The sequence below is a fragment of the Diospyros lotus genome, chromosome 6, assembly GCF_014633365.1.
Source record: "Diospyros lotus cultivar Yz01 chromosome 6, ASM1463336v1, whole genome shotgun sequence".
Taxonomy (NCBI): domain Eukaryota; kingdom Viridiplantae; phylum Streptophyta; class Magnoliopsida; order Ericales; family Ebenaceae; genus Diospyros; species Diospyros lotus.
Genome location: NC_068343.1, coordinates 30,823,287 through 31,067,079, shown reverse-complemented (window position 1 = coordinate 31,067,079; position 243,793 = coordinate 30,823,287). Strand labels below are relative to the sequence as shown.

Sequence of the window (243,793 nt, the reverse complement as noted above, 5' to 3'; positions counted from 1 at the left end):
CAAAGCCTGACTGAGCTAGAGACAGCGACAACGGGAGGTGGAGGTAGCGACGAATGGGTCTACAACGGAAGAATTTCACAGATAGAGAGAGAGAGAGAGAAAGAGAGAGAGGGATGGTGAGTTAGGGTTAGATTTAGGGATTTACTGATTTAGGGAAAAAGGAGGAGAGAGAGAGGGAGAGAGAAAGATACAAGGTGTAGTTCCCGCCAATGGTTTTTATTTTTTTTAAATATTTATTTGTTAAATAAAAATAAAATAATTTATGATTATGATAACTAATAAAATAATAATTTGAAATAATAATCTAAAATATGTTAATGAAATAATTTAAATTATTATATCAAATTAATATTTATTTAAAAATTTAATAATATAATAAATTTAATAATTATAATAAATTTAATAAAAAAAATAGTTTCCTAAAATAATAAAAATCATTAAAAATATAAGGAGGAAGTGGAGTTTGCTATTTGCCACCTAATCTAATACTCTCTTTTTTTTGTTAAATAATATAATACTCTTTCAAAATAATGATATTTTTAATTTTTTTAATACTCTTTCAATAATGATATTTGAATTTGAACTAGTCAATTTATTGAGTGTGCGAAGGTACAACTATACCCCTTGTGTGGACAGATTGGGACATTTATTTTTAAATAGTCTTAATTTTGAAGGAAAATTGATCCCAAAAAATTGAATGAAATCATTCACTTTCTTATTCTCTAAATATTTTTAATTTTGTAGAGACAAAGAGAATGCGAGATATGAAAGAAGAAAAAGTGGGGGAAGAAGTAAGGGATAATGTCAATAGTTGGCTATTTGCTCTAAATTGGTGGGTTGATTTAATAATAAAGGCTGCTCAGCGTGTGAACTAGCTAACTAGGCACAGTGACACCTATCATTATTGTTTGACAGTGTCACCGATCCTTATTACATGAAAACAATTCAATGCACCCGAAAGGGAACTCAACATTAGCATCCAAATTTTGACCCATAATTGTGAAATTATGAATCCACAACAGAAACAAAGGAAATGTTGAACTAATATGATTTGTTAATGATCTTGAAAATTAAGATTCAATTATATAAAAAAAATACAACACCCTAATGGGTTACAGACTCTAAATAGAATGGGCTTTACAGAATAGACGTAAAACAAAGACATAATTCAAACGTAAAATAAAGGAATTATAAATAACCATAAAAGGAAATTTAAATTGGCTAAAACACAATAAAAATAGCTGCAAAGCAGCTAGTTCAATCATGTTCATCGAGTTACCCTAAAAGCATATATTATAGGTTGAAAACGGACACTGTATGTGAATGCCCATAAGATCGAACACTGACACTATAATCATATCTTCGAATTCTTGTGCTTGTCCAGACACGCTAATGCAGCATAATCCACATCATATATTGTATTAATTTTAATATGTTCGTAATTTTTACTATTTTGTATTATCAACAAATAATTAATGCTTAATTATAATAAATTAATAATTATATTCAAGCATTTACAGAATTATATTAGGAATTCCTTATAATAGTGTTAATTAGATCTTAACAATTATTTTTTGATTAGAATTAATGAAAATAGATTCAATAAGGAAAAATTGTAAATATAACCCTTAAACACAAAAAAATCAAAGAAAAGATAAAGAAAATAACCGGTATGAAAAATGTTGGAAATGATGAGAAAAGGTCCAGAGCTTCACAACTTTATCTCTATTCCTATAGAAAAATTTTATGAGGTTAATGGTACTGTGTATTTGTTAAAGAGCTTGATGAGCAAAAAAGGGGATTTAATTTTAGGGAAAGGCGAATTTTAGTGTAGAGATTTAGTTTTAGGTTTATTATTTGTATTTGTAAATAAAATAAAAAAATAAATTATTTTAAATTTTAAAAATTAAAACGACGTAGTTTTGTAATTTAAGTATGAAATCATAGATACATGAATACCCACACATATATAACATTTGTAATTATGTGTGGGTACGTTTATAAATAATTACCCACACATTTCTGACTTTTATTAATATATGTGGGTAATATAATTCAAAAAACAGCCACATCAGCTAATACATGGATACCCACACATATAACGTTTGTAATTATGTGTGGGTAAGTTTATAAACAATTACCCACACATGCGTAACATTTATTAAAATGTGTGGGTAATATAATCCAAAATAAATGCCACATCTCATAAAATTTTATCAAAAAATATCCCACCAACCTCTAATTGTGAAGGGAATTTTTTTTGCCAAAATAAATGTGGATATATCAATTTACCTACATAGAATAAATGTGGATAATATAAAGAGTTTGTCTCAATTAATCACCCACACATATTACCCTTATGTGTGGGTAATACACACGTATAATATGTGTGGGTAATTTATGTGTGGGTATATTTATAAATAATTACCCACACATACATAAAATTATTAATATATGTAGGCAATATAATCTAAAAAACTACCACATCAGCTAATACTTGAATACCCACACATAAGTAACAGTTATTAATATGTGTAGGCAATATAATCCAAAAAATTGCCAGATCAGCTAATACTTGAATACCCACACATACGTAACAGTTATTAATATGTGTAGGCAATATAATCCAAAAAACTGTCACATCAGCTAATACTTGAATACCCACACATATATAACATTTGTACTTATGTGTGGGTAACTTTTTAAACACTTACCCACACATGCGTAACATTTATTAATATGTTTGGGTAATATAATCCAAAATAAATGCCACATCACGTAAAATTTTATTAAAAAATATTTCACCAATCTCTAAAAGTAGAGGGAATTTTTTCTGCAAAAATAAGTGTGGGTATATCAATTTACCCACACATAATAAATATGGATAATGTAATAAGGTTGTCTCATTTAATCTCCCACACATATTACCATTATGTGTGGGTAAATACCCACATATAATATGTGTGGGTAATTTAAGTGTGGGTAAGTTTATAAAAAATTTCCCACATATACGGAACATTTATTAATATATGTGGACAATATAATTCAAAAAACTGACATATCATCTAATGTGTGGATACCCACACATATATAACATTTATAATTATGTGTGGGTAAGTTTATAAACAATTAACCACACATGCCTAACATTTATTAATATGTGTGGGTAATATAATCCAAAATAAATGCCACATAAGTTAAAATTTTATCGAAAAATATCCTAACAACCTTTGAAAGTGGAGGGAATTTTTTCCGCTAAAATAAGTATGGGTATATCAATTTACCCACACATAATAAATGTGGATAATGTAACGAGCTTATCTAATCTAATTACCCACACATATTACAATTATGTGTGGGTAAATACCTAGGTATAATATGTGTGGATAATTTATGTGTGGGTAAAACCCTCAAATTCTTTTAGTGAATACACGCTGTAAAATAGATTAAACTCCCAAAATTAACAAAATAAGATTCAAAAATAAAATTCTAACCGTACAGAATGTTTAATACATGTTTATTTACTCACCTGGCTAATTAAAACTCAATTATACCATGTTTAAACCTGAATTTGCTCCCAAATTCCACCATTTTTCTCACTATGCGTGCCATCTTCTTCTGCCATTTTTTCCTCTGCAATTGCTGCTCGAAGAAGGCCAAAATTGGCCTGTAAATTAGCCAAAATAAGAGGCCGGGGCATGGCCACATGGCAACCGCTGGGCTACGCAGAAGGCCACCGCCTTTGGGGCCGAAACGATGTCGTTTCGATCCCTCATTTGGCCAAATTAAATCAGCAAAACCCAGCCTCGCACGCCCACGCGAATTCGATCCCGCATCCCCCACATGGCAACACTAGCACGCGAATGCCCGCTCCACACACGCCTTCAACATATATATGCACATGGTTATATTTAAGTTAACCCGCGACCCAGTTTCGAGATTTACTCTAGCGCCCAGAACTTTCGAAAATCGGTACTTTTGCCCCCACTTCACAGTTACCCCTTATTTCACTTTCACCCTATAATTTTCAAAAATCTCATAATTCAATTTATTTTATTATTTTCCTAAATACTCCCCAAATAAATAATTATTTTCTTTAAACAATAAACACTCAATAATCACCAAAAATATAAATTAAATCATTATTTCCTTATTTCCATAAATACTCTCAATTAAATTAATTAAATACCTAAATTTCTTATTTTTCTCAAACCCACATAAATAAATATTTTCTCTTAAATTCTCAAATAATCAATAATGTCCTCAAACACCGATTTGAATAATTATTATTTATTTTTAAATTTCGAGATATTAGAATATCTACCATATCACAAGGTAAAGAATTGTATAGTATATATCTTGTGGGTATATATATATACACATGGTTAAGGTTGACGAGATTTTGATTATGCTTATTAATTTATATACTATGATTGTGTGTGTGCGTATATGTGAGGGTTGTGTTTGTGCGTATATATGCGTATGTGTGTTTTGACTAATGGCTGGTCTGATTTTATATTTTTTGCTTTTTTGGCTTCTGTTTTTTGTTGGGTTGATTATTGTTGTTATGGTTTTATTGTTGTTGATGTTCGGGTCATATTGTTGGTTATATTCATAAATTAAGATGGAGCATCACCTTGTCTTAATTGTTCAAAATAAACACAGTACTAAATTAGTCATCTCTTTACAAAATTATAGAATAAAAGATAATGTATTATATAAAATTAATTAATAGCGTAAGTATTAATTTAATTTATGGCTGGTCTAAGTAAATATTAAATATTTAGTAGACCCCGTAAATCATCTAAGTGTTTTTGTTTTATTTTTTTTTTTATCTTTTTCTGAGTGTCATAGAGTTTGAAAATGAAAATGAAAAGGTTAAAGCAAGGTTTCTTTGGTGCTTATTGTTTGTTCTCAAAGCAAGGCAATGAGTGTGAGACAAAGACATATTATTCCAAACTACCCACTTTCTACATTTTTCATCACTACTTCCACCACCTTGACTTTAATCATAACAATGCAGCAACCTTCTCAGATGAAAAATAAAAAATAAGATAAAGATATAAAAATAATATTACTATTATTATTATTATTAAAATAAATTAGTTTAAAAGACCCACTAAATTAGCTCATAGTTATCCCCAAAACAAACTTATAGTTACCAAAATATTATTATTCTAATTGTTGCAGTATTTTTGGTAATACTTTTATACAAAAATTATCATTTTTTTTTCTATAAGTGGTATATTATGTATATTCATGTGACCTATCGTTTTAACTTTTTGTATAACAGTTGAGTCATGCCATGCGTGTGCCAAAAGTTTTAACTTTTTTAAATTATTAATATATATGAAAATAATACTAATATAAGAGCTTTGTTTCTTTTAGGGTGGTAGATATATATATGTATATATATATGTACATGAATACTGGTAGTGCTTTTACCTCATATTCTCGCACTGTGTAATTTAATTTATCTCTAATACTATCAACTTTTGTTGTATCTAGTACGATGGATAGGAATTGGATGCAATTGGATGATAGACTTTTTGACCAGTATGTTAATGGAGTTGATCAATTCCTTGAATTCGTTTTCGACACACATGTTTAAATGGTAGAATTAGGTGTCCCTACATGACTTGTAACAATATAGAAGTGAGAGTTTGCAAAGAGGTGAAATTTCATCTACTAAGGTATTGAATGGTTAAAAATTATGTCACTTAGTATCATCACGAGGAGGATGTGTTTACTAAAGTAGATAGTAGTAATGATGAAGATAAGGACGGTAATGATGATGATATACATCCTATGTTGGAAGAAGCATTTGGGATGCACAACATCAATGTTAAGATCGGTGACAGATCCTTTACTAGTAATGACAAGCTTAACCAACCGCCAAAAAGTTATATGATTTCTTGAGAGATGTTGAACAACCTCTTTATGCAAGATGTGATCATGCTTCGAAGCTTGAATTCCTTGTAAAATATCTACATTTGAAATGTTTGAGTGGTTGGAGTAATAATTCCTTTAACACTTTGCTCGAGCTCATTAGATTGGTATTTTCTGTCAGTGAAACTATATCATCTTCGTATTACGCTGCTAGAAAGTTCATTTGAGATTTGGGTATTAACTATGAGAAAATATATGCATGTCCGATTGTTTCTGAAGCTTGGAAAATGTTGAATAGGATTTATCTATATTACTCAAGTGATCCTCGGAAGGTTGGACTTGGCTTGGCAAGTGATGGATTTAATCCATTTAGTGCAATGAGTATTGCTCATAATACATGGCCGGTGGTGGTAGTTCCATACAATTTTCCACCATGGAAGTGCATGAAACAACCATATTTCATACTCTCCCTGCTCATCCCCTATCCAAAAGCACCTGAAAATCAGATTGATGTGTTATTGCAATCGTTGATTGTGGAATTAAATGAATTATGGGATATCGGAGTTGAAACTTATGATGCCTGAAAAAACAAAATTTTTCGCTACATGCAGCTCTTTTGTGGACTATTATTGACTTCCCTGCATATGTTAATCTATCTGGATATAGTACAAAGGGAATGTGGGTCTGCCTTTGTTGCAACAAGGACATTAATTCCCAATGGTTGACATATGGGAAAAAATTTTGCTACAAGGGTCATCACCACCTATCAGCCATAGATGGCGCAATGATAAATCTCGTTTTGATGGTAAGGTAGAACAAAGGGAACAACCACAACAGCTATTTGGATACGATGTTCTTAATCATTTGTGTATGCTTGAGAAAGAAAATTAGCAGGGGTCCACTGCAACTTGGTTAAAGCATTGGAAGAAAAAAAGTGCATTCTCTAACTTGCCATATTGGAAAGATATTCTATTACGTCACAATCTTGGTGTCATGCACATCAAGAAGATTGTATGGGACCATCTTTTCAGAACAATCAAGAATATTGAACGAAAATCAAAGGATGGTAAGAAAACACGCATTTTTTTAATAGAGCCAGGCATTAGGGTGGAACTTCACATCGATGAAGACGATAACTAGCTCTTGCATGCTATACTTTATCTTGAAAAGAAAAATTGATGTTGTTGGAATTCTTGAAAGAGGAGAAAGTACCTGATGGTTATTCATCAAATATTTCAAGATTAATGAATATGAAGGAGCACAAAATTTCTTATTTGAAGAGTCATGATTCCCACATACTTATGCAGCGGTTAATACCACTTGCTATATGAGGTATTTTGCCAAAAGAAGTGTGCAATGCATTGATTGAATTAAGCAACTTTTTTCGAGAAATTTATTCTAGAGTATTGGTGGATGAAAGGCAAAATGAATTGCAGCTCCATATTTCTGAGACACTTTGTAAATTAGAGCAGATATTCTTTCCTATATTTTTTGATGTTATGGAACATTTACAAGTTCACTTGCCTTTCGAAGCTAGGATTGTTGGACCGGTCTAATATTGGTGGATGTATCCAATTGAAAGGCAGACACATTATCTTATAACATAATATATTTGAGAAAATAAACATATATATGTTAATACAAGTGGCTAACATTTGAAAACTTTTGGTAGGTATTTACGTATGATAAAGTCCTATGTGTGTAATAGAGTCATTCGGAGGGTTCGATTGCGAAAGGATATCTTGCGGAAGAATAGCTAACCTTTTGTTATACGTAACTCAGTGGAATCAAACAAAATTCAACCGCATTGATAAAAATAATGGTAGGGATGGGATGAAACCTATTGGGGGATTATCTGCGTATTCAAAAGTAGGTCGTGGTTTAGGGAATGCGACTCAATGTGAGATTGAAATAAAGGGATGGTTGCAGTCTTAGTTGTATATTCTAAAAAATTGTGATGAGGTTTGACTGTTCATTGAGTAAGTGCTAATTTTGATATATATATATATATATGTGTATGTGTGTGTGTGTTAACTTTCATACTTACCTAAGCCTTAGTTTTGTACAATTTGGAACAGAGAACATAAGCAATCCTTGGCTCGCTCTCTTACCAATTCTTTTCCTCAACACATAGATAATATTTACAATAAAGACTTTTCGAGTTAGTTTGAGAATCGAGCAAGTATAATGTGCATTTGGGTTCACATTGGACACACATAATGTGGCACCTACTATTCTTTCTTGACCAAAAGAAGGCAATCGGAGGCGGGGCGCGGGCTGCGACGATGGGTCCATTCGGGGGGTGGCTGGCACCTGCAATCACTTCGATGATCGAGTAAGTAAGAGAATAAGAAGAGACAGTGTATCAGTAGCTTAGAAATCAAAACATACATTGACTCTAAGAGAGCTGATTGATATAGGGGGAGGAGATGTCCTCTTGCATGCATGTGTTGTGCGTTTACAAAGTGATGACACTGGCTATCCGACGCCGGTAGAGGTTCCTAGGTGGAAGCATGGTGATGACGGGACCCTCACTAATGTGGATGAGATCCTCTATTAATGAGGCCAGGGTCTAAGGTGGCCGCATGGATACCCAATTAGAGTCGTAATGAAGTCATTGCAGGCTGACCCTGAGCCAAGACTGGGTCCAAAAAGGGGAACCAAGATTTCTCCGAGATTCAGCCTAAGGAGATGGCCGAGATTGGGCCTAGATGGTCCACCTACATTTCCAATGTTCAAATTGATGGGATGTATTCTCTCACAGTGCCTTTCAATGAATAAGTGACACAAATGCACAATTTGGAGATTGTAGTAGATGATAATTAGGGGTGTTTGTGATTCAGTCTGGCCGGTTTTGAGCGGGTTTAATGCGTTGAACTGCAGGCTGGGTTTGCTACCAAATCAAATTGAGCAGTTTGATTTCCACGATTTTAGTTTTTTTCGTTTTGGTCCGGTTTGGTCCGAACCGGAACTAAATTTCTATTTTTGCAATACATTGGATCAACTCACTGAACAAAGTCAGATCTCACATCATAAATTAGAACATAATGAATTGTTATAATTATTAACATATATGAAGGGGGCATAACACTCTAAGCATTCATATTTTTGGAAAAAGTGTGAAAGTCTCAAATCGAAATGGATTCATTTGTCCATAAGTCACCAATTCTAGGTTCAAGGAACATAGTTGTTGTTGTCATGGATCAACAAACCTCACTATTTTGAAGATTACGGTTAACTGCATGAGCATAAAACTTTCCTCAACCAATATAAAAAACCTACCATTAGAAAGAAGTTAAGAGCCAAAGTACAACAGTGGGGAGTCTGACCTATATAACAACAAGCACCATAGTCCCAAACATCATTTCGTGCCTAAGAATAAGTCAAATGATTATTTGACATGTCAACGTGCATTATAAATGTATAATTCCATGAAAAATCAAGCCACAAATTATGAATGAAGCACCACTATGCAAAATACGTCCTTAATACAACAGATTTAGATTACTTAATTTTTAGATCAAGCAACTGAACAGACACTATAACTTCAATGCAACAGAATGCTTTCCCTAGAATATCCAATGGATCAACTCAAAAAATTTAATACTGGACTTATCTGCATGCTCCAAAGTCTTCAACTTCATCTGAAGAACAAAAAATTTGTCATAATGGATTTATCTACAATATTAAGGAGAACAATAAAATTAGAGAATTAAAATATTAAAGGTAATACAAATAAAATAATAAACATGTTTAATGAATAGATAAAAAATTACCGTATGCAACTGATTCATAAGTAGAATGCTCTTCTAATACTGGGCTCATATCTAATGGTAAAAATGTAGCTCTTGACCAATTTTGACAACAAATCAACACTTCTACCATAGATCAACTCAACGAATTTCGAAAGCAATCAAGCACCCTACCTTCAATGCTAAAAGCTGACTAAGAAGCTACTATTGACACTTGAATGGCAATAACATCTCTAGCAATCAGTGATAAAACATGGTATTTTGTTGAAGATACCTTCCACCATGCCAATATACCAAAAGTCTTGTTTCGTATATCCTCATTTGGCTCAGCTAGGTACATTTCAAGCTCATTTTTCATTTCAGTAGCATTTTCTTGAAAACATTCTTTCTCAAAACGAAATTAAACACGTTAACAGTATCATCCTCATCAGGATCCACAACTAGAAACCTTGGTCCATAAGTTGTCCCACTTTGTTTATCTGATTCAATTGATGCTTAAAAATTCTCTAACTTTCCTAGAGTGCTCTTAGTAGAATCCATAATGGTTTGAACTTCATCTTCAGAATAGAGTTTGTGCAAACAAAATACCACATATTTGATTTTGTACGCAGGATCAAGTACAACCGCTACATAAAGAATCATATTTTAGTTTTCAATGTTGCCCCAATACTTATCAAATTTTCTCTTCATGCTAGAAGCAATATATTTCAAGATTAATTCGTAACATGAACTTCATTTGGTTAGTCTTCCATGGACATTACAAATTTCATGAAAATAATTATTTGCAGTAACATTCAAGGAAGCGCTAAACATGAGGGTAGAATCGTCTTCAAAAACTTACAAAATGTTGCACAATTCGCCCAATCTGTAGAATTTGGTGGCCCAATATGCTCTTTTCCATTTCTATCATCTTCACAAAAATATTAAGAATAAAGAAAATCATCTTCTTCCAACAAGTTAAATGCATCAACATATGATGCAACATTAAATAGGTGGAGTTCCACTTTGTTGGCACATCCAATCACACAAGAGCCTTTTCTTCTTTACATGTATTCTTCACACAAGTTTTGAATCTTTTCAATCTTAAAGAAGAAGTTCTAACATAACTAACTGCATTACGTACAACCATAATAGAGTAATCCAATTCCTTTTAGCCATTGCCCACTATCAAATTCAAAATATGAGTTGAACATCTCGCGCGTAAAAATTTCCCATCACAAATAACACTTTTCCAAATATGTAATCTTTTTCTCATGTGCCCAATAGCCCAATTGTTAGGAATAGCATTGTCAACTGTGATTGTAAAAAAACCTTCTCTATCCCCCATTCTTTCAAACATGTTTCAATTGTTTTACTAATTGTCTCTCCCTTATGATTTGAAATTTGACAAAAGTTCAATATTCTTTTTTGCATTTTCCATTCATAATCTATAAAATGAGTTGTAAGCACCATATAATTAACATTTTGAATGGAAGTTGATGTATCAGTGCTAAAAGAGACTCTTTGTGAATTCTTAACAAAAAGTGACTTCAATTTTTTCTTCTCTTCATTGTAAAGTCTAATTATATTCCTAGAAATGGTAATGCGTGAAGGAGGATCAAACTTAAGGCATGCAATACTATAAAATAATCCAAACCCTTCTTGCTCCACAAATTGAAATGGTAATTCATCAATGACAATCATTTTGGTGCATGCCATCCTACAAGCCGCCTAACTAAATCCCGTAGCTACAATATTACTACCTGGTCCACTTCCATCCTCATTGTCACTCTCATTTAGATAATGTAAAATTTTTTGCTTCTTATCTTCGAATTTGTACGGATTATTCTTACACTTATTGTTTATATGGTTCCAAAGAGTACTTGTCCCATTTCTTCTAGTATCACTTGCATAATCTTTGCCACAATAGTTGCACACAACTCTAGGCTCAGAATAATCATCCTCATTTTTTGTAAAATGTTCCCATACTTTAGATTGCTGTCTAGGTTTCCTTTTTACAACTTTGTCCTTAGAGTCCTTAGGTGGCAACGGAGATTTAGAGCCACTACTTGATTCAATGGTCGTATTGGTCATTTGATTTTCAATGATGTTTCTCACACATTCAAGATCGGTATTACTATTTGATTCCATCTGCCATTGAAGTAATAAAAAATTTGAGATATTTTCTTGAAAATGAATTATTTGGAATTCACATTAACTAAACCATAGATAGCTACAAGTCAACTAAGCAACTTGGACTCATTGGTCGACTGTAAACTTGGATGATCTCATAATTAACTAATTTTCTTATCTCCGATAAATGTATAAATATTATGTTCCATACTCTTCCATTGCTCATGCATTAATAAAATTTATGCCTATGAAATTAAATATAATCAATTAAGTTAAACTAGAGCTAACCCCCAACGGCCAAAACTAACTGAAAAAGACACAAAAACAAGTCAAAATTGGGAACATCTAAGAATGGGAAGCAAGAGCAAAAACTCGTCATAAATATGACAAGTCAGTTTTTGCCTCTTAAAAGAATAGTGTAAGAAGGTGAAGTAGAAGCGGCCTCGGCAACTCCCTGAACCCTAAACCAAAAAGACCTAAATACGTTGCAGCAAAAAATATAGCAAAAACACGTCCTAACTAGTAACCAGAACAATATAATTTACAAAACAAAACAGCAAAACAAAATTGAAAAAAGATCGATATAAACCAGGTAATTTCAATTCTTCGGACAAAAACTGTACCTGTTTATCAAGTAGTTAAATTCAAGACCACCACTGTATCATGATCATTAACTTGAAAATCATACCAGTTTAAAGCTAAGCATGATCGTGTATTATCATAAATGCTTAAGAAGCAGGGAAAGCAATAAGGCAGGTGGGAGACAGAAAATACAAGATGTCGTTGAAACTGAAAGTTTTTCCTCACAAGCATTTTGTGACTAAAAATAAGTAAATAAATCAACAGAAATAGTTGTGAGAGAGAGAATCGCCATACCAGCAACCGATGAATTGAAGATCGTAAACGCTGGGGGAAGAAAGCGATGGGATGCTCAGATTGCTGCGAGGCGATGATGGCGATGTGAAGAGGTGCAACTGCTGCGACCAGAGCTTGCGACGTGGGGGACGCCAATGGGTTGGCGTCGATTGGTGATCTGAGGGTCCAAGGGGAGAGAAAGACGGTGGGGCGGGCGGGTGGGTGCGGGTTAGGGTTTAGGGGAAAGCGGAGAGAAAAGTGAGAGAAGGCGAAAAGGGTCATTGACTCACTGGCACCCCCTTTTATTTTTAATCTTTATAATTTATAATTTTTTTAATTATATACTATATATATGCGGGTCGCTGGTCTGCCAAACTACGAACCACGCAGTTTGGTTGTTTTCCAAATTGAATCGAGCCACCAATTCAAAAAATTGATCGATTCAGTTCGATTCGGCCTGAAAGCACGATCTATCGGCTTTTTTGAACACTCCTAATGAATAATTTGTTATCACTTGCTCGAGATCCAACTCATAATGCATTATCATTTAAGGGTTATATTGTTAATGGTGTTTGATTCCATTCTCCAGATCGTGACAAAGAATTAAGGATTCAAAACATTGGAGTTGTTATGGCAGGAGAAACAAATTGTTTTGCCAGTGCACGAGATAATAGCCCAACTATCGGTAATGTGGATTACTACGGCATGTTAACGAATATTATTGAATTACAATATCTTGGAGGTAATCGAGTAGTTCTATTGAAGTGTGATTGGAGATATGTTTATTATCAAGGAAGAAAAATCAAGATAGATGAACATGGGTTCACTTCCCTAAATGTTGGACACTCTTTACAAATCAATGAGCCTTTTGTCTTGGCTTGCCAAGTTGAACAGGTTTATTCTGTGAGGGATATGCGTGATCCTAATTGGTATGCTGTTCAAAGATCACATCCTTGGGATTTTTATGATATGCATGTTGAAGAAGGCAACGAAGATCAACCATATCAACAGAAAGAGCTATTAATTAGCTCATGTTCACCCCAAGATGTGAGTGCATATGAGGAAGACTTTACATTGATTAGAAGTGACATTCCAGTAGAGATTCCATGTGAAAAAGGTGCATCACGTCAATAGGGGAAACGAAAAAGAATGAGTGGGAAGGGGAAAAGAAAGTTAGAGGGTGAGAAGATCGAAAAGTTTTTGAATGTTATGATGATGATGATAAATGAGCTTGAGTGTTTTAACTTGTTGGTTTATAAGTATGATGCACTATAACTTTATAAACACAATAGATTACATATGTGTGCTATTTATTGTATAATACTCTTGATATCTCTAAATTAAGTACGTGTAACACCCCGCCTCGCCATGCGTGTCACTATAAATGAATTTTCGGGAATCTTTTTTTTTTTTTTTCAAGTTCATCACGCGTGGTGATTCCAAGAGCAATCTTCACATGCAGATAAATATCCCGAGAACCCCAGTTTTGCCCGTTTAACTAACAAGATCAATCATCTTAAACTAAACAAAACATAGTATAACGCAGCGGATACATTAACATCAAAATACCGTGACCTACCACGAGTTCCATACAAGGTGTTTCTACACCGAACTACTTATTACAAACTATCAAATGATAACATCATTATCTTACAATTGTTCATACATAAATCGAATTACATATTAAAGCCTCCAGAAAGATTCAATGACTATCAAACTAAACACCATTGGCCCTCAACTGGCCACGTCCTCGCCCTTGCAGCAGTCCCTGGCTAAAACGTTGAGTGTTCCAGGGGCATAACCCAGATTAGATCATAAAACATCTAAGTAGGGGCATGAAACAGTTTACTGAATGCTTGAAAGATATACGAGCATGGCATATACAGACACAACAACATGCAAAACGTCTAACTTGAGAAATCTTCCTGACATACTCAACCTTCCGTGGAAAATCCATTCCACACACCGTTGGGGTTGACCTTGTCGCAACATAATTAATCCTTGAGTGCCCTACCGTGTAACTTGTTCACCTAGATTAACCGTGTCACATTCTCAAGAAGACCCCATCCCGTCCCCCATGGACATAACAACGACACCAAATTCAATACCCCGATGATATGAAAAACCACACGCCATACACCAACTCTTTTACAAGTAAAAACAGTTGATGCAATATACCACATGTTCAATATGCATGCGATACTACAAGTAAGTAAGTAAAACACCTACACGATATAACCCAAATTTCGGAGGGTATATCCGCTCACCGAATCTTGTTTAAACACATGCAACCTAAACTCGGGAGGGTAGAACCGCTTACATGAACTCATTACACACACACTAAATCATTTCCAAGACAAAAGATAAGATTGGAATCGAACCACTAACCTCATTTAAAAGTCATTTTTTGCCTCGTAATGCGTGCTAAGCCTCAAAATACGTGTCTGAATAATTTTCTAGCTTTGGCATACTCCTTTAGCCTCAGAATAATCCTCAGAATTTTCCAGGATTTTTCTGAAGCTTTTTCCTAATTTTCCCAAATTTTCTTCGTATTTTCTCATTTTCCTTCTATTTACCTTTTTCATTTTCTTTCTTTTCTTTTTTCTCTTTTTCTTTCTTCCCACTTCATCTTCTTCGCGTTTCCTTCTGCGCACCAGCACCGCCGACCACCTTTCTTGGCTTCGCCTACCGCCACCACGTCCAGCCCCCGCCGTTATCGGTCGCTCCAACTCCACTGGGCATAGCCGCAGCCACCACGACCGCCCCCCATGTCGCGTATCCAGCTCGGCAGCAGCTACCATGGCCGTGACATCCATCTTCAGGCGCCACCACCGACATCGTTGGCCGCTTCTTGGGCCTCTGCTTGTCACCATCGGCCTCGTCGGTCACTGCCAAGGCCACCACTAGCCTCATCGCTGCTACTTCCAATCCGCCAAGCTTGCTGCTTACGTCGGCCATGGCCGCTTGCAATCTTGGGAGCTCACGGCTATGGCAGCTCATTGATGCGGTTGCGGTTTTGGGCTGCCTTTGGGCACCGCTTGCAGGCCATCTGACCACTATTTGCTGGCTCGATTCTCTCGGCCACTCTCTCCCTCACTGCAATTCTTGGCCACCTTTTTCCTTCATTTCCATTTCTATTTTCCACCTTTTCCTCTTCAATTTCTACTCTTATTTATAGAGAAATCAACGACTCTCCACCGCCTCAACTTACCTTGGCCACCACCCTAGCAAACTTGGGCACCACCATTTCATTCGGCCATGAAACTTCCCAAAAGCTTCGCAGAAGGCAGCTTGCACATTCGCACACACGTGTATATATATATGTATATCTATATATTACACTATTAATATAAACAAATTACACATTAACCCCCTAATTTCTAACTTAATTTCATTTGAGTAAATCTTTAATTACATTTAGATCCTTAATCCTCAATTTAATTTGCATTACAATACCGAAAATACAAAATTAATAACTTCAAAGCTTCTCGATAATGGCAATTTCGCCCCAGTGTCCTCATCGTGCTATTGTTTCATCCCGAAACTACTGAAGGGTTATTCCTTATGAAAAATAGGAGCCCCCTCAGGCTTCCGTTGACCTCCCCAAAGTCCCTTATAACAATTCAGTTTCTGAGCCTGATTCGCAGCTACATTTTAGCTATACCGAAAACTGTTCCCGATCCCTCTTATTTTGATGCCTAAAATCATATCTCGTATTACTCATCAATACCATTGTATTTTCCTTAATCATCTAGGGTCCGGGGTACTCCTGTCGGCTGATTCGATCGCTTAAGACTGCTATAGTGTATCCTAAAGCCTCATTTTTTCGAATATTCCATTTATACCTTTCATTAATTTCCATTTATAGCCTCAAAAAAATCCTGGGTATTACAGTATGAATCAATTTAAGTTAACTTAATTTGGATAAAGTATACTTATTTGGATTTTAATTGAATTTACATGCATTTAAATGATTAGACTATTTAAGCAAACTATAACACTATCTTTCTATCTCTCTTTTTGTTTTTGTCTTTTTTAGTCTACAGGTTGGTCCTTCTCTTTTCCCTCTTGTGTGTGCATTTGTGATACTTGCATTGGTCAAGATATGTATCCTATGAGTGATAGGATTTAATCACTCGTTCCGAGTAGTGGGTGATCACCCACTATTTTTTATTTTTAATGCTTAATACTATATGTATCTATGAGTGATAGGATTTTATCACTCCCTCCGGCTCTGGGTAATGGGTGATCACCGTTTTTTTTTAGATTTTTAATATTTAGTACTATATATATCCTGTGAGTGATAAGATTTAATCACTCATTTCGAGTGATGGATGATCACCCATTATTTTTTATTTTTAATACATAGTACTATATGTATCACATGAGTGATATAATATAATCACTTCCTCTGGGTGGTGGGTGATTACCCACTTTTCAAAAAAATTTAATGCTTAGTGCTATATGTATCTTGTGAGTGATAAGATTTAATTTGTAACGACCCGTCTAATGGGTCTTAGATGTTAATTTAATGTATATAGGGCGATATGAGTTTATACGTGTCTGAGTTCAATACTAAATTCAATGTTCGATTTTATTTAGTTGCATCGTGCTTGAATACACGGGTTATTCCTAGTATTTTTATATAGTGTGTTGGATGTGGGCCTTAATTGTTAGATGGCAAAAGTAAATTATGGGTGAATAAGAGGTTAAGTGGCACAAAATATTTCTATGTAGTCCAAAAGGCAAATTAATTAAAAATAACTTTTTTTTAAAAATGCATGTAAGTAAATTAATAAATGTGTGTAATATGTAAGGCATGAATTATGTTATAAAGAAGGCTTGGGTCAAGAGTTTAAAGTCCAATGAAAGTAGTGGAGGGCCAACGTCGAAAGCTATTTCCTTTTTGTATTTTATTGGCGTTGAAGGTTATTTCCTTTTTGAAAAATGCATAAGAGCAACACAAATATGGATAGGAAGAAAATGATGAAATATCTTAAATTAATGTAGCTAAAGATAAAGAAAGCACCAGAAGCATATGATAGAGCACAATTTCTTCTAAATACTCATAATATATATGGCAACATTGATAAAACTTTCTAACCATAATAAGATCACTAAAAGAGAACAACTTAATCTGGAATAAAGGTTTACTAATACTCCTTGAAACATACAAAACATATTTGAGATCGTAATCACATTCATTTCATTAATTCATGAGTATGACAAAATATTAGGGTTGCGTTTTTTTTATTGTTTTTAGATCATTTTTAGTTTATAATTTTTTAAAATAATAAAAATACGTTTACTTTGTCAAACATACATTTTTGAAAACAAGAAAAGAATTTGTAAAGAAAACTCAAAATAATAAAATGTTGTTTTGGTTCTTTTCAAGCAAAACAATCTCTAAGTCCAAAACATGGAAAACACAATCCATTTTTCATATTTTGACTCTAAAAAAGAAAAGGGAAAAAAAGAAAAAAAATTATTTCTTAAATTTAAAAAAAAATTATATATTTATTTAAAATTTAAAAATATAATATATTTATATTATAATTAAACATATAGGATAGTATATAATATATTATTAAGTATATTACACATATTATGTATAATAATATTTAATATAAATTATTACTTAAATGTCAGTAATTTATTATTTTTTTAATAGTAAAATTTTATTAAAAATAGTTAATTTTATCATTTAATAATCAAATTCATTGAATAATATATCATAAAATAATTTTTCTCAAAATTATAAAGTAAACGCATTTTTTAATTTTCTGTTTTAAGAAACAGTTTTTTAAAATAACAAAAAAAACTGTTTTCAATTTTTTAAAAACAAACTATCAATACATAACACTAAAAATGAATTTAAAACTCAAAACTGAAAAATTAAAAACGTAAAAAGAATACAACCTAAATCATTGTCTTCTATGACCAAATATTAAATCATTGTCTTTTTTGAAAAACAATGCCATGAAAATAATATGATAGTACAATTTTCATTTGTGTTGATGTATTTTGTAGCTCACCAATTTCTCTAAGTGTTGATCAAAGTTCATCAATATCACCGAGTTCAATTCCTTCATCATTGTCTCTTTTAAATTCTTCCATTGGAAGTGCAAATCAAAATTAAATTAAATTTATAATGTATTTACCTAATTTATATTGGACTAATTTTTTCTTAATTATGTTAATTACATTGTATTTATTCTAACATGAATATGATCTATCTCAAGAAAAAGAGCTCAGGGGAGTACCAAAAATAAGGAACTCACAGGTTTAGCTCACTGAAACTCATAGGTCATAAATTGCTAACAGAGTTTAACAATTATAGCCAAATAATAGGTCCAAATGCGAACGTATTTGCAAGTTACTTAGAAAAGATTGTTGTAATGTGTAAAGATGCTCCAAAAACTTGCAAATAGGAAGATGTTCCTCAAGCCAACAAAGCTAAAAAGTATTCATATGTACTAGTAGGGTTAATAGGCAAAATTTATAATAGATATAGTCTTTTTTTAATTATTTTTTAGATGTATTCCTTTTTTTTATCTCATTTGTGATGGTTAATTGACAATCATATCTCATAATTCTAACATTTATGTTTCTTAAATTTGATAGGACAAATTTGAGTTTGAGGAAAACAAAAATAGGAAAAATTAGATTATAAAAGAAATGGGAAACAAGTTTGGAAACTACAAACATAGATTGAAGGTTAAATACTATGATGTGTACACCACAAATGAAGGGAGAATTCAAGTGGATCCAGTAGACAATTGAGAGAGAGTAATGGAGAGATTTTGTGTATTGTTTGAGCTCACCTGAGTTTCAGGTATACTATACTTGAACGTGTTTACTTTATTAAATTTATATTTATTATTATTTACTTATAAAGCAAAGGAAGTCATAAGATTTTTGATTTAATTAATTAATTTTTTTATATTACTTGATATTAAGGCCACATGTGCTCGAAATAAGGACAAACGATCAATGCTAAAGATGAACAAAACTATTGGTATAAGAAGTTTTACTCGAGTTTGAGCTAAAGAGGTATAAATTTTAATTATTCTAATTTCTATCAATACATCTTGTTTGGTGTAGTATTTTTTTACCTATTAATTAGAAATACCTTTTGATTGATAATTTCTTAAATCCAGTCTAAAAAATTAGGACATGACCGAATAGAAGTAGAAATATTTTACTTGACATAGAAAAATAATGATGGGTTAATAGTTGATTCGATGTTAGCAAAAATTGTGGTAAGCATTTTAGTTACTTTTGAAAGTTTATGTTGTTCTTGATTATAAAAATAAATATGATCTTATTATCAACATTAATTTATAGAGCGGTGGGTTTTTTTTTGCTAAACCATATGAGTGTCATGTGGTATTTATAATCGAAGAATTTATACCAATTGTCATTGTTCACATTTTAGCAATATATATTTCACACACTTTTATTAATCAAAACTATTATCAATAATGGTTTTTAATTTTTTTCAAAAATAATATCACTACTATCAATAAAGCCTATATATATACACATGTGGTGGTGAATGTGGTTGTCTTTACAATGGTTTTGGAGAGCATGCATTTTTGTTTTGATAAAAGGTTACAAGTTGTATATTATGGAAAATATAGAAACCTAAAAACAGTAGGCAATAAGAAAGCATAATCAAGTGAAATCTATACATGCAAAGAATGGAAAATCTATGTCTTCAAGAGAAATGTATATGACAAACCCACTAACAATAGATTAAGGTTGTCCTTAACCCACATTAACCCTTTTCACATATAAAGAGTCAGCATCAAGATGTTTTTGGACTTTTGTAATAAGACCAATATAGATATTAAGTTTACTAATTAAAATTTCTGCTTCAACATTGGCCTTTGGGTTGGCTCCAATGATGGATTTAGTCTTTCATTGTTTCTTACCCTTTTCATCTGTTAAAACAATAATAGCTCTAAAAGTAAGCAATAATATGAATAGTTCTTATGTTTCGCACATTTAAATTTCACAGTTATACAATTATGCAAGTTGCAGAAGTAAAAACAATATTATGAATCAAAATTAAAGTTCTTCCTTGCAAGGCCCAATCCAATAAGGTAAAAACTAACTATAAATGTTCTCGTATTACATTCATCCATGAGTATTAGAGAAAAACAAAGGGAACTAGTAACTCTGTTAATTCTCTTTGGAATTTTGTTTGTTTCACTCTAAGTTCTCAAACTTAACTGTTTAGTTGTGGAAAATAATTATTTTATAATGTTTAAGTGCAATATGTAACAATTATTTGTGCAATTTTTTTTACAAGAAAATATTCAAACTATAGCAGCCGAAAGAGCTAAAGAGTAGCCTTTTGAACCCGTTGATGAAAATTAGATTTTCCTTGAAGTGATGGGTAAAAAAAGGCATGGTCGAGTTCATGGATATGGTTTCGACCCCATACCTTTTTCAGTCTTTTGCAAACTTCCTTCTCAAATACCAATGACTTCAACAATTGAAACACTAAGACAAAAGAATAAAGAGTTGAAAGAAAAACTAAGCATAATAGAGCAAACTCAAGCAGAAACTTTTAGCTTGTTAAAAAGCTTCAATATTTTGTTGGTTTATTGATTTTGTAAAGTGATACTTTGAATTATAGCTTTTAATTGTTGATAATGTGTGTATATATATATGTTTGCCTTTCGGGTTGTTGATGATCGTATAACAATATATTTTATATATTGTGATAGCTAGTTTGTAGCATTTTGTAAAGCAGGTGTTTGTAAATTTATAAAGTAAGTATATTTGGTACATGTTGTAGGCTGAAGAATGTGAAGTTGTAAACCATTTTTAGTGATGGCCAATAGAAATTGTCGTAAAGAAAAAACCAATTTGTGAAGGCGAAGACTGTGACTAGAAAGAATCTTTTAATGATGGCCAAACATTTTGTGACAAAAATATAGCTTTTATGAAGGCCATAATTATCATTTGTGATAGCCATTGCCATCATTAAGAGAAAGGCTTTAGAGATGGCCAAAATTGGTCGTCTCTAAAATAAAAGTTTCAGTGACAACAATTTAGTAAGAGTCATTTTGTGTTGTCACTGATAATCTAAAATAATAGTGACGACTATATTGTGCTCATAACAAAAAAGTGGCATTTTTAGTGACAATCACCTTCAATAGTCACTAATATGGATACCTTAGTGACAATGGGAAATCAACACAAAAAAATCTTCTTTATTGACGACCACATATGCCCGTCACTAATTATATTAGTGACGAGGGCATTAGTGTCGACTTGTGAGGGTCTGTTTGGCCATCACTAATACTTTTAATGACGACTTTTTAGGCTTTTAGTGACAACCCTGGCCTCCACTAAAAATCTTATTTCTTGTAGTGTATAGAACACCAATTGCTTTTTGTTCAAAGTTATTTATTAGAATGATCAAAGTATTAACACTCTACCAGGTTGTAGTGTTGCAGGCCAAAGCCTTATTTACTATTGCATTAGCTTGATTTTTGGTTTTTTTTTGCTTTTGACCTTAAGTATATCGATTCCCAACTTACAATATTTTTCATAGCCCCAAGTACTTATTCTTAACCTTTTCCTAAACTACCCAAAACTAATTATATGTTGAAGTCAACATGCCAAGCCCTTCCTTGATTATCATCGCTGTCTCATTTGCCTATTTTATGCTCCGAAATGACTAGCAGTGTAAGCTTTCAAGCTCAAAAAGTTTAGTCATTAAACTTAACATGTATGTTTGAGAATTATCAAATTGCTTATCCAATCCTGAACTTTCTTTCGCAATTGTAAGTTGAGACTTTGTGAGCTATTTAGTTGCTTATCCAAATCCCTAACCTGAGCCTTTAACTTGTGAACCTAACTAATGAGGACAACTAGAAGTGGCTCGAGCAGCTTAGCCTCTAGCACTTGGATTTACCTTTCATTATTCTCAAAACACCTTTGCATGTAATGCTCAAGATCTAGCATGGTCTCGCGAAAACTTGTTACGTTCTAGAAAATATTATTTTAAACATAAACAATGAGAAATATGCTGAAGAAAAAATAAAACATTGTTACCAAAACTACTAACCCCAATAATAACCTTAGTGTAAAAATAAAGCGAAAGATTGCATAAGATAAATTTAACCAAAATATTCCACATTATGTAGTTTTTTTTTTTTTTCTATTTTAATGAAAAATAAAGTAGTTAAAGTGAAACGAGTTAATGGGACAACGGGTTAGCTAAGTAAGACTTTGAAATCTCTTAAGAAATATTGAGGTCATTAAGAAATTAAAGCATAAAAGTTTAAGGCTAAAATGAGAAACAATGATTTATAAAATGGCATTTACAAAATTTTGGAAACTTGTGGGAGCTTAATAAAATTAGAGATTAATTGAAGTAAGACATGATAATTTAAAATGGGCATATGTGGGTTATTTAAAGTTAAGTGAATTAAGAGGAAATTATGAAACAAATGTGCAATTAAACAAAGTGTATATACTATACAAAGATATTGGGTTTTGCCAAAAATAAGGAGGAAAACTAAAACAAAGAAGAAATTAAAAGAAGAAAAAAGAAGAAGTAGTGGAGTTATTTGAGAGCCAAAAAGAGCAGTTGAAAAGGGAAAATATTAGACCAACAGTCAAAAAATATAAGAAGTAATAATTAATTAAAAAATAAAAGAATTGAATTCTAACGAGTTTTTATCCGATTTTAATCTTCAATTTGCCCAATTAAGACCCTAGTACTTGATTTTCCCTTGTATTGACTATTTCGAGTGAATTATTAGCAATTAGGTTGAGATAAAGTTTAATAATTAATTGGACAAATTGACATGAGAAAATATGGTAGTTATACAATAAATTTTTATTTCTAGTTTTGCTTAAGTTCTTTTCGGTTTCTTAGTGAATTTAGCTTCAATCAAGTCCCTCGATTGATGATGCAGGGTTGGAAGTGGGAAATTTTCAAGAAATGGAAAGAATTTGAGATTTAATGCATTGAGGTATTTGCACAATTTTTAGTAATGAAGAGACTGTACTGTAATTAATTGAGGGTTTAAGGAAATGAAATACGGTAAGGTAAGACCCTAGCTATGATGTCATTGAATCTGAAATTTGTGGTGTTTGTGGCATTTTTTGAGATATTACGGGTCTTGATGTAATTCTTAAAAGATATAGGTTGAATTATTTATTTAGAAACCTTGAGAGTCAAAGTATACTTATATATGTGTGTATATATAGAGAGAGATACAGAGAGAGAGAGAAAATACCAAACCACGTTTTTGGGTTATTTATGCAATTTTTAAAACGTTTTGAAATTGTTTTGTAATATGAGGAGAAATTGTCACGAGGAGATTAGAGACGGCAAACATTCCGTCTCTAACTGGCACAATATATTCGACGGTTACCCTCTGCGAACCCTTATGTCTCTCAGGTTTACCTTCGTCACAGCGTACGGCTACTCTCTTGTTTCTCTGACCGTCCCCTTATCGTCGTTCCCCCTTGCCGCCCGGTTGCTCGGTGCTCGGTGCCGCCGTCGAGTCACAATTCCGATTGCTCGCTGCCGCCGTCGATTCACAAACACAAACTGGGCTGAGCCGCCGTCGATTCACAAACACGAATCGACGTTCCCGTGTTCGGTGCCGCCATTTCCGTGCAACACTAATCGTCGCTACCCCTTGCGGCCATCGATTCACAAACACAAACTGCGGTTGCTCGGTGCCGCCGTCGATTCATCTTGAAGGGGTATGATTTCTTTTGTTTTTCTTCTTTTATCTGTTTCTTGGTCTTATTTCTTGTGATTCTCGTATTGCTTCGTTTTGACTTGAAAGGGTCTGATTCCTGTCCGCAAGCTAATGATTTTGCTTTCATCGTGATAATTTGATTGTGTTTCCCGTTTCCTTTTCCGTGCAACCTAGGTTGGTAATTGAATTGCTCTCTTCTCTTTTGATTTGCTTTTATCAAATTACGATGATTTATTAGAAATACAGGACCAACAAGGGAAAAAAAAAAAAACCCTCTGATTTTCATTTGCCATGGCTGTATCAGTTGGGTGGTCTATATCGACACCAAAAGCATCGAAAATGAGTGGTACTACTCCTCCAAATAAAAGGTTACACGAGGAGGTGGGCGGTGGCGGAGGAGGAGTTGGTGGTGGTGGTGGTGGTGGTGGTCATAATCACAATAACAGCAATAACAATAATAACACATCAGGAGGAGTTGGAGGAGGAGGAGGGGGTTCTTCTTCTTCAAAATACCAAATTGATGATCCTGCTGCTTCTGCGTACCACCACTCTAGTAATGTTGGGCCCAAGCTGGCCCCTCCGTTGGGGCCTCCAGGAGGCAATGAGTATCAGCAACACCACCAACACAGCCATAGCCACAGCCATACACATACTCAGCCCTTCGATCACATGGTTGGCCAACAACAGGATGCACGGATACCCCCAAAGGTCCCCCGCAACGAGTCCTCCTCTAGTGATACTCATGCTCATACCCATGGTCACAGATGGTCTCCATTGCTTCCCATGTACCCTCCGCCACCTCCTCCTTCTCCTCATCATCATCACCACCATCATAGACCCTCCAATGAATCTTACTATTCTGATCATCCGCCTTCTCTCGCTTCAGAAAACAGGTTGGAGCCTAGGGATTCCAAGGACAACACTAGGGATTTCAAGGGTGAGAGCCGTGACACCAGGGAACTGTATCAGATTCCAAGCGGTAAAGAGAGCAGGGCAGATGATAATAAAGAGCCCAAATATGATAGGGACAGGGATAGGGACTCTTATCATCCCGAGTATAAGGGTGATAACTCCAAGATGGATAAGGAAGGTTACGGAGCAGAAAAAAGTCACTTCAACTGGAAAGATCAGAGAGAGCATCACAGGGTGGGAAAGAGGTATCCTGATACCCTGGGTGGAAATGCTGATCCTTGGCATGCTTCGCGTGCTAATTTGCATGCCCCGATTGAGAAGGAGGTCGGGAAGGAGGGCTCAACTACCGAAGAGAGGGATTACCTTGAGACGCATGAGGCTGTTGGGGAAAATAAAGTTGATTTGAAAGCTGAGGATAGATTCAAAGAAAAAGAAAGGAAAAGAAAAGACTTGTTGAAATATAGGGATTGGGGAGAAAGGGATAACAAAGACAGAAATGAACGACGGAGCAACTTGCAACTAGGAAGTGGTAGTGGCGATAACAAAGAAGCAACAAGGGAAGAAAGAGAAGCTGATCGGTGGGGGGAGAGAAAGGATCTCTCTAAAGATAAGGAAAAACCAAGAGAGAGAGAAAAAGATCATGTTAAGAGAGAAACATGGAATGCAGCTGAGAAAGAAAATTTTCTCAATGAGAAAGAAACAATGGATATCTCTGGGAGGACAATGGAGCAGGAAAACACAATATTGGAGCAGAAGAAGCAGAAAGACCATGATGGTTGGAGAAGCCTTGACAGGGAGGGTAGAGAAAGGAGAAAAGAAAGAGATGCTGATGTAGATGGAGAGAGACCTGAAAAGCGCCCTAGGTGCTATGATAAAGAATCAGAGGATGGATGTGTAGACACTGAAGGTGGTGCAGAAAAGGAAAGGGAAGTATTCAATTATGGAGTTCAGCAACGTAAGCGGATGCTTCGTCCAAGGGGCAGTCCTCAAGTAGCGAATCGTGAACCCCGCTTCAGGTCCCGTGCACAAGACAATGAAGGGTATGCTTTTCAATACATTTTCCATGCTGGTTTAATTTTTTTTTTCCTGTAAATGCTGGTTTAATTTTGTATAGTCTGCATAATACTCAGCTGTACTATTTTTCCTTAAAAATGCATGATATATAATGTATGTTGTTTTGTTTTGCATTGGTTATTTGCTGTTATAGCAAAATATGGTTGTTCTTGTAATAATTTGTTAGGTAAATATTGGGAAAACAAAAATCAAGAAGGGAAAAGTTGTCAAAGGCATGCCTAGGCTCAAGCTGAGGCACACCTTAGCGCTTAGGCACACGCCTTGTAGAGTGAGATGCTCTCAGTCGAACTGCCTTTTATGCCTGTGTAATTTTGTTGTTGTTTTTTTTTTGTGAACTTGTTAAAATCTAACCAGTAATAACCAGAAAAAAATTAAAAGAAATTTGATTAAACAATAAAACTCCTCATTATTTTGTTAAATAGTGTTGGTTATTTGTTATTTTTTAGTTTATAAGTTTGCGTTTACCTCTTTATAGGTATATATTGGAATAATGATTTGTAAATATTTTTATACATATTTTTAAATGTGTGCCTCACATACAAAAGGCTCATGCCATTGCCTTGTGCTTCTTGCCTAGGCTCCAACCACTCTGGTGCCTTAAGCCTTTGACCACCATGAATATTATCAAGCTATGTGTCATGAACCTAGGGTTCATAACAGGCTGAAATTGGCATTCAGAGGGATCCGAAAGGCTTAGGATTAAGAACAGAAAGTTTAGAGGGATATTTGGACAGAAATGGGGGGAAGGATGTAGAGAGAAATGAGGAGAGAAGTAGAAGAATTGTTTGGGGGAATTAGAAGAACAGAAAAGAAGCAGATGAAGATCAAGAAAGGGGAGAGAATTCAGATTTCAATTCATTAATTTCTTTTATGAGGAAACAAAGCTATTACACAACCTTATATAGGCATATTTGCCTTCTAACTGCCTAGCACATGCTCTCATGTGCTTCTAACCACTTGTTAAATATCCCTAACAAACTATTCTACCCTATTACAATAATACCCTTTTATTGCTCATAGGGTCATGACACTATGTTTTGGAGAAGGCCTCTACAGATAAGTTTTGTTCCTTATGTGGACAGGGGCAAGATTCTAAAAAATTATATGCTTGTTTTATTTTTTCAGTTAAGACTTCAGCAGCAATTCTAGGTGGAATAATTTATGATTCTTAATTATACTGGCCTTATCATGAGTAACAGTTGCTTTGTTAACATGGAAACATTTTTATTAAACTTGAACCAACATATATGACATGTATGCCTGTGTAGGTTTTTCCCTTTTATTTTATTTTATTTTTCAACCTTATGCAAAATAAAGGGACTTCACAATTGCATAAAATGCTTGATGCACTTCTCCATGTTAATCATTCTGTCTTGATTCTATGAGTAACATTCTCTCTCTATATATTTTTTTCCTTTTTCAACAACTCGTCCAAGATTTCAAAATTGATCTTTCCTTGGGATAACTTGACCTCTAAGTCTCATAATAATGTCACTAACAATTCAGACTTTACTGATTTTACATTCCAATACTTAATTTTTGACCTACTTAATTAAAAATTTTTGGCTTCTCAGGTGTTTCTCCATTGTTCAAGTTCATTAGAGGCCATTTGACGTAGCTTTTAGTTTTTTATTCTTAGTGTTTAGTTTTCATTTTTATTTTTTTGTATTCAGTTTTGTATTTGAAACGTTAGTTTGGTATGTGAGGCATGAGATCTTTATCTTGGATTTCAGTCTTCGGGTAGTAGTTCACCATTTGTTTGATGATCTTCTTACCATAGGTGTATGGTGGTGCAGCTGTTGTAACCTGGGAAAAGCTCTATCTTAAAACATTTTAGAGCAAGGTCTTGTTCCACGCTTACCTTACCATGGCGTTTGCAATTCTGGGTCATGAATGATAGTATATGAGCAAGAACATATCTTTTTTATAAACTTCTTGTCATTATCATGCCTAAAAGCTTCTATTAACCATTTTGCTTAGTGATTTTGATGTAGCAAAGACTAAGGAATTGAAACCCTATTGTGATGCAGTTGTGAACTTTTATTTATTGTCTTGCCTTAAAGTTACCCCATTGACTCGTGTGATACAGTTGCCAAATTGCCTTAATCTTGAATCAATGAGTTCTCAATGGTCATAAATCTGAATTTCTTACTGTGTTCTTATTTGTCATATTTAGTTTGGAAATTTTATCGTTCTCAGTTTTTTGTGTAGTAAAAATTGATTTCATTTGAAGAATGGTCAACTTTAGAATATTTTCCTCGCTAGGCATTTGATTGAATTTATGATGGTTATTCTTTTTTGTTTGCAAGTTAACCAACGTGACTTGTTGTGTTGAGTGTTAATTAAGGGAATAAAGATGGGAATTTGGGAAGAACTAATAGAACGAAGCTGACGAGTGGAGTCCGATAATTAAGGCATTAGTATTTTATTTAAGAAGCTTTTAGAATTTGATTTTTTTTCCCTAATGGGGCTAAAAAATCATAGGAACTTCATTTTTTCATGGAAATAAAGACAAAATATTCCTTAATAACTTGTTTCATATTAAAAATTCAGATTAATACAAGACTTCTAGGTTGGCCAAAATCTGGTGTTGTCAGTTAGTTATCAGTCTGCACCAACTGAATACAGCTATCAAATGTTAATTTGGACATGGTTCAAGGTTTCATGTCCATAGGTTGTGTATAGGTGCAGCTATGGCTTATTGACTTTGGCATGTGTGGTAAAAACATATCACAAATATAGGTGACAGAATAACCCACTATAATGTCGTTCTCATACTAACTTTTTACATAAGCATGGAAGAATGAGGGGGAGAGGGTTTGGCCATAACTCAAATTACGAGGGAAGTTTAAAATTTTTTTCTTGGAAATGCCCTGCAGCAGGCTTTCTTTTCTTCCTCTCCACCCCGCCCCCTCAACCCCTCAGCGGTTCCTATCCCCCTGGCTTTGTCTTTTTTCTTAGGTTTTGTTTCTGCTCAGTACCTTTTTGCTCTTGTTCTATTCTTGTCCTGTTCATTCCTACTCTCCTTTCCCCTTGTATAATTTCTTTTCCTATGCAAGAAGAACAGCACAAGCATGTGCTGGAACTTTGATTCAATAATTTGCATGAGCTGGAATTTTAGACCATAGGCATGTTCCAGATGTAGCTTAACCACTTAATGGTGTCGCTTAACAAAGAGGTAGTGGCAACTGAGATGGCACTGTTGGAGCACCTTTTTTGTTAACTTAAGCACGTGGTGGCAAGGAGTTAATTCTCTTCATAATCAGCCCCTAATTTGAAGCTTTATCTAATTGGTAAAGATTAAAAATATTTTATCACTGAACCCAAAACTAAAAGTACTGAGTTTTACATGTTTTATCGCTGTTTCCCACAAGAGTTTCTAAAATGTCCGTAAGCAAACTTGTCCATTTCAAAACAACCGGTGAATGAGTAGGGAGGAGACTGCATTGAGTGTTACTTGCTAGCCGTTGAACACATCTCTTTGTATTGGCTATTTTGGAATAAATATGATTATGATTTCCCAATGTGCTGAAGGACTTTGAAATTGAGAAATATAAAGAAAACTTTATTTATTTTGCTCTAAAGAGTTTGTATGTGCCTGTTTGGCTGCATATTGTTCTTTATACACATCAATTACTAATATTTGGTTAGCTTCTGTCTTAAGGGAATTGATATGTTCATGCTACAACATATAAGTTATCTGAGAACTAGGTGAGCACTGAATTGAAAGTGAAATTTTGTTCCTTTAAGATCATATAAGATTAATTTGATCTGAATGAAAAAGAAAGCTTTACTATTTCTTTTATGGACTTTTGAGTGCAGATATTTTAGTCAAGTCTTGAGGATGATGTATTGCATTTTGAGATGAATTATATGACTTGTGATGTAGTTAATTTAATGTTGTTTGCATCTGATATTTCATATTTCTTCTGTTGTGAAGTTATGCTTAGTTCACTGGTGGTGGAACACATTCTAATGATCCTTTATTGTGTTTCTTTCTTTTGCAGATCTCAAGGTAAGCTGCTGAAAATATCATCTCAAGTTTTATGCTTGCTGTAAAGAGGATCTAAAAGCCTTTTTCCTTAGGGCATAGCTATTGCTACAACTTTTATGCTGATTAGTTATCCTGTAATATATATCAAATATCAACAAGCTTTGGCAAGTGCATCCCTTGCTCTTGCATCTGCATTTTGACATATTATTGCCAAAACTAGGCTGTCCATGTTGTTCTTTTTGTTGGCATCGTTTCTTAACTTCAGAGTCTCCTTAAGCCTATTATTATCTTTTTGTGTTACATCAGTTTTCTTGCTTAGTACACAAGTAGTGTCCTTAGGGGGGTAAATAGACTTGCTTGCCGGTCAATCGGAATCATAGCCAACTTGCTTCCTTCGTAAGGGCTCTACTTCACTAAAAATGTTATTGGTAGTGTAATCATTGATATACCTTGCCAAAGGTCAATAGGGAAGTGGTAAAAGAATCTGATTGGGTGTTTTTATTGGCAGTAGTTGATTACATTAGTTATCCTATTAAATATCCTCTTTCTCTGTCTTGCATTAGGTACTGTGTGATGTATTCCTGCAGAGGGAAGGCTCTTATAAGAATGCATGTTTATCAGTTTTGATTAGGCATATGTGTCATGTTTTTTGATCGTTAACACCTCTCTGTGGTCAACTTCTGGCATCTAGTTATCTTTTTATGCCATGTGGGTTTCTTGTTTCTTGCCATATTTTTTGCCCGAGTCTTGCTTCTTTAAGATTCAATTATTGATCCTTGTTTATGTGGTTAAATCATTTTTACTTAAATTTTGTCTAATTTGTGCTCTATCCACATTCTCATTGACCCTTGTTCATTCTTCTTTTATCTATTTTACTTTATTGTTCCTATTTCTGTTTCTGTTTCTTTTTCTTATTTGTTCTGTTTTTTTTTTTTTTTTTTTTTGGGTGGGGTGGTGGTGGGGAAGGGTTGTTGGGGCAGAGTTTAGATATTTATTTCTAATTTTGTTGTTTCTTGTTTCACATGTCAACATTTTGGTAGCACCTTCATGTATATGGTAATTTTTTATTTTTCAGTTAAAAACTATGAACTGCTGTATACAATAAAATGTTCAGTGAATTTCATTAAATTGCTTAGGTAAGTGTTAAGAGTGTTCTCTCGAGTAATCCAGCTCATTGGTAGTAAGGATGCATCGGAATTTAGGGGGTATAGATAGGCAGTTTCCATCTTGTAAATATAATTAAGTTGGGGGTCAAAACCGGTAATGTCTATACCGGTTATAAGGTTCCTAGTAGTTAACGCCCTATTTTTCTATAAATAGGACAGAGGTCTAGTCATAGGCGATCATCATTCTCACGAGAAAGTGAAAGAGAAAAGACTGTGAGTTAGAATAGTCCTTTGTAATCTTGAAGGCTTGTAATCGTGAGGGATTGTATTGTTTGCATTTTGATAATCAAAGAAAGGCTGCTCTCTGGAGGCTTTAGAGGCTGGATGTAGGATTGTCCTAAGGGGCAATCTGAACCAGGATAAAGGCTCTTCTGTGGTTTGATTTAATTTTTTGTCAATTTACATTCTGTTTTCTTTCATTTTGATTTGATCTCTTTAGTTGTTCGAACTGCGAGTGTGCGCGCTTGTGAGGCAGTAATGTTGCGGATAAAGAACCTTATCATTTAGAAGATAAGGAGTGGCGGTTAATGATGAGAAGATATGGAAGCATAAAGCCTAAGAAGATAAATCAAGTTTAAGTTTTCATATTTTGTTTAAATCTGGAAATTATAGATGATTATTGTTCCTACTTATTAGGTTGTTATCTATTATTGTTCCTACTTATTAGGTTGTTATCTACTCCTAGTTTTTAGGAGATTTTTTAGCATACTTCTTGTATATATAGGGTTTCATACCCATGGAATAAATAAGAGAGAATTTCTATTCAATCCAAAACTCTCTCAACAAGTAAATTCAGTCTAATAATCTAATTCTAAGTGCTCCTAAGATAACAGTAAGCAAATGAAGATTTAGGAAGGATATTTGTTTTGGGTATTTCTTTCCTTGAACTAATTGTAACTGTTTCCTCATTTTCACTCCTCCTTGTGCCAAAATATAAATGATATCTTTTGGCAGTACTAAGTTTGTGGTTGAACCTGGAATTTTGAAAATTTTAATCGTTCATACATTCAAACATTAGATATATTAGATCAAGGGAATAATTGTAGTTTCAGAACACTGGATTCCCCCAATGTCTTATTGGATGATTAGATCCAAGAAAAATTATAGATTTTGTAATCCTGCCCTATAGCCCAAAAAAATTAATTGCACTTGCATCATCACTCTGTGTACTCTCCTTGTTCCTTTTATTTTTCATTTTCAAATAATTATACTTGGTTTCTTCCTTGCATGGATTCCTCAAAAAAAAATCTTTCTCCATGTTGACAAACAAATCATCATTCTACATCAACTTACAAAGCCCATCTTCACTTCCGCTTCTCCTCTTTGTTTATGTTATTTATTTGATTTAATTTTTATTTGTTTGGTTCTTGTTCTATTTTGATTGGATTTTCATTGGAAAAGGTTTGAACAAAGTTTAATAAAAATAACTCATGTTCTGGTCAGTTTCTTCAGAGTCCACGACCTTTATCGGCCACAAAGCTTGCAAGCAATTTTTCATGCATAAGGCAGAAGAAATTAGGAGTCAGTTTAATGACCAGTTACTAAAAAGGCCACAGTCCTGGCAGTGCACATGTAGAAATAGTATCTGGTTTATTAAGGATAGTCCTAGTTCTTGCTTTATTCATATAAGAGGAGAAGAAGAGGAGAAGATAATGTAGTATTGTTATTAGTAGTTAACAGTTTTATTTTCTCAGTTGTCTTTGAGGTTAGTTGGCTTTATTCTGTTGCAACAAACGGCAGTTACCTGCTCAGGTTGTTACTGCCAGCTTTCATAGACACTTTGTTTGTTCAAGATTCTGTTGAGTAGTTTATAAACTCAATGTCTCATTTATCATTTGAGATCTCAATTTAGAAAATGAGAATACAGTTTCTCTCTTTCTGTTTTCTCTCAATTTTCCTTGTCTTTCTCATGGTATCAGAGCCAAAGATTCACATCAATGGTGAGAAATCATGAGCAATCTTCGAGTTCAACATCTCATGATCATTCAACTTCAATTCTTTTTCAGTTGTGATCTGATTTTTGTTTGATTGCGAAAGCCTCGAACTATAATCCGATAAAATTAGAGACAGATATTGATCTCTTTTGGAAGGCTCAAATTCTTGCCACAATTAGAGCCTATGACCTAGTTCAATTCATTATAAAATCTGAGAAACCTCCTGCGAAATATATTCAAGATCCTCGTTCTAGTAATCCTGATGATCAGAAGGTGAATGAAGAATATCTTGCGTGGCTCAAATTGATCAGTTATATTTAGGCTGGTTGTTCTTAACAATCAGCAAAGAAGTGTTTGCCCAGGTTATTCATTGTGAGTCATAGTCTGAACTGTGGCATGTTCTCGAAAACCTACACTCACAATAAACAAGAGCCAAGTCTTTTCAACTCAAACAACAACTTAGGTCAACTAAGAAAGGTTCAATGTCGGTAAATGAGTGTATTTTTGAAGATTAGGACTATTGGACATGCTCTTACTGCTATTGGAGAACCTATGTCTGATAAAGACTTACTGTTGGCTGTTACCAGTGGTTTAGGCTCAGATAATGAGACTATTGTCTCCCTCTCGCATATCAAATGGATGAGATAAATGATAAATCTGGATTAGGTTCAATACCTGTTACTTATAAGTCATGCATGAACAGAGGTTGAGTATGCATAATTCAGTCAATTCTATTACTGGAAATATTTCAGTATGTTGCTTCTAATTGGTAACGACATGTGAATAATAATCCAAGAGGTGGCTCTAATAATAGAAGAGGAAGAGGTAGATCTGGTTGAAGAAAGTTTTATTGCCAATTGTGTGGTAAACCAGGACATTTTGTTGATGGATGTTTTCATCGATTTGATAGAAACTTTCAGTGTCAAATTTCACTGGTTTTGGTAGACCTGCTCTTCAAACAGATCAAAAAGCTTATTTAGCATCTACTAGTGGTTCTACAGAAGTGTCTTTACAAGTTCAATTCAATATTCACATTTTTCTGGCTCACCCAAAGCCTACTTTGCCTCTCTTGAAACCCTGAATGACTCATCTTGGTTTGTTGATTCTGGTGCAATAAATCACATTACCTCAAATCTCAACAATCTAACTCTTAATTTCCAGTATCAAGGCACTGCAGAAGTTGCAGTTGGAAATGTAAGAAACTACCTATTACACGTGTTGGTTGTAGCCATTTACCTAAAACCAACATGTGTCTTACATGTTCAAGCAATGCTAAGAATCTAATTAGTGTTTCTAGACTTTTTTTTTTTTTGAAATAAGTGAGCTAGTGTTTCTAGACTTACTAAACAAAATAGTGTTATTGCTGAGTTTCATGCTGCTTCTTGTATGATTAAGGGCAAGGAAATAGGAACTGGGCTACTCCAAGGTCAACTTAGAGATTGACTTTATCAAGTTGCATCTGCCTCTTCTAGAAGTACATCATTACTTTCAAGTCCTGCTCCAGTTTCTTTTTCCAGTTCGGCCTCAATTTCTACCATTGAACACTTACTGTTGTTTTCACATTTATATTCAGGCTTAAAGCCTTTTTCCACACGGTGAATTCTAGCATAAATCCTTGTAATGCCAGTTCTTTTACAATTCAACATAAAACTCTATGTGATCTTTGGCATACAAAGCTAGATCATCCCAATTTCTCTGTATTGCAGATGATAATGAATAAAATGAATGTTCCTTGTTCGCATTCATCTCTTTCTTTTTATGATTCATGTAAGTTTGGTAAATTACATCAATTACCTTTTAGTGACTCTGAAATTAAACCCAAACAACCTCTTGAACTTGTCTATTTTGATCTTTGGGGGTCAACTCCTCATTTTTCTATTGAAGGATATAGATACTATATTATTTTTGTTGGTGCTTATACTAGGTATACCTGACTATATCCTTTGAAATTAAAATCTGAAGCCCTTGCCACCTTTATTAGATTTTATGAGCTTGCTGAACTGTAGTATAATACCAAACTCAAATCCTTTCAGTCTGATAATGGTGGTGAATATGAGGTGGTTCTTCCTTATTTTCACCAACATCGTATATGATCTAGGCTTACTTGTCTCGTACCCATCAACAAATTGGTGTTGTGGAAAGAAAGCATTGACACATTGTTGAGATGGGTTTAACCCTACTTTCTCATGCTTGTATTCCCAAAAAATTTTCGGTGGAAGCATCTCAAACTGCAGTCTTTCTTATAAACCTATTATCTTCCTCAACTCAAAGTTTTTTTCTCCTTGTTAGTTGCTTCATCACAAACCACCAGCTTATTCATTTCTTCAGACTTTTGGCTGTGCTTGCTTTCCTTACCTTGGATCCTATAATTGTCAAAAGTTTGGTTTTCATTCCTCTAAATGTATTTTTGTTGGATATAGTTAGATATATGCTGGGTATAAGTGTCTATATCCTTTAGGAAAAGTCTATATTTCAAGACACATTCTCTTCAATGCATCTGATCTGAATTTCCTTATAAATCTTATTTTCATCTCCAGTAGTTCCTTTTTCTACTTCCAGTTTGCCTATTTCCTATCTTCAGTTCTTTTCATCTCCTTATTCATCTGTACCTCAGTCTCTTGGTACTCCTCCTCATCATGATACCTTTACTTCTTCTCAGCATCCACAAAGCTCACTTCCTTTTTCTGCTCAGCATGCATTCTAGCCTCAACCTCATCCTAAATCCAAACCAACCCATCCTCATCCTATCCATTCCATCCTATGATTACTATGTCAAAGAGCAAACAACTCTTATCTACTTATGTCCTTCCACCCACATCTTCATCACTAATTGCCTTAGTGAATGACCTTAACCTTGTTTAGTTAAAGTTGCTTTGTTAAACCCTAGATGGCTTAGGCTGTGCAAGAAGAATTTGCAGCCTTGCAGAATAATGGCACTTGGGAGCTTGTTCCACAATCTTTTTCTATGAATTTTATTGGCTGCACTGGGGTATTTAGGATCAAATATAACCCAAATGGTACTGTTTTGAAATACAAGGTTCTGTTGGTTGCTAAGGGTTTTCATTGACTCAAGGTATAGATTTTTCTGAAACATTTTGTCCAATGATTAAGGCTTCTACTATCAGAGTTCTCATCTCTTTGCAATCACTTTTGGTTGGGATAGACAATAGATTGATGTTAACAATGGTTTTCTCAATGGAGATTAAACAGAAGAAATCAAGATGCAACAGCTTCTGATCCTCCTCAATCTACATCTGAATTGGATTGGCCTATTGCCATAAGGGAACTAGGGAATGTACCAAACAGCCAAGGTATTCACTTTCAGACTTTGTGTCATTTGCGAAACTGTTTCCTTGTCATAAATGCTTCCTCACAAATTTAAACATTGTGTCATTTCCTAATACTCTTTTTGAGGCCTTGAACTGTGAGAATTGGAGAAATGCTATGAATGTTGAAATGCAAGCCTCAGAGAAAAACGAAACATGGGAAGTTGTAGATCTACCAAAAGGGAAGAAACCAATAGGGTGTAAGTGGGTATATACAGTGAAGTACGGAGGATATGGGACATTAGAAAGGTACAAAACAAGGCTGGTAGAAAAAGTGAAAAAGGGTACACATAAATGTATGGAATAGAGTATTAAGAAACATTTGCGCCAGTAGCAAAAATGAACACGGTGAGAATTATGTTATCCCTAGCTACGAATTTTGATTGGCCACTCCAATAGTTTGGCGTAAAAAATGCCTTTTTATATGGAGATCTTGAGGAGGAAATATATATAGAAATCATACTTCGATATGCCAAAATATAGCTCCCAGTAAGGTATGCAAGCTTAGGAAAGCATTGTATGGTTTGAAGCAGTCTTCTAGGGCTTGGTTTGGAAGGTTTACTAAAGTAATGGAAAATATGGGCTACAAACAAAACCAAAGAGACCACACTTTGTTTCTCAAGCATTTGGGCTTAGGCAAAGTCACAACTCTCATTGTATACGTGGATGACATAATAGTGACCAAGAATTATCAACGTGAAAGGTCGAGTCTAGGACAGAACTTAAAGAAGGAGTTTGAAATAAAAGATCTCGAAAATTTTAAGTACTTCCTCGGAATTGAGGTGGCCCGTTCCAAGATAGGGATCTTTATCTCTTAACAAAATGTTGAAGAGAATGTGACATTAAGATAGTGTTGGCTTCTGTTTCTTTCTGCTTGTGTTGTTGTTTATGTGAGTTTGTATATGAGGCGGTAGTTTCTCTTGTCGGTTATAAAGCTGTATATATATATAGCTTATGTTGTGTATTCATTGAGTTGAGTTAAGTTTTATAATTAATAAAACTTCAGCACATAAGTTTCTCTCTCTATCCTTGGTTCTCGAGACTCTATGCCCTAAGATTTTTGTTTTACATGGTATCAGAGCCAAACCTGCTAATGGCCTCTGTTCACAAGAATTGTTCCTCCTCTACCTCTTCTCCTGTTCGATCTACATCCAATGTTTCATCCATGTCTCAATTCAATTTTGTAGCAGTATCTAAAGCTTTAAGTTTCATTCCTCTGAAGCTCGACGCGAAGAACTATATCTTTTGGAAGGCTCAGATCTTAGCTATAGTCTGAGCCTTTGACCTTGTTTCATTCTTGAACAAATCTTCTCCTCCTTCGAAATACATAATTGACTCAACGAGCGATAATCCAACAGTGAATTTTGAGGTGAATCCAGAATATATGAGCTGGCTTCGATCTGACCAGCTGCTTCTAGGATGGCTCTTCTCCACAATTACTGAAGAAGTATTAGTGCAAGTGATTCAATGCGAATCATCTGTCGAGGTATGGTTCTATCTGGAAAAATTGTATGCTAGACAAACTACAACCAAGTCGTTTCAGTTAAAACAACAACTAAGGCCGGTTAAAAAGGAGAATTTATCAATTAATGACCATGTCTTTAAGATTAAGACTATAAGTCATTCTCTAGCAGCTATAGGAGAGCCTTTAAGTGATAATGAATTGCTTCTTGCTATTCTAAACGGATTAGATCAAGATTATGATATTGTCGTGAGTTTGATAACCTATGAAATGGAGGATATAGATCTGGAGAAGGTCCAATATTTGTTGCTTATGCATGAACAATGTCTGGCGGCTAAGAATGTGCCTCAATCGTCTTTGCAATTTGAGTCGATGTCGTCTAATATGAATGCCAATGTGGCTTCACATCAAAGTAATGGAAATTTTGGTTATAATCGAGGAGGATATTCTCAAAGGGGAGGAGATTCGGGTTTTTGAGGAGGTAGAGGTCGAGGAAGGTCTTCAAATCGAAAGTTTTACTGTGAATTGTGTGGAAAACCAGGGCATTTTGTTGGTAAGTATTATTACCAGTTTGATCGAAACATTACTTGAGTAAACAATCAAACTACTGGTAGACCTACTGGAAATTTTAGTACTGGGAATAAATTTGATTCAGGTGCTTATATGGTAACCTTTAGTGATTCTAGTGGAGCCTACACTAATGAGAATGGTTCAGTGACAAGCTCACAGTTTCATAGTGCTCCAGAACAGTTTATTCCTCAACAATCCTCTCTTTCTGATCTGGCCTAGTTTGTGGACTCAGGCGCCACAAACCATATTACCTCGAGCTTGAACAACCTGTCCCTTCATTCCCCTTATCATGGTGGGGAGAAAAAGTCACTATAGGCAATGGTAAGCAGTTGCTAGTTACTCATGTTGGTTCAGGCATGTTAAATACCACTTCAAATTCATTTCTTTGTATGCCTAATATTCTTCATGTTCCTAGTATACATAAAAATCTTCTTAGCGTTTCTCAACTTACCAGAGACCATAATGTGGTGGCTAAATTTCATTCTAATGTCTGTTTTATTAAGGACAAAAGATTCGAGGAAGTTCTTCTACGGGGATACCTTAAGGATGGGCTATATCGTCTAGTTCCAGCACCTTGTTCCACTGAAACCAACACTCCAGCGCAATCCCTAGAGCCAATTACTGTTAATTCAGGTGTTACTTCATCTAATTCATGTAATAATGCCAGAGCATGTAAAGGATAGTTTTCATTTGTTCATGAACTGTCAAAAGATGTTTGTGTGGCTCAAAATGCTAGTAATTGCCAAGATTGGCACAATAAATTGGGCCATCCTTCATTGAATGTACTATAAAAAGTATTTGTTGTGTCATTTGTATTAGATTAGATTAAATGTAAATCATGTACCTTTGTATTGCTGTATATTTTCTTTTCTGTTATAGCGTTAGATTTAATTGCTCTTCTAGAAGGTTTGTTTCTAGAAGGAGGCAACCGTTTTTGAATTAGTTATTCTGTTAGGCGGCTGTTAGTTAGTTGTTTTATCTTTCTATCTTGTGCTCCGCCCCCTATATCCTATAAATAGGGGTCGTGGATAGGAATGTAGAGAGAGGAGTCTTAGTGCGCCTGTATTTGTGAAGTATTGCTTCCAGTTTACTGTCTTGATTTGGGGATTGAGTGCGAGAGATAGGGAGTGGCTGGTTCTTAGCTTGTATTCCCTAGTTTTCCTATAGCTTTCAGTGGATATGGGCGGGAGGGGTTAAGTTCTTGTTGTAATCATCTCTTGGGTGTTTCAAGATAGTGGATTTATGTGGTGCCTAGCAGTCTGGATGTAGGTCTTGGATTTCAAGACCGAACCAGGATAAACCTTGCTGTTTCGTGTATGTGTGTTTCTCTTTGTGTGGTGTTTGCTTATGCTTTCTGTTATCAGTGTGTTCTTGGGTTATATAGCGAGCTGGTTGAGTTGAGAGAATTAGTGTAGAGCTGTGAGATACTCTAACAACTTGGTATCAGAGCCAAGAAGTGTTCTTCGGCAATCAAGATTTTCAAGAAACTCAAGGAATCTCGCTTCCTTCAAGAAATTGATATGGCGCCATCTACCTTCAGATTTGACATCGAAAAATTCGATGGATCAAATGATAAAGTCTTTATATGGATTGAAACAAGCTCCTCGAGCGTGGTATAATAAGCTGAAAGAAGCCTTAATTAACTAGGGGTTTGTTCGGTCAGTTTCCGATGCTTCGTTGTTCATAAAGCGGACAAATGATTATGTGCTGTTTGTACTTGTATATGTAGAGGATATACTCCTTACTGGCTCTAGTTCTGCCGCTCTTAAGGCTTGTATTCATGATCTCGACCGTCCATTTGCATTAAAAACTCTAGGAGTTGTTAATTATTTCTTAGGGTTTGAAGCCTATAGGAATAAATGTGGTCTTTATCTTACACAAACTAAGTATGTTGTGAATCTTTTAAAGAAAGCTGGTATGGAGGATTGTAGGGGCTGTGACACTCCCATGAATGCTGGAATTTGATTAACAGATGAAGGAGAAGAACTTACTAATCCAGCTCTCTATAGAAAGACAGGTTCTCTACAATACTTGACATATACAAGGCCTGATATTGCTTTTGCTGTTAACAAGTTGAGTCACTTTTCAGCCAAACCTAAGAATCAACACTGGTTAGCTTGCAAGAGGTTGCTTTGGTATATAAAGGGGACAACTGGTCTCGGCTTATTTTTCTCTGCCACACCTGGAAATTTGGATTTGACAGTGTTTACTAATGCAAACCATGCTGGGTGCAAGGTCACTAAAAGGAGTACTAGTGGGTTTTGTGTGTATCTCGGTCAAAATCTCATTGTTTGGGGCTCTAAAAAGCAGTCAGTGTTTGCATGTTCAGTAGTGGAGGCTGAGTATAGAGCTTTTGCGTTGGGAGTGATGGAACGTTTATAGCTTAAGTCATTGTTTGTGGAGTTGGGTTATCCGAATTACAACTCTAGTCCTCTGGTGTGATAATTTAGCAGCTAAGTGCATGATTGAAATTCCTGTTTTTCACTCAAGAACAAAACATGTTGGTGTTGATGTGCATTTTATTAGAGAAAAGGTTGAAAAAGGTGAAGTGGAAATTCGATATGTCCCTACATCTGAGCAGATAATTGATATTCTAACCAAGAGTTCACCTAGAGACCGGTTTCAAATGTTATGTTGTAAACTCAGGCTTACGTGGACTCCTGTTAGCACTAGTGAACAAAGATATACAACTAAAGCGTTTCACAGAAGCCTATATCCTAAAGAGCTGCTAGAGAAGCATGATTTGAAGGGGAGTGTTGAAGAGAATGTGACATTAAGATAGTGTTGGCTTTTGTTTCTTTCTGTTTGTGGTGTTGTTTATATGAGTTTGTATATGAGGCGGTAGTTCCTCTTGTCAGTTATAAAGCTGTATATATATACAACTTATGTTGTGTATTCATTGAGTTGAGTTTTACAGTTAATAAAACTTCAGCACATAAGTTTCTTTCTCTATCCTTGGTTCTTAAAGACTCTATGCCGTAAGATTTATGTTTTACACAAAAGTGCACTACTGACCTCTTAAGGGATACAGGGAAGTTGGCATGCAAACCTATTAATTCACCTATAGATCAGAACCACAAACTTAGGGAAGCCGAGGGAGACAAAGCAGTAGATAGAGAGGTGTATCAAAAACTTGTTGGCGATTGATCTATCTATCTCATACACGCCCAAACATTGTCTATGCAGTAAGCGTTGTGAGTCAATTTATGCATAATTCGAAGGAAATACATTTACAGGCAGTCTATAGAATATTGCACTACTTAAAAGGGACTCCTGGGATAGGCATATTGTTCAGGAAACATACCAAGATTACCCCCAAAGCTTATACCAATGCTGACTATGCAAGTTCAGTGACATATAAAAGATGATCTACTTCTATATAATGCAATTTTGTTGGAGGGAATCTAGTCACATGGAGAAGTAAGAAGCAAAATGTTGTGACAAGATCAAGTGCTGAATTTAAATTTCGAGTTATGGCATAGGGTATATGTGAATTAAGATTATCTTGGAAGACTTAAGAATTGAGTGGGACGGTCCTATGAAGGTCTACTGTGACAATAAGTCAGCTATCAATATAACACATAATCCCGTACAACATGATCGAACAAAACACATAGAAGTTGGCAAACACTTTATCAAGTAAAAATTGGACAACAGTCCTCATTTGTACTCCATATGTGCCTTCAGGATCACAATTAGCAGATATGTTTATCAAAGGAATCAATAATCCCCAATTTCAAACATTAATTTTGAAATTGGGAATGAATAATATCTACTCACTAGCTTGAGAGGAAGTGTTGGAGATCATAAAGAGTGATTGCAGATTTTAAGGGCTGTCAATCAAGCTCTCTTTTTTGTATTATTTCCTAATACATAATTAGAAGGTTAGGTGTACAAATTTGGTAGGTTAGGTAAATCAATTAGGGATTGTCTTCATTAGAGGAAATTCCTAAATTGAGAGATTCCTATGATATATTAGCTAAGTTTCTGTATATATACAATTCTGGGTAGAATGAATAAAAATTATTAAGCCTTCTCCCTAATTTCTAACTCCAACAACTTAACACAAAAGATAGAGAAAGAGATATAATTAACTAGTTGTTAAATTGTTAACATGGTATTAGGGTAAGCGAAGGTCTTGAATTCAAATCTCACTGCTAAACCAATATTTAAATTGTAACACATGGTTGGACCCATTATGTAATGAAACCTGACCACACATGAGGGGTTGTGTTGAGAGTAAAATAATAATAGAAAAGATAAAGTTAACTCTCTAACAAGTTAAGCTTTTAGATTAGATGATGGTTAACGATTCAACACTAGCTAAAGAGGAGAGAGAAAAACAAGGGATTTAAGCTAAGGGAAATGTAGAAAAGACGATAACTAGAAAGTACTAGTGAATGAGGGGGCGATCAAGGAGAGATGGAAGAAATATTTCTCAAAGTTATTTTATGAAATTGTAGAAGTAATTGATGTATTGGGTATTTTAGCAATTCTAAAGAAGATAAAAATTACATTTTCTATACACATATATACCTAATGAAATAAAGTAAGCATTACAAAATGAATAGTAGTGAAGTAGTTGGTTTAGATTATATATACCAATAAAAGTATGGAAATGCATGGGAGAAGAATGTGTTTTTTGATTAACGAAATTATTTAATGTGATCTGTCATAAAAAAGGGTGTTGGACGAGTAGAGGAAGAGCACTTTAGTGTCTATTTGCTAGAATAAAGGAGAAATTCAAAGTTGTGGAAATTATAGAGGAATCAAGATAATGAGCCACCCTATGAAACTAGGGATAGAGTGATTAAGAAAAGATAAAGAAGAGACTTTAATGTGTTGGGAAACCAATTTGGTTTCGTGGGGGAGGGTAATGGATTGTATGGCTTTTTCTTTTTCTTGTTCCAGGTTTTTGGTGGGTGGGTCCGGTGTTTCCTAAGGATCATTGTATTTCCCTTATGGTTTTAATTAATAATATTTGTGTTCACTAGTTTCAAAAAAAAGAAAAAGAAAAAAAGAAAGGGAAGCTATATATTTGTTGAGGTGACTTATGGCAAAGTATAGCGATAAATAGAAAGATTTACATAAGGTGTGCATAAATCTTGAGTTTGTGCCAGAGGGGCTGGAGGATAAGGCTGCTGGAGAGAAGTAGTTCTATTTGTCCTGTAGAAAGGAATATTGGCCGTAGTTCTGTTAAGTGTGGTTATAATTTAGTTAAATTTGTTACTTAGGATTTGTCCACTTGTCTTTGTACAGCTATTGAGGTTACTTGTATCCCTAACAGAATAAGTTGAATCAATTTTCTGTTTCTAATGTCAAGAATCATTTTGAGCAAATCTCAATTTCAGTTCTCTGATCAGTTTATTTCTTTTTCTTGATAGAAGCTCTCGCTTCAATGTGAACCCCAAAGATTTGATCCTTTGATTGTGTGGAATAACAAAACAAAATTCATTGGGCCAATTCAAGTAGTTGGGAAAAGGCCTTTCTAGGAAGTTGGGCATCATGATTTTATGCTTACTATAAAGAAATTAAAGTTGGGCATCACAATTTTAGGCTAGAGGACTTATTTTGGATCCTTTCTAGTACTAAACAAGTTGAACATTACATGGAAAAGGTAGTACTTCTTGATACTTCTGCATCTCCTGACATTTCTTCTAGTTCCTCTAGAAATACATGATGTCACAAAACTTTCAATCTAGAGAATGATGTAGGTATTGCTTCCTTCACTTATTCTGGTATTTTGTTACAGGAAAGTCTGAACTATCTGCTGTTATTTATAAAGTTGGGGAATGCATGCAAGAACTGATGAAATTGTGGAAGGAGCATGATTCTTGTCAACCTGATAAAAATGTTAAGAACTCTCAAAATGGCCCTACCCTGGAAATTCGGATACCAGCTGAGCATATTACTGCTACAAATCGGCAGGTAAGCACCATGTCTCTAAGTTTCTTTTCCATTTTTGATGATAGACAATGAAGCTTTCACTTATCACCTTTTCAGGTTCAGTTTTTTTTGTTATTTTAGAGAACTAGAGTAAGATTCTGTAATTAACTTGCACCAAGTACTTAAATGCTTCATTCAAAGTAAAGGAACTCCATCCACTCACAGGACTGTGTACTTTGATCTAATGTTTTCGGTCAACCTGTCTCCAGCTTTGTATTTCATGAAACTTGCCTTAATCTCTTACTAGTTCTGACCAGGTGTTTGTCATTGCACATTTAATTTCTTGCCCCATCATTGTTTTTACTTCCAGATCATAGTTCATAACCATGAAAAGAATAATTATGGACACAAACTTGGATCTCACTTGAATTCCTACAAAGTAGTATGATAGTAACCCTATCTTTTATCCAGTTGAATTCTGATATTTATTTGCAAAGTCATTCGTATGTGCCAAACACCAAACCTAAACCATTGTAGAATAGATGAAACTCCATCGAGTGTGTGTGTGTAAGCTCAGTCATATGTGCCTAACCTAAACCATTGTAGCATAGATGAAACTCCAGTGAGTGTGTGGAAGCTCAGTCAAACATGAATTTTGTAGCTGGGATTGGCTGTGCAGTGTGCACCTGTGATCGTTTACTCTTGTGGAACAAACCCTGTGCCAGTCCTATAATGAAATAGGATAAAAGTATAGTGGCATACCTGTAAATGAATAAAGAAACTGATAGAATAAGGGTATACTTGAATGATCAAACAAGTGGAAAGCTTATCTGCATGTCTTGGTTTTCCTTAATCAACTGTCGGAGCGTGGTGGCTCGTTAAAAGGAATTTTCAAGAATTGAAATCTTGTTCTCTCTTTTGTCAAAAGGAAGATTTTTCAGTATTGAACTCTTATGTTATATGTACATAATCGCTGTATTGTATGTCTTTAAAGCTTACATAAGTTTATAAAATCTTGTTTCTCAAGTATTTCTACGCTAAACCTTGAAGTTCATATGTATATTATTATTATTAAGCATATTTTTAAGTTCTGGGTGTCTCAGTTAGCCTTATGAGAAGCCATAAACGCCTGAGAATTAGACTCATTCAGTGTTATTAAAGGCGCGCCTTGATACCAGGCGCAAGCTTGGCGCCTAGAAACAAACCAGGTAGGCGAGATCTGCCCAGGCGCGCTTGGGCAGAGCCTTGGGCTTAGGCGTGCCAAGGCTGCGCCTAGTTTGTTTTAGTTTAATTTTAGTATTACTTTTCAGATCTTAAGAAAATACTAAATTGGAATTGATTTTTTGTTATATTTTAATCAAATCTAATCCTAATTCAAATTATACCTAAATAAAAGAAATCAAGATATTTTGAAAAACTGAAACAAAGAGACTTACAATGCAAGAAATCCCCAAAAGTCAAGTCTGCAGAGTTGTCATGTCCAGTAGCTTTCTTCTCCCTTCTTGGCTATTCTCGGCTATCCTCTCCCTCGGACGACAGTCACGGCGTAGCTCCAAGACGACCAGGACTCCTCTCCCTTCTCTCCCTCTTTAAATGGACGGCTGCAACAGCACAACCCTCCCTTCTCGCTCGACTCTCCTCTCCCTATTCAAACAGATAGCACAACCACCCTTCTCGGCTCTCCTCTCCCTATTCAAACAGATAGCAAAGCCGCCCTTCTCGGCTCTCCTCTCCCTCTTCAAACGGACAACACCGTTCTCGGCTCTTCTCGCCCTCTTCAAACGGACAATACAACTCCACAACTTGTCTTCTCTCTTCTTTAAACGGACAACACAACTGCTGCATCATCTACCTTCTCGGCTCTCCTCTCCCTTCTTCAAACGGACGACCCAACTTTAGGTAGCAACGGGAAACAACAAACAAAGGAAACAACAAACGGTTTTCAGGTATGTTTGTTCATTGTTGTCTCCTCTCTTTATTAATTTTCTAGTTTTGAGTTACAAGTTTCAACACAAAGGGCAGCAAGCCAACAACAATTGATTTCTTATTGTTGTTGGATATTTGTTTGTTCTTGGAGGAATTATTTTATTACTCCTAACGGTTCATTACTGTTCTATAAATAGAATAGTGGTCAGCAGCATGAGCTGCATGATTGCAATGACCCTTAGGCCTTCGTAGTTCAATACTGTTCATAAATAGAACAGTGGTCAGCACTCAGCAGCATGAACTGCAATGACGAATGACCCTTTGCGGTATTTTTTTTTTTTCTTAAGATGGCCTTTAGAGTGGTATTGTTGTTGACATGTTCTGAATCTTGCAGGAATCAAAAATTTAAAATGTCATCCAACACTATTGATCCTAATCCTGATAGTAGCTCTGCTGGTAGAAGAAAAGATTCAGCATGGAAATATCATAGTTAGCATATGTTGAATTTTTTATTTTTTTTATAACATGCTTGTTAAAATATTATTAGAAATAAGGACTTATTTTATACCTTTTTCTTTAACTAGGACATATATTTTTATTTTATTTTTTTTATTAATTTGCGCCTAGTTCCACCAGGCTCGCGCCTCGCCTTGCGCCTCAGGGTCTAAGACCCTTGTGCGCCTTGGGTCTTTAATAACACTGGACTCATTACCATCTCTACCAAAGAAGGTCGCTGAAAGTTGCTGTCAAACCTATGATAACATCTATTAGCTAGATGTCCAGGTTTTTCACACAATTGACAATAAAACCTCTTGCCATAAGATCGACCTCTGCCTTTACCTCCTTTAAAACCATTTTCTCGACCACTTCTACTAGGAAAACCTCCTCTTCTATTGTTCACAGTGCTGTTTCTACCTTGTTGTGGAGCATAGCTAACATTCATAGCAGTAGCAAAATCAAATTTCTGCACACTGTATTAGACATATTCATATTCTTTGTAGCTAATCTCTGTTCATGCATCATCAAAAGATACTTAACTTTTTCAAGATCAATTTCATCCATTTGATATGTAATTTAACCAACAACCGTGTCATAATCCTCATCTAACCCATGCAAAATCGTCATTAATAGATCCTGATCATTTAACGGCTCTCCAATTGATGCTAGTGCATGATTAATAGTTTTGATTCCTAAAACATAATCATTTACAGTCATATCACCTTTCTTAATGGACCTAAGTTGCTGTTTTAACTGAAACGAACGAGCAACTGGTTGACGAGAAAACAAACTGTCAATAGTAGTCCATACCTCTGCCTACCTTTGCCGCAAACTCACAATGTATAACTTGACCAATTACCTTCTTGTCTATGGTCGAAAACAACCACTCTAGCAGTAGTTGATCTGACCGCATCCAATTCAGAAAATCAGGATTGACAATTGGCTCATCATCTTCCGATTGATGTATTTTGGCAGTAGATCTGTTTTGTTTATGAATGACAGCAGATCAAAAGCCCTAACTGTGGCTAGGACATGCGCCTTCCAATATAGGTAATTATTTGAATCAAGTTTCGTAGGGATGAAACTAAAAGCTTTAGCAATAGAAGTAAAATCAGACAAAGTGGTAGAGGACAAGGAGGAAGAAGACGAGTTCGAATCACGAGAGGCCATGGACGCTAGTCGCGATGGCTCTGATACCATGAAACAGAACGGAACAGAACGTTTGAGAGAGAAAGAAAAGAAAGAAAAGAAGAACCTCGTCCAAATTAGCTTGAGAACAATCAGAATGAGTCTTAGTGCCGAATAGAATAGAAAGGCTATCTTATATATAGCCTTGACTATCACTACTACAAACATAACTAACTAGCAATCCTCTACAACTGAAAGCACAGTCTAATAATACAACCAACCAATTACAAACACAACATATAGAATAATAAATGATATAAAAGCACTAAAGACTACAACTGATCGCCTTAGTGTCTTCAACAATAGGTGCTAAGTTCTTGATGCTTGGGAGCTAGGGTCTGGCTAAGGAAGGCTAGAGGCCTACCATCTTGTTAGAGAACCGCCCTTAGTCCTGAGTTGCTGGCATCTGTTTCCAGCGTGAATGGCTTGTTAAGATCTGATAAGCCCAACACGGGCACCTCACTTAGTGCCTTCTTCAGCTGTTCAAAGGCCTTCTCCGCCCTAGGATCCCACTTGAACCCATCTTTCTTCAATAATTCAGTTAGTGGCTTACTAAATGTAGATTTAATTTAGGGGGAAAATAAAGAGATACTCTTTATTGGATGGTATACAAAGTGTATATATACACGAGTAGATAGAGATAGAAGAGACCTACTTAATGTATAATTCTAAACTATCTACCTATTTCAAATTTGCAAATATAAAACAGAAGAGATAAGATAATAAAAGGAGATAAAAGGAGAGATATTCGGCTTTATCTCCCTCTTGATTATTCCGACATATAGGAGGATTATCTTGGATGAAACTGTTGGATAATGCTCCTTATTCAACTTTAATTATCCACACTAAATAATTCTTCACAAATCTTCTGTAGTAACTGGTGAGCCCCAGGAATCCTTTTAGTGCTCTGATGTTGGTGGGTTTAGGCCATGCCAATATTGCCTCAATCTTTTTGGGATCCGTGCTAACTCTGGCCTCGGAAATGATGCGCCCAAGATATTCTATCCCTGTCTCTATGCAAAGGCACATTTTGACCATTTGATATAGAACTGATTGAATCTCATGATCTTGAAAGTGGTCCTAAGATGTTGTACGTAAGCCTCTTCTTCAAGCTTATCTGCACGGATCCTCTAGTATCTGCATGTCCTAAGATGTTCTAGGGTATACTTTTCCTTCCACTTTAATGATTTTGTTGCTGGCCATTCCCTTGATTGCATGCAAGGAGATAACCCTATTGTCCTCTTCTTCCACATCCTCTAGTACTGCTAGGTCTTCCTCCCCTTCCAATAGAAGCAACTGCTGTCCAGCCCCTTAAATGGGCTGGAGATGAATCGGAATTTCTGGGAAATTCCGTTAGAAAAGATTTAGGGAGAGAGAAGAAAGAGATAGGGAGAGATGAGAGAATAGACTAGAGAAAGAAGAGAGTTTGTATTCATTCCCGAAAAACTGCCTTCTGTTGCATTCTTTCTTATTTATTCATAGGTAGGTTAGTTAGTTGTAACCTCCTCTCCCGCCTTCCATTCTCCTTCTACTTATTACAAAAATACCCCTCAGTCCTAACAAATTCCCCCCCCCCCCCCCCCTCCATGAAATAATTCTTGTCCTCAAGAATTTAGAGCAAACTGAAAGCATGGGGAAACCTTGTCAATATGTCTGGTAGGTATTCCCAAGTTGGCTGGTTTGGTGGTAGATGGGACCATCGGATCAACACTTGCGTAATAGGGGCAGCTCCTCTGTAGATCACCCTTTTGTCTATGATTGCTCGAGGTTCAATGGGCTCCTCTGATTCCTCTTCCATCCTTGGTAAGACAGCAGTTGATAATTCTTCATCTGGTGGTGGCAGTGAAGCTTTACTGGCTGTTGTTCCTTCTCTAGACTTCTTTAATAACGATACATGAAATACCGGATGAATTCTCACGTTTTCTGGTAGCTGCAACCGATAGGCCACCTCTCCTATCTTTTCCATGACTGTATAAGGCCCAAAATATTTGGGACTGAATTTAGAGACAGTACCTTTAGTAAAAGCAGGCTGTAAAAATCGTTTAACCTTCAAAAACACTACATCCCCCCCATTGAATTGCCGTTCACTTTTGTTTTTGTTTGCATAGTGTACCATCCTGCTCTTGGCTGTCGCCAATTCTCTTTTAAGTTCCAATAATACTTCTCTCTGTTTTTGAAAATATTGTTCCACATCCGCCATTGTAGCAGTGGAACCGGAAATGACAGGAAGTAACGGTGGACAATACCCAAACACAGCTTCAAAAGGGGTCCGTTTAATGGCTGTATGATATGTGGAATTGTACCACCATTGAGCAAGTGATAGCCAGCGGTGCCAACTTTTAGGCCTAGCAAAACACATACATCGAAGGTAGGCTTCTAGACATTGATTTACTCTCTTTGTTTGTCCATCCGTTTCTGGATGATAGGCTATAGATAAGTGTAAACCCACCCCCAAATTCTTGAATAATTCTTGCCAAAATTTATTGGTGAAGATCTTGTCTCTATCGGACACAATAGTCTTGGGAATTCCATGAATTTTAAACACTGAATCCAACAGTAATCTGGCCACCTCTGGAGCTGTAAATGGATGTGTCAAACTCATGAAATGAGCAAATTTAGTTTAGCGATCCACAATCACCAAAATTGTATCTTTTCCCTCCGATTTTGGTAAGCCTTCTATGAAATCCATTGAGACATCCTCCCATGCTTGATCTGGAATTGGTAGTGGCTGTAATAAACCCGGTAAGGCCACTGTTTCATGCTTGCATCTTTGACATATATCACATTCCAACACATATTTCACCACTGTTTTCTTTAATCCTGGCCAACAGAAAAATTGCCTCACCCGATAGTAAGTGGCTCTTATCCCTGAATGTCCACCCACTGCTGATCTGTGCATGGCCTTCAGAATTTGTAACTTCAGCTGGTCGTCCTCCCCTATAACAATGCAGCCTTTGAACCTGATGAGTCCCCCAACCAGTGTATAATTCTGCTGTGCATTAGGTGTTATTGCTAACTGCTGTAACAATGTTTGCAACCAAGGTGTCTGGTCGTAGCTTCTCACCACCTCTTTCACCCATTCGGGAGTGACAGCTGATATGGCTTGATAAATTCCTTTTTCTTCTTTTCTGGACAGCGCATCTGCCACTAAATTCTCCTTCCCTCTTCTATATTGTATTGTATAATCCAATCCCAATAGTCTAGAAACGCCTTTTTGCTGTAAATGAGTGTGTAATCGTTGTTGGAGTAGAAATTGAAGGCTTTCGTGGTCCGTTTTAATCACAAACTGATTATTCTTTAAATAATGACGCCATTTCTCCACTGCTACTAATACTGCTATCAATTCTTTATCATACACACTCAAGCCTAGATGTTTGGGGGCTAGCCCTTGGCTTATGTAGGCTAAAGGTTTCCCTTCTTGCATGAGAACTGCTCCAACTCCATAATCACAAGCATCAGTTTCAACCACAAATTGTTTTGAAAAATCTGGGAGAGTTAAAACAGGGGCTTGAGTCATGGCTTGTTTAAGAATTCCGAAGGCTGCTTCAGCTTTAGGATTCCAATGAAAGCTGTTTTTCTGCAACAACTCTGTTAAAGGCCGACTAATCAATCCATAGTCTCTGATAAATTTTCGATAATATCCCGTCAAGCCTAAGAAACCCCTTAACTCCTTCACATTCTTAGGTCTCGACCAATTCACCGTTGCTTCTATTTTTTTAGGATCTGTACTCACTCCATTAGCTGAAATGACATGGCCTAGATACTCCACCTCTTCTTGAGCAAATGTACACTTAGACATCTTGACATATAATTGATGAACTCGTAGGATCTCAAAAGTGGTTCGGAGGTGGGATATATGGGTTTGTAGGGATGGCTGTAAACAAGAATGTCGTCGAAGAAAACAAGTATAAGTTTGCGAAGGTAGGGACTAAAAATCTGGTTCATCAATGCTTGGAATGTGGCTGGTGCGTTGGTTAATCCAAAGGGCATGACAGTGAATTCATAAAGCCCTTGGTGTGTTCGGAAAGTCGTTTTAAGAGTATCAATGGGTCTCATTCTAATTTGGTGGTAACCAGCTCTTAGGTCTAATTTAGAAAAAATGGCAGCACCATTGAGCTCATCTAATAAATCCTCAATGATAGGAATAGGGACTTTATTCTTTATGGTAAGGGAATTGAGCTGTCTATAGTCTATACAAAATCTCCAAGTGCCATCTTTTTTTTTGACAAGGAGGACTGGAGAGGCGAAGGGACTTTGGCTGGGTTGTATGATAGAATTGTTTAGCATGTCCTTTACTTGTTTTTCGATTTCAGTTTTCTGGGCAGGGTTATATCGGTAGGAGCGGATGTTTACAGGTTCTGTGTTGGGTTTAAGATGGATAGCATGGTCTAAGGGTCTTTGGGGTGGTAGGGTAGTCGGTTCTTGGAAGAGATCCTGGAATTCATGCAATAATAAGTGCAAGGGATCATTAGTGTTTACCTTTTGAAGAAGTTGCAGTGTAGCTGTTGCTGTTCCCCTGGACTGTGGACTGTCATCTTCTTCCTCCTCATACTCTATTGCCTGAATAGACTATAATTCTGCAATCTGCTCCCTTTTTCGGTTCATTAACTTGTGTAACCTCCTTCCCGATATTAGTTTACATTCCCCTTGATCTAGGCTTCCCATCAGTGTCAACTTTTGGCCTTCAACCTCCACTGTCACTTCCAGCTTCTTAAAATCAAATGTTAGAGGACTTACATTCTTCATCCAATCAACCCCCAATACGATATCACATCCCCCTAACTCCAAGACTCTTAAGTCTACCATAAATTCTACTCCTTGCATTACCCACTTAAAATTCGAACATTTATGGTTGTTGTACATTCTGTCCCCATTGGCGACAGTTACTGATAGTGGGTTGGTTCTAGTCATTTCACACTTGAGATCTTGGGCTGTTTTCTTATTCACTAAACTATGGGTGCTTCCACTATCAATCAGCACCATTAGTCTTCGTTTTCCTACCTGCCCTTTAACTTGTATGATCTTCCCTGTAAGGCCCCCTTTCAACGCGTGAAAAGAGATTTGTCCTCCATCATCTTCTTGTTCTTCCTCAATCTGCAGCTCTTCTTCTGTATCTTCTTCTGCCTCTTCATCATCGAGGCTTCCATTTTTAACATCAATCTCTTACATTGGTGGCCAGGTCCATATTTTTCTCCACATTTGAAGCATAGGCCTAATTGGCGCTTCTGCTCCATTGTCGTATTCTTGTTTGTTCCTATTCTATTTCCATTCTTAATGCCTCCTTGGTTTGTTCCTCCCACGCTCGGTTTGAAATTGCTTCCTCCGAAAGAAATTCCCCCTCTGTTGACGGCCGACCCTCCTTGCGGCTATGGCCTATTCTTCCTGAATACTGCCTCCCATGTTACTTCTTGGAGACGTGCTTTCTCTGCTGCTTGTCTTACCGACACTGGCCCTAGCATCTTTACTACGGATCTTAAATCGTCTCTGAGTCCGCTGATGAAACTCGATACGAAGTATGACTCGGGCAAGCTCGGATGAGTTGCTCCTATCAATGCCTTTAATTCCTCAAACCGCCTCAAATAATCTTCGACCGATCCTTGCTGTTTTAGTTTGTTAAATTCTTCCACCGTATCCGCCAAATTCCGTTCGCCAAAACGACCACACAGTTCGTTGGAAAATTTGGTCCATGTCACCCATCCCCCTTCTGGTTGCCTCCAACTTTGATACCACGCATCCGTGGTATCATCTAGGTAGGCCGCTGCCATCGTCACTCTTTGTTCTTCTCCTATCCGATACAATTCAAAGAATCTTTCACATCGTCGTACCCACTAGCGTGGTTTTGATCCATCGAAGATCGGAATTTCCAATCTTGGCGTTGGCGGGTGTCCCCCGTCAATTCTTGACCCGGAATTCCTGCCATGGTTTTCACATTCCCATGCATACCTTTCCTCCGTGCCTCCTGGTCTCGGTAATATTCCATCGCCTCTTACGTCGGTCTCCATTCTTGGAACCGACTGTTCTTGCGATTGGAATTGTGGCCATGTCGACATGATCGCAAACATGCGATCTATCTTCTGCTCATAAAAGTCGGTCCGTTCTTGGCCCTTTTCCTGCTCCCGTATACTGTCTTTGATGGCAGCTAAATCTTTCCTTTGGATTGCCATATCCTCCCTTTGGATCGCCATGTCTTCTCGTTGAGCCCTCACGTCTTCTTGCGTCTGGCCCATTAATCCATCAAGATTCTCTAGGCGAAGCTCCAGTTGTTTCAGGCGTGTTCCTTCCGTGGTTGCTGAGTCGGACCTTCCGTCAATTTTAAACTGCACGCCAGAAGCCGTCGAGGATGGCTTAGCTTTGATACCACTTGTCCAGCCCCTTAAATGGGCTGGAGATGAATCGGAATTTCTGGGAAATTCCGTTAGAAAAGATTTAGGGAGAGAGAAGAAAGAGATAGGGAGAGATGAGAGAATAGACTAGAGAAAGAAGAGAGTTTGTATTCATTCTCGAAAAACTGCCTTCTGTTGCATTCTTCCCTTATTTATTCATAGGTAGGTTAGTTAGTTGTAACCTCCTCTCTCGCCTTCCATTCTCCTCCTACTTATTACAAAAATACCCCTCAGTCCTAACAACTGCTTCTTGCACTGATGTCCATGGGACTTCCTCTTTCATTATTTCCATATCCCTTTCCTTTGTTCTCAGTTTCTCATCAAATGGCACTCGATTCATATCTTTAAGTTAGATCATATACAAGGTTCAAAGAAAGGGTCAACCGATGTTCGTTCAATCAAGCAACATTCTTTAACATGTGGAGCGAAAATAGCCTATACCTATCCCCACATCTAAAACACAACCCCGTCTGTCTCCTTGCTCTATGAGCTTATCCCTAGGCTGTAGGCTTGGGTTGGATGATGGGATTGATTAGTATCTCATTCCCGTTCCTCCGTTTAGGAAATCCCTCCCTTGCGTCTTTCCCCTAGATGGTATTACTCTTGGATTTCTGCCTTTACTTTGCCTCCTTTGTTTCTTCTTTAATGCCTCAAGTGTTAACTCTTGCAAAGAGGCCCCCTCTATTGCCTCTTCAACAATATGTGGTTTCAACGTCTTAACTGCAAATTGTATTTCATCATTCAAACCCCCCACAAAGTTGGATACAAAGTATGCTTAAGTCATAAATGGGTTCCTACTCAACATTAGTGTCATGACTCCAAGGAACCCCAAGGATATATTAGTAATACATGTCATGTGTTTTCCTTATTAGTTGCATTAGTTGCATTTTATGTTGTTGTTGTTAGCATCTTCAGTTGTAAGCCTATAAATAGGCTTGAGTAGTTAGAGAAAGAGCTTAATGAATGATTTGAATCTCAATTCCCTCTCTCAATACTCTCCCACGGCTTCTCTCTCTCTCTCCCTCAATTCTGTTATGTTCTTCCTTTCCCTCCCTTTCTGCTCTTCCTTCCTCTAATTCTTATCCAAATTCCTTCCTAGACCCTAGCTAAACCCTAGGGTCATGACAATTAGGGACTTAAACTCTTCGAATTTCAGTGGGTACTCTTGCACCGTACCATCATGCTTCAACTGATTAAACTCTTCCACTATGTCCATCATCCCTTGCTCACTGAACCTTCCACGTAGTCCATTGGTAAAATCATCCCAAGTGTAGTTGTCTTTCACCTTAGACCACCCTTGGAACCACACATCTCCAACGTAATTGAGATAGGCCGACGCTAGGGTCACCCTTTGATCATCAGCTACCTGGTGGATACTAAATAATTTCTCACATTTTCTCATCCACTATCGAGGACTTCTGTCCCTCAAATATTGGTAATTCCAGCTTTAGTACTGGAAAATTGGATTGGTGCGGGAGAATATGAGCCTCCCGCCTTCTATCCATTGAATTTTCTCCCACAATTGTTGGATCCACCTCCAATTCTGGTGATCCGACATTTTGGTTGTTGGTTTCAGTCCCCGGTAGGATTGGTTCCATCCTATCTTTAGGGGGAAAATCAGGAGAGATCCTTACCTAATTTTGGTTAGAGAACATGAGTATGAATTGCTGCAGTTGGTCGCACAACAAATTCCCCTGCTCTTGCATCTCTTCCCGTATTTGATCATGCATGTCCGCATGCAACCTCTCTGCCATCGTCTTTAATTTTCGATCTACCACTGTCTCCATCCTCCCTTCCATGTATTCCACTCTCTTTTGCATCTCTGCCATCAATGCTGACATCTGTTGCAACTACATCTCCATGTGTTTCATCTGAGTACCGTCAGCCATGGTGTTTGATTTCTCCCCACAGATTGCCGGCCCGGACCTTTCTTTGATACCAAATTGTCAGATCCCTGATCGGACAAGGTAGGTTCTCAATTGTTGAGAAGGGGTTAGGCTGGAAGAATTAGGAATTGAGGGAGAAGATTCGAGAGAGAGAGAACAAAATTCTCCAATTCAATGAGCATGTGGGTATTGGCTTGGTCAGTGCATTTTATACTGGTCCATAGCCAGGTTTGGGCGTGACACTGCTCAACTAAAATTACTTGTTTACCAGCTGGATGCAAAATTCGTTTTTTTAAACAGAGAACTTGAAGAAGAGGCTTACATACAACAGCCACAAGGTTATGTCATCCAAGAGTAGGAAAATAAAGTCTATCGTCTCCAAAAGGCAATATATGGCTTGAAACAAGCTCTGCGTTCTTGGATTAGCAAAATAGACAAGTACTTTCAGCGTTCACTTTATGTCAAAACCCAAGTTATAAATGATTTTCTGATGTTATATCTTTGTGTTGATGATCTTATTTACATGGGATCAAGTCAACAAATGATAGATGAATTTAAGAGAGCCATGATGAACCAATTTGAGATGGCAGATCTTGTCCCTATGAAATATTTTCTTAGCATACAGTTTAAGCAGGAGTATGGAAGAATTTTCCTTTATTAGGAAAATTATGCTGCAGATTTTCTAAGGAAGTTTCACATGTCGGAATGTAAACCAGCACCTTCTCCCACAGTTGGTATTGTGAAGCTCTCAAAGAATGATGGTGCTGAGAAGATAGATGGAACTTTGTACAGAAAGCTGGTAGGATCACTAATTTATCTTACTAATATGAGGCTGGATAATGTCTATGGTGTAAATGTCTTTTCAAGGCTTATGAATTGGCCAACTAAACTCCACCTTGCAACAACAGAAAGGATTCTAAGGTATGTCAAAGGAACCGAGACTTTTGGTATTTTATACCTGGACAATAATTACAACACTTTAGTTGGTTATATGGACAGCGATTGGGCAGGTTTTCTGATGATAGAAGAAGCACATTAGACTATACATTTTTGTAGGGAAGAAAAATATCTCATGGTCATCAAAGAAGCAAAAGACAGTAACATATCCTCAGCTGAGGCTGAGTACATGTCGGCCTTGGTGCTGCTACTGAGGCAGTTTGGCTAAGAGGACTTTTGAAAGATATGCAGCAAGTTCAAACATCTCCTACAGCAATGTTTTGCGACAAGACAACATATCAGCTATTGCCATGACCAAGAACCCAGTGCTTCATAGTTGCCTGAAACCTATTGAGATTCGTCATGACTTTATGAGAGAGTTGGTTGAGAAGGAAGAACTCAACAATTTTGCAAGACAGGAGTGTAGGTGGCTGATGCTTTCACCAAATGACGGACAAGTTTCTCTATTTTTGAGGCAAGCTTGGAGTTTCAGATTTTTAGAATTAAGGGGGGAGGGTTAGACATTAACTCAGGAAATCTAGGAGTCAACTAATAAAATGAATGTATGTGGAATATTCAGATTCATGTACATGAATTGCTACGTTCTAGGTTCATGAAGTTTTATTTAATGCTATGTATCTAGGCACATTATAAATAGAGAAGATGGTGAAAGCAAGTTGTATATATATCTAGGGCTTATTTTGTAAAGGCCAGTAGACTTCTCCATGAGAGTAATAGATTCTCTTATTCTTCCCATAAACCCCCATTACTCTGCATCTTTCGCTGAAAACTTTTTTCCTTCCATCGAACTTTCCATAGTAGTGTTTATTGGCCGCAAATTATCTGAACCTTATCTTGCACATCTTATTTTCAGTAGGCTCCACTTTGGACTTACGTTATTTCTAATTTTATTATGTCATCATAAGTTCCTCATCTTTTATATACTCACAATTTGCACATGTTGGTGCTTTATTGTGTAACTTTCTGTGTCATACTACAAAGTTGGCCTTGTCATTAAATGGTGTTGACTGAATCACGGGATTATGGAGGGAATTTGTTTATGATTTCGTGCTTTAATCTTCCCAACCTAGCACAGATTCTATTTTCAGTATTTGTTTATGATTTAGATATTTCCTAATCTTGTTTTCTGTATCTTTGAATTTTGTATGGTGTACAGCCTATCCTTATTGTTTATCTTTCCTATGTTATATTCTTCTTTCCTATTAATAGGGGATGTAATATTCAGTTCAAGCAATTGAGAGAATTATTATTCTTTGTTCCTCCTACATCCTTTAATCTATTTTTTACAAATAGATTTTTTCTTTTAGCTTTAATGGGATTTTACCATCCCATAAAATGCCAAATGCACTTCTCCATTTTAACCACCCCACCTTAATTTTGTGGGTAACATCCTCAACAATCTCCTCATCCTTTTGGACAATTGATCCAAGATATCTAAAGTGATCTTTTCTCATAATGACTTGATAAAGCTTACTATAAATGTATAACATCATCCATACTTTTATTTTTGTTAAATTACTCAATAAAACAAGAAACTTCTATAAATACTGTATTAATTTGGTTGTTTTCAAAATTATACAAAAATAGCGTTATGAAATTATATGTTAAGTTTTAACTTTTTTTAACTGAAAAATGGAATCATAACACCCCCCACCGAACAAAAAAAATATAAAATAAATCAACGTGTTTCTCTTTCCTGAAACTGAGCTGAGGACATGACTTCATGGAGATAACTGGAGGAATTGAATTGATTTACCTGATTAAGGTTTGTGCAAGTTCAGTTTGAAATCCATGAGCTGGTACACACATATTTATCAGTGTAATTGTTCTGTTTTCATCTGTGCGTGTTCTTAATTTTGTTTTTTCTTTTTGTGCTTGTGCTTGTGGTTTTTTTTTTTTTTGGGGTGGGGGGGGGGGTGGGGGGTGTTTGGCTTACAGTTTTTTCTTCTCATATGAGGTTGCAAATTGCTTGTATCCACTTGACTTGTTCTTATGATTTATCTATTGGTTGCATGCAGGTTAGAGGTGGCCAGCTATGGGGTACGGATGTTTACACAAATGACTCTGATCTTGTTGCTGGTGCGTGGTGTAGTGGTTTAAGAGTGTGTAATTTATGTCTTGATGTATAGAACTGAGGTGGTATAACAAGCTATCTTGCTTTGCTGTTAACCAGTTCTCATGCACACCGGTTATTGTCGCCCAACTGCTTCTCCTCCACCTCCAGCTGTCCAGGAATTACGTGCGACTGTTAGAGTGTTACCTCCACAGGATTGTAAGTCCACATGAAAATCTTGCATTTATACTCACTTCATTCTCCATAACTGATTGCCATCTTCTGTGAGAGAGATATTTTTGGCTAATGTGCAATACTTAATGTATATGATCTAGAAAAGGTGGCGTGCACTTGATGTGCCAGTCAGTAATTTTTATGGAGAAACTTAGCAGTTAACTGGTTCCAAACTTTTTACTCTAGTAGTGCACTTGGATCTTTAAAGTTTCTTGCAAGAAGGTTTGATTATATTATATTTGAGATATAGTATGGAGAACTGAGAGAAAAGAAGAGGGAAAAGAGAGATCGGAAGGAAAACTAACTCAAATCTATTTATTTATATTTGAGATATAGTTTGCTGTAACTGTTGTGTACAAGTTAGCTAAGCTAGGTATAACTACTATATACAGTAAGATACTACTATTATATACCACACCTAAGCTAGTACAATACAGCCAAACTAATATGGATTCTGATCACTGCCCCTCAAGCAAGTGCACATGATATGTGCCTAGCTTGTAACAAATGTAACAATGCATATCATATTTTTTTATTTTTGGGGCATTGTCAGAAATGACGCATATCATATGTGCCTAGCTTGGAACAAATGTAACCAATCCTCAGATCTTGAAGAGCTTTAGTAAATAGGTCAGCCAGCTGATCCACAATTCGAACAAATGCTGTAGAAATCTCACCAGAAATTAGTTTTTCTTGCACAAAGTGACAGTCTATTTCAGTATCTTTGGTCCTTTCATGAAAAATGGGATTGGAGACGATATGAAGAGCAAGTTGATTGTCACACATAATCTGCACAGAACCTGAATAACCAAACTGCAACTCCTTAAGAAGTTGTTTCAGCCAAATCAACTCACATTTAGCTAATGCCATTGCTTTTATGCTCAGGCCTCTGCACTAGATCTAGGCGCAACATGGTGCTTTTTACTCTTCCAATAAACCAAGTTGCCTCCAATCAAAATACAATAGTAGTTGTACCTATCACATGCAGTCTTCCTCTGTCGGTTGATACTTTATATCAGAATCCTAATATTTAACAGCCTCCACATACAATTTTAGCTTCTCAGGCCTTTCATTTGCACATTAACTCTAAATATTTTGAGAATAACTCTGATTCCTTTCAGATTGAGGTTGCAGACTTTGCTTTACCAATTATCTGCCTATATGATTCCTTCTTGAAGACAAGTATCTTTTCCACATAGTATCTGAGATCTCCTGTGAAATGTAGTAGCCTTTGCCCAACCAACAAAGATTTTCCTACCATACAAGAACCTTCCATTATGCTTAGAAATCTTAGTCGTAGCCTCTTCCATTGAATTGAAATGAGCAAAAGCATATTTAAACTTATTCCTTGGTTTGAAACTTTGTGGTATGTTGATACCAAGAATTCTTCTGTAGGATGAAGAAAGTCAACAAAGATTGCCAGCATAGATGTATGTCCTTCATCCCAGATCCCTATTCATACCATATGGATTTGTTTTGGCATGACAATTAGATCTTGAAAGATCAACAAGAGAACTCTCTTAGGTTGTCAGATCACCTTTAAAAATCTTGAAACCACCTCTACCACCTTGTTGGAACCCATCTTCCTTCAAACTCACCACACCACCTACAAGGCTTGGACACCCATATCCTGTGGATTTTAATTAGCATCTATTTCAATTGATTCGTTGAAGTCTTTAGGTATTAAGTTTCAAGCTTGTAAATTTCATGTTTATTCCTTCAACTTGTGGTATGAGAATGTGGTTCATATTTCAATGCATAAATATATTGAGATCAGAACATTAAATAAGTTTAGCAATCTCTTTATTATTCTTGATAATCTCCTCTGGCTTGGGTTTGAGAAGGTGGGGAGATAGTTGATTGGAATCTTTTACTTTTCTTTTCATTTAGAAGTTAAAGTAAGCTGCTACATGGAGGATATCCCAGTTTACTCGAACTGGTATCATCATTTTTGGTGTTTTTATAAACAAGATAGATTGGACTAAGAGGGTGTGGGTAATGTGTTGGGATTGTATATTCATGGGTAAATTATACCAACCACCCCCGAGGCTTGACAAAATGACATAGACCCAATTAATATATCAAAAATGACAAAGACCTCCTTTGCCATTAAATTATTGTTAAAATGACCATTTTGCCCTCGTTATCCAAGTCTTCTCTCTCTCTCTCTCTCTCTCTCTCTCTCTCTTAGATTGTGCTTTCCAACAACTTTCCATCTTTTTTGGTGATCGTCCCCTCTTCAGCGACAATACTAACATCGTTTTCTCCGCCACCTCTGTCTCTTTGTCGCTTTCTCTGAAAAAAAGATCAATCGACCTTTGTTTCATAGAAACGTTTTTTTTTTTTTGCAAATTGAGGGCTTGATTTCCAGACCCTTGGATTTACAAAGAAGGGTTTTCTTTGCAAATCGAAAAACATCATGATGATGAAAGAGAGGGGAAGAATAAGAAGAACATCAGAGTGTCAGGGATGGCGACAATGGAAACGTTTTTTCCAAATTGAGGGCTTGATTTCCAGACCCTTGGATTTACAAAGAAGTGTTTTCTTTGCAAATCGAAAACATCACGATGACAAGAGATAGGGAGATAAATAAGAAGAACATCATAGTGTCAGGGATGGCGACGATGGCCTTCTTTCTTAGCTTCATAGAGCTAGATCTAGATTGAGAGAAAAGAGATTGGAGAGAGATCAAAGATATATTTAGAGGTGTCTAATGCGAGGATGGCGATGGTGATTTGGCTATGATGTTATAGAGGCAGTGGCACTCATGACTATGACTGATTGGGGAAATGAAGATCAGTTAGAGATGTGAGGAGGTAGTGACAGATGGTCAGATCTAGTAGTGGTGATGCAGTGCTTAGTCAGTAATGGTAGTGATAGCAACATATCTTGTAGTGGAGTTTAGGGTTTAGGGTGGAGATGTGGCAGTGGTCCTGTGGTGGCGATGTGATGGTGGTTCTTTCTCTATCCTTTCTGTGTGTGTGTGTGTGTGTCTTAGTTGACGTAACCTAGATTTGGGATCCTTTGGTGGCTTCAGATAGGAACCTAGAGGTCCTCCATTATCGACGGAGTTGGCTAGCAATGGCGGCTGACCACCACCAATACTCTTATTTTTCAATTTTTTTTCCTCTATAAATACATAAGAGAGAAGAAGAGAGGAGAGAGAGAGAATGGAGGGCAGTTTGGACATTTTTGAAAATGAATAGACTTTTATTCGTTGTGAGGTGGGAAGTGATGTATGGTTAATAACTTCAAGGGGGGTCTGTGTCATTTCTTGAATGCAGAAGGAAGCATTGTTTTGGCATTTTAAGAGTAGTGTTTGGTTTGGTTGTGTACAATGGCAATTTGGCTAGCGTGTAGGCCTTAGGTGGGCCATGAAATTGATGTTTGGTGAAGTGGACGAAGTAATAGCTGATGCCAAGGAAGAAGATAATGATTGAGTTGAATACAATTAGGTATGTGGGGGAGAGGCTTTTTGTTGTTCTTTCAGCTATAGGCCCAACTCAGGCATGGACCTGATTAACATTTTGGTAATTATCTTTAAAGCTGGTAATAAAACAGTGTAGACGCGGATGGCGTGTAGTGTTCTCTTACAAAGTAAGATGTGTTGGATTGAGCTTGTGTTCATGTTTATAACCTAGAAAGCTAAAGAATCCACGAGATATAATAGAATAAATGTGCTACCTAGAGGATGTGTCATATGTTAGATGCTATGAAAATAGACAAAAAGAAAGGACCATGCAGGGAAATATGCTGGAAGAAATGATGGTGCCAGTTAATTCTGAAGGAAGAGCGAGTGAAAAGATTTAACCTGATTGTGAATGGCGATGAATGTGAGTAGAAATATCCATCCGCTAGGAAGGAAAGGGAGGGTTTGTTTGTTACTAATAAAGGTAAAATATCCTATTATGGAGTTCACAAGAATCAATTTTTTTTTTTTTTTTCCTCATGTTGTTTATGTTAGCTCTGAAATAGAAATGGTTTATAAGCTGTAATAGCATGGGAAAGTGTAAAATGTGTGAGAGTGCTATTTTTATAAATGTGTATGTAAGTTTTAATAGTTTTGAACAATTAAACATTTTTGAGTTATATGCATCTGTCTATATAAAGGCTGCAAATAAATAGTCAGAAGTAAATTAAACTCAACAACAATACATCAAGCCTTAATCCCACCATGTGCTAGAGAAATAAATTCAACTCAAGTTAAATGAATCACAAGAATCTACATTTTTAAATAAGATTAAGATTCCAATGAAATAAAATTTCTAAAGATAATAATGATTATGTCATAATTTGTAAACTTATGTTGCAACACTCAATATTTGTTGGGTGCCTAGTGAAACAAGGTTAATTTTATTTTTTCTCTATGAGAACATTAAGAAGAAAATATGATGGATGATAATGGATACTGACTTGGATTCGAAAGTTACATGTGATTAGTTGTGGAATAGAGGTCGCAAAAATACTTAGATCGAAAGTAATTGTATGATTTGATTAGTTGTGGAATAGAGTTCACAAAAAAACCTAGATTGTAAGTAAAAACCTTTAGCTTACATATTGGAGGAGCTTGGAGGGGGAGTGAGTTCTGTAACAAAGCCCTAGGGCACAAATGAAGAAGAACAAGAAGAGAGAAAAATAACCTTGAGCACTTTCCTAAAATGATCGAATAAATTAACCACTTACAAGAGAGATCGTGAGCTGCTTATATATGTAGTTCATTGAACAATAAGAGAGGCACCGCCTCACACTTACACTCGGCAATAACAACTGCAATACAAACTACTACACAATTAATCATAAATCATAATAGCAACAAATCTATCATTACAAAACATTAGATGCTTCCACACTCCCCTTCAAACCAGGCTCTGTAGATGATGAGAACTTGATTTTGGATGACACTGCAACAATTTTGGAACCAGCACACACAGGTGACAACTTTATCCCAAGCTTTTTACATAAAAGCCCAAATTGGTCCCTAGGCAGTCCTTTAGTGAGAATATCATCCACTCGATCAGATATTGGAATATATCTGATGTCTACCTTACCACATTCAACCTTCTCACGCACAAAATGAACATCAATCTCAACATGCTTTGTTCGAGAATGGAAGATCGGATTCTCAGCCATACTCTTAGTAGCCAGATTATCACTTCACACCATTGGAGTAGGTACACATGGATATCCCAATTCCACAAACAATGATTTCAACCACATCAGTTTTGTCACTCTAAGGGCAATAGCTCGATACTTAATCTCTCCAACAGATCTAGCAACAATCGATTGTTTCTTAGACCCCCCCCACACAATAAGATTTCATTCAAAATATACACAAAAGCCACTAGTAGATCTTTTAGTAACCTTGCAGCCAGCCTGGTCTGCATCAATATAAACCACTAAAGACAAATCATCCGACGATGAAGTGAAGACCAAACCCATGCCAACAGTGCTTTAAGATATCGAAGTAGCCTCTTACAAGTTAACCAGTGTTGAGACTTAGGATTAGACAGAAATTGGCTCAACTTATTCACTGTAAATGCTATATTTGGCTAAGTGTAGGTAAGGTATTGTAGTGAACCAATGAGAGTTCTATACAAGGAAGGATTAGAGAAGGGATCTGTGTCATTTGTCAATGAAACCCCAACAACCATAAAGTGACTTATTCAACCGACACACATGAGTAGGAGACCGATGATCTACAAATTCTTCAGGTTGAGCCATGAAAACAGTTTTAGTCAAGTCTCCATTAAGAAATGTATTATTAACATTTACTTCTTGTATGTCCCAACCAAAAGTGACTGCTAAAGAGAATAGAACTTTGATAGTTGAAGCCTTAATGATTGGGCTAAAAGTCTCTGCATAATCTACTCCAGGAGTTTGAAGGAAACCTTTGGCCACCAACCTGGCCTTATACTTTAGAACTGACCCATCAACAATGTATTTCACTCGGAAAACCCATTTGCAATGAATTAAGTTGATATCCTCTGTGTTGAATATAGGATCGATTAACACATAAGAAATCACCCTCTCTTTCAGCTAAAACCCACCCGATATAAACCAATATTAGAGTAAATCAACACAATAACAGTAAAGTAAGGAGACAAGAATCTTATCCTGGTTCAAGCATGAAATGCCTTACATATAGATTGCCGGCGACCGAGACCGAATCCACTAGAAAACCAATAGGATACAACACGCCCTCTAGCACAGTCTTGGCTATGAACAATAGTCTCCCCTTCTGAGAATACAAGGACCAAGCAAAGCGCTCTCTTAATTCTCTCTGAATTCCCTATCCCAGACCCTATCCGCCACTATTTATAAAAGATAGTGGTGATTACAACCAAGGACTTATATGCAAATAATGAAATAATAAGGGCTGTCGGAAATAACTTCTATAAGTTATTTCCGTACATTTTAAACACAAAATATAAACATACACATTATTTCCAGCTACATACAAAAGCCCTCTACTGAGACTTGACAACTTAACTAATGGAAATCCTAACACTCTGAAAAAGGAACCAACTCCCAAGTATTATTCCTTTGCAAGATTGTGTACTCTTCTTCCATGGCCTTAACCCATCCTGAGTCTAAAAGAGCCTCACGAACTGAACTAGGTTCAAGATTACTCACTAAGGCATGAGGACAAGAGGTTACAAGTTGTTTGGCTTTAAGTCTTATAAGGATAAGGCGAACTGAAGGAGTTGGAGCAGCCTTGAACTTAGGTAAGGAAGATTTAGAAGCTGGTGGCTGAGTGGGCAAAGATTGCAACGCAGGGGAAGTGGTTGGAGTTGTGGCATGAGAATTGGTGGAGATAGAATGAGACCCAACAGGAGGTGAAGCTGGAGACTGTGTTACTTGAGGACACATTGAAGAAGTAGGAGAAGGAATAATGGGTTGAAGAAGAGCAGTTGAATACCCTGAGAAAGTTGACAATGCTTTAGATATAGAATAAGAAGTTAGAAACAAAATAGGAAAAGGAAACTCATTGGCATTAAATTGCAGATGCCTAGACACATACACTCTCCTTGATGGATGCAAGCACTTATAGCCAACTTGAGTATGACTATATCCAATAAAAATACACTTGGTAGAATGGAAATTGAACTTCTTGTTGTTATAAGGATGAAGATAGGGAAAACAGGACGACCAAGAGGTTGTAGCAAACGATAGTTAGGTGGCTTTTGACATAACAATTCAAAGGGTGTGTTAAACTTGATAGGTGAAGCAGGTAGCAAATTTATTAAATGAATAGCTGTCTGAAAAGCTTTCACCCAAAATTTTAAAGGCGTTTGGGCATGAGATAACAAGGTTAGGCCCATTTCTGCTATATGTATATGGTTTCTATTAGCCACACCATTCTGTTGATGAGTGTGTGGGCATGTAAACCGAGGCTGAATGCCATTAGCATGAAGATACGGTAAGAAGGCTTTAAATTCCTCCCCCCCCCCCCCCCCTTCCATTGTCAGTTTGTAAGGCTCTAAGTTTGGTTTGGTATGAACTTCAGCAAACTTATGAAAGATAGTAAAAACTGACAAGGCATCAGATTTAAGTTTTAGGGGATAAAGTCAAGTGTATCTAGTGCATGCATCCACAAAGATTAACAACATATCCAGCCTTTATCCCACTATGTAGGGTCGACTACATGAATTCTAGACTTCCATGTATTTCTATCTTTTGTCATATCTTCATTTAGCCCCATACACTTCATATCAAACTTTAAAGTCTCTCCCAAAGTCTTCTTGGGTTTGCCTCTATCTTTTTTTTTGACTAATTGTTCCATTTCATCAACTCTCCTCATAGGAGCGGCTCTTGGTTTCCTTCTCACATGATTAAACCATCTTAGTCTAGTCTCTCTCATTTTCTCCTCGATTGACACTATTCATACCTTATTACGAATAGCCTCATTTCTAATTTTATCTTTTCTTGTATGGCTGCACATCCATCTTTGCATCCTCATCTCCGCTCAACTCGTCTTTTGCTTATGTTGGTATTTGACTGCCCAACATTCTGAGCCATACAACAAAACTGGTCTTATAGCTATCCTATATAATTTTTCTTTCAATTTTAATGGATTTTACCATCGCATAACACTCCCGATGCATTTCTCCATTTTAGCCAACCTGCCTTAATTCTATGCGTGACATCCTCGTGAATTTCTCCATCTTTTTGAATCACTTATGCGAAATATCGAAAATGGTATTTTCTTTGTAAGATTTGGTCTTCCAATTTTATTATAACATCTCTCACTCTTGCATTCTTACTAAATTTATAATCCATATATTTTGTTTTGCCTTCTACTTAATTTAAATCCCTTGTCATTGTTTTCCTAATTTAAATCCAATTTTATTATAACATCCCTCTTTTGTTTCATTCACCAACACTATGTCATCTGCAAATAGCATACACCATGGCACATCTATCTAAATATGTTTAGTGAGTTCATTCATTACTAAAGTAAATAAGTATGGACTTAGTTCAGAACCTTGATGCAGTCTTATTGTAATTTTAAACGGTTTAGTATCCCCTCCGCATGTTTTGACTCTTGTCTCTACACCTTAATACATGTCCTTAAGGACTTGTATATAGGCTATTCAGACTCCTTTCTTCTCTAAAACCTTCCATAATACTTCCTTAGAGACCCTATCATATGCATTTTCTAGATCTATAAACACCATATGCAGGTCCTTCTGTTGATCTCGATACTTTTCCATTAGGCGCCTCAGTAGGTATATAGCTTTCATTGTTGACCTACCAGGCATGAAACCGAACTGATTTTCGAGACATCTGTTTTTTTTCTGAGCCTTTGCTTTATTACTCTCTCCCAGAGTTTCATGGTATGTCTTATTAACTTAATTTCTCTATAATTTTCAAAGTTTTGAACATTTCATTTGTTCTTGTATATAGGAATCAAAGTACTCTTCCTCCACTCATCTGACATCTTTTTTGATTTAAGGATCGTGTTAAATAATTTTGTTAGCCAGGAGATGCCATCTTCTCCCATGCATTTTCATGCTTCTATTGGTATATTATTCGGTCCCTACCGCCTTATGATTTTTCATCTTTTTTAATGCTTGTCTTATTTCTTTTGAATTTATGCGTCAATAAAATGTATAGTTCATGTTCCTTTCGGAGTTACTAAGGTGTCCCAACCTAACTCTTCTGTCCCCACTTTCATTCAATAATTTTGTGAAATACTCCTTCTAACTCTCCTTAATCGCTCCGTCATTCACTAATACATTTTGGTTTTCATCTTTTATGCATTTCTCTTGGTTTAGATCCCTTATTTTTCTTTCTCTTGCTTTAGTTAATTTATATATATCCCTTTCTCCATCTTTTGTATCAAGTCGTTTATATAGATTCTCATATGATTTTGATCTTGCTTCATTAACAGCTCTTTTTGCTGCCTTTTTTGCTTATTTATAATTTTTAAGGTATTTTTCATTGTTGCACTGATATACAGCCTTATAGGAAGTTTTCTTATTTCTAATTTTCAATTGAACCTCTTCATTCCACCACTAAGACTCCTTAAGGTTTGAGGCTCTACCATTTGTCTTTCCAATGACTACCTTTGCCATGCTTTTTAGGGCAGTAGCCATTTCCTTCCACATTTGGTTTGCCTGTCCTTCTCCATTCCATTGCCTTCTACCCCTTAATTTTTCTTTGAGGATTAGTTGTTTTTCCCCTTTTAAATCCCACCACCTAATTCTTGGATTTTGTTTTATGTGATTTTTTATCTTCCAATTTCTTATTTGGACGTCAAGTACCAAAATTCTATGTTGAGTAGTCAAACACTCACCCCGGTATCACCTTACAATCCCTACAACATAACTGATCCTCTTGTCTCATGAGGAAGTAATCTATTTGGGTGTTTGATGTGATAATTTTTATATGTGATTAAGTGTTCGTCCCATTTTTTGAATCTATTATTGGTTATGATGAGCCCATATGCCATAGCAAAATCTAGAATAGACTTACCTTCATTATTAATTTTCTTGAATCCATACCCTCCATGTACCTCTCTATAGCCGTTCCGTCTCTACCCACGTGACCATTTAAGTCACCTCCTATAATCACTTTCTCTCCTCTTGGTATCATTTGTATGAGTCCCTCTAGGTCCTCCCAGAATTTTGCTTTTATCTCCTCACCTAACCCCGCTTGTGGTGCATATGTACTAAAGATATTCATTCTTCCTAGACCAACCTTCACCATAATAATCCTATCCCCTATTCTCTTTACATCCACTACCCCATCTACTAAACTCTTATCCATAATAATCCCCACTCCATTTTTCGTTTGATCATTTCTTGTGTATCATATTTTATATCCAGTTTCTGATAAAGTTTTTGCTTTTTTCCCTACCCATCTTGTCTCTTGAAGGCACATAATATTAATCTTTCTCCTAATCATCACATCTACCACTTTCATAACTTTGCCTGTTAATGTTCCTATATTCTATGACTCAATCCTTAATCTAGGGCACAAATGAAGAAGAACAAGAAGAGAGAAATATAACCTTGAGCACTTTACTAAAATGATCGAATAAATTAATCACTTACAAGAGAGATCGTTAGCTGCTTATATATGCATTTCACTGAACAATAAGAGAGGCACCACCTCACACTTACACTTGACAATAACAATCGTAATACAAATTAGTACAATTAATCATAAATCATAACAACAACAAATCTATCATTACAAAACATTGGATGGTTCCATGCTCCATATCTCCAAGATGAAACTAAGATAACTTGGACTGTATGAGTCTTCGATGGAGTCTTGGGGGTAAAATGGTCCAGTTGTGGTGATTAGCAGCCTATGAGTTGAGACACACTGAATCACTTATAGGGAGCACTCTAGGACTTAGATGCCTAGGAGATGAATAAGGGTGTTTAAGGATGTCCTAGGAAGGGTATAACAACAAATTTGACATGTAGAACGGGGTCAGTACTCAACAGTTACTAGTTGTTGAAACCAAATTTTCATGAGGGACCCAAGAACATTAATTGAGCCCTGAAGGAGGTCAAACTTTAAGTAAGGGATAACCTTGGGTGGTTGAGATTGAAATAGAGGTCTCGATTGGTTAATGACACGTGACTCGAAGAAATTGGCTCGTTATTAGTCAAGAAGGTTAATAATTTCTTTTGTGGACTCGGGCGCACCCAAGAGTGAATCTTGGGGTGAAGTTAGTGACTTGAGACTTAATTAAGTGAATTACGGCCCAGGAAAGAAAGTTTAAAAATTCGAAGGGCCAAAACAAAATTATCAAAGAGATTTCGTTATTTTGAATAATTAATTATACAAGGGTAATTAAAATATGCAATTTGTGATAACCTATGGAGATAGTGGGAGGGTCCACATGTCACTACCTTAGGTATATATTATATAATATATATGTGTGTGGAGAAGTTGGTGGATTTCTACTCCCATTGTAATGCTTGGCTTTCAATGAAGGATAGAGAGATTAAGAAAGGGTTGAGAAAGTTCTAGAGAAGGAAGGAAGTCAGGAGAAGAAGAATGTGACTTGAGGAGGGGCTGTAGTGGTTGCTGCTATGTGACTTTGGCCAAGTACATGTTGAGCCCCTCTTCAATTTTCTTCATTCATTCTTGGATCTGAAGCGATAATCCAACTCCTCTTTGTCTTTAGACCCTGTTATAGTTTTGCATGACCCGAGCCAAAAATCTAGTTTAAAGATAAGAGCTTATTTGGTGGGATGGTTGTCAGTTTAAAGGTTCAAGTAAGTGGTAATTTTGTCTCTTTTGATGATTTGGGATTATAATCCTGATTTTTGACATCCACAGAAGAATAACATGGCCTTGCATGTGTAGAGTTTGAGGAGAAACTGAGCAAAATAGAGTCCAAAACTTCCTTGGTCGAGTGGCTAGTTTAGGCCAAGTGTGGTGAGTATTCAAGTAAGCCTCTTGTTAGGTTTGGTTTGACGATCTGAGGCTATGCTAAATTGACCCTTGTGATTCCAGTTATATGCCTACACTTGTATCCACAAGGCAAAAGTAAGTGTTTGAATACTTTACCCACGACGGTATAAGGGTTATATATCTTTCTTAAACCACTGCTTGCAGATGCTGGAGGGCCCCCTTTGTTGGAATCCCCTTGATAGTTATTTTGTTCTTTGACTTTATAATACTTATTAAAAACTTTTCCTCAATTTGCAGCATCTTCTAAGCTAGTTACTTGTGCTTCTCTTCTTTAGGAAAAAACATCGACATAATAATGGTTGGACTTAACACTATCATGGACCACTTATCTATTAATTGGATTACATTTAGTTGCTTCATGTCTATTTGATTAATTTTAACTTATTGAACGCTAGTCATTTTATCCATGACTTGGTTATTTTGTAGGCTACATTTCTACATTGAGAAATAATGTTAGGTCTCGTGCCTGGGGTGCTCCAGTTGGTTGTAGTTATCGCGTGGAGCGGTGTTGCATTGTGAAGGTGACCATCATTTCTTGTATTTTTTTCCCCATATCTACTTTTATCATTTCAGGTTGAGTTCATTATTTATTTGTTATGTTGAGAGAGTTGTGTCTAGTGATTTCCTATCATTAATTTGCTTACAATTCCATAAAATAATAGTATAAAAAATAATGTTAACCTTCTACCTAACAACTTAACCTCTTAGATCAGATGATGGCTAATAATTCAACATTAGATCAAAGAAAACAAAGGTCTTGAGTTCAAACTTCACCACCAACTCAATATTTAAATTATTGCACGTGGTTGGATCATTTATTAGTGAACTCTAGCCGAACGTGAAGGGGTAAAATAATAGTATAAAATATAACGTAAACATCTATTTAACAACTTAAGCTTTTAGATCAGATGATGGTTAATATGGTTAATAATTCAATAGGCTTTTTAATAGCTTCCTTGTTTTAATCCATAGTGATGCCATGCAGTGTTGTTTGTGCAAATTTGCTGCTTCTACCTGTTTTCTTTTTTATTTGCTTTTGATTGATGTCTCTTTTCTGATCAATATTGTTTCACTGCAGAAAGGTGGTGGGACAATTGATCTTGAACCATGTTTAACACATACATCAACAGTGGAGCCTACTCTTGCTCCAGTGGCAGTGGAGCGTACAATGACTACAAGGGCTGCAGCTTCGGTACTATCAACTTATTTGAATTCATCGTTGCATATGCATATCTCCTGAATTATTTAGGTTCCAAAAATTATCTACAGTTCGCCGATTACATCATCTTTATCATTTTTTGATGCTGGTATTGATTTTTGTAAACTCAATTTTCAAACATTGATATTTCAGTTTTTCTTCATAATTTCTAGAAAGTGATTATAGCCTAGTGATTGTTTGTTATCTTGAAATTTCTAAAGCCTTTTGTCCAGGGTTTTTCTGTAAGTGAGAGATTCATAAGAAAAAAAAAAAAAAATCAACGCCGAAATGGCTACAAACCAAGGCTAAGGCAAACCCCGGACCAACCAAAAACCAGGGGCAAGAGCACAACAATGATCACCCTCAGGGCCAAAAGATGAAAAAAAAAAAAAAAACTAAAAAATAAGAAAAACATAGGAAGAAGGAAAAATTATGTATAGAAAATAAACAAAAGATGTTATCCACTGCTGGTCCCAAGCTTGGATAAAGGAGGAGGGTTGCGTTAGATAGCCGACAGCCAGCGTAAAACTAGTCGGATCCAAATATGAATTCTAGACAAACTATCTGTTGGGGCGTAACCCACATAGAAGTCTAGAATTCATGTAGCCGACCCTACATAGTGGGATAAAGACTGGATATGTTGTTGTTGTAGAAAATAAACAGAAGCTTGGGTGTGATCGAAAGCAACAATCCATCTCAGAAGAACAAGCCTGTTGTACTGATCAGAGCAGGAAAACTGAAAACGAAGTGAGCCCCAACTGGAGAGGCAGCATCGAACACAAGGCACTAGAGGGACTGTTGGAGAGAATGAGACATCTCGGTTATAGTCTTATTCTCTTATTCTTTATATTCCTTGTTGTGTGTTCTGCTGTATTGTATTTTGGATAGTTGTATTATTTGCTTGTAGTTCTGTTTGTAGCAGATTATTAGTTAGCTGCGTGTGTTGAGCTCTGTTGTCAAGGCTACATATATGTGTTAGCCTTTCGGTTGTTGTGTAGAGATTCAATTTTCTTTAATCAAACATTTGGACGAGATGTTTTCTTTCAGATCTCCTATTTTTTCATTTAGTTTCATTTTGTTACATGGTATCAGAGCCTTCGCGACTTGCATCCATGGCTTCTCTTGATTCGACCTCGTCTTCTTTGTTATCTTCTGCTGTTTTGTCGGATTTTGCTTCGGTGTCTAAGGCGTTTAGTTTTGCGCCTACGAAACTGGACTCGAACAATTATCTCTACTGGAAGGCACAAATCTTGACTACAATTAGGGCTTTCGATCTTCTGCCTTTCATAAATAAAACTGATCTACCGCCTAAGTATGTTCTACCTGGTGATGTTGAATCTAATTCGGAACCAGTTGTTAATCCTAAGTTCCTGCGGTGGATGCGGTCAGATCAACTTCTCCTAGGATGGCTGTTTTCGACGATTGATGAGGAGGTAATTGGACAAGTTATTCATTGTGAATCTGCAGTAGAGGTATGGAATACTCTTGAGAATTTGTTTTCTCGTCAAATGATTGCTCGTTCCTTTCAATTGAAACAGCAACTTAGATCCATTAAGAAAGGTGATATGACTGTCACTGAATACATTCTACAAATCAAGACCATCAATCATGCATTAACAGCAATTGGAGAACCATTGAATGATCAAGATCTGTTAATGACCGTCTTGCATGGATTAGGTGAAGATTATGACACTGTTGTTGGCTTAATTACGTATCAGATGAATGAAATTGACCTTGAGAAAGTTCAGTATCTTTTAATGATGCATGAACAAAGATTATCTTCAAAGAACATGGAGATATCTAGTGGATTGCCTAAATTTGATTCAGCTGCTGCTATGAATGTCAGCTATGCTCCGTAACAGCCTAGAAATAACAGTGGGAATAATAATAGTAGAGGAGGTTTTCAAGGTTTTCAAAATAGAGGAGGACGAGGAAATGGTTTTAGAGGAGGTCGAGGCAGAGGTCGATTTTCTGGAAAAAGATTTTATTGCCAACTCTGTGGAAAACCAGGCCACCTAGCTGATCGCTGTTATCATAGATTTGATAGCAGTTTTCAACGTCCGTCCTTTGGTAGAGGTGGAAATGAATCAAGTTCTCAGGCTTTTGTAGCATCTCATGAGGGTAATGGAGCTTTCTTGACAGATTTAGGGTTTACTCAAGAGACTCATCATGGTTTTCCTTCTCCTCCGTTGAATGAACAATGTTCGTCTTCTTCTTTGTCATCTTATCAACTTGGTGATACTTCTTGGTGTGTAGACTCTGGTGCTACAAACCATATCACTTCTAGTCTTCAAAATCTTTCTCTTCATTCTCCCTATGGTGGTAATGACAAAGTAGCTGTAGGAAATGGTAAGGCTCTTCCTATTGCTAATGTTGGCACTGGTACTATCCTTACTCAAACCAATCCTCCTTCTGTTCTTTCCTTGTCTCAAGTTCTTCATGTTCTTTGCATGAAAAAGAATCTCATGAGTGTTTCACAGCTTACTAATGATCATAATGTGATTGCTGAATTTCATTCTAATTTTTGTTTGATCAAGGACAAGGTCTCGGGCAAGGTGCTGCTTCAAGGAGTTCTTAAGAATGGTCTCTATCAGCTAGATCCAGCATTTGTTCATGCTGCATCTTCAGCTGGTCCTAGCTCTCCTATTGCTATTTTTCCTTCAAATTTGTCAACATCTTCTATGACGAATGTCTGTTGTTTAGCAAGCTGTAATAATAGTCAAAGAGCTTGTAATAAATCCAGCATGCCGTGTACTGATAAACTTTGTAAACAGTGGCATGCTAGGTTGGGACATCCCTTTTTTTCTGTATTGAAACAAATTCTTAATAAAATCAGTGTTCCTTGTTCGACTACTGATTTATCTTTTTGTGACTCATGTAAATTGGGTAAACTGCATCAGTTACCCTTTGCAAATTGTCCCATTACAGCAAAAGATCCCTTAGAATTGATATATTTAGATCTATGGGGCCCTGCTCCTATGTTATCCATTGAGGGTTATAGGTATTACATTATCTTTGTTGATGCCTATACTCGATATACTTGGCTGTATCCCATGAAATTGAAGTCCGAAGCCTTGTCTATATTCAAAACTTTTCATAAGTTTGCTGAGTTGCAATATTCGTTTAAACTCAAAGCTCTTCAAACAGATAATGGTGGTGAATTCAAAGCCTTCATACCCTATCTTCATGGTTGTGGCATTCAATCTCGGTTTTCTTGTCCCTACACTCACCAACAAAATGGTGTAGCTGAAAGAAAACATAGACACATTGCTGAAATGAGACTTACTCTTTTAGCACATGCTAACATGCCTTTGAAATATTGGGTTGAAGCTTTTCACACTGCTGTATTCACTATCAATTAGCTACCAGCTTCCCCACTTCGGTTTCTTACTCCTTTTGAGAAACTATATTGCAAACAACCAAAATATATGCACTTACAACCATTTGGTTGTGCTTGCTTTCCTTTTCTAAGATCTTATGCCAAGAACAAGTTTAATTTTCCTTCCTCAAAGTGTGTGTTTCTCGGTTATAGTCAGATTCAGGCAAGATATAAATGTTTACATCCTTCTGGTCGAGTTTATATCACTTGGCATGTTGTGTTTAATCCTGAGGAGTTTCCTTTTTCTTGCTTATTTTTTGCTCAATCTTCTACTCCTCCGTCTAATTCTGTTCCCAGTTTATCTACTAATGTTTTGCATTCTTGTTCATCCTTTCATTGTGGTCATTTATCTTCAGCAGCATCAGCACCTGGTATACATGATCCATTTGCTCCTTCAATTGCTACTCCTATTTCTACAGCTGATCCTATTATTCCTGACCTATCAATTCCTGATCTATCAGAATCTTCTTCTTCCTCTTCTCATGTTTCTATTGCTCCTCCACCAAGACAGTTTTTGACTCTTCCCACTCATCCTGTGATTACTCGTGCAAAAGCTCGCCAACTTTCTCTTTCTTCTCCTTATGCCTTGGTGAGTTCTCTAGAACCTAACTCTGTTCAAGAAGCACTTCTAGACCCTAATTGGACTAAAGCCATGAAGGAGGAATATTTAGCCTTAATTCGGAATAACACCTGGGAACTTGTTCCATTTTCTTCTGAAATGAATTTGATAGGTTGCAAGTGGGTTTTTCGTGCAAAGTACAATCCCGATGGTTCTCTTCTCAAGCATAAAACTCGTCTTGTTGCTAAGGGGTTTCTTCAAACACCCAGAATTGATTTTGTTGAAACTTTCAGCCCTGTTGTTAAGGCTCCAACCATTAGAGTCTTATTTTCTTTGGCTGTTACATATGGTTGAGATATTCAGCAGGTGGATGTCAATAATGCATTTTTAAATGGTGATCTTGATGGGGCTGTTTTCATGTCTTATCCGAAGGTTTTCTTGATCAGTCCTGCCCTTCTCATGTTTGTTGGTTGAAGAAGTCTCTTTATGGCCTTAAACAGGCTACTCGTGCATGGTATACTAAGCTTCGAATAGCTTTACAGAGTTGGGGTTTTCTTCGGGCCATATTTGATGCTTCACTCTTTATTAAGCGAACTTCTAAATTTGTTTTGTTTGTACTTGTTTATGTTGATGATATCTTAGTCACTGGATCAAGCTCTGCTGCCTTGCATGGTTTTATTCATGATCTTGACAAAAATTTTGCGTTAAAGACGCTAGGTTCAGTGAATTACTTTCTTGGGTTTGAGGCTTATCGAGATTCTAAAGGCCTCTATCTAACTCAATCCAAATATACTCTTGATTTACTTACCAAGGCTATTATGGCTGATTGTAAGTCTTGTGTTGTTCCTCTTAGTTCAGCCACTGTGTTTACTGATGAAGGTGATATGTTTTCTAACCCCTCTCTATATCGGACAGTTGTAGGTTCTCTTCAATATCTTACATACACCAGATTGGATATTGCCTTTGTTGTAAATAAACTCAGTTAGTTTTTAAGCTGTCCTAAGGATCAGCATTGGCAGGCTTGTAAGCGGTTACTTCGGTATCTCAAAGGCACAATTGGTTTAGGTTTGGTCTTCTCTCCCTCATCTTGTGATTTACCCCTAAGTGTTTACACGGATGCCGACTATGCAGGCTGCAAAATCACAAGGCGATCTACTAGTGGTTGGTGTGCCTTTCTAGGCAATAATCTGCTTGTTTGGGGTTCTAAAAAGCAGACTATAGTCGCTCGATCTGTTGGAGAAGCGGAATATAGGGCAGTAGCTCAAGGTGTTACTGAAATTTTGTGGTTAAAGTCTCTCTTCCATGAACTTGGGTTTTCTTGTTCTCAGACTCCTATTCTTTGGTGTGATAACTTGGCTGCAAAATCTATCTTTGAGAATCCTGTTTTCCACTCTAGAACTAAGCACATTGAGATTGATATGCATTTTGTTCGTGAAAAAGTTGAGTGCGGTGCTGTTGAAATTCGTTATGTTCCCACTATGTATCAGCTTGCTGATATCTTTACTAAAGGCTTACCCAAGGATCGGTTTCAGTTCTTATGTCATAAGCTTGGTCTTCGAGTGACACCTGTGCGTCGCTGTTTGCCTGTTTCAGCATCATTACCTAAGTGTGCTTCAGGGAGGTCTCATTTGAAGGGGCATGTTGAAGAGCTTGAGGCAGCTGAAGGCAGGTCTGTTGAAGAGATTGAGGTAGTTGAAGGCAGGTCTAAATTGAAGGGGAATGTTGGAGAGAATGAGACATCTCGGTTATAGTCTTATTCTCTTATTCTTTATATTCCTTGTTGTGTGTTCTGCTGTATTGTATTTTGGATAGTTGTATTATTTGCTTGTAGTTCTGTTTGTAGCAGATTATTAGTTAGCTGCGTGTGTTGAGCTCTGTTGTCAAGGCTATATATATGTGTTAGCCTTTCGGTTGTTGTGTAGAGATTCAATTTTCTTTAATCAAACATTTGGACGAGGTGCTTTCTTTCAGATCTCCTATTTTTTCATTCAGTTTCATTTTGTTACACGCTGAACAAGAGACTCCAGGATCACAGAAGCCAGCCTCCAACAACAAGCAATCATCAACTCAATAGGGAGGGAAGACCTGGTCCCTCAGAAGATGCCAAATATGACAAAGAGCATAACTCTGAATAGACGGTCTGAATCAAAGAGTCGTCAGACGGGCCCACAGAATGCACTGAATCTGATGAGCCAACTGAGAGATAGATCTCTCCTGATCACGGAAGCACTTGTTGTTGCGCTCCCTCTAGATGAAATACACCAAAGCATGAAGCACCAATCTGTTCGCCACCTACCACAGGCCCTTGCCACTCCATCTCGCAGCAGCCCAAAGCACACAAGTATCCTATCAACGCCAAGGCCAATTGAATTTATTTGATCTGTGGAAGAATGTTAGCACCTCTTTGGAATAAGGGCACTCGAAAAAAATGTGACTATGTCTCTCTGCATTCATCCTGCAAAGGAAACATCTATTCGGAAAAGATAAAAAAAGGTTAATACGGTCAAGTGTAGAAAGAAGCTCCCGAATCGCTAACCACAAAATAAAAGAATGAGTTGGAATATACTCCGACGACCACACGAGTCTATGCCAATGAGCCCGGGGATGCTGTTCCTGGAAGTCCTTAAGCGCAACCCTAATCGAAAAAACACCGTTCGCAGCCTTTATCCCACGGGGAACGCGGGGAAGGCTAGGAACAGCGAACGGTGATTCCTAATAAGATCGTAAGGCGGACAGGGGAAAAGGTTAGGCCAATTCCAAAAGCCATTCTCAATGAAATCAGAGACCTTGGCCAAGGTATGTATGCCTAATTGCCGAGGCAATTGGCGAGAGAAACGATCAATAAGCACATAAATCCTTCCTCTTCTTGTGGGGTTAAGATCTGTACATAAATCAAAAAGATCCCAAGGGGGCAGCACCTATTTCCATTTAAATGTTGAATTGAAAGACTTACCTACAACTAATCAAATATATTCTAAAATGGATACTGTAAGATAAAATAATGTCAAAATGTGTATTTTATAAATGAGGTGTACAAGGAGTTATATACATGAATCCTATTTTAATGTGAGGAAACAATATATTATAAAGATATACACAAAATATAAACAAATCATCTAAGTATATATAGTTACTTAATATGAAGATTGGAATCAAATATCATATTCCTCTTTAACACTCCCTCTCAAACTGGAGCATAAATGATGATCATGTCAAGTTTGGTGCATATGTATCTCACAGGAGGACCTCTAAGCGACTTAGTAAACAAGTCAGCCAATTGATTGTTAGAACCTACAAATGCTATGACAATATCTTCAGAAAGCAACTTCTCCTTTACAAAATGATAGTCAATCTCAATATATTTGGTTTTCCTCTTGGAACAAGGGATTAGAAGCAATATGCATTGCAACTTGATTGTCACGAATCAACTTCATCGACTTGATTTGAATGACTCAAAACTCCACAATCAACTGTTTCAACTATATCAACTCATATGTTGTTAGGGCCATTACTCTGTATTTAGCCTTTGCGCTGGACTTGGCAACAACACTTTATTTCTTACTTTTCCACGATACCAAGTTACCACCAACAAATGCACAATATCTAAATGTGGACCACTTATCACTAGGAGATCTTGCCCAATAAGCCTTTGTATATCTCACAATTTGATTGTATTCATGATCCACCTTGGCCAGGGGCACCTTTTGTACTGAAGGATACAGATCACTGCATCTTAGTGATTGTCACAAGGTGAATCTAAAATCGGACTTAGAACTCTCATACTGAATGAGATATTTGGACAACTGATTATAAGGTAGTTAAGTTTGCTAACCAACCAACAATAGCACCCAAGGTTAGAAATAGGCCCACCTTATTGTCACGACCTAAGCCTGACAATCGTCTCTCTTTCTATTCGATATGAATGGGAAGATGTTTCCAAAGGAACAGAGTATTGAACCGAGGAAAGGAAGAAGAAGAGAAAAAGAGAAAGTAAGAATGAGAGAGAGGATAAAATATGCAGATATTCTTCATTGATTTCAAGGAAATCGCTAGGAAACGATTTATATAGCCTGCAAAGGCAGATTCCTACAGCTAGGTGGTTGTAATTGTCTACTGCCAGCTAAATCCACATGCATGTGGATTCCCTAGGCTAACAATCTCTAACAAAATTGGAATTACAACAGTAAAATAAAAAAAATAGTATCGAAATAACAATAGTAAAAGAATCAAGAAATTAAGAAATTGAAAATTTTTCCTAGGGTCAAGTTCATAGCGTGACACCTATCTAGTAAAAATTTGATTTTTGGATCCATAGGGTATCTATTGCTTACATCTAAGCATCCTTGTTTCTTGTAGCATGTTCAAAGCATACTTGCTATCAGCAGATATGGTTTCGAATATTAAAGATTATGATTGATTGATTTATTTATATGGAATGTAGATTGTGTATCTTGTAGATTTAGATTGATTGTTTCTATTAATTGTTGTATCCTAAAGTTATGTAGGTTTCCTAATTTAGTTTTAGAATCTTTCTTTAAATGTTTTAGGCAACTTCCTAATTCTAATAGGAAGCTAGTGTATAAATCAAATCAGCTTCTTTTGAGGTGATTGAGACGATAAGGAAGAATTTGATTATCCTTCTTTCTTGACATGGTATTAGAGCCATAGAAGCGTTAATCCGGCTTCAATCGTAGCCTGTTCTTCCAATCTTCCTTTGTCAGATTGTCCCTCTTTCTTCTCCTTCTCATCATCATGTCTGTTACGCATGATCCTATACCCGAATCTGGAGATTCCAGCCATGCGACTGAGGTTCCATCTACTGAAACTCAGTTTGCTGGGACTCATGGCAGTGGTACAGGGGGAGAATTACAAAACCTTCAAGTAGCTTACCGGTTGAACGGTAAAAACTACTTAAAATGGTCCCAGCTAATCCGCACCTTTCTTAAAGGGAAAGGGAAACTCAGCCACTTGTTGGGAATAGATCCTAAGGAGACGGATCCAGCATTTGGAGCATGGGATAAAGAAGACTCCTTGGTGATGTCTTGGCTCTGGAACTCAATGGTTCCAGAAATCAGTGACACGATCATGTTCTTGACTACGACTAAGGATATTTGGGATGCAATAAATCTCGCCTACTCTAAAGTCCGCGATGCAGCGCAAATCTATGAAATAAGAGTGAAGGCAGCAGCAATCAAACAGGGAACAAGGACCATCACTGAGTATGCTAAACAGCTGCAAACACTATGGCAAGAACTTGACCACTACTAGTGCTTGAAGATGAAGTGTAGTGAGGATGCAGCCCTACACAAACGATTTGTGGACAAAGAGAGGATCTATGATTTTCTAGCCAGCCTCGACCTCGAATTTGATGCGATAAGAGTACAAATCCTCAGTAAGGAGGATTTACCTTCCTTGAATGAAGTTATTTCTTTGATTAGAGCAGAAGAAGGAAGAAGAGGTGTCATGCTAGAAACCCCTTCTGGAGAAGGTTCTGCCCTAATCTCCTTGAAGGCTAATAATCGTGGTAGAGGGCCTAGAGAAGAAAATAAATGAGTAGATAAGGACTCCTTGTGGTGTACTTTCTGCAAAAAACCTAGGCATACCATAGACCGATACAAGGCAAGATTGGTGGCCAAGGGATATACATAGGTATATGGAGTTGGTTACTTAGACACCTTTGCTCCAGTAGCTAAGCTCAACACAGTTAGAGTGATTCTCTCATTTGCAGCTAACCTAGATTGGTCTTTACATCAATTTGATGTAAAGAATGCATTTGTGCATGGAACACTCGAGGAGGAAGTCTACATGGAAGTACCACCAGGGTATTCAACCACTACAAAAGACCCTGTTGTTTGTTGCCTCAGGAAAGCTCTCTATGGCTTAAAACAGTCACCTAGGGCGTGGTTTGGAAAGTTTACCGGTGTGATGCTTTGTATGGGGTACCGGTAAAGTCAGGGAGACCACACTCTTTTTTTTCACCACTCGGCCACAGGGGGAGTCACGGTTTTGCTATTTATGTGGATGACATAGTAGTCACTGGTAACAATGAAGAGGGCATACAACAACTACCAGAATGTTTGGTAAAAGAGTTTGAAATTAAAGATTTGGGGCGGTTGAAATATTTTTTGGGGATAGAGGTGGCTTATTCCAAAGAAGGTATTTTTTTCTCTCAACAAAAATATGTAGTGGATCTCCTCAGAGAAACAGGGCTTCTCGGTTGCAAAGTAGTGGAAAACCCCATTGATCCCAATCATAAGCTAAGTGAGGCATTAGAGGATGATTTGGTTGATAAAGAGGCCTACCAAAGGCTAGTTGGGAAATTGATATACTTGGCTCATACTCGGCTAGACATAGCATATGCCGTGGGAGTTGTCAGCCAATTCATGCATACTCCAAGGGAATCTCATTTTAAAGCTGTCTATAGAATCCTACACTATTTGAAAGGCACACCTAGGAAGGGCATTCTATTTAAAAAAGGTGAAGCTATGTTACTAGAAGCATACATAGATGCTGATTATGCAGGATCCATGGTGGATAGAAGATCAACGTCTGGCTATTGTACCTTCTTGGGGGGTAACTTGGTCACATGGAGGAGCAAGAAACAAAATGTGGTTGCTCGGTCAAGTGCTGAAGCCGAGTTTCAATCCATGGCCCTAGGTATGTGTGAGCTATTATGGTTAAAAATATTATTGGAGGATCTCAAGGTTGGATGGACAAAACCTATGAGACTCTATTGTGATAACAAATCAGCCATTAGTATTGCACATAATCCAGTTCAACATGATAGAATAAAACATGTTGAAGTGGATAGACATTTTATAAAAGAGAAATTGGATAGTGGGATGATTTGTACACCCTATATCTCCTCGGGAGATCAGCTTGCAGATATGCTAACCAAAGGCTTTCCAGCAGCCATGTTTAAAAAGATGACAAGCAAGATTGGGATGACAGATATCCACTCTCAATCTTGAGGGGGAGTGTCAGCAGATATGGTTTCCAATATTAAAGATTATGATTGATTGATTTATTTATAAGTAATGTAGATTGTGTATCTTGTAGATTTAGATTGATTGTTTCTATTAATTGTTGTATCCTAAAGTTATGTAGGTTTCCTAATTTAGTTTTAGAATCTTTCTTTAAATGTTTTAGGCAACTTCCTAATTCTAATAGTAAGCTGGTGTATAAATCAAATCAGCCTCTCTTGAGGTGATTGAGACGATAAGGAAGAATTTGATTATCCTTCTTTCTTGACACTTGCTCTTGAAATATAGATGCCTTGCCTTGATCATGCCACCCATACCTATAAAATATTTCAATTGATTCATATCCTTGCTTGAATTTGTTCCTAGAGATGTGTCTTTAATTCAGTGATACCAATATCATCATCCTCTGCAATATATCATTAACATATACTACTAGAAGAATGTGACAACCTGATTTAGAGCGATAAGAGACTAAATGATCAACCCTAGTTTGAGTTAACTCAAACTCTAGAACAGCTGAATTGAATCTACTAGTCCAAGCTTGAGGAGGCTATTTTAGGCCATATAAAGATTTTCAAAGGCAACACTCAACACCAGATGCTCCGTGAGCAACAAAACTAGGAGGTTTCTCCATATAAACCTCCTCCTGTAAACAACCACAAACATGAAGGCATGCATTCTTGATATCTAGCTGATGGAGAGGCTAGTGAGACATGGCAGCTAGAGACAAGAATTACTAAATAGACAATATCTTGGTAACAGGAGAACAAGTGTCCCCATAATCAAGGGAACAAAAAAACTTAATTGTACCCTTTAACAAATGAAAATGGTGAAGATTTTTAATCCATACCCTCTAGAAGGATATATAAACCACCCTTGTGCTTTGATTTGAAAGAAAGTTAAACCAGAAAACCCAAGGATGTCAGACAACCAACACATGTTCCCGAACTGGCATATATTTCTACCAATTTCAGGTGTCAGCATATTAATTTTCCAATCAGAGATCTGGTAACTAAATATACACTTAATGTGTTTAAAATTCCATGACGAGGATGTCAAATGCCATATCCACTTTTATTTTGACATCTGCAGTTCATTAATTGCTGCTGTGGAGAACTCTGTATTTCATATTTGTTGGAATAAACATTAGATATAGTTGCTTATTTTACATTCATATTCTGAAGGGATGTTTACTATGGTGATCCAGTGATGGATTTTTCATTGATGTTGCAGATGAAGTTTTTTCTGCTTGTTCCATAAACATTGTTAAGCTTAACAGTTCGCTTTTGTTATTCAGAATGCTCTGAGGCAACAGAGATTTGTACGGGAAGTCACAATCCAATACAATCTTTGCAATGAGCCTTGGTATTACCTTGAACCTCTTTTGTTTTGTTTTTTTTCCCTCTCTAATTGCTTTCTGGATATTTGCAAAACCTGTCTGTTATTTTGATTTTGCAATTGTACTTCAATTGGAAACTGTTCGTTTGTTTTTCAAACATATTAGAAACAGGGAGCATCATCTAGATCAGGAAGTTTTTGAGAATTTGCATTGCATTCATGTCATAAGTTCCAGGAAGCGTCACATATAAGAATATCAAGTAGCCATTGATTTTCTGCTTAGATTTTTCTATGCCCTTAGATTCTCTTAGGCTTTGAATAAATTAACATAGGAAATGTGCTAGTATGAAGATCTTATTATTTTTCAACTAACTGATATGAGTAGTTCCTTTTTTCAAGTTGAGAGATAAGTGGGAGGGATTTTTTTTTCAAAGTTACTACTATTTTTAATTTTTTTTTGTGAGTACTTGTGGGAAAAAATAATTCCCAAGCTACTAGCAAGTGGTCCAGGTCAGATTACATAAATTTGCCCACGCATCAGCGGGACAAAACCGCTAAATGATTAGGGTTTTTCAAACAAAAGGTAAGAAATGCTTATTCTTAGAAGCACTTGCTGAATCAGCGCTTTTGTATTTAATCTTCATAATAGAACCTATCATAATGCTATAAAGTTACCTGTATGATATAAAAAAGGAAAAAATGTACAAAAAGCTTAACATAAAATACATAGCATTCTACAAATCTATATAAAAACAATTAGAGCAACCAGTCTAAGGCTAACATTATCAAGTAGAAAAACAATTGAAAAAAGTAACGTAGACACATGCATTTATAAAACAGGTAACTACATATATACATTATAAATGTATAAAAGTAAAGCAATAGATATGCTGTAGTACCCCATATTACATAATATTTTGAGGAATATTTAATCAAAGAAAATTTCATACTTGAGGTTATTCTATGAAAATTTTCAGAGAAATTAGTAATTATGTGCTTAATGAGTAAATGATGATTTAAGGAGGTTTTTGGCGGACTGAAGGGGAGACCTAACTGACTGAACTATGTCAGGAGATTTGGTTTTAGCTCATTGGGAAAATTCAGCTGATTGACTATGACTTGGTCAACCAAATGCTCTGTTAGTTTAATGACCAGATTTTGTACCTGAAAATAAAACGGAGCGAAAGGATGGGTAGTAAAAAATTGGCACCCAGGTTAGGTTTGAAATTTTACAAGTCCATAGGTGTGTTAAATCTGAAAAATGGTTTACCCAAGTGAAAAACCGTTATATTCCGAAAGTAGGCGAAATATTCGAAATAACTGTGTAAGTTGTGATTCATCAAGGATGAGTTGGGAAATCTTTATGGAAGCTTGAAGTTTAATTACTTGGGTAACCATGAGAAGTCTTTTATTCCTAGTGGTACATGGGATTAAATTATAGAAGAAATAATAAAAAATAAAATAAAGAATGCAAAGTGGAATGGCTGGCCACACATGCATTTTAGTTGATATTTAAATGACAGGTGGCTGTTCGTGGTGTATTTGAGAAAGGCAAGTGGGAGGTACCAATTACTTATTTAAGTAAAGAGATGATTCATTAGTCGCCTTGATGAAGTCTCAAGAGTTTACTTAACTAAAGAAAGTAGAGACCATTTTTTCCTAAAGCATTGCCAGTCATCTTCCCTGAAAACAAGTCCTGAAAAACATAGGAAGAAGAGAACTTAACTGCACAGTTCATATCTCTAATCAACTTACTAACTGATATCAGGTTGCAATTAATGTTGGGAACATGTAGAATTGACAAAAGTGTTAATCCCAGCAATTTAATATCTCCTCTCCCAGCTATATTAGTCAAACTGCCATCTGGCACTGCAGCTTTGGCATTATCAGTACATTTGTCATAGGTAGAAAATAGGGAGAAACAGCTGGTCATGTGATCTGATTCTCCTAAATCTATAATCCACACATTTTCAGAGTTTCGGTGAGACAACAAGAAGTGAAATTTACCTCTAAGACTGCAACATTAGAGATTGTAGGTTCAGGTTCCTTAGAGACCTTGGATTGGGAAAATCGAGTTTTTAAAAATCTCCATTTGTTTTGTAGTAAATGGAAGAGAATTGTCAGGCTTCTCATTTGCTGGTAATGATTCAGTAGTATAGGCCAGTTTAGGTTGGTCCCTTCGATTTTTTTGACTTCCTAATTATAGGTTTATTGTGTAGTTTCCAACAAATTTCCTTGGTGTGACTAGGTTTATTGCAGTAATTACACTAGAGGTGTTTGTCTTTATCCTTTTGAGTCTTTTGGTGTAGTGGACCATTTTGATGTACTGCCAAGGTAGAATTTTGAATACCTATGTTTGGAATCTGAGGAGATGAGTTGTTAAGCATCACTTTCTTGCAACTTTCCTCTCTTCTAATTTCAGCAAAGCCCTCATGAATAGAGGGAAAAGGTTTAGAGCCTAGGAGTCGGCCGCGTACTTCATCCAAGTCCTTGTTGCGTCCGTGCAAGAAATCAAACACTCGCTCCTTCTCAAGCATCTTGGCATATTTGGCACTATCTTTAGAACAGTGCCAGTTTTTGTCATATAATAGATCCATTTCCTACCATTATTTATTTAAGATATTGTAGTATTCAGTAATTGACCTAGTACTTTGTCGACTCTTGATGACAGATCGAATCTCAAAGCATTGTGAAGTGTTTTTTAGGTCTGAATAGATTTCTTGCACAATTCTCCAAATATCCTTTGCAGTTTTGTAAAATAGATATATCCTTCCTATCTTTGGCTCCATTGCAATCGAATTCTCAGCATCCCAGGTTGAGTAATGAATGATGAAACCTAAAGAAATCCCCATCTGAATAATTTAAGGACCAGAAATATTTAAGAAATCCCGTTGCTAGAGAATCTTGTCACATATTCTTAACACTTTAAGAATAAGAATCTCAAACAGGAAATTCATGGACTCATTTATACAACAAACTGAACAGTAATGAATGATGAAACCTTGCCTTTTTTTAAGATATACAGAGACACATCAAATGTATTTACACTCCTGCTAAAAGTCATTTAAATCTGTCATTAAGGCACATCACTAATAGGAGTGTCACACTATGGCTTGGCCATTTGTGGACAATTCATGAGACATTACAATTATAAACTTTTTTGTTGAGTTTTTAAGCATATTGGTTTTGGTATTGGGGATGGGTTTAGGGTCACACTATGACATAGTTAAATTTTGTTTGCATTACTAGTCTGGCTATAGGAATGTTCATTCAAGCTTTTTTTGATCCTTTTAAGTTTGGGAGGGTTGAAGATGTGATTGTTAGTGGTTCGAGTTATCTTCTAATGGCATTACATGGTCTCCAAGTGTTAGGTGGAATCTGTAAGATCAGAAAATTTACTCTATAATGACATTTTTGGTTATTTTTAACCCCCCCCCCCCCTAAAAAAAAAAAAAAAAACCCTTTTCAGTTATGTTTTTGGACTAGGTCATTTCAAGACAAAGGGGTGGATACATGGAAGTGGTGCCCTTAGGGAGATCCTTTTCAATTCATTTGTTTTAATGTTGCCTATCTGAGGGAGGGATTCAATTCTTGTTGGACAATAATTTGGGGGTTGAAATATGTTGAATTGTTAATGACCATCTAATTTAAAAACTTAAACTAGTAGATGGAGGGTTAACTTTATCTTTTTGTATTATTATGTTTACTCTCAACACACCCCCTGAAGTATGGCCAGGCTTTGCTGCATAACTAGTCTAACCACGTGCAACTATTTAAATATTGGGTTAGCGGTAAGGTTTAAACTTAAGACTCTTGCCTGCTTTGACATCTTGTTGATTTGTTGACAGCTATCTAATCTAAAAGTTTAACTTATAGATGGTTAACTTTATTTTTTATATTACTATTTTTACTCTCAACAAAATCCCCACCCAAAAATGTCTTGTTTGCTTAGCTAGTTGCTCTTGGCTTGATTCTCATAACAAATACTTTGAGAGCAAGGATACTGATAGTCTTAAAGTTGTGCCTTTTTGTGTAAGAGTATTGGGGAAATTGTCATTGTTTGTTGACATTCTTTTTTCCGCTCGGGGGGGGGGGGGGGGAGTGGTTATTCTCTGTGGCGCAGTTGTTCCATCTACATGGATTTTTGGTCCTATTGGGGTTAGGATTGGTCCTCTAGGAGATAGACAACCTTGTTGTATAGCTTCTCCTTTCATGCAGTGGAGTGTATGGAGAGAGAAATCTTATGGCTTTTGAAGGGATTTAGTTTGAAGGTCACTAATCTCATTTTTCTTCAATCTTGGCATGGGGCTGAGTGTTGTTTCTTGCAATTTTCTTTTTGTAGTTGTTGAATGATTTTTCTATATCTATTGATAAATGTCAGTGTAATTCACAGTGCTCAGGTAACTCTTAGTTGGACCTTTTACAGCTTAGCTTGATTTATACTGTTGCATCTAAAAATGATTTAGTTGTGGTCATCATATTTGAATAGTTTGTGAAATAGTTAGGCCTGCATTACTAGTTAATAGTTAGTTTTCAGTCACTATTACTCTTGGTTGACTACTGTATTAACCATTTTCTTATTTGTTCTCATTTTGTACACGGGCTGGTCTCCAACTTTTTGCATTAAAGTGATTTATTTTCCTTAGCGGAAATGGAATTTTTCTGCTTATTAATTCTGAGGAATCTTGCCACTGACGCTGACATTATCTATTACATTTATGATTTTGAGCATGGAAGGATATGCATAGCTTGAGTTCCATTACATATCAATTTTGCATCACAAGCTTCATGGCATGCATAACAGAGTTGTCTTGTTTTGTTTACTATTTCAGCAGGCAGGTGAAATTTAAAATTTCAGCTTAAATGATCTGAATTTTGGTCATATTTTCATTCTAATTTGACCCATCTTGGGTTTTCCCCTGCTTGTTCCTGTTTATTGAATCTTTCTGTTTTCTTCACTGTGTCTCCTAGTTTCCTTCTTTTCGATTCACAAACTCGGATGTATACTTTTCCAGGATCAAATACAGTATAAGTGTGGTTGCTGACAAGGGCCTGAAGAAGCCCCTTTATACTTCTGCACGCTTGAAAAAGGGAGAAGTTTTGTACCTGGAGACTCATTCACGCAGGTATTAACTGTGTTTGTGTGCTATTTAGCATATAGAGCATGTCATTTTTCTACACTAATTTGAGAAGTTGAGTGGACCAGGTAATTCTATTGTTGTTTGGTAATGTATTCATGAAACAGGCACACCTCTCAATTGCTAAATAATAAATTTTAATAAAGATGGTTGCAGTTATCTTTTGTTGAAATCTTTTGCATAGTTGAGTTTGTCTTTTGCAACTCCTAAGCCACTGCCCACAAATTCTTCCTCCCTTCTGAAAATGTGTTTTTCTCATTTTTAGCTCTCATTAAATGAATGTTGCACTGGACTAGTCACAGAAGTAGTTGTTTTATTTTTTCTAAATTGTCTCTTACAATGAAATGTATTACAAATGCTACATAAGCACAGGTATTACATCGACCCTTACCTATTCACCCTAGTAACAAATGAACTCACTAAACATATCCAAGCAGAGGTTGGGTTGTGTATGCTATTTGCAGATGACATTGTGTTTGTGCATGAGACATAAGAAGGCGTGAATACTCAGCTTGATATAAAGGAGTACCTTGGAATCGAAAGATTTTAAGTAGAGTGAAAACTGAATGTATGGAATGTAAGTTTTAGTAAAAATGTGTCAATGATGTTATGGTAAAACGGGAAGATCAAGTTAATACCAAGAAAAGATTAGTTTATATTTCATGGATCAATCATCTAGAACGATAGAGAGGTTAATGAGGATGATACCCATATTATAATTAAGGTTGGATAGTCAAAATGCAAAAGTGCACTTGGATATGATAGTAAGATTTTATTACAGCTAAAAAAAAATAGAATTTACAAGATGGCTATAAGACTAGCTTTCTTCTATGGTATAGAATGTTGGCCAATACAGTACCAACATACAAAAAAGATAAAATTAGAAATTAGGTTATTTGTAAAAAGATTGGAATGGCTCCTCCTATTAGATCTAAAATGTGTGAGACTTTGACATGATTAACATGGTTTGATCATGTCAAAAGAAGACCAACTGAGGCTTCTATGAGGAGTGTGATTGAGATTGAACAAGTGTTTAGCAAAAGAGGTAGAAGAGACCAAAAAAACTTGGTGGGTGATATTTAGGTATACTCTTAGTGATAAGAGCCTTATAAAAGATAAGACCATAGATATAAATGACTGAAGAGCTAGAATCTATAGCTGACTCCATAAAGTGGGAAAAAGGCTTGTTTTTATTTTGGGAGTGTGGTGGGGGTTAAGAGCATATTTATAGATGTAATGCACAGAAAATGAAGTCAATTGCATTTGTTGCTGACTATTATCTTTGGGCCTACCTAAGTAGTAGTATTTTGGGTTGGAGGGAGTTACTTTTAACTCATTAAATATCTAAGATAACGCTCATAACTAGAGGTGATATAGAAACTTAGTAGTTTTTAAGCCATGAATAAAATGTTACAACACATAATTGTATTTCGATTACATTAAGGATATGTCACTTTCCTATCATTTAATTTGTTCTAGTATTGACAACTTTCCAATTATAAATTGTCGAACCCCTTGATGTATCAGTGGCTATATCAAATAAGGCCTCATATTTGTATCTCCCAAAAAGAACCTACATATATTATAAATTCATCTTTGTATCTCCCAAAAACAACCTGCATATATTATAGATACTATAGGGATAAATTTCTGAAAGCGAATCCCAAGTCTTTATCTTGTAAAACATTAATACTTACATACGTGATGCTTTGAGGCATTTTAGGTTATAAACTTTTTGTCAGCAACAGTAATACAACAAGCCTTAATCCTATTAGGTAGGGTCGGCTACATGATCTAAGCTTTAATCCTATTAGGTAGGGTCAGCTACATGATCTACCTTGCCAATCATCTATATCTGTGACCATATCTTCTATAAATCTAAAATTCTTTGTTAGTGCATTGAAATTTTTATGGTAAGGTGGAATGATGTATTTTCTTTTCTTCTCTATGTGCATGGAAAATAATACTTTTTTGTATCATATTGTGCAATGGTACACTAGGCATTTATTACAAGTGTGGATCCCGGCTAGCTGGTTATTAGCTGGAGTACTAATTAATCTTGGCACTAGTAGTCCCTTGGTTAATACATCGGCTAGTTGGTCATTAGTTGGAATGTAAGAAGTGCTAATTGTTGACGCATGAAGATTGTGGACGAGTGAAGATCAAGGAGAAAAGGAAAGCAACCTTATACGTCTGCTTCTAGAATACTATGCCTTTTAGGAAGTTTCTAAATTTTCTAAATCTTGTTCTTTTGGATAGTTTCCTAATATTTGTTAAAGGACGGAAAATAATTCTTCAATCTTATTCAAATCAATGGGATACATGCTAATATACAAACAATCTTCCTGCTAAGTTAAGAAGTTTCTAAAAAACTAAACAAGAAAGTTTCTAAATCTATTTTGGAAACTATACAACTTAGGATACACCTCGAAGATAGAAAGATACAACAATATTTATAATATACATTCCTATTCTAGAAAGAGGAAAAGACGTCAATCCCAATCTTGCTCTGATTGATTGACATAGATTGTTGACACTCCCCCCCAAGATTGTGAGTGGATATCATTCATTCCAATCTTGCATACAAACATTTGAAATACAGCTGAAGATAATCCCTTTGTTAGCACATCCACCAATTGATCATTTGAGGAGACATATGGAGTACAAATCAGCCTTTTATCCAATTTTTCATTAATGAAATGTTTGTTCACTTCAACATGCTTGGTTCTGTCATGTTGAACTGGATTGTGAGCAATACTTATTGCTGACTTATTATCACAGTATAGCCTTATAGGACCTTGCCATTGGACCTTTAGATCATCCAACAAGATTTTTAGCCATAACAATTTGCATTCTTCTAAGTCTTTAGACCAGAACTCAGCTTCTGCACTTGATCGAGCCACCACATTTTGTTTCTTACTCCTCCATGTTACAAGATTGCCACCTAGAAAAGTGTAATAACCCAAGGTAGACCTTCTATCCACAACAGATCTTGTATAATCAGCATCCGTGTAAGCCACATGGGCCATAGTTTTGCCTCTCTTAAACAAAAAACCTTTCCTAGGTGTCCCCTTTAAATAATGAAGTATCCGATAGACTGCCTTCAAGTGAGTCTCTCTCGAGTTGTGCATGAACTGACTAACCATTCCCACTGCATAAGCTATGTTTGTCCGTGTATGAGCTAGATAAATGAGCTTCCCAACCAGCCTTTGATAGGATCCTTTGTTAACCACACCATCTTCTAGAACTTCTCCCAACTTACAATTTGGCTCAATGGAAGTATCTACTGCCTTGCACCTTAGCATTCTTATTTCAGTTAGAAGGTCTATGATATATTTCTGTTGGGAAATGAAAATATGTTTTGTTGAATGTGCCACTTATATGCCCAATAAATACTTCAAACGTCCCAAATCTTTTATTTCAAGAAGCTCATTGATTAAGCATTCCCTTAGTTTATGCATGCCTTCCTCATCATTGCCCGTAACGACAATATCATCAACATAGACAAGGCATTACCCTTGTGAACCTTCCAAACCATGCCCGTTGCGACTATTTTAAGCCATATAAGGCTTTATTAAGCTTACACACAACCTTTTCTTCGTTTGGGGAGTCATAACCGGATGATAGATCCATGTAAACCTCTTCTTCAAGATCTCCATGCAGAAATGCATTCTTGACATCATATTGAAGCAATTGCCAGCCTAGGTTAGCAACTAAGGATAGAAGAACTTGAACTATATTGAACATAGCAACAGGGGCAAAAGTATACCCTTTAGCTACTAGCCGTGCCTAGTAGTGATCTAAAGATCCATCAAACTTGTACTTAATTGTGTATACCCATCGGCAGCCTACTGGATGTTTCCCTTTGGACAATGGAACAAGTTCCCATGTTTGATTCTTCTCTAGGGCTGCCATTTTAGCTTCCATGGCATCTCTCCCATGCTTATTCCCTATTGCTTCAGAAAATGTTTTGGAATAGGAATGGTATGAAGGTTTGTAAGAAAGGCTTTATGAGGGGATGACAATTTGGAATAGGATAGGAACAAATATAAGGGGTGCTTAGTGCAAGCTCTAGTACCCATCCTAAGGGCAATAGGCCAATCAAGGTCACTGTTGGAGGATGCTGGTCAGGTGTAGGGTTAGCATTTGCAGTAGAGTTATCAACATCAGATATGAGAGACTCAACAATGGGGTTACCTGATGATGTGCAAGGTGGGCTGATGGTATTGTTGGTGTTGTCAACTACAGGAGTAGGGATTGAGTCAGGTGTTGTGACTTTCTTAGGGGTAGAGGCTGGCCATTTTTTCCTTGAGTATACCTATAGTGGTCGAGGAGTACTCGGAATAGGCTCCTTCAATGTCATGCCCAATGAATCCTTTGGACCAATGGCTGGGAGAGGAAATAATGGCAGATCATGACCAATAGGAATAGGGGACTGACCTTGATCCGAAGATCGAGACTTACTAAAATAAGAATCACCTTCTACAAAGGTGACATTGGTTGACACATAGTACTTCTTGATAGGGGGATGATAACACTGATAGTCCTTTTGAGTAGATGAGTATCCAAGAAATATGCATTTTAAAGCTCAAGGATCCAACTTACCCCTTCTAATAGTAGGAATATGGACAAATGAGATACACCCAAACACTTTGGGTTTCAACCCTGGACTAGACACATGACAATCAAGAAAGGATTTGTTTAGCAGTTGAATTGGGCTATAAGATCCAAAGATTTGAGAGGGCAGCCTATTGATAAGAAATGTAGCTGTTAGGGCTGTTTATCCCCAATAATGTTTGGGGACATTATGGTGGAATAGGAGCGTTCAAATAACAAGTAGATGCCCATTTTTCCTCTCGGCCACTCCATTTTGTTAAAGAGTGTAAGAGCAAGATGATTCATGGATAATACCCTCCTGTTGGGAAAAAAATAGATACGGATTCATTGAAGAAATCCTTAGCATTGTCTGATCTAACCCTTTTAAAACCTATCCCAAACTGATTTTTAATCATATTATAGAATGCAGGAAAAATACTACTAACTTCAGTTTTAGTTTTCAAAAGATAAAGCCAAGTTACTCTAGTACAATTATTAACAAAAATGACAAACCACCTTGCCCTAGAAATATTAGGAACTGATGAGGGACCCCAAATATCACTGTGAATTAAGGTAAACGGAGAACTAGTCATTTTATTAGATGAAGCAAATGAAACTCTTTTATGTTTTGCAAACTCACACACATCACAATGGAAACTATTGACATTTAGACCCTTACACAATTCTGGAAACATCATTTTAAGAGTAAGAAAAGAAGGATGACCAAATCTATAATGGTGCAGCCACATTAGATCCTTGTTGGACTGAGCCAAGTATGACACGAGGAATCTGCCCTTGTTTGTCTCGTTCACCCGGTCCCTCAAGGTAGAACAACCCAACCCTAGCTTTAGCAAGCCCAATTCTCTTCCTCATGCCCTGCTCTTGTATCTCACAGTGAGTTGAATAAAAATTAACACTGCAATTAGTGTTCAATATGATCTTTTGAATGGAGATTAGGTTAGTGAATAACTTAGGAACATGGAGCACATTTTTGAGAGAGAGATGTTTATTAAGAAGAACATCTCCTTGGCTAGCAATAGTAGTTAAAGAACCATCTACTTGGGTGATTTTTTTGGAACTAGAACAAGGGCTATAGGTAATAAAGTGATGAGAGAAAGGGGTCATATGATTCATAGCTCCAGAGTCTAAAGATCCAAGAGGTAGAATGATTTTTTTCTGAAGCATATGGAGCAAAAGAATTAGAAGAGATGCCTGTGAGAGCAAGAGAGCAGGCACCCTCTTTTGCAGTTCCTTTTTCGAGAGATTCTAAGTTCTTTGATCTTTCAATTTCTGCCCGGTTAAACTCTAGGGTGTCTCCTTGTTCAGATCCCTTCTGATCTAGTTGCTGGTGGTTGCTAGCCATGTACATTTGGCCTTGATTCTTTAGTGATCCACCTCTGGAAGGCTTTCCATGGAGCTTCCAACACTTCTCTATGGTGTGCCTCGGTTTCTTACAATAGGTACACCATAGAGTATCTCTATCTATAGCCTTTTTTTCCTCTCTTCCCTTACTCTAACCATGAGTTTTCAAAGAAACCAAGGCTGATGCCTCTACTGAGGTAGTCTCCAACATGACACCCCTTCTCCTTTCTGTTGCATGAACAATAGAGATAACCTCATTTAAAGAAGGCAAATCCTCCTTACCAAGGATTTGCACCCTTATTACATTGAACTCCATGTTCAGGCAAGCAAGAGTTCATGATGGAGAAGAAGAAGAAAAACGTGAGAGAAGAAAAATACCTCACTGATCTTTATTGATTAGAAATGAAAAACAACAATAGCAACAATACAATGAATTGAAATGGGGCTAAGTTTATATACTTAGCCTTAATCGCCTAACAAGATTATAACAAATACAACAGATAGAAATGACATAACATTAATCCACTACAGCAGCAAGCACACCACAATAGCTATTCCTTCCACATTCCCCCTCAAATCAAACTCCATAGCATATGATAAAAAGCTAGGTTGTAGGCTATCTGGAGCAACAGCATGATTGTGATACATAGGTGACAGCTTGAGACCCAGCTACACATGAACAAAAACTTGTCCTTTGACAACTCTTTAGTGAAGATATTAGCTACCTGATGAAGAGTGGGGAACATACCGAATTTTAACATCACCATTTTCAACATTTTCTCTTACAAAATGCACATCAATCTTAATGTGCTTGGCCCGAGAGTGAAACACAGGATTTTCAACAATACTTTTCACTACTAGATTATCACACCAAAGAACTGGAGTATTAACACATGGATAACTTAACTCTGAAAAATAGAGATTTAAGCCACAAGACCTTAGTCGCCCCTTGTGCTACAACCCTATACTCGGCTTCACCAACAGACCTAGCCACTACAAATTGTTTCCTTGAGCCCCAAACCAATAAGTTTTTGCCAAGAAAGACTCACAACCCATTGGTAGAACATCTAGTTACCTTACAACCCGCATAATCAACATCCGTATAGACTGTTAAAGACAAATCATTAGGGGATGGAGCAAATAACAGGCCTAGACCAATTGTCCATTTAAGGTACCGAAGCAACCTTTTGCAAGCCAACCAATGTTGCAGCTTAGGTGAGGACAAAAACTGACTCTATTTATTCACTACAAATGCAATGTTTGGCCGAGTATAAGTTAAATATTGAAGAGAACCAAAGATAGTTCTATAGAGAGATGGCTCAGAAAACAAATCACCCTCATCAGTCAAGGAAATGCTTGGATTCATTGGAGTAGCACAGGGCTTGCAATCTTGCATTGCTGCCTTTTTCAATAAATCCAAAGTGTATTTGGATTGAGTAAGATATATACTAGTGGGATCTCTATGAGCTTCAAACCTTAGGAAGTAGTTAACAAATCCTAGAGTCTTAAGAGCAAAATGGGTGTCCAAATCTCGAATACAGGCTTGAAGAGCTATAGAATTAGACCTCGTGACAAGAATGTCATCCACATACACCAAAACAAACAACACAAATTGAGAGGTTCTTTTAATAAACAAGGAAGCATCAGAAACAGCTCTTTTAAAACCCCAATCTTGCAAGGCAGACCTTAACTTTGTGTGCCAAGCTCTAGGAGCTTGTTTAAGCCCATAAAGAGACTTCTTTAACCGACACACATGTGAAGGAAATTGAGAACTCACAAATCCCTTAGGTTGAGCCATAAACACTTCTTCATTTAGATTTCCATTAAGAAATGCATTATTCACATCAACTTACTGAATATTCCAACCAAATGTGATAGCCAAGGAAAACAAAACTCTGATAGTAGGAGCCTTCACAATCAGACAAAAATGTTTCAGCATAGTCAATTGCAGGATTTTGGAGGAAACCCTTAGCTACTAATCGGGCCTTATGCTTAAGAATAGACCCATCAGGATTGTATTTAATTTTGAACACCCACTTGTAGTCAATAAGGTTCATATCTGGGGAAAATGGAACCAAATCCCATGTCTGATTACGTTGAAGGGCAGAATACTCTTCTTCCATAGTTTTAACCCAACTAGAGTCTAAGAGAACTTCATGAACAGAATTGGATTCTAAGGAACTCACTAAGGCATGAGGAGAGGTAACAAGCTGCTTGGACTTAGATCTGGTGACCATAGGGTGAACTGAAGGTGTTGGAGCAGCTTTATATTTAGATAGTTTGGATGAAATAGGAGGCTGATCAGTGTTAGTGGCTAAGGAATGATTAAAAGAAGAATCAGCAGAAACTGAAGAAGATAAGGTTGGGATAGAGGGCTGTGCTACTTGAGGAGTAAAAGAAACTAGAAGAAAAGGAAGGAAGAGGTTGAAGAAACATAGTGGACTGCCCATAAGACACCGACTGAGAGGAACAAGGAGGAGGAGGAAGATAAGGTGAACACAAAAGAAGGAAGGGAAATTCCTCTAGATTAAACTTCACGTGTCTTGACACATAGATTTTCCCTGAAGGATACAAACACTTATACCTAGCTTGAACATGGTTATAACTAAGAAACACACATTTGATAAGAGTGAAAATTGAATTTTGTGCTTATTATAGGGTTCTAAGAAAAGGAAAACAAGCACATCCAAAGGGCTGCAATTGCATATAGTTAGGTTGTTTGTTGTAAAGAACTTCAAAGGGAGATTTAAAATTGAGAGGTGAGGCTGGTAACAGGTTTATGGTGTAGACAACAATTTGAAATACTACCCAAAATTTTAAGGGCACATGAGCATGGGCTAACAATGTAAGGCCCATCTCAGTTATATGTCGATGTTTTCTTTTAGCTACACCATTTTGTTAGTGCGTGTAAAGGCAAGTAAACCTAGGCTGAAGGCCACAAGCATGAAGATAAGGTAAAAAAGCCTTAAATTCACCACCATTATCAGTTTGAAGGGCTTTAAGTTTAGATTGATATTGCAACTCAGCAAATTTGTGGAAAGTTTTGAAAATGGTTATGGCATCAAACTTGAGTTTCAAGGGATATAGCCATGTATACCTAGTATAAGTATCAACAAAGATAATATAATAACGATACCCCTTAGTAAAAAGAATAGGAGAAGGACCCCACAAATCCGAATAAACCAATTCTAAAGGTTTCTTTGCAGTAATTTGACAACTAGTAAAAGGAAGCTGATGCATTTTGCCCAATTTGCAAGAATCACAAAATGAAATACCAAACTAGAGCAAAGAATATTGACTTTATTCAAAACAGACTCAAGTACATGAAAGGAAGTATGCCCTAGTTTGGCATGCCATTGCTGACATATCTTGTTAACATGATCTACTTTTACACCAGAGGGCACATTAGAAGACACATTGAAAGGGGACAAAAAGAGGACAGACTCTGTCCTTCACATTTATTCAAAGAAGACACACTAGCAGACATATTAGCAGCAAGATTTCTGGACTTGATAGAAGACACAGCCTTGGATTCAGTATGAGCAAATGCTGGAGCCAGCTGGTAGAGTCCATCTTTAAGGATCCTTTGTAGTAGCACCAGCCCTGAATCCTTGTCCTTAATCAAACAGGAATCAGAGTGAAACTCAGCAAATCACATTATGATCCTTAGTAAGCTGAGAAACACTAATGAAGTTCTTCATATTAGGAGCATGAAGCACATTAGGTGAAGAAATGATGGAAGTGGGAGTAGTTTTGAGTATACAATTGACGAAGTCTAATGTTAGAAATAGGAAGCCTCTTATCATTACCCACGGCAACTTTTTCATTGCCATTGTATGGAGAACAAAGAGAAAGGTTGTTAAGATTTGAGGTAATGTGGCTTGTGGCTCCGGAGTCTACAAACCAAGACGGTTTGCCATGATAAGATGAAAATGAGGAAGAGAAGAAGAACTGAACTCAAGATTAGAGGCCATCGACGCCAGTCTAGGGCTTTGATACCATGAAGCGAGAGCTTCATGATGGAGAAGAAGAAGAAAAATGCGAGAGAAGAAAAATCCCTTGCTGACTCACTAGAAATGAAAACAACTATAACAACAATACAATGGACTGAAACAAGGCTAAGTTTATGTACTTAGCCTTAACCGCCTAACAAGATTATAACAAATACAACAGATAGAAATGACATAACATAAATCCACTACAGAAGCAGGCACACCACAATCCTACTATCAACAGGTTATTCCTTCCATATGCATTACCAGATATGATATACCATATAGAAAACTGGATGGATGATTGCTTTATTTGTTGGTGAAATTTTTTTTCAATAGATTGATTTAGATCTTTTCCATGGAATAGAACTTTTTACATTAAAAGTTTATTGGAAATTTTAAGTACAAAGATCAAAAACAGAATTTGTCTACTTTTATGATGGTTCTGGTGTTCACTTAGTTTTTATGTTATCTGAAGGTATGAGCTATGCTTTTCTGGAGAGAAGATGGTCAAGGCTACACCATTAAGTCAGACACCTGATATGGAGATCGAGAAATCTCTCACTCACAGCATGCACTCTGCTAATGGTGAGAGAAATGGTACTATAGATGGTGAAAATGTTCTGCTTGATGTTTTCCGGTGGTCTTGTTGTAAGAAGCCACTACCACAGAAAGTGATGCAGTCAATTGGAATCCCACTGCCCCTGGAACATTTGGAGGTAAATTTGTATATCCTTTATGAGTGCCACAAACATTCTTTCAACTTGATGAATTGCTTCCTCTCTGTCTCCACCCACCACTCTTTCTGCTCTTGTGTGTAAATATCTCATGAAAACAGAAGGCATGATAGATGGGCTGCTCTCAAAAATGAAAGACAGACCTACTGATGTTACCTTTAACCAAGTTTGAAGGGAAGTCAAGCTTTTGACGCCATTTGTTTATTGTACATCAGCCTCAATCACACATCAAAGCAGTTGGGGGTTTGAGCTTTCCATTATGCACTTAGCAATGGCCCTAGGAAGCATGAATGCATAGGATAGAGACACCCTAACATGAATATATGTATATTTCTTATGATAACATAGCCAAAATCGTCCCTACAACTAACCTAATATAGGCATCTAGTTGCATGCCCATCATGTGATCTACAGTTGACACCCCCAATCAGGCTAGGGAATTAGTGGTGGTTAACATCCCCAACTAACAAGGGAGTTGCTTGTGGTTGACTGCGCCAACCGCCGATGGGTGGCAGATTTTTAGCAAAACCCTCTGGCATGTGGCACGTGTGCTGCACCTGCTTGGCAAGCTTTTTACCATAGACAGTAGCTCAAGACGTGACACTTGTGTTGTAGTTACTCAGCAGGTGGCAGATTTATGGCCCATGTGGCCTCATGTGACGTGTCAAGCATACGATTGCTTCCTATCGGCCTGTGCCTGGTGCATTCTTCACCCCTTCCCATGGCCATGCCATGCTTGTTTCCCCTGCGCAAGAGTGCTACTGCCTGTGTTCACCATGGGCAGCCCTGTGACTTGCCATTGCCCATGCACACGAGGTCAGGCTACCTCCTGCATGTGTGGCCACAATACCTTAAATGCTTACACTGTCTCCACCACTGCAACCTATTTGGTCTGCACGCCCACATTGCTTGTTCACTGTCAACGCCAGTGGCCTGCCTGTCAATGCATCCAAGAGCCTATTTATTTTGTGCTTCCACATGTCGCTTGTGTTGTGCACTCTAGCTACACATTAGGGGTATCCATGGGTCTAAGTAGACCTGAGAATCGAAGGAAACCAATGCGATTGGTTTGGTTTGGTTTGATTTGATGTTTTAAATAGAGCTGTTTGATCTTGTGTCCATAAAATTGGACTCAATGGAGATTGATTTGGTTCTTGGTCCAGGCCTTTGGGTCTATGGACTCGACTTGGACCAATTGATGTATAATATAAATACCTCACTTTCAATGTTATCTGGGTATATTTGTGAATTTATTAGCTGATTGTTGTTACGTGTCATTGTTTAAAACAAATTACTAAATGTTGTGTAGTGTTCTTGGGTGCAAATTATTTGTTGAGCATTGATATTATTTTTTTTCCCAAAGTTTATATAACAAAATTCGAGATTTATAGATTATTTTATGTAATTGGAACCAAAAACTGAATCAAACCAACTAGATTTTTATTTGGTTGGGTTGGTTAGATTTTGTATAGGGATTGGTTGGTTTTGGGTCCAATCTTATGGACTCGATGAAGATCAGTTCAATTCTTAGTGCCAAATCCGAAACCAACCCATGGACACCTCCTAATGGTCGTTACCCATGTGGCCTGCAACGTGATTAAAACTCCCAGATTCCAACACATCTCGTCCCTGCTCCCCACACTGAAGCTTGGCCAGATTCCAATACTGTTGCACTTTGCCAATGTGTGCGCCCTTCGTGCCATGTGTTATTGCAGCACACATCCTCTTGGCATGCCTCCCTCATGCCATCATGCTGCATGGGACCATGGCACCCATGCACACGTCAGGGTCCTTACAAACACAATCTCTTTGCTTGAACAATAAATTCTCTACCCTTGTTCTCCATTGGGTTTCACTAAGAACACATGCACATGTCAAGCTCCTTGCAGACGGAATCTCCTTTTCTTGAACAACAAACTCTCCACCCTTGTGCTCTATTGGGTGTTTACTAAGGACGTTGGGAAAACCTCTTCATCTTGGTTGATCGGACCCTCCACCCTACTATTGTACTCACCATGAGGCTGGTTCAATCATACAGGAGTCCTTTCTATAAGGGCACTCTTCCCACAAGGCCTATCCTAGTAGTTTATATCATGCAAAGGAAAGGCCTCCAAGTGCTCCTCCACTTGTAGAACCTAGCGTTCTAAGTATTTCCCTCCACTATCCAACCTGCATGTTTTTTGTTTTTTCAGTCATTTGAGTGTGATTTTGTAACTTGTCAATTTTTAACTTCCTGGATTTATACCTCATAAGAATCTTTGAAATTATACTCCAGCTGTAAGAGCAGTGTTCTGTTCATCAGGCATCAGTTCATTGACAGCCTTCTTTCTGCCTACCAATAATGGTGGAGCAATTAGAAACTTGGTTTAATTTGTCACTTACACTTGTGTAGGTATAATAGATGAATGGAGTAGTATATAACCAATCCCTACTGTCAAAACAATTTTGAAAACATGCTCTGATTTTGGCCTTTTTGTCTTCTATATATGCATGTTTGCATGGAACAGGTGGTGGAAGAGAATGTTGACTGGGAGGATGTCCAGTGGTCACCAACTGGCGTTTCTATAGGTGGAAAAGACTATCCTCTTGCTCGGGCGCATTTCATGTCCCCAAATTAAGCAGTTGCTGGACTGCATAAATATACGTTGTATAGGCTCTGTAGTGACCATTGTCCTGGGTTGTCAAATGAATCTTTTATCTAAATATTTTGAATTTTATTAGTAAGAATGAATGTAGTAGAAGACATGGTGTGGACAGAATCTTTGTAAGTACTTTTGAGTTTTAAATGCTTTTTAGACTTGGACTTGAATTCTTCTTGGATCTCTTTTAGTGATCGCTAGTATCTTTCTGCTACACTCATAAATTAGGCCTTGAAGGCTTAAATATACTAACTAGCATTTAAAAAAATAACCGTTAGGATAAAAGATATTCAATAGTAAAAAATATCTGTCGACATGTTTCGAAATAACAAAGGCATGTATGTTTTAAAACATAAACATGTTTCACAAGAAGTGCCTCCTCGAAAACGCAATAGAATTGGAGCAGACTCCTGACAAAGAATAAGTGAAGAAGCTCTTTAAATTTTGGCTCTTTTGAGACTTCTTCATATTTAAGCAAAATACAAAATTGTACACAATGATTTTTGTGCATAAAAAGTGAACATCCTTTGCAAAGAGAGTAATCATTTGATTTTTTTCTTTTTTTGGCAGAAATCCATCAGAAGTTTCAAAATAAGCTTTATAGGTTTTGAAACATGCCTGTTTAATTGTTTCATTCAAGATATCTGATTTCTGATTTCAGAACTTACTTTAGGTTAACTATATACTTTCTACCTTTTCTTGAAATAGAATTTAGATTTTAAAATATTAAATACAGATTCAAATTATACTTGCTTTTGAAATATGAAAACATTAGTTTCAAAACTTGTTTGGAGCAATAACTCTTACGTTTTGAAACATCAAAGGGGTGTTTTAAAATTCTTGAAACAAAAAGACTGTTGCAACATACCTTAAGTGAATTTTGAAACATCTAATATTAAGTTTCAATAGAAAATATTTCATATAACTTGACACATGTTTCAAAATTTCATATATCAAAAGATATGTTCCAACTATAACTGACACTTAAAGAATTTAGCACATAACAAATATTCTTTAAGCATCTTACCATTCGCTAGTGTTTTCAATGCTGGACTTCACTAGGAGAGTAAATGAAAATATCATCTATAAATACGTTTACAAACTTATTCAAAAGTGGTTAAAATACTCTATTCATCATGTACATAAACATTGTTGGAATGTTTATCAATCCAAATTACATCACTACAAACTCGTAGTATCTATATTTGGATCTGAGAGTCATTTGCGATATGTCATTGGAAGGAATCATCAACTAATGATATCCCGACATCAAGTTGATCTTTAAGAAAATTATATGTCCTTGTAATTGATCAAATAACTCCTCCATTATCAATAAAAGATGCTTAATCTCAATCATCACCCAGTTCAATTATCAAAAATAAATCCACATTCTTAGATTTGTCCCCTTTCGTCAAAAAAAGGATTAGCGTTGCCCCAGGGGGATGTGCTAGGTTAAATGAATCATTTGCTAACCAAATCCTATTAACTAGTATTTCAGTTCCATCAACCTTGCTGGAGCTATCCTATAGAGAGGTATCAAGATATGACTTGTTCTTAGCATCAACTCAATCACAAAACATTAAGCCTCAAGCTTGGCATACATAATTTACAAACCTAAAATTATTTATAAAACAACTACTAGCCTCTGGCTAGTGCCCAATAACTTAAACTTATATTATACAATTAACATTCATTGAGAGAATGTAAACTACCATTTGACTCGAACCTATCGAGTTAGTTAGCGACCACCTCATTTCCCTTGGATATCCTTGCATCAACAGATCACAAAATAAGGAGCAAATAGTAGAAAAGAAACAAACATGAGTGCTTAAGCTCAGTTAGACATACTATAGGTGCACGAGTGTAAAAGATTTACATGTATGCATTCATGACATGACAAAATATTTTATCAAATATAAGCTCATTTGGCAAATGCCTCACTTGAAACAAGTTGTCAGACTTCCAACCTCTTTTATTAGACAAAAAAATTAACTACACTGAATTGCAACTAGCTATCTTCGTCAAGCACTAGGAGTTTTTTTCAGAAGCCAGTCTTATACTTCCTTAGATTAAGATTACCACAACAAACACACCCTAGATTGCCATCTCTTGAGTAAATACATGACATGTAAAACCCTAAGTGTTGTAGAGAAAGACAACATTGAAATATAATAACATACACTATTAGCCTTAGTAAAAGCCTGATCTATGATGTCCTACAATTCACACCATAACCAAAATAATGCTAAAAATTCACTCCATGCAAACACGTGTAATAGGACAAGAAGGAAATAATAGATAGATAATGCAGACTTAATCACTTACCAATACTAAGCTTGAGTAATAGAAGAAATCTAAACTCTTATACCATTTTTTCATGAACTAGAAAAGGGGGTTCATTGTAAGAATTATCTTGTGGCTCACATGATAATTAAGTAAATATCTCAACGGATATTATAGTGTTTATCTAATGAGATAATTAAGTTCATTATCAGATATAATTATATTAATCTGATAAGATAAATATAAGAATTTAATAAGATAATGGTTAATCCTAATTCTATTTGGTTTAGAAGATATTAATGATAACTCCTAAGAGTCTTGACGGGAGACTACTTCTATTATTATAAATAAGGGTCTGGTCCTCTCTTTACCCAACACAATTAAAAGCATCACAATTATATTATTCCATCATTACGGTTGAGGTCGAGGGGGAGAAACCAAATTTTAACATTTCATCTTCAGCTGGTATTTCTGATTACGGTATATCCTATTATGGATTCAAGTACGCATTTAATTACAGTTTATATGATTTACATGAGGTTTACGATTATGAGCATTAATGATTAATTGTATATTATGTTCATCATGCAATATTATGATTTTAACTTACATGTGGTTTCAGAGCCTACGTTTTATAAAATTCATGTATTTTTCATATAAATTTATTGAATGTTTGTATTTGCATAATTGAAACATATACGTACAAATAATGACATTAATTTATGTACATTCATGAACCATGCTGATATATTAAAATAAAAGAAAAGCTTGGACAGTGGCATAAAGTTTCTTTGTGTGGCCGTTGTTATCTTTTCACCCCAAGCAATCTTTCAATGCATATATATAATATACTATTGCATGTAATGGGTTAAAATTAAATAAATAACAGTGGGCAACAGAACTTGCAATGCCATGGTTGCATAACATGGTGGCTGCTAATCTTGGCCATTAGTGGCCGAGGTTTATGGATTCATAACAGTGGAGGCTTACGGCCTCTCCGTCTTCTGTTCGCCATAATAGTCGCCATTCACCGACCATGGCTTTATGTTCAGCCATGGCCGTTGGTTTAAGTTATGCCATGGCTGATTTCAGTCATGGGTTTCTATTGCCATGACAGATTTCAGTCAATGGCTTTATTGTTTCATCAGTTAAAAGATCTTTCCGCGATCTTTCTTCCGCTATAACAGTCGTCGCACGATCCTTTGCTTTTCTCCATGGCTGTGGGTTTTGTTCTCACATCTTGCTCGCTTGGCCATGGATTTACGCTCGGCCATGGCCATTAATCTTTGCCATTAGTGGCCGAGGCTTATGGTGTGATGAAGTCGCCGTGAATAATGGAGAAAAAATGAGGCGGCAGCGGCTAAAGGCAAAGGGTTTAAAACCCTAACAGATTGATGAAGAAGAAGATGGGTGACCCATTAAGCTTGCTGGGTCACCCACTGGGTTAGATCCAATTATGTTTTGGATCGGGTTGCTCTATCCATTAAAGGCCCATTGACCCATCTCATGTTGCGCGGATCTAGATTCATTATTTTGATCCAGATCCACGACCCAATAACAGATCCATAATCGGATCTGTTTGATGTATATATATAATTATGGAATATATATATAATAAAGAAAATAAAATTATTTATAATCTGAAATTTATATTAAGAAAAATTTGTTAGTCACCAAATGATCAAATTTTGTAAAGTAAATAAATTTCAAATTATAAATTAATAGATCTATAATTGGATTTATTTATATATATATATAATTATGGTGTGTGTATATATATAATAAATGAAATAAATATTTATGACTTAAAATTTATATTAAGAAAAATTTGTTAGTCACCAAAGTGGCCAAATTTTGTAAAGTAAATAAATTTTGAGCTATAAATTATTTTCAATTTTCCCATAAATATTATAATTGATGACATTAAAATTTTGTTTGATATTTGTTTGTGGGTAAATTGAAATTTGTATTATAAGGCTATTCGAGATTAACCCAAAGGTTAATTATTTGTCCTTATAATTGTCAAACATAAATGTGATAATTATTATGTTCTGTTAATTTTATTTTGTATATCCAAAGATAGCAAATAGATTTAATTGGTGCATATTTAATTATCAATTATTGTTTTATTTTGTACATCTTAGTATCGTCCAAAGGAGAACTATGATGCGCCTTATGATTAATACCTGAATCTGAAATTACATGAATTTTTTTATGTATTAATGTTGAGTATTTAAATTTTTTTTGCAGTATCTGTGCCTGTTTCAATGCATTCGCAAGTATCATCTGTACCGTTTTTCAACGGATTAAATTTCTCTGACTGGAGTGAACAAGTTCAGTTTCACTTAGGTATTCTGAATCTTGATTTAGCACTCAGAACCGAGAAACCCGCTGATCTTACCGATAAAAGCACCGATGAACGGAGGGAATTCTATAAAGTATGGGAGAGATCAAACAGATTGTGCCTCATGTTTATACGGATGACTATTGCAAACAACATTAAGTCAGCGCTTCCCAAAATTGAAAATGCTAAGGAACTTATGAAGTTCGTGGAAGGGTGTTCCCAGACTGCTGATAAGTCTCTGGCCGGTACATTAGTGAATTCTTTAACCACCATGAAATATGATGGTTCTCGTACCATGCATGAGCACATTCTGGAAATGACCACCTTAGCAGCGCAATTAAAGACCCTGGGAATGACCATGGATGAGTATTTCTTGGTACAATTTATTCTCAATTCCTTGCCTTTAGAGCAATACGGGCCATTTCAAATGAACTATAGCACTATAAAGGATAAGTGGAACGTCAATGAATTAACCAATATGCTCATTCAGGAGGAGACAAGGCTAAAGAACCAAAAAGCTCATTCCGTTCATTTTCTGAAGCATCAAGAAGTTGGTAACAATTTTAAGAAGATAAGTGGCAAGAGTAAGAAGAAAGGTCTTTGTAACTTGAACAATTCTTCGAAAGGCGCTCATAAAGAACCTATGTCTGTTAAGTGTCACTTTTGTAAGAAAAGTGGACACATGAAGAAAGACTGCTTGAAACGTAAAGCTTGGTTGGAAAAGAAAGGTAAGCCTTGTGCTTTAGTATGTTATGAATCAAACTTTACTGAAGTTCCACATAACACTTGGTGGATTGATTCTGGTTCCACTACTCATATTTCTAAACCATAAGGCCAAATGAAAGTTTCGTGTTCATGGGGAATAAAAGTAAAGCTTCCATTGAAGGCATTGGCACTCATCGTTTGATTCTGGATACCGGACATTACTTAGATTTATTAGAAACTCTTTATGTTCCTACATTTACTTGAAACTTAGTTTCATTACAGAAACTTGATGTAGTTGGTTTTTCTTTTAAATTTGGTTCTGGATCTTTTAGTTTATTCAAACATAACAGTTTTATTGGTTCCGGTATATTATGTGATGGTCTCTACAAGTTTAAACTTGATAATGTGTTTGCTGAGACTCTGATAACCTTGCATCATAATGTTGGAACTAAACGCAGTTTAGTTAATGAAAATTCAGCTTACTTGTGGCATAAACGTTTGGGTCATATATCTAAAGAAAGGATGGAAAGATTAGTAAAGCATGAAATCCTTCCATATTTAGATTTTACTGACCTTGACGTGTGTATTGATTGTATTAAAGGCAAACAAACAAAACACACTAAGAAAAGAGCCACAAGAAGCTCACAGCTTCTTGAAATTATACACACCGACATTTGTGGGCCTTTTGATGCTCCAAAGGTTTTACTCAGAAAGGCGACATCGATTATAAAGAGACTTTCTCACCAGTCTCTAAGAAAGATTCTCTTAGAATTATCTTGGCTTTAGTGGCTCATTATGATTTGGAATTACATCAAATGGACGTAAAAATTGTCTTTCTTAATGGGGATTTGGAGGAAGAGGTCTATATGGATCAACTTAAGGGTTTTTCAGTTGAAGGAAAGGAACACATGGTGTATAAATTAAAGAAATCAATATACGGACTTAAGCAAGCCTCCCGCCAATGGTATTTAAAGTTTAATAATACCATTACGTTTTTTGAATTTCAAGAAAACACTGTTGATCGGTGTATATATATGAAGGTCAATGGGAGCAAATTTATTTTTCTAATTCTGTATGTTGATGACATTCTGCTTGCTGCTAATGATCTTGGTTTATTACATGAAACCAAGCAGTATCTCTCTGAGAATTTTGAAATGAAAGATATGGGAGAGACAACTTATGTGATGGGAATAGAAATATTCCATGATAGATCACAAGGATTGTTAGGGTTGTCTCAGAAAGCATATATTAATAAAATTCTAGAGAGATTCAATATGTATAAATGCTCATCAGGGGTAGTTCCAATTCAGAAGGGGGATAAATTTAACCTTATGTAATGCCCAAAAACTGAACTGGAACGAGAGCAAATGTGAAATATTCCTTATGCATTTGCAGTTTGGAGCCTAATGTATGCTCAAACTTGCACTAGACCAGACATAAGCTTCGTTGTCGGGGTTCTGGGAAGATATCAAAGTAATCTAGGCCTTGATCACTAGAAAGCTGCAAAGAAGATTTTCAGATACCTGCAAGGAACTAAAGATCACATGCTCACTTTTAGAAGATCCGATCATCTTGAGGTGATTAGCTATTCAGATTCATATTTTGCCAGATGTGTTGATACCAGAAAATCAACATTCGGCTACTTGTTCCTATTAGCCGGATGAGCAATCTCATGGAAAAGTGCGAAGCAGTCCGTCATCGCTGCATCTACTATGGAAGCTAAGTTCGTGGCTTGCTTTAAGGCCACCGTTCATGGTTTATAGCTACGAAATTTTATTTCAGGGCTTCGGATTGTCGACAGTATTGCCAAGCTGCTGAAAATTCATTGTGTTAATTCCACAGCAGTATTCTTCTCTAAAAACAACAAGTATTCTAAGGGTGCTAAGCATATGGAAATTAAATACTTGGCTGTTAAAGAAGAAGTTCAGAAACATACAATGTCAATAGAGTATATTAGCACCAATCTTATGATAACAGATCCTATGACAGAAGGACTGCCACCCAAAATATTTAATGAACATGTTGAAAGGATGGGTATTTTGGGTATTATGTAATTTGACTCTATTAAAGTTTATGCATTTGACACTTTGATTTCATATGTTTCTGATATTCCTGTTTTCTATTTGTATACATAACTGTTTAGAATAAAGTTGACAGGAATAATTAAAGTTGGACTGTCATAATTATCTTCATTAAAGGTCATGTTAAGTTGGAAGTTAGTGTTGTGGTATATGGAAGGGACTGGGTCAGAAAGAATTGACTCACAACCGCCATGACCCGCATTAATATTTTAACTTAATAATGATGTTATGGTAACCAAAATAAAGAGAATTAAAGGATGATTGTTTGTGCACATTATGTTATTTCTTATTAAATCATAAAGGTAATATCATACGAGCCAAGTGGGAGAATGTAAGAATTATCTTGTGGCTCACATGATAATTAAGTAAATATCTCAACAGATATTATAGTGTTTATCTAATGAGATAATTAAGTTCATTATCAGATATAATTGCATTAAATTGATAAGATAAATATAAGGATTTAATAAGATAATGGTCAATCCTAATTTTATTTGGTTTAGAAGATGTTAATGATAACTCCTAAGAGTCTTGATGGGAGACTACTTTTACTATTATAAATATGGGTCTGGTCCTCTCTCTACCCAACACAATCAAAAGCATCACAGTTATATTATTCCATCATTACGGTTAAGGTCAAGGGGGAGAAACCAGATTCCGACATTTCGTCTTTAGCTGGTATTTCTCATTACGGTATATCCTATTATGGATTCAGGTACGCATTTAATTACAGTTTATGTGATTTACATGAGTTTTACGATTATGGGCATTAATGATTAATTGTATGTTATGTTCATCATGCAATATTATGATTTTAACTTACATTCATAACTAGCGTCGATCCCAATACTAGGGTAACCCTAACCCTTAAGACCAACAAACCGCTTATATAAAGTTACTCATCACATTACCAAGTACAATTGGTCTAATTTCTATCCAATAACAGAGTTATAACTAAATCCAATCCTTTTAATCGAAACAAAAGTTCAAATAAGAGTAAGACAAAGAAATACAAAACTCAAGATTGGGCACTAAGTGTCAATGTATCTACATGGAACATGACTTAATTAGATACATAGTTTTACCAAGCCAAAACCTAAAAATGTTAATATCAATAGGAAAAGCATGCCATAACCATTAGGAAAAGACAAAAAGGTCCAAGTTACAAGCAACATGTGAAGGATAACAGTAATTTGTATATATACTTTAATATATTAATTAATGCAAATTTTTAAAATCATGTTAACACGTGAATTGTCACACGTGTTTGTAAACATGTAAATAGATCTTTCTTTTAGTAGACAAACAAGTAAACAGAACATGCAAGTTTATTAAACTATACTTGATTAGGAGAACTTGTTAAAAGAGATAATCATAAGTTCAATAACTTGAAATTCATATTTCTTTTCAAATTAATAATAGTTAAAACTTTTCTTTTCTCTTTCCCAATGGATTTAAAATGTTTTCATGAACAAAAATCTTTGTTTTGGTTATCGAAGAATAGTTATGCAATTAAACATTTACGATAATATATCTACTTCTATATATAACAAAAATATTAATTTCCATAGCATGAAAGATGTACTTGTTTGACAGGTGGAACAATCTTCCTAGTTAATCTTTTCTAGCTAGGGTAGCTCCTTAGGACCTCGTTCAAATCTTTTGCGATCATTAGGATGACTTCAGGTTATAATTAGAACACATATTGGTTTATCCTCGGAACCCAATGTTACAAAAACCAAGGATCACCCATATAGTCAAATCAGTAACATTAAAGGCGAATTTGTAAGTTTCAGAAGCTTAAGGTCTAATTCATAATTTCATAAACTTGGAGGCCAATTCATAATTTTTGAAAGTTAGGGTCATTCTACTATTTTATAACTTAAATGCCAAATTCATATTTTATAAACATTGAGGTCAATTCATAGTTCATATAAATTTTAAGGCTAAAAGTAATCTACTAAATTTTTTCCTTGTTGGACAATCAAAGACAATCAAACAGCTAGTAGCCATTGCAAATGTCATTGGCAGCCACTACAAAGTGTGGTCGGTTGGTGGTTAAATTATTAGAGCCGATGAAATTTCCCTAATCACAATGTTGACAAACCCAAAAATAAAAATGATTTGTCCATTCAATTTGGATAGATTTAAAAATTAATTTTCAGACACAATCAATGGGTGACTCCAATAATTGAACAAGTCATCAGATTCATTCAACTATGGTTGGATTGACAAATTAGTTTTTGATAAAAAAAAATCCCATTTTTGGAAAAGCATTAGACTCCCCTTGGCTTTGTGATCGACCGTATCAAAAAATTATAAATATCTGATGGTTGAATCTTAGTAAATCTAGGTGTTAATTTTTAGGAAAAAAAAACCTCTGTGCAAAAAGAATTAGGTTATTTTCATGATTAGCTCTAAAAATAAACAAATAAAAGGAAAAAAATGATTGGGCTTGGACAACCCAACTTCAAACTCTTGTAAATAAAAATATTTTAAGAGACATTTATCTAATATTTTACATATTTTATGTCAAATTATTTACACGTGGCCAAAGAAGTTTTCAAAACTTATCTAATATCCCTACTGGTGTTAGCTTTAAAATTCAATTGAAATTCAACTTGTAGTCTTATCCATTATCTACATGATTTTCTTGATTTTATCAATCAATTATATATATTTGTTTTAACCAACCAAATATATGATGCCGTTATCTTTGTTGTTTTTCAAAAAATTTAGAACTTTTTAAAATAATCAATTTTTAAAGCCTTAGACGAATTGGTTTGCAACAAGTCTAGTCCTTCTTTGGCCCATTGAAGAGTACTTCGTCAGATTACATGTTTTATTTGTTGGATAATATCTAAACTAAATCCTTATAATTTTTCTCTAATGAGCCAGATTATTTTTTGATTATTCGCCAACATTTACATGGTTCGGTAGATATAAATACCACCATTGGCTTCTGCTTCAAAAATAACGAGAACACACGAGTCTCTCCCTCCTTTAAACATCTTTTGCTCTTTGTTTTCTAGGTTTTCTCCTATTAAAATTCTCTTGTTGTTCTTTTGGTTTCAAACCGGAAGAGCCCGTTGAATCTTGGGGGATACGCTACACCCACAAAATATCCTAGAGGACAGTGTCTAACATGCCTCGGGCTTTTGATCTTGTTCTTCTTATTTGTCCATCAATCTCTAGGATATTTTTTGCTCAATGGAGCACACTCATGTTTCTGGTGATTTCTTTACCACTAATGCTACCAACACCAATATTGCTGCCAATATCAATGGTGACTTTGTTACTACCAACACCAATGTCTCTGCCATTAATGTTATTTCGATTTCCATTCCTCCCATGATGTCGTAAGAAAAACCATTCCCTGATATCACAAAAATTGAGATTTTTGGTGGCCAAAATTTCAAGCACTAGAAAAAGAAAATTTCCTCAATCCTTGATATGTATAGCGTTACTATTGCTTTGACCTAGTCCAAATCGGATCTTGCTGATGTAAAACAAATGGAGTCATGGCTTTATGTCAACAAGTGATAGAGTTGTAACTTAGGAGCCAATCATAATAGTTTTGAGTTGGCTACGTCTCTTATAAATCTCGGATATATTATGATTAATAAAAGTATTTTTCTTTTAATACTTGGCAATACATTCATCTTAGTGTTTTCTTATATATATAGATGAAGCCCAAAGAGTGTAACAATGTCAATTGGTTTATGATGAGATCATACTAATAAGACCGAATGATTGATGCTTCATTCTTAAACTATTCCTAGTCATAAGACTATAGAGTGAGGTCTCTGTAGTACCGTCAAGATTGGTACACACTATGCATGCTCATAAGGAGGGTAGTTAATCTCATTAATTACTTGTGTGGGACACTAATGCAAGTGTGTAGGTGTTCATTGGTGTATGAGTTCACTGAATGACCTAATTCGAGAAAACCCAATTGGTAACTCTTACTAAATGTCAATTGAGAGTTCTTTGTGGTGACAGGTGCTAATAATCTCTTTTCTTGAGGTACCACAATTATCTTGTATGAGGAGTGTCATTCTTTGAGGCCACTATTTAGGGTCCAGTAAGATGAGTCTCTAATAGGGTGGTTATTGGGTATGATCCGAATCATATAAAGGTAGGTGAGTATGCAAGATGGAATCTATCGACCTTGGTAAGAATCATAAAAGGTATATACCCTATGTGAATGATGGAGTCACAACTCAAGAAGTCGTTGGCCAACGCGGATAATTGAGAATTAATAAGAGTTATTGATTCAACTATAGGAGTTGTGGACTTAGCATTCGTACACATAGTGTCAGTTATTGGAAGTTTGACATTTCACCATACTTTTAGACCATACTGGGGTATTATGATAGAGGGATCAAATAATAGTAGAACTTGTCCCGGAAAGGTTCATTTGAAGTGTTATTTTCATTTTATTATGATATGTGGGCCATGATATGTTACTAGACATCAGTCTTGGTCTAAGGGCAAAATGATAATTTTGTCATGAGATGAAATAAATTACGAATCATAATCAAAGAGTTTGATTAGGAATAGGATTCTATAAATTGTCCTTTGACATCTTCATAGTGAATCTATAAGGTCACACACAAACAAAGAGAAGTTTTATGAAAAAAATTCAATGGGATTGAAAAGTGTTTTGGGTCCGGATGAATTTGTGGGTTTTTGGAGCGACCTAGCACTCGTGAAAAAGTACATAGAATGTCGATAAGGAGCAAAAGAAATTAGGGAAAAAAGGGCAACGAGCCATGTCGAGCGTGGCCTGGGGCCTACCCACACGCGACCTAGTGGATGCCCAATATGGCCTGCGCATGGCTCGCGTGGCCCATGGGCGAGCATACGCGGCCCTGCCCGTGCACGGCCTGCACGTCCTGCCAGTGTGGCCAGCCTACCAGTGGGCTGGCCGCGACCCAACACTTTCTAGATGTGCTAAACTTGTTTCCAAACCCTATTTAGACTAGGGTTTGGCCTCCTCCTCTATAAATAGACCATTAATGCCTTTTCCTCTTAAAAGAAAAATGAATTTTGAGAAAAGTTAGACAGAGAAACCCGATCTTTTTGAAAGTTGGGGTTAGATCTTGCGTTCTTGGCAAAAGAAGTCTCAAGAGGCGTGTTCGTTGACATTCATGAAGATACTATTTGGTATGGATCACTATAATACCCGGTATTACATGGTGTTGGAAAAGATAGAATTTTCAGTGATTTTAAAGGACCTTGGGTGGTCTGGAGAGCCCAAAAGTTAGTTTTGAGAAATTAATTAATAAAATTATCGAATTGATGGCAGAGAATACCTTGGGACTTGGATGTCTAAGAGAGAAGGCATGAGATTGGCGAGCGTCTCGAGGTGAGGCTAATGATGCTAAAATAATCAGATCGGGAACAGTTTTCGAAATTGTTGTTGTGTAAGCCTGAATTGTTGACGGTATCGAATGGTCGTAAAGGATATCCGGGAAGTCAAGAGGACCCTGAAAGTGATCCGATTTTGTGTGTTAGGAAACTTTGAAGCATTTTCGGGTAGAGAAAAGGTATTGTGCAGGTGCAAGGACGAAATCAGTATTTTTGAGTAAATGTCGGCTATTAATTTTAGAGAAATCAAGGTTTTTGAGTGGCTTGATGGTAATTAATTCAAAGATTTGAGGATGGCTTGCAATATTAATTGACCTTAGAGGGTCAAATTGCAATTTAGAAACTTCTCAAGTGGAATTAATGAAAGTTTGAGGTTAAATGTGTAATTTGTGTAATATATATATATATATAAATATATACCCGTGAGAGCTTGCTGCCCAAGCATTCTACAGTGAAATGAAACCAGATAAGAGAGAGGCAGAGAGCTTGGCCGAGAGTTGGGGAGAGATCTTGGGCTAAGAGATGAGTGATCAAAAAAGAAAGAGGTGATCGACAGAGGTGGCCGACAGTGGGTGGCTGGTGGCGGTTGAAGGCCGATTGGCCATGGCAACAGTGGCGGTGGCCTAAAGCATCCGCAATGGAGGTTGTCTTGGCCGGCGATGGAGCAGCAACAGCAAGGGAGCGGTCGTTGGTGGCTGAAGGTGGCAGCGGTGAGCTATGGCCAAGGGCGATGGCGGTTAGAGACAGAGGCGAGCGGCAGCCGGAGGCTCCGTGCGGATAGGCGGTTCGGCGCAGAAGAGGGCGTGGCTGCTCACGACGGAGGTGACCGGTGGCACCGGTCATGCGGTAGCCGGTGTCGGCTGGTGATGGTAGCGCAGGCAGCAGCGGTGCCTAGCGACTGTGTGCACAAGTGCTGTACGTGTGAGGTGAAGAAGAAAAAGGAGGAAGTAGAAAGAAAAAAATTGGGAGAAAATAGGAAAAAAAATGTCAAAAAATTTTAGAAAAATTGAGAAAAAATTCTGAATATTAATTTGAGGCTCGAGGTGCATGCCAGAGGCTCAAAAATGGGATCTAGGTGCAAGGTGACACCCAAGGAGGTAACGCTGGTGTGAGCATTTTGCTGGATTTGTCCTCCAGATTGATAAAGGTAAATGAATTTAATTATTTCTAGTTATTTGCATTATGTGAGATGATGTAAAATAGTGAAATGTGTAAAGTGTTGGTTGGATTAAACTATTTGTTGAGGTTGTTTGGAAATTATTGACGGGTGGGCTTTTGCGAGGTATGGCAAAAGCATAGGCCTTAGTTTAATTTCTGATGTAGTGAGGTTTTTGTGTGATTGCATCTAGGTTGTACCAAGAAAGCGGTGATCATAAAAGAGTTCAAATTTCAGGCTGGCATTCTCGCTCATGACAGATAAAGCTTTGAACCAGGTAAAGGATGGCCCCAAGGGTGGGCGACCTTGTGAATGTTTGGTAAAATCGATGTATATATGTTGTGTGTAGTTGTTTGTTGTGCATGTTCTATATGTGGTCTAGTGGAGTTCGATGGCCATAGGGAGACTAGATGCATGCTAGGGGTAATATGGGAGGTTAATGCCTCGAATAGGTGGGTTCAGAGGGCAGTGTGATATTTTACTCTTGAGTAATGAAATGGTTTTGATGAATGTCTATATGAAAATCAATATATGAAAATCTATCTATATGGATTTTGTGAATGAGAAAATGAATTTTTAATATATGAGTTTTGAAGCAAGGTATGAAAACCTATAGAAGAAATATTGAGTATGGTTGAGTGTGACTTGTTTCAAAATATACTTTTGATAATCTCAACTTGTTTTAAAGATAATCAAAATGAGTTTTTAAAGAATCGAATAAGGTTGTTTTGAAAATTCAAGTTTTTCTAAAGAATAGTCGACTATCAGGATCTTTCTGTTGACTATGCTTCAAAATAGTCGACTATTTTTGATGTTCTGTCGACTATTTTAGCATCTGTCGACTATCGAGTAAAAATAGTCGACTATGTCTTTTGATCTGTCGACTATTTTTGTTCATGAAATTCAAAAATTTCTTCACATTTCAGCAACTGTCGACTATTCAAGTATGTCTGTCGACTATTGGATTTTTGTATTAAAAATAGTCGACTATCAGTATATGTCTGTCGACTATTCTTAGTTTTACTTGTAAAAATAGTTGACTAATCTTTTCTTCTGTCGACTATTATGTTTCACAGATTTTATAACGGCTAGTTTTTCAACTCCAACGGTCACAAAAACGGCTATTTTCTTCTTCAATCTTTATGGATGCTTATATATACAACTCATGGATGATCAAGGAGAGGCTAATGGACTGAAATGAGATGATCTAGCAATTGCAAACAATTTTATTCGAGCTTACAGTGTTTGGGCTTTCATTGTTTTATTTTTTCTCTCCAAGGCTTTGCTGTTCTATCATTGTAAATTTATTGTTAAGCCTTGTTTTTCATTGTGAGAGAACTTGTAACTAAGAGTGTTAACTCTTAGCTTATCTCTTTCATTTATATTGTTTCTATTTTCCTAGCTTGTGTAGCTAGAGGGCCCATTAAATTGGGAGGTTGTATTTCCTAGCTTGTGTAGCTAGAGGGCCTACTTGTGTAAGTAGGAGGTTTTAGTGAATTGGTTTAAAATCCTTAGTGGGAGCTAAGGTAGTGGATTAGGCTTGGTTTAAGCCGAACCACTATAAATCCTTTGTGTCTTTTATTCTTCTTGCTTTACATTTGTCATTTCATATGTTCTATATTTTAAATCACTAAAACCTCAATTGGGTTAAAAAGTTTTTCAAGTTTTATCATTTAAGTTTTTAAATATCTAATTCACCCCCCTTCTTGGTGTATGCCATAGCATCTCCCGTTCTAACAATTGGTATCAGAGCCTTGTTCCCACTGTTTTTCATTGGTTTAACAACCTAGGGAAAAAGATCTTGTCAAATGGCACATATTTTCGGCTCATCAATAGTTGAGGGTCAAAGTACCACTCGTCCACCTTTCTTTAATGGTACTAATTTTAATTTTTGGAAAACAAAAATGCTCATCTATCTTATGCAGGATACAAGCCACTTACTCATGAGGTTTTACCTCATGTTGTAGATGTTACAAGTCCAGATGCAAGCAAGGGTGATGTCGGGAGGATGAAGCAGCGACTAGCGTTGTTGCCCGAGTTTTGTATGTTGTAGGTATTCCTATATGTATTCATATGTATTGAATGTGTATTTTGTTGACACTAGATGGTATCTAGTTGGTTGTAATCAGCATAGTGTAGTATTTAATTGTGAAGTTCATGTTGTAAGTGGCTTTAGTTTAATGGAGGCTAATTTTCGGATTGTGCAAGGTTTGATATGGAATTACCCATAAATCTCCAGTACTAATCAGATTTGTAATATGTTATTTTGTGCCTGGGTCACCTTTGGCTTGTTGTGAGGTGAACTAAAGAAAGGTAAAGCTCACTTGGGTTTTGGGTACCGTTTCGTTGTAATTTTTTTAATTATTTTGGGACCGATACCTCGAGTGGAGCGAAGAGAAGAACGAAGCCTAGTCCCCACCTAGGGCGTTTCTTGTTGAAACATAGTCCATCTCTTTAATTATTGGCTTGATGTGTGAGTAATCCAGTTAATTATTCATTGGTGGTGCTCGTAAGTGGGAGCGGGTCGTCACAATCACTTATAGAGGGTGGGTGACACCTCTTGGCATGGAGATTTGATCTTCCAATGTCGAAAAGAATCAAAAGATTAGTTTTTGTTTTTATTCTTTATTCTTGAAAAGATTATATAGTTGCAAACTAGATCCATTCTTTTGGGTTTCATGATCTACCAAAGTGTTTGGTTGATCGAAAAAATTCTATATTTTTGTTGTGTTTCGTTCTTTGAAACCCAACAAGGTATGTAGACATACTATTATCAGTAACTTATCTAACAAACTTTTTCGATGTATATTGTTCCTACAAGAAAACCAAGTAGATTTGGGACTTTGTGTTCACTGAGAACACTGCAGAGGATGCTGGCAAACAGAAGTTCGTTATCAGCAACTATTATTGTTGGGAGATGACTAATGAAAAAGACATCAAGGCTTAGATTAATGAGTACCACAAGCTCTTGGAAAATCTAAAGGCAAAAAAGATCACCTTGCCGGAAGAATTTGTAGTTGGATTGCTGATTGAGACATTGCCAGAATTTGTAGTTGAATTGCTGATTGAGACGTTGCCAGAATCTTGGAGCCACTACAAGTAGCAACTAAAACACAAGCACAAGCAATTGTCCCCGGCCTATGTGCCTAAGCCTAATATCCTTACCTTCAAGAAAAATGGTATTTGTTTTGTTTGTGGAAAGCCAGACCATCATGCGCCTCAATGCAATGAGAAACAACAATCCTTCTAGGCCAAAGGCAAATTTGGTTTAAGGAGATGACATTATTATTGTGGTTGTTTCTCAAATATATCTTGTGGCCAATGTGAATGATTGGGTGTTACTCTGGAGCTACCAAGCACATCTATGCCAATCAAGATGTTTTTTTCTCTTATATTTTGGTTAAAGATGGAAAATAACAAGTGTATCTTGGAGATTCCTAAATAATGAATATTCTTGAGAAAGGGAAAGTTCTTCTCAAACTCACATTTGACAAGACTTTGGCTTTGAATGAAGTTCTGCATGTGCCCGATATTAGAGCAAATTTGATTTTTGTGTCTCTACTAGGAAAGGATGGGATTAAGGTATCTTTTGAATATAATAAGATTGTTATGACCAAGAATAATGTGTTTGTGGGGAAAGGTTATTGTAATAAGGGACTCTTTGTTTTAAATGTTGCTTAGATTATGAATAAGAATGATGTTTCTTCTCCTGCTTACTTGATTGACTCGTACGATATTTGGTATGCTAGACTAGGACATGTTAGTATTTCTTACATCAAGAAAATGCAATCACTTAGCTTGATTAGTGGTATAAATAATTCATGCATGGATAAATGTGAAATTTGTACTGTGACTAAATTGACTAAGAAAACATGTTCATCTAGTCATAGAGAAAATAAATTATTGAGTTTGATTCAACGAACTTAGGAGATTTAAAATTGACTATGACTAAAGGTTGTAAGAAATATTATATGACTTTTATCGATGATTTTTCTAAATATACTAAAGTGTATTTACTTAGAAATAAAGATGAGGCTTTTGATGTGTTTCTTATGTATAAAGCTGAAGTAGGAAATCAATTAAATAGAAGGATTAAAAGAATAAGACCAAATAGAGGTAGTAAATATGTGCTTTTGAATGACTTTTGTGAAAAAAAAAGAATTATTCATGAAGTTACACCACCTTATTCACTTGAATCTAATGGTGTAATAGAAAGAAAAAATATGACACTTAAATATATGATGAATGCTATGCTTGTTAATTCTTCTACACCTAATAATTTGTGGGGGGAAGCTATCTTATCTGCATGTCACTTGCAAAACAGAATTCTCTATAAGAAAATTGGTAAGACAGCTTATGAACTTTTGAAGGGTTACCCACCTAATTTGAAATATTTAAAAAGTTTAGGTTTGTCTTGCTAAAGTTATGTTGCCTGATCCCAAAAAAAGACAAATTAGGTCAAAATCTTCTGATTGCATGTTTGTTGGTTATACTTATCAAGTACTGCATATAAATTTTTTGTGTTAAAGAGTGATGTTCTTGATTGCAATACTATTATTGAGACAAAAAATGAGGAGTTGTTTTAAAATATTTTTCCTTTGAAAATTGAGAGAATTTCTTCTTCACCTACTGGAAATTCTACTTCACCTACTGTTTAAATGATTTTGAAAATTCAAATGAGGATTTGAGAAGAAGTAAAAGGCAAAGAAAATAAACTTCTTTTGAAAATGATTTTTTTTACTTATCTTGTTGAAAATGACCCTTCAACTTTTACAAAAGCTATTTCTTCTCCTGATGCTGTTTTTTTGAATTTTTTTTTATTAAAAAAGAGATTGATTCTATTTTGCAAAATGATACTTGGGATTTGGTTAATTTACTTCCTGGGGCTAAATTGATTGCTTGCAAATGAATTTTCAAAAGAAAATATAATCTTGATGGTTCAATTGAAAAATTAAAAGCTATACTTGTTGCAAAAGATTTTACTCAAAATAAAATATTGACTATTTTGATAGTTATGCCCCCGTGACTAGGATTTCTTCCATTCGTATTTTGTTTGTTTTAGCTTCGATTTACAAACTTTATATACATCAAATGGATGTTAAAACTGTTTTTCTAAATGATGATTTAGAAGAAGAAATTTATATGTTAGAACCTAAAAGTTGTGTTGTCTTTGGTCAAGAAAGTAAGGTTTGTAAATTACATAAGTCTTTATATAGTTTAAAGCAAGCACCTAAATAGTGGCATAAAAAATTTGATCAAGTCTTGCTGTGTGATGGATTTTCATATGTTGAGGTAGATACATGTGTTTATACAAAATTAATTGATGGTGACTGTGTGATTATCTGTTTGTTTGTGGATGACATGCTTATTTTTTGTACTACTCTTAATATAGTACATAAAATGAAATATTTTCTTGAATCTAAATTTGAGATGAAACATATGGGTGAAGCTAATGTCATCTTGGGAGTTAAAATCATAAGGAATGATAATAGTATTATGTTGTCACAAAAGCATTACGTTGAGAAATTACTAAAGAAATTTGATAATTTTGATGTGACACTTGTGAGTACTTCCTATGATGCTAATAGTCAATTAAAGAAAAATCAAGGTGATCCAATATCACAGTCTGAGTATGCATAGATTATTGGGAGTTTAATGTATTTGATGATTTTTTCGAGACTTAACATAGCTTATGTTGTGTGCAAATTGAGTAGATATACTCAAAATCCCAATCGTGATCATTGGGTTGCGTTAGTCAAACTAATGAAATATTTGAGAGATACCATGAATTATGGTATTTTGTATAGTGAATTTCTCGTTGTATTAAAGAGATACAATGATGCTTACTAGATCTCGGATTCGAATGAGACAAAATCCACTAGCGGTTATATATTCATTCTTGGTGGGGGTGCTATTACTTGGAAATCAGCCAAACAAACTATCATTGCTAGATCCACCATGGAATCAGAGTTTATACCTTTAGAGTTGGCTGGTAATGAGGCTAAGTGGTTAAAAAACTTCTCAAATATTCCATTGAGAATGAAATCAATGCCTTTAATGCCTATTCATTGTGATTATCAAGCCGCAATAGCCATTGCAAAGAACAAGACCTTCAATGGAAAGAATAGATATATTCGATTAAAACATGAAGTGATAAAGCATTTACTGAAAAATGGAGTTATATCGATCGATTATGTGAAGTCAAAAGTGAATTTGGCAGATCCTCTGACTAAACCTTTGGGAAGAAAATTAATAACTGAAACATCGAGGGGAATGAGACTTTAGCCAATTTGAGTTATCAATAGTGATGACAACCCAACCTGTGTGAATGGAGATCTCAATAATTAGGTTCATATGGGTAATAACAAGTCAATATTAATTCTGTAAGCACTATTTATTTATTTATCCATTTCTATCTTGTGATAGTGTAAGACTACAATAAATGAAAGGATGAATTAAAAGCTCTTAATGATTTTCATATTTCTTATGGGTGGTGTATTTAGTTGCAAGATACACTAGATGAAATCACTTATATTAGTGTGTAGTAGGGTCGCTCCTATGAGATTGTGGTGAAATCTCTAGAGCACTAATGAATAACTAGGCGCATATGAGATTGTGGTGAAATCTCTAGAGCACTAATGAATAACTAGGCGCACACATGGCTTATTCACGCAAAACCACATTGAACAACAAATTATGTAAGAAATATAATGTGATTAGTGAGATTACAATTTACACTGAGAATTTATGGTTCATAGAAGATTTAATCTTCACCATTTATTCTATAAGTTATATCTCATTCAATCTAGGTCTGGTTCATAGTCCAAAAGACATTATATCATTATGAGTAAACTCAGTAAAATTCATTTCCTTTGAAGCCTTTTGAAATAGGTGGGGGATTGTTGTAAATAAAAATATTTCAAAAGGCATTTATCCAATATTTTACATATTTTATGTCAAATTATTTACATGTGGCCAAATAAGTTTTTAAAGTTTATCTAATATCCCAACTAGAGTTAGCGTTAAAATTCAATTGAAATTCAACTTGTAGTCTTATCCACTCTCTACATGATTTTCTTGATTTTATCAACCGATTATATATATTCGTTTTAACTAACTAAATATATGTTGTCGTTATCTTTGTTGTTTTCCAAGAAATATAAAACTTTTTGAAATAATCAATATTTACAACCTTAGACAAATTTGTTTACAGCCTTATCCACCTTAGTTCGGATTAGGCCAAGTCTTTCTCTGGCTCGTTGAAGACTTTATCAGATCTCATGTTTTATTTGTTGGATAATATCTAAACTAAATCCTTTTGGTTTTTTTCTAACGAGCCTGATTATTCGCCAACTTTCACATAGTTTTACAGCTATAAATTCCACCATTGGTTTCTGCTTCAAAAACAACGATAACACACTAGTCTCTCCCTTTTCTAAACACCTTTTGCTATCTGTTTGTTGGGTTTTCTCCTATTAAAATTCTCTTATTGTTCCTTCTCTTGATTTCAAACCAGAAGAGCATGTTGAATCCTGGGGGACACGTTACACCAGCAAAATATCCTAGAGGACAGTGTTTAACAAGTCTCAAGCTTCTGATCTTGTTCTTCTTATTTCTCCATCAAGGAGAAGTTGCCATTTAAGAGCCCTATTTCTGGAATCCCTCATTCTCTAGCAACCTTCACTATTGTTGGATAACACTAATCAAAAGGCCACCATAAGCCTTTTGGTCCCATAATTACCCCACCAATTGCCTCTCTTCCATCGCTGACATCACATCTTCCCCATCTTTGTCTCACCTTATCACAAACCACCATCATCAATCACCACTATAACTACTTACTGCCTTAGCCATCACTACCTCACCCATTTTCTAGCACCACAATCACTGGTCCAATGTTGGTGAGATTTTTTCTTTTTTTTCTTATGTGTACATGTGAGTCCCACAATTATTATTATTATTATTATTATATAGCATCTAGCATCTCAAGTTGTCATAAACGCACTCCTTCTAAATTGATTTTACATGTTAGATAAAATTGCATCCAATTGAGTCAATTTGGACATATTTGCCAAAATTGAAAGGATTGGATAAAATTGTAAATTCACAAAAAAAAATTAGTTCATTTTCATAATTAGCCCTTGCTTTTACCATCTTCCCCCTCACTTCTCAAATTTAAAAAATTTGACCATTATTCCAAATTGTTAGGTTTTTACCAATCAAGGAGTTTATTCTCTTTTGAAATATCTATTTTTCTTAGAGAATTATTTTTTTGTTAAAAGCTTGTTATAAGTTTGAAGAAGTGTTTCATATTCATCTTGTTGTTTATCAATGAAACCATATTCTCAATCAAAGGAGAGCATGCCTCATTTTCATCTTCATTTGTCATAAGACATAAGTTGACAACTTCTTCCAAAAAATCTACTTTTCATTCTTTAAGTTGTCTCCTTTCATTTCTAAAACTCTCTTTTCCAAAAAATCTACTTTTTCTTATAAGCTAATAAAATCCTTTTTTTTTTTTTTTTTTAAGAAAAGGTAGTTCTTCATTACTTACATATTTAGTAGCTTTTAAGGCAAGTGATTTGTTGAAATGTCTTTTAATCCATTATTTGACATGAATTCATCGGTTAACAAAGAACCAAGTAAATCTTCCATTGATAAGTTAGTAATATCTCCAGCTTCTTTAATGGTTTAGGTTCCCAATTAGGTGGTAAACTTCCTAGAATCTTTTCAACTTTTTTAGCACTAGATATAGGTCTTCCAAGTGCTCATAGATTTGTCACAATTTCATTGAACCAAGTGAGCATTTATTCTATAGTTTTATTAGGATTCATAGAGATTTTTTGATATTAATGCACAAGTGAGAGATTTCAATATTCTTAACCTTTTTAGTTTCTTCGTGAGTTACCTTAAGATGATCTCGTGTTTCTTTAGCAATTTTACATTTAGAAAGCCTATTGAACTTTCTATATGGATAGCTCTAGCATTTACCTCATTCTTTTTTCTTTGTTCTTTAGTTCATTTATTTTTGGGGGGTTTAGGAAAAAGTATACGTTATAGTGACAAACTAGAAAGGCCTAGAAGTGTTTTATCCTTCCATCTTAAAGTCCATCAAAGATGTCGTTCTTCTTGGTTCTTTGTTTTTGGGTTGTTAAACCTTTAGGTAACGTTTGTTAAAATGAGTAAGATAAGATTATATCAAGATAACTTATATGAGGGGGGGAGGGGAATAAATTTATCTGAAAAGTCTAAAATAAGAAGTCACATGACTTCTTTATTTACAGATAAATTTAACAAATACAATGAAAAATACTTTTGTCTGAAATTTTTTTTTATATGTTACTTTTTACAATCTATATCTTAGTTAACAAAAACTACTTTAAAAAGAGACCTTACTCTAATATCACTTGATAGAGTTGGGGTGAATTGGAAAGTAAAAGGTTTTATCCTTTTTTCAATACATGCTAAAATTCGAACAATGTTCTAACATTTATAAAACAATATTTCAAAACTTGTAGAACAATGTTTTGAAACTTACAGAGTAAATTTTGACCTTGTATGCTAAGTTTTGAAACTTCAACTTTATCATTTTCAAAACATAGTAATAAAGCCTCCAAACAAAAACAAGAACTTGAATTTATAGAGTTTAGTTTTTAACACTCGAGTAGTTGAATTCAAAATTTTAGAACCCTTGGTAATATACAACGAAATAACCTTGAGAATGTTGAGATTTTGTATATTATTTTGTAGAATTACTTAGTACTATAAGAAATATATATATATATATATCTCCTAAAAACAACAAAATACATTAACCGGACTCAAAAGATTTTATATTAGTTCTGCTTTGTTTTAAGCTTCCATTTTTGTAGGTATTTTCCATAATAAAAAATATAACAACGGTTTTCAAAATAACTGTTAAAAGGACAAGACCATTTTAAAATAACAGTTTTCAAAATATAAGTTAAAAGGACAATTTTAGAAATTGAGAAGGCAATTGCCTACCCACATATCTTGTTCTGCCCCACCCACCTCCACATGAATACCCCATTAGTGGGAATAGTTTTGCAAGCACTAGACCATTTTAAAATAACTGTTAATAAATATCTTTAAAATGGATTAAAAAAAAAAAATAGCCTCCACTTTAGGTGCACAAATAATTTGAATTGGGAGTATCCCAACCAAATGGATCATTCCCTGCAAAAACTAAAAACTCAAATATTTTTCTTTGTTATCAATTTATACTGTCAAATAAACCTTTTTATCAAGTCAAAAATGAGTCAAATTGTTCACGAACGACTTAGTGTTCGGCTCGACAAAAATTCGTTCAAATTCGTTCGTTAAGACAAATAAATCGAGGTTGAAGTACGATTTATAAATAAGTAAAACTTAAACTTTAAAATTTGTAAATAAAGAAAACTTAAAGCTCAGTGAAACTTGATTTGTTAAAATTTGTGAACATGTTTAATCAGACATTCATGAATACTAACATACTCGATTGAAAAATCGTAAACATATTTGATTAAAAAATTATAAATAAATTTATTTATAAATACATTAATATATTTATTTATAATTTCATAAATATATTATTTAACATAAAATTATCAAACTTTAAATTATAATATTAATATAATTAATTTAAATATATTTAAAATAATTATATATATTAATTTAATCATTTAATATAATATAATATAATATATATAAAAAATTAAATTTAAACAAAATAACAAGTTTTTGGAAACCCAAACTTGAGCTCCAGCTCACCAACAGACACTCAAGCCCGAGCCCAAGCTCAATTCACATGAATCAAGCTCAAGCTCTCAACTCTTGCGAGCTGAAGCTAAGTTCGGTAAAACTCAAGTTGCCCCGATTCAATTATGAACCCTAACTTTTTTGAAGTGAATTGACATTATCAGTCCATTTCCACTTCCTCTGTCGCAAAGTGTTGAAACTATCCATGACCAGTAGTCACCCACAAACGGAGATGACAACTTAACCGTTCTTGGGATCAAACTGCCTCACTCGAACTCAAAGAAACATAAGAACATAAAAGATCTTCACAATCCAACCCTACACTACTTTTTGAGAAAATGTCAACAAGAAAGCAGAAACCAACCTACAAAAAGTCTAACAAACAAAAGTCTTAATCCAAAAGCAGTATGCCACATCATTTTTGTTATTGAAAGAGAGGCCACAATATATGTACACACACATTAAATGCAGAGCATGCGGCGGCCTGAGCCTGATTAAATCCAAAAGCAGCAGCAGCAGCAGCATATTATCTCTTCTTAACAGCAGAGCCATTGTGTACTGAGGTTTGAGATTTTCTGTTAAAACAAGAAGTCCCAAGGACCTACTACTACTACTTACTACCCTACTAGTTACTACTGCAACAACTAACATCTGTTACCATTGCTAACAAGAAAAGATACATCAAGGAGAAAGAGGGGAAAGAAAGAAAGTCGACTTGAACTAACAAGCAACGGAAGAAAGTCAAGGAAGACGTCGGTTCACTCCATGGTTTTAAGAAGCCTAAACAGTCCAGCTGCTTCTCGGATCCTGGAGAACTCGATGCAGAATGCTTGAACCTCAATGAAAAGATCTTGAACTGCAAGCAAGCATAAGCAAAGGATTAGTACGAACATACATAGTAGCCCCAGTCCAGCAGCATAAGCTCCCACGCATGTTTGATTAATCTTATTGATTATGGTTTGGTTCATCATGGTCGTATTATTCAAAGCAGAGGGAAAACCACTTGACATAAATAAATAAGAACAACCAAAATATCTTGCCTAATGGAATTAAATCAAGTCTAGGCTCCATCAATGGACATTCTAGGGAACATCATGCAAGCCTTAACTGTAAAATCAGTAAAGGAAACACTTTTATGGCGTGCAGTAGCCCAACAAATGGATGCTGTAACATATAATGGCCGGGGATTGTGCAAAGAGGACCATCCAGCATGGTTATATCACATTATAAACAACAGTTTTCGATCACACTCAAGCCCGCTGCTTGTGCTGTTCTAACTTCAGAAACTAAAGGCAACTACTCTAAAATGCCTATAAAAAGCCAGGACCACATCCATAGACATAGCAATAGATGTTTGCAAAAATCTTTTCACTAGGAAAAGCTTCAGATAATCTAGATAGAAATTTTCTAAAAATGGATTTAACTTTCAGGCCTCAATTTATTGCCAAGAAGTTGGAGAAGATAAGAACAAAAGGCCTCGGATACAACTTTCAGAACTACTCATATCACTATTGCTATTACTAACACGTTTTCCTGGAGAAACTGCATGGGATGAGATCTGCAAACTTTCTTTTCTTTATTTCCTTTGTTCGAAACCATCCTACAGATGTTTTTTTTAGCAACTACAAATTTAGAAAATTGGACAACAAAGTTTTACTGTTTTCTATTTGGATTTTTTTTTCTCGCTTGAATACGTTCTCCAAATTTCTGGTTTTTGAAGTTACTGAAAACAGACAAACCTGCTTTCCCCAACTGGACAGCCATTAATGCCTTCAACTTATTCATTTTCTGGGTCACCTTTATTAAGTTTCCGCATCATCTGCAACAATGTATAGTATGTCATGTCTCATAAAATCTTTTGAGGCTGCATTTCTAATACTGTTTTGCAGAATGATCTTCCACCTTCCAACGACCTATTTAATTATATCATATTTCCTTGTTCCTTGAACGTTTCATACGTTTACATCTGCCACCTGACGGACCAGTAGAACCTAAAAAAAAAAAAACCTAAGAAAGAAAATTTGCTTCACTCTCTTAACTCATCCAATCATCAGATCACTGGCATCCTCAGTTCCACAAGATTCCCTACTTTGGGGGGGAGATCATATTTGTATGCAATCTTCTTGATTTTTTTGCAGAGAGGCCATTTTCATAACTCGAACCTATAACTTTTGATCACAAAGTAGCAAAATTAACATTGCTACCAAGGCCTGCCCGCCCTTGGATCATTGAACAATAAATTCAATATTCTAATAGTTTAATATTGTTACTTTGGTGAAGAATAATAAAAAATGATACAACAATAACAACAAATCTTCAATCCGAGCAGATGAGATCAGCTATATTAATTCTAGCTAGCCAATTATCTCAATCCATGATCATATCTTTTGTAAGGCCATCATATCTAATGCCACATCTAAGAGTTTCTTACCATTTTTTCCCTTTTTATCCTCAACCTCTTCTACCACAAACTGTTCTCATTCCATCCACTCACAAAGTTTACCAGATAAGTGGAGGAAAAGCATTTTAGTGCCAATTTATAAGGGAAAAGAGATGTTCAAAGTTGTGAAAATTATAGAGAAATCAAGCTAATGAGTCATATTTTGAAACTTTGGAATAAAGTGAAAAACAAAAGTGTCTGAAAACCAATTTGGTTCCAGGCCTGGTAAGTCAACAATGGAAGCTATATGCTTATTTAAGCACCTAATAGAAAAATATTGAGATAAACAAAAGGACTTCTATATGATCTTTATAAATTAAGAGAAAATTGTAAAGAATAATGCTATTTTCTGTTCTACAATAATGGTACAAGGGTGGCCTCTCTTATAGAAGAGGCATGTACAGCAAGATAGGAAACTAAAGAATAGGAACCTAGAGCATCTATACACAAAGGAAACAAAGCTATACACTTTAGGAAATCTAAGATATGTACACTCTTAGGAAGGTTTCCCAAGATGGGTTTAGGTAAGTCTCCAAAGATAGGAACTTCCATCTTGTGATACACTGCCATATTCTCGTGAGCTAACAAAAATAAATGTCAAAGTTCCTAGAGAAGTCTCATGGAAGATTTTAAGACAAAAAAGATGTAGGAACAAAAAGAAGATATTAGGAATTAGTTTTTTTGGGGGTTTATTTCCTATTTTCTTTTGCTTTCTTCAATTAGTAGATTATGTTAAAATCCTAATTAGTGTGGGATTACAAAAACCTAATTAGAGTAGGACTGTAGGATTATGTTTATTAGTTGCTTATCACGAAGCCCAAACACCAACACGGGGACACAATATGTCTCAAAAAAGTAGGGAGATAAAATGGTTGAGATATGTTAATAAAATAAACTTTTACATTTATAATTGCATAATAAACATGGATGTCTTGATATATATGACAAGAACAACACAACAGAATAAAAAAAAAACATACAATATATCAAGAAGACTCCACTCAGTCTCTAAACAACAACATATCCAGCTTTTATCCCACTATGTGGGGTCGGCTACATGAATTCTAGACTTCCATGTATTTTCTATTTTTTGTCATATCTTCATTGAGATCCATACACTTCGTATCAAACTTTAATATCTCCCTCAAAGTCTTCTTAGGTCTGCCTCTACCTCTTTTTTTGATTAATTGTTCTATTTCATCAACTCTCCTCACAGGAACGTCTTTTGGTCTCCTTCTCACATGACCAAACCATCTTAGTCTAGTCTCTCTCATCTTCTCCTCGATTGGCACTACTCCTATCTTATTACGAATAACTTCATTTCTAATTTTATCTTTTCTTGTATGGCCGCATATCCATCTTAACATCCTCATCTCCACTACACTCGTCTTTTGCTCATGTTGGTATTTGACTGCCCAACATTCTGAGCCGTACAATAAAACTGGTCTTATAGCTGTCCTATAGAATTTTCCTTTCAATTTTAATGGGATTTTACCATCACATAACGCCCCCGATACATTTCTCCATTTTAGCCAATCTGCCTTAATTCTATGTGTGACATCCTCATGAATTTCTCCATCTTTTTGAATCACTGATCCCAAATATTGAAAATGGTCTTTTCTTTGTAAGATTTGGTCTTCCAATTTTATTATAACATCATCCACTTTTGCATTCTTACTAAATTTACATTCCATATATTCTGTTTTCTTTCTGCTTAATTTAAATCCCTTAGATTCTAAATTGTTTCTCCATAACTCAAGCTTAGTGTTCACTCCTCCTTTTGTTTCATCCACCAACACTATGTCGTCTGCAAATAGCATACACCATGGCACCTCTGTCTGAATATCTTTAGTGAGTTCATCCATTACTAAAGCAAATAAGTATGGACTTAGTGCAGAACCTTGATGCAATCCTATTGTAATTTTAAACGGTTCAGTATCCCCTCCGCATGTTCTGACCCTTGTCTCTGCACCATGATACATGTCCTTAACGGCTTGTATATAGGCTATTCGGACTCATTTCTTCTCTAAAACCCTCCATAATACTTCTCTAGGGACCCTATCATAGGCATTTTCTAGATCTATAAACATCATATGTAGGTCCTTCTGATGATCCCGATACCTTTCCATTAGGTGCCTCAGTAGCTATATAGCTTCCATTGTTGACCTACCGGGCATGAAACCAAACTAATTTTCTGAGACCTCTGTTTCTTTTCTAAGCCTCTGCTCTATTACTCTCTCCCAGAGTTTCATGGTATGGCTCATTAACTTAATTCCTCTGTAATTTTCACAGTTTTGAACATCTCCATTGTTCTTATATATAGGGACTAAAGTACTCTTCCTCCACTCATCTGGCATCTTTTTTGATTTAAGAATCGCGTTAAATAATTTCGTTAGCCAGGAGATACCCTCTTCTCCCATGCATTTCCATGCTTCTATTGGTATATTATCCGGTCCCACCGCCTTATGATTTTTCATCTTTTCTAATGCTTGCCTTATTTCATTTGGACTTATGCGTCGATAAAATGTATAACTCACGTTCCCTTCAGAGTTACTAAGATGTCACAACCTAACTCTTGTGTCGCCATCATCATTGAATAATTTTGTGAAATACTCCTTCCATCTCTCCCTCATTCACTAATACATTTTGATTTTCATCTTTTATGCATTTCACTTGATTTAAATCCCTTGTTTTTCTTTCTCTTGCTTTAGCTAATTTATATATATCCCTTTCTCCATCTTTTGTATCAAATCGTTTATATAGATTCTCGTATGCTTTTGACCTTGCTTCACTAACAGCTTTTTTTGCTGCCTTTTTTGATTCTTTATAATTTTTTTGATTTTCTTCATTGTTGCACTGATATACAGCCTTATAGCAATTTTTCTTATTTTTAATTTTCAATTGCACTTCTTCATTCCACCACCAAGACTCCTTAAGGTTAGGGGCTCTACCATTTGTCTCTCCAAGCACTACCTTTGCTGTGTTTCTCAGTCTCTACTGTAATAAAATATTATATATAATATATATCCAAAAAGATCCACTTATTCTCCAGCATGATAACATACAGTTGTACAAAATATTTAAATATTATACATATATAAAGAAGAATGAAGTAGATTGGAAGACTCTTGAGGGCTCATACAGTTGTACAAAACCATCACCAAATTAGTCCATTTGGTATGTTAACTAAATCGCGTCTTCAATCCAAAATCAGAACTGGATTGGACCAATTTTTTCAAAATGTCTGGACTGAATACACTTCGTTCCCTAACTGAACCAAAAAATTGATTTTCCAATCCAGACCAAATTTGAACACCCCTATTCCCAAGAGAGCCATCAGCCACAGCCACCGCCACCACAGCCGCATGCGTAATCTAGCCACACAAATTGAATTTTTTGCATTATTTTATTGTATTTATGCTTTTAATCCATTCTTGTCGCAATTTGGATCAACACGCTTTTTATGATTACCCAAGTACTTATGCCCAAATTATCCAGTTATTTACCAATCTATCCTTAATAAAGCACAATTAACATTGTTGGTTTTCATTATTCTGTTCTGTTAATGGACTCTAACAGTGGCCACTAGGGTAAACCATTTTTGAAATTAACCAGCTTATGAGCTTCTAGTGAAAATCCTAGCATAGCTTGTGCTTATGCGGATTACCCGCCACAATGAAGCGGGAGCTTCTATGAAGAAAAAGAAAGAAACTGAAAAGAGAATTGAAACTGGGATTTACTGAAACTAATTCTTGAAATTAGAAACAGAAAATCAGTTGAGTATTTATAGACTGTGAACTCATCTGATTCTGTTAGAGATACAACTAACCTTGACAACTGTACAAAGACAAGTAGAGATGTCCTAACTAACAAACTCAACTAAACTACAACTACACTTAACAGAACTGCAGCTAATATTCTTTTGTACTGGACAAATAGAACAACTTCTTTCTACAATCTCCCTCAAATTAGACTCTGGAACTTGTGCTGATCTGAGAGTCTGCTGTTGAGAGAACTAGAGTACTATTCTTGAATCATCTTTCTTACAAGTCCGCTGTAGTTTATCTTTAACAGCATAGATAGGAGATAATGTTAGGCAACGTCTATTACATAAAAAGAGAAACCTGTCTCTAGGCAAACCTTAGGTGAGAATATCAGCTGTTTATATTGTGGGAATATATCTGATCTCCACCTCACCATTTTCAACTTTCTCTCTTAACAAAATGAACATCAATTTCAATATGTTTGGTGTATGAGTGGAAGACAGGATTTTCAGTAATATTTTTAGCTGCCAAATTGTCACACCAGATGATACGAATCTTAAAAAATGAAAAGCCCAGTTCAGCAAATAGAGACTTTAGCCACATAACTTCAGTAACTCCCAGTGATAAGAATATCATAAACATACACAAGAATGAACATAACAGAATGAATAGACTTCTTAATGAAAAGGGTAGCATCAGAAACTGCTCTTATAAAGACCCAATCTTGCAAAGCTGTCATAAGCTTTATCTACCAAGCACAAGGGGTTTGTTTAAGACCAGATAGAGACTTCTTTAGTTGACAGACATAAGGAGAAGACTCTGAGCTAATAAAACCTTCAGGTTGGAACATGCAGACTGCTTCAGTCAAATCTCCATCAAAAAAGGCATTGCTCACACCATCCCTATGGCTTCAATTGCATTTTATTACAAAACTGATTGTCATGCCTGTAAATAGCTTGATTGGCCAGGCCCCTTGTTCAGCCAACCTAACTAAGGCAGTGGACAACATTCACTTGTCGTGCTTACCCGGTCAACTGGACCCTCACTCAGTCAACTAAGTCGTGACAGTGAGTTATTTCCTCATTTACCTTGACTCAATTTAATCTCTTATCACCGGTCATCATTAAATTAATTAATACATTCTGATAACCTTATAAATTAGTAACAATTTCCATTAATAAGTTTTGGCAGAAATTTTTACTGCTATTAAATATCCTCAAAACTACAATGTAATATGAGGTATTACACACATGATATAATTTCTCTCAATCATCATATCCACAAGTACCATATATTTTCAAGTCAAAATCACGTCATAATCTAATCCTTACCTTATGATCCTAGACTAACTTCTTTACTCACAACTTTCCATGAAAATGTGAGAACCTTTGCAAATATAACACTACATCTGGACGCTAGCTCATTGTTCAGTGCATTAAAGCAAATATAGCATCAACGATTTAATAAGAGCTTCCATAAATTTTTTATTGTACTTCACCAATTGTCTTCTTTGCTTCCTTTTTAGCTAAAATATACATCTCCAAATCACTCTCATTAGCGCATGTTTGCAAAGTTTCATAACAAGCTCTATTGGTCTTGAATCTTGATCACGTTTGCACCTTCTCACCCTACCATTATGACTCCCTTACCATTCGGAGCTCTTTTGCTTAATTGTCTAAGAACAATATTTCTCATGCTTTGAATAGCATAGCCATCTCATTGCATAGTAGATTAACTTCAAATCTCACATTCAATCTCTTCTACACACTTTTTCTCAAAAATAACTTGTTTTCATTCAAATAGACTTCTTTCTTATCCTCCTTTCTCTTCTATGTTTTGTGCAGATATCAAGAACTAAAAAGCCTATGTTGAGTGGCACACACCTTGTATATCTTCACAATTATTAGAACACAAGCAATCCTTTTACATCATAAAAAAGTCTATATGGATGGTCAATAAGCTATTTTTATATGAGCACAAATATTCAACTTATGGTGCATTCAACATTTAGAGCATCTTCTTCTAAAACAATTTTAACAATGATAATCGAATCTCTCAAGCTCTTTATATCAGCAATCTAATCTTTTAAAGTCTTATTCATAATAGTAATGCAAACTTGTATATAATTTTTATTTTTATCTAATTGGATGTTAGGAGTATTTTGGAAATTTTCAGCTTTCGGGGTATATTTTGGGGTAAGTTAGTTTTGGGGTGTTTGTGAGAGCAAGGGTTTTGTTGGGGTTCCTAAAAGATAGTGAATTTTAGGAGTTATTAGCAAAATAGGAATTGGCTTCTCTTGGAAGCTCGTGGGCTGGTATAAATAGAGCTTCTGAGCCTCTTTTCAGCATTTTGAAGACAGAAATCTCTACAGAGAGTTCCAGCTCCAAACCAGCTAGGTTTTGAAGATCTGACGCTTGGGTTTTGAGGATTCAACCCTGCAGTGCCTACCAGTCCCTCCATCACTGCCATAGGCGTGAGAGGCTAGCAAGAAGCTGCTGCTACTTTGCTGTTCTAGGTCCGAAAGGTGAGATTTCAGTTGTTTCCATGTGCTATCTATTGTTTCAGGACTGCATCCTTGTGTGTTTTGCTGTTTTCTCCCTTATTCGCATAAAAAAGTCCACACTATTTCTCACAAGACCTTTTTCAAGTATCAAAATTCATATCTGGGCACCACAAACACTTGCCTTCACATCAATCCTTCTTGTCCCTTGGAGTTAAATAATATGTAATCTTCTCCTAATAATCACATCCATAACTTTCTTGTCAAAATTTCAAAATTCTATTATCAAATCTTGAGCCTCTAGTTCTAGACTAATTTCTCCCGTTCATGAAAATGCAATAACCCTTGCAAATTTAGCTCTACATCTAATCAACCATACAACCCCCCTAATATATTTTTTAATATACCCAAGCAATGTAGAGTGTTGCTAAGAGGGTTATCCAATAGTTGTAAAAGGTGTGCCTGCCGCTCAAGTCCCAGCTAAGGGCATCTTGCTCTATGACATGCATGTGTAATCTATAAGACATGCCTCACCCTGAGGCGCAAAGATGTTATGGTTTTGTGTTGGTAGTCAACTATCTAATGGATTTATCTTCCATTCGAGATTGGAATAACTGCATATACACATTATGATATTGAATCACAATCATGTCCACATTTTAAGGTCTTTTCATCATTTTTCCATATCATATCACATTTACAGGCCAACCCCACCTAGTAGGAATAAAGAATGGTGTGCTGGTCGTGGTGTTTATGTCACATTTACAGGTATTTCTAGTTCACAAAGATTAGACAGACTGCAATTTGGCATTCATAACTGAAACAATCTGCCGAAAATCATTCATCAAACAAAGGGGAAAAGAACAGAAGATAACAAAATGGTGAAAGAGATGATGCCTGCAACAGTCATATCACAATAAAATTGAATGGCTCAAACAGTTGTAACTGCATCTAAGAGAGCTTACCATTGATAATTTTGTTCCGGATTAGGCTCTGTAGGAAAACACACACAAGTCTCACAAGTCTGTTCTGCATGTATTTATCCTGCAACAGCGGATAAAGTTTAAGATGAGACATTTATAAGCCTTAGAGAATTTGCTGATGTGAATTAACTGTACACAACTTTTGCACTTCAGTTCTTTCAAGACAGTTCAACCGACAAAGAGTTACTTGAGTAATAAAACATGCTTTCCTCGCTTGACAAACTAAAATAAAGCAATTCATACAGACTTTTGCTCCACAAGTGTGTGATTCTTCGATTATTAACCACTTAATTGCTAACTGCTCTCTTTCATACTATATAACAATTTTTATGACATCCACAAATGTGGACCCCAGCAATAATCAAAATGGCAAAAAAGGGTGCTTCAGTAGACACTGACAAACTAGACACCTCTTGCTAAATTGGTCCAACATATAAGCGGAAAAATATTAACATGCACACATGGGGAAAGACAAATTTTGTATTCATCTCTAAATGATCCATATACAATCACTTGTATATAGTTCTAAAAACAAAAATTCCAAACCTCCATATTAGCAAGAGAGCAATGAAGGGCCCATTTACTACCAGCCCTCTTTTCTTTCTTTCTCCAAAAAAGGTTGACTTCAAAAGTATTAGGAAAAAAAATAGCAGAAGAAAAGTTTTGCAAAATATTTGGGTAACTGCTTAAAAAATTTATCTTTTTTCTAGTCATTTTTGTAATATATAAATAATATTAATACGCCTAGAAAAAAAAGAATGTTATACCTTACCAAAAGAAGTTACATAAAAATGTAAAATACATCTTATCTCTTTATATACAGTGCAAAAGAATAAAAAAACATATATATATATATTTATTTATTTACTTTTTTGGTCCAAAAACACTTGCCTTTTAAGGGGATAAAAATGGATAACTTCCAAACACCTTTAGAATTTCTAAATGGAGTGAAAAAGTAACTAAAAATATCTGCTTCAACTCAAAAATTCCCCTCCATAAAACTAAAAGTGGAAAAAAAAGACAATTTTCCTTATTATTATAGCTAATATGAACAAACCCAGTAAAAGCTCCACTCTGGGACTTGACAGTGGAAAGGCAATCTTCATGGCAAGCAAGCTTAAAGCTATAGCACACTTTGTCAAATTTGACCCTCAGGTGCTCAAAAACTCATGAAAATATATGTTTAATACATTACAATGTTCCTGACCTTACACCAGGTGCAATTCAACAATAGCTATGTGTGACGCCACACCCCGGGGGCATTAGAGAAAATCAAAAGTGGGAAAAATTAATTCACAAAGACGTATATAAATTTAATTTCCCACATTCCCAGCTAGAGGTCACTTGACACCACATTAACTTAATTAACCTCTAGTGGGTAACCATTACTTTCTTAGTAATGTTTTAACTTTAATGACAATTAAGGGTGAACTTGCACAACAAGATTGAACCTAATCCTTACTTACATGTACCAATTTTTGCATAAAACAACAATATGCTCAAGATACAATTTGATATATCATTACATCACACAAACATAACTGAACTCAGGTTAATTTTATATCCCCATAGCTGGTTCCTCTTTGCTTCTTGAGCTTTCCCTGTACATTAACATTAAATATGCTTATAAACATAGATGCCGATCCTACTACCCACGTCATGACAGCCATTGCATACCATCCTTGATTAAACCCTTCCCCTTGCTAGTACCTGCAAAACCCGGCACATTGAATGTGCGCTGATGAATATTGCTACCCATATAAGGGTTTACTTGCATTGTCAATTTTAAAAGCATGTATGAATTTGCATAGTTAGTTAAATGCTACATGATTTAATTTCCAGTTTGTATGCATTAAAGTTAATTTTCAAGGCTTTCAAGAAAGTCTGGGTGTTCTGTCAACAATCCAGGTGATTGGGATACAACTGAGTTGTGATTGGGACACATCACGGATGTGACTAGGAGATCTGTTGCGAGGGTACCGCAGGGATGCAAACAGTTGGCCACGTGGAAGTGACTAGGCAAATTGCATGGCACAATATGAGAGGACATCTCCAGATATTTATCACACCAAATCACGTGATTGGAGAAAGCTTCATGAAAGGAGATAGAGGTTCTGGAAGATAGCAAAGTTATCCGTGTGGTTGAGGATGAGATTGAGTATTTGAAAGTTTGTAAATATACCCCTACAGATAAAGATAGACCCCTGTAGATTAGGATAGATAGGGATATTTCTATCTTTTGTACACAGGCCAAAAGGCTATAAGTTGGGTTGCTTCCCTCAATTGTATTTCCATCTTCAATAGAATTTTCAAAGCTTTCTCTATTATATCTTTTGTTCTCTCTTTTGCTCTTTTGTTCTAGTGTCCTTATTTTCATAGTAGGAAGAAGATCGCGAGGATGGTGAAGTCTAGGGAAAAAGGTTGGCTTAGTCGTTACCAGGAGGGTAATTATGAGATAAGGCCAACACAGTTGGCTTAGTGAGTTCCAAGGTCATGACACAGTGCTCTTTGTAATACTTTGGGTTAAGGGTGGGGTGTTACACTATGCTTCAAGACTATAACAGTGAAAACAGAACAACCATGAAACCATGAATGGTGGACATCAACAGAGAAAGCGCTATTGTCAGATGGTTTGGCCAAATGATGTGCAAGAAATATATTTCATAATATACATGTTGTCATGCCCTTAACCCATGCAGGCCAACCATGTTAGCACTTAGTGCTTATCACCCCTTGTTGATTGCTCCATCAGCCTTTCAACCCCAAAGACATGCACACAAGATGTTATGTTTTGCATTGAGTATTGGAGATCTAAAAGGAAGAGAGATAGATCCCGGTTTGGTCTTTTGAGCAAGTCAGTTAGCTGACCGCTTACTGGCTTAACGGTCACTATTAGTTGAGGGGCAATTTAGGTACTGTTATATCTTTTTTTTCAATTCCCTTGTTATATCCGCCCTTATGTCTATATATAGAGGGCAAGATCAACATTCATTCATTTGTAAATTTCTCTATTGTGAACGAGTGCAGTGAGAAATCAAGAGAAATGCTAGATCTTGGCAGTCCTTGTAATCTTGGAGAGGATTGTGCTCGTGTGGGAGAAAGTCTTGGAAACTCTTATATCTGATTTCATTCATATTGGATTGCTCTCGGTACTGCTGGATGTAGGACTGATTTATCAGTTCAAACCAGGACAAATTCTCGATGCCTATTGTGTGGTTTAATTGTTCTTAACTTTGATCTTTTTCAATTCTGATTCTGTTCTTTAATTTTTGTTTATGTCATATGATTGTGCCGGTGAGTGAGAGTGTAAAGAGTGTTATATCTGTTGGCTTCTTGGGTGAATTAATAGACTATCAATGCTCCCACTTGTAACAAATTATCAAAGTCGGGTCCTTCATCAAGAACCGATTACAATAAACACATACATGTAGGAATGGCTTCTACAACCTCTGTTGCACAGTATGATGTGGAGAAATTTGATGGCCAAAACGATTTTGGCCTATGGAAGATGAAGATGAGGGCCTTATAGGGAAACCTAGGTCTGGAAGAAGCCTTGGAGGCTGAGAAGAAATTACCCGAAATCCTTATTGATGAACAGAAAAAGGAAATCAGTGAAATGAGAAAGGAAATCAACAAGAAAGCCTTTAACACTCTAATTCTTAGCCTTGGAGACAAAGTGTTGCGGGAAGTGTCAAAGATGACAACAGCAGAGGACCTTTGGAATAGGCTAGAAACTATCTATATGACCAAAACCCTATCTACCCAGTTGTATTTAAAAATAAAGTTCTTTTCATTCAAGATGATTGAGGGTCAAAGGTTACAAGATCACATTGATAGTTTTAATAAACTGTGTTTAGATCTTGAGAACATTGATATTAAATATGATGATGAGGATAAAGCTTTAGTCCTATTGCACTCACTTCCAAAACCATATAAGACTTTTGTAAACATCTTGAAGCATGGTAGAGATACATTGACTCTAGATGATGTAATAGGGGCTTTGAACTCAAAAGAATTACAACATAAAGTAGAGTCTAAAAAGACTACTGGAGATGTGTTAGCAGTGAGATTTAGGACAGAAAAGAGAGACCCTAGACATAAAGGTAGGTCTCGATCAAAGTCTAGAAGTGGCAAGAAAATTGTTAAGTGTTTCCATTGCCATGGAAAAGGACATATAAGAAGCATTGCCCGAATAGAAATAAAGTTTTCCAAGATAAGTCTAGCCCTGAATTCTCAAACTCCATTTGTGAGTTTGATTATGATAGTGCCAGTGCACTAGTGGCATCAAGTAAGGATGAGAAGGATGTGTGGGTGCTTGATTCGGGATGCTCATTTCATATGACTCCCCATAGAGAACGGTTGCAAAACTATAAGGATATTGGTGGAGGTAGAGTCCTTTTAGGAAACAACCATGAGTGTAGCATAATGGGAATTGGGGATATAAGACTTAGGATGCATGATGGTATAGTTAAAACCTTAACTGCTGTAAAGCATGTTCCTGATTTGAAAAGGAACCTAATATCCCTTGGAGAGTTAAATGAGAATGGATATTCCTATAAGGGGGATGGAGGAGTTCTTAAGATGTCAAGGGGGTCTCTAGTTTGCATGAAGGCTGTTCTTAAGAATGGCATTTATTTGCTGCAGGCAGCCACATTGTGTGGTGATGCAGCCTTAGGAGAAGCCGAGAGTTATGAACAGTCCAGTCTATGGCACTATAGGATGGCCCATATAAGTGATCAAGGCCTTAAGGAGCTATCTAATCAAGGAATTTTAGGTGCTGAAAAATTTTCAGCATTAGATAAATGTGATTCCTGTATCCTAGGAAAGTCTATCAAGGTTAAATTCCCTAGGAAAGCTACCCACTCATCAAAAGCCCCATTGGATTATATCCATTCAGACCTATGGGGCCCTAGTCAATCCTTAACCCATGGAGGGGCAAGATATTTCTCTAGGATGGTTTGGGAGTATGTTCTCAAATCAAAAGATCAAACTTTTGAGGCTTTCAAAACCTGGAAAATCATGACAGAGAATCAAATGGGTAGGAAAATAAAGATCATTAGAATCGATAATGGTCTAGAGTTTTGTAATAAAGACTTCTCCCAAATGTGTAGTGATAATGGTATTCTAAGGCACCTAACAGCCCCCGGAAACCCTAGGCAAAATGGCTTGACCGAGAGGATGAATAGGACCCTCTTAGAAAGGGTGAGGTGCATGTTAATACATGCTAGGCTGCCTAAGGCATTTTGGGGAGAGGCTGTAACAACAACCGCATATGTAATTAATAGATCCCCATCGGCAGCTATAGGATTTAAAACACCCTATGAGATGTTGAAAGGTCATAAACCAAGCCTTGAACATATGAAGGTATTTGGTCGTATTGCCTATGCTCATGTGAAGCAAGGCAAGTTAGAGCTCAGGGCCAAACGTTGCTTATTTATAGGCTATCCAATAGGGGTTAAGGGTTATAAGCTCTGGTGTTTAGAGGAGGATATGCCAAGGACTATAGTTAGTAGGGATGTGATATTTAAGGAAAACTCTTTCTTGGAAAGTAATAAGATAGGGGATGAAAAAGGAAAATCAAGAGAAGCTGTTCAGAAACAGCTTGTTCATGATGCTGCAAAGGTTGGGTTGGATGCAGTAAATGGCAGCCAGGATGCTGCCATCAGTAATGCTGCTAGTGGCAGCCATGATTTGGACGATGCTGCTTATGACAATCCAATGGACTTAGCAGCAGGCCAGCATAGTGCTGGCTCAAGATCCTCTAGTTCTGATAACTTCCAGCCATCAGAAGATGATGATTCTTCTTCTAGTGTTGACGGAAATCAGCACTCTGATAGTGCTGGTTCATCAAGCTCAGGTGGTAACCCTAGCATAGATAGGAATAATGTAGCTAGAGATAGGCAAAGGAGAGTAGTGAGACCTCCATCGAGGTTCGGATACTCAGCTTTAGTGGCGTATGCACTATCTTTTGCGTCAGAAATAGCTGGAGAGGAGCCTATCTCTTATGAAGAGGCTATAAGATCTAAGGATTCAAAGAAATGGCTAGCTGCCATGGAATCCGAGATGGAATCACTTAGAAAGAATAAAACTTGGACCTTGGAATAAACCCTTAGGTAAAAGGGTGGTAGGCTGTAAATGGTTGTATAAGATCAAGGAAGAGCAGGGAGTGAATCAAAACCTAAGTATAAGGCTAGGTTAGTCGCAAGAGGCTTCACCCAAGTGGAAGGGGTGGACTTTAATTAAGTAGTCTCACCAGTTGTGAGAGACCATTCGATTAGGATTTTACTTGCTATGCCTTCCCACTTAGACCTAAGCCTAGAGGAGATGGATGTGACCACTGCTTTCCTCCATGGCGAATTAGAAGAGGATATTCTAATGGAGTAGCCTAGAAGATTTGAGATTAGGGGTAAGAAGGAGCAAGTATGCTTGCTGAAAAAATCCTTATATGGACTTAAGCAGTCCCCTAGGCAGTGGTACAAGAAATTCGCCACATTCATGTTAAGACAAGGGTTCAAGAGGAGTGATTTTGATAGCTGAGTTTATTCTAGGCATATTTCATCTAAGATCTCCATATATCTCCTCCTTTATGTAGATGACATGTTGATTGCAAACCAATCACATGTGGAAGTCCAAAGTTTAAAGCTAAAGTTGAAATCAGTCTTTGAAATGAAGGAGTTAGGAGAGGCTAGGAAGATTTTAGGAATTGAAATCTCTAGAAATAGGTAGCTAAGGAAGGTCTAGCTATCGCAAAAGTCCTATCTTGAGAAGCTCATTAGGAAGTTCCATATGCTTGAGGCAAAGGAAGTCAATGTTCCTTTTGCTCAACCTTTTAAGTTGTCCCATATGCAATCATCGAGTGATAAAGAGAGCATGAGAGAGATGAAGAATTCCCCATTCAAGTGCTGTAGGTAGTCTTATGTACTACATGGTGTGTACAAGGCCGAATTTAGCCCATGCCATGAGTGTTACAAGTAGGTTTATGGCTAATCCAAGAAAAGACCATTGGACAGCTGTTAAGTGGATATTTAGGTACCTAAAAGGAACAATCAATATGGCATTAGTTTATGGTGGAGCTAGTTTAGATGAAGAATCTAACATTCTAGGGCTCACTGACGCTATGCAATGAATATAGATAAGAGGAGATCCTCTACAAGATATGTGTTTAAGCTATGGAACTCAACCATTAGCTGGAAAGTCAATTTACAATCTATAGTGGCTCTCTCCACCCCTGAGGCTGAGTATATAGCTATTACTGAAACTATAAAAGAGGCCTTATGGTTGAATGGTATAGTAGGTGAACTCCTAGGGAAAGATATTAAGGCTACTCCAATGTGTAATAGCCAAAATGCTACACTGAGCTAAGAATCGAGCTCACCATGAGAGAACTAAGCATATTGATGTGAGGTACCACTTTATTAGAGAGATCCTTGAAAAAAAGGAACTGGATCTAATTAAGGTGGGCTAGTGAGGATAATGCAGCCGATATATTCACGAAGGCAATGTCTATGGCTAAATTACACCACTGTTTAAGACTCTTGCAGATTTCTTGTGTAAATGAATGATCAGTTTCTATTTTTTGCAGGTTAAAAGGATGAGCAATTGATGAAATCAGTTTCTGGATAATACTCATGGAAAATGGTGGAGAATTGTTATGTTTTGCATTGAGTATTGGAGATCTAGAAGGAAGAGAGATAGATCCCGGTTTGGTCTTTTGCGCAAGTCAGTTAGTTGACCGCTTAGTGGTTTAACGGTCACTATTAGTTGAGGGGCAATTTAGGTATTGTTATATCTTTTTTTTAATTTCCTAGTTATATCTGCCCTTATGTCTATATATAGAGGGCGTGGGTGCATAGATCATCATTCATTTGTAAATTTATCTATTGTGAACGAGTGCAGTGAGAAATCAAGAGACAGGCTAGATTTTGGTAGTCCTTGTAATCTTGGAGAGGATTGTGCTCGTGTGAGAGAAAGTCTTGGAAACTCTTTTATCTGATTTCATTCATATCGGATTGCTCTCAGTACTTCTGGATGTAGGACTGATTTATCAGTTCGAACCAGGATAAATTCTCGATGCCTATTGTGTGGTTTGATTGTTCTTAACTTTGATCTTTTTCAATTCTGATTCTGTTCTTTAATTTCTGTTTAAGTCATATGATTGTGCTGGTGAGTGAGTGTAAAGAGTGTTATATTTGTTGGCTCATTGGGTGAATTAATAGACTGCCAGTGCTCCCAATTGTAACACAAGACAAGAAGTGCAAGAAAGTTGAGGGAATAAAAGGCTCTTGCATTACTAGAGAAGGAAAGATTACAATGCTTAGTAGGTGCTCCCTAGGATCTATACAGATGGTTTGGCCAAATGAGGCCCTCCCCTTGCATAAGCATCCCAGCTTATAATGAATGGTGGAGATCAACAGAGTTGGCAGGTGACTAGAATAGGGTGTAAGGGGATGATGCTATCTTTATCTGACCCCAAGTTCTTTCAAAGAAAATGATTGTCACATCATTTGTCATCTTGCTTGCAGCGAAACGGGGAGTTGCAAATATTAAGGTTTTCTAGTCCAATTGCACTCCAATCAGTACCTACAAACTTTTAGGGAAGTGATTTGACTATGGGAACCTCAGATACATCTTGCCTAAGGTGGTTTCAGTGCTGTAAAATGCACTTTTGGTTGCTATTTAAATCTTGGAATCCAAGTTTGTCTCAGGTTATCAGTAAGTTGTATATAGAAAAAGCCTATCACCATGATTACAGGGAGATTCCTCTTCTAGATGATGGAGAAAGTGGGTCCTAGGTAGACGTGATGTAGATAGATTTATTGTGCATCTCTGTAGTTAGACCAATTATGCCGTGCCCTTGTAGGACACAAGGGAACTATTGAGCAACCAAAATCCATCCAAATGGTCCAAATAGTATGCTTTAACTTACTTAGACAAGTTTAATTTTAGCAAACAACTAATCACAGAAGTCAATAATGGGTTTCAAGGTTAATACAATAAGTTATGGTCCACCTAACAAGAAGTTGAGATACTCAAGCGACCTTCATAATTCATCTACAGAAAGAAAACCAAGTTTGGAGAACAATAGATCAACTATTCAATGTAACAGTACGAGATTCTTGTCAACTATTTCACTCACCATAATAGCATACCATTCTCTAGATTTCAAGATATAAAATTTACCACACAGTCAATTTATGAGCTAAAATATACTATATCAAGCAGAAATAACAGTAGTAGAATTAGTAATCAATTTGCATCAAAAACCAAACACAACTGGAAAGAAGGTATTAACACCAACACCTGAAACTGAGTGAGTAAAAAAACCAGACTGCTTGGAGTACATTATGCGGACTGTAATCAACAGAGGGCATAGTATGAAATAGGGAGAAAAACACCACAAAGCAGAGTGAAAAATACCTTGATATTTTCACAAGATGATATGCAATTTGTTATGTACATGTGTACAAATTCTGTAGGAAGCTCAACAGCTGTAGTAAGCCTATTCACAACTTCCATTGAATGTAGACTCATGTCCATATTGACAAGAACAATGAAGTATCTGTAACAACCAAAGCAGCAAACTGGATGATGAAAGAACAAACACAAAGAGGAGGGCCAGATTTTTCCTTTCCAATTAAAAAAAAAAAGAAAAATACAGTAAATGCACCAACAACACACTCGGAAATTTCAGGAGAATTCATCAACTTAATGAGCACTTCAACTGCAATGAGGGGATTGTTCTCCACCAGTTCCTGACACCAATTTGAGGCTTTTGAATTTCATGCAAGCACCAAGCACCATTCAGTTGTAATAAGAATCACTGTATACTTGGAGGATAACATACCGGTAGCTTTCTTGGAGTCAAGCCACAGTGGTAAACAAGCTTCGGGTCATTTGTCAATTCAACCAACACTTGCTGGAGAACAGGAAGCGACATGAACAAAAATTATTCAGTATTAACAGGCTCAAACCATATGCACTAAGGATACGCCTTCAAAAGTATAATGATTCAGTCTAACAAAATATGCAGAGGAATGAATTGCTTATTCTTGGCTTATTGTTGGAAAAAGGGGCTAGATACTAGATTCTAGAAGCAAAACCAGACAGCAGTGCCTACAATAGCAGTAGCCCTGACAGTTAATGTGGTTTTGGGTGGGTGTGATATACCGTGTAATACCTCAGATTATTGTATGTTTGATTGTGCTTAAAATTTTGAGATTTATTATGTGAATTAAAATGAAATGAGAATGTTGGATATGCAATAATGTGTTTAGAATGGATAAGAATAGGTTGGAAAGAGTTGGAGAAGATTTGGGCAGGAAAGAACAGAGCTGTTTAGTAGGGGCGTGCATAATTTGGTCCAAATGGTTAACCAAACCAGACTGGTTAATTTTTGGCATAAGGTTCTTTACAGAACAGTTTGGTTTGGATTTTTTAAGAAAAATGGTTTATGGTTTGGTTTCAGTTTGTGTCACAAAAAACCACAAACCAAACCATAAATTGTTCTATATATTATATATTAAAAGTATCTCTTGTACCAAAAAACTATTTCAATGTCAAAAATGGTTCACCCAAATTTTGTTAGGTTAAAAATTTGTATACAAATTTTATATAAATAAAATATACAAATCATTTTTTTTCCTTTTCATAAAACCTTTTTATGAAAAACTAATCTAAAGAAAGAAACAATATAAGACAAAGAGTAAATAATCTAAACTGATTATTTCATTTAGCATTAAAAAAAATCTTAACTAATTGAAAGAGTAAACAAAGAATGAGCAACACAGAGTAAAAAATATAAACTAATTGCGTATCAAAATAATTGAAGCTGTTTCAAAATGCTTATCAAAACCTTCCTAGTAACTACAAACTATGTTTCTTCCAAATGCTTATCAAATAATTGCATAGTTTTTGAAAAGAAAAATTTAAGATTATTATTAATAAATATGTTTAAAATATCTATACATAATTTTTATATTGTCCAAACCATGGTTTGAACCAAACCAAACCACAATTTTTTAGTTTGTTTCACCACTTAGAATGGTTTGGTTTGATTTGGTTTGGCATTTCCTCAAACCGCAATTTATGGTTTGGTTTCAACATTCTTTCAAACTGGAGCAAACCAACCAATGCACACCCCTACTATTTTGTTGGTTCTGGATGCAGCTATTTCCAAACACCTTTGCTTGTTTATTTAACTGACAGAGCAAATCTTATCCAAATGGCTCGGTCATATGTCATTGCAAAGCTAATTGAAAGAGCTACAACGATCCAAAAATGTGGTAAATCTGCCATCATTTGAGCCTCCAAATGAAAGTGCAAAGTTGACCACTTTCAGCAATGTTGCTGAAGCCTTGCTGGCCTGCTTAGGTCAACCAGAAGGTAGCAGAAAGCTTGAAATAGTTCTCAGGGTCGATTAGGTCAAATGAGAGGTCAACACAGTCGACCAATAGTCACTGTATTCACATAAAGAAATATGAATTTAATTGAGGAATGGTTAACCCTAATTATGTGGTAGGAAATATAGAAGTTGATTTATTGAGCTTCAATATAGAATTGGTTGTGTTCATGATATTATATATGGGGTCGCATATGTTTTGCAATATATACACTGTGTTAGCGGGGATGATATGATGGGTGTGTGATGATCCCGTGAAAAAGGTGGCAGCTCACTAGAAGACTACAATGCCATTAAGTAAGTGATGGAGAAGGAGCCACACCATTGTGTAGACCAAAATGCCCCCCTAAATCCATTCACAAAATCAGATTTGAATTGAGATGATGTGTGTAGTGGTGCAAAGCTTCTAGGAGGAGCTAAGTACCTCAGTGGGTTACTCTCATATGAGCCCTCAGATAATAGAAAGATGGCACATTCAGATGGTCCTGCAAAGAGTAAAATTGAAGGTGCAAAAAGAGGAAAGAAAAAACAGCTTCTCATTTTCTTCTCTTGTATTGACCAAGATGTAGAGACAGAAGGAGAGAAGCTTGAAAAAGAACAAGAAAGAGCGAAGGCTTAAGAGCAAGATCAAGGCCAGATTCATGCATGCCAATCTTGGACTCAACTACTTAAGGTAAAGGAACTTTTGATGACAAGTGGAGCATGTTTGGCATGAAGCATTGGTTGAATGATTATTTTCATCAGAAAATGTGTCAAGATGCATTTATATGCAAGGTTGTTGTGTCATGACCATGTATGTGCATATAGTGTGGTTTCTTTGGGAGTTTCACATCTTTGTATGATGTAGATAAACAAGCTCAAAGTATGGATGTAAGACCCATAGGATTGTTATATGTTCTTGTTAAAGATTATTCACGACAGCCTTGCAGCCACCAGCCAATATCTTCTCTATCTTTGATTGATTGGAAATTAATTCTTTCCTATTTTTTCTTTTCCAAATTTATTCCTATAATTTGGGATCTGATTGATTGATCCCCTCAATTAAGGATCTGAATCCTTTATTTAGGAATCAATTAATTGATTGATCCCCTCAATTAATTCCTTTGTTTTCGGATCTGCACTCTTTCTTAGAAAGTGCAGCCCATTGTATATAAATATAGGAAAAGATGTACATATAATATATATGAATATTATTCAAGTTTTATTACAGTTCTCTCCTGTTGAAGCCAAATGTGTTATTTAAGCATGTTGAGTAAAAAAAGGCAATCCATAGATCTAATTATTATGCATTTTAGGAATGCTTGTACATGCTACTCCATATCAACAGAGTTCTTGAAAACCCTTACTGATCGTTTTAGGCTCATGCATAGTTGTCAAAGGCATGCCTTAAGGCACACCTAGGCTCAAGACTCAGCCAAGGGCACCTCACTCTATGAAGTGTTCTCCTAAGGCACACCTCACCCTAAGGCACAAGGTGCACACCTTTTGCTCCTATGTAATTCTTTTAGTTCTTTGATGGTCTTAGAAAACCTTAACCAGTAATAACTAGAAAAAATTAAAAGAAATTTGAGAAACAATAAAATACCCCATTATTTAGTTAACACTATTCGTTATTTGTTATTTATGATTTTATAAGTTTGCATTTATCTCTTATAAGTATATATTGAAAATAATGACGTATAAGTATTTTTATACAAATTAAAATAAGTGTGCCTCACATTCAAAAGGCTCGCAGCTGGACCTTGCACCTCATGGCTGGGCTTCAAGCACTCATGCACCTTAGTGCGCCTTGAGTCTTTGACAACTATAGGTTCATGAAACACATTCCATTTGTAGGTGATGTAGCTTCCTCCATTGGAAAGCTAAGAAGGATGCTTGAAGCTCTTGCATGTTCAAAGGAATTGTGTGAACAAAATGTCATCTATGCCTTGGAAAAATCATGCTTTAAAAAGGGGGTTTCATGGGCCCTGTTTCTTGTACAAGAGTTTATCACAAATAAAAAAAGAGGGATATTTTTCTTTATCACAAATGAAGGAAAGCAAAAGTGTTTGCACTTAGAAAACAAAAGATCCCATTGGTTTCAAAGGGCCCTATTATTCCTTTCCATCCAGATGCTCACACTGCCCAATGTTCCACTACAAGCACAGACTTATTTTGGGACAGCTCTTCATTCAGGCAAAAAAGTAAATTCAAAACAGATTTTGGCACCACCACCAAAAAGGGTAAGAACAGTAAACCATAGTTGGTGGACTACGGGCTACTGAGAAGTGCAATAATAAGTGGTACACCATCTCCCTTTTGTGGAATGACTGGACAATAAAGCTTCCTATATTTGAGGAGCACCACCCACTTATCCTCCTCTTTCCAAGAAATGGATTGTTACCAAGTAATAAAAAAGGAGAATATAGAGTTGAGTTGCCAACCTTGAAAATTTTGCCTAAAGAGCAATGACAAAACATACCCCTCCTATCCAGAAGATAAAAGAATCATTCATGGAAGCATCTCTGTCACTAGCTAATTCAAAAAGAACTGGAAGCATCTTCACAAAGGTTTAAGGCTGCACAAGCTATTAAGACAAAACATCCCACTAGGGCTATCCCCAATCTTCAATGGGATATTTTTGAACAACAAATCCCACACCAAGAATCAAGCCAATAATTATAAAAATTATTTTATAATTTTTTATGTCATACACAAGGTTCAAGACACAAAATAAATTAAGTGCACAAGAAAAAAGGAACCTAGACCCAAGAAAAGGTATATGGTGAACTAAAAAAGGAAAGGAAAAGCCTAAACTCATCAAAACTCAAAAGCCACCATCCAACTCACCATTCTAAGGATTCTTTCACCAAAAAAATCATACATGGTCATCCCTATTATAGTTATTAAAATCACATTCCTGCCTAGGATTAGTGGAAAAGCTTCCAAACCAAATCATAAGATCAAATCAAGAATCTGAAGATCCTATCAAAATAGGAATATAGGTCTAGTAGTTTTGTATAGTATGGTATATTTTTCAAAATATATAACAAAGACTAAAATATCAAAAACAATTACATAGAAATATCATGAAAAATAGATATAATCAAAAAAATTTATTTGTGCGCATAGAAAATGCACAACATTGTAAAAAACATATCAAGCTTTATGCCACTATGCGGGATCAGCTCATTAGTCATATATATCTATGGTCTTATCTTTTGCAAGACCCTTATAACTCATATCTAAATATAAGAAAAGAAGAAGAAGAAAAAGAAATGCAAATGCAGTAAAAAGAAAAGGAGGAAAAAAGCAAGAGGAAACATTACTGCTACAATAAAGTAGAAATGAGAATCTTACAGGAAGAACAGCCACAATTAAAAATTAGAATCAAGAATTAAAGGAATGTCACTCGGCAAAGAAGAAATGCTTTTGCTGCTACTGATGCAAAGAAGTGGACGGCAATGAACAACAACAACTGCTACTGCTAAGAAGAAGAGAGGAAATGTACCTATACTTTGCCTACTTGGTCAGGAGGCCATCTAGGAAAGTTTTTGATTTTTTCCTAGAATGACCATGTCACCAAGGAAAGGAAATCATCCAAGTTTTTTTTTTTTTTTTTTTCGTTGGTCTTTTCTTAAGAAATGGCCTCTGGGACACAAAACCCCACAATCGAATGCAGATAGAAGAGAGAACATTTATCCAAAAATGTAGCCTAAGTAGATTCATGAAGGATCAGCTTTCAGATTGTGATCCTACCTAACCCTATGCTTTCCTACCCAAAAACTATCATGCTTAGGATCTAAGCATCATCATCACAGGCCCTAATCCCATTAGGTTATATCCGCTACATGACATTCTGGCCTCCAATCATCTCCATCCATGGTCACCTTTTGTAACACCATTATATCCAGTGTTTTGTCTAAGGGGATTCTACCAAGTTTTTCTTACTTTCTTCTAACACTTTTCTACTACCTTTTGCCATTCGACCCACTAGCTTCACAGTTACATCTATTGGTCTTCTTCTCCCATGTCCAAAATTAATTGCATCTTGCATGCCTTATCTTGAAAAGGTGTCACTCAAACCTTATTACAAATATCTAGTTTCAAATTATGTCCTTTCTTCTATGGTCACACATCCTCGTATCAATTATGCTTATATTTTGTACATTTTAGTACTTGACTACCTAACAGTTAAATCATACAACAAAAATGGTCTTATAGATAATACAAATTGGGATATTAGTAACTATGATTCCAATTGTCAGATCCATCTTCACAATTGCATTTAGATATAAAAATATATACATATAGTGGTAAAGTTCTTTAGAAGGACAGATAAAAGTGACAAAATGAGAGAGAGAGAGAGAGACAGAGAGAGAGAGAGAACATTTTTCGACCTAGATTTGAGAATCCAAGACCCACAAACAAAGAGAGAGGAGAAGAGAGGTCGAGAAAGTGTTGGGTAAAGCTTAGGGGTAACAGAAACATTTTACTTTGGAAAGTATATCAATTTCCCACACATATTCAACAAGAATACACATTGAACACACCAGGACAGGATACATGTCAGACACGCTAAGTGGTATCTCTCAATTTTTCATTATTATTTTTGTTTTAAACACATATAGGACAAGTGATAGACGCATAGGTAAATGGGTTGAATGGGTTGAACGCACCTTAAAACATTAACAAGATTCTAATAGAACTGTTAGAACAAATTATGGGATTTAAAAAAAAAAAACTACAAATACAATAAGTTGCTCAATAAGAATGAGAAGGTAAAATTGAGTCCTAATCACAATAATGCTAAAAGTAGTTACTTTTTGTATTGAACAATACTTGGTATTGCTATTATAGATTGAATAATATCTTCATATTGGAAGAGTAGTACCAATGATTTTTATCATCATTATGGGTTGAACCATATCTTCATGTTTGATTAGAGGTATTTTTTTCAATACTCTTCTTTAATTGTCATATCTTTTGTCCATATTTATGTCTATTTCTTATCTATATGTGTAAAAATGTTTCCTGGAGAAAGAGAGGGATCTATAGGTGTAAAAGTTTTCCATTAGGTTTGCCATGATGATACTAGCATTATCATAACCACTATACTTGGTACAGCAACATTATGGATACCAGATAGCCATTGGGCAATATAATTTAAGTTTCTCATTAAATCATGGTGTAACGAGATGGATAAGGCCAAAAGCTCTAGTCATTACTCTAATTAACAGTTTTTGTCTTTTTAAAACCTTACTTGAGCAAATGATCCTATCATATATTCTACAAGACGTTTAGCAATGACTAACAGTTTTAGCCAATTCTTAAAACCTTGCTTAAGGTAATGATATATTTAACATTTCTCCAAGAATGATCATCCACAGGCAGATAAGCACCATTAGTAGCAAACTACAAGTACCTCCATGTTTTCCCATTTCTTCTATTGGCCCCTCCAACAATTCATGTATTAGTTATTCTCATTCAAATTCTAATAAAAGAAGAATTACCTATATCCTTTTAGCAAGCAATAGAAGAATTAAATTAGGGAATATTAGGAGATGCAGCCATGTATAAATCAAATAATATTTACAGACCAACCATACATTGTGGATTGCAATTGCTGTGTGTGTGCGCGTGTGTGTGTGTGAGAGAGAGAGAGAGAGTACCTCATGCTGAGCAGGAGCAAGTGCCCCCTTCAAAGCTTTTGCAATTAGATCCCTAACAGCAGCCCCTCTGCTAGTGTCAGCACACATTCCATGATCCCATAAAAACTCATGATTATTTTCAGGGTTGAGCCACACAAGCTGCAATAAACTAGAACCAGGTAAGTCTACTAAAATGAATAAGAAGCCTGATGTGGACCAGCTAGAAAATAGAGAAAGGTTGAAGAAGAGATGAAAAATTAGAGAAGAAAAGATGAAGAAGAAGCATCAAGGCAAGATGGAGAGATAGAGAGAGAGAGAGAGAGATGAGGAGATCATCAATATGAATTCAATATCAATCTAAAGCATCCTTTCTAATTAAATCCTAAGCATATTTATAGGTTGAAATCAAACAAAAAGATATTACCCTAAATTACAACTATGAAAATAAATAAAGTCAAAAGAATCCCAACTCTAATTCAAAATTCTAATATCTAAAATTCAAAGAAAACCTAAATCCTAATATAAAAGATTAAAATTTTTAATCCTAATTTCTCATCACTCTCCCCTTGTTTGAAAAAAAAAAAAACTCATCCTCAAGCTTCAAGTAATCTCATTGGTAGTTGAGTGTCTTAGTTAACACCAACTCAATTAGAGTGAGCACTTTGTTGCTTCCATGGCTAGATCCTGCCAGCTCTTGTACAACTCCAGTAGGTTGGGTCAAATAATGGCTATTTCTCTTTAAGAATCTTGGCTAAATTTGGTAGGTCATCCAACAGACAAGAAAGCATTGAAGCTGTCCATCCCTGGTAAAAGAAATATGCTCACCTAAAATAATACCAATGTTATCTTGGTGTGCATAACAAAAAAAAAAAGTAGCTGTAATGAGACTTTAGACTCTTGGCAAGTCCAGAGAATGGATCAACAAAAGGTTCATTTAGAGGAATAGAATGGTTTGTATATGCATTAATGTCCCCAACATTAAACATAGAGCTAAAACTAACGTAGGAGATACATCAATGATATACATTTGGTCCAACTCATTTTTGCCTTAGTTTAATCACCACACAATCCTTAACATGAACTTTGCCATGTTATTTGTGTGCATTTTTAGTTTGTAAATTGCTTTATCTAACTCCACATGTTCAATGAGTTTCATTCTATGTGAGGCAAGAAAGATCACTCATGGGACAAAATCTATGCCATGCTAAAGATCAAAGAAAGGGGAAAGGTGGTTCAGGGATTCCATGGGAGAAACTGTTAGTGTTGGTGCTCTAATGCTAGATTTAGATAGCATCTGTCATTTATAATTATGGAACTAATGATGTAATTCTTGCAATATGCATAACAAAATGTGTTTTCATATTTTGAGGTCATATCTTCATTCATAACTCTCCAATCATTATATATAAATAAGTCCTTAGATTTCTTGTTAAATGTCTTATTCTTAAGTGTTAAGAATATGTGCCAATTGACCTTTACAATAAGGATATCTTAATGACAAATTCCTAGTCCTTAGACTTCTCAGAAGGGGACTATGATTAATCAAGTACGGACTGACACATGGGATACCACATTTAATTATTATGAGATGCTAATGATAAAGGATGATGAGTCGCATACTATAATCCATGAGGTGGATATCGTATACATGTGAATAGGTGTTAGTGGAACACTTACTGAATGTGACGCACGTGATAGTTCACATGGCTCAAAGGATCTATGGTCTATCATAGGCTTCGATTGTATTACTGGTCCTTTGACCGGAGGCAACACAGTTGTCTTGTGTGTCGGTGTCAACGATTTGTCGTTGCTAAGAATCATCCAGTTATCGGGTGGGAGATGCACTGTGTGGTCCCTACGTAGTGGCATATGGAGGCAGGTGATTGTTAATGGGATCCATCAACCTCTGATATAAGGTGAACATCCTATGCGATCAATTGTGGTCTTGATTGGAAAGTGTTCCAATGTCGGAAAAAGTTCCGATGTGTCATCTCAATCTCACCACACTGATTTTGGCATAGTCATCGAGTTAGTGAGTTTGATCAGTCTATGACTCTCACTCGATCGGGATGATAACTGATAGAGGGATTATAGTACACGGGAATCGAAAGCCCAAATAAGTTATATTCTGAAGTAAGACTTGGTAATATCGCCCTAATATAATGCTAGTTGTCACTTAGGGTCTTTTGGGGTACAGCGAGGATATGGAGAGATTCTCATTGTAGACCAAAATGTTTGGTCAACGTTAAAGAGTTAACGTGTCCTGATTGCTACTTTGTAGTGAACCTAGAAGGTTACACACATATCCGAGTCGAGTGTGATGGTTGACTAAGCAATTAAGATCGAAACCGTCATTAAGAGTTAATGATGTTACCGTTAAGAGTTAACGGATCAGGTTCAATGATCAAATTAATAAGGAGCAATCGTCAAAAGTTGACGGGCATGTCGTTAAGAGTTAATAGGGGCCTTAGTGTCATTATGAGATAATGAAAGTACTATTAAGAGTAAATAGTAGGCCTAGATGCTATTTCTGGAAAATGGGACAAAACTATCGACAGCCCTTTTGGATATTGTCGACAGTTTCTGTTGATCTCCCTGGCAGATTGCACGACCATTTGTCGTCTTCTGCATTGAAAAGATGGGGCACGTGGCAAGGGCGGACGAAAGGAGGATGGCGTGCGTCCTTCCTGTCTCTTCCTTATCCCCAACCCGATTTCCATGTCTCTTGTCTCTAGTGAGGATGATTTGGACGGTTAGGGTTTTGGGTGTTTGATATATAAACCAAAGGGAGAGAGATTAAAGAGTGTGTGGAGATTGCAACTGTTGCATTGAACTCTCTCGTTTTTGGCTCATTTCTTCTCTGCATTACAGAGCAAAACACTCACCCCTTGCTCTTCTCTTCCTTAGCTCCTTGTTCCACCATTGCTATAGTAGCAATCCAAGCAAAACAGTGAGACTATTTCGATTCTTGGGCTTCTTCATTTCGAACCCATTCTATTTTGTCCTTAATCTCCCTTACTCTCTCTGTCTAGCACAAAGAGAGAGTGTTGGGATTCACCATCTCGCTGGTGCGTGGACTCGATCATAGTTATCAAAGGCGTGCCTAGGCGCGAGGTGCCTTAAGGCGCCAGTTTGGCGCCTCGCCTGGGCCAAGGCGAGGCGGTTTTGGCGAGGCCCTCGCCTTGCGCGCCTAGGCGCTGGGGCATGAGGCGCGCCTCATGAAACTGAGGTCTTCTACTAAATCTTGCAGCCAATCGCGCTTGCCTCTCCTCCCGACTGCATCCAGCCACGCTTGCCTCTCCTCTCCAGCTCGCTGCTTGCTCCTCACTCCTCCCGACTATAGCATCTGTCGCGCTTGCATCTCCTCTCTAGCTCGCTGCTCACTCGCCCGATCTTCCGCTTCCTCTCTAGCCCCAGCCGCGCCTGCCTCCTCTCTTCCTCTTCTCTCCAGCTCGCCCTCGCCCGATCTTCTTCTTCCTCTCCTCTCCAGCTGCGACCCCCTCCTCTCTTCCTCTCCAGCTCGCTGCTCGCTCGCCCAATCTTCCTCTCTAGCCCCAGCCGCGCCTGCCTCCTCTCTTCCTCTTCTCTCCAGCTCACCCTCGCCCGATCTTCTTCTTCCTCTCCTCTCCAGCTGCGACCCCCTCCTCTCTTCCTCTCCAGCTCGCCCGATCTTCCTCTTCCTCTCTAGCCCCAGCCGCACCTGCCTCCTCTCTTCCTCTCCTCTCCAGCTCGTTGCTTGCTCGATCTTCCTCTTCCTCTCTAGCCCCAGCCGCGCCTGCCTCCTCTCCAGCTTCCTCTCCTCTCTAGCCGCGACCCCTTGATCTTCCTCTTCCTTTCCTCTCCACTCTCCAACAGCGCCTGCCTCCTCTCCAGTCTCCAGCCGCGCCCTCTTCTTCTATTCTCCTATGCCGAGTCTGCCCACGGTCTTCTCCTCTCTTCCTCGCCTCTCTTCTCATCTGCTCTTAAGCTCTTCAAATTGAAGCTGCTAAGGGCCTAAGGCTGCCCACGTCTTCTCCTATATTCATAATTTCATATTGTAAGTTCTTTACTTGTATTTTATTTGTTTATTTCTTGCATTTTTGCCTAATTTATTTTGTTGGCAGCTGGTTGCTGAAATTTGCTTTAAGTCTTTATAGTTTATTTCTATCATTAGGAGAATTTTGTGGAAATTGGAACTGTGTTGCAACAGCCCAATAAATGTCGTCAACCACTTCCAAAACGGACCCGGCATGGAATTATTTTGAAGCTGATCCTAATGATAGAAATACCACCACATGTAAATTTTGTCATAAAGTAACAAAAGGTGGTATATTTCGGGCGAAACAACATGTAGTGGGCGGTTTTAGGAATACTAAAGCTTGTCCAAAATGTCCTCCATCAGTAAAAGAAAAGATTGGAGAGTACATGCAAAAGAAGAAAAATAACAGGGATGAGCGAAATATAGCATCGTTAGATGATGATCTTCAATTTGGTGAAGGGTATGATGATGATGATGATGAGCCGCTGCCTCAAAGTAGAAAAAGACCCAATGTATCTACCGGAAGTGGAAGCGGTACTGGTAGTGTTAAAGGGCCAACACAAAAGGGTCCACTTAATGTTTTTCTTAAAGACCCAGAAGTTAATGTGTTGAGACTTTAAGTTTGAACTTTGATGATGTTTCTAGTTTAGAATTTGCATGATAAATGAATTAACTTTGATGTTGTTAGTTTATAGAATTTGAAGATAATGAATCATGAATGATATGAATGTGTTATTATTGATAATTTGATAGTTGTTTATGATTTTACAAGATTTTGAGTTTTTTTCCTAAAAGGTGCGCCTCGCTTCACAAAGGCGCGCCTCGTCTCGTGTGCCTCGCGCCTCAGGCTCCAGGACCTTTTGCGCCTCGCGCCTTTCAGAACTATGGACTCGATAGGCCCCTCGTAGTTTCAGGGGACAGTTTAGTCTAACTGAAAGGATTGTTCGGGAGCTGTTTGGAGCAAGGAGTTGTGCCACCAGGAGGATTTCAATCTCTACATCAACCTTCAAGTGTTATAAGGTATACCTACTAAACCCCCTATGGCATAGTTTGGTTTTGATATGCATATAGACATTGGAAACGAGTCTTGCAAGGTGTTTTCGTTATTGTTTCCACTACTATTTTTTATGTTTTAGAAAATAGCTTAAACCCTTGTATTGGTACACCTAATCATGGCGTTCATCATCAAAAACATCATGAGATTCTTCAACTACCTGACAGCCTTCTTTCAGTAACCACTATCTGAGCATCCTTAGGAACTTCCGGGGCTGCTATAACAAATTCTTTTATTACAACATACTCAAACTGTTTTGATTAATGATCTGAAATTCCTATTCTTTTGGTTAATTTTGAAATCACAATCTTCCTCTACCTCACCCAATGCATCAATATTGCATCCATGGTTTTGTTATTTCTGGTGTTCTTTATTTAGTCTTTTATTATTCTCCATAAATGGAAATCAAAATTAGACAACTAGCAATCAAGTGACCAAAACCCCTATGGTTATAGTACTGTGATTGTGACTCAAGATTCCACATATTTATAGGTGGTATACTAGGCAAAATAGGACCTAGCATTTATTTATTGTTTGCAAAAGATGCATGGCTCTTAGGAGGACAATTATCTCTACGCTTCCTATAATGGTTTCTAGAGGATCCATTCTTCTCAAAAAGTTTCTCAATCCTAGGGGCCAATTCTACTAATTGGGTTCCTGCGCTCCGAAGACATTCCAATATCTTGCCTACTAGTTAGGAAAAAGGGACTGACATGTTAGAATCCACAGCACTAGCAGGTAAGCTAGATTCAACATTTTTTTTTTTTTTTTTTTGGCCTTTTTTCTCTTTTCTCTTTTTCTTTTTCTTTTTCTTTTTCTTTTTCTTTTTCTTTTTCTATCTCTCTTTCTCTTTTTTTTTTTTTTTTTTTTGGGGGGGGGGAATAACTATTCAAACCAGAGCTAAACATATCAATCACTAAGGAAACTCAAATCTAAAATCAGGACAATGTGTGGATGGCATGGATAATGGTTGTGTATGTGGGAATGGAGTATATGTGATAATTGGGGTGAATGTGGTTGACAGGGTTGGAAATATAAATTGCAATAAGACAAGTAGGTTAATGAGTGAAAATAGGTCTACAAAAATTGGCTAAAAAGGTGAAAATGGCACATGAAAAAGAAGATTTTAACACTAAATAAGTAAAGCGAAATTTAAGTCGTCTGATAGGGTTCTGACATGCCTGCTAGGAATCTGGGAGGTGAGGCGATCCATCAATGGCCTCAATGGTGGCTCTAACGATTTTGATATGCATTGATGGCTTCTATTGTCGTGGTGGACTTCATGCGGTGGTTCTAATGTCTTCAATGGAGAAGATGGTCAATAATCCTATTTTTTTTATACTCCAACATGCATATTCTTCTGATTCAAGGATGACAATGGCTTTGGCGATGATAGGATTCTGATACCAACTCAGGTTCCACATGTCTTTTTCTTTTTTTTTTAGTTCACGATGACAAGCAACTGCATGTTGTTCATTGATGATTGTTGCTGAAAATTTCCTGACAAATGAATGGTTGGTGCTGAATGTTTTCTGTGATGGCTGCTGTGTAGTTTGATGGTGGTTAAGGTGATTGTTGAAATTAATGGAAGCTACAAATCAGAGTTTGCTCTTGTACCAATTTGATGCAGAATAGCTAGAAAATAGAGAATTACTGAAGGAGAAGAGGGGGGGGGGGGGGGGGGGGGGGGGGGGGGAGAGATCACAGAGAGGAAATCATCAAATATAATTCAATATCAATCAAAAGCATTCTTTCTTATTACATCCTAAAATAAAAGATAACTATCCAAATAACAATTATTAAAATAAATGCAATAAAAATCTAAAATCTAATTTCAAAAATTCAAATAAAACCTAAATGATAAAATCAAATATTAAAATTTAATAATCCTAATTTCTCATGAAATCCATTAATACATATCTTACCTCTCCATCCAATACTGGGAGCCTTGGTGGAAGAGGTCTAATCCACTGAGGACCTACTCCTTCCAGAGATAAATTCTGCAGCAACCCAGTTACCATCTCATCTCTGTCTCCAGATCCAATTTTTGGTTTAACTCCAGGCTGCAGTTCAAACCTGAAATGCGATCCAAGCTCTACATGCATTAAAACAATGGTAAAGAGATAAAAGTGAAATGATAATAATATTGACTGCTCAATTAGAGTTATCAACTAATAGCTAACATATACAGGAAAAGGGGAAAGAACCCTTAAGAATTTGCATCTCACAGGTAAGGGTCATACTCTGGTGAATTTTCATCACAACCTTGAGGCATATCAGGGTCAGGTACAACGTTTTTCACATAATTCTGTTTGATTAAGTGCTTAAATGGGTCCACATTAACTTTGAAACAATACTGAAGCTTTAACTGTTCATGTTGCAGGAAAGCCTGAAAATGAGGGAATTAAATAATCAAGTATCAACATAGAAAGCATGCATAAAGAATAAAAAAAACAAAATCAAAATTCTGAAACTGTGGGTTGTAAGTATCATAAGCATGATGCTGCCTCATACATCAAAGGTATAATTTCTAGCAGGCAAACAGGATATTTACTCATGCATATTCAACTCACAATTGATGAAGGATCAAAGACTTTGATGTAGTCTGCAGCTGACAATTTGAGAACCTGCAAAAAAGGATGAAAAAAGCCCTAACAAATTGTTCACAGTAAAGAAGCAAACCACCATTTTTTTTTTTTTTTTTGGTCCGTTGAGTGGGGATCGACATAAAAAGGGTTGACAGAAGACAGATAAAAATGTGCAGCTAAGGAAGAGGGCTCCCCAGACAAACAGTGCACTAGAAAATTCACCTAAGCTACCACTAGTAACAAATATATGTGAAAAAAACACAAAATGCCAGACATGCCATATATGATGCACTCAAAAAATTTTTAATGAAGTAAATTAACCTAACCTACCACCAGCAACAAAAATATTTAAAAAAGACACAAAATGCCAGACATGCCATATATAATGAAGCCAAAATTATTAATGTAGTAGACTGTGAATCCTGAGAATTTAGCAAGCCCAAACATTTGGAGGCAAACCTATTCTAAAACACAATTCCATGCCCATATAACAATATTTATTGCTCTCTATCTGACAGCAAGTATATTTTCTCTGAAAGAAGATAGGAATTTATTAATTAATTTAGAAGAGAACAGCAAGCATCTTAATTGATAAAAATTGTTAGGTATTAGTCAGGTCGGATTACATTCATAATTGCAATGAGATGAACCACTTGTAAGTGAATGGAATTTGATCCATAACATATCTAATGGACCCTTATTGGATGCATATCCAAAGGAACTAGCAACAAGAAGTTCTGAACAAGAACATTCCACAGAAGGAATCAACAATAGCAACAATAACAACCAAGAAAAACACAGAGAAGAAAAAAGGACCTCTTTAAAATTGGCATTGTTGGAGGAGCCTAGTAGCTGCAGAATAAATGCTCTTTCATATTTTTCAGCTTCTTCATCACAAGCAGCCTGCAAAAGAAAGAATGTTGAGGCGAGAATCAATTCCCCCCCCCCCCCCCCCCCAACCCCTTGGAAAAAAAATAAATATATGAATCAGAAGATGACACCATACTGCCTTCATCAAATGGTAAAGATAGAAGCCATAGTTGAATACAAGTATAATCAAACAAAACAATCTGTGATGTTTTGCATTAAGTATTAAGGATCTAGAAGGAAGAGATACAAAGATCCCGGTTGGATCCCTTTGTGATATGCCGTTAGTGGCCATTTGGTGTCTTAACGGCGACTGTTAGTTGAGGGTATTTTAGGTATTGTTATATATTAATTCCCTTGATGTAACTGCCCTATTGTCTATACATAGAGGGCTCAAGTTAGCGCTTAGGGTATCATTCATTGCTTCAGAAATTTCTCTGTTGTAAACGAGTAGAGTGCTGTGTGTTGAGAGGAAAGGCTTTGTGTTAAGAAAAGTCCTTTGTAATCTCAAGAGAGAATAGTGTACTCGTGTCCGAGAGGAAGTGTGGGAACTCTTGTATCTGATTTCATTCATAGTGGATTGCTCTCGGTACTGCTGGATGTAGGACTGGTTTTAACCAGTTCGAACCAGGATAAACTCTCAATGTATTGTGTGGTTTGATTGCTCTAAACTCTAATCTTTGTCAATTCTTTAATTCCTGTTTCTGTTGTATATTTTGAATCGGTAAGAGAGTGTAAGAGTGGTCTGGATTGTTGGTTTATTGCGTGATATATTGGACCGACAGTGCTCCCAATTGTAACACAATCAATTTCCACAATTTAAGGCAGTGAATATGAGCAGTCCCTTTTTACATTCTAGCATACATTACCTGTATCTAAATAATAATGATTCACTGGGTAGAGGCTGCAAAATGAACAGATCTTTGCAATCAGCTCAAAGCTCTGCTTGATTAGGGCTCATTCAAGCTCATTCATTTGGTTAAATAAACAACCTTGAGCTTGATTTTAAAGCTTGTTTAATAAACGAGCCAAGCTTGAGCTTTAAGGTGCTCGGCCTGTTTGGACTCGTGAACAAGTCCTTCACGGCTCGTTCAGAGGCTCATTCCAAATAATGTGTGTTTTTTACAACTTACACTTTTCTGTCACACTATTTATATCATTCAGGTTCTTAATGAACAAGCCAGATCCTAGAAAAGCTCAGCTCAATTTGGCTTGTTTGCAGCCCTGGATGATTGCAACCTAATCATCTGGCCCACAATATAAATAAAAAAATTAATACGACATGTGTGTGTGTGTATGTGTGTGTGAAGAATTAAGAAAACAGAAAGTGTGAAAGTGTGATGACGATAAAAAAAAAATTCACAAGAAAACAAGGACAGGTAGGGTAAGAACAAATGAATCTAGTAGAAAACCAAAACAATAACTAGTATTGTTACAGAAAACCAAAATTGTAACCAATGTCAAATATCTTGCTAAAAGGCAAAACAGGAAAAGGGGACTGCTTTCAAATAAGGATAGCATGAAAGGAAAAAAAAAAGGATGCTCTCCACATACAACAAATAGAAAGAGGAAAATCAACAATGTTTGAAGGTATAGCATGTTGTAACATTAGTAAAGTTATAAAATTACAAGAAGAGCGTGCACGAGAAAATACGTGAAAACTTCAAGAGCGACACAGGCCCATACGAATTACTTGAGATATGTGCTTTAAACTGACAGGTCGACCGGATAGTCACTGCAAGTGAGTATGAGGTAATAGCAAGTATACTTACATTAACGAGAAAAGATATGAATGGGTTTGAGGAAGGATGCTGGGCAGAGTAAGAGTGATGGAGAATGGCAAATGCAACCAATCGCTGAGTAGATTTCAGAGTCTTTTTGTTCTGCAAAAAGCAGATAGCTTGTAAATGCTGCAATCGATCATTGGTGCTATTAACGTTAAAAGTATAGTTCCAAACAAAAGCAAAGAAGAAAAACACGGGGGTTTATTTATTCATACGAAAATGGTCGCGGACACATTTAAATCATGCATCCACCCAGATGATGATCACATGGACGTATCGGCTTAATTCGAGAGTGAAGTGATTGATTGATACAAAGCTGAAACTACTGGCATGATTAATCTTTGATACAAGATCAATGGATAACGCAAGAAAGCCCTAACAATAATAAACTCTCCATTTCCAAGAATAATAATAATAAAAAGTAAATCAGACACATATGGAAACCCTAACCAGCTGCCTAATATGGAGAATTTTGTTTCTTTACAGGCAGACACGCATAGAGAGGGGGAAGAGGGGGGAGGAGGAGGGTCTTGGCTTGCCTCTAGGAGAATGGAGAGAGAAGATGAGAGGTGAAAACGGCGGAGGAGAAGGCGAGGGGGGAATTTGGAGTTGAAGTCGGCGAGGAGTTCATCGAAGGGGCGTTGGTCTCCGGCGTTGAGTATCTCCATCATCCACTTCGATTCTTCGCCGCTCATCATCTTCCTCTTCGTCATTCTCTCTCACTTTCTTTCTCTCCCTCTCGCTGTCAAACACAAACTGTCTTCTTCCTCTTCTTCTTGAAATGAATTTAATTGCTAACATAATCGGAATAACAAAAAGGGAAATTCTATTTGCAACCAACGTTTTACTCTTCGCAGTCATAATTAAAATAAATTTAATAATTATTATTCGAAGCCATACTTATTACTCCTTGTAACCAACTATATTCCAAATTTACCCTCCTATACCCATACACCTCTCTGCCGCGACTCACCGCCGTTCTCAACCTCCACTTGCCTTTGACAGTTACCTACACCGCACTCTAGTCGTCGCCTTCTCTACAGAGCCGCGTCTCTTTAATGTGGGCTCTTGAGGTAAATTTTACTTACATTTTTTATTATTTGGGTTGTATCCGTGATTTTGGGTTGGATCTAATGTGAACAACTGCAATTTTTTTGGGTTCGATGGGCTATTCAGAGGCGAGGGATGGGCTGTTCGGAGGCGGCCTCTCGCCTCCGAACAACCGAGTTTCGGAGGCGTGAAGCCGCCTCCGAAAGCCAGCTTTCGGAGGGGCGAGGTCCCCTCCGAACCTTGCCCCTCCGAAAGCTGGCTTTCGGAGGGGGGCAGTCGCCTCCGAACCCTAGCTTTCAGAGGCGGCTACCCGCCTCCGAAACTTAGGTTTCGGAGGGTTGGGCCGCTCCCGAAACCTGGGTTTCGGGAGCAGCCCAACTTTCATTTTTTTTATTTTTTTCTTTTTTTATTTTATATATTATTTTTTATAAAAATATTTAAAAAAACTTAATTTTGTAATTAAATTGTCCTAATTAATATTTTTTATACTTAATTTTTATTTTATTTTTTATACAAATATTTGAAAAAACTAAATTTTTTAATTAAATAGTGATAATTAAATAGTGATAATTTTTTAATTAAATAGTGCTAATATATGCTAATTAATATTTTTAATTATATAGTGCTAATTAATATTTTTGTATACTTAATTTTTTTATTAAAACTTAATTTTTTAATTAAATAGTGCTCATTAATATTTTTTATACTTAATTTTTTATTTAGGTATTGGAGTTGAATAATTTAATTTTTAATACAAGTAAATATATATTTTTTTAATTAATTTTTTAAATCCAATAATGGATTTTCCCAACTAACATATTTTATATTTTAATAATTATCATATTAACTTATATTATACATGTCCCGAACTCTACGTTTCGGGACAAATTGATTTTCCCGAACTCCAGAGTTCGGGAAACACCAGCTTTCCCGAACTCAACACTAACGTTCCTGGAGTTTGGGAAACTTAAATTTTCTGGATGTTTAATAATTTTTTTATCGTAATTTTTTGTTTAATATTTTGTATTTTTGTATTATTTTTATGATATGATACGTGATATATTTGTTTGTTATTTTGTAGTTAATTGCTATTGTTTATTTTTGTGTTATTTTGTAGATATGGTACGTGGTAAAAGATGTGATGCTTCCTCATCTTGACAGCCTTTTTCTCGCCAGCCTTCTTCTTCTCGAGAGCGTCCTACTGCATCAACTAGAAGAAGAAGGAGGATTGAGAGTTCTAATGAACCGCCTATTTTAGAACGAGTAGAAGAGCCAGTGACAGATTATGTGATACCAGTTGAGGAGCATCCCAACCCTAATGAAGGGGAAGCAACTGCTCAACTATCTTACTCTCATCACGAGTCTCACCACGAAGATGTTATTTCTGAACCACTACCTGGCGGACCTACTAATACATCTATTCTAAAAAGTTTTAAAAATCATGTTGCATTTGCAATATAGGCAGGAGAGGTAAGTAATATTAGTTTTTTTAGTATTTATCTTTATAATTTAAATAATTAGCTATTGTAATTTCTTATAATTTAAATAATTAAGTATTTGAATTTTTTAACAGGAAAGAGGCATATTAAAATGTAGAAATCATGGCCTCAAAATTCCTGAATGGCCATTGAATAATCAGCCTCGTGTTCGTGATATTGTTATGAGTTCTAGCTTATCACCCTTGCTAGAATGTACTTATCGAAATATAAATCATGCTCTAGTTTCAGCATTTACAGAGAGATGGCAACCTAAGACTAATACATTTCATTTGCCATTTGGAGAGTTAAGTATAACATTATATGATGTTACTGCTATTTTGAAGATTCCAGTAACAGGAAGATCTGTATCTGTGCATCATCATCTGACACCTAGTGAAGCTAGTGATTTATTATGTAGGTTACTTGGGGTTTCATTAGATGTAGCATCACAACAAATTAGAGAGAATCGATGAGCATTTGTAAAATTAGATTGGTTAAAAAAAACATTTACGCATCTACCAAATGAGGTTTCTAATGAAAAGATTGAACATATTAGTAGAGCATATCTGTTATTTTTATTAGGTTGTACTTTATTTGTGGACAAGAGTGGGACATTAGTTTCAGTAGCATATTTGACATTATTAGAAGATTTAAGTATGATCAGTAATTATGCATGGGGAGCTGGGTGTCTTGCATATTTATATCGACAGCTCGGCATTGCTACTAGATGAGAGGCGAAGAGTATTGCTGGATATCTTACCTTACTTGAGGTAATTATTTTAATTTCATAATTTTATATCATATATTTATATATATTTAACATAATTATTCATATTAAATTTACAGGCATGGGTGTACGAGCATTTCCCTTTTACTAGAATTAGATGTAACTTGTTATATTGTGAAGATCAGCCACAAGCTCTCCGTTGGATACCTGTTCGCGATACTGATTCTTTACAATCTATTAGGGAGCAGCTTGATGATTTATCACCAGACGAGGTATTTATCATATATATGATTTGTAAGTTAATTAATATATTATAAAATTAAATTTTAAACTAAATAATATTTACAGTTGATTTGGACGCCGTATCGGAGGGTTCAGGCACACCATCCATTTCTAGAAATTACATTTTTCTCAGGTTGTCTAAAATGTGGAAATATTATAGAACCATATCATCCCGAGAGAGTTTTGCGACAATTTGGGTATGTACAAACTATTCCTCCACCCCCATTATCACTTGTGGAAGCTAAGTGGGATCCGGCTACGGCTTTATATCGGGTAATTTATACATTTGTTGATGATATGTGAAATCGATGGGATATGCATTTATTACCACCACGTAGACGTGGTAAATATTCTAAATTTCCATGGCATTTTACACCTGAATATTTAACATGGTATGGAACTATTACACATCCGATTATACAAAATCCTGTACATCGATCCAGTTTTGATAGAGGTGCAGAAAATATGCTCTTGCTTGCTGAATCAGTAAGTTTTTAAATTATATTTAAGTTATTATTGAATTTAATTTATTTAAATTAAAAAAATTAATATAATTATTTTTATTTTTATTTCAGCTTAATCGACTAGCATTATATGTTATCCAGCAGACGATTTCAAGTAGTGAGCCTGTATCTGCTGATGTATGGAGAGAGACATGTCTTGGGGTGAATCGCATTCTAGGCTCTCAGCATCCTTCTGATGATAATATTGAAGCGTCCACATCTTGTACATCTCCGCAAAGATAGTTCACTTCGTACTATAGCTTGTTTATAGTTTATTTATAACATCGAGTTGCTTGTAGTTGTTATTTATAATTGTAATTCGTAAACTATAATTTTGAATTATGTATAACTTGTGATAATATTTTATTTTAATATTTATTAGTAAATTTTATTATGATTTATGTAATTTTAATACCATTTACACAAAAATTAACAGAATAAATTAATAAAAGAAAAAAATATAACTTTGTACAATTTTCACACTTTTAACAACATAAAGAAATATTACAAACATATAATATAAAACATACATATTCGTCATTCATAGGTAAATCAAAAATATATAATGTAAAGCATACATATTGATCATTGCTAATTCATCATTTATCAGTTAAATCAAAAACATCTTTTGTAATAACATTTTTGTTAATAAGAGACATAAATACTTGAATTCGAGTTATATATGGTGTTTCCTATTCACGTGCAATATCATATCGATATTTATGCCAATTGCGTGCAACAGGAGGAATTGGTGAACCTGATTTAAGAAATACTTGAAAAAATATAATACCATATTATTAGTAACAAATTTATATTAACATAATTATAGAAACATATAAATAAATTATTAAATAATAATACCTGTACAAAATGACAATCATCCACAAATCCAATAGTAATAATTCTATATTGTATAATTGAAGGTGCAACTGATCTCAATGGAAGGTAAGTAAGACACTGCATTCGAGATAAATGAACCAACACAACATTATATTTTGAAGCAATCAAATGACCCATGTCAGGTAAAGTCATCCAATGTTGAGGAGGTGCAACACACTCAAAGCAAGAAAGTGCGTGCATTAACTCATCTACACGTATAGCAGATCCATATAACTCTATATATTCATCACGAAAGGTATGCAACTCTCCAATCAGATTCATACGAATATCCCTCCAGTTGTACTCACTCATTCCAAGTAACGCAGCAATAGCATGAAATCCACAATGTCCATTCGACTCCATATTAACAATATTATGTATAAAATGACGTATTTTTGATGGGAATGAAGCATCATAGCCTAGCAATCTCTGTTTGACACTGGTACGATAAAGTTTACCTTCATTTAGTGTCTTAACTAAGCTTTGTATTGTTGGAGATATGCTATCATGAATAGACTGTACTATTTCAAAATATGATGGATCACGTCGAGTGGATTTATCAACTTGAATTTTATTTTTTGATGATGGCTTACTTTTTGTCCGAACTTTCACACTTGGTGGGATCAATGAAGTCGTAGCTGGATCTATTAATTCTCTCAACTTCTGTCTTAATACGATTTTACCTCCTTTTGGTTCTGATTGAAATATATTATAAAGACTTTCCAACTCTGGATCAATTGTTAACACTGAGGACACATCAACAGTATTCACTAAATCTAATTTTGTCCAATAAGGGTGCACAAATGATAAAGGAATTGGTCTTTCCTCCATCATTAATTCTGCAATTTCATGTGCACAAGGTAAACCATGTGTGCTTCTTATCACACATCTACATGCAACTTTATCCACTCCAATTTTTTGTGCCATCTCTGTTTGCTTTAATACCATATTCATTGCATTTCTTGATATAATACCTCTCAATTCTCTAAAAATTTCTGATCTGAAATTGTGTTGTACCAACATCAAACTCTTCTCAAAAGACCCCTTTATCTCAGTATGTTGTAACTCAATAAGAGAATTGATAATTTTTCATGATGATTTAAAGTCACCTTGTGATGATCCCAGATATCTCTTCAGCTTCGCATGTGCGCTCTCAGCCCTTTCAATAAAAACATAAACAGTATTAGATTAATAAGAGATTAATTAGAGTTATTATAATAAAAATAACAACAACAACATTTGAGTTTACTAAAGAATACCTGTTAGTAGTAATACTTTATTTGTCCACGCTGCAATAAATTTTTCTTTGTAATCATTCAGTCATGTATTTCTCACATAATCAAGTGCTCATTCATATGCATGATACTCAACCATTAAGTCAGAAAGTAGACTTTGATACTCAATCTCAGTAGAGGCAAAAACAAGAAGATTCCATTGTAACATGAACTTCTCCCATGTCTCCTTTCTATCAAAGAATTTCTTACACTTAGCAAGTACATTTTTAGATATATGCCATCTACATAATAAGGTTGTGGTACTTGGAAAGACTTTATATATTGCATTCATCAATGCTAATTCTCTATCAGTCACAATTACTCCAGGACATGCATTAGATCCCATCACATTCTTTAATCTCTCCATAGCCCATGTATAGTTATCCTCGTATTCATGGTTCATAAATACAAATGCAACAGGAAAAGTTAACTTAGTGGATGTCACACCAACAATCTCAAGAAGTGGATATCTATATCTGTTAGTTTTGTATGTACAATCCATTATCAAGACATGTGGAAATATTTTTAATAAATCTATAGACATCGGATGCGCCCAAAATAAGTCTGCAATACAATTTGATCCATCAGTTATGTGCCATTCCACATAATTACATTCTCTTAATTTCTTCATCAACTGTTGCATCTGTGATCTACCACCTTTCTCAATAAGTTTATATCTTTGACGCGCATTATATATAGTTTTGATAGTAGTAACATTATTCTCATCATCTGCCTTGAGACTCATCAAAATATTTCTAGGTTTCACCAGATTCTCAGACATAGTTTTCAAAATTCCTTTCTCTTTTTCTGTAAGTCTCCATGCATATGAATGACCCTCCAATTGAACTGCTAGTGGATGATTGTGCACTCCACATATAACTTTCAACTCCCACTGCTCAAATTTCATACCAAGTAATTCAAACGGACAATCACACTTTTTTGAACCTGTGGATTTCCTTTTTAATTTTTCTATTATTTATTCCTTCTTCTTGGATGGTCTATACTTTCCACTACGTTCACAAGAAAGACGAACTCTAGGTCTTTTTCTAGGACCCCCAGATTCTGAACTCTTGATCACAATCACAATTCCATTTTGTTTTCCAATTTTCTTAGCCCATCCAATGAGTGCTTCTCTAGTATCAAATAGCTAATACAACCAAAAAAAAAATATTTAGATATACTTTTTTCAATAATTCAAATAAAATTATTAAAAATCTATCATACCTCATTCGTAGTAAATTGTTGAATAAGATCAAATTGCTGGATTTTACAATTCGATTCCTATAAAAAAAATTAATAAAATAAAATATAGATTAGAACTTGAAAATAAAATATTCCCTTAAACCTAAAATTCGGGAGAGTTACTCAATGTGCGAATCCTAGCATTCGGGACACTAGCTTTTTCCCCGAAGTCTAGCATTCGAGGAAGGTCGGCCTCCCCGAATGTGAGCCTTCGGGGAAAGCCATCTTTCCCGAATTCCAGCATTCGGAGAAGACTTGCCTTCCCAAATTCCAGCATTCGGGGAAGATCGGCCTCCCCGAAGGCTAGAATTTGGGAAAGCCGGCCTTCCCCGAATGCTGGCATTCGGGGAGGCCATAATTCCCCGAATGGGCATTCGGGGAAGGCTGCCTTCCTCGAAGGCTGAAATTCGGAGAAGGCCAGCCCTCCCGAATTCCAGCTTTCGGAGAGGCAAGTAACCTTCCCCTAAAGGCATTCTTCCTTACATTATCTCTATATTTATTTATAAATACTCTTGCATTTCAATACAACTCATATTACATTTTTATAAACACAAACACATATTTTAAAACAAATATTTACAGATTACTTACCTGTGTCTGTGCGTCATATTCTTTTTCTAAATAGCTATCATGTTCTTCCTCAAACTCGTCCCAGTTCTCCGTCAATAGTTTAGTGTAGTAATCCATAATCGATCATAAAATGTATGAATGGCTGATGAGAGAAAATAGATTTGTATGAGTGTGAGCTGAAAGTGAGTCTCTAAGTCTCTAAGAGAAAGAGATACAGATTTTAGGAGAAAAGATTTGATTGGGATATGAGCCACTGTGAAGAAAGAAAAATTTTTCGGCGAAAAACGTATGTCAGGTGGTGGTGGTTGAGTATTGAAGATAAGGGTAAAATTGAATTTTTATTTAAGGGTATTTTAGGTATATTAAAAAATAGTTGCAATGAGTAAAACGTTGGCTGCGAATAGAATTTCCCTAACAAAAATACCCCCTATTTGTATGAAAATTATTTTAAAATATCTAAAATACCCTTTCCCTATTATCTCTACCTTCTCTCGCGTCTATATTTACAAATTAAAAAAGAAAACGGATGATGGCCAGCTGCCACATTCCACAAAGAAGCCCATTCTACGTTGGCCAGCTCTATATTTTTTTTCTCATATTTTATATTTTTTTATAATTATTTAATTTTTTTATTATTTCAATAAAACCTTTAAATTTATACTTTTCAATCAATTTAACTTATATATTTTGATATTTTTTTAATGTGACAATTAAATTTTTTTATTATTTTAATTATAGCATTGTACATATATTTTTGAATTAATTTAACTATTATATTTTGATGTATAAAAAAATAAAGTGAGATTAGTTAATTTAATTATTTTTTTTACATATTAAAGTATATAGCTTAAATTAACTAAAAATATAAATATATTAATATAATCGAAATAACGAAAATCTCGAGTGACTAACCAAAAAAACGTGAAAATATGATAATTATGGATGTGATCATTTTAAATTTCTCCATCAAAGAAACCCATCTAGAGAGAGTTTTTCTTTCTTAATTGATTGATAATAGTGATGATAAATAGTAAGAAACATAAAAGTATGAGAGTTATGGATTTGACCATTCTAGATTCCTCCATCAAAGGAATCCATTTAGAAAGAGAGTTTTTCTTTCTTAATTGATTGATAATAGTGGTGAGAAATAGTGAGAAAGCTCTTTCTCTTTCCTTGATTACCGATGGTATTGGGCTAGCGGGCTCTTTTTTCACAACAATGGCTATAGATTTTTCTAAATTTGTAACAATGAAGGCGATAACTCCTCCAATAATGGTGAACCTACCACAGTTATTGTAAGGTCTTGTTAGTATGGTGCGGTTATATTATTATTTTGGGGAAATTTTCTCTTATGTGAAACAATATTAACTTGGGAATTTTAGTTGGTAGGTTGAAGTCAAGGTAGGAGGGTTGACAAGTCAAGGAAACAAACAAGAGAGGTTGAATATTCAAAGTCCAATGAGAGCAAGCAAGTCAAAGCCAAGGCCAAGGTGGAAACAAATGGGTAAATTTGGAATGTTGGAAATGAGATAAGAGGGCCACTAATTAAAGGAGAATTAAGGGATAAAAAGAGAGGATTAAGGGGTCTTAAGTGGATTGGAAATATAGCAATTAAATTAAAATAAATTGAGAAAAGTATAAATAGGAGAAGGTTGAAGAATGAGAGAGTGGTGAGACGGTAAAGAGTTTCAGGAGACACTTCCCAGCCACTAGGGTTTCTTCTCTTTTCCATTCTCTTCTTCTAGCAGCAATTAAGGATCTTAAAGAAGGGTTTCAAGATAAGGAATTCATTTCCTAGCCTTTCTTTAACCTAGAACTCTGTTTTTCCCTATTTTGTAGCTAAAAAAGAGTTGAAAATCTTCATGTAAGAGAGCTTACAATAGGTGTTGAGGATCAAGAAAAGCTAGAAAGTGTTAAACAAGGAATCCAAGGCAAGTTCTAAATCCTATTCATGGTTCAAAACCTAGAGGTTGGTTGTTGAAAGGGGTTTTTGCCAAACCCTTTGTTTTTAAAGTAAACTCCTACGTGTTTGTAAATTACTTGCTTTTCTTCGTTTATTCTCTTCCTTAACGCTTCTAAGGAGATTTGTTCTCTCAATCTTGCTTGGGAATTATGTGTTTTGTTGGGTTAAAGATTAGGTAAGAGTTTGAACCATCTTGCCTAGGTTTCGCATGAAAGAAGCAGGGGAGTCGAGTATTGTGGGGTTCTGTCAATCTGTCGACTGACTGCGCCCTATTTGGCCCAAACACCTCTTGCAAGCTTTGATTCCTTTTTCTTTCTCTTGGCTCAGGTTTTCTTGTTCATAAATACGACCCATGCATATCACCCAAGACTAAATGAGTGAATTGATAGACTGAGAGGTGCTGTGGCACACACCAAGAGGGGGGTGAATTGAATATTTTAAAAAATCTTGATAGAACTTGAAAACTTTTTGATCCAATTGAGGTTTTAGTGATTTAAAACATAGAACATATGAAATGACAAATGTAAAGTAAGAAGAATAAATTACACAAAGGATTTATAGTGGTTCGGCTTAAACCAAGCCTAATCCACTACCTTAACTCCCACTAAGGATTTTGAACCAATTCATTAAAACCTCATACTTACACAAGTAGGCCCTCTAGCTATACAAGCTAGGAAATACAACCTCCTACTTAAACCAAGTAGGCCCTCTAGTTACACAAGTTAGGAAATACAAGAAGTGTATAATTAGAGATAATCTAAGAGATGAATCTCTTAGTTACAATATCTCTAAAAAATGATACAAGGCTTGAAGTAAATAATTACAAGTGAAGATCAAAGCCTTAAAGAGAGAAAATTAAAGCACAGTCAATATAAATACAAATGTGTATACGATGTAAGCTCAAATCATTTCCTTTCCATCCATTTGTCCTCTCTTGATCATCCTTGAGTTGTATTTATTGGCTTCCCAAAAGATTGAAGAGAAATGTAGTCGTTTGTGACCGTTGGAGTTTGAAAAACTAGCCGTTGGAAGCTTTCTACAAAAGATATAGTCGACAGAAAAAAAATGCATAATTGACTATTTTTACAAGTAAAACAAGACATAATCGACAGACAAGAAGGCATAGTCGACTATCTTATAACATAAATTTTTCATAGTCGACAGACACATAAACATAATCGACAGATGTAAAAATATGAAGAGGATTTTGAATTTTATGAACAAAAATAGTCGACAGATGAAAAGCCATAGTTGACTATCCTCACATGATAGTTGACAGATCCAAAAATAGTTGACATATACCATATATAGTCGACAGACTGAACAAGCATAATCGACTATCCTTATAACATAGGCGACTATATTTAGGCATAGTCAACAGCATTAAACCACATAGTGGACTATCCTTTTGAAAACATTGAAAACTTAACAAATCCTCATTTTGATTCTTTTGAAAGCAAGTTGAGATTATTAAAAATATATTTATTTTGAATCTAAACATACTCAACAACACTTCAACATTTCTCCTATATAAATTTTCATAACTTTGCTTCAAGGAGATTTAAAGATTGTTTTTCACAAACTTATCCATAAATATTTACTCATAAAGATTTAGAGATTGATTTTCATATAGTCATTATCAAAATATCATGGGATGCACAGTCAACTAAGGGTGCAGCAAGGCCACAGTCATGTGGTATTTGCGAGAAGAGGCATGGAAGAGTTTGTCGATTTGGGGGTGGTGTATGCTATGTGTGTGGACAGCCAGGACATCAGCGCAAGGATTGCCCACAGCGCTAAGGGTTAGTGAAAGTAGCTAGGGATGCGGATGTGACCTGTTTTCGATGCGGCCAGAAAGGGCATCGTGCAGACAACTGCCCACGAGCATTCCAGCCTCGATTTGGGGGACAAGGATTTGGTGGGCAGGGACCTAGACCTAATCAGAGACCACCTGTACTGAGAGGAGTAGCTCTACAGATGGCATTTCCACACGTGCAGCCTCTACCAGTTTCTAACAGACTTCAAATGCCAGGGCAAGTGTTTACCCTTATTGCAGATGCTGAGAAGGGTAATGAGATAGTGCAAGGTATTCTTTCTCTGTGTGGTATGGATGTACGTGTGCTATTTGATACAGGATCCACCCATTCATTCATTGCTCCACATATGGTGTGTCATGTTCCCATTCCTAAGACTTCTTTACCATATCATCTAGCGGTGGCTACTCCGGGAGGTTTGGTTCTATTGGGTAGCGAAGTCCTTAGGAATTGTGAGATTATGGTGGGTGACAGGGTCTGTCCGGGAGATTTGATGGTGTCGGATATTAGAGATTTTGATCTTATCCTGGGTATGGATTGGCTATTTTGACACTACGCCAAGGTTGATTGTTGATAAAAGATTATTTATTTTGAGCTACCTCAGTAGCCTACCATTATGTATCAGGGGATTAAGCCCATTAGTTCCACCTCTATGATTTCGATTATGAAGGCTGAAGAGTTGGTACGACTTAACTGCGAAGCGTACTTGGCTTTTATGGTGACAAGTGAGGATTATAAGGTAAGGATTGCAGAGATACCTGTAGTGTGCGAGTTTCCCGATGTTTTTCCGGAGGGCTTGCCAGGCTTACCACCTTGATGGGAGATTGACTTCTCGATCGACTTGGTACCCGAGACTCAACCTATCTCTAAAGCTCCATACAGAATGGTTCTGAATGAGTTAAAGGAATTGAAAATGCAGTTGCAAGAGTTAATAGATAAAGGGTTCATTCGGCCTAGCATTTCACCTTGGGGTGCACTAGTCTTATTCATGCGGAGGAATGATGGATCACTAAGGTTGTGTATCGATTATCGACAACTGAATCAGGTAACTTTAGAGAATAAGTATCATTTCCCTCGTGTGGATGATTTACTGGACCAGTTGCAAGGAGCTTCAGTCTTCTCGAAGATTGACTTGAGGTTGGGCTATCACCAGATTTGGGTAAGGGACGAAGATATTTTGAAGACTGCTTTTCGTACTCGGTATGGACACTTCAAACTCTTTTTTTACTTTTCAACTCTTTTTAATTTGTTTTTGAACATGAATTTAGAAAAGAAAATATTATTTTAATTTCTTTTATTTTTTTAACAAATCGTATTAATCATAAAATACTATTTTAATCATAAATTTCTTGTTGATGTTAACAAACAATTTTGAATGAATTTGGTAATAGGGATATTTTGGTAAAAAAAACTCTTAACTTGATATTTTTCATATGCATTAACAACACATAGAAAGAAAAAGTATAAATATTAGTGGATTCCAAAAAATTTAACAAATAATCTGATAGAAATCTTGGAATACTTCATAGTCTTATCTTGACCATTCTATATCTTGGTCTGAAAAGCATTACAACCTTATCTTGATACCTCTTATCTTATTCATTTTAACAAATGCCCCCTCAAGAAAATGTTACGTAATATTTTAGAAAGTATAAATTTTAATTTATAAAATATTAATATGGTTAGAATGGGAATTTAATAACAAAAACAAAAATTACAAATCATCAAGACACAACAAGTAAGAGAATGAGTAGTCTAAATTGATACATGAGTCATGTAAAAAGTTTCACCACAAGGTGGTAGTTGCGTTGAAATTGAAAAATGGTTAATTGAGTGAACATTGTTATGTTTTGTAACATTATGAAACATTTTAAAGTTTCAAATAAAAACTTGTGATTAATTAGGGTTGAGTAGGGGATTGTTAGTGAATTAGTTGAGTAGAGCATGAGTGTAGCACTAGAAGATCAACGTTGTGAGTGTGAGAGGATGATTCCCGAGAAACCATTGCAAGGTGCAATATGGCTTTAGATATTGAATAAGCAGCTCCAAAGCCTTAAAGAGGTAAGCGTCATGTGAGACACCTCTAGTATTTGTGAGAGATGAGTTTCTTTCTCGTTGAGATGGTTGTATTATTTGTCTAGGAGAAGGATATTTTCGTCCGAGATAAAGTCTCGGAAGAAAGGGAGTACTTTGCAAGACTAAAACTCAATTACAAGGCATAAAGAGAGTTATACCATGCAGACCCTTAAATGCTTAAGTCAAAAGGATGTTAAAGAAGCATGTCAGGATAAATATGATTAAAGTAAGAAAACATTTGTGTATGGTTTGGGTTTTAGGATTAATTTCCTTCAATAAGGGGAATAAACCCCATATTTATACCCCCTCCCAAAGTGAGGCACAAAGTGTAACGCCCTATTTTTCAAATATATGACGATACTAAATACAAGCTAATATTACACACGGGCGTTATGAAAATCCTTATCGACGGAAGTGAAGAATCGAACCTAGAAGCTAACTAAAAGTTATATAACAAGGATTTCCACTATGTAGTCTTGATACAAGTACAATTATAACATACGTCCCCAAGAATCTAACAAATAAACCCTATTATGACAGTTTCCTTATACAACGTCCACAGTGCATCATTTGACATATATACATAGTAATTACAACACACAACCCTTAATAGAATAAAAATAAACCCAAGCCTTACCGTAACCCTTATTTATATGACTGCGATACACAAGTCTCAAAATAAACCCATAGTAGTAGTCGCTTTATACAACGTCTAATTTAGAAATAGATAGAAAAATCCAAAGTTTCACTACAGTTCTTTCCATACAAAATCGATAGTACATGTTTTATAGAAAATTAAACTAAACTTCGGCCATCGCTTTTCCTTTTCTCTTGGTTGTCTCCGAGATACCTAGCATGTTTGAATATGTCGATATGAGATACAAAACATCTCAGTGAGTGATTCAAAAAAAGGATTTCATGCGCACATATGCAATATGCAGTATGCCATGGAATCTCCTTTTGTCATCATCATCCCTGCCAGTTATCATGTCCAACTCCCCAGCCTCATTGCATAGGCATGATCACATATGATAACCCACCAACTAGTCACAAAAATGTTGTGATCTATGATAAAAGAAAGTAATATGCTCGGTAAAGGAAAATCATGATATGCAAGTCACAAACCACACCCAAATGGAACCAAAGATGATTAAGATGAAGCAAGACACATGCAGGAACCACTCACATTATTGTTTACCTTTCAGATGTACTATTCACAATAAGGGGGATTGGGTTTTCTATAGTAAATACGAATTTTTGTAAATCAAATACCAAATATTTTTGCATAACCTTATTTTAAATAATTTCTTTAATTTTTTAAAAAATTACAGAGGGAAAGAAGGAGCTACCCGCCCGCATGCGCCCTGGGAAGACGAGCCAAGCACTTGCACGAGCAAGCAAAACTGACGAGTGTGCATGCACTAGCAACAATCTCTCATTTTTTTTACTATTTTCTCACTCATTTTAGATCCAATTCAACCCCCATCTGTTCCTATGGCTTCCTCTTTCTCCCCTCTACTTGATTATAAGCTTGAATCGAGCTTACCTTGCTTTTTTTGGCAATTTCAGCCCAGATTCAGAACAAAACTTTAAATTTTTTATGAGACTTGTTTCTCCTTTGTTTTTTCACCGATTTCACTCTTTCTTTTTTCAGATTTTTCCTCTCACTCTCAAGATCTTATTCCTTACTTCTAACCCTCTCAATTTGGGTTAAACTTTAGGCCTATTAATAGAGTTTTTCGGCCAATCCCATTATGCCACCTTCGAGGTCATTATAGGGCCTTCATCATGACTTCAAATGGCCAATAGTTTTCTGCCACATGGCCTGCCACCTATGTGCCTTAATTTGTGAACCTCATCATGACTTTCAACGGTCTGTTTAGTCGATTTGTTTCTTTAGTGATCCCGTTAGGGTTTTCAACAATTATAACTTTGCCCGAAGCTTTATACTATTATACTTTGAGCCTTTGTGCTTTCCCACCTTGATCGGTCAACTTCAAATATTACACTCTTGCCCTAGACCTTTCGAAAATTGCATTTTTAACCTAGTTCAAAAAAATGCACTTTTACCATAGGACTTTCATAATGCTTTGGAGAATATCTTATTTCCTCAAACATATGATTTTATAAAATTCTCGAGTATTACACAAAGAGAGATATACCATGTAGGCCCTCAAATGCTTAAGACAAAAGCATGTTGAAGAAGCATGTAAAAGGATAAATATGTTTAAGGGAACCAAACGTGTGCTTGGTTTGGGTTTTAGGATTAATTCCCTTCAATGAGGGGAATAAACCCCATATTTATACCCCCCTAAAGTGAGGGGATGAGGATAGGTAGCTAGGCATGTGTCACGATCTCCTTGGCCATGCACGAAAAGTGATTTAACAAAGTGGGTTAAGCATGGATTAGGGAAAAATTGCATGTCAAGACATATTTTACTTCATGAGAAGTGTGTTGTACAGGATGACTTTCGAGAAGGCTATGTCACGACATGTTGTCCTACACCAAAGTGTGCATCGGAGCATGGTGCCGCAAATAGAAGGCCTGGTGTAACAACTCGCCCTTCCTATGTGTGTCACAATGCTGGGATTTTTTTCCCTTAAATCATTATGTTTTCCCACAATACTGTCTCTTAATACCACGAATACCATATTTAAAAATCCCTAACATACATATATATTTAACACTCCAAATGATAAATTGAGGAATGATAAACTAACCACTTGCGGAAGCCGAATAGAAACCTAAGGGGATATTGTAATTACCAAGGAAGTAAATCCATACAAATCATTTAATAACCACAATATTACAACATCCGACAGTCAATTTACAACAACAACAACATATCCAACATTTATCCCATTATGTGGGGTCGGCTACATGAATTCTAGACTTCCATGTATTTCTGTCTTCTGACATATCTTCATTTAGATCCATACACTTCATATCAAACTTTAATGTCTCTCCCAAAGTCTTCTTGGGCCTGCATCTACCTCTTTTTTTGACTAATTGTTCCATTTCATCAACTTTCCTCACAGGAGTGTCTCTTGGTCTCCTTCTTACATAACCAAATCATCTCAGTCTAGTCTCTCTCATATTCTCCTCGATTGGCACTACTCCTACCATATTACGAATAACTTCATTTCTAATTTTATCCTTTCTTGTATGGCCTCACATCCATCTTAACCTCCTCATCTTCGCTGCACTCGTCTTTTGCTCATGCTGGTATTTGACTGCCCAACATTATGAGCTATACAGCAAGACTGGTCTTATAGTTGTCCTATAGAATTTTTCTTTCAGTTTTAATGGGATTTTACCATCACATAACACCCCCGATGCATTTCTCCATTTTAGCCAACCTGCCTTAATTCTATGTGCGACATCCTCATGAATTTCTCCATCTTTTTGAATCACTGATCCCAAATATCGAAAATATTTTTTCTTTATAAGATTTGGTCTTCCAATTTTATTATAACATCATCCACTTTTGCATTCTTACTAAATTTACATTCCATATATTCTGTTTTCTTTCTACTTAATTTAAATCCCTTTGATTCTAAATTGTTTCTTCACAACTCAAGCTTAGTGTTCACTCCTTCTTTTGTTTCATCCACCAACACTATGTCATCTGCAAATAGCATACACCATGTCACCTTTGTCTGAATATTTTTAGTGAGTTCATCAATTACTAGAGCAAATAAGTATGGACTTAGTGCAGAACCTTAATGCAGTCCTATTGTAATTGTAAACGGTTCAGTATCCCCTCCGCATATTCTGACCCTTGTCTCTACACTGTGATACATGTCCTTAAAGGCTTGTATATAGGCTATTCTAACTCCTTTCTTTTCTAAAACCCTCCATAATACTTCTATAGGGACCCTATCATAGGCCTTTTCTAGATCTATAAACACCATATGTAGGTCCTTCTGATGATCCCGATACCTTTCTATTAGGCGCTTCAGTAGGTATATAGCTTCCATTGTTGACCTATCAGGCATGAAACCAAACTGATTTTTTGAGACCTTTGTTTCTTTTCTGAGCCTCTGCTCTATTACTCTCACTTAGAGTTTCATGGTATAGCTCATTAACTTAATTCCTCTGTAATTTTCACAGTTTTGAACATCTCATTTGTTCTTGTATATAGGAACCAAAGTATGTTAGATTTGAATAGCAATGGCACCAACACAAAGAGGGGGGTGAATTGGGTTGTTTTAAAAATTTGATTGAACTTGAAAATCCTTGTGATGAAAAAAGAGATTTTAGTGAAAGTGAGGATTAATGAAATGCTTGAAACAATAAATGAAACAAAGAGCACAAGCAAATAAGAGACACAACGATATATAGTGGTTCGGCTTAAACTAAGCCTAATCCACTACCTTAGCTCCTCACTAAGGATTTCTCAATCAATTCACTAAAACCTCCTATATCTTTGGATATGCTCTCTAGCAGCGAGCTAGGAGATTACAACATCTTGCTTAAACAAGCAAGCCTTCTAGCTATCTTGTTAGGAAATACAACCCCTTTGCTTCAACAAGCAAGTCCTCTAGCACTATTGCTAGGAAAACAAAGAATAATACAAAAGAGAGGATCTAAGAGTAGACACTCTTAGTTACAAGACTCTCAATATAAATACAAGGCTTGAACAAAATAATACAAATGATAATCAAAGCCTTTAGAGAGAAAAATGAAGCATAAATGAAACAATTAAGCTCTTGAAAAAATGAACACTTGTAAGCTTCAAATCAATCCTCTTGGTTGTCTTGATTCATCCATTTGATCACTATTTATAGAGCATCTCAAGCCCATTCAAAAATATAGCTGTTGGAGACTTGAACAGTGGAGAATCTAGCCGTTGGAAGCTGTCTAGGGCATAAACTATCAACATTTGATGAATAACTGTCGACAGTATATAAAAATTGTCGACATTTTTGATGCAGGAGCTGTCGACATTTAGATACAGAGAGCAAGGTTTGAAACTGTCGACAGTTTCTATTAAACTGTCGACATTTTCATAAAAGCTGTCGACATCTTGAAACAAACTGTTGACAGTTTGCCAAGATAAAAATTCACTACTTTAGTTTAAGTAAATGTCCACATTTTTTTTATTTATATTTTACCTTCTATTTACTTTAACACATAAATGTAAATAAGAAAGTACCCCCCATTTGGATTCAATAAAAATATCTAGAAAATCAAAATTCATAATAATAAAAAAGTAAAATTTGAGTTTTAGTACAAACTTAGGATTTTGCTATTTTACCACCTCTAAGATATACACTTTCTATTTCTTGAAAAATTCGTTAAAAATCATTTTAATACCAATGAATGTTAGCTATTGAAATATCGGGAAATAGTTTTTCAAAATGAAAACATTTTCATATATGTCTTCTTATAATGTACTAATCTTCCAAACTTAGAAAAAATTATAGATCATTTGGTTTTCATTTTCACATAGGTATTTGAAATTGATTTTTGTTGAAAACCATAAACTTGACTCATGACTTGGGGATCAAAACCAACAAAACCAAATGATGTTTTCCATCATCAAAACTAATCACAAGTGTAAAACATCAATCTCCCCATTTTTGAGGGTTTTCAAAAGTGTTAACCATCAAAGTACTCTTCCTCCACTCATTTGACATCTTTTTTTATTTAAGGATCGCGTTAAATAATTGTGTTAGCCAGGAGATGCCCTCTTCTCCCATGCATTTCCATGTTTCTGTTGGTATATTATCTGGTCCCACCGCCTTATGATTTTTCATCTTTTTTAATACTTGCCTTATTTCATTTGAACTTATGCGCCGATAAAATGTATAGCTCACGTTCCCTTCGGAGTTACTAAGATGTCCCAACCTAACTCTTGTGTTGCCACCATCATTGAATAATTTTGTGAAATAATCCTTCCATCTCTCCTTAATCGCTACTTCATTCACTAATATATTTTAAATTTCATCTTTTATGCATTTCACTTTATTTAAATCCCGTATTTTTCTTTCTCTTGCTTTAGCTAATTTATATATATATCCCTTTCTCCATCTTTTGTATCAAGTTGTTTATATAGATTCTCATATGCTTTTGACCTTGCTTCACTAATAGCTCTTTTTGCTGCCTTTTTTGCTTCCTTATAATTTTTTTGATTTTCTTCATTATTGCATTGATATACAGCCTTATAGCAAGTTTTCTTATTTTTAATTTTCAATTATACCTCTTCATTCCACAACCAAGACTCCTTAAGGTTAGGGGCTCTACCATTTGTCTCTCCAAGGACTACCTTTGTCGTGCTTCTCAGGGCGTTAGCCATTTCTTTCCACATTTGGTTTGTCTATCCTTCTCCATTCCATTCCCTTCTACCCCTTAATTTTTCTTTAAAGATTAGTTGTTTCTCCCATTTTAAATCCCACCACCTGATTCTTGGATTTTGTTTTATGTGATTTTTTCTCTTCCAATTTCTTATTTGGACGTCAAGTACTAGAAGTCTATGTTGAGTAGTTAAACACTCTCCCGGTATCACCTTACAAGCCCTACAGCATAACCGATCCTCTTGTCTCATGAGGAAGTAATCTATTTGGGTGCTTGATGTGATATTTTTATATGTGATTAAGTGTTCATCCCATTTTTTGAACCTAGTATTGGTTATGATGAGCCCATATGCCATAGCAAAATCAAGAATAGACTTACCCTCATTATTAATTTTCCCAAATCCATACCCTCCATGTACCTCTCTATAGCCATTTTCGTCTCTACCCACGTGCCCATTTAAGTCACATCCTGTAATCACTTTCTCTCCTCTTGGTATCATTTGTATGAGTCCCTCTAGGTCCTCCTAGAATTTTGCTTTTATCTCATCACCTAACCACGCTTGTGGTGCATATGTACTAAAGATATTCATAGTCATTCTTCCTAGACTAACCTTTACCATAATAATCATATCCCCTATTCTCTTTACATCCACTACCTCATCTACTAACCTTTTATCCACAATAATCCCCACTCCATTTTCCGCTCGATCATTTCCTGTGTACCATATTTTATATCCAGTTTCTGATAAAGTTTTTGCTTTTTTCCCTACCCATCTTGTCTCTTGAAGGCACATAATATTAATTTTTCTCCTAATCATCACATTTACCACTTCCATAGCTTTGCCTGTTAATGTTCCTATGTTGCATGACCCAATCCTTAATCTATGATTTTATTTTTGGCCTTAATTTTGAATTTGATTTTGTTTTTTATTTTGATTTTGGTTTTGGACTAGCTTCTTTACCCACATCCGTCTAAGCAAATGCGAAAACCCTTGCTCATTTGTCACTACATCCGTGCGCTGATGCAGTGGCCCTAGCTCACTTGACACTACATGCGGGCAGTGTAGCGCGTCGCTATGAAGGGTTACGCCCACGCCCAAATGATTTTTCATAATTTGTTTAGAGTTCATGTTTTGGATCCGACTAAGTTTTACTAGAACATGCTTGTCCTAGCACAGGCATAGGACTTATTACACGACTACCAACACAATCATATTTCATCAATCTCATTCCCTTTTCTTTTGCTCATCTCACCTGGAACGCTGAATATCCCAGGGACAAAAATTCAAATTAAAAGATAAACTTCTAAATAAGGGTTTAAAACGGTTTTCTTGAATGTATGATGCATGGGCATAAAAATCAACCGACACCCTATAGTAGCCTTGATAGCATCTAGCCCTGGCACGGAAACTAAGGCAGTTACCCCGACAAACACACACGGCACGAGATACCCTTATGGTCATTCCGGTAATCACCCTTGGGGAGATGCAGATCAACCTACTAAGGCAACATCCTACCCCATCCTGACCAACATGAATGACACAGATACAATATGCCAAATGAAAAATCACATTTATCGAGACAATATGAAATGATTATGCATATGTATGATAAGATGCACAACATCAACATAAACTTGGCGAAATCCTCGTAACTTCATGCCCACTTAAGCAAATAATATCACATATAAAGTTTTCTTGTGAACCACTCACCTTGATTTAGCTACTCAAGCTTCATCGGTATGAGTGTCCTAACCTTAAAACGTGTGCTCGGATAATTCCCTGGCCAAATTTTTTGAAAAATAATAAAACTAAATTTCCTATGTTTTCATAATTTTTCATAATTTTTTATCCATTTTTCCCTTATTTTTCCATGTTTCCTCACCTCCACGCGCTACCCACGCACCCACATCTAAGCGTCTGGCGCATACCTTCACGTACCCAATTCCAATCATCTTCTCTGGCCTTTCCTTTCCAGCTGGTGACTGGTTTTAGCTTGTTTTCTCTGATTTTATTCTTCCTACTTGGCTTACTCAATCTTCCGAACATGATGACATACCTATTGGCTTGAAACAACCGGCCAAACACCCTTGATTTGGCTATTTAATGCCAAGCTCCAGCGAAGCTCGATCTTTTGGCCAAGCTTTGAATCACCTTCAAATCAACATGAAAACTCACCAAATTCTTCAGAAATGATCTCCACAACTTGGAGAACAAGATCCCCTTATTAAAAACCCTCAATGTTTCCCCGAACACTCGAATTACCCGATTGATTTTTTGATAAAACCCTCAACCCAACTTTTGTTATTTATAGTTGTTTTCGGCTGAATGACCGACCGATCAAGTCTTCCCACGACCTTAAGCTTATCTCTAAGGCTATGATGGCCTATCTCCTCTCTCTGATCGGTGATTGGATGCTGATGGCCGGTGGTTGCCTTGTGGTTATCAATTTTGCAGTGTTCACACTTCAATTTTGCAATCCAGCCACTCTTCTTTTATTCTCTTACACTTTGGCCCTTAGCCATCAAGTCCTCAAGTTTCTAGATTTTTTTCTTGATCCCACAACTTTGGGAATTTACACTTACCCTTAATAATTTTGAAAAATTTCACTTACGCCCTAATAAAAATTACACTTAAGCTCATAAAAATTACACTTAAGTCCTTAAGAAATTTTCGGGTATTACATCCACCCCTTCTTAAAGGAATTTCATCCTCGAAATTTACATTTAACGGATCAAATAACTAAAGGAAGACAAAGCTCATTACCTCATTTTAAATAATCCTAAAACATGCCATTGGCTTCTTCCTCAAGTCGATAGATATTATCCTCAACTGTTAATAATATCATCACTTGAATACCTCAATCTCATATTGTCTTTAATCTTATTAATTATACAAATTTGCATTTACCACACATCCAATGCTTACAAGGTATGATATGTTTTTCACATAATTTCCTGTTGTAGCTCTCCACAGGTGGTCACACATATCCCAAAATAGTCTAAGCCATTCCACAAATTTACTCTGGGAGTAGATTATCCATAATTATCTCTTTATTTGTAAGATCTTTAGTAACAATTTCAGAAAATTCTCTATTTTACCTCCACTTCCTCAGACAACTGGGGGTATTTCTTCTTAATTGTGTCCTCAAGTTCCCATGTCGCTTTCTCTTCTGTGTGATTTCTCTACTAAATCTTTACCAAAGGAATTACTTTATTCCTTAAAACTTGGTTGTGAGGATCCAAGATTCGTTCGGGTGACTCTAGATAGGTCAAAATACCATTTAGCTCAATTGTCTCTACCTGAATTTCATTGTGAACCTTGGGTTTCGGCCCAAGATTATACTCGTCGGTTTGTTATAGAGCTCGATTATCTCTCTTATGTACTATTTTGTAAACTTTCGTGCCTACTTTTCCATTAGGCAATGAGTGTACTGATTTCATGAGTCAGTTTATTATGACCCAACTCGCATCTTCATTCATTTGATTCTTTGGAAATCCTGTCACGAAGTCCATTTGTGACATGTTCCCATTTCCATTTAGGGATGTCTAGGGGTCGCATAAGTCCATTTGTGACATGTTCACACTTTCCCGAAGATCTTGATACATCTTCGTGGCTCCCGGGTGCACTGTATATCCAGTCTTGTGGACTTCATCTAGAATCTTTTGCCTTGATTCTCAAAAATCAGGCACATATATCCTTTCTCGAAACCTGAGAATTCCATATCGCATCTCAAAGTCGAGACTCTTGGGCTAGCCATGCTCATCTACTCACAGATGTATACCTTTGTCACCTACATATGCCTCCTATATTTCGTTCACCGGATCTAGCTAAACTGCGAGGCCAGCAGTAAGAACGGACGATCCCTTTAGCACTAAACTCACAGTCAGTAAGTCAAAAGCCTCCAATAACTGCCACTCACGGGTCGTCCACCCAGTCACAACAGTAGGCATACTCTTACTTAAAGTGTCAGGCTCCTCATTGCCACACCTCAGGTGATACAAATTGTGTAGTCATAGTCCTTGAGGAATTCCATCCACCATCGCTACCTCATGTTTAGCTTCTTCTACGAGAACACATACCTAAGGGTCTTTATGGTTCGTGACCACATCGAATGTCTCACTGTACAAGCAGTGCCTCTATTGCTTAAGAGCACATACCATAACTATTAGCTCCAAGTCTTGCTTCGAGTAGTTCACTTTGTGTTTTTTTAATTGGCATGCCTCATATGCTATCACTCGTCCATTATGTTTTAACATGCACCCCAGGCCTATTTTCAAGGCATCAATATATACCACACATCCTTCGAGCCCACTTGGCATAGCCAAGATAGGTGTTAAGGTTAACTTGCCTTTAAGCTCTCGAAAGCTTTCCTCGTATCTGGCAAATAATTCTCACTTGACTCTCCCCATGAGTCCTGTCATGGATGCAGCTATTCCATAAAATCACTTTATGAGTCTCCGATAATAGCTTGTTAATCTCAAAAAGATTATCACCTTGGTGACACTAGTTAATTGCCTCTTCGCCAGACAACCATTATTTCTTTGACCAAGATTACATGTTCCCATTTCTCTTTTGACAGTCATAGTTAACATAGCAGATATCTAGGTTAGGTTATCTCCAAAACTTCCAACCACTTGGAGACAGTCAGGGATCCTATCACAGTGCTCTGGTCCTTTGGAACTTGGACTCTAGTCTACATATAACAGCCATGGTGCTACCCCAAACTTTGGCATCTGATCGTCTTCGTAGTCCCTTGTGTTGCTTTAACCAACCTCTTTCCAAAACTTTGAATCCTCTCTAGAACCTATTTGATTAGGACACCTATTCTTGTTGAACTCCCAAACTCATGGTGCATATGACAATCAATGGAGCCTCATGCTCTCATCATTTATTTTATGGTTATTACGACCTGACAAGCAAATCTCATCATAAAATCCATCGTGATGTGTTCCCAAAAATTCCACTCGAAATAGCTAATAGTTACACTTGAAGAATTTAGCGCACAATTGGTGCTCCTAGAGCCAGTCCTGGTTTTCTAAGGCCCAAGACAAATTTTCTCAAGTGTGTCCCTTTATACAAATTAAATAAAAAATATCAAATAATTAATTTTATTAAAATTATAAAAATTTACAAAAGATAAGGAATAATACTTTGGGGGCTCATTAAAACCTTGTTTAGGAAAAATCCAATGGGAAAAAACCCCAAACGAAGGAAAAATAATACCCCGCATTGTAAACATTACATTAAAAAATGAAAACTACATATTTGAGTCTACATGCTTCCTCATGAATCTCCGTAAGCATTTCTTGATTTGATTAATCTTTCTTTCATCCTCCACAATTAATCGAAGCAAAAACAATCATCAAATGTACCTACAAAATAAAAATAGCAATGAAATCTCAACCACAAAACATCATTTAAAATGTCTTCTTATTACACTTTTATATGCAAAATCATCAATTATACTATCATATTTAATGTTTTATAACATATACTTTTCAATTCATAATATCGCTAATCCATTTAGCCTATCTTGAGTCATAGTAGTCCGCAAGTAAGATTTTAATAATTTTAATTTAGAAAAACTTCTTTCAGCAGATGCCACTGTAATACCCGGTATTACATGATATTGAAAAATAAATAAATTGGATTATTTTGTCAGGACCTCGGGTGGTCCGAAAAGCGCAAGGGTCAATCTCGATAAATTAATTAATAAAATTGTCGAATTGGCGGCTGGAAGTGCCTCGGGACTTGGATGTCTATGGAAGAGGGTAAGAGATTGGTGAGCGTCTCGAGATGAGGATAGTGACACTGGAAGCGGTCCGACCAGGAATAATTTTTGGAATAAATTATGTATAAGCCCGAGTAGATGCCAATACCGAATAGTCGTAGGGACCTCCTGGAAGCTGAAAGGACCCTAGGAGTGGTTCGATTTTCTGAGTAAGGCAATCCTTAAGCGTTTTCAGGTCGAATAAAGGTCCCGTGCAGGCGCAGGGATGAAATCTGCTTATCGAGTAAAGTCGATTATTAATTTTTGAGAAATTTGAGAATTTAAGTGGCTTGAGGGTAATTAATTCAGATCGAAGGGCTCAAATGATATTATTAAATTCCTAATTGGAATTAATAAGAGTTGGAGGGGGGTTAATATGTAATATATATTTATATATGTGTATATATATATATATTGTGAGTGTCTGAGTGAGTGCTGTGAACGTTTCAAAATTTGAAATTTAAAAACAAAGAGGTTGAAGAGGGATCGCGAGGGAGTCGAGCGTGAGAGAGATCGTGAGAGCGAAGTGAGATAAAGGGAAGGAGGAAGCTGTTCGATTGAAGGCAGCCCAAAGCAAGCAGCCTCGGCCATGGCCGCGGCTTGAAGCAGTCGCGATGGTGGCCATGGCCGAGTGATCAGTAGCAGCGCGATTAGTGGTAGTGATGGGCATGGCAGATGCAGCGAGCACGGGGCGGTCAGCGAGAGCGTGAAGAGGCGCTCGAAAGCAATGGGGTTGGCCGGAGGTGCGACCATGGCAGCTGCGAAGCTGCTGTTGCAGCAGCCAGGCGCAGGCATGGCAGCACTCGGCGACTTCAAGCGACGACCCGACAGCTGGTGGTGATCGAGGGTGATGGGAAGAGGCGGTCGACGAGGGTCGCGGTGTCCAGCGGCAACAGGGAGTGCAAGCGATGGCTGAGGACAGCGTGGTGGTCGTGCGCTGGTGCTGCTCTGAGCGTGAGGCCAAGCTTGAGATGGTGGCGGCTGTTGACGGCAGCGCGGGAGGCTGGCGGAGGCAACGCCAGTGGTGGCCAGCGGCGCGAGCAGGTGGCTGGGCTAACGAGCAGGTGTGGCCGCGCGAGGTAGAAGACGATGAACAGTGCCGTGCGGGAAGAAGAAAACAGGGAAGAAGGAAAAAAATAAAAGAAAAAAAAAAGAGAAAATAAAAGAAAGGGAAATAAAGGAGAAAAATAAGGAAAAATAACCAAAAAATCCATAAAAATTGGGGAAAGCCCCGAAAATTAATTTGGGGCTCGAGGAGTGGGCCGGAGGTTCGGTATGAGAATCCGAGGGCATTATGGCGGTCTAATAGGCAATGCCAATGTGGGTGATTAGCTAATTTTCTCTTCTTGATTAACTGAGGTAAGTAAATTAATTCTTTTCAGAATATTTCCCTTATGTGAGGTATTGAATTGTGTAGAGTAATTAATTGTTGGATTAAATCCTGGGTTGGGGTTGTTTGGAATTTATTGATGGGTGATGTATGCCGTGGTTAGTGTTGTTTTGTTGTTGGGTGGTTTTGCGGTATATGACGTAGTTGAGGGCATTGGATGAATGCCAGATGCTAATGGAGTTGAGGTTTTGTGTGTTTGACTCTAGGTTCGACCAGGAAGGCGGTGATTGTAACATCCCGTATCGAGCGATAGGAAGAACCGAAACAACTTACCCTGATGGGCCTATACGAACTTTCTAGGGGGGGTCACCCATCATTGGATTACCCTAGGTCAAGCACGCTTAACTTGGGAGTTCTTTGCCAACATTCAGCTCAAAAGGTATCCAGCTGGTGTTGTTTCTTTCTTACACTATCCTCGATATATACTAACTTCTCTGGGCTCTCGGGGTATTACATTCTCCCCCCCTTAAGCACATGACGTCCTCATCATGTGACCTTACAACCGGTCCCAGATCTCCCCCCTTGCATGGCCGATGTGGGATTTGCCTAAGGTGTCTACACGCACCCCCCATAGGGGCCTACACCCCCCCTCGGGACTCAGCCTCCTCGCTGAGGTTTGCCCCACCATCCCGCTTGGGGGTCGACTCTGATACCAACTGTAACATCCCGTATCGAGCGATAGGAAGAATCGAAACAATTTACCTTGATGGACCTACACGAACTTCCCAGGGGGTCACCCATCATTGGATTACCCCAGGTCAAGCACGCTTAACTTGGGAGTTCTTTGCCAACATTCAGCTTAAAAGGTATCCAGCTGGTGTTGTTTCTTTCTTACACTATCCTCGATATATACTAACTTCTCTGGGCTCTTGGGGTATTACAGTGATCCTAGAAGAGCTCAAAGTTCGGGCTGGCATTCGTGCCGAGGCAGAGATGAGGCTTCGAGCTAGGTAAGGGACGATCCCATGTGAAGGTGGCCTTGTAAGTTGGTAAATGTGTTTGATAATGTTTTTATGTAGCATTGCATGTAGTGGTTAACACTTGCGTGATGCGAGATCTAGTGGACCTGTGGCCATATGGAGGACTAGTGTGGTGGGGGCTGATAGGTTGATGCCTCAAACCTTAGTGGGTTGTGAGGATGAGTGGGCCTAGCCTCATTTGCATGCATTCGTCATACATAAACATGATTATATTCATATTTACATGCATTGCACCCTTACTGAGTCTTTATGACTAATGAGGTTTTACCTCATGTGTAGATGTTGCAAGTTCAGACGCAAGTAGAGATGGTGCTGGGAGGCTGTTGTGGCAACTAGCTGTGTTGCCCGAGCTGTGTATTTTATCTTCTCTTATACGTAGCCATGTAGTGTTATGTATGTATACCTTTGTGAGTAAATGTATGTGTTGTTGAGCGTTAAATGTATTTAATTGTTGTAATCGTCATAGCGTGATAAATGATTATGAGAATGTTCATTGTATATGGCTTAGTTTGAAAAGCCGAGTTTCGGACCGAGTAAAAATCAGCGAGGTATGTTATCATAAATCCCCAATACTCAGCGAAGTGTTTGTTATGCTAGCTTTATGCCTAGGTCACCTCTGGCTTGCTATGAGGCGAGCTGAAGAGAGGTGAAGCTCACTCAGGTTTCGAGTCTCGGTCCGCTGAGTTTTTCTTGTTTAAGTTGGGACCGTTTCCTGAGTGGAGCAAAGGAAAGTACGAAGCCTAATTCCCACCTAGGGCCTTTCCTGTTGAAACATAGTCCAACCCTTCAGTTGTGGTTTGTTGGGTGAGTAATTCGGTCGATTACTTACCGGTAGCGCCCATAAGTGGGAGCGAGTCGTTACAACCACAGTCACAGGTATAGTCAATAATACCATATAAGCAACCATTACATTAGGAAACATATCCACACTCTTTACAAACTCAAGAATTTTAATGGATGTCCATGGTTTATTTGTTTCATATGCTTCTTTTGGTAACATCACTTGCAACACCTATAATTCTGAAAATAAGTCTCTTGCATCAACATTAGAAACATCACCATGTTTTAAAGCATTTTCAAGATTCACACAAAAAATTTTCAATTCATCATCATGAAACGAAGTCAACTTTGTAGCATCAAATAAGAACCCAAAAATAGATTCAAAACAATGCAATTGTTCAAACCAACTCTTTAATTCACCAAGAGCAATATCCACTATAACAAGAAAATAATAAGTTCTAAATGATTCTTCAGCTAATTGTTGTGCCCTATCACTATTGGAAACCTCATCAAAATGCCTTTTTCTACAAACTTGACATTTTTTTGGAAATACAGGCTCAATTCCCATATCAAGGGAAATTTCTTTAGCATCAATCATGGTAGAAATAAACCCATTTATTCTATAGTTTTCAAAAAATAAAACAAGTCCTTCTAATTGTCTTACAGCAGCATCAAGACGCATGTCTTCAGATTGTAACTTTTTACTAATTAAGTTAATTTTATGTAAAATGTCATGCCAAATAACCAAACTTAATATAAATTCAAAACTTGAAAGCTCTCCTGATGCTAAACTTTGAGCATCCTTACTCAATTTGGCATCTTCAGCAATTTCTGTTAATTTAAATAAAGTTTATCTGATTTGGGAAGCTTGAGATTTTATTGCTTTGACACTTTCAATGTGACTTTCCCAACGTGTAGTTGACAATGATTTCAAAGTCAAACCATTTATGTAATCAAGTAACACATTCCATTGCTTTGTTGAAGTAGAGAATACCGTATATATGCATTGACATGCTCCAAAAAAAGATTTTGCTTTAACACATGAGTTGGCCATATTACAAACTATTAAGTTGAGACAATGAGAACCACATGGCATGTAAAATGCTCTAGGATTTTTATCAAGTAATCTTTTTTATACACCTAGATTTTTTCCTTTCATATTATAGCCATTATCATAACCTATCCCCTCACATCATCAATATTAAATGTAAGAGACTCAATTACATTTTGCCATTCATTAAAAATTCCTAATCCAGATGTATCTTCCAAATTTAGAAACTCTAGAACGTACTCTTCTATATTTATTAGAGTACTTGAAACATTGACACACCCCAATATTAAAGTCATTTGTTCTTTGTGACTTGTATCAAGAGTACAATCAAGAATCACTAATAAATATTTAGCCATTTTTATTTTTTCAGTGATTGCATGTTTAACATTTGATGCTAAAATAACTATCAACTCATTTTGAATTTTATGGCTAAGATAATGATAATGAATCTTCTTATCTTGAATGAGTCAAAAATGGTGTTAAATTACTAGATCAAACTCTGCAATTATTTCAAGTATGCCTAAAAAGTTACCATTACCATCTTCATAAATTTTTTCATTTGTTCCACGAAAAGTCAAATTATGTATAGCAAGACATTTCACAATATCAAAGATTCTGACAATAACATTTTTCCAGTGTAGTGTATCTTTCTTGATTAAATCTTGTAATTCTGTATCAATTGTTTGATTTCTTTCTTAATTAAATCTTGTAATTCTGTATCAATTGTTTGATTTGTTTTCAATCTGATTTTCTATTCAATACAAGACCTCAAGTTAGTGAGGTGTTCAATACTGCTTTCATGTTGTTTAAGCTTCTCACCAAGATGTGTTCAATCTCTAGTTCCTTCACTAGTTAATTGACTTCTAGAATTCTTTGTTTTAAACAACTTACAACAGAAACAAAACACTTTATCCAACTCCTTTGAGTACACTAGCCATTTTTTATTCTTAGTTTCCCCATTTGGTAACATACGAAGATAATAATTTGAAGAAAAATCTCTATTGTGTTCGTCCATGGGGAATTTGAGATTAGTTTCTCTTATGTGACCTTTTTCTACAAGTAAATCTCTCATTTTTGCATCAAGATTATCCCAAACTTGAGGATCATAAATGTTCAAATCAAATCTTGTTTCGAGACATTCATTTTCATGGCAAGGTTCATCAATATTTTCATTTTTATCTTGATCACCAATTTCTTCATTCACTTCATTCTCATTTTCTACTAATTCTTCCAATTGAATTGGTTGTTCACATTCATTTGGTAAATCTTCATCTAAATTTTCAAGTGAAGCATTGGTTTGTTTAACAAATATTTATTCAAAGATCCTCTTAAACTTTCAGCAATTTCTTTTTCTTTTTTCTTTCTTTTTCTCTTGAGATTTCTGAAAAGTTGTTTCTTAAGAAACATTTTTTAATTTTTATAATAAACACAACACAATAAAAAAAAAATAAAACTAATTAACAAAGAACAATAAAACTTGGATTTTGAGCATATTTTCTTCCACTTGAAACTTCCAATTATAAAGAATAAGAATCCCAATCAAGTTTTCTGTTGAATCAAATAATAAAGAAGAATAAGTTGAAATAATTCAAATATAATACAAAAAAATATAAACAATAAACATAAGTTCAATGATGCATTCAAATAAATATAAACATAAATTTCACAATGCATTCAAACAAACCTATGACTTAAATTAATAAATCTGCAAGTAAATAAAAGAATAGTGAATTCTCAATAACTAGTGTTCATAATTTAAAATTTTCAATTAAAAGCCAAAATTCCAAATTAGCAATTAACTTTAAGATGTTCACGGGCCTTAATGCAATATGCCATATTATTGATATGAATAATTTTGCAAGCACCAGTTTTGATATTGGTAGACTAAATAAAATAAAATTTTAAAGACTATTTTCTTATATGCTTAAGGTTAATAACACTTAAAAGAAACCAAATTCAAACAGAAACCAAACAAATAGTAATGCTACTCGTAGAGAACAGTTTAGAGAAAGGATTACTCAAATATTTAATTTTATTTTTAATTTATTTTTTCAGCTTTTGTCTTCAATATACTTGCCAATTTTTTCTCTCTCCCCCCCATTTTTAGTTTCTCTCTATCCCTCTTTCACCAAACTTTTCTGATGTAGCAAATGGAACAACAGTTCCCTCCCTTGTTCTACCATTTTAATGTGCGAGATGCCAGCTTGAATTGGTGCAACTAATAGTTCTACAAACTGCCACTGAATAATGTGATATAAGTGAGCAGATCATGCTCAATCTGGCAATTCTCCATCAAATCAATCAATGACAAAGCAAGTTCTAATTCTCCCTTCCTCAAAAATTGTTTGATAAGAGATGTATAAGCACATACAGTAATGAATATATATATATAGAGAGAGAGAACATAACATACACACAAAACACACACACACATACAATAATGAATATATATATATAAAGAACAGAATATACACACAAAACACACACCCAGTAATGAATATATAGAGAGAGAGGACAGAACACACACACACACATACAGTAATGAATATATATATAGAGAGAGAGAGAGAGAGAAAGAGCGACAGCAACTTGAGAATGAGCGATCAACGGTGGCAATCGACTAAAGGAAAGGCGGATGGCGGCGAGGCTAGCACCAGGAGCAACAACTTAACCGAGTGTTGGGCAGTGAAGGAGAAATAACCAGAAGAAGAAGAAGAGAGGGAAAATGGGCATTGGGCAGAGTTCCTTTTGGGATGCATGAGAGGGCGGCCACTGGCAGAGTAATTTCTATTGTTAATTTTTTTTTTAATTTTTTATACACATATATACATAAACTTAAAAAAAAATTTAGGCCCCTCTCAGTTGTGGGCCTCGGGCTATAACCCTGGCCCAAGGCTAGCTCTGGGTGCTCCCTAAGAGTTCCCAACATTATCGTCAATGTTCCTCATGCTCATCCTCATTCGAGATGTATACCAGTATATTGTAAATGAGCACAATTATGAATTTGTCCAAATAAGACTTAAATACATGGTTCATGAGATCCATAACGTAGCTGGTGCATTGATCAAACCAAAAAGGCAACATCAAATCCTCACATTATGACTTAAACGTCATCTTAGGAATGTCTCGTTTCCTTATCTTACCCTCGACTAAACATCAATCTTAGAAAATATCTTAGCCTCTTGCAGCTAGTTAACAATTTATCAATTCGAGGTAAAAGATACTAAATCTTAATTAGCACCTCATTCAAAGCCTAATAATTTATACACATTCTTGAAATCAAGTCCTAGATCTCCAACGTATTCAGGTCTATTAAGTACGCAATTTCCCTTACCGTGACTTGACCTCCTAGCACATCTGTCATCACCTATTTCTCTCAAGCATATAAAAGATTAACATAATACATATCTTCCAATTGTGTTCAGATTGTTTCACACAAAATCTCCATTATTCACATAACCAAAAAGACAATAATCCATAACCATACCATTAACTAAAGCATGTAGGTACTTATGTCACCTATGGTACCCCAATCTTGACCTTTCTAGTCTAGTACACATGCTCTCTTAGCTAAATGACACTCTCCTCTTTCACCCCCATCTAGGAAATGATCTCATCGTTAAAACAAATGAGGTCTTCGTTGTTCCCAACAGATTGACTTGCTCCATATTGGGTGATCTAGTCCCCACACCACCATCCTAAATGGAAGCCTTACAAGAAAAACTTCAATCCTTGTTGGATCATTAGCAACATCTAGCACAGCTCTCTCAACTTAGCTTATTATTCCACAACCAAATTAAAAATTTTCATAATGGAATCGAAGACTCGTGTTTTTTATCATAACGACTCATTTAAACCTGTCTTCCATGAAGACCACACACATCATTAACTATGATTACTCAAACACTTAGTTTACATAACATTTCCATCCTCGCAATTGGCTTCTTCTCATTTTAAAAGCCAACTCACACTCCCAGGTGCACCAGAGTATACCTACTACTGTACCAACATCAACATTAACAAAGGCAAGATTTGGGACAATTAGATTGAAGCTATTTGCTCATATTTGCTGGGGGTGTATCACAATCTGCATACTAAATTAAAGGTCAAGTCAATAACCAGAATAAATTTCGCCCCCAAAGGCAAATTCTAGGAAACACATATCCCACAACTTGCCCTCATCGAGAACACATTTTCTAGGCAACCCCACAACATATGTCTATATTGAGGAACATACCACTCGTAATTACGACCTACCTTCACCCATGTATGCACCCAATATATCATCTCCCCCTTCTCATAAACTTTTGAATCCCCAAGCCTACTTAGCACATTGTATAATAGTCATAAATTCTGTCACCTAGGTCTCTCTTTGCGACGTCATCCTCAACCAAGAATTTTCTAGGTCTCAAAATCAATAATCCATAAATCTCCAACTAGGCTTCGCTCTGATACCAACTTTAACAACCCACCCTACCCAGGCGTGTCACTATGTTAGGATTTTTTTTTCCTTAAATCATTCCCTCTTCCCAGCATACTGTCTCTTAATGCCACGAGTACCATATTTAAAAATCCCTAACATACATATATATTTAAAACTCCAAATGATAAACAAAACCACTTGGGGAAATCGAATCAAAACCTAAGGGGATATTGTAATTACCAAGGAAGTAAATCCATACAAATTGTTTAATAACCACAATATTACAACATCCGAGAGTTAATTTAACATAAAGTGTTGTTGCCAAAATACAACAACTAAAATTTGTGAGGTGGGGTCCACTCGAGCTCGGTGTCGGGTGAAGTTAGTTTTCCGTAAAAGATGTCGCCTTAAGGGAGATTACCACTAGGATGCTCGCCGCAAGGATTCGCCACTAGCTCTTGCCACAAGGTTCGCCATTAGGTCTTGCCACAAGCTCTCGCTATAAGCTCTCATCACTAGCTCTTGCCACTAGCTCTTGCCACAAGGTCTCACCGTAAGCTTTTGCCTTCGCCGCTAGGTTAGCCGCAAGCTTTTTGACTTCACCACAAGGTCTTGCCGCAAGCTTTAGCCTTTGCCACTAAGTCTCGCTGCAAGCTTTTGCCTTTGCGATGAGGTCTTGCCGCAACCTTTTGACCCTGTTGATACTCAAAAAATGGGTTAGAAGGCTCGCGAGAATCTTTCCCCATGAAGACCCTCCGATGCCAAAGTCAGTTTTGAATCCCAATGTCTATTCACGAAAATAGTAAAAGTGCATTCAAAGTGTCTCGATTTTACCGAAATTGGAAGTCCACCCTCAATGTCCTGTAGCTGGGTATTTATAGGGCACGATTCTCAAGGATGGCGGGTGCTGACACGTGTCGACTATTGAATGGATCAAACCTAAAAAAAGAGAGAAGTTGCTACGAAGCCGCCACAAGGACACTTGCGGTTGCCTGTCGCAAGGCTGCGGGGGGGCCACTATCGGTTAGCCGCAACAAATGTTGCTGCAAGGTAGCTGGTCCTCATGACAAAGGCTATCGCGAGGCAATTGGACCTAGCGGCCAACGTCCCTTGCGGCCAGCTCTTGCTGGTTGCGAGGCTTTCCCCCTACGACTAGCACCTGCTGGCAAGGTTGCCTTGCCATGAGGCAACTCGGCCTCGCGGCCAGCACCCCTTGTGGCCAGCTCCTACTGGCTGCGAGGTTGCCTTGCTGGGAGCCAGCTCAACCTCTTGGCCAAGGCCGCTACAAGGCAGCTCGACCTCGCGGCTAGGACGCTTGAGGCCAGCTCCTGCTGGCCACGATTCTTAGCCTTTGCGGCTAGCACCTGCTGACTGTGAGGCTTCCCTTGTTGCTAGGAAGCTCGTGGCCAGCCTTGCCGCGAGCTTGGCTTTTGTAGCTAACCTTTCTATCAAAAGGATTTTTATTTTCAAAGAAAATCCCTGATTTTCCATGGCACAACATAAAGAAACAACGGGAACATGCTTGTCCTAGCACGGGCGTAGGACTTATTACACGACCACCAACACAATCATACTTTAGCGATCTCTTTCTCTTTTCTTCTACTTATCTCGTCTGAAACGATGAATATTCTAGGGACAAAAATTCAAATTAGAAGATGAAACTTTTAAATGAGGGTTTAAAACGATTTTCATGAATGTATGATATATGGGCATAAAAATCAACCTACACCCTAGAGTAGCCATGATAGCATCTAGCCCCAGCACGGAAACTAAGGCAGTCACCCTGGCAAACAAAAAGTAGAGACCGAGCATGTATGGCAGATTACAGAAGGAACAGGGAAAACAGTGTTTTCCAAAACTAGTCAGTGAACTTATATATTCAGCATGATTACAACTTTATGGATTTTATAGAAATAAAAAGGTAACAAGCTAAAATATATACTCCCTACCCTTTCAAATTAATTAACCCGAATTTAGAAAACTAAATTCCCTAAGGGAGGAAGAATTTGTAACGACCCAAAGATGGGGGCCGATATTAATGGATAACTCGGTATTATTTTGTCTCCCAAGTAGAATTATTTGTTAAGTTAGCTTGGGATTTGGTGTTGTGTGAATAAGTATGTATGTTAGTGTCTTTGGGGGACTTGGGGAAAAAATAATAATTGAGGTTTAAGAGTGATGGTGGAAGAGCATCTGAATGGTTGGGGTTTTAGAAGATGGGATTCAAATGAGAGAGCAAGCATCCTGTGACGCCCTGCTCCCACTTACGGGTGCCACTCATGAACAATCATCCGAATTGCTCACATGCCTGGTCAAATTTGAAGGACGAACTATGTTTCCACACGAAACGCCCTTGGTGGGAACTACACTTCGTCCTTCCCTTCCCTCATTTATTAGAATCGACTAGCAAATTGGGCTTTATGAATTTCACACTCTTCAAATTAATTTCCAATTAACTTGCCCAATCACCCTTTCTATTATTTTATTTCTTCTTCTTTTCAATATTCCACCGGGCTCCATATAATTCAAATTTTCAAACAACCCATTGATTGAGGTAGCATGTCGAAACTCTTCAGACATTGGAAACTCTTTCCAAGCTCATGCTCATCCTGGCCAGGGAATTTCCAATCAACACCAACATAAACCACATAGAATGTTTGCCTCCATCCAATGGAGGTTAATGGATCCCATCAGCAAGCACCTGTCTCCATACACCACTGCACACATGCCACACAAAGAGCATCCCCACCTTTCACACCAGATGGTTTCCCTAAAAAACAAATCCCTAACACCAGTGCATAAGACAACTCTATCGTGATCAAAGAACAATATATATAATCAAGAGTCGACAACAAATCATTAATTCTCCAAGCCCTATGATGTATTGCAAGCGTTATCGTTAGTAGATGTTCTATCAACACCCACTAACATATCCATTGTATGCATCTCATGCAATGTGGCGTATGAGTCACCACCATATCTTATTAGCATCCCATGCTAAACAATGGTAGTAGCTTATGTATCGGTCCATTAATTAATAAATCATATTCCCATTTTGCTAAATCTAAGGATAAAAAATTCCTTTAAAAAATCATGAATTAGATATCCATGTCACACAATCTTAACTTTTATGAATATGGTATCTACTAGGAAATCTAGGGATTCATTCATAAATATGAGATGCTGAGTATGAATGAAGATATTGACCTTTTATTAATATCAAGATTACATCAAAAGTGCCACTCACTTACATTTCATGAAGTGTAAATCTAGCATTTAGGGTGCTATCACTAACAATTAGGTAGTTTACCACCTAAATGGTATATTCCCTCTACCAACAGGTACTTTGAAAGTATCAAAATACAAAGAAAAAGTGATGAGATGAAAATGTGTTTCATTTTATATTTATCTAGTGTTGTATCTCTTGTAATATTTGTGAATGATATGGACATAATTTAGGTATATAATGAAATTATTTTTGATGACATTTTTTTAGGATATTTAGGTTCAATCTAGATTGTGCTTCATGCAAAACTTTGAACAAGTGTCTTAATTATGATTAAGAGATAAAAAGGAAAATTCACTAAAATTATTGAGATTAATAGGCATAAAGGTAGAAGGGAATATGCGTGCGCGTGTGTGTGGGTATGAAATAGAAATAAAAGATTCCCTAAACTTCTAAAGAAATAATACACCGAGAAAGCAGGGTATTATAACTCTTTGATAGGATTTTAAGCTCCAATTTGGTTAATTGAGGCCCTTAAAACCTATTGCAAATATTGCATGTGTTAAATCGAGTTAAAATATATAAGCAATAAACCAATTTGGAACAAGTTTAAAAATTGGTAATGAAGGGTTGAATGGAGTAATTTAGGGTAAGTTTATTCTAATTTTCCTTTAAATTTGTGTGTAACTTTTTATTGCAAGCTCCCTAGACTAAAACCTAGTTTTGTATTAGCAGATTTCAAAGAATAATGTATGAAATTGGAAGTATGGAGTCTCAAGTGTTCAACCAACTTGGTGTGAGCAACTAGGTTAATTTTGGGTGAGTTGGGCTACTTTAATAGGCCTATGGAATTTGGGCAAGGTTTATTGTGTGTAAATTTTAAACTTTAGTGACTTATTTGCAATAATCAATAAATTAAAGGTTGAAAATGAAATAAAAAAAGACTCTAGGACTTTGATGTGGTTTTTTGTAAAGTTTTGTGGGGTTTTATGATGTTCTTGGAAAATGCTTGGATCTTGTTGTAATTTTGTGAAATTATGGGTTTAAATGGTTTATTTAAAAACCTTGTCAGTCTTGATCCAATTAAGGCATAGTTTTGGGCATAAATGAAGCTTTAAGAAAAAAAGTGGGTTAAAGTGTAAATTCTATAAATTTACTGGGTGAATTAGATTTCTAAGAATTCAACGATAAATATGTAATTCTTAAGAATTTAAAGGCTTATGTAATGACCAGTTATTGGGATTCGGGAATGACTTTGTATGCCTTGGTACTAATTTGATCTTATTGGGTTGATGTTATGATTAATGGTTGATGTATGGTTGTGTTGGATAATGATTAAGTGTGTAAGCTAAGGGATTCAACTTAGTGTGGTTAGATATCCGAATGTATGTGAAGATTGTAGTCTAAATATCTGAATATAGGATAGGGTATTCGAATGAGGGCCTAGGTATTCAAATATGAAGCAAGGATATCCAGATGGGAGTTTGAGATATCCGGATAAAAGGCTAAAAGCATTCGGATATGGTGCCTAGGCACTCGAATATCCCAGTAAGACTTGTCTCTTGTATCCGGATGGCTTGCTTTATATTCGGATATGTCTCACAATCTTTTCTACCTCATATCCGAATGGCCCCCTCTATATCCGAATACCACTCACATAACTTGGCCACTTTGTTCCTTTCATCTGAATATGGGGACAGATATTTGAATAGCTTGCTTTTTCAAAAGGTATCTGAATAGCTTAAGTGCTATCCGGATGTGCCTCACTTTCCCTTTCTCTCTTATATCTGAATACCCTTGCCTCTCATCCAGATATGCTTTTTTATATCCACATAACCCCTAGCATACCCGGATAAACTTTTCTGTAAATGAGTTCCCAGGCCATTTCTACTTGCTTTTCCAGGTGGTGGTGGACTTCTTTCACTATATTTTTGCCACGCATCCTCACCCATTAGCCTTTGTCCCTCATATATATATATATACATACAAACACACACACACACACACCAGATGCTTTTGCTCGTCATCTAGGAGTATATTCGCGAAAAAAAGAACTATGAGGAAGAAGGAGAAGAAGCAGAAGGTTTGAGCTAGGCTTTTAGCTTCAATTTTAGGTAAGTTCTTGTTTATTAATTTTCTATTTGGAAAGTTCTCTTCCTATTTTAGCAATATCCATTCTCCATATGTTGTTGTTGCAAGTTCTTCTCCTTTTTGGCAAGCTTTTTTCCTATCTTGTTTTCCATGTGTTTGTGCCAGTTTCTGTCACTTTCGCTTTCTTCCGAACTTGTTGGGTTTGGTATGTTGTGAGGTCGATCTTGTAAAGTCATCGTCCTGGTATCTTCGGGCCAAAGGGGCTAGGTTGGGTCTTGTACTGGTTGTTACAGAGAGTTAGTTTCCCTCTCACATTTATTGTGGAATGAAGATAGGTGACCGCGTGGGAGATCCTATTGAGGTTGATGCATGTGGTTTCTGTACAATCTCTGATTATCTCAAATGCATGCAAACATTTGGGAATTATACATTTGGGGGTTTGCATGTGAGTGTGTGTTTGGTTATAAGCATGATAGTTATTCAGAATATTTATGTTATTGGACACGAGCATTCTATTTGGCACGTGATTTCCTATATGGCGAGGCTTGGCATGGTACGTTGCTTATAGGGGCTTTGTATCACATTGTGGCCTACTACACCACCACCCTTATCTATTATGCATATACATGATTCTTGCCGCCAGTTCTAGTATTATAGTTGTATGGTGTTAGGTAATTCGAACTGAGTTTGTGTACACAGACGCTCCAATGTGCTGAGACGCGAGTTGGTCGCTCCCACCCAAGCAAGCTTTAGCTCGAGTTACAAGTACAACCTGCATTTAGGGCAGCAACAAGTTTGTGATATGGACTTGGGTGTTAGTGCATTTTATTTGGGTCCGAAGATGCGGTATGTGCATATCTTTGTTATGCGATTGATACATGTTATTCTTTATATGATTGGTTGTCATGCTTTGCATGAGTTTCGCACTTGGGTGCGGGTTATTCTTTAGCATCTTTATTCTCGTCAGCCTTTCCTTCTCATATACTTGCTGAGTCTTGTGACTCACTCTTGTTTCTCTTCATTTTAATTCAGGACAAGGGAAAATGTAATACTAGAGAAATTTGGGTTAATTAAGAATAAGTATTTTATTAGAAAAATGGAATTTCGAGGAAGATTGGTATCTGAATAGCCCGAAAAGGTGACCGAATCGACTGCAGGGAGTGCCCTGGAAAATGATGTGACATTGACGAGTATCCCGAGATAGGATTTATGGTATCGAAAGAAATTAAATCGGGAATGATTTTCGGTACAGTTAAAATGTAGCTGCCATTTAGGCTGAAAAATCGAATTGTCGTAAAGGACTCCTAGGAAGTCAACGGAACCCTAGGAGGGCTCCGATTTTTCATAACGATCAACCTTGAGGTGGTTTCGGGATGAATCAAGGGCCCGGTGAGGACACTGGGCCGAAATCAATTTTATCGAGTAATCTTGAGTTATTAATTTTGCGTTTTTGATATTGAAATGCAAGTTAATTGGTCGTTAGAGGATGTATATTAATTTAAGAAATTCCCTAAGTGTAATTAAGTTTAATTATGGGGTTATATGTGTTTAATATGCATATTATATATTATTTATATATATATGTATATGTGCATGCGCAAGCAAGCGTGGGAGGCTGGCTGCAGCATTGTGAAAATGGGTTATTCATTAAAGGGTTTTGAGCAGAAAGATTGCAGAGAAATTGAGGGGTTGGTCGGCCAAGGCATACGGGTGGATTGGTTATAAATGGAATGCAAAATGATGAAGAAAGGGAAGCAAAGGGAGGAGAGAAAGTGATGGCCGAATTCGGCCATGGTGTAGCAGCTTCGAGCTGCTGTTGTAGTGGCCGAGCATGGCCGAGAGATTGAGAGAATCGGGAGCCGAAATGGTGACCAAGGATGCAGTCGGGATGGGCCGCGGCAAGGGGGCAACAACCATGGCTGCAAGTTGTGGCCATGGCAGCTCGTCAGTGAGCTTCCACCAAGCCGACGCAAACTAGGGGTAACGGTAGCAAGGTGCAGTTGGCTCGGTGGAGGCTCGGGAAGCTTCCGACGTGGGCGATGACAGTTGAAAGCAGCTGGAGGCGTTGGCCGTGACAGCTCACAGAAGCTACAAGCAGCAAGCTTCGGCGGCCATGGCCGCGAGCTCTCAATGGCTGGGCAAGGAGGCAGCTCACGGTAGCGCTGTGAGTGCGGGCAAGCGACAGTGTTGACCGTGGTGGCTAGTAGCGGTGAGGCCAGCAGACGGCGATGGCCGTGAGGCAGCCGTGCGTGGGAGGCGCACTCTGTGCGTTGTGCGCAGACGCAAGGAAGAAGAAGCAGAGGAGGGAAGAAGAAAGAAGAAGAAGAAAAAAAACAAAAAGAAATGGAAGAAAAGGAAAAAAGGAAAAGAAAATAGAAAAAATGTTAGAAAAATTCTGCAAAAATAGGATTTGAATATTTAATAATATTTCAAAGACTTTGAAGAGAAAAATGGTTTGGGCACACATTTCGAGATCCAGCACAAAAATCGAGATGGTACATGAAAATCGAGGTAATGCACGAGAATCAAGGTCGTGTGCGAGAATCAAGGTTATGCACAAGAATTGAGGTGGTGCGCGAGAATCAAGGATTTGCACCCGTTTCGAGGTCAACTCATGCATATTAAGGAGGCTTTAAAAGTTAAGCCTAGGTAAGTTTTAGAATTTTTAATATTCTTAGATAAATATTTTATGTAGTTCTATGGAAGAATATTTGGTGAAATATTTAAGTAGATATTTATTTTAGAATATTAGTGAGGAAAATGGGAGAAAAATAAAGAAAAATGAAAAGGAATTATGGAAAAATAGGTTTTAATGTTTATTGGGATAAAATGATAGATAGGGTACTTTGAGGATTGAGGAAAAGTAACTCGTGTAAATTTTGAGATTCGGCACACAAATCAAGGCGATGCGCGCTTTTTGAGGTGTTGTGAATTTTGGGCATCAGGTGAGTGGTTTTTTCCAAAAACTCATATATGTTATGTTATGCATGTTATTTATGAAAGCATGATCATTTTGTCATACTTGTTCATATACTGTTGCATCAAAAGACGTGATTTTCATACGGCATAATATTATTGGCATATTGATGCTTGTGCATGGGATTGGGATATTGTCCCGATAGTGTAGTCGTAATTCCCCAATGGCAATTGATGGAACAACGTTAAAATTATCTTACCGAAAGTGTCAAGATTCTACCTAGGGTTCCGTGCTGGGCTAAGCCTAGGAAGTTACACTAGGGAAAAAGTTTGTTCATGTATCTGTATCATGCATTCATGTATCTATTTTTAAAACGCTCACTAGAAGGTTCATTTTCTAATTGGGTTATGCCCCTGGAACATTCAAACGTTCCAGTTAGGAGTTGTAGATATGGCAAGGAGATGATTGAGACATACCAGCAAGTGATGACATGGCCAATGGGTTTGGCGAGTTGTTTTGGTATTGCTTCCTCATGAGGATTCAGGATATGTTATTATATTAATGATCATATATAATTGAGGTATTTAGTTATTATTTCTTGATGATGAGTCTCCATGTAATGTATGTATTTGAAGATGTAATGGTACAGATTCTTATGATATAATTAAAGTAAATTCAGTTGTGTACCATATCAAGTTTCGATTATTGCTTCCGCATTGTGAATGATATGCTGGGGGTTTTGTTCGGTACTTGAGGTTTAAGTTATGTACCGTGAAATAAAAAAAAAAGGTATTTAAAGAATTTATGTATATTTTGGGCCCCAGCATAGTGACATGCTCAGTAAGAAAAAGCGAGGTGTTACAGCAAAGATTGGGGTGAGTTTAGTGGTGCTGGACCTATTTGAGTAGATGGTGTACAGGGCAATCCTTATTGATCTTACCATGGGAGCAATGTTGTATGACAGGGCTGTTTTTTTTTTTTTTTTTTTTTTGAGTTTTTGGGTTGGCCTATATATATATATAAACCCTGTAGCCCTGTGTGGCCAGTTGTGTGTTGAGATGCATGCCTAGGTTGTGGTTTATGCTTCCGTTCTCAAATTCATGATCAGGTTTATGAGAATCAGGTGTGCATGCATGATAGGTTTTCCATTCCCATGTTTCTTTTTCTTTTGGGGTCACCCGCTCGGGTTCTTTAGTTTGGCTGGGGGATCCAGGTGGGGGTCCTATGTTAGTCCCTTGACACACAATGGCCACTAAAGAGGGGAGGTGAATTGAGTGATAAAAACTTATTAATTAGAATATTTCCCTTTTCAAACTCTTGAACTTTTCTTATACAAAGAAAATACTTATTATAAATATAAACGTTTTTCGGGAGTGATAACAATATAGATACACAAACAATCACAATATTAACACAAGATATATAGTGGTTAGGTGTCTCTAACACCTACTATAACACCCCAAATTTCTTGAGCGTGTTATAACTTAGGATTTATGGAATATAAAAATTTTCCATATCACAATCACTACCATACATTACACAATATCCCAAAAACCCTAATTTTCACCTTCTCAACTTAACAAATCCAATAATCGAATACCTAAGATAAGTGTTAAAATTTTGAAAGCGGAAGCTAGATCGAACCTGATATGGTTCACAACCATAACACTTTATTTATCATAAAATTATTCAAGACGTCTACAAAATATATTACATAGACATCATCAAGTGAAAACTAAACATCTTAAACATATCCAAAATTACATAGGTTCGCACATAAACAAAAATATGCTAAACATGATACAGACAGTAGATTAAACTTATTCTTCAGCTACCTCCTTTCCCTTAGAGTCGCTCGTCGAACCTGGAACGTTTGAATATTCCAGGGACATAGTCCAATTAGAAGATGAATCTTCTAGTGAGAAACTCCAAAAACAATTTATATAGATGCATGATCAGGTATAAAATGTATGAGAAGACAACGAGAACTATTCCAAAGTGCCTCGTGAACACGTCAGCCTTCTCCAACGAGAGCTTTCTCAATGGCGCATGCATAGTGCCTCTCGGGAGGTCCCTAACCATGTCACTTCGGCCCGACCTCATAGAACTCATGCAAGCACCACATCCGTTGTTCCTTAGACTCACGGTCTTCCCCACAAGAGCTTTCTCGATGGCGCATGCATAGCGCCTCTCGGGGGATATCCAACTTTTGCCCTCAGCCAACAAAAAATAGGTACAGCAATATGGCCACACGAATTTTATAAATGCAACAGTTAAAAAGCCAATAGCATATAATTTTCAAAAAAATACATTTCATATATGCATCATGATTTCACGTAAGAGAATAACAAGCGTTTATGTGTAAGAACTTCACGAAACACGTCTCATGCAATAGAAGTCTCTCATAAGAGAATAAAAAAATAGGATTTGGAGTATAAGAGTTTCACCTTGTTGGTTTATCTCTTCAACGGTATAATTTCACAGCAAACAGCCTAGGTTTCTGCAGAAAGCACACGTTTTGGTAAACCTACCTCAAATATTTTTATATAGGGTTGAAGGGCATTAAAGTAGGGACAAAACTAGAAAATTTGGAGAAAAATAGGTCTCTCACGCACCCTGGAAAGGTGGGACACGCGCCCTCACGCATAGCTATTTTTCGACGCGTGTATCTCACGCGCTACACAGCAGTTTCGGACTGCATTGCGTCGTTTTCGTATTTCGGCCATATCTCCCTCGTTTAAACTCCGATTCGACCCCCGTTTAAACCTATGCGACCCTCTCTTTCCCCTCTATAGGATTATAAAAAATTGGACTTTCCTTGCTTTTTTGTTGACTAATTTTGGTAAACTCCGGCAAAGGCTCGAAACTCCGACGAGGCTCTTTCTCCCCGGCTTCTCTTTCGATTCCTTCCCGCCTTCTTGCCGAACTTCCTACTCTCTCTCTAGAGCAAGATCCTCCTCTTAGAGTGCCTCAACTTTCGAGCTTGCTTGGAATGATTCGAGAACAACCCATGGTGCCTATTTATAGATTTCTTCAACCAATCACATTATGCCACTTATCACAATCTTAGCCATGGACTCCAAAGATTCAAACCTATAATTGAATGGCTTTTGAAATCCAAAGCTAGAATGAGTTTAACTTTTGAAATCCAAGCTAACACCCCAAACTTCTTTCAAATAACACTTTGGCCCTTATTTCAAGTCCTTAACTTTAATATTTTAACACATAAGCTCTTAATTTTATCCTTATTTCGTTTGGATAATTTTCTAATTACAATTACACCCTCAAATATCAAATTTATCAAGATACTTAAAATCTCAAAATTAATAAATCAAAATTACTCAATATGTACGATTTCCCGAATCCTCTTACCATCATTCTGCTATTTTAGGCTACAACTTAACTTAACCGAAAAATTGTCTCTGATTTAATTTCTTTCAGTATCATAAATCTCGCCTCGGGACACTCGTAAAAAATATACCTTTATCCTCAAGTATCTAAGATCTAGGGCACTCCCTACAACTGATTTGGTCACTCGTTGCCATTTTATACATACTTTTTGGTATTTTAAACTCACTTAAAATACGTGGCACCTTCACGAAAATATGGGTATTATACCTACGTCCACTCTCTCAAGGTCAACCTAACACTTGAGGTTCCGCTATAACCACACCTAGATTTTTCAACAAGTTCACGTAAGAAACTTTTACACTATACTGAGGTTTTCCCCTTAGCTCACCCAATAAAACTATTACAACAATACACCTAAATTACTTGGGTTCTAGGAGGCCACTCACAATCCATAATTAAAGCAAATAAACAATCCTATGTCCAACAGACTTGGACTAATATGGATATAAATACAAGAACAAATATTACAAGGAAAATATAAAAATGGTACAAGAGTTACCAACAAGAAGAAAACTTATTCGTTGTTGTCTTGGACTCCAAATGATGTATCTTTAATGCTTGGGTCTTGGATTGCTTTTCTTGAGTGCTTGAGAGCTTGGGTATGCTTTAGAATGATAGATCTTGTGTAACGACTCGATCATGGGTTTAAATAAAAATAAATAAATAAATATTTTGGTATTTTGGGTATTAATTCTGTGTGGATGAAATTGTAGTAAGTTTATGAAAATAGATGTTTTATATATTGTGAGTTAATATATATGTGAATTTGTGATGATTTAAGAAAAGGAAAAGAGGAAGGGACAAAAAGGGGAATTTGTATAAGCAGTGTTCTAAAAGGCGCTAGGTGCTAGTTGGGCGCTAGGCTGGGGCTTAGCGCCTAGGCGGGGCCTAGGAAAATTGCTGGTTTTTTTTTTTTTAACTTTGTGATGTAATTTGATATTATTTTCAATTAAATCAAAGTTGAAAAGCATCAATAATACAACATAAACCAATAATACAACAATAATGGAATAACAAGTGAAATATAGAATTAAGTATGAGAAAACAATTGTTGTAGATCAGTTCTAGATTCAAACTTCAATAAGACAAAAGCAACAATAATGCAAAATAAACCATACTTAAAGAATCTAAGTATCTAACTATCTAATTGGAATTCTTCCTCTCCATATTCTTCTAATACATGATCTTCATTAGATTCAAAATCAAATTTATTGAGCTCTTGCTCATCTTCTTAATCTTCTTTTTCTGATTGGAAATCATCTTCATGAAGCTTTCTCATTCTAGAACTTCTTCGAGGTTGAAGCATCTCGTCTGCTTTGGATGCTTCACCAACCACTTCCCAAGTAAGCCCCGTACCAAGCTCAATTTCTTCATCATCTTCTCCTTTAACAATCCATCCTTGTGCATTGCTGGCATCACTAGCAAGTAGCACATCAACATTCCTTTCCTTCTCCATCTTTTGCTTGTTCATCAGTTTTGCATTAAATTGGACATAGACAAGATTGTTCAATTGATGCACATCCAATCTATTTCTTTTCTTCGTATGTATCTACATAAATAAAATAAAAGTAAAATCAATTTAAATGATAGATAACTTTTTGATATTAAAGAAATATAGTTCATACTTTCATAGGGATAATGAAATTAAAATATTAAAAATGTTTTAAAATATACACTAACCCCTTCAAAAGTGCTCCAATTTCTTTCACAACCGGATGAACTATTGGTTAATGAGAGAATCCTTGTTGCCATTCGTTGCAAGTTTGGAGTTTGATTTCCATAAGTCATCCACCATGTAACTACATAAGTTAACAAGTATAAAGTAAAAAAATTTATACACTAAAACAAGTTAGGAACTAAGAAAATGATTAAATGAATTTTATACCTAGATTATAATTGTCATCATTTTTTGCACAGCCTTGAGCTACCCACACTTTTCCAAAAGCTCCATCTTTACGAGTATACTTTGGCAACTCAACATTTATGACATGACCTTGCAATTCAAAATGATCATCACCATGATAAAACATCTCCACACAATTAAAAAGCCTATCCATCACTTCATTATCAAGATATATAGTCTTATTCTTGAAAACGTAGTAGGGATTCAAAAGGTGAGCCGCCAAATGCAATAGACTATCTAGCCTATCTTTCACCCTTGCTTTAATAATCTCTATAACAAGCTGATAGTTTTTCTCAAGATTATTTAGGGCCTCCTTAATATCTTCCTTTGCCTGCTTAATCTCTCCATATAAAAAGCCCATAGAAGGCTTTCTATCTGCATCAACAATTCGCAACACCTTCACCAAAGGTGCAAAAACCCTAAGGCATAAAGTTTCACCATTCTAGAAAGCAATGCTCATCACAGTAGCATATGTTGCTTTCCCTTTAATAGTATTTGACCATTTACACTCCTCCCATTCAGAGCTGGTAAACATTGACCTCAATTGGGCCTTTTTCTCCATCAAACTCTGCAAAGTAAGGAAATAAGAAGCAAATCTAGCGACTCTCGGTCTCACTATATCCCCTTTCTTCATAAATGACCTCATTAAGGACAAGGTCTTATGTTGTGCATAAATGAAGATTGTTAAACTCTTTGCTTGATCAATGACTTTCTTATATCTTGGCATTTTTCCAATACTTTTAAGCATCAAATTGATGGTGTTAGTAGCACATGATGTCCAAAAGATATTTGGCCTCTTCAGCTTCAATAATTTTGCCGCTCCCATATTGTTGGCAGCATTGTCGGTTACTACTTAGACGATATTTTGTGGGCCAACTTGCTCAATGCACTTGTCTACATACTCAAATATGAGTTCACTTGTATGTGCTTCGTTTGATGCTTCTTTTGAAGAAAGAAAAGCAGTACCCATGCTAGAATTAACACATAGGTTCATGATGCTCTTTCTTTTTCTGTCTGTCCAAGCATCTATCATAATAGAGCACCCATTTTGTGTCCACTCTTCTTCATGCTTCTTCAGTAAGTCTTTCATTCTGTTAACCTCTTCCTTTAATAACAGTTCCCTCAACTGGTATTGACTAGGAGGTTTAAACCTCGGCCCAGATTGACCAACCGCCTCAACAAACAATTTGAAGCTATCATGATCAATAGCATTGAAAGGTATACCAGCTTCATACACCCATCTAGCACAATATCCTTGTACAGTTTGTGTTCTTTCTTTAAACAGTGTTTCACTAATATTTTGTTGCCTTTGCGTCATTCTCGAACTCAAACAAATTTCAGGACTAATGGAGCTTGCAAACTTATCTGTAGGCCCAAAAGTACAAGGCACTTTTTTGCTCCCTAACTCTTCCAATTCATCTTCATCATCCACCCCTTTCCTCTTTTTAGAAATATTAACCGAGGATCTCATCATAGATTCTTCCTACTTCTTATTCTTCTTGTTAATCTTTGCCTCGGCAATAGCATTCTTCCATTTAGCTTTATCATTCGGAGAAGATTTTGGACATGCAGAAACATTTTCGAAAATGTGGTCGATGCATTCTTTGACTCTGTAAACTCCTCCAGACACAACTTTACCACACAACTTACATTTAACTTTATCCATATTCTTCGGATTAATCAACATTTCATACTCCCATCCGACATCATTTGATTTCCTTTTAAGAACTGAGGTGACATCGGACGATGCTTCCATACTCCCAATTCCATCTGACATGACTTTCTTTTTTCTTCATTTTTTCCTGAGTAAATTGACATTGAATGATTGAATTAAAATAGACAACTTGCTAACAAACAAAGCCAAGAGCCAATAATAGCCACAAGCAGCACCACTGCAACAACAAAGGCAACTTGCTACATTTGTTGCTTACTTGCAAATTACAAATATTAAATTTTTTAAAACATAAACAATAATAATTAATAAATATTTGAATAACAAATAATCAAATATTAATGTAACACCTCAAATTTCTTGAGCGTGTTATAACTTAGGATTTCGGGAATATAAAAATTTTTCATATCAGAATCGCTAACATATATTACACAATATCCCAAAAGCCCTAATTTTCACCTTCTCAGCTTAACAAACCCAATAATCGAATAGCTAAGACAGGTGTTAAAATTTCAAATCTGAAAGCTAGATTGAACCTGATATGGTTCACAACCATAATGTTTTATTTATCATAAATAAAATTGTTCAAGACATCTACAAAATGTATTACAAGGACCACATCTCTCAAAGATAACTGAACCCCTTAAACATATCCAAGACATACATAGGTTCGCACATAAATAAAGATATGATAAACATGCTACAAGCAGTAAATTAAGCTTATTCTTCAGCTACCTCTTTTCCCTTAGAGCCGCTCGTCGAACCTGGAATGCTTGAATATTCCAGGGACATAGTCCAATTAGAAGATGAATCTTCTAGTGAGAAACTCCAAAATAGTTTATATCAATGCATGGACAAGTATAAAACGTATAAGGAAAATAATGAGCACTACTTCGAAGTGCCTCTTGAACATGTTAGTCTCCTCCAACGAGAGCTTTCTCAATGGCGCACGCATAGCGCCTCTCAGGAGGTCCCTAACCATGTCACCTTGGCCCGACCTCATAGAAGTCATGCAAGCACCACATCCATTGTCCCTTAGGCTCACGGTCTTCCCCATGAGAGCTTTCTTGATGGCGCACGCATAGTGCCTCTCGGGGGATATCCGACTTTTGCCCTTGGCCAACAACAAATAGGTACAACAGTATAGCCATATGAATTTTATAGATGCAACAGTTAAAAAGCTAATAGCATATATTTTTCAGAAAAATACATTTCATATATGCAACATTATTTCATGTAAGAGAATAACAAGAGTTTACGTATAAGAACTTCACGAAACACGTCTCATGTAATAGAAGTCTCTCATAAGAGAATAAAAAATAAGATTTGGAGTATAGGAGTCTCAACTTGTTGGTTTATCTCTTAGACGGTACGATTTTACTGCAAACGGCCTAGGTTTTTGCAGAAAATACGCATTTTTGTAAACCTAACCTCAAATATTTTTATATAGGGTTGAGGGGCATTAAAGTAGGGACAAAATTGGAAAAGTTGAAGAAAAATAGGCCCCTCATGCGCCATCACGGGCCTTGGAAAGGTGGGCCACACGCCTTCACACGCAGCCACTTTCCGACGCTTGTAACTCACGCGAAGCTACCAGATTTCGGATAGCTTCACCTCGTTTTCGTATTTCAACCATAACTTCCTCATTTTAACTCCGATTCGACCCCCGTTTGAACCTACGCGACCCTCTCTTCCTCTTATATAGGATTATCAAAAAAAAAAACCTACCTCGCTTTATTTCTAACTGATTTTGGTAAATTCACGCGAAGACCCGAAACTCCGACGAGGCTCGTTCTCCGCCCCTTCTCCGTCGCTTTCTTCCCGCCTTCTTGTAGAACTTCTTCTCCTCTCTCTATAGCAAGATTCTACACTTAGAGTGCCTCACTTCTCAAAACTCTCTTAAATGATTTAAGAACAACCCATGGTGCCTATACCCCAAAGACTCAAAGATATAATTGAATGGCTTTTGAAATCCAAGCTAATACCCCTAACTTCTTCCAAATGACATTTTGGCCCTCATTTCAAGTTCTCAACTTTAATATTTTACCACATGAACTTATAATTTCATGCTTATTTCATTTGGATAATTCTCTAATTACAATTACACCCTCAAACATTAAATTTATCGAGATACTTTAAATCTCAAAATTAATAACTCAAAATTACTCTATATGTATGATTTTCGAGAAGCCCTTACCATTATTCGACTTTTTATGCTACAACTTAGCTTAACTGAAAAATCATCCCTGATTTGATTTCCTTCAGTGCCATAAATCTCGCCTTGAGACGCTCGTCAAAAATATACTTTTGTCCTTAGGTATCTAAGGTCCAAGGCACTCCCTGCAGCTGATTCGGTCACTTATTGCTATTTCAAGCATATTTTTTGATATTTTAAACTCACTTAAAATACGTGGCAACTTCACGAAAATATGGGGTATTACAATGAACATAAATACTAAATTAAATAACAAAAAAAACAAAAAGAAAACAAAAGAGGAAGAGGTGTTACTGCTTGCTTACTGCTTACCGAAGGAGGCGGAGGGTGAGTGAAGAAGATGAAGCTGCAAGAGACAAGTAGAGTGTGGTGGTGTGTGAGCACGAGATGGTGGCGACGATGACTTTGCAACTGCAAGAGACGATGGCGGCGGCGACTCTACAATTGCAAGAGACAGTTGCGGCGTGCGAACATGAGAGAGGCGACAGTGACGATAACTCTGCAATAAACTGTCAGTGGCGGTATGTGCGAGAGAGAAAGGGAAATCGACGAGAGAGAAGGGGTAACGAGTAAAGGGAAACAAAACCCTAATAAATTTATACTAAATCAATTCATGTGGCCCAAGCGCTTCACACGGCCCAAGCTGTCGATTAGGCCATGATCAACCAAGCGGTTCACGCTGCTAGGCGTCTGCCTTGGCCGCCTAGGCATCGCCCGATACCGATTAGCCGAGTCGGCGCCTAAGGTGGCCGATTTGGCCATAATCGCAGTGGCCAGCAGCCGCCTAGGCTGCATTTTAGTTCACTGTGTATAAGGGAGTAAGGGTAAAATGGGAAATATGGGTATTATAAAAGAGAAAAGAGAAAGAGTAAGCCCATTCACTCTTCTTTCCCTCTCATTTCTTCCTTCTTCCTTCCCTCTTCTCTCTTAATCTCTTCTTCTTCATCTTGGAGCTTCAAGAGTGGATTTGGTAGTCGAGATTAAGAACTTTTGGTGGAGTTTTTTAGGCTCAACATCTTCTTCTCCAAAGGATCTTCCATTTGAGCAAGACAAGTTCTCTCTATCTTCTTCTTAAATGGAAAGTTTCCATTTGGGACTCTTGTTGGAATGAATCTCGATCTTTTACTCCCATTGGAATCCTTGGAACATCCATTTTTGGGTAAAAATTAGAAAAAAAAAAAAAAAAAACCCTTCCTTTGGAAGTGGGTTTATTTTACGTAAACCTGGTTGATCTCTTGCGTCGTTTTCCAAAATTTTGGGTTAACCATGCATATCATCTAAACGGGCAATTCGTTCTTCCGTATTTTCTTGTAAGCAATTGTGCATTCGTTCTTCCGTATTTTTGATGTTCATATGTTAAGTCTCATGTATGGGTGGTTTAATCTACAGAAGGCTTTTGGGCATTCTGTTAATCAACAACTGCCCTAAACTGTCAACATAATGGGTGAAAATGCTTCTATTAGTCGACAGTTGATTCCCCATCTGTCGATAGTTTAGCCCTTGACAGGCCATGCACCCTCCATTTTTTTGGGCATAACTTTTTGTAGAAAGATCGAAATTGCGAACCATTTGTTGTGTTGTAAACTAGACTTGATAGGCTTTGTTTTTGTTAAGTTTCAGATCATTTGTTTTTTCCAAATGATCTAAGTGGTCTAACCTTGTTTTCAAAGAAGATCTAGCTATTTTCAACCAATATTTGGGAGTTTGTTGAGGTGCTTATGCATGGGGAACCTTGGAATGAAATGAACGTATCAAAGCATGTTAGATAAGGATTCTATCATGGAAATACCTTTGACGAAGATGAGGGTAGCAATATTTTGTGAATGCATTATTCCATGTGATCGATAGTAAGGGTGCATAGTACATAGTGGCATACATGGGTGCATTTTGAACTACTTTATATGACATTAAATGTGCATGTGAATAAAGGATATCCTCATAATGCCAACAGGCTTGCGCCTGGCCGTGGGGGCTTAGGCTCATAATGTCACCTGGTGTTAAACCAGTATGTTGGTGGATGACAATCCACAAGAATATGGAATGTCGTCTGGTACAAACCAGAGCGTGGGTGGACGAATATCCACATCATTTATACATCTTGCATGGGTTACATATACATTGACATAGAGCATGGCATCGGGCATGATGATTAATAAGTGGCTATGGTGAAAACTTCTCAACCTAATCTTAATTATCTTGTTCCATTGTTAGTCCCTCGTGGTAAGGGAGTTTCTTATGTTTGCAGTTGAGTTATCATGTTTTGCTTGTCTGGATTCATTCATTATGCCTTATTTTCTACATGAACTTTATGAGCCTTGTGGCTCATATTGTTTCTTTGCATCATTCCAGGTAAAGGCAAAGGAAAATCAAATGAGGGTGGTAAGTTTAGCCATGCTTGAGTAGGTGTAGATATTTGTACAGAGTCACTCCAAGCCTATGGTCCTTAGGGGTTGTTTTGAGAGTGAAGGGCTAAAAGTTTTATTTGATGTATTTTAATTTTTGTGCCCTTCTCGTTATTTTGTTATGTATGGGTTGATGTGCCCAATTAAAAGATTGAAATGAAATGGGTGTCATATGGATTTTTGTCTTGGTGCCTCTTTATGGCGACCCTTTCACAGACCTTCTATGCTAGCGGATGTTTCGGGAGGCAGGCGGGTCATTATATCTTAATAGTGCATTAGCCTTCTCCAAAAAAACTCTTCTTGATATATATACTTGGGCTTCCAACGGATCTGTAACAGCTAGAAAAATCCAACCGTTGGAGTCTGGCAGTCAACTGTTCTAACTGACAGTTGACCACGACACCTATAGTCAACTCTCGAAATCGACAGTCGACTCTCATTGGCCTATAGTTAACTCCCAGTCGACTGGCCAAAACCTACTCTCAGCTACCACGACTCTACATAATACACAGTTGACTATCCCTTATAGGGAGTCGACTCTCAGTCCAAATTTTTAGAAAAATTAGATTTGCTTGATGATACAATCCATAACATGAATACATCACAACATATTTACATTAATGTCCACACTTTTTTTAATTTATATTTTATCTTCCATTTACTTTAATACGTAAATGTAAATAAAAAAGTACCCCCCATTTGGATTCAATAAAAATATCTAGAAAATTAAAATCCATAATAATAAGAAAATAAAATTTTGATTTTAGTACAAATTCGGAATTTAGCGATTTTACCACCCTCAAAATATATATCTTCTATTTTTTAAAAACTTCATTCAAAATTATTTTAACAACAATAAATATTAATTATTAAAATATCGAGATATAGTTTTTCAAAATGAAAATATTTTCTTATATGTCCCCTTATAATGTGTTAATCTTCTAGACTTAGAGAAATAACATTTTTTGATTCATTTTGATACACAAAATACAATAATACTTAAAATATGTTTTCCACCATAAGACATATCAAAAATCCATTAGGAGATTTAAATATACCAAAAATAATTTTACTAAAATTATATTTTATTAAATATCAAAATATACAATAGGTTGATTGGAGCAATTTAGCTCAACATCCTACCGCTTAAGTGTAAGTAAATTGCCAAGATAGTCAATAACATATTATTTCATGTTTTACTTGGTAGAAACGTCAAAGATAAGGAAGGACGAGAATAATAATAAAAATAAAACTATTTAGATTAGGCACTAGTTAGTATGGTGTATTTGTATTGTTTTATATATCAATTATGTAGTTTACATGAAGTTTTCAGAAATTAATGTATATGAACAATTCTAAAATTTTGGTTAAGAGGCAAGTCCCCTTATCTTAATTTAAGAGCAAGATGGATTCATTAGTCCTTATTCCGATGCTAGATAGATTGAATGAGATCAGTGAGATGTCGTGAGATTGAGTTCAATATTTGGGGCTTGGATAAGGTAAGGCTAGCTCAAGCATATGGGGGGGGGGGTTAGGCGGTAACTAATTTTGTGGCCCTCTAAAAAATATTAAAAATTTATTTTTCTTACTTTTTCAGATGCAAAATTACTAATTAATTTTTCATATTCTAATTTAGAAGGTAAATATTTTTTAATTAATAATATAAACAAATTATTTAATCTTTTTTATGACATAGTTAAACATAAATAAGATTTTATTAATTTTAATTTTGAAAAACTTATTTCTATTGACATTATAGTAACATGAATGATTAATAATATTCTATAACCTATCCATGTATTTAGAAAAAAAATTACCTTTTCTATAAAATTTAGTATCGCAAGTGGTGTTTTCATTTCTATAGTTATAATTTTTTTTTTAAATTTTTAATTTTAAAATTAAATCTAAACCATCAATATTAGATAGCATATCATGTTTTAGAAAATTTTCAAGATTTAAATAATTTATCTTCAAATTATCATCATCAAACAATTTTAACTTTTCTACATTATAAAGAAAACTAAAATTATCTTCATAAATTTTAAATTGTTCATATCTATTTTAAAGAGAAGAAATAGTATGATCAACTAAATATGTAAAATAATTAATTCTAAAAGATTCTGAACTAGATAATTTCATCTCCTCATTTTCATTCTCATCAAATTGTTTATTTCTTCTTATTGTACATTTTTCATGAAACTTTGGTTCTATATTCATTTGCTCTTCAATCTCTTTAGCAGAAATCATAGAAGATTTAAACCCAATTTCTCTATAGTTTTTAGAAAAAGAAATAAGACATTTCAAGTGATCTATTGCAAAAACAATGTCCATATCTTTATTTTACAAATATTTACTAACTGTATTAATAGCAAACAACATATCGTACCAAATAATCATGCCTAACAAAAATTCAAATTCTCAAAATCATGTGTTGCTAAAGAAATAGCTTCACTTTTTGTTTTAGGATCCTCAGTAGTTTCTATTAATTGATATAAAACATCTCTTAGTTGTGGAGCTTGGAATTTTATTACTTTAACACTTTCAATACGACTTTCCTAACATGTTTGTGATAATGGCTTAAGTGTCAAATATAAAACATGATCTTGTAAAATTTTTCATAGTTTTGTAAAAAAAGAAAATAATGTGTATATGCATTGTGTGACTCCAAAAAATATCATAGCATCAGCACATGAATTAGTCATATCACAAAGAACTAAATTAAGACTGTGACAATCACATGGTATATAAAATACTCTAGAATTTATATCTAATAATCTTTTTTGCACACCTTATTGTTTACCTTTTATATTATATCCATTATCATATCCTTGTCCTCATATACTATTTATATCAAGTTCAAGATTTTTTTATTTTATTGGTGAGTACATTAAAAATACCTTGACCAGATGTATCATCCACTTTTAAAAAATCTATAAAATACTCTTCTATTTTTATTGGACTTGTTGAAATATCTACACATCTTAATATAAAAGACATTTGTTCTTGATGACTTTGATCTGGGGTACTATTGTTGCCAAAAATACAACAATTAAAATTTGTGATATGGGGTCCACTCGAGCTTGGTGTCAGGTGAAGTTAGGTTATCGTAAAAGAAGCTGCCTCAAGGGAGTTCGCTACTAAGATGCCCATCGCAAGAATTTTGCCACAAGCTCCTTTGCTACAAGGTCTTCGCCACAAGCTCCTTCACCACAAGGTTTTCGCTATAAGCTCTTTCGCCACAAGGCTTCGCCACTAGGTCTTTTGCCACAAGGTTTTGCCACTAGCTCTTTGACCACAAGGCTTCACTACTAGCTTTTTTGCCACAAGGTTTTTCCACTAGCTCTTTCGCCACAAGGGTTCGCCACAAATCTTCGCCCGCGATGACCCTCCAATGCCCAAGTCAGTACCGGATTAAGATAACTATTCACGAAAATAGTAGAAAAATGCAATCAATGTGTTAAATTTTTTACCAAAATCGGAAGTCCTATTCATTGTCTTGTTGCTAGGTATTTATAGGGCGCGATTTTCAAGACTTCTTGGTGTTGACATGTGGCATTTGTTGAATGGAGTTTTAGCCTTGCTTGGAAGACGCTTCCTATCGCGAGACTCACGGCACCGTAAGGGCAAGATAATGCAAGGCTCTCTCGGTTGGGGCTTGCAGCATGGTGCATGGGCAAGTCCAAGAGGCTTGGCTGTAAGGCCCTTGCGGCAAGCCCAAGAGGCTTAGCCGCAAGGTTGGTGCTGGGCTGGCTACGAGGTCAGGTTTGCCATAAGGGGGCTGGCCGCGAGGCTGGGCTTACTGCAAGGCTCTCGCGGCTGGGGCTTGCGGCAGTGTCCCGTGAGCTTACAGCTCAACACATTACCACAAACTTGTAGCACATGCTTGCGGCACACTACCACGAGCTCCTACACATGGACGCGGTAGCTCACGGCACACTTCTGCGACTTGCTTCATTTCAGCGCGATGATAATGGCTATATTTCTTCTTAAAATTTTTAATTAATTTTTTCCCCCGATTTCCTCGGCAAAACAATTGCCCCTACTCTTTTGTTTTGTCTTTAAACAAAATGGAAGAGTAGAAAGTTTTGATCAGAAGCTAGGGGTTAGAGGCACACTGCCGCTAGCCTGGTTATTACTCGCGGGGTAATTTACTTCTCGCCCATTAGTTCTTCCGGCACTCCCATAAATTTCCCTCCCTGCACAAATTTACTGTGCTTTTTTACTCATCTTAAGGACCTCTTTTTCGTAAGCTTTTTACAAGATTTCTCTAGTCTTGCTTCGGGATTCTTCTTCCTTGTCTTGCTGTGAGCCTTTTGGCTTGTCATGACACTTCGAAGCCTCTGCCATGAGCTTCGTTTCTTAACGCTAGCTTTTTACTCACCTGCCGTGAGGTTTGGACAAAGTTGCCATGAGGTTCCCATGAAGTTGCCACGAGGTTGCCACGTACTTGCACTTGCACTAAGCTTTTGCACACTTGCCGCGAGCCTCCCCGCACCTGCCATGAGGCTTCCCTTTTGTTGCTGCGAGGTTTCAGTACTTTACTGCGAGGCTTCCTAGTTTGCCGCGAGTCTTGTGTCCCTTAGTCTTTAAATTCTCACAAGTTTCTGCGAGGCTACCACAACGTATCTCTATGCTTTCTCTTAGTCGCAAGCCCACTGCAAGCCTACCACAAGCCCACCGCAAGCTACCGCTAGCCCTTGCCTCTAGCCTTCGTGGCCGCTAGCTTTTGCCGTAAGTCTTCACTTGTTACAAGATTTTTGTGTTATGAGCCATGTTGTCGCTAGCTCCTTTACTCCCTTCCTCTTTTCTTAAAATCCTTTAGGATCCTCTCATTCCTCGAGTTTTGTCTATTTCCTTTTTTGAGTTTTCCTTTTTGTTTTCCAAAGACCGTGGAATCTAGGTGTTTATTTTTGTACCCAAGATCTTGACGTACACGCTTGCCGATTTCTTATGAGCAAGCGCTTCTCTTTAACAACTGACGATCTTACCCAATTAGCGAGCAACTATCGCATACCCTCCTCTTATGGTTCTAGGTTGACCGAACCGGGCGAATCTTGTTCTATTACCGTTGCAGAGGGATGTATGACAGTTCACGAAAGAAGTTTTCATTTAGGATTTCGCCTTTTGCTCCACCCCTTCAGTGTATAGCTTCTCTGTCAAAACTGTCTAGCCCCAGCTTAGCTACATCCCAATGGTTGGGCCCAGTTGGCGGGTTTTTTTGTCTTATGTCACGAGAGAGGGGTGTCTCCCACTGTCGATCTTCTTCTTTCTTTTTACTGTTTTTGGCTAGGGCAGTCCCATTATCACTTGTATATGCTTTATAGGGAGCATGTCGAGGATTGCTTGTTCGAAGGCATTCCACCCAAGGCTCACTACTTTGACACTCTTTGGTTCATAGTGGATCCCCCATCGGGTACATGGTATGCCCCCTGAGGTTGGGGCTTTGATGATTGAGTGGCTAACTCAATTATTTCTTTATCCATCCCTGAACTTCGAGATCGATATAGAGATGAGTGGCACCAACTCTTGCATGGAGGTCTAGTAAGCCTCTTGGACCTTCTCTCTAAGGACCGGTTGAGGAGGGTTAGTTGGGTACTCCACGTAGGAGAATCATCGAGGCACACGATCCCTTCGATGCTTCCCCTGCAGCCCTCAGTTCCTCTAGCAGCTGATGTCCAAGTAGAATGAAGGGTTGTCATTCCACAGGAGCAGTCTCCTCCTGAGGGTTTGGATCCTTCTGATTACCTTTCTTCCTACTTTCTTCTAGGCGCTTAAGCCTTCCTTTCTCTCTTTTTCTTTTCCTTTTGTATTTATTTTTTCTTGTTAATCTTAATTCACAAATTTCTCTACTTCCTGGTAGGTATGAGGTGGGCAATGCAAGTTTCTCGCTAGAGGGTGATCGAGGGTACGACGCGTGATGGGCCTTTTCAACCTACATCTTTCCCCCCTTGAAGATGCTCCTACCATTCCAGAGACTCCTGTTGTTGAGGGGACGGATGAGACTTGTGAGGTGCGCAGTCCTTATAAAAGGAGTCGGCGTTAGCGGAGGAAGGAAGGTTCATCCACTTCCCAGCCGATCGTTGCTCCTACTCCACTGGAAGCTCCTGAGGGCACCCCATTGGCTCCTCCCCCAGCTACATATCCCCTTGAGCCTGGTGAACTCCCTTACGAAGGATACCACTCGATTGCTATGAGTGGGGCCCCTGATGGCGCTGGGTATATCGGTCATTACGATGCAACTCCAGGGGTCCCTGGAGGACAAGAGATTGAGGTTACCTCTGGTCTCGATCAATAGGCCATCATTGCAACCCATGCTGTTGGTTGTAGGAAATTTTGCAGAGGCATAGTTAACCCACAGCGTTCTGAGAGTCGGGTCCTACACAATGAGGAGAGGTTACATCTCCGAGGCATAGAGCCCAGATTTGCCGAGCTCCCTCCACTAGTTGAAGGTGCCATTGATCTTAAGGAGGGCCGATGGGCACGAGGCAAGGAATTTGTAGTGCTCCCAGGGGTTTTAGATACGAATGCCATAAACATGCGTGGCATAAGGGCACATTTGTTGTACTCCACCGTTCTTCCTTGAGACGAGGACCACTATTTTCGAAACCCCCTAATGACATGGATGATTTTGAGCTCCACCTGGCCATTGTAAGCATTTTTTTTTTTACTCATGTTCTATTATTTTCTTTATAGTCTTCTGAAAGTTGCTTGTTTAAACTTTCTTATGGTAGGGTGCTAAGGGTGTCATGGCGATTAATGCAATGAATTGGGCGTGTATTGCCCGTGAGGAGGTAGAGATTGCTCAGTGGATGAACAAGTCCTGGCAATGGAAGGAGGAAGAGCAAGTACTGGATATGAAGGTCCGACACTTAGAATTCGACAGTTCGGACCTTCACACGTAAGTCGAAGGCCTCAAAACCCAACTTCAGGGCCTTACCATAAGATGCCAATCAGCAGAATCTGAGGCTCAAAAATGGAAAGAAAAATCTGAGGGGCAGAGCCAAGCATATGAAGAGATGGCATCTTCATTTTCCATTGCTCGGGAGGAGAACGTCTAACTTCGGAGGTCTCTTGCCAACTCCAAGGATCAAGTGGCGCAGGCTGGTCAGGAGATAACCAATCTTGGTGAAAGTAGGCATCAAGAGATTAATGAGGTCGCGCGAGAAGCAGTGAAAGTGTACCGGCTTTCTAATGATTGCTTTCAACAGAAGGAAGTCTACGTCAGTTGCTTCTCCAAGCTAGGCTTTTACCTTAGCCACAGTAGCCTCCTGGAATCCAGACGTCCTGGGGAGTCATTTCCTGAAATGGTGTTTTTGAAAATGACTTCATTTGATCCCCCTAATTGGCCAAAGTATGAGCTCGACTCATGTGACCCCAACAAATATATAAAGGTAGCCTTGGCAGATGACCTGACCAACCTGTCTGGACTGTGGATCCTTATGTACCTGATCCAGAGGATTCTTCCAGGATCATAGAGGCCATCCAAACGATTAGACAAGGGTTGGATGAACCCAGTGGCGCCCCCTTGAGTTCGCTTCCTCCGGAGCTGGAGCACCTCCTGGCATAGACGATTAGGCCGCGCATCTTATTTTACCGAATTACTATCAAGTGTTTTTTGGTTTATGTAGATTTTTAATTATTATTATTATGTAAGACGGTAGTCCATTTTTTATGGATGTTGGGTTTTCGAGCTAATATATCTATGTATGAAAGTTAAGACCTTTTTACTCGTCGTGCTTATACGTATGTTGTAACTTCTTTAATTTTTCAATATCTTTTGCACATATTTGCTTGTCTGTGTTGAGTGTGCTCGTTATCCTTCTATTTAGGTTAACTATTTAAGCTTGAACCTTTGACCTGGATGTCATGGCACTTTAAGTTTAGACTTTTCCTTAACCCTTTTTGTGTCGGGACGTGTCCTGTTCTCTCTCACGCCTCTAGTCCAAGAATCATTAATTACAAGAATTGAGGATGGGTGCGGTGTCTTCGGCTTAAGCTTTGTGGGATCCGCATTGTGACCCCAGGTTTTCCTCAACATTTCTATTTGGGCACCTCATCATAGGGTCTTTCCGGGATGTCTTGAGGTTCAGCATGTATTTTCTGAGTGGAGAGCCTTCTTGGGGGTGCCTACTTTCCTCTTATGGGCTCGTCTGCCATAGGCAATCTAGGTTTGGGCCCAGGTCAAATATAGGATCCTCGTCAGGCGTTCAAGTTTGCCAGAAGGCCTAGGCGCCGGATCAACCAAGGAGTCAAGTCTAGCTTTGGGGCATAGATCAGACTCAAACAAGGGGTTTGGGTGAGCCTAGGGGCATAAGTGTTGGAATGTTTGAAGATCCTATGTCTGTCCAGGGTTATAGGCACCAGATTATCTCGAGGCGATAAGGCCCTCAAGGTTAGGGTCCGCTACGGGATTCTTGTCGGGCGTCTGAGTTTGTCGGGAGGCATAGGTGTCAGATCAGCCGAGGAGTCGGGTCTAGCTTAGGGGAATAGACCAGGCTCAAACAAGGGATCCGGGAAGGCCTGGGGGCATAGGCTTCGGAACATCCGATGATCCCAAGATGGATCATAGTGCATTTGCTGCTATGTCCTCCATGTCCGTCTTTCAAGGTTAGTCCACCTTAAAGAATCTAGGTTTGGCCCGTGATCCAGCGCGGGATTCCTACTTGACATCGGAGTTTGCCGGGAGACCTAAGCGCCAGATCAACCAAGGAGTTGGGTCTAACCAAAAAGGCATAGCACTGAACTCAAATGAGGGATTCGGGTGAGTCTACGAGCATAGGAGTCGGATTTTCTGGCAATCCCGGGCCAGCTCGTGGCCATAGGCTCTAGATTGCCACTAGGCGACTTAACCCCGATAAGAAAAATCATTCCAGAACTATCACATGGCCATTTCATCTTTTCTCATGCCTTCCTAGGGTCGGTCTACCTTAGGGAATCTGGGTTTGGCCTTTGATCCAGCACGGGATTTCTACCAGACATCCGAGTTTATCGGGAAACCTAGGCACTAGATCAACTACGGAGTTGGGTCTAACCGAAAAGGCATAGCACCAAACTCAAACGAGGGATTTGGGTAAGTCTACGAGCATAGGCGTTAGATTTTCTGGCAATCTCGCTCGGCACCAGATTGGCACTAGGCAACTTGACCTTAGGGAGCGGATGGCGCTTGAGCCATTGTACCTGTATTATATTTCATAACACATACAAACAATTGGGCACATGGAGATTTTACGTGGTTTGGCTTATAGTTTTGCCTACTCTACTGGAATACAGGGGGATATTATTACATTGAAAGATTAAAGAGAATCCCGACCCTTGGCTAAATCAGGCAATGCCTCCGGTGACAGGCTTGGTCCCGCATATTGTGCCTTTTTCGCTCCACTAGAGTTCATGACCAATAAGGACAAGAAGTACCTCTTGAGGTGCATGGTGTTCCAAGTTTTACCCATAGCCTCGCATTGTAGCGTTTGTATTATGCACGCGTTAGGTCCCAACATTTTATGGATTATGTAAGGTCCTTCCCAATTAGACTTGCGTTTCCCTTCTTCTCTGAGAACATTGGTGATGACCATTTTTCTAAGGACCAAATCTCCTTATTCAATTTGCAAAGGTGTACCCTCTCATTGGAGTAGTTGGAGATTCTTCTTTGATAAGCTGCCAACTGAACTGCTACTTTCTCCCTCAATTCATCTAGCAAGTCCAAATTCTCTCGTAGATAATCCGAATTATCCTCCTCCCTAAAGGGCATGACTGGTGATGAGCCAAGGTGTACTTCTACAGGGATGAGTGTGTCCGTCCCATATGCCAAGCTAAAAGGTGTTTCCCTGGTGGGTACTTGACTGGTCGTGCGATATGCCCACAAGATGTTGGGGAGCTCATCGGCCCATCTGCCTTTTGCCTTTTCCAATCGGGTCTTTAAGCCATGCAGTATGGTCTTGTTGCTTGCTTTGGCTTACCCGTTTGCCTGTGAGTATGCCACAGATGCCATCCTTAGACTGATCCCCCATCGAAGACAAAAAGCTCTAAATGCATTTAAGTCAAACTGTGTTCCATGATCTATATTGAGTATGCGGGGCACACCAAAACGACAAATAATGTCTTTCCATACCATCACTTCCACTTTCTTTTCAGTGATGGTTGCTAAAGGTTCAGCTTATATCCACTTTGTTAAATAATCCGTAGCTACAAGTAAGAATTTCCTTTGAGTAGATGCCATTGAGAATAGCCCTAGTATGTCTTGTAACACCCCAATTTTCTTAAGCGTGTTATAACTTAGGATTTCGGGAATATAAAAAGTTTTCATATCACAATAGCTGTCACACATCACACAATATCCCCTAAAACCCTAATTTTTACCTTCTCAACTTAACAAACCTAATAATTGAATAGCTAAGACAGGCGTTAAAATTTCAAATGCAGAAGCTAGATCGAACCTGGTATGGTTCACAGCCATAATACTTTATTTATCATAAAATTGTTCAAGACGTCTACAAAATGTATTACATAATCTCTCGTAAGTGATAACTGAACATCTTAAACGAATCCAAAATTACATAGGTTCGCACATAAGAAAAAATATGCTAAACATGCAACAGCAGTAAATTAAGCTTATTCTTCAGCTACCTCCTTTCCCTTAGAGCCGCTCGTTGAACCTGGAACGTTTGAATATTCTAGGGATATAGTCCAATTAGAAGATGAATCTTTTAGTGAGAAACTTCAAAAACAGTTTATATCGATGCATGATCAGGTATAAAATGTATGAGAAGATAATGAGAACTACTCCGAAGTGCCTCGTGAACACGTCAGCCTCCTCCAACGAGAGCTTTCTCAATGGCGCATGCATAGCGCCTCTCGGGAGGTCCCTAACCATGTCACTTCGGCCCGACCTCATAGCACTCATGTAAGCACTGCATCCGTTGTTCCTTAGGCTTACGGTCTTCCCCACGAGAGCTTTCTCGATGGCGCACGCATAGCGCCTCTCGAGGGATATCCGACTTTTGCCCTCGATTAACAACAAATAGGTACAACAGTATGGCCACACGAATTTTATAAATGCAACAGTTAAAAAGCCAATAACATATAATTTTCAGAAAAAAATACATTTCATATATGCAACATGATTTCAGGTAAGAGAATAACAAGAGTTTACGTATAAGAAATTTACAAAACACGTCTCATGCAATAGAAGTCTCTCATAAGAGAATAAAAAATAGGAGTCTCACCTTGTTGGTTTATCTCTTGGACAATATAATTTTATAGCAAATGGCCTAGGTTTCTGCAGAAAACACGCGTTTTGGTAAACCTAACCTCAAATGTTTTTATATAGAATGGAAGGATATTAAAGTAGGGGCATAACTGAAAAATTTTAAGGAAAATGGACCCCTCACGCGCCCACATGCGCCCTAGGAAGGTGGCTCACGCGCCTTCACGCGCAGCCACTTTCGGCGCGTGTATCTCACGTGCTGCTACCAAATTTCGGACAACATTGCATCGTTTTCGTATTTCAGCCATATCTCCCTCATTTTAACTCCATTCGACCCCCGTTTGAACCTACACGACCTTCTCTTCCCCCTCTACAGGATTATTAAAAAAATAATTGGAATTACCTTACTTTTTTGCTGACTAATTTTGGCAAACTCCGGCAAAAGCTAGTAACTCCGATGAGGCTCGATCTTCCCGGGCTTCTCCTTCGATTTCTTCTCGCCTTCTTGCTGAACTTTCTCCTCTCTCTCTAGAGCAAGCTCCTCCTCTTAGAGTGCCTCAACTCTCAAACTTGCTTGGAATGATTTGAGAACAACCCATGGTGCCTTTTTATAGATTTCTTTAACCAATCACATTATGCCACTTGTCACAATCTAAGCCATTGACTCCAAAGACTCAAAGATATATTTGAATGGCTTTTGAAATCTAAACTAGAATGGATTTAACTTTTGAAATCCAAGCTAATTCCCTAACTTCTTCCAAATGACATTTTGGCCCTTATTTCAAGTCCTCAACTTTAATATTTTACCACATAAGCTCTTAATTTTATCCTTATTTCGTTTAGGTAATTCTCTAATTACAATTACACCCTCAAAGATCAAATTTATCGAGATACTTAAAATCTCAAAATTACTCGATATGTACAATTTCCCGAAGCCCCTTACCATCATTCGACTATTTTAGGCTACAACTTAGCTTAACCGAAAAATCGTCTTTGATTTAATTTCTTTTAGCGTCATAAATCTCACCTCGAGACGCTCATAAAAAAATATACATTTTTCCTTAGGTATCTAAGCTCCAGGGCACTCCCTGCAGCTGATTCGGGCACTTGTTGTCATTTTAAGCATATTTTTCGGTATTTTAAACTTACTTAAAATACGTAACAATTTCACGAAAATATGAGGTGTTATATGTGTAGACCCCATTATGCGAACGATAGAGGTTGGAATATCAGTTGGATAGGGGCAGGAGGTTTTATTGTTAGGGGAGCATGCTTCTGGCACTTATCACAGGTTCGAATCTTTCTGGTCGCATCTTGCCGTAGTGTAACATCCCGCTCGAGCGATAAGAAGGACCAGAACAACTTATCCTAATGGGCCTACGCGAACTTCCAGGGGGGTCACCCATCCTTGGATTACCCCAGGTCAAGCACGCTTAACTTGGGAGTTCTTTACCAATATTCAGCCCAAAATGTATCTAGCTGGTGTTGTTTCCTTTCTTACACTATCCTCGATATATACTAATCTCTCTAGGCTCTTGGGGTATTACATTCTCCCCCCTTAAGCACATGACGTCCTCGTCATGCGACCTTACAACTGGTCCCAACTCTCCCCGGTCCAGTACCCCCAGCCTTGGGCTAGTACACGGTCCCCAGTCCAGTACCCCCAGCCTTTAGCTAGTACACGGTCCCAACACACGACCCGGGTCGGCTCTGATACCACCTGTAACATCCCACTCGAGCGATAGGAAGGACCGGAACAACTTATCCTGATGGGCCTACGCGAACTTCCAAGGGGGGTCACTCATCCTTGGATTACCCCAGGTCAAGCACGCTTAACTTGGGAGTTCTTTACCAACATTCAGCCCAAAAGGTATCCAGCTGGTGTTGTTTCCTTTCTTACACTATCCTCGATATATACTAATCTCTCTGGGCTCTCGGGGTATTACACGTAGTGTGGGCCAAAAGAAGCCGGCTAGCAAAATCTTCTCGGCTAATGCTCTTTCCCCAAGGTGTTCACCACAGTCTCCCTCATACACTTCTCCTAAGGCCTGTTGTGCTTCCCTAGGCCCTAGGCATTTCAACAGCAATATGGAGTATCCTCTTTTGTATAGTTTTTGACCTATCATTGTGAAATGAGCCATGTTGGTTTTTAATCTCCTTGCTTCTGCGGGGGTTTCTGGCAATTCTTGACCAAGCAAATATTTTAGTATCGGGCTTCTCCAATCTTCAGCCTCCATAACGCAATGCACTGCGACGTCTTCCTCTCCTACGTTGGGCTGTTGGAGGACTTCCATGTGGATTAGGCGTCCGAGAGTGTCTCGGGCAGAGGCCAATTTTGATAATGTGTTCGCGTGCTGATTAAGGGATCTATTCATCTGAATTAGTTCGAAATGTTCAAACCTATGGGCGAGCTCTTTCACCTTTTATAGATAGCGGGCTAACACCAGCTCCCTCACCTTGTAAGTACCTTGGAACTATTGCACCACCAATTGAGAATCATTGTGGGCTGTTAAGCTTTTTACTTCTAATTTTTCTACCAACTTCATTCGGCCAGCAAGGCCTCAATTCTGTTACGTTGTTTGTACTAGGAAAGGTGTAACGGAGTGAGTATTCCAAGATTTCTTATTCCGGGAAAATCAACACTACCCCTGCCCCACTCCCTTTGGCATTTGAGGCCCCATTAACGAACAACATTCATCCGTTATCGTCGGCTTCTTCCATTGCAGGCGAGTAAGTGCACTCGACTATGAAATCTGCCAATACTTGTCCTTTTATCGCATTTCTAGGCTCGAAACAAATATCATACTCATTGAGTTCAATAGCCCATTTGGTTAACCTTCCCAAACATTCAGGCTTCTGTAGAATCTGTCTCAATGGTTGATCTGTTAATACTACCACATCGTGAGCCTAAAAGTAGGGTCTTAATTTCCTCGTTGTTGTCACCAATGCCAAAGTTATCTTTTCAGCGTAAGGGTATCACGACTCCGCTCCCTGCAATACCTTGCTCACATAATAGACTGGGTTGTCAATCTGTCCAACTTTCTTGATGAGAACTACGCTTACCAGCCTGATGACTAACTCCCAAATATAGGCATAACTTTTCTCCGATTTTCAGTCGGGTCAATAAGGGAATCTCCTTTAGGTACTTCTTCAATTCTTGAAAGGCTTTCTCACACTCAGGGGTCTATAAAAAAATTTTGCCTCCTTTTAAGGCCTTGAAGAAGGGAAGGGTGCGTTCAGCATACTTCGAGAGAAACCTACCCAAGGCCATTAGACGACCTGTCAACCTCTGAACCTTTTTTATTGAGGAGGGGGACTCCATGTTGATTACTGCTTACTCCTTTTTCAAGTTAGCCTCTATCCCCCTGTGGGTAATCATGTATCCTAGGAATTTTCCTGACTTCACCCCTAATGCGCACTTGTCCGGATTCAAGCGCATATTATTTTTTCTAAACACAGCAAAAACTTTCTCAAGTTGTCTGGTGTGCGACTCGCCCTGCTTGTTTTTTACTATCATGTCGTCCACATAAGCCTCCATTACCCCCCCCAGTAGGTCTTTGAATAACTTGTTGACCATCCTCTAATACGTGGCTCCTACGTTCTTTAAGCCAAAAGGCATCACCTCGTAGTAGTATGTCCCCTTTTCTATGATGAAGGCTATTTTCTCAGCGTCGGGTGGATACATACTAATCTGGTGGTAACCCGAGAACGCATCTAAGAAGCTTAACACAGCATATTCTAAGGTATCATCAACTAACTGGTCTATCCGAGGGAGTGGGTATGAGTCTTTTGGGCAAGCCTTGTTCAGATTGGTAAAATCGATAAATACTTTCCATTTTCCAATGGCCTTAGGTACCATCACGACATTTGCTAGCCATTCGGGATATTGAACCTTCTTAATGAATCCTACCTCAAGGAGTTTGTCTACTTCTTCTTCCAAGTACCTCAACCTTTCTAAGGCGATATGTCTCTTTTTCTGCTTAACTAGTCGGGCCTCTGGGTAGACATTCAATTGGTGGGATATGATCTCTGAATTAATCCCAGGCATGTCGGCAGGCGTCCAAGCAAATACGTCCGCATAGGACCGTAGACATCTAATAACCTCTTCTTTTTTCGAACCCTCCAATTGGTCCCCACAAGTACTTGTCTGTTGCTATCGTAGGGCCTTAGAGAGATGGGTTCAAGCGTTTCTACTGGCTGAGGCTTGTTAGCTTTAAGAGCCTATTCATTGATCATTAAAGTCTCTTCAATCATTGTTTTTTCCTTTCCCTTAACGCCTTTTGTAGAGCTCATGTAGCATACCCTGGCTTGTTTTTTATTTCCTCTTACCTGGCCTATCCTCTGTGGTGTGGGGAATTTCATCAGGAAATACCTGGGGGAAATGGCGGCTCTCACGGAATTAATGAGGGAACGTCCTAGGATGACGTTGTAGGCAGGAGAAAAGGTCTTGACTACCATGAAATTAACCTGCTGGGTGATCACTTGAGGGTAGTCCCCGAGTGTAATGGGTAACTGGGCCAATCCGACCACTGGCACCGCCTCTCCTGTGAAGCTATACAGAGGTGAAGTGATTGTCTTCAGTCGGTCATGGGCAATTTGCATCTCCTTGAAGCAGTTCCAGTACAACAAATTAGTAAAGCTTCCGCTATCCACTAGTATTCTTTCAATGGGGTGCTTAGCAATAACTACAGAGATAACCAAGGGATCATCGTGAGGGAGCAACAAATCGCCTTGGTCCTTAGGTGTGAAAATAATGGGGTCCTCGCCTTCTTGAACCTTTTCCACCGAGTCTATGTGCAACTCTTGTCGCACATACGCCTTTCTGGCAGAAAAGGAATCGCCTGCTAAATTTTCTCCTCCTGAGATCACGTTTATCCTTTCCATAACAAGCTCATTGTCGTTTTCCCCTGTGCTTGGCCCTGCTTCTTCCCTTCTCTGATTATTTCTTCCTCCTTCATTCTATCTGGGCTGTTGGTTTTCCTTTTGTTTGCGACATCATTCTTAGGATAGGGGAGCCTCCTCTAATTATCTCTCTTGGATCTGTCTCCCCTGTTTTGTTGATTTTTTGGCTTATCCAGTATAAATCGGTTAATCTTCCCCTCCCTGATCAACTGCTCAATCTGGTTACATAACTCCCAGCACTGCTCTATAGTGTGCCTCGGGGACTCATGAAATTTGCAAAAAGTGTCCATGTTCTTGCCTAGAGGTTGGTTGGAATGTGGAGGAAAGTTAATGAGCCCTATGTGGGCAATGGATGAAAGGATAGCAGCTCTTGGCTTAATGAGGGGGGTGAAACTTCAAAATTGCATCTTTAGGAGCCCCTCTCTCCTTTATACTTTCATAGCTCTGTCTGGTCTAACGTCATTTTGCCTCCCCTTTCTTTTTCCTTCCTATGCTTCCAGGATTTACATTTGGACGACAAATTGTTCTGCCCAAGCAAACAGTTCGATCATTGAGTCCAGCTCGAAAAATGCTAGGGATCTTCTGAACAAGGCATACATGGTTCCATTAAGGAAGGCTGATACTGCCAAATCGACCGGGAGGTCCCTTACCTCCTACATGGCAGCTCTGAATCACTCAGTGTACTGGTTTAGGGATTCATTGGGTCTTTGTTGCAAGCTTATCAAATACATGGCACTCTTCTTCTTTGGGACATAGGCAAAGAATGCTTCTAGAAATTCTTTTTTCAGCTTTTCGAATGATCGGATATGTCCGGCTGGTAAGTCTATGAACCATTGCTGAGCTTGTCTTGCCAGGAAGAGTAGGAAGGCCCGACACCTAGTGACCTCGTTCCACCCATGTAACACAGCCATTGCAACAAAGTGTTGTACATGCTTCTCGGCATCTTCATTTCCCAAGTACATAGAAAGTTACTGCAACTTGAACCCTAGTTGCATCGGTTGCTTCTGGAGTTCCTTGAATAGAGGAAAACCCTTTGTGGGCATTTTCCTTGGCGTCATCACAACTTGTTTCTATTCTAGCACTTCTTCTATGAGGTGTTTGATGTCGAACGCTCTGAGCATTTCTTTTTCTGTTTCATTCTTGCAAGGAGATGGGAGGCAAAGAGCTCTTGAGTGGGTGCTTTCCATCGTCTCTTCGTACATAGGGGCTTTCCCTAGTCTCCTATCATGATTTTTCCTCGGGTTTGCTGTTTCTAGGACTAGGTCATTAGGTTTGGGAGTCCCAATTCTTATCCCTTGTCTCGGGGTCCTCAAGAGGTTGTTTTGAGATCTCCAGTGTTTTCCCCCTACCCCTGTTTGTCCCATGTGGGGAATGTGGATGTCCGGCATCAATTCATGCAAAAGAGCAGTAATCCCTTGTAGTCTTTTCATGCTCTCTTTGTTGTTAGTCCTTAGCTCATCGTTCTGGTGCTTTAGCTCTTCAAAATTCTTTCGTAACAGTTCGTAATCCGATAGCAGGGACTGTGGAGGGAGATATCCCAGAAGGTTCTAGGGGCACTGAAGTCGTTGTTGGGTTCCTTCGTGGAATTGAGGACTGTCCCAGAGAGTGTTGTTCCTGATTTGCTAGTATTAGGGGTGAGACCTGCCTCCCTTGTCTTACCACCTGTCTCCCCCATCTGGCGGCGTGTATTTCCCCCTATTTTGAGTGCTCCAAACCCCCCAATTCGGTAGCCGAGGTGCCTTCGAGCATTGGAATGTTTCCCAAATGCACCTCATTGTCTAGATGATCTTCCAAAAGTCCAAGTATCGTAGGGTGTACTTGGCTGGGGTCTCATGTCCTGGTGCGAGTGCTCCTTCGGGTAGGGTTAGGTGAGTTTTCCAAACCGATTGATCTTGTCCCTCTTAGCGTCTTGTGTTAAGATTGGCTTTTGGTTGCATTTCCCCACAGACAACGCCAAATTGTTGTTGCCAAAAATACAACAATTAAAATTTGTGATGTGGGGTCCACTTGAGCTTGGTGTCGGGTGAAGTTAGGTTGTTGTAAGAGAAGCTGCCTCAAGGGAGTTCGCCGCTAAGATGCTTGCCGCAAGAATTTCGCCACAAGCTCATTTGCTACAAGGTCTTCATAACAAGCTCCTTCATTACAAGCTCTTTTGCCACTAGATCTTTCGTTACAAGGCTTCGCCGTTAGCTCTTTTACCACAAGGTTTTTACCACTAGCTCTTTTGCCACAAGGCTTCGCTACTAGCTCTTTTAGCAGAAGGTTTTGCCACTAGCTCTTTCACCACAAGGCTTCGCTGCAAGGTCTTTGCCACTAGCTCTTTTGCCACAAGGATTTGGTGTAACACCCCAAATTTTCTAAGCGTGTTATAACTTAAGATTTTTAGAATATAAAAATTTTTCACACCACAATCGTTGTCATACATCACACAAATTCCCCAAAACCCTAATTTTCACCTTCTCAGCTTAAAAAACCCAATAACCAAATAGTTAAGACAGGTGTTAAAATTTCAAATGCGGAAGCTAGATCGAACCTAATATGGTTCACAACCATAATGCTTTATTTATCATAAATAAAATCGTTCAAGACGTCTACAAAATGTATTGCATGGACATCATCTCTTGCAAGTGATAACTGAACGTCTTAAACATATCCAAAACATACATAGGTTCGCACATAAACATGCTACAAGAAGCAAATTAAGCTTATTCTTTAGCTACCTCATTTCCATTAGAGCCGTTTGTTGAACCTTGAATGTTTGAATATTCCAGGGATATAATCCAATTAGAAGATGAATCTTCTAGTGAGAAACTCCAAAAACAATTTATATCATTGCATGATCGGGTATAAAATATATGAGAAAATAACGAGGACTACTCTGAAGTGTCTGGTGAACATATCAGCCTCTTCTAACAAGATCTTTCTTAATGGCGCACACATAGCGCCTCTCGGAGGTCCCTAACCATGTCACCTTGGCCCAACCTCATAGAACTCATGCAAACACCACATCCGTTGTCCCTTAGACTCACGGTCTTCCCCACGAGAGATTTCTTGATGGCACAAGCATAGCGCATCTCGGGGGATATCCAGCTTTTTTCCTAGACCAATAACAAATATGTACAATAGTATGGCCACACGGATTTTATAAATGCAATAGTTAAAAAGCCAACAGCATATATTTCCAAAAAAATACATTTCATATATGCAACATGATTTCATGTACGAGAACAACAAGAGTTTACGTATTGGAACTTCACAAAACACGTTTCAGGCAATAGAAGTTTCTCATAAGAGAACCAAATATCGATTTGGAGTATAGGAGTGTCACCTTGAAAGTTTATCTCTTGAATATACAATTTCACGGCAAACGACCTCGGTTTTTGCAAAAAACACACGTTTTGGTAAACTTAACCTCAAATATTTTTATACAAGGTTAAAGGGCATTAAATTAGGGGACAAAACTAAAAACTTTAAAGAAAAATGGGCCTCTCACGCTCCCTGGGAAGGTGGCCCACATGCCTTCACTCACAACCACTTCTCGGCATGTGTATCTCACGTGCGGCCCCCTAGTTTCGGATAACATTGCGTTATTTTCGTATTTTGGCCATATCTCCTTCGTTTTAACTCCGATTCGACCCCGTTTGAACTTATATGACCCTCTCTTCCCCCTCTACAAGATTATAAAAAAAATATGGGACTTAAATGTTAGATCGAGAGGTGCTATGGCACACACCAAGAGGGGGGGTGAATTAGATATTTTAAAAATAATTTTGATAGAACTTGAAAACTTTTGGACTCAATTGAGGTTTTAGTGATTTAAAATATAGAATGTATGAAATGATAAATGTAAAGCAAGAAGAATAAATGACACAAAGGATTTATAGTGGTTCGGCTTAAATCAAGCCTAATCCACTACCTTAGCTCTCATTAAGGATTTTGAACCAATTCACTAAAACCTCATACTTACACAAGTAGGCCCTCTAGCTACACAAGCTAGGAAATACAATCTCCTACTTAAACCAAGTAGGCCCTCTAGCTACACAAGCTAGGAAATACAATCTCCTACTTAAACCAAGTAGGCCCTCTAGCTACACAAGCTAGGAAATACAAAAAGTGTACAATTGGAGAGAATCTAAGAGATGAATCTCTTAGTTACAATGTCTCTAAAAAATGATACAAGGCTTGAAGTAAATAATTACAAGTGAAGATCAAAGCCTTTAAGAGAGAAAATAATTTCATTCCCGTCCATTAGCATTCTCTTGATCATCCTTGAGTTGTATTTATAGGCTTCCCAAAAGATTGAAGAGAAATGTAGCCGTTTGTGACCGTTGAAGTTTGAAAAACTAGCCGTTGGAAGCTTTCTGCAAAAGATATAGTCGACAGAAGAAAATGTATAGTTGACTATATTTTCAAGTAAAACTAAGCATAGTCGACAGACAAGAAGGCATAGTCAACTATCTTATAACACAAATTTTCCATAGTCGACAGACACATAGACATAGTCGACAGTTGAAAAAATATGAAGAAAATTTTGAATTTCATGTGCAAACATAGTCAACAGAAGAAAAGCCATAGTTGACTATCTTTACATGATAGTCGATAGAGTGAAAAATAGTCAACATAAGCCTTAAATAGTCGACGGATCAAATCAGCATAGTCGACTAGTCCTTAACAGCATAGTCGACTATTTTCAGGCATAGTCAACAGAATAAACCACATAGTCGACTATCCATTTGAAAAGATTTAAAACTTAACAACTCCTCATTTTGATTCTTTTGAAAGCAAGTTGAGATTATCAAAAATATATTTATTTTGAATCTAAACACACTCAACCACACTTTAACATTTCACCTATATAAATTTTCATAACTTTGCTTCAAGGAGATTTAAAGATTGATTTTCTCATACATATTATCCATATAATAGAGATTGATTTTCATATAGTCATTATCAAAACTATTTTATTACCAAGAGTAAAATATCATTAAATTCTTTTTTTTCTAACTAATTTTGGTAAACTCCGGCGAAAACCCGCAACTCCGACGAGGCTTGTTCTCTCTCTCTTCTTCGACGATTTCTTCCCTTCTTCTTACAGAATTTCCTCTCATTTCTCAAGAGTAGATCCCCATCTTAGAATCCCTCAAAACTCAAACTCATTTGAAATAATTTGGGGACAACTCCATGGCCTTATTTATAGATTCTTTGAACCAATCACACGGTGCCACTTGTCTCAAGATAAGTCTTGGACTCCAAAGACTCAAAGCTATAATTGAATGGATTTTCAAATCCAAAGCTAGAATGGATTTAATTTTGAAATCCAAAACTAATACCCCAAACTTCTTCCAAATGTCCTTTTGGCCCTTATTTCAAGTTCTCAAACTTTGATATTTTACCACATGAACTCCTAATTTCATCCTTATTCCGTTTGGATAATTTTTTAATTACAATTATACCCTCAAACATCAAATTAATTATCATCGAGATACTTAAAATCCAAAATTAATAATTCAAAATTACTTGATAAGTACGATTTTATCTCAGCGCTCTCACAGGACCTTTGTTTCATCTCGAAACCATCTTAGGGTTGTTTTATTAGAGCTTCCTCAGGGTTCCTTCAATTTTTCGAAAGTCCTTTACCATCATTCGGTCTTTTAGGCTACAACTTAGCTAAATCAAAAATCGTCTCTAATTTGATTTCTTTCAGCGTCATAAATCTTCCCTTGAGATGCTCGTCAAAAATATACCTTTGTCCTTAGGTATCTAACATCCAGGGCACTCCATGTAGCTGATTCGGTCACTTGTAGCCATTTCAAGCATATTTTTTGGTATTTTAAACTTGTCTAAATTACGTGGCAACCTCATGAAAATGTGAGGTATTACATTTGGTCTCGTCGTGAGGATTTAGCCCCGTTGATGCTCAAAAAATGGGTTAGAAGGCTCATAAGAATTTTCACTCGCGACGACCCTCTGATGCCTAAGTCAGTACCGGATTAAGACAACTATTGATGAAAACAGTAGAAAAATGCAATCAATGTGTTGAAATTTTTATCGAAATCAAAATTCATGTTCATTGTCTTGTTGCTGGGTATTTATAGGGTGCGATTTTCACGGGTGCCTGGTGCTGACACGTGGCATCTACTGAATGAACTTTTAGCTTTGCCCGGAAGACGCTTTCTGTAGCGAGACTCATGATGCCATAAGGGCAAGGTGCCATGAGGCCTTTGGGATTGTTGCAAGGCCGAGCTAGCCACAAGGCCCAAGAGGCTTAACCATAAGGCCCTCGCGGCATGGCGTGTGCAGTAAGCCAAGAGGCTTGATTTCAAGGTTGGTGCTTGGCTGGCCACGAGGCTGGGCTTGCCGCAAGGCTCTTGCAGCTGGGGCTTGCAGCAATGTGCCGCGAACTTGCGACTCAACACATTGCCACGAGCTTGCGGTACATGCTTGTGGCACACTGCCGCGAGCTTACTTCATTTTAGCGCGATGATAATTGCTATATTTCTTCTTAAAATTTTTAATTAATTTTTTCCCACGATTTCCTCGGCACAACAAGTACAATCAAGTATAATTGAAAAATATTTTGATTCTTTGATTTTTTTTAATAATGATATTTCTTATTTCTAATGCTAAAATATTTATCAACTCATTTTGTATATTATTACCAAGGTAATGATTACGAATTTCTCCATTTTGTATGCGTCTAAGGTGATCTTGTATTATTAGATAAAAATCAGCAATCATTTCAATTAAACTTCTCATTTGTGCCATGAAATGCCAAATTATTTTTTGAAAGATTTTTTACAATAGCAATAATTCTTATTAATAAATTATTCCAATAATCTTTCTCTTTATTTATTTTCTCTCGTAAATGTTGATTAATTATTTTATTTTTAACTAATCTCATTTCAGCATCAACCCAAGTGTTCATATTTATAGCATGATCATTATTTTTTTCGTGATTTTAAGTTTAGCACTAAAATTTTTTCTAATCTCTGCACCTTTCATTTACTAATTGACCTGTATTTGATTTCAAACTAAATAATTTACAACAATAACAAAATACTTTATCTAAATCTTTTGAATATACTAGTCATTTTCTATTATGTTTTTCTCCATTTGGTAAATTTTGAATGTAATGAATTGTAAAAAAATGTATAAAATTTTTATTTTTTGGAAAATCTAAAACATGTCTAATTGAACCTTTCTCAACTAATAAATCAATTAATCTAGAGTCTAAATTTTTCTATTGTGCTGGATCATAAATATTTTTAATAGTTGTTTCATTTTTATTCTTGTCGATTAGAATATCTTTTTCTAAATTTTCATCATATTCTTCATTATTTTTTGGTGAATTTAAAATGTTATCCTCAAAAATTTCTTCACAATTTGCATCTATTTTTTATTTAAATCTTCATTTGGTTTTTCTAATATTTGGTGTTTAGTATTAATAACAAATCTATCAAGTATACATTTTTGAGATTGAATTAATTCTTCTACCTTTATTTTTTCTTACGTTTTTCAAATCCAGAATCATACTTTCTACTAGACATTTTTATTTAAACCCTTTAATATTATTTTTTTAAATAAAAATAATTTTAAAAATGCAAGGAAGTAGGAAGAGCAGCACCTGGTTATACTCTTTTAAATGTACTTCCTAATGAAATAATAATAAAACTTGATATTATTATTTGCAAAAAAAAAATCAAAATATACACCATTAAAAACTAATCGTAATATTAAAATAAATCAAAATATACTCCATTAAAAACTAATCATACTATAAAAATAAAAAAAAAACAGAAAGATAAATACAAAAATAAAGTCAATTACTGTGTTGCCAAATTGCCATATATTATGTAGGCTGTAGTAAAATATAATTTATAAAAAATTAGAGAAATGCCAAATTGCCATATATTAT

The 243,793-nt window shown here is 36.7% G+C and overlaps 3 protein-coding genes across 6 annotated transcripts; 2 read left to right on the top strand and 1 right to left on the bottom strand.

Annotated features, from left to right (window-relative positions):
• Positions 1-24,625: 24,625 nt before the first annotated feature.
• On the top strand, positions 24,626-103,829 carry LOC127803079 (uncharacterized). Its single transcript, XM_052339104.1, has 11 exons — positions 24,626-26,301; positions 30,343-30,350; positions 44,540-44,715; positions 59,530-59,590; positions 59,685-59,783; positions 72,165-72,259; positions 72,817-72,930; positions 85,155-85,222; positions 90,211-90,321; positions 100,762-101,002; positions 103,528-103,829. Exons 1-11 carry the CDS (start codon positions 24,641-24,643, stop codon positions 103,636-103,638), a joined length of 2,745 nt encoding a protein of 914 aa, XP_052195064.1. The 5' UTR covers positions 24,626-24,640; the 3' UTR covers positions 103,639-103,829.
• A 24,921-nt stretch (positions 103,830-128,750) lies between these two features.
• On the bottom strand, positions 128,751-166,163 carry LOC127803607 (uncharacterized). Of its 4 annotated transcripts, XR_008023538.1 has the most exons (13): positions 165,925-166,163; positions 165,374-165,484; positions 163,551-163,637; positions 162,720-162,773; positions 162,375-162,535; positions 162,072-162,222; positions 155,096-155,233; positions 147,891-147,962; positions 147,725-147,798; positions 147,464-147,605; positions 138,029-138,107; positions 130,099-130,178; positions 128,751-129,215 (listed from the first exon to the last, which is right to left on the bottom strand). XR_008023538.1 is itself a non-coding variant. In XM_052339991.1 (12 exons), exons 1-12 carry the CDS (start codon positions 166,096-166,098, stop codon positions 129,118-129,120), a joined length of 1,341 nt encoding a protein of 446 aa, XP_052195951.1. In that variant the 5' UTR covers positions 166,099-166,163; the 3' UTR covers positions 128,751-129,117. The 4 variants fall into 4 exon arrangements, 3 of the variants coding, with proteins under 3 accessions (XP_052195951.1, XP_052195952.1, XP_052195953.1); XM_052339991.1 differs by lacking the exon at positions 130,099-130,178; XM_052339992.1 differs by lacking the exon at positions 130,099-130,178 and having other exon boundaries at positions 162,390-162,535.
• An 11,167-nt stretch (positions 166,164-177,330) lies between these two features.
• Positions 177,331-177,984, top strand: LOC127804467 (uncharacterized). The gene is made up of 2 exons (XM_052341331.1): positions 177,331-177,642; positions 177,838-177,984. The coding sequence occupies exons 1-2, from the start codon at positions 177,331-177,333 to the stop codon at positions 177,982-177,984; spliced, it is 459 nt and encodes a 152-aa protein (XP_052197291.1).
• The last annotated feature ends 65,809 nt before the right edge of the window (positions 177,985-243,793 follow it).

What these genes read in the sequence shown, in the direction of transcription:
- LOC127803079 (XM_052339104.1), top strand. Translation starts at nt 24,641, where the DNA reads ATGGCTGTATCAGTTGGGTGGTCTATATCGACACCAAAAGCATCGAAA. An exon ending in AATCTTTGCAATGAGCCTTG is followed by an intron (nt 85,223 to 90,210) that starts GTATTACCTTGA and finishes ATACTTTTCCAG; the next exon opens with GATCAAATACAGTATAAGTG. An exon ending in CTGGAGACTCATTCACGCAG is followed by an intron (nt 90,322 to 100,761) that starts GTATTAACTGTG and finishes TGTTATCTGAAG; the next exon opens with GTATGAGCTATGCTTTTCTG.
- LOC127803607 (XM_052339991.1), bottom strand. Translation starts at nt 166,098, where the DNA reads ATGACGAAGAGGAAGATGATGAGCGGCGAAGAATCGAAGTGGATGATG. An exon ending in TCATATCTTTTCTCGTTAAT is followed by an intron (nt 163,638 to 165,373) that starts GTAAGTATACTT and finishes TTTCTTTTGCAG; the next exon opens with GCTGCTTGTGATGAAGAAGC. An exon ending in CCAGAGTATGACCCTTACCT is followed by an intron (nt 162,223 to 162,374) that starts GTGAGATGCAAA and finishes ATCGCATTTCAG; the next exon opens with GTTTGAACTGCAGCCTGGAG.
- LOC127804467 (XM_052341331.1), top strand. Translation starts at nt 177,331, where the DNA reads ATGGCATTTCCACACGTGCAGCCTCTACCAGTTTCTAACAGACTTCAA. An exon ending in AGATTATGGTGGGTGACAGG is followed by an intron (nt 177,643 to 177,837) that starts GTCTGTCCGGGA and finishes TCGATTATGAAG; the next exon opens with GCTGAAGAGTTGGTACGACT.